The sequence below is a fragment of the Aotus nancymaae genome, unplaced genomic scaffold (genome assembly GCF_030222135.1).
Source record: "Aotus nancymaae isolate 86718 unplaced genomic scaffold, 86718_ANA_hifiasm-v0.15.2.pri h1tg000076l, whole genome shotgun sequence".
Classification (NCBI taxonomy): Eukaryota; Metazoa; Chordata; class Mammalia; order Primates; family Aotidae; genus Aotus; species Aotus nancymaae.
This window is the reverse complement of record NW_026988491.1, coordinates 128419-385000: the sequence shown is the minus strand read 5'-3', so window position 1 is coordinate 385000 and position 256582 is coordinate 128419. Positions and strand designations below refer to the sequence as shown.

At 49.3% G+C, this 256582-nt stretch overlaps 3 protein-coding genes across 10 annotated transcripts; 1 reads left to right on the top strand and 2 right to left on the bottom strand.

The window, feature by feature from the left end:
* Positions 1-607: 607 nt before the first annotated feature.
* CRYBB3 (crystallin beta B3) lies at positions 608-7139 on the bottom strand. 2 transcript variants are annotated; one of them, XM_012464896.2, is made up of 5 exons: positions 5993-7139; positions 4690-4808; positions 3588-3720; positions 2224-2366; positions 608-921 (listed from the first exon to the last, which is right to left on the bottom strand). In XM_012464896.2, the coding sequence occupies exons 1-5, from the start codon at positions 6065-6067 to the stop codon at positions 756-758; spliced, it is 636 nt and encodes a 211-aa protein (XP_012320319.1). In that variant the 5' UTR covers positions 6068-7139; the 3' UTR covers positions 608-755. The 2 variants fall into 2 exon arrangements, with proteins under 2 accessions (XP_012320319.1, XP_012320317.1); XM_012464894.2 differs by lacking the exon at positions 5993-7139 and having other exon boundaries at positions 4690-5584.
* Positions 7140-13034: 5895 nt separating this feature from the next.
* On the bottom strand, positions 13035-181107 carry KIAA1671 (KIAA1671 ortholog). 7 transcript variants are annotated; one of them, XM_012454097.2, is made up of 12 exons: positions 180632-181107; positions 176882-178480; positions 174572-174659; positions 166769-169513; positions 156596-156730; positions 34372-34490; positions 30883-31129; positions 27556-27730; positions 25594-25718; positions 22728-22870; positions 17629-17711; positions 13035-15682 (listed from the first exon to the last, which is right to left on the bottom strand). In XM_012454097.2, the coding sequence occupies exons 2-11, from the start codon at positions 178423-178425 to the stop codon at positions 17633-17635; spliced, it is 5400 nt and encodes a 1799-aa protein (XP_012309520.2). In that variant the 5' UTR covers positions 178426-178480; positions 180632-181107; the 3' UTR covers positions 13035-15682; positions 17629-17632. The 7 variants fall into 7 exon arrangements, with proteins under 7 accessions (XP_012309520.2, XP_012309522.2, XP_064223936.1 ...); XM_012454099.2 differs by lacking the exon at positions 156596-156730; XM_064367866.1 differs by lacking the exons at positions 156596-156730; positions 166769-169513; positions 174572-174659; positions 176882-178480; positions 180632-181107 and adding exons at positions 131850-131989; positions 142661-142907.
* Positions 126077-127952, top strand: LOC135271300 (serine/arginine-rich splicing factor 10-like). The gene is given in 4 exon segments (XM_064368322.1): positions 126077-126113; positions 127329-127558; positions 127560-127573; positions 127575-127952. Coding segments are annotated over 4 exon segments (645 nt in total). The 3' UTR covers positions 127939-127952.
* Positions 181108-256582: the final 75475 nt, after the last annotated feature.

The following is a 256582-nucleotide window of genomic DNA, read 5'->3' as shown; positions in this document are numbered from 1 at the left end:
GCATGCATGCATGGATGGATGAATGGATGGATGGATGGATGGATGGATGGGCGGGTGGGTGGGCGGGTGGGTGGATGCATGCATGCATGGATGGATGGATGGATGGATGGGCGGGTGGATGCATGCATGGATGGATGGATGGATGGGGGGCAGGTGGGTGCATGCATTCATGGACGGATGGATGGATGGATAGATGGGTGGATGCATGCATGGATGGATGGATGGATGGATGGATGGATGGATGGGCGGGTGGGTGGATGCATGCATGCATGGATGGATGGGCGGGTGGGTGGATGCATGCATGCATGGATGGATGGATGGATGGATGGATGGGCGGGTGGATGCATGCATGGATGGATGGATGGATGGGGGGCAGGTGGGTGCATGCATTCATGGATGGATGGATGGATGGATGGGTGGATGGATGGATGGATGGGCGGGTGGGTGGATGCATGCATGGATGGATGGATGGATGGATGGATGGATGGATGGATGGATGGATGAGTAGATGAATGGATGCACACATGGGTGGATGGATGGGTGAGTGAACAGACATTCAGATGGAAACATGCACCAGCAGACAAACACAAGATCAGGGCGAGGAACATGGCAGGTGGGGGACCAACCCCAGGCTTTATTGAGCAGTTTCCAGGGAAGGGTGGACAGGTCAGCCCTCATCCCAGCCCTGGAGCCTCCTCCTCTTGGCCTGGCAGCCCCCACAGGGTGGGTCTGGGTCCTTGAGGTCTGGGTGCCTCTCAGCTGCTGAGGAAGGAGCCTCGCTTGTGCCATTTCTGGTCGCGGATGCGGCGCACAGACTGCAGCTGCGGCTGGCTGGCGTCCCATTCATTCCAGTGGCGGTACTCGCCCCGCTCAAACACGTACTGGCGCCCACGGTAGCCGGGGAACTCATAGCCAACCCACCTGCCGGGAGACCAAGGTTGGGATGTGGACGGTCTGCTTCCAGTTGCCCTGCCTCCAGCCAGCAACTGACCGTGTGCTCTGCCTGCCTACATTCCTCCTTAGCTCCCCAGAGCCCTTGGGATGAATCCAAACTTCTTACCCTGCTCCTACGACCCTTCACAAAGTCTCTCTAGCCTTATCTCTCAGTATCTCATTCACGCTCAACACCACAGCCTCGCTTATTCTACTTTCCTGGAAACTGCTGTGTGTGTGGACCTTTGTATGCATGATTCCTTCTGCCTGGAACACTCTTCCTCACCTCATCCTTCTCCTTCCCCCTTTTTCCCACTTGTATCCTTTACATCTCAATTTAGATGCCTCCAGACTCCTGCAGGTTGAATAGAGTACCTCACTGGGACTCCCAGAGCCCTCTGTGTGACCCAGTCACAATCCTGATCACAATACATTGTGAATCCCTGTTTCTGTGTCTGTCTCCCTGTCAGACTGTGTAATTTTTTTGAGGGCAGAGGATGTGCCATTCTTGTTGTTCTCTGTAGCTGTACATCAGCATATAGTAGATGTTCAGTAAAAAATTGTTGAATATGCCAGGCATGGTGGCTCACGCCTGTAATCCCAGCACATTGAGAGGCCAAGGTGGGTGGATCATGAGGTCAGGAGATCGAGACCATCCTGGCTAACACAGTGAAACCCCATCTCTACTAAAAATTCAAAAAATTAGCTGGGTGTGGTGGCGTGCGCCTGTAGTCCCAGCTACTCGGGAGGCTGAGGCAGGAGAATCACTTGAACCAAGGAGGCAGAGGCTACAGTGAGCCGAGATTGCACCACTGACTCCAGCCTGGGTGACAGAGTGAGACTCTGTCTCAAAAAAAAATTGTTGAATAAATTATTATCAGGGATAGGTGGCACCTCTCAAGGCCCAACCCCAGATGACAAGCCCACAGGTGAGATGTAACCACCTACAAAAAGCAGGTGATCCTAAGACTGCATCAGAGGTGGTATTAAACCTAGAAAGAGGGAGGTGATAAGCCTGCTCTCCTCTGTACAGCTTGGGTCACAACTCAATAGCTCCATACGTCTGGGGCCCCTTGGTAAGAAGAACAAGAGTTGTGAGGGGAAAGAGCATCTCGAGAATCAGGTGGAGAGGGCAGTTTCACTTGATTCAAGTCAAGGCTGCCTAGAAATCTCAACAATACAGGAGTGTAGGGACCATCAGTCATAAGAAACTATGGGCACTGATTCTGTTTGGAGCCAGAGGCATGGCTGAGCAGAAGATGGGGCAAGAGCGAGGGTTGGGTCCCTTACGTCCCGTTGATGGCGCGGACACTCGCCACACGGTCCTGGAAGCCATGAGCCCACAGGCTGGGCACGTCATCGTCCACTATCTCCATCTTGCGGCCACTGAAAGCTGGGTTCTCAAACAGATGCAGCTTGTGATCCGCGCTATCCTGAGGGCAATATTGTGGGGTGAGCCTCTGCTCCCGCATCCAGAACAGAGGTCAAGGAGGCTCCAGATGCCGGAAAGAATCAGTGAGTCACCACAAAATAACACCCACCCCCAAACTCGCTGCAGGAGGGAAGGGACTCAGGAGACGCCTCCGCCTCCAAATTCACTGTAGGAGGGACGGGGAGATTCCTCCAGAGCTTGTTGATTTAGGAATCCAGAGCCATAGAATATGAAACTGAAAAGGAATTTTCAGATCTCGTTCAGTCCCTTCATTTAAATGATAGAGAAACAGGCCTGGAGAGAATGGAAGGAGATCAAATGTAACCGCACAGGAGCGCTCCCACTCTCTTAACCAGAGGCCAGTTTAATCTTTTCAGTTTCCCCGCTTCCACTGCCCTCTAAGGAGGACTCAGTTATGTGACAAGGAGAAAGGGCTGGAGCAGCTACTGGGTGTGAGTGAAGCAAGGGAGGAAGAAGGGTGGTGTTTAAAGTGTTGCTGTGGGCCAGGTGTGGTGGCTCACGCCTGTAATCCTAGTTCTTTGGGAGGCCAAGGCAGGCAGATCACTTGAGGCCAGGAGTTCAAGACCAGCTTGGCCAACATGGTGAAATGCCATCTCTACCAAAAATACAAAAATTATCCCAGCATGGTGGCATGAGCCTGCGGTCCCAGCTACTCAAGAGGCTGAGGCAGGAGAATTGCTTGAATCCAGAAGGCGGAGGTTGCAGTGAGCAGAGATCATGCCACTACACTCCAGCCTGGGTGACAAAGCAGGAGTCTGTCTCAAAAATAAATAAATAAAGTTTCACTGTGGATGGACTGTGTCCCTTTCAGGCGCTAGAGAAACACAAGTGGAAAACTTAAAAGTATTTTGAAGTTACTTTCTGAAGTTATTTCCTGGACTGCATTTCTTTGATAACCATACTGATTTGAGACTGGACCATGTGGCTCATCATTTTAGTAGGGTTACAAAGAAAAGTCCCAGTGCTATGCTGGTTTCATTCAAGATGTGAGTCCTGGTGTCTCAATCCCCAACCCAATGTCCATTCAATATCCCACTTCTTATCCCACACAGCTGTTCAGATCAGAAATATGAGGGTGCTTCCCAGGCCAGGTCCCTAAGGGCCAAGTCCTCAGTCCAGCTTGTACAATGAGCTTGCCTGACCAGCTCTTGGTGCACCCTGCTTCCAGGAACTCCCAGAAGTGGGCGGGAGCCATACTCACAATGTTCAGAGGCCGGAGGGACAGGAGGCTGTCACTATTACGGCTGTTGGACCAGGCATCCCAGCGAGGGTAATCCCCCTTCTCCAAGACAAACTGCTCCCCACGGAAGGCCCTGCTCTCAAATGCCAGCCACCTGCGGGAGGAAGAGTCCTGGCTGCATCACTTCTGCTGCAGCTGAAGGAGGATTCAAGTTTAGTGAGAGAAGGGTCCAAGAGGTGCTGACCTTGAACCTTGTACCCTCCCTCCAACCCTACTGCTAATTCCTGGACCTGTAATTAAAGGAGCTGCTAGGACATACCAGGAACTGTCTGAGACTCTGGGCCAGAAGGCCATCCTAGGAAATGTTACCGAGAATCTAGCCTCTGCAAGGTACTCAGAAAAGTCTTTAGCAAAATGCCTGGCACACAGTAAGTATTCCATAGGTGAGAGCAACCTCTTCCCCCTCCTTTTCTTCTTTTTTGTATTATATTGTTATTAATATGTATTGATTTGCATCGTTCCATTCATTTTCATGCAAACTTTCTCTGAAGTATGTACCATTGTCATCCCTATTTGACAGATGAGAAAACAGAGGCCTGGTGTGTGAAGCAACTTGCCAAAGATCCTCTACATAGTTAGTGCCAGAGCCTGGACGTGCAACCAAAAGGCGGGAATTCAGGGCCCAGCTGGGACACCTGCCTGCCTTGTGGACATGGATGGGACACTTACCCACTTTGGCCTCAGTTTCCCCATCTACAAAGTGGGAATAAGAATGACACACCTCTCTCACAGGGTCATGAGGCTTCAATGACATAATGCACATTAAATTTTAGGTGTTAGAACCATTATTAAAATTATAAATATTGAACCCCAGGTTCCAGTCACTGAGCTAGGTGCTAGGTTCTCCTTGCTGTTCTTCCAATCTCAGCTATCCTGGGATTCGCTCCAGAAATCTAATATTCTAGAGAATTCTTCAACTCTCATTTTACAGATGGGGAAAACGAGGCCCGAGAAGCCAGGGGAGTTGTCAAAAGCCCCACAACAGATCTAGAGCTCAGACTCGGGCATTAAACCCCTAGAAGGTCAGGGTTGTGTCGAGGGCCTGAGGGGTCTAGGTACTCACGGCCCGGACTCCACTTGGATGGAGCCGACCTTCTCCAGCAGGCTGTCGGTCAGGTTGGGGCACTCGGCCGAGAGCTCGCGGCGTTTGCCTTGGAAGTTCTCTAGTTCGTACACGATCACCTGGAAGAGCAGCGTCCTAACCATCCCACCCCTGCTGGGCTCCCAGCTCCAGCTTCTGCCCCTCCCTGGGGCATCAGAGGGAAATACCACCTGCTTTATCCTCTCGGCATCTCGCCAGCCTGGAGCCGGCACCAAGGCGTGCCTGCACTGCCCTCTAATGGCCATGGAGGGAAACGCCTTCAGGAACTTCAGAGACCAATTAAACTAGGGATTGCAACTCTCATGTCCCGCAGGAGACAGGAGGGGAGCCCGGCGGACTGAAATAACCCAAGAGAGGACCGTGGGGAAATGAAGCTGCTTCTGGCAGTGAGGGAATGATGTCCCAGTTCCAATTTTTTCAAGAGAGGTCAGAAATCTGCATTTTCCTTAATGTGAAATTTCCCCCTTTAAAACATCCAGTGCAGGATAAATGAATCTCTGAGAAAACCTGTGCAGCCCCCAGCCTAGGAAAAGAGGGGCTGCAAAGGCAGACCAGGGTTTTACCTCTCTCGACCACCTGGAAACACACACTGACTTTGCAGAAGATCCCCAGGGAACATCTGTTCTAGGCGTTTTACAGAAGGGATGAAAGAAGCTCAGAAAGGGTAAGATACTTGGCTCGGGCCGCACAGCACTTTAAGAGGAGGCACCGGGATTCGACCCATCCTTAGACTCTGTCTCTAATCGTTTCCCAAAAGGACCCCAGAGATGGCTTGGCAAGGGCACAGCCAATACATTCAAACCTCCCAGACTTTCAGTGTGCCGCCTCCTGCTAGCTTACTTCACTCACGCCTTTTAGCCTTTACACCAATTCTAGACATGAAGTCTGGGCACCATCCCCATTTCAAAGATGGGGCTGTTGAGGCCCTGAGAGGGCAAGACACCAGGCTGAGGTCAGACAGGAGAGTCAGAGCTCAAACCATGCTTCCGGAAAGTCCCGGACCCCTCTGATCCATTGACGCAGGGAGGACGTGGGTGACCATTTCCGTTTTGCAGGCGAGGGAAGATGCACCGAGCTCGTGAAGCAAGCTTCTAACAGGAGGGTGGCAGTGAGAGGACCCACCTGGAGCGTTTTTGTCTTGGCCTAGGGGGTTGGAAGGATGGCTCTTCCTTTCTGCAGAGGTGCTGCTTGGCTGGGAAGATGACCCTGAGACCCAGGAGCAGCCTTGGGCCTGGAGCCCTCTGACCCCCGCCCTGCCCAGTACCTTGTAGCTGCCTCCAAGGCCTCCACGGCTCTTGCCAGCCACAGCCTGCTCAGGTGCTCCGTGCTGTGCTGCCATCTCCCCAGGAACACTTCTGGCTTCAAACCAAAGGGAAATGGGTCACTGGATCCACTGGGAGAAGCCAGGTGTTGATGTGACTGGAGTCCAGGATGAGCTACAGAACCTTGCTGCCCATGGGACACAGTCATTACTTATGATCGAGATTCGGTCATTCAGTCATTCAGCAAACATCCACTGAGTGCCTGCCACGGGCCTTGTGGACTGAGACAGTGGGAGCAGGGGCCCTATTGTACAGAGGGGAACTCAGGCTCAGCAAAGCGAGGCCACTTCCTCAGGCATACAGTAAGGAAGTGGCCTGGGTTGGGCCTGGCTCCAAAGCCCGTGCCTTTTTCCCCTGATGCAGATGCTCCCCCAAACCCAGGTCCCTCAGAGCTCTCTGCAGATGTACCAGCCCCAGACCCTGGCTAAAGGGTGGGCTTTGGGGCGTTTTCTCTACAGGGTCTCTCCCACCTCCATACTCCAGGAACCCTCATTTGCTGGTTCCTTTGTTCACCAAAGATTCCATGAGCACCTACACAGTGCCAAGATCTGGGCTGGGTGACCAGGATGGACAGGAGACCCCAAATGTCGGGAGGTGGACAGACAGACCTCTAGAGAAAGCCCTTGTAAGACCAGGTCCTTGGACACCCGTTCCAGGTCAGTTTCCCTGCATTCAGTTACTCATTCCTTAAGCATTTATCGAACACGACTGTACACCAACCACTTCCAGACCCAGACGCCAACACTTCTCCTTCATGCTACAGGGACAGTGACATGCCATACAGGCCCCTGCCACAGTCACACGGAAGAATTCTCATTGCTGCACACGTGGACACATGCAGGACTATTCTGTTTATCAGCACACACACATGTGCACACACAAAAGTTTCTATGGTCATGGTCCATCATATCCCACCCGGGGCTCACAGGACAGCTTCTCTCTCTCTCTCTCACACACACACACACACACACATGCACACATACATGCACACGGACGCACATCTGCCCATTTCAGGCATCCACAGTGGCTGTCTTCTCAGCCACAGCCTCTGACTTCCGGGGGGCAGATGAACAAGGCACCTACATCTACACACCCACACCCAGCTGTTACCCACCCACAGCTCCCAGCATGGCCACTCCGGCTGCACAGCTGCACAGCCCACATACTCTGGACGTGGGCCCAACCAGGCACAGCCTGCAGGCTGTCTTGTTCTGTCTGTCCCAGCCTCATCAGTAAACAGGGCTTGGTCCAGCTCATGGAGGACTTTTGGGGACTTGGGGGACATGTGTGCCCACTCCCCTCCCTCAGAGGGACTCGGTTTTTGAAGGTCCCCTGCCCCAAACACACGTCCAGGGATGTGGACCCTGGCCACTGCAGACAAGGGCCCCCTGTTCCACCCCCAACTGGGCTGGCTGGGTCCTCTCACTGGGATCTGAACCTTAAGGAAGTCCCCGTTTTTTTTGCAGGCGGTCAGCCATGCATGTTCCACAGAGACCAGCAAAGGTCCAGGCCTGCCAGGATGGCTTTTGCCTCTCCTCCCCCAACCCATCCCAGAATGAACCTGTTGCTGTAGCCTCAGGAAGAACAGAGGAGCCACGGCCGTCTGCAGACTCGGCCTGCCTTCGCAAGGAGCATGCTATTTATGGGCACGTTCTGACAGCCCAGCACATCCCAGCCTGCTGAGGCAGCACCCTGTCCACCCAATTCCATCCAGGCCATTTCACTCCAATAGCGGGTCCACGGAGGCCCCCAGAGCCTGTCTCCTCAGCCACAGCCTCTGATGACTTCCTGGGGGCAGATGGACCTCACTGGCTTTGTGGGAAGCCCAGCAGCGCCAGGCAAGGGACAGCAGGGTGGGAAGCTCTCCACTGTCTCCCCACAACCACCAACCCCCTTTCTGTGGTTTCTCGGGTTCACCATTTCCTATTGGGGTACATGAAACCTTTGGAAAGATTCTAGTTCTTAAACTGAGGGACCCGGGACTTTCCATTTTCCACACACCACGTGGCCTAAATGTAAGTCAGATCACGTTGACCATACTCTCCAACCAATCCACCCAACCGTTTCCATAGGATGCCGTCACAGAACCGACACAGATTGACTTTCTTCATGTAGAAGGCATGCACGAATAATAGCTACCATTTATTGAACACCTACTACACGCAAGGCATTGTGCCAGCTTCATAAGCATTGTGTGGAATCCTCACCCAGCCGCCTTTAGGGGAGGAGTTACGATTCCATTTTATACATGGAGAAACTGAGTTCAGAGAAGTGAACTCATTTACTCAGAATCACCCAGCAGAGAGAAAGGGGCTGGTCTGCTCCAAGGCCTGGGATCTTAGCCTCGATAGAAATAAAAGTGATCATCACAGTCAACTTATTTGTGACCAAAGAAAAAGTAGATCCAGGCATTTTTAATTTTTTTTTTAACTTAGAGGCAGGATATTGCTATACTGCCCAGGCTGGACTCAAGCTGCTGGACTCAAGCTCCTGGGCTCAAGCAGTTGTCTCTCCTCAGTGTCCCAAGTAACCAGAACTATAGGCACCTGCACCCAGCTTCCAGGAATTTTTTAAGTGTCTAATAAAGTATAATTTTGCCTGTGATCAATATCTGATAACGATTATCGTATGAATAAAATGATTATGGAGCAAAGGAGTGAGTTTACAAGGCTAGAGGCAGAGGGTGGTGAGATGCTGTGGATGACAGCTGGACTCTGAGTCTGGCAGATCTGTGTGACCTTGGGGGCGTTCCTGAAGGTCTCAGAGCTATTGTCTCCTCACCCATAAATGGAGAACCTTCTCTCTGCGTGAGCCATGTCGGGAGGTCACGTGAGCAAAGCACTGCGCACAGAACCTGTTATTTTCTGACTTTTATTCCCAGCATCCCGCCTACTCTGGACAGGTCAAGCCAAGGGGCTACTTCCTGCTGAAGATCATAGAAAACAGAGTTGGTTTGGACTCCCTAATTTCGGATGTAGTTGCTGCCAGCTGGGGTAGCAGGAGGAAGGCAGATATGGGGCTGGTGTGGCTCCCCTTCCCATCACATCTTTAAGGATCCTGCGGACCTACGGCGTGCGCAGCACTTCGATGTGCTACATCTCCTCAATCCAGGCTTTTCAACCTTGACACTACTGCCATTTGGGGTTGGGTCACTCTTTATGGTGGGGTCGCAGTGGGAGCTGTCCTGTGCATTGTGGGATGCTGGCAGCATCCCTGGCCTCTGCTCCCTTCCCGGAGCATCTTCTCTCCTCCTTGTGATAACCAAAAATACCTCCTGTCATTGCCAGACATGCTCTGGAGGACATCATCCACCCGGCTGAGAACACCACCTTCAACTCTTACCTGCGAATGTCCCGATCACCACTCCCATTGTATAGCTAAGGAGAACCAGTGCTTAAAAGGAAGCCGACAGCCAGGAAGTGGCAGAACGAGGACCGAACCCCTTGTCAGTCTGAATGGAAATCCTGCCTTGTTTCCAAGGCCTCCCATTCTGCATGGACACCCTCTCTCAGGACCCCAGCTGTGCCCTCTCGCTGGCCAGTCCACAGCTCAGCATCGAGGACAGACTGACTCAGCCGGCCCCAGTCAGGGCCTCCATGCATGGGAGACTCCATTCATTCACACACGGACGCAGCGACTTCTCCAATGCAACTTGCACCAAAGCTTTATTTGCTATTTTCATAGTCTGAATGCAACATCTTTGTACATGCAAAGGTCATCTTGTTTTATTGCAGTCGACCAGATTTCCAACTGCTCTTCTGTGCATATGAAACCTCTTTATAGTTACAAAATATAAAAGCACTTGTAGACGTCCAATACTCGGTGAGGTCCGGGATGCCCCATTTTTTTTTACATTAAAAATATAAGTTTTTCTAGATGAATTCTCAGTTGCACGGTTAGAGATTCTTTCTGGGATTGGATAAAGTGCCTCTTGTCTGCCTTCCGTTCAGAACTCCTGGAGCTTGTGAATTCATAAGGCAATTGCAAGAACACAGCAGGCAGGAAGCTTAACTTTCCTACACAAGAACTCGAGTTCCGTTTCTACTATGATTCAAATATCTGAGGAAGGACCCAGAAGAAAGGTTAGGAAAATATATACTATACGCGTGTGTGTGTGTGTGTGTGTGTATTTCCACGCCCTACCCCATCTTACAAAGCATTTTGACGATCACAATCATCTGGAAAGCGTGTGACTTTAGGATATTGGTGTGATTTAGGAAACAGCACAGTACAAAATATCTTCCGTGACACAATAAATTACTTTTGTGACCCCCCTATTTACAGGATCTATAAGGCTATGTGGAATGAGATTATTAAAAAGCTCAAATCCAGCTGGGCGTTGCGGCTCATGCCTGTAATCCCAGCACTTTGGGAGGCTGAGGTGGGAGGATCGCTTGAGACCGGGAGTTTGAGACCAGCTTGGGCAATATCACAAGATCCTGTTTCTACAAAAAATAGATTTAAAAAATCAGCCGGGCGTGGTGGCGTGCACCTGTCATCTAGGCTACTCAGGAGGTGGAGGTGGGAGGATCGCTTGAGCCCAGGAGTTGGGGGCTGCAGTAAGCTATGATTGTGCCACCGCATTCCAGCCTGGGCGACAGAGCGAGACCCAGTCTCAAGAAAAAAAAAAAGTTCAAATTCTTTAGAAAACAGCATCATTTTTAGCAGGTCTGATGCCAACAGGGATTGTCAAGGAAGTGCCAGTCCAAGTCATGGAGGAAGATGTCCCGGCACGTGTGCGAGAGCAACTGTTGAAGGAGATTCTGGGAAGGCCAAAGGGGAGGGAGGGCTGAGAGGTGTCGATTTTAAGCGTTAACTTGCCAGAAACCTCGGGCCGACTTTCCAGAGCAGAGGGCCTAGCTTTCTGCCCTTCCCCCTGCAGGAGCCAATTCAGACAAAAGGAAAAAAACTCTGGATTGGGGGGTGCAAAAAGAGAGGAAGGCTGGCAAAGACCCGGAACATTCATGCTTACTGGCTTTTTATGAGGCTCTAGGCTTCCCGAGCCTTGGCCTGCCTGGAATTCCAACTGGGTGAGTCCTGTCAGCTTCTCAGCAGAAAGCAAGGGTCCCCCACTCGCTAAGGGGACTGAGCCCAAAGCGGATCCCCCTCTAGAAGTGGAGTGGGTCCCCTCCCCCCAAGCCCATGGAATCATGATGCCGTGAGCTTCAGCTTTTGCGTTTTGACACATGGTGAGGGGGAAGGCACATTCAGAGAACACAGAATGTCTTCCTATCACTTACTCTGGTTTCACTATCTAAACTGGGGCGGAGGGATTTTTACAGTTTGCAATTATGACTAGTTCCAGGAGCCATCTGGGGGCACATTGTAAAGAAAATTTGAAAGCACAGACCGACAAAGCAGCTTACGGCACCAGGTCAGAGCAGCTGAGGTCTCTCTTGGGAAAATCACGCCAAGGGTCTTTCCAAATCCCTTGCCCAGCCTTTCTGTGCTAGCTTCTTAGCAATACCTCCCCTCCAGGGAGGCACAAAGGAAAACACCATTGTCTGAACCACATGATGTGGCTTCTCTCCCTGGAAAACACCATGGTCTGAACCACGTGATGTGGCTTGTCTCCCTGGAAAACACCATTGTCTGAACCACGTGATGTGGCTTCTCTCCCTGGAAAACACCATGGTCTGAACCACGTGATGTGGCTTCTCTCCCTGGAAAACACCATGGTCTGAACCACGTGATGTGGCTTGTCTCCCTGGAAAACACCATTGTCTGAACCACGTGATGTGGCTTCTCTCCCTGGAAAACACCATTGTCTGAACCACGTGATGTGGCTTCTCTCCCTGGAAAACACCATGGTCTGAACCACGTGATGTGGCTTCTCTCCCTGGAAAACACCATGGTCTGAACCACGTGATGTGGCTTCTCTCCCTGGAAAACACCATTTTCTGAACCACGTGATGTGGCTTGTCTCCCTGGAAAACACCACGGTCTGAACCACGTGATGTGGCTTCTCTCCCTGGAAAACACCACTGTCTGAACCACGTGATGTGGCTTGTCTCCCTGGAAAACACCATTTTCTGAACCACGTGATGTGGCTTCTCTCCCTGGAAAACACCATGGTCTGAACCACGTGATGTGGCTTCTCTCCCTGGAAAACACCATGGTCTGCTGTCCTTTCCCTGAATCCTAGACAACCTGAGGCTATCAGGTCAGGTTCACTCAAAATCCCAACATCCTAAACACCACAAGGTTTCTCTGGTGGCAGGGAGTAATCCTCCACAATACTGATTTCTGAGGCCTTGTCATGGATTTTCAAAGAACAAAGGCCTCTGTTTCATTGGGCAAAGGACCATGAAGAAGGGTATCTACTGGAGAGGAAAAAGATACAGACTTCTCAAAAGACCAGCTGTCAAAATGCTGATGTGCAAAGGGAGGTGAGGAGGAAGAGAAACGAGGGAGGAAAAAGATTATACATATAGAGGACTTTCCATTCTGCATGAGACTCTCACTGAGGACAGCCAAAGCCCCAGGGGAGGAGGGATGGATGAGGAACAGATGACTCGATTGCACACAGATGATTAAGGCATATTGAGTTTAAAAAGAAGACAGATTTCCAAAGGGGGCTCCAGGCAAAGTCTAGAAACTAGTGTACAACACGCCCTTGCTTAGCCTCAAAGAGAGACCCCTCCATTTAGAATGAGGAGAAGTAAATCACCCATTTTCCCAGCTATCTGCAAAGGCTATCAGTAACTTCTAACTTCATTGCATGGATCATAAGCAGGACTCAGAGGTCATGGCGGAGCCTGCATGAAAGAGGGTCGCCCTTGACCCACTGTGATTGTCTGCCCTGTGGTGCTGGAGGAGACAAGGTTATAGAAAAGTAAAAGGAGGTGAGGAAGATCTTCAGGGCTTGTCCTAGTCACTTTCAAGGAGGGTCAACTCTGTGTATCCTAATTAAAACAGAATTAAATAGATTTTTTTTCCCAATTAAGGTATGAGAGATTAGGGGAAAAAAAATTTCCAGGTCAATCTCATTTTCAAGTGTTTTATTCCTTGAGCAATTGATATCCTTGTTGCTGAGATATGTCTGATATCCTTGAGCTGAGACATGACTAATGAAGAACTGAGAGTTTTGCATGGTGAGCATCAGTATATGTAAGAGCAAGTCCTTTCCTACTGCTTGAGATGGTACCGAGGGTCCTTTCCACCTGAAGGAAAGACAGACAGCAGCCAAGATAAGAAGTCAGGAACAAAAGGCGAGGAGTATGCTTTAGGCCAGGTGCGGTGGCTCACGTCTGTAATCCCAGCATTTCGGGAGGCTGAGGGGAAGAACTGCTTGAGCCCAGAAGTTCGAGACCTGCCTGGGCAACAGGGTGACCCTTGTCTCTACAAAAAAATTAAAAATTAGCTGGTTGTGGTAGCATACACCTGTAGTCCCAGCTACTTGGGAGGCTGAGGCGGGAGAATCACTTAAGCCCAGCTGTTAGAGGCTGCAGTGAGCTAGGATCGTGCCACTCCACTCCAGCATGAGCAACAGAGCAAGATCTTGTCTCAGAAAACCAAAACAAAACACCAGGAGTGTATTTTAAAGGGGATCCTATTGACTTGGAAAGCCATAACAGCAAAATTATTATAAAACATAAACTGGGTCTTTAAAAAAGAAATCAACTGAAGCAGTTACAGGAATTAAGAGAAAACAATCATTGAGCAGGGCCAAACTCACAAACCCAGATGCGTGAGGCTCCCAAATCTAAAAGGCTGGGTGGGTGACATGGTCTAGCAATTGCTCATCAGTAGCCAAAACTCACGGAACAGGACACATGGTGGGCTCCCACCTCACAGCCCTGCAGTTGCTGTCCCTGGTGCTGAACAGCAACCCCCTCACCAGGGCCCAGGTGTTTGTCTTAACCTAGAGAAATATATATATATATCCATATATCCACGCCCATCCATCCACTAAGAGAGAGAAGAGGGGTAAAGGGAGATGAGGGAGGAAGCTGAGATGTAGAGACAAATGAACTCTTGAGAAGTAGCCAGGGAGAAGGGAAGCATGTTTTGACAGCATTTGCAAATAATGGATTTATCGAGAAAGACTGACCTCTTGGGAAACTGTTGGGAGGGAGTGGAGGGCACACATGCCTTCCACTTCCCTATCTAGCCAGTGCTGTGCATGGATCCATTAGGAAACTCCACCCCACGTCACAGGCTCTCTATGAACTGCCCAAGCACGTCACGATGGGTATCTCCCAGGCAAGGCTGGCATGCAGACTATGGCAACTCCAGGCATGGCAGGCAGCCAGCCAAACACATCTAGGGTGTCTGCTACAGCCTTAGGACTCAGAAGTGGAAGAGGCTGGTGTTGGGCATTTCCAAAACAAAGACAAGGTAGAGAGTGTCTGCAGCCCTCAGAGGTCTTAAGGATTTCCCAGAATGAGCTGATAGCTAGCAAGAAAAAAGGAGGCTATGCTTTGTCACCTAGCACCCAGCACTTCTATCCAGCGTCTTTGACTCCAGAGCTCCCCTCCAGAGAAGGGCTTTCAGCAAGACCTGCATTTGGACCAAAAAAAGCACTTGGTCAGGTGGAATTAGATGGGGGAAAAGAGGTGAGCAAAAGCAAGAAGTACCCTTCATTCATACATTTGTTCTGAGGCCGGTTCGGAACAGCTCCTCCATGCCAGCAGCCCAGGCCATGTTCAAAGAAGACCGGAGAAAAAGATTCTTAGGGCAGGTCTGATGATTCAATGACAAAGGCACCACCACGTGGGCTGCAGTTTATGAACTCTTAGGGTCAAGGGACAAAGGTCATCCTACAGAAATCAGAGCTCAAATGAAAATAAGCCAGGGAAATATATACAATAGTGACAATTACAACTTCTAAACAGCTTGGATAGCGATAGGTAACCTGAGGTGACTGGATACTTCAGAACCAATTATTCACACATTTTTCCTCCCGTCCTTTAACGTAAACACATATATACATATCAAGTTTCAAAGAAAATTGGCTGAATTATTGCTTTATCACCTTCTAAAGCAAACAAAAATGATGAACAATTACACAGCCCCAACTAGAAAGAGAAATATGCTTCAAAGGACCAGGGAGAGTACATTTAAAAACGGGAACTGCCGATTCCTCGAGGGGAAGAAGGAACTCACCAAAAAAAAAAAAAACACCCTCAACCCAGTGGTAATGCCTTGCACCAAGACTACAGCTGGAAATGAACAGTTTGATCTTCCTTGGAAATGTCCTTCCAAAAAAAGGCCTGCCCTGGGGTCAAGTGAGGAGGTGCTTTCACAAAATCAGGTGTTTTTCAGACTCTGAGGAGACATCCCAGCCTCATGCTGACGCTCTTGGAGCTGTTGAAGATGTCTAAAGTAGGTAGAAATGCAGATTTTTACGTAAAAAGCAAAACCACCCACATGGACATTTCTGGGCAGCCTGGCTCCTTTCCCATCCTGAAGTGCTGTCTGGGGAGATGAGCGAGTGCTCCTGGAGGTTGGGTCTTCCCATCTGGATCCAGGGAGAGCCTGGCGAGGACAGGGTCACTGGACAGCGTTCTCAATCCAACGGGAAGGGCCCAGGCACATAAGCATTGTGCAGGAAGAAATGGCAGCAGCTTGGCCTCGTCTGCGGGTTCTGACGGTTAAGGCTTCTGTTAAGTAGATGTGGTGTTCCCTGGCTGGAGAGTAAGGGACAGTCCTGGTGTCAGCGGTGGGAACATTTGGCTCCATTTCTCTCTAATCAGGCCTGAAAACCTTGCTGGATATTCTCCAATAAAGTTACCCCTAGAAGCCTAAGGTCAGAAAAGGTATTTTTTGTGTGTAGGGGGAAAGGGGAGTTGAGGAGGGTGGCAGGCATGGAATACAGTGAAATCAACATGAAATTTAGGGTCAGGTCAGTGTTCCAGTCTCAATTCTGGGCCTCAGTTTCCTCAAATGGGTTGCTGGAGGCTTAAATGAGGTATTACATGTACTGCACCAAACACAAAATAAACACAGGTCCCAATCCCTTATCCAAATCCCTTGAGCATAGTTTTATTTGGGACTTTATAATTTTTAGAGTTTATTATACACATATATATGTGCATCATACATACAGAAATAATCCTGTAACATACATACATAGATGTATATATATATACAGCATTTGCAAATATATATACATATGTAACACTGCCATAATCAAGCAGATAATATGCCTTAAGTGTATTACGAACATTCATATAAAGTGGGGAAAATAGAGTCCAAGGAGAATTATATGCACTCAGGTCAGGTTTTACCACTGAGTTAGGAAAAGCTTTGTTTTGCAGAGCTTTCTGGAATTCGGGTTTGTGGAAAGAGATGGTGAGTCTCTTGTGCTCATCGCATCAATGCTGACTTTGACGGTGCACATACCATGAGCTCCATACTGAGGAGAAACAGGCAGCGCTCAGTCAAGCACCACACCTGCATTCTCAGTGAGGTCTGAGGGCAGCTCAGCGATGTGGACACTGCTAGCCCATTTTACAGATGAGGAAACTGAAGTTCATGATGTTTGGTCATTTGTAACTTACACCAGGACCTAGCCTACCGTAATTTTTTAATGTTTATTTTTTCAAAGTAATTTTTAACTACATAGGTTGTACATGAAACACTCCCCTCATAAAAATTGTAACTATTTCTGGCCAGGCATGTGGTGGCTCACACCTGTAATCCCTGCACTTTGTGAGGCTGAAGCAGGTGGATCACGGGTTAGGCGTTCAAGACTAGCCTGGCCAAGATGGTAAAACCCTGTCTCTACTAAAAAAAAAAAAATTAGCTGGGCATGGTGGCAGGTGCCTGTAATCCTAGCTACTCGGGAGGCTGAGGCAGAGAACTGCTTGAATCTGGGAGGTGGAGGATGCAGTGAGCCAAGATTTTGCCACTGCACTCCACCCTGGGTGACAGAGTGGGACTCCATCTCAAAAAAAAAAAAAAAAGCAACCATTTCTGGCCAGGCACGGTGGCTCATGCCTATAATCCCAGTACTTTGGGAAGCTGAGGTGGGTGGATCACCTAAGGTCAGGAGTTTGAGAAAGTCTGTTCAACATAAACTCCATCTCTACAAAAAATAAAAAAAATTAGCTGGGCGTGGTGGTAGGCGTCTGTTAATTTCAGGTATTTGGGAGGCTGAAGCAGGAGAATCACCTGAACCCAGGAAGTAGAGGCTGCAGTGAGCCAAGATCACACCACTGCACTCTAGCCTGGGCAACAAGAGTGAAACTCCGTCTCAAAAAAAAAAAATTGTAACCATTTCTGATTAAGTTAACCTCTGATATCCCGCCCTTTTGTTTTATCATAGGGGACTGTGATGCAGCTAGAAGGGCCAGCCAAGTGCATGAGCCCAGAACCCTGGTCACCTGCCTCCTGCCTGGTGCCTTTCACCCACTCCAGGCACCCCAGCTTTGTTGTCTCCCTAAATGGAAACAGACATCACCACCCTCTTTACAGGAACTCAGAATACCCCCCACTCCTCACTTTTCCCCTGCGTAGCCTCTTTCCTTGGGCACAGCAGCCCCAGACTCTGAGAGCTGGCCCCCGCAACTGAGTTCCCCATTCCTGTGACTGCAAGGCTCTTCCCAGCTTCCCCAGCAGAGCCTCTTCATACCTGGTCAAACTTGGTTCTCATAAAGACTTTGCCTCTTCTTGGATTTCAGTTCCTTTAGCCACTGGGGAGAGGGTTCATCCGACCTGAAACCACAAAGCCAGTGAGAGACTAGTTGGAACCAGACTGTGGGCTCCTTGCGGGCAGGACTGAGTGGTACCCGACTCTATCCCTGGGCCCAGGCGGGGCTGGGCCGAGCACTCAGGTGGCAAAGACACCCGTATTAACATGACTGATAAGCAAGAAGTAGGAATTCACCACAGTGTCCAACTCCCTGAGCCACAGACTGATACGGGTCCATGGCCTGCTAGGAACCGGGCTGCACAGCAGGAGGTGAGTGGTGGGCGAGTGAGTAAAGCTCCATCTGTATTTACAGCCCCTCCCATCACTCACATCACCACCTGAGCTCCGCCTCCTGTCGGATCAGCGGGGGCATTAGACTTTCAGGAGCATGAGCCCTACTGTGAACTGTGCACGTGAGGGAGCTAGGTTGCGGCTCCTTATGAGACTCTAATGCCTGATGATCTGTCACTGTCTCCCAACACTACCAGCTGGAACTGTCTAGATGCAGGAAAACAAGCTCAGGGCTCCCACTGATTCTACATTACTGTGAGCCATACAATTATTTCATTCTAATTACAAAGTAATAACAATATAAATAAAGTACACGATACATGTAACGTGTTTGAATCATCACAAAACCACCCCCCCCATACCCCTGGTCTGTGGAAAAACTGTCTTCCACAAAACTGGTCCCTGGTGCCAAGGGTTGGGGACCACTGAAATAAATCACAGTATAACCATTCTACAAGATCTCCTACATACAGCTATAAAAATTTATCTTGGTTGGGTACAGTGGCTCACTCCTGTAACTCCAACACTCAAAGGAGGCAAAGGCAGGAGGACAGCTTGAGCCCAGGAGTCTGAGACCAGTCTGGGCAACACAGTGAGACCCCATTCTCCACACACACACAAAAAAACAAACAAAAAAATTCATCTTATATAAAATTATTTCCATCCATCCATTTGTCATGCAAATAGCTATCCAGCCTTCCATCTCTCTATCCAGGTAAGTGTCTGCGATGGTTAGTTTTATGCATCAACTTAAACCTAACATGTACCCAGATATTTGGTCAGACATTATTCTAGATATTTTTTCTTAGAGAGGTTAACATCAGTAGGCGCTGAGGAGAGCAGATTACCCTCCATGATATGAATGGGCCTCATCTGCTCGGTTGAAGGCCTGAATAGAAAGAGACTGACCTCCCAGGAAGCAGAGGGAAGTCTTCTAGACTTGAACTGCGACTCTTGCCTGCATCCCCAGCCTTCTGCCCTGTTCTGCAGATTTTGGACTTGCCTGCCTCCACAATCATGAGAGCCAAGTCCTTAAAATCAATCCCTATACATACACACATGCATCCACACACGCATACACACATATGCACATGTACATACAGCTCACCCTTGAGCGCCACAGTTTGAACTATGTGGGTCCACTTGGATTTTCTTCTGCCTCTGCCATCCCTGAGGCAGTAAGACCAACCCCTCCTCTTCCACCTCCCCCTCGGCCTACTCAATGGGAAAACAATAAGGACGAAGGAAGAAGACCTCTATGATAATCCACTTCCACTTAAAGAACAGGAAGTATATTTTCTCTTCCTTCTCATTTTCTTAATAACATCATCTTTTCTCTATTTTACTTTATTGTAGATAAAACATACAAAATGTATGTGGGTATGGGTGAGGCTTCTGGTCAACTGTAGGCTATTAGTAGTTAAGTTTTAGGAAAGTCAAAAGCTACATGCAACTTTTTGACTACGTAGGTGGTCGGTACGCCTAATCTCTGCCTTGTTCAGGAGTCAGCTGTATCATTTACACACACACACACACACACACACACACACACACACACACACACAGAGATCCTATTGCTTCTGTTTCTCTGGAGAACTCTGAATAATACAATGCCCAGAAGACATAGAGAGATACTTTTTTTTTTTTTAAACAGGGTTTCTCCATGTTGTCCAGGCTGGTCTTGAACTCCTGACCTCAGGTGATCCGCCCACCTCGGCCTCCCAAAGTGCTGGGATTACAGGCGTGAGCCACCACGTACTGTTTAAACTTTTTTAAATGGAAGAACACATACAGAAAGGTACCGAAATCAAAATGTGCACAGCTCAGTGAATTTTCTCAAGGTGAATACATTTCAGTAACCACCACCTAAATGGTACTATTTTTAAGTTTTATTTTTTTACCTTCTTCTTAGCAGTATTCTGTGTTCTCAGAATTTCTTATAATGAGAACACAACATTTTAATAAAAAAACAATAATGTCAGGCCAGACACAGTAGCTCACGCCTGTAATCGTAGTACTTTGGGAGGCCAAGGATCACCCAGGAATTTGAGACCAGCTGGGGCAACATGGTGAAATCCCATCTCTACATAAAAATACAAAAGTTAGCCAGGCGTGGTGGTATACAACCATGGTCCCAGCCACTCAGGGAGGCTGGGGTGGGAGGATCACGTGAGACTGGGAAACTTGAGGCTGTAATTGTGCCACTGCACTCCAGCCTGGGTGACAGAGTGAGGTACTGTCTCAAAAACAAATACATCATCAGGCCACTGCACTGTTTTTTGTTTTATTTTTTGTTTTTGACCTTGTCTCAAAAACAAAAAATAAAACAAAAAACAATAAAGTCATCACTGTTCAAAACTTTATTCAAGAAAAAAAAATCATGTTTATGAAGACTGTTAAATGGGCATGGGAAAGTATTCATATAGAACACGTAGCGAGGGCATCAAACCAGGCACACGTGATCTCAGCTGTGTGAAAAAGAAAAAGAGGCCGGGCACGGTGGCTCACGCCTGTAATCCCAGCACTTTGGGAGGTAGAGGCAGGAGGATCACGAGGTCAGGAGTTTGAGACCAGCCTGGCCAATATGGTGAAACCCCATCTCTACTAAAAATACACAAATTAACCAGGCGTGGTGGCGCATGCCTGTAGTGGGAGGCTGAGGCAGAAGAACTGCTTGAACCCGGGAGGTGGATATTGCAGTGAGCCAAGATCGCGGCACTGCACTCCAGCCTGGGTGACAGAGCAAGACTCTGTTTAAAAAAAAAGAAAAAGAAAAAGAAAATGGAAGTAGAGATGTCCAAATATCAACAGAAGCAGTCTTTGCAAGGTAGGATTATGGATGATTTTCTTTTCTCCTTTCCTCCTCTGCATTCTTTTTATATTTTCTACAGTGAAGATCTGCTTTTATAATCAAACACACATGCACACAGGGCGTGACTGACTTTGATCTCAGAGAAAGCTCCTGAGACCCATGGCCCTGGAGGGCGCAGAAAAGATGCTGGCCTGGTTGGTGGTGGGGTGGGGGTCTGCAGCTGAGGGGACGAGAGATGAGGTGACTCTGGAGTCTAGGGGCAGGCCTTGAACTGCTATGCCTGCCAGCCTAGGAATGAGGAAGAAGAGGACCCCCTGGGCACATAGGGGTCTAGAGTATCCAGACTTCAGCCAAGTCTAACAGTGGAGACACAAGCCCAGGCCTCCAGAGGTGCCTCTGAGACCCTGGTCTGGGGGTTCCTCAGGCCACAGAGAAATGCTGGTACCCTCAGCTGACTCTGGAGCCTGAATTCTGGCATTACCAGAGCAAGGAGGCACTGTCTCAACTGTGGCCCCGTCTCTCTCCAACATCTCGCCCTTCTGGTTCCCACAGCCCACTCTGTGCTATGTATTTTGCACTGCTTGAGGCTCCCAGATATATGTGGCCTCCAGGCCTTTGCACGTGCTGTGGCTTCAGCCTGGGATCCCTTCTCACTGTCCTTGGTCCAGCTAAGACCCAACTGTCCACCATGATTCAGTTCAAGTATCTCCTTCTCTTAGAAGTTTTTTTTTTTTTTTTTAAGAGAGACAGGGACTTACTGCATTGCCCAGGCTGGAGTGCAGTGGCATGATCATAGCCTCCATCTCCTGGGCTCAAAGGATCCTTATACTTCAGCCTCTGGAGTAGCTGGGACTACAGGCATGTGTCAGCTAATTTTTTTTCTTTTCTTTCTTTTCTTTTTTTTTTGTTTTTTATCAAGACAAGGCCTCATTCTGTAGTCCGGGCTGGAGTGCAATGGTGCAATCATAGCTCACTGTAGCCTCCAGCTCCTGGCCTCAAGCGATCCTCCCACCTCTGCCTCCCAAAGTGCTGGGATTACAGACGTGAGCCACTGCACCCAGCTTGAAGTCTTTTTTGCCAGCCGTCCTCAAGTGTGCATTATGAGCCCTTCCTCCGCCTTTCTCCATCACAGGGGTCAGAGAAAGGGCCAGAGAGTGAATATTTCTGATTCTATGTGGCGTCTGTGGTGCTGCCACCATTGCCAGGGCCCAGGCAAAGGGCTTTAGACACACTCTTTTTCATCCTCATGACCACTCTGGAAGGTTGGGAGGCTAGAAAACCCATTTTATAGATGAGGAGACAGGTTCAGGAGGTCAAGTGCCTTTTCCCAGGTCATGCAGCTCTTAAGCTGCAAAGCTGGAGCTAAACCCTGGCTGTATGACCTTAGAGCCCCTAACCTCCACCCCCAGGTGCTGAAACACCCCAGTCTGAGAGCCTCTTGCAGGGCAGAAGCTGCTTTGTGCTTGTCTCTACACAGAGCAGGCCAAGCCCAGGATCGGGACAGCTGCTCCATGAAGGGAGTAAAACTGATCTCATTCAACCTGGCTGTGCCCTTTGATCCGCCTTCCCAGGTTTCCCAGAGGGTAAGAGGAGGGAGAATGCCTCAGTTTCCCCACTTGTCTGGAGAGGGCTAAACCAGATCAGTAGTTCTCCAACAATGGCCCTCTGGCGTTCTGTGTAGGAGGTGGCAGGGGGCAGGGGAAGAGGAGAGGCCAGCTGGCCTGACTCCTGGCGTCCTTCCCCAGCCTCTGCTGTACTTTTCTACTTTTCACGTATTGGAGTGTTGACAGTTCACATGAACAAAGCTTCTGCTGCTAGAGAAAATTAAAAAGTAGAAACTCTCCTCTATTCAGCTCTAAAACCTATGCGAGCACCGCTCTAGAAGTACACACTGAATTTGGGAGGACAGGGGCCCCCATTCCTCAGGACTCCTCACCTCTCGTCCTTGTCCATGCTGGAAGGCAGCACACGACTGCCCAGCGCCCCAGGCTGGAAGGGGGACTTGGGGGTCTTGGGCTGGGGTGCCCAGCTGGGGGTCTCGCCGGGACTGTCCACCTCTGGCCTCTTGTGCAGTTGAGCCTGGGGAGAGAAGAGAGTTGAGTCTATAAACCGCCCTTTGTCTGGGGAAGGGCCCCCTTCCATGGCTACGTCAGGTACAATGAGGCTCCTGCAAACCCTTGGGGCTCCCTGAATCAAAATGAACCCAGACAGGAAACATGGGGGCTGAGAAAAGTCAGAGGTCAGCCCGGCATTCCAAGCAGCCACCCTCGACCACCAAGATCGCATCACCACCCAAACCCCACATAATCACATTCTCTCTTGCTGAAAAGCCACCATCTGTGCTGTTCTCAGCACACAGCAGGCCACCCTGAGGACCCTACATCCAGCCACTGCAGCTCCATTCAGCTCCTTACTCCTGGAGCCACGTACATAAAATGAAGTTTTTTTTGTTTTTGTTTTTGTTTTTTTTGAGACGGAGTTTCGCTCTCGTTACCCAGGCTGGAGTGCAATGGTGCAATCTTGGCTCACCGCAACCTCCGCCTCCTGGGTTCAGGCAATTCTCCTGCCTCAGCCTCCTGAGTTTCTGGGATTACAGGCACGCGCCACCATGCCCAGCTAATTTTTTTGTATTAGTAGAGACGTGGTTTCACAATGTTGACTAGGATGGTCTCGATCTCTCGACCTCGTGATCCATCCGCCTCGGCCTCCCAAAGTGCTGGGATTACAGGCTTAAGCCACCGCGCCCAGCCAAAAATGAAGTTTTAACAGTCCATTAGAGTCCCATAAGAAAATGATAGGGCGGCTAACCACCTGTTTCTGGAGGGTGTCTTGGGAATATGGTGTGCATAAAATTCCCTTGCGGGACCTGAGGTGTAATAAGTGGTGGCAGGTGGCTTCTGTCTCTCAGGCAGTGCTGGGTCAGGCCCCGGCAACAGCAGTCTCCACCACTGTCCACTGACAGCTTCTGTGCACTGATCACTATCATTTGGGCTCTACCAGGCTTAGGTAATATAAAAACCGTGAGTTCGTTCCACGTGCCTAAGATTCTTTTAAGGTAGATCCTGGCTTTCCTCATTTTACAGGGTGAGAGCCCAAAACTCAAAGGTCAAGCCCAAAGTCACATGGCTTTTATGAACGGGGATTCACACCTGGTCTGCCCGCAGCCCAACTCCAGGGTTCTTTCCAGAACGAGCCCCGCAACCTTCTCCGGGTGTTAATAATCGCCCAGCACTGCTGTGGCCGAGATTAATTAATCAAGAAGTCTGAGCTCATACTGATGAGTGAAAGGCAGGAGCCCCGTTTTCAGAGCGCAGTGGACTCGAGCTGTGTTTTAGGATCCCAAGATCTGCCTCAGCAGTCACTGGGTGCATCTGCCTGTGCACCCCAGGGCCTCCGTCTCACTGACACCCAGGACCTGTGGCTCCACCTCCTACATTAGGCTACCTTGTAAGATCACTTGCCGTGTTGCAAGAGGAGGGAGGGGAGTGAGGGGAGGGAAGGGAGGGGAGGGGGTCAGAAAACCTCCGACCTAGTGGCTGAAAGACGTTCACACTTCGAGGGCCTGTAAAATCAATTACAGAGACGAGTGCTCATCCACTGTTGACTGACTTTCTATTCTCACAAGAAATGACAAAAGCAAAACCTCCGTGTACTAAAGGAGTAACAGAGTCATGGCGCTCCCATGGGGGATTGTGTGCAGCATGGGACACTCAGAGCTGAGATGTTCCACATAACAATCCAGCTTGTTTGCCTTCATTTCTTCTTCAATAAAAGCGAGAGAAGAACTACCTTTTGCAAGGCTGCTGGAGCATAAAGTGAATTTGCAAGCGCATGGTGTCTGGCACAGAATGGGGGGCAAAGGGGCCTCTTTCCTCACCCAAATTAAGTGCCATTTGGTCCCAGGACCAGGAGAGAGTCTTGTGAGAGCTGGAGGGTGGGGAGGAGGGAGGAGTCAGCCCTCTCCTCAGCATTGCATAATGTAGTTGGCATTCTGTGTAATTCAGGGGACTAGGATGTGGTTCCAGCACTGGCTTCCTGTGTCATCTGCTTGGAAATGATCATTTTCTGTGCCTGCCTTCCCCAGCAGAGCGGATTCCTCAAGGGCTTCAGGAGGCTGGGTTTGTTCACTCCTGCTTCCCTGGTGTGAAGCTCAGCACTGGTGAGCATCAGGGGGCCTCAACTGGATTCTCAGCCCACTTTACAGATGAGCAAACCACGGCTTAGCTATGACACCAAACAGAGCAGCAGGTTTGGGGGTGGAGGAAAGACAGAAAGCAGAGATTCAGCCACACAGGGCCCCTGGTGAAATCCAAGTAAGTGAGAAGTATTGTCAACGGTACTGTACCAAGGCCAGTCTCCTAATTTTGCCAATGTGCTGTGGTCACCTGAGATACTATCATGTGGGTGAAGCTGAGTGAAGGGTACGGAGAAACTCCCTGCGTTATTTTTGCAACTTCCTTTGAATCTTAAACTATTTCAAAAATGGAAGGAATGAAGGGAAGAGGAAGGAAGGAAGGAAGGGATAAAAGGAAGGAAGAAAGGAAAAAGGGAGGGAGGAAAGAAGGAAGAGAAAAGGAAGAGAGGGAGGGAAGAGAGAAGGATGTAGGAAAGAAGGGAGGAAGAAGGGAGAAAAGGAAAGAGGGAGACAGAGGGAGGGAGGAAGAGAGAAAGGAAGAAAGGGAAGGAGGGAGGGAAAGGAAGAAAGGGAGGGAGAGAAAGGAAGGAAGGAAGGGGTCTGTTCTTTATGATGCTAAGGTTGAGGAGCACGCCCACCAGGTGGCTCTTGGTGAGAGGTCTGGTACCTTCAGCACTGCCGGATCCATGCCTGGAAACGCGGGCATCCTCTGAGGATGGCTGACCGGGGTCCTCTCAGCCTTGGATGGCGTCTCCTCCTCATCTGAGTCTTCCTTCCTGGGTGATTTCTCTTCTGTTGCAAAGAAAAGGGCACTGAAGTGATTGGCAGCTGCCACGTACTGAGGTCTAAGTGCCAGCTAATTTGCACACAGTATCTCATGCAATGCTCACATCAGACCTGCACAGAAGATACTACGGCCCATTTTACAGATAAGGACAATCCAGGTGCCTGCTTTCATGCTCTCTCTCCTCACAACTCTGCTTCTTGCCAGAAGATACCGATGACAGGCAGAGCAGGTTTTCTCTTGGTTGGGGGGGTAGCGGGGGAGGTGCAGGAAGACCCATCTCTTGGGCCCCTGGCTCATTCCAAGTCAGGGAAATAGAAGGAAATCTTTGGCAGAAGCAGGAAGTAGACGGTAATGCTTTCAGCCAACAATGCACTGAGGTTATGCTCTCAGAGGAGAACATGGAGAGCTTCGTGTGTCTTGTAGAAAGGGGGCCCAAAGGTGGACCAGGAAAAGCCACTTTCCTTGACCCCGGCTCCCCTTTCTGGGACTTAACCCCAGCCCCGTGCTTAAGGCTGAGCTGATCACTCAAGCTTGAGTGATGGGCTGCGGGTCCACTCTTCCAGGAGTGATATGGGAGGAACTTCTACCTCCCTGAGATCTGGATGCTGGCATGGACAGTGAGAACTGGAGGATGGTGCGGGATGGACAAGGCAAGACCTGGTGCTCTGGAGCCCTTGGGCCACCCAGGGACCTGAGGTATGCTCAGAAAACACAGACCCTGCCTTCTCCAGCCAGCCCCTGGCTGGCTCCTCAAGGCTGATGGGAGCCAGAGCTGCTGCTGCCACATTCCAGCTGGGGGTATTTGTGTGCTTTCGTCCCTACTATGGTCGTCATTTGCTCCAGGTGGCTTAATGGAGCTTGGCTCAGAAAAGCAAAACAGCGTGCAAAGAAGTCTCACCCAAGGCACTTAAACATGTCCTTTAATGACAGAAATGGGATGGGGCAGGAGAGAGAACTCTCCAAGCGTTTGTTTAAAGTATCTGGTCAGAAGCAATGCCTCTCACTCAGATCAGAGCCTGGTCTGACATCCTAATATTTGCCATGGGCAAATCGGAAATGAACAAGGGCACCTACAAGATGTTTGTGAGGACTAAAGGCTGTGTCTGGATAGAGTGGGAAGGTCAGCTGCTCCAGTTTCCACTGCAAGAAGAAATTTTGTTTCTTCTTAAAAGTCTTTCCTGGCTCTCCATCTACAGATGAAATCTAACTCCTTAGCAAAGCATCAGGGACCTCCATGATCTGGCCCCTGCCCACCTTTCCAGCATGATTCCTGTAATTCTTAGCTTGAGCAACACTAAACTGCTTAGAGATGCTCTTGCCACACACCGAATGTTCTTTCCACACCTCTCTCCCTTTGATCTTGTGGGTACTTCTGCCTTGAATAACATTCCCTAATCATTATCCATTCTTCAAAATTCAGCTCAGGTTTTATATGGTATGCAGCCAAAGCAGTCCTCAGAGGAAAATGTATAGCCTTAAATGATACATTAGAAAACAGAAAAGATTGGTAATAAATGAACTGAGCTTTCAACTCAGGGCCAGCAAGCAAACCTAAAGAGAGTATGGGGTGAATTTAATAAAAATAAAGGCAGAAATAGTAAAACCTTAGTAAGTTGTGTCTCTGTCTCTTGTAACTCAAAGAGCCTCAATTAACATATTAATCTTCAAAACACTTTTGTACCTAGTTTCTGATAAGTTCTGCATAACAAGAAATCAGTTTCCTATGTAATTGTGTTCTAATGATATACAGTCTTCCAAGTCAAGAATTTTTCCTAGGGCTTAGTCTAAATCCTTCCTGCTGTTCAATGAGCTATCTGAGGAGGCAGGAAGGCATGAGCATACCTGTTGAGTCTTTGAACATCCACATGTTGTCAGTCTCATCCTCCAAAGGTGATCTGCTCTCAGACTCACTGAATCGGCTGCGCCGGAGGGAGTGGGAGATGGGGGCCCGGCGGCGGCTTCTCTTGCTGAGCTGCACCCGGGTCTTGAGGGCACTTGAGTCGAGGACTGAGGTTTGCTTTAGGGGCAGCAGGGAGGAAAAGGAAAAAAAGCAAGGGAACCATCAATGGAGGGTACCACCCTGGCAGGGGTGGTGTACACAGCTTCACTGATAGATGAGAGGCTACTTAGATGGTACCTAGGCCAGTGCTTCCACATTTTAATAGAAACCTAACACCCAAAGCCTAAATTTCCCCATAAGACATACCCCATAGGCTGATGACGAGAGCCAGGTGGAACAATGGACCTTGAGTGCCCTAGTACAGTGCATGCCTGGCTGCCAGGTACCCAGTAGGCATATAATACTAATGCCTTTTCCCTCCCAGGAACATCCACTACACAAGCATGTAACCTACACCAATGATCAGCACACAGCAGAAGCTCAATACATGTTTGTTTGTTGAATGAATACTGGATTCAATATCTAACTAAATCCTTCTGTCAACCATATTCACACAGAGTCCCCAGGCTGAGAGGTTCTCCATGCAATTCCTCTTTTACTCACATAATCTAGGGTGCAGGTGGGAAGGGAGACGACAGCTTACTGAACATCAGACACCCGTTTACAGGCCTCCCTGAAGACTCACACTCTGAGCTGGGACAGGTGGGCGGGGGTCGGTGAGGGCTACCAAGTCACTACTATCCCCAGTGAAAGGGTGGGGAGGGCAGACCATCTGGGTGGGCCCCAGTAAGGAGATGGGAAGTGCATAGCTCAGAAGTCTCCTGGGAGACAGCAGTGAAGTGCTCAGAGCTCTGGTTCAAACCCTTCTGGGTTTGAATCCTGGCTGTGTGACCTTGTGTCAGGTCTGACTTACAGACCTTGACTTAGTGATTTATGAACAAATGCACTTAGACACAGATTTTAAGTGAAGGAGTGGGCTAGGGGTCTGGGCTTTCAAGCACCAGATAAGAGAATCTGGCTGCCTTCAGTCAACTCCTCTTCAGAGGGTTTTGCAAGAACCTCCCAGCCTTCCAAGAAGGTCTGTGTCCTTTTCCTACAATTTCTCCCACTCCCTTCACTGAACTCCTACAACCTTGGGCAATGCACTTCACTGCTCTGAGTTTAGGTGTCCCTGTTTATAAAAAGGAGGTAATCAGAGCATCTCCTTCCTACAGCAGCTGAGAACTCCCTGAGCTAAGGTGTGGAAAGCCCTTGTTTCAGATAGTGCCTGACCAAGGCTCACAGCCAAGAGCTCTTTCCGGCAAGCTCGCGTTCTTACATGAAATGTTGGTTTCTTCCGCTTAGGTCCGCTTTGGAGAAATTCCATCACCCAAGGCCTCTTAAGTGGGTGATGACAGGCTAACTTCAGTGGATCATTTCCCAAAGATGGTAAGTGACAAATGTCCCACTAGGGGTGGTGGAGGGAGCTGATATCTGCACACCTACTTCCCAAACCAGCCGCAGTGGCGTCTTGTGAGGGGACCCGCATGGTACCAGTGAAAAGACGGGAGGGACGAAAATCAGAGAGTGCCTGCTGCACCTAGAGGCAGGTGCTTCTCTGACCACTTAACAGAGCCAGGCTTTCAGACTCTGAGACAGCAGGACAGAATCACTCTGACAGACAGGCTGCCTCGGAGGCGGAGATGGTGCCGCCCTCGCATCCTCAGCCTGCTACAGAGACTGGATTCCTTAATGCCCCACCTCTGCCTCCCCATTCTGCTCCAAACCGTCCCCACGGGAGACCTAAATCGTGGTCTGCACCATACATAAACCTCAGCATCCCCACAGGAGACCCAGATTGTGGTGGGCATCACACATAAACCTCAGTATAATTTCAAAAAGTGTTAGGCCTATGCTTAGGGACACCAACATTTAGAGTCATTCCATGGCCACTTCAGTTTGCCAGTTTGCAAAATGGGCAGACAGTTTTGCCTCTGGGGTCATTAGCAGGTGCCTGGGCCAGTGGTCAACAGTCAGGGACTGTTGTGTATAACAGACATCGAGAAGGAACCACTTAATATGTTCTAGAAGGAAAGTTCATGATGCAGTGACAGGATGCTGGCATGAAAGGCACATAGCAAGGTCTCGATAAATGTCTGTTGAGTGAATAACTGAATACATCACTCAACTAAATCCCGATGACACCTAGAGGGGCGGGCATGACCATAGCCATGCTTATGTAACCAGGTTCCCCAATCAAGGCTGACCTTGTGTCTTCCTCTGTCTCTGCCCTGATCTAGAGGTGCCAGCAAGAGACCTTGGCCATACACTGAAGGTGAATCCCCTTCGAAGCCCTAAACCAAGACATTTTTCTATAGCAGTGGTGTTCCTCCTCTGGCGTAATGTGGGCAGCCATGCCCAAGTGTGTAGCTAGGAGGCTTTACTGCCAGGAGAGAGGGTCCCTTTCAGGTTTCATGGCCATTCCATCCCCTAGAGAGTGGGCAGGTAGCCCTACTGTCGGGGGAGGAGAATAAAGACACCACCCCTGGGTTTCAAGGGTTGAAAAGGAAGACCTGCCTGACCCCTGGAGGTGGGACTCCCAGGAGAAAACAGGGTAAGCTCTGGTCTGGAAAGTGCTAGAGCAGGAGGCTGCTGTCTGACCTGCTACGTGGGGGCAGCTAACATCCTGGCTGTGCTTGGGACCTGAAAGAGCTGAGTTCTAGGGGCTGTCCCCTGGGACCCTCATGAAAGGTACCCATGCCTGAGGGGGCTTTCTGTCCTGGAAGAGCCACGACAGAGAGAGCTGGATCCCCTGGTACTAGGGACATTGTTCTACCAACCAAGACCTCGGTGGGAACGTTCAGCAGAATCATTCTTAGCAAACTCCAGCCTCTTCATGCTTGGAACTATAAACCTCAGGATGACCTCCCAGGGGTAAGTGGTCAGACTCCCTGCTTAGCTGGCAGGCTAGGGCTTAGGTCAGTTTTAATTTGAACACACGCAATGGTATTTGAGGCTGTGGAGCTGACGGTGCTGGTTACAAGTGGATAAGGAGGTCTTCAGAGAGGTGAAGACATTTGCCCCAAGACATACAGCAGGTGTATGGCAGGTCCAAGATACATGCACAAGTGATTCCCTTTCAAAGACAGTGTCCTCTGTACCCACTCCAAGGGTCCCTGGCATACAGATCCTACACCTGAAGTAGCAATTCACAGAGAGAGGCTGGAATTTCCGTTTAAGAAGAAATGACTATTTCCAACGCAGCCACATGCTCCTGGCTACCGACTTACATCAATGAAAGAGAAGTCATCCACTCTCTTTGAAGGGCAGGCATCCGGTGGGGGCGGCCCCTCCATCCCGTCAGTGGATTCCAGGTCGGTGCTGGAGCGGTCCACGCTAGTGCTCCGCTGCTCCCTGGAGCAGTCATACTGGTCCCCGGCCGAGGTGGGCTCCGTTTGGGAGGACAGAGAGGACAAACGGCTGCTGGGGGGCTGTTTTCTTGATGTGGCACTGCTATCTGGGGACTCAGTGGCCAAGCTGCAAAAAAGGGAATGAAGGGAGACATGGTTGTGGAGAATGTTTCAGAGAACAGGCTTTCAAGTGAAGAATGCTGCAGACAGCATAGCTTGGGGTGTGCTTGACCCAGTAACAACAGACACAGCATCCCAGCAGAAGATCCTCTTTGGAAACAGCACAAGATATGCCAGTGAGGTGCTGCTTAACGTACTGACTGGAACACCTGGCCAGGTACAGAATGGGAGGAGTCAGTCCTGTGCCACTCCAGACCCTCTAACCCTGCGCTGTCCTGGATGGGAGCTGCTTATTGCAGCTGGCTGTTGGGTCCTTGCAATGGGACAAGTGACAGAGCTGAGATATGCCATGAGTATCTTACACACTATATTTCCAATACTTTGAATGGAAAAAAAGAATGTAAACTGCCTTGTTAATAACTTCTCATGTTAGTTACACATGGAAATGATAGTATTTTGGATCTGTTGGTTTTGATAAAATACATTCTTGAAGATAATTTCACTTTTTAAAAATTCTTTTGGTGTAGCTAGCAGGACATTTTAAATTACATACATGTCTTGATTTGCAGCTCACACTGTAATTCTTTTTTATTTATAATTGCTACATAGTAATGATACATGATTCTGGGTAGAGAGAGTGTTCAATATATGGATATATTGCATAGGATCAAATCATCATGTTGTATTTCTGTTGGGCAGTGCTGATGTAGATCAAATTGTTATCAACAGTTAACCATGAGAGAAGGTGGTGGGATCTGCGTTACTTCATTCTCTCGTTCATTCATTCAATGAAAACATACTGAGCACTTCCTATGTGCCAGGCATTGTGCTAAAAAATGTGTCATTTAATCCTCTCCAACAGTCCCATGAGGATTATCCTGTAACTGCCACAATCGTACGAGTTAGGACTGGTGACACGGTTTGGACTTGTGTCCCTATCTAAATCTCATGTCAAACTGGAGGAGGGGCCTGGTTGGGGGAGGTGATTTGGATCATGGGGGTGGATGTCCTCCTTGCTGTTCTTGTGATACTGAGTTTCATGACATCTGATGGTTTAAAAGTGTGTGGCACTTCCTCTTCTCTCTCTCCTGCTGCCATGTAAGACGTGCCTGGTTTCCCCTTCACCTTCCACCACGATTGTAAGTTTCCTGAGGCTTCTTCCATCCTTGTGGATCTGTGGGTCAATTAAACCTTTTTTCCATTATAAATTACCCAGTCACAGGTAGTTCTTTATAGCAGTGTGAAAACAGACTAATATAATTGGCCTCATGAGCTTAAATATTCACCTTGTTAAAGGTGAGGAAACTGAGGCAGAGAGATGTAAATTAGCTTGCCCCAAGCAGCAGAACTGGGATTGAGCCCAGGAAGCTCCACTCCAGTGTCCATGTCCCTGGCTCTCTCCTACTTCTGAACTCTCTTCCTATGATAATATAGTCAGGTACTGCTTGGGTCACTGGAACCACACAAGACAGAGAATTTACAAATGATTTAGGTCATTAACAACCTGCTGCCCTGCTCTGCCCACGTATTAAAAAAGACACCTTAGCCAAGAGCCTAGCAAAGCCTCCAGGTCATGGGAAACCCTTACCTTGAGAAAGGGCAGGTGGGCACACCTGACAGGTGGACCTACTCTGGAAGACCACTAGGCTGCTCCCTTGAGCAGAACTTTCCATAGGTGTGCTGGCATTTGACCATGCTTTCTGTCAGCTCTGGGATGATTTTACTACTAGTCATATAAAGGATGTTAGGGTTGTAGGGTGGATTGAGGCAAATCCACACGAGATGAGGGTAATACCACCGAGAGGCAGCAGGTGGCGCCACTGTTCAAGACTGAGAGCGTCATGCTCCTGGGGTGGCCCAAGGAGGAGAAGCTGCAGTGCCTCTGCGGGACAGCAGGGGGCGCCCACCCACAGGGTGCGCCCAAGTCCAAGCTCCAGGTCCCACAGGTCCCAAGGTCAGAGCTGGGGAATGGAGACCCCAAGAGAGAGAAGGGGCTCCTAGGGTCACACAGTGACACGTGCAAAAACAAGACCTGGGTTTCCAGACTCTCAGTCCAGTGCTCTTGCAGGAGCATTCTAGAGAAATTTAAGTATCCTTGCAACTAAACACACATTTCATGGGTCAGTGGGAAAAACAGCTTTCCCAGGTACTGTAAAAAACCTTTGCTTTCCTTTTACTATTTCTTATCTATTTTCAGTTCCATCAACCTCCACCCAACTTTAATATCGGTGAATTTATCATAATTTTTATCACCGTGGTAAAATACAATTTGCCACTGGTCACACGTGTTGTACAGCCATCACCAGTCATCTTAGACACTTTCATCACCCCAAAAGGAAACCTTCAGGTGCCTATGGACCAGTCACTCCCCAACCCCCCCACCCCCAGCATCTGATCTGTTTTATGTCTCTATGAGATTTGCCTATCTTGGATATTTCATGTATCATTATCTTTTTTTTTTTGAGGCAGGGTCTCTCTCTGTCACACAGGCTGGAGTGAGTGCATTGGCGTGATCTTGGCTCACTGCAGCCTCTGCCTCCCAGGTTCAAGAGATTCTCGTGCCTCAACCTCCCAAGCAGCTGGGATCATAGGTACCCACCACCACACCCAGCTAATTTTTTTTTGTATTTTTAGTAGAGACAGGGTTTCGCCATCAGGCTGGTCTCAAACTCCTGGCCTCAAGTGATCTTCCCTCTGGGGTTCTTAAAATGCTGGGACTACAGGCATGACCCACTGCGCCTGACCCATAATCTTTTTTGTGTGTGTGTGGAGACAGAGTCTCACTCTGTCGCCCAGGCTGGAGTACAGCGGCACAATCTTGGCTCACTGCAACCTCCGCCTCCCACGTTCAAGCAATTCTCCCGCTTCAGCCAATCAAGTAGCTGGGATTACAGGTGCATGCCGCCATGCCCAGCTAATTTTTTCTATTTTAGTAGAGATGGGGTTTCACTGTGTTGCCCAGGCTGGTCTTGAACTCCTGAGCTCAGGCAATCCACCTGCCTCGGACTCCCAAAGTGCTGGGATTACAGGCGTGAGCCACCGCCCATCATCTTACTATTTTTTGTACTTCCTAAATAGCCCGGCCCATATTTTTTTGTACTTCCTAAATTTCTTTTTTAAACAAGAATGGTTTCCTCTGATAATTACAGATCAGCGGTTTTAGCAACATAGAAATCAGGAGGTGGGTGGGCTGCAGCAACTCCAGCCCAGACGCCCCCTTGCAGCCAGCATCCCGCCACACGCTCACACCTCTCCCCACTCTGGCGCTGCTCCGTCCATGTCCCATACTGGCTGTCGGCTTCGTGCACGAGGGTATCAGTGTCCTTGGCTTCAGCGGGCCTCCGGGAGAAACACTGCTTCAGCTGGTCCTGCAAAGACAAGCCAGAGGTGAGATTTCTATCAGAAAAAGTGCCCAGAACCCCTGTCCCAGCTGACACGCAAATCGCGATGCATGGCCCCCAGTTCAAACCCATCCCAGCTCCCTGCTGCCCTCCTAGGTGGGGCCAGACTTCTTGGCTGGGCACTAGGGTGATGAATCGTCCTGGTTTGTCCAAGATATCACAGGATGTGGGACTTTCAGGGCAAAAGTGGACACACTGGGATGAAGTGGTCACCCTATCTGGCATGGAGAGCCCCTTAGGGCATCTCCTGGCCCTTCCTCAATGGCTCTGTTTCCTCCGCACAGTGCAGGCTGGCCACGCGTCTCTCCACCTTCAGTGTTACCCAGCTCATGGATCTGGCTAGGGCACCTCCATGCCCCCGCCTGGCCAGGCCCCTTCCACCACGGTGTTTCCCACCCGCATCCCCAGACACAGCATCCGTGGGGCACCGAACTTGGGACAGGCATTGGGCTGAGCTCTGGACAAGAGATCACCTGGCTGAACTACAGTCCCTCGACAATCCCATGGGGTGGATCTTAGTACGATCCCCATCTTTAGAAGCATGAAATTACATGCCCCAAATCAAATCGCCAGTCAACAGCCGGTGAAGTGGAATTCAACCCCCAGGTGCAAACCACTGCGCTTCAGAACACATCAATCCTTCGGGCTGTTGCTATCTGGTCTGTTGCTGGTCTCAGCCCTCGGCCTGGGTCCTTGGAGGGGGAAGGCAGGGCAGGTCTCAGCCCCCGGCTTGGGTCCTTGGAGGGGGAAGGCAGGGCAGGTCTCAGCCCTCGGCCTGAGCCCTCAGAATGAGCAGGCAGAAAGCAAGGGTGCTGATTAGCACAGAACTGACCACAGGGCCAAGCCAAGTGCCTGGCACACGGTGGACAGGCCATCAATCCCCATTAAACGACCGAACTGCTATCTTCCTTCATTTGTCTGCTTCGCAAATTAAAAGGCCATTCCCTGTGATGTGGCTGCCATTAGGCTTGTGCTTTGTTGAGTGGGGAGAAGCTGGAGCACTCAGGACAAAAGCGAAGTCCGATCCTCGGACTGGCAGTCGGCACACTGATGATTTAGATGGCCTTGGCTGCCTGAGCTTTGAATGATGCGCTCAGTCACCGACTTTTTGTTTTCTTTTGAGACAGGGTCTTTACTCTGTCATCTAGGCTGGAGTGCAGTGGTGCAATCACAGCTCACTGCAGCCTCGGCCTGTGGAGCTCAAGTGATCCTCCTGCCTGAGACTCCCAAGTAGCTGGGAGCAAAAGTGTACACTACCATGCCCAGCTATTTAAAAAAAATTTTTTTTTGTAGAGATGGGGTCTTGCCACGTTGCCCAAACTGGTCTTAAACTCCTGGGCTCAAGAAACCCTCCTCCCTCGGCCTCTCAAAGTGTTGCAATTATTGGCGTAAGCCACCATGCCTGGCCTCAGTTGCTGTCTTTTGGTGAGGAATTTGGAGATGGGGGTTAGGGTGTGCGACTGGCCCAGAAAGACAAACGGGGCTCATCTTTACTCCTTCTGTTCTGTTCCATGGGAGGGCAGGAGGCACATTCTCCTAGAATATGCTTCCGATCACCTCCTGCTCAAAAACCTTCCAGGGCTCCCTACTGCCCTCCTGCAGAAATCCAAGGCCCCTTGCAAGTGAGCCCCCACATTTCCTGTCTGATCCCATCCCCCACCCTTGCTCTGGCTTACTACATACTGTATCCCACACAAGTCTCACACACTCCAGGCCTCTGCGGCTTTGTTTGTGCCTTCCCACCTTCTATTCATCCTTTTTACCCAAAGCTACTGCAACCCGCGGAGATATCCCCTCCCTAAACTTTTGTTTTTGTTTTTGAGATGGAGTCCCGCTGTCTCCCAGGCTGGAGTGCAGTGGTGCAATCTCGGCTCACTGCAACCTCCACCTCCCGAGTTCAAGCAATTCTCCTGCCTCATCCTCCCGAGTAGCTGGGATTACGGGCACACATCACCATGCCTGGCTAATTTGTTTGCATTTTCAGTGGAGACGGGGTTTTGCCACATTGGCCAGGCTGGTCTCGAACTCCTGACCTCAGGTGATCCGCCCGACTCACCCTTCCAAAGTGCTGGGATTACAGGTGCGAGCCACCGCGCCCAGCCTTGTTTTTGGTTTTGAGATGGAGTCCCGCTGTCTCCCAGGCTGGAGTGCAGTGGCGCAATCTCGGCTCACTGCAACCTCTACCTCCCGAGTTCAAGCAATTTTCTTGCCTCAGCCTCCTGAGTAGCTGGGATTACAGGCACACACCATCATGCCTGGCTAATTTGTTTGCATTTTTAGTGGAGACGGGGTTTTTGCCACATTGGCCAGGCTGGTCTCGAACTCCTGACCTCAGGTGATCCGCCCGACTCACCCTTCCAAAGTGCTGGGATTACAGGCATGAGCCACAACTGTATACCCTGGATGACTAATCGATTGTACCAGGCAGAATGTGACACGTAAGTTATTTAAGCAACAGATATTTACTGAGCACCTACTACATGTTAGGCACTGGGGAACTGGGCGTGGGAGGTCACAGGGTCACAGCACAGATGCAGGCTCCAGGATTCTGCAACTCATCAGATGTGCCCTTTAAGACTGGGATGTGCCCTTGTTTCTGTCCCCTTCTTGGATCCTGCCTGGCACACAGTAGGTGCTTAGTTAGTGGAGGTGGGCTGACTGCTCCTCAGTATCCTTCCTCCCTCCAGGGGAGCCAGCCTCTCCTCAGGTTCTCTGGAACACACGCAGAATGAGCGAGTGCCTGGGGAAAAGCCTGCTCTGTGGCCTCCGGGCTCTCACTTCCCTCTCTGAGGTGCAGAGAAGTTATAAGAATTCAGTGAGAAAATAACGGTCACCCCCACGGCATAGACGCAAACATGACAGTTCCTAGAACAGGGCCCAGCACTCAGGAAATATCCCATAAAGGGTCACCTTCTTCCCATTCTCTTTCTCTAGCCTTTTGGAGATACTCATGTACCCCTGATGTTCGTGGGAACACTGCAAATGAGGTGTATACAACGGCAGGAGTTCAGAATAAATCCCCCAGTCACCCCTGCTAAATGGCTACAGCACAGACCCGAATGACAGCTGCCGTCCACTCTGAATTCTTCCGTCTGTAGGATCTTTTCTGTTTCTAGTTACAACCTGACACCTTGCTCATGGTACAACATTTAGGAATTACGGAAAGTCACAAAGAATACATGTTAAAAGAACTCGTCACCCAGAGACTATGTCCCATCACAGTCCTGCCCACAAGTTTCTCAGGGTCAAGTCACCTACATCACCATCGTACTGGTGAAGAGTATTTCCCTTTTCGGATGCAGCATTTTCCAGTTCACAGACCCCAAGAGCTGGGACTTTCGGCTGCCGAGGATTTTCTTCAATAATATGATGAACATCCCTGAGGCTAAATCAACTCATCTCTGCGATTATTCCCATAAGAGAAACTCCTAGGTATAGAGTCACCAGGCCCAAGGGCTTTGGGATCCAGATGAGAAGTCAGCTTTGGAAGAGGCTGCCTGACCTCCAAGCCCACGAGCAGCACAGGGGACAGCTGTTAGCGCGCTGTAGGGATGCAGTCAGTCCCGCTGGGGAGAAGTGTTATGTGTTCACCTTGCAAGGTCATCTGACTTACTCAGAGGCACAGCACCCTTGATGAGATTCTCCCCGGGACGCAGGGCTGGAAGTGGTCATCCGAGCCCGCTCCCAGCTGCTTACTGTTTCCAAAGATGTGACGGAACTGGCCATTCCCTAACTGAATCCCCTTCGGAGGTCAGACGCTGGGGACTTAGGGGTTGTTTCTGGTGGAGGACAAGACGTCGTTGTCCCAAGCAGCTTGTTTTCCTGAGGCTGCAGGGGGGATGCTGGGCTTGTGCCTGGGTGTGCTAAGCTCAGTGGGAGGCAGAGGAGTGATAGCTTGGGGACAGCTTACAGCGAGGGTGGGGACAGCGGGGCAGGGCTTGCTGTCTCTGCTCTGCCCAGCTGTGCGGCCTGGCCAAGTGACTCCACCCATCCAACCTTCAGTTTTCACACTGGAAAAACAAGGACTGCTTTGAGCTATCAAGAGATAATCCCTGGAAAGTGTTAAGCTCAGTGCCTGGCACATAAGCAGGTGCCCAGGAGAAGGGAGCCGTCCTGATTGGAGCAATTTTCAGGCCCTCTTTCGAGTCAGGCAGGGGAATGGAGCCTTGGCAAAGAGTTCTTAAAATTCCCGAGAGATGGGGATCCCCCCTCGGTGCTGAGTGATGGAAGAAGGGATTTGCAGGGGCCTCTGGAAACCAAAAGGTCAGGTCCATTGCTGAGGGTGAAGTCAGGGCAGGAGGCAGGCGGGCTGTTTCCAGAACCTTTGTGGATGACCCTGCGGATAAATGGTGTCCAACCAAAACATGGTGGCTTCCCTTTATACTCCCATCTGTGTCCTCCCCACAGAGGTTTGGGATTCAGGCTCAGGGATCTGAACTCTCCAACAGGCAGGGATGGATGGGTTTTCTCCCTCTACCGCCTAATGCTAGGCTGAGGGTTTCTGAGGGCAGCGTCCCCGCCTCCTCTCTCGCCTCACTGCCACACTGCATAGATCCTCAGTCCTTCAAAATCTCCTTCCGGAACATTCCATCCAGCTATGGACAGCTCTCCGTTCGCCCCCCGTGGCAGCTTCCGAGGGGGCTCCCCTCGCATCCCTCGCCCTGTATGTCTTCTCATTCTACTTTCCAAAACGGCAAGGGTCCCTGCTCAAAGCCCTTCCGCAGTTCCCCATGTCCCTCGGGTAAAGGTCAAGGTTAGGGTTAGGGTTAGGGCCTGCGGGACCTGCATGGGTGCAGGGCCTGGTGGGCTCTGCAGTTCCTTCCCCCTCCGGTACCCCTCCTCTCACCCCCCAGCCCCTCCCACTGACTCCTCCAGCCCCATTTTCCTCCCCTCACATTCCCTTCTCTCACCTCCAGACCCAGTGGAGCAGCCACCACCTCTGAGTTATCATTCAGATTTCAACTTTGATGGCTCTTCCTCCAGGAAGCCTTCCCTGAATTCTCCCACCATCCTCCCCCGAAAGGCTGGCTCAGAAGGCTCCAGGCTCCCATTGTCCCCCAGACCTCAGGTCTCTACATCTATGCCATCTAATAGAGTAACCACTAGCCACTTATGGCTATTTAAATTTAATTTATATTAATTGACATTAAATAAGACTAAGAATTCAGTTCCCCTGTGGCATTAGCCATATTTCAAGGGCTCCACAGCCACCCACCATATTGAACAGCATGGAGAATACATTCCTATCACTGTAGAAAGCTCTAGTGAACAGCACTGCTATAGAAGTTTCCACAATATCATAATTACCATTCACCGGTTTCTCAGCAGGCTTCCCTGGACAAGCACTGTTTCTGGAGCCAGAATACCTGGACTTGAAACCAGGACCACCACACAGTTGCCATATGACCCTGGACAAGCTACTTCTCTGTGTCTCAATGTTACGGTGACTATAACTGCATTCTCTATTCTTTAACACAGACCCTCACATTTGGAGTCATACAGGGAGTAGGGTTATCTAAGGGAATTCACCTTGTAAATGCAGTTTAAGAAGGCAAGCTGTTAATCAGCACTTTCTCTAGTGAGTATCCTTGTAACACTGTGTGCGTTACAAGTTAGTCACGCCTCATCATTCTACCAGACCTTGGCGAGACTTGAGCTTAGCTCCCAGAGCTACGAGACCTCAAGATCAACCACACATACATACACACACACATACACACACACACACTAAGGCCTGTAACTCACTTTCTTCTTTTTTTTTTAGACGAAGTTTTGCTCGTGTCAGTCACCCAGCCTGGAGTACTGTGGCACCATCTTGGCTCACTGCAACTTCTGCCTCCTGGGTTCAAGCGATTCTCCTGCCTCAGCCTCCCGAATAGCAGGAATTATAGGCACCCGCCACCAAATCCAGCTATTTTTTTTTTTGCATTTTTAGTAGAGACAGGGTTTCACTGTGTAGACCAGGCTGGTCTCGAACTCCTGACCTCAAGTGATCCACCTGCCTCGGCCTCCCAAGTGCTGGGATTACAGGAGTGAGCCACCGCACCTAGCCCTGCAACTTACTTTCTAAAAGTTGGATTGTTTTATTAGCTTTAAAGCAGGAGGTTCTTCCACCTCAGTTTGGCTTCACAGGCTGCTGTAGAAAACACCCTAGTGACTGCAGGCAGGTGGATAATCTACAAGATACTCTGAAAATACACATGATGAATTCAAAGCCAGCAAGGGAGCTCTGTCTGAATTGGTCTCATTTATCCAAGTCTCCATCCCTACCTCAGTTCGATCATATGTCAAATGAGGTTCACCGAATCCTGTTATGTAGACCTGGAAGGACCCTCTTGAGTCCATTCAGTTGGCCCTTCCTTTTCAGATGAGGAAACGGAGGTCTAGAAACAGGAACAGCTATGCACTGTTAGTTCTCCTGGTGGGTGGGAAGTGGGGCTGGGGAGACTGGAACCCACGCTCTGGGCTCCTTTCCCAGTGCTCCTGCCTGCCCCCAACATTCTGTCTGCCCCACCTTTTCTATGATGCGTCAGGAGGCTCTAAGAAGGAGAGGTAGGTTTCCACGCTCTGAAAAACCTCAGGAACTTGAGGCAGGTCTAAAAACACTTGCTTGGACTAGCTTGCCGAGCCCCAAAGCCACTGGAGGGTGAAAACTCTGGGCCCTTGTCTTGCAGGCAAAGACGAATGCCTCAGTGGACAGCTTTGGGGAGGCCAGGCTAACATGCACCTCCTAAAGGCTATATATTAGAACAGCCCACAACATATGTCCCCAGATTTAAAATGTGCATATCCTTAACTCACTGAGTTCCAGAAATTCATCTTGAAGATACCATCCGAGACAGCTGCCAAGGTCTATGAACACGGGCACCTCCCTGCAGGATTAGTTATTACTGCAAAATACTACAGACTAGCTAAATGTCCAATAAGGCAGGGAAGGTGAAACACAATATCCATGCAACAGGTAAATACAGTCAAAGAAAATAATGTTCAGAAATAATATTTACTGTCACAGAAAGATGTTTGCCATCAACCAGAAAATGTTAAAAAAAAAAATTTTTTTGGTGGGGGATAGGGTCTCACTCTGTCGCCCAGGCTGGAGTGCAGTGGCACGGTCACAGCTTACTGCAGCCTCAACTTCCCGGACTTCAGTGATCCACCTTAGCCTCCTGAGGTGCTGGGACTACAGGCACGTGCCACCATGCCTGGCTAATTTTTCTATTTTTTGTAGACTCAATGTTTCACCATGTTGCTCAGGCTGGTCCTGAATTCCTGGGCTCAAGTGATCTGCCTGCCTCTGCCTCCCAAAGTGCTGGCATTATAGGCCTGAGCCACCATGCCAGGCCAAAAAAATTTTAGTTTTTTAAGGTACCAAAACAATGTGTGTTGTGACACCAGTTTTGTAAAAACAAACACATAAATGGGAGTGTATGTACACATCATGAATTAAGTACAAATCAGAAACAGTCTCTTAGTCAGTCTACATCAGTGCATAGCAAACTGTTTCTGTAAAGGGCCAGGTGGTAAATATTTTGGGCTTTGTGGGCCATGATGGTCTGTGTTCCAGTTACTTGATTCTGCTATTGTTTATGAGAAGGCAGCACAGACTAACAGCTAAATAAGTGTGCACTGTGTCCCAATAAAACTTTATTTACAAAAGCAGCAGCTGGCTAGATGTGGCTTTCAGGCAGTAGTTTGCTGATCCCTGATCGATAGGGGCTGTTCCATTCATCACAGTACCCCAGCACTTAGAACAACACCTCACCTCTAGTAGCTGTGGAATACCAATTTGCTGGAGAAATATGTTTCTGAGAATAGTATTTTTGCAGTGAGTAGCCATGAGCTTCTTAAATAGAAAAGGTGATATAGTTACACAGGAGATGGGAAAAAGGGAAAAGATGACACCTGCATGTATTTTGGGGCGTTTGACACATCCGCCTAAGAAAGAACCCTGAGTCAGGGCAGTGCTCGGCAGCACACAGCTGACAGAGCACTTCTGAGAGATTCCAGAAGTGTGTCCCAATCCCCTCTGCAATTCTATACTCCCAGCTGTGCAGGGAGCGCTGTGGTCATGGGGCCCGGGCCAGCGTGGGGGACATGTGCTCTGTCTCAGTGCCCCCGTGGGCCCAGGCGGCTTCTCATCCTGTGTCCAGGCCAGACCAGCGCCATGGCCAAGCAGTAACAGCAACAACAACAGCAAGGGCCGACACTCCTGAGCGCTGACAATGTGCCAATCATTATGCCAGGGAAAGCTCCCAAGAAGCCTACGAAGTAGGAACTGCGAGGAACCCATTTTACAGAGGCGGAGACTGAGGTACAGAGAGTCAATCTGGCATGCCCAAGGTCACATGGTTTGAAAGGGGTGGGGCTGGGATTTGAACCTGAGTTTGCCTGGCACCCAAGCTCGTCTCTCCAAAGACAGCACATTCTCCTAGCTCTGGTTTGTCACTGAGGGCTTTCCTGGGTCCTCAATGACCATTTTACAGAGGGGAAAACTGAGGACCAAGTAATGGGAAACATGCCCAGCCAGGCCTGAAACCCAGCGTCCCGACTCCCTGGCCAGTGCTCTGGTCACCATAGTCCATCCCTAAGTGCATCCACGGATGGGGTCGCAGTGGGTCTGGGAAAAGGAGAAGGGGAGGGGCTGGAGGTCAAGGATGGGCCGAGTCCCCCATCTGTCTCACATCCACCCTGCACCCCCAGCTGCCAGGACCATCTCTCAGAAGGTCGAGCACGGCCTCAGCACACATGCTCCCATCCCTCCAGTGGATTCCTTCCTAGCACTCTGAAGATAAAGCCGGGTCCCCACTTGACCAGCACTCACTCCTGATGTCCTCATCTCACCCTCTTTCCTCACCCCCTCTGATCTGGCCACGTGATCCTCACACACACAGGACCCATCGTGCCACAGGCACCTGTCTGAGCTGTTGGCTCAGTCTAGGATGCCACTTTCACTGGCCCAGGCCCATTCATCCTTCAGATGGCACGCTGATGTCAGCTCCTCTTAGGGGCTTCCCTGACCCCCGACGGTCTACATGGGAGTCCTCCCCTTCAGAACCCTGGCCTCAGCTGGTGGGACTGAAATCATCTGTATGACTCGTCGAATGTGTGTCCCTTCCAGCACATGCAGTCTCTGAGGGGGTCACTGTGTTTTGTCACAATTCTCAGTGCTTAGTTACAGCACCTGGCACATAGTGAGTGCTCAAAAAATAGGAAGGCAGGAAGGCAAGAAGGGAGGAGGGAAGGAGGGAAGAAAGGAAAAGAGATATTAGGAAGGGAGGAATAGAAGAAGGGGATGGGAGAGGGAGAGGAGAGGAGGGAAGGAGAGGGGAAGAACAGGAGTCAGACTCGAAGGAACTAGATGGGGTATGAGGCTAGGCAGTCCTCAGGACCCTCTCCCAAAGCTGCCAGCAAAAACCTGCACAGCGTCCCCTCTCATGGACTTTGGCCCCAACTAGGAGATAAGTTGGGATGTTATGATGGGCTTCTGGGCAGACCACTGTGTCATTTCTGGTTACAGCACAAGCCAAGTCTTGCCCAGCTCAATGTCAAGGGAGGAATGGCACTTCTCAGGGAAAGCTGTGGGACAGCAGCCACCGACCCCCTGGCCCCTTCACCACTCAGTGGGGCAGGAAGGCCCTGAGGTCATCTCTGGGGTTTGTGCAAGCCTGGCATAGAGGAGGGAGAGGAGGAGAGAGGTAGACAGAGACAGGCAGGCAAACAAAAGCAGAGAGAGAAGCAGCAAGGGCAGAGATGGGGAGTAAGAACCACAAGAGCAAGCCAAGACCGAGAAGCACGGAAGTGGACGCAGAGAGAGACACACGGGGAAAAGCAACAGGGAGGTGGAGCGGGGCATGTGTGCCGCAGCCTCTGAACGAGGGGGCTGGATGGGCCCACCTGGGCTGCGGCTCTGCAGCTCCACCCGCAGGGGCACACCTGTGTGCACGTGGCTGAGCTGTGCCTCCTAACCCGCTGTCATGAGCACAGGTGCCATCCTCAGCTCTGGCTCCACTCCCTAGATGACCTCAAGCAAGGCTCTGTTCTTCTCTGTGCCTCAGTTTACTCTCTCAGTGAGTCAATGGTCTGGGACTGGAGGGCTCAATGGCTCTCTGCAGCTTGATGGCTAATCTCTGACGGCTGGCTAATGTCCAGTGTTCACCAAACCTGCCGCGTGGACTGTTGGTGTAAAGGATCTGGCTCATTCCCCTTTAAATGAGCATGTACTCATTGTTCACACTGTTGGCGGTGCACCCACCTAACTAATGATGAAATAATGGGGCTCACTCCTCGGGGCTTGAATAAAACCAGTTATTATACATATTCTATAGGTATGCTAACAGCCTCTGCTGATTAGCAACCTAAATCACCAACTTTTAGGTTGCAGATATGAAATTAACCTATCCTGCTGCTCTGATACGTTGGAGGTGGGACGGGTTAGCAGTTCTGAGCTAGGGCTCTATGACCGAGCAGACTGGGGCAAATCCAGGTCTACCAGTTGCTGGCTGCAACCCAACCTCCTTAGCCTCAACTTCCCCATCTGTAATGGGAAGCTTGGGAGTGTTGGCAGGATTCTGTCAATGTCTGGGGAGAGCTGGCACATGCTTGGCACATGGTCAGTGACCAAGAGATGTCCACGTGACCATGCTGATGTCCACTGTTCAGGTCCCAAACACATCATTTTAAAAAGCATCATGACAGGCCAGGCACAGTGGCTCAAGCCTGTAATCCTAGCACTTTGGGAGGCCGAGGCGGGTGGATCACGAGGTCAAGAGATCAAGACCGTCCTGGCCAACATGGTAAAACCCCATCTCTACTAAAAATACAAAAGTTAGCTGGGCATGGTGGCGTGTGCCTGTAGTCCCAGCTACTCAGGAGGCTGAGGCAGGAGAACTGCTTGAACCTGGGAGGCAGAGGTTGCAGTGAACTGAGATTGTGCCACTGCACTCCAGCCTAGCGCCTGGCAACAGAGTGAGACTGTCTCAAAAAAAAAAAACCATGACAAAGTGCTAACAGGCTCTGATGAGGCCTGACAGTTCTGCATTTCAGCTAAGTGGCTATGTAAACCAGATCCCCCAGCATCTCCCTGGACTTGATGCTGGTCAGCTGCTGCCTCCAAGGGCATCCTGGGGAAGGTCCCACAGCGCACGATGTCCTGCAGCCCCAGCTCTGCAGGGCAGATGAGTCATCCACTGTGGTGCACAGGTTGCAAAATGATGGCTGTGGCGGAGACACGCTGTCTCCATGGGACAAGCGTTACCCAAAGTGACAGGAACACAAGTTAGCAGTTGGTCTGCAGGAGGTGTATTTGGTTTCCCAGCTGGGAGTGCCTGACGAGGCTCTGAGTGGGGGCTTCCTTGGAGGCTATAAACAGAAACAACAGCTGGCCTGGGAGGTCCAGACTCCTGTCAGCCTCAGAGGTAGGGTTCCCCCAGACCCAAGAAGCCCAGTGGGCACCCTAGAGCCTGTGCTGTGGGTGTCAGAGGTGGGCAAGGTGGCAATCGGAGTAGTAACAACCACAAACACCTAAGAAGCACCAACTTCATGCCTGGCACCATGTCAAATTCCTTATGTAGACCATCACGTTTAATTCCCACAATAGATACTATTGATATCCCCATTTCACAGGTAAGAGAGCTGAGGCTCTCAGATGTTAGACAGTAACAACAGACACTCAGAGGGCGCTTACTGCATGCTGGGCTGCCACATTCAGTCCTCCCAACAATGCGAGGAATCAGGTACTGTCACTGCCCCTACTTTCTGGATGAGAAGGCTGAGGCACAGAGAGGGAGGAGCTCCATTCAAACCCAGGTGGCTGGGCTTCAAGTCAGTGGCCTGTGATTCCTCACTCTGCCAACACCTGCTGGAATTCCACCCAGGAAGGGCTCCTTGGTCCAGTCTGTTAGCTGCTGCCAGTGTGGGCCGGGTTCTGTTTGGAATGCGTCCCTAAAATGCAGCTCAGGTATCCACTCCCCCAGGAAGCCTCTCCTGGCTGCCCCCATCCCTGGTGGGTTTTTAAGATCACCATAGAACCCTCTGTGTTCACTCCATCATAGAAATTACTGGGCTGGGCTGAGCTGTGCTTACCGTTTGTTTGACTGTCTTCTCCAAACTGTAAGCTCCCTGAGGGCAGGAACTGGGGTCTGTTCACCCTCAAATGCTAGTGCCAATTTCAGAGACAGCCACAAAAGACAGCAAGTAAGTGATGATAAATGGATGGATGGGCGGATGGACGGATGGACGGACGGACAGACAGACAGATGGACGAATGAAGTGAATGAACCCATAAATGACTCCCTGCCCCCTCTCTAATGTCTGAGAATGACACTATTTACCCAAACCCTCTTGATATATCACAGGACCATCTGCTTTTATATATGTCCTTAAAATATAATTCTTGTTGCTTTTTAAAACAATTAACTTGTTTTTCATAAAACACTATGTGCAGTGTGCTGACAGTGAAGCTGAGGTGACCAGTGTGATACATTTAAGGTGCAAAATAGGAGAGATTGATCCTGAGAAGAAAAATCCCCAAAAAAACTGGGAGAGGGGAGGGGCACAGAACATTCTAGAAGTACTGTGGCACTCGTTCATGGAGACAGACAAATTTGATTTTCCTTTTAACCCAGAAATTCCATTAATATTAGCTCTACAGTTCTAAGGTTATGATGAGTCAAGGGAAAAGAGAATTTGGAGTTTTAAAAAAAATGTATTTAACCTAAATTATAGAATGATTATAATGCAGAACGCTATTTAATTGTTAGAAAGAATAGTTAAAATGAATGAGGCAGACATAAATTTGCTGACATGGAACGACCTCCAAGATTCACTGTCTAGTGAGTAAAGCAAGGTGCAAAGTAACAGGTGGAGAACCCTGCCATGTGTGAGGGTGGAAAAGGAAAGATCAGAACTCACAGAATATCTAAGGACACAAGAAACCTGCAATCACACTCGTCTCTAGGGGAGGAACTGCGTGACCAGAGGACGGGGAGAGAGGACATTTTTTAATTCTACCTCTTTTTGTATTTTGTAACATTTGCGGCTAGTGATATAAAAAGTACATTTTAAAAATGTATAATTATATGTAAGTATATAATTCTTTTACGTTTCCCAGCATCTCCTTTTAATGGAATCTGCTCCCACTGATCCCAACTTGGCTCCTCTTGGAGGGATTCTTAAAACAGCCTAAGCCCAATTTGACTTCTTTTTTTGAAACATCACATGTCAAAACATCTCTCTCACAGTTTATTTCAGGCGAGGGCTCAACTTGTCAGGTGACAGAATTGCAGCCTTGCAGCGTACGTGTAAACCTAGTGAGGAGGCAGGGAGCTGGGTGTGTCTCCCCATTAACCAAGGACCCCAAATCCTCCAGCCCAAGGCCTGGTCTCTCTCTGACACTGCCACTAGTTCAGCTGTGTTCTGTGAGAATCATCACATTCCGATGTCACAAAGCAGCTTGACCAGTCCTGCTTCTGGGAGTTCATCCAGCAGAGAGATGTGCACACACACAGATGCACATATACATGTATATACATACAAATGTGCATGCACAAAAACACCCATGCACACAGATGCACACATACATGTATACACACACAAATGTACATGCACAAAACACCTACACACAGATGCACACATACACGTATACACACAAATGTATATGCACAAAACACCTACACACAAATGTACACATACATGTATATAAATACAAATGTACATATACAAAACACACATACATGTATATATACACAAATGCACAAAACACAAGCACACAAACACATGCAGATGCACATACATGTATATACACACAAACACATATACACACAAAACACACAGATGCATACACACAAATACACACATATATGCACACAGCTACACACAAATACACACATACATACACACACAAAAAACTATACACATACACACACAAATACACACATACATATATACACACAAAACTAAAAATACGTATACACATACACAAATACATACAAGCACAGATGCATACATACAAATACACACATATACACACAAATGCATAAGCACACAAAAAATACAAACATAAACACACACATATACAAATATACACAAGCACAGTTACCAAATACAAATACACTACACACATAGGTATATATAAATGCAAATGCATATACACAAAGATATACACATAACCACACAAACACACAGATATACAAACACACAAATACATGCATACTTATATATGTATACACAAATGCATATAAACAAAAACAAATATACACAAGCACATATACATAATATGCACAAACATAAACATAGAGACATCTACACCAATGCACACACATACACAAAAAATACAACACAAAAACACAAATACATGCACCCAATACACACAAACACAGCTGCATACACACAAATATACACAAATGCATACCTGCAAAAAAATCCCACACCAACACACACATACACAAATACACAGAAACAGACACAACTACACATACACACAAAACACATATAATACGCATACAAATGCACACACAAAGGAATGGTCCCAGCAGCACTAGTTTTGGTAACAGCAAACACAACCCAACTATCCTTCCACAAAAGCAGCTGATACGTAAACTACAGCTTGCCAGTGCAAGGGAATAACAAGGTGTCCCCATTAAAAATAACGACTACCTCTTTAGAAGGTAGAAATTGAAGTTTGGCTGCTATGGAAAGAGCTAAAATCATTATGAATAGTTTTAAAAAGAGCAAGGGGCAGAAAATGCCATCTTGAATCAACTCCTTGGTCACCCTGAGCTCCGCTGATTAATCAAAATTTCCTGTCCCAAGTATCAAGGTCCCCTGGGCCTCAGAGTGGGAGAGGGTGCAGAGGATCCTGAGTGGCAGGTGACAGAGGGCTCTGAGGAGGGTGTGACATGACAGGTGGGGACATCAGGGAAGGCAAAGCAGCCAGAGGAAACAGCCTGGGGAAGGTAAGCGTCGTATCTATTAAGATATTTTGTGGGACTGGACAGCCCCCTCCCACCTGCCCTGCAGAGTAGCCTTGCATGACTGCCCTGGCAGAGCTTGGGCCTACAGGAAGCTCAGCATGAATGGAGTCTCTCTTCCTCTGGAGTTGGGGGTCCTGCAGAAGAGGTGAGGGGGTGCCTGGAAGCTCAGGGCTGTCAACCAGCAAGGAGATTCCTTTGTTGATGAATACTCCACCCCGGAGAAAGGGGGAAAACCAGTCGAGCTGACATTCCATCGCCTGAGATGGAGCCAAGGGCTCTGTTTCCTTCTGGTGCTCAGCCCAGCCTGTGGCTTTGTTCAAAGACCCTGCCCAGGCCTAGAGTGCCGTCTGTTCTAACTCACAGCGTGCTCCACCCACCCCATTTCCCAATCCACCCCATGGCAAGCCAGCGACCTGGAAAACAACCAAGTGGATGGTATGTCTTTGGCCAGCTCTTAATAATGCCCAAGTCAGGGCAGAACTACCTCCTGCAGTGGTTCCTGTCCGTCCTGAGAAGGAATGAGCAAGTGATTATCTGTGCATCGTATGGGTGTTAGGTCCTAAACTGGTCAGAGCAATCTGGTGAGCTCTCTGGAGGCCTCAACTGTGAAACCCGAGACATAGGTACTGGACCCCTCAAAGCCAGCTTATCGGCTGGCTGCAAAGCTGGTACATCTGGAGAAACCAGAGGCGAGTTCAGGCAGACACAGACACGGGCCCTGGATCAAAGCCCAAACATAATACAACAAACCCACTGCATATGCAGGCTTTCAGGCACGTAGGGAAGCCCTGGTCATCCTTGGAGCCGGATGTTGCTTGGTTGACTTACAAGTCACAACTAGGCCAGGCTTGGTGGCTCCGCCTGTAATCCCAGCACTTAGGGAGGCCAAGGTGGGCAGATCACTTGAGGTCAAGAGTTCCAGACCAGCCTGGCCAACATAGTGAAACTCCATCTCTACTAAAAATACAAAAATTAGCCAGGCGTGGTGGCGGGTGCCTATAATGCTAGCTTCTAGGGAGGCTGAGGAAGGAGAATCGCTCAAACCTGCCAGGCGGACGTGGCAATGAGCCGAGATGGCGCCACTGCACTCCAGTCTGAGCAACAGAGCAAGACTAAGTCTCAAAAAGAAAAAAAAAAAAGAAGTCACGTCTAGACTCTCCTCCTCTCTGATACCTCTCTGTACCTTCCAAGAATTCCGGAAGCAGTGAAGAAAACAAGCAGTCTCCGGCCCCTGAGGTGCTAGGATGTCAGCTGCAGACCTTGAAGGTCACAGGATTCATGGAAGAGAGACCCAAATTAGCAGGCACCTTGGGGTCAGGCAGACCCAGCCTCCAATCCTGGCTCCCAGGCACTTAGAAGTTGTGCATCCTTGGGCAAGGACTGCACTTCTCTGATTCTTCAAGGCTCCCAAAGGCCACTGGGATGCTGCAGCCAGGATGCTCTGTGGCATAAGAGCCCATTTCTCAATGGAGGGTAACATCGGAGTGCCCAGGACTCTAGGCATTTGGGTTCTTCTTGGGTAATCACACACTGTGTCTGCAGGTGCTCAGCAATGCACATGGCTACGCCAGTCCCCAAGGGGGCCTCCCACCAACACTGTGAGGTAGGTTCTACCGTCACAGCTCCATCAGCCCCAATCGCAAACCCAGGGGCCAGGTATGGTTCCATCTCAGGACTTTTCGGGTTTTAGAAAGACAACGCATGGGTGTACTGTATATTGTGAGACTCCCCCAGTGAGGTCTAGGGTGGAGTTTCCCAGCCACGGCAATATAGCCTTCTGGTGGGGGCTGTTCTGTGCAATGTGGGATCCCTGGCCTCCAGCCAGCAAGGTCAGCAGCACCCCATCCCATCACGACAAACAAAACTGTCTCCAGACAAGGCCAAATGTTCTGGGGGCAAAGTCGCCCCAGGTTGAGAACTACTGTCTAGTTAGTGCACTAATAGATACTTGCACTCCTGATACTTGAACTGATACTGAGGTCAGGAGTTCAAGTAATTGCACTAACTAGATTCTTGGGGATGGTGTCATCCCCAAGGGGGAAAAATTGTTGCTTGAGGGATGTGTGTGAAAAATATCTTATCTTTCAATGTGTAATGCACAGATATGCAGATGGTACATATACAGATATACAACGTATCGGTGGTAGTAAACTTTCCTGGGAAGGCAACTAGGGAAAAAGTGTTCAGAAAAGCCCCTTGGAGGACAATAAATGAAAAGAACAAGGGTCATAACATACGAGTAGGAAAACACCCCACAAGCAAACATGTGCATATTTTGTGACACATAGGAAGAGTCTCACCACATGGGATTTAAAAAAATACCATGACTAAAAACACAAAACTTAGGCTGGGTGTGGTGGCTCATGCCTGTAATCTCAGCACTTTGGGAGGCTGAAGTGGGAGGATCACCTGAGGTCAGCAGTTCGAGACCAGCCTGGCCAACATGGTGAAACCCCGTCTCTACTAAAAATAAAAAAATTAGCTGGGTGTGGGGACGTGTGCTTGTAATCCTAGCTACTCAGGAGGCTGAGGCAGGAGAATCACTTTAACTCATGAGGTGGAGGTTGCAGTGAGCCAAGATCATGCCACTGCCCTCCAGCCTGGGAGACAGGAGCAAAACTCCATGTCAAAAAATAAAATAAAATAATCTAAAATAAAATAAAATAAAATAAAAGAGCCAAGCGTGGTGGCTCTCGCCTGTAGTCCTAGCTACTCGGGAGGCTGAGGTACAAGAATTGCTTGAGGCCGGGCGCGGTGGCTCAAGCCTGTAATCCCAGCACTTTGGGAGGCCGAGGCGGGTGGATCACGAGGTCAAGAGATCGAGACCATCCTGGTCAACATGGTGAAACCCCGTCTCTACTAATACAAAAAAATTAGCTGGGCACAGTGGCGCGTGCCTGTAATCCCAGCTACTCAGGAGACTGAGGCAGGAGAATTGCCTGAACCCAGGAGGCGGAGGTTGCGGTGAGCCGAGATCGCGCCATTGCACTCCAGCCTGGGTATCAAGAGCGAAACTCCGTCTCAAAAAAAAAAAAAGAATTGCTTGAACCTGAGAGGTGGAGGTTGCAGTGAGCTGAGACTGTACCACTGCATTCTAGCCTGGGTGCACTGGTACAGGGGCAAGTTTTGCTTGAATGAGAGCTTTTCAGATTTCAGAAGGGTGGAATGGGGATTGCAAACCTGGTATGGCATTTATATAGGAGAAAACTAAGGCTCGGATAAATTAGGCACCTAGTCAGTATGTGCTCCTGTGTAAATGTGTATGTCTGTGTGCCTGCACATATGTGTAGTATACACATGTGTGCACACACCAAGGTCTAGCTGACATGGGAGTGGTTTAATCACACACACATATGTAAATGACCGTGACAATGGACTTTTAAACCCACTCGGCAATGTGCAGCACAGCCTTAAAACCGCATATGGGCTTGGCCTGGGTCCCAGTCACCCTACTGCTAAAAGTTATTCTGATTACGCAGGTGTGTGAGAATGAATACTCAGTGATGTTCACTGCTGCATTATTTATAAGACAGAAAAACTGGAAGCAACCAAACTATCCAAAAATCATTCAGGGCCTGACGAAATACAGTGGGCGTAACCTGAAAAACAGAATACAGTGCAGCTACTAAAAATGAGGCTGCTGGTCTAGATTCACTGACACGGGAAGTCAGTCACAGCAGAGAAAACGAACCAACACTAGTTACCAAAGAGCTCACGTCACTAGGAGGCTGAGGCGGGAGGATCACTTAAGGTCAGGAGTTCAGGACCAGCCTGGCCAACACAGCAAAACCCCATCTCTACTAAAAATACAAAAATTAGCTGGGTGTGGTGGATCACACCTATAGTCCCAGCTACTTGGGAGGCTGAGGCACCAGAATTGCTTGAACCTGAAAGGCACAGGCTGTAGTGAGTTGAGATCGTGCCACTGTACTCCCGCCTGGGCAACAGAGCGAGACCTGTCTCAAAAAAAAAAAAAAAAGAGTCGGCCAGGTGCGGTGGTTCACACCTGTAATTCCAGCACTTTGGGAAGCCAGGGAGGCCAAGGTGGGCAGCTTGTTTGAGGCCAGGAGTCCAAGAGTAGCCTGAACAACCCGGCAAAACCTGTCTCTACTAAAAATACAAAAATTAGCCATGTGTGGTGGTGCACGCCTGTAGTCCCAGCTACTCGGGAGGCTGAGGCAGAATTGCTTGAACCCAGGAGGCAGAAGTGGCAGTGAGTCGAGATGGCGCCACTGCACTCCAGCAGCCTGGGTGACAGAGTGAGACTCCATCTCAAAAAAAAAAAAGGGTTCATGTTGATGTTATATAATTCGATTTTGTTGATCTATCTATATATACATATGTGTGTATATATGCAAAAATATATGTATACATATATTTATTATATATGCATATATTGCATATATAAATGCAAAAAATTCTTAAAGGATACAGATATGTTATAAGGATTGTTTCCAGGGGATGGGATGCTAAATAACTTTGTTCTTCTTTCTCTCGATAATCTTATTTCTCTACAGTGGGCATGGTTGGCTTGAGTAATTCTTTTAAAATAAGAAAAGGACCCAGAACACAGCCCTAAACCCAGTTAGGCACACATTATGATTGTCCCACCTATGGACAGGGGGAGCGGGGTGCTATTCAGCCCCCAATTTGCATGTTCTCCCCACCCCAGTGAAAGCTGGCAATCCATCTCTTATAGACTGGCTCACTCTGCCTGGCACCCAGCTATGGCCCAAGTTCTATTTCCCGGGTCTTGGTATTTTATGAGACCATGCCAGGGAAGAGCAAGAGGTAGATTCCAGGTGAGGAGTAGGCAGATTAGGCCTTAGAGAAGGCTGGGGGGGTTTCGAGGGAGACAGGGGCAGCCCACAGGAGTGCAGGCAGCACTGTCCTGAGAATTCCACTGCCCTGGACTCCCACCTGCCTCCACGGCTTAGCACAGGTAAGGGGCTCAGAGGGCAGACAGAGCGTGGTTCCCTGGCTGTATGGCCTCAGGTAAGTCACTTTCTCAGTTTCCCCCTCTGTAAAATGTGGGTCCATTGCTAGAATCCAGGGATTCTGCTGCCAGGCAGAAAGCTGCCACCCTCTTGGGCCAACTGTGGCTGCTCCCATCAGGTCCCCCACTCTGCACCATCATCATGCAGTGATGAGAGCAGCAGAGAAAAACAATGCCAGTCCGCCACCCAAACTGCGGGATCGGGGACTTAGAATGGAGAGGGTGCTCACAGGTTGTCTGGTGCTTGCTCAGGACAATGAGCAGTTCATCAGCACCTACTGTATGCCAGAACTATGCTAAGGATCGGAGATGCCTCAGACAGCTGCCCCGGGGAAGCTTAAAATCAAGTTGGGAAGATGGATGTATAATGGATGCCCATTTCAACTGGGCACGGGACGGGCAAGGGCAGAGGCTGGAGTGGATGGAATGGATGTAACACAGAGGAAAGGCATGGGGAGGGGGTCAGGGAAGGCTTCCTGGAGGTGGTGACTTTTGTGTTGAGTCTTTAATGAAGACTAAGAATAAGCCGGGGAAAGGAAGAGCAGTTAAGGCAAAGGTACAGGGACCATGTGTGATTTATATAGCAGAATTACCATGCCAAGGAGAAAGATTAACACTCCACCTGCTATGAAGTGGGATGGGCTGGAGTGGGCAAGACAGGAGCCTAGGGGCCAGTGGAGAGGCCACCACAACTGTTCAGGTGAGTGGCCACAGAGGCCGGACCCAGGGCAGAGCAATGGGATCAAGAGAAGCAGATGCATTTAAGAAAAATGAAAGTGGGGGTCCAATCTTAGGGAGGGGCAAGGAGGAAGGGCTCAGAGAAGGGAGGAGGCGAGATGCTTGGGGCACCAGGGACAGGGCAGGAAGGAGCACTCTAGGGAGGGGGAGGTAAAAGGATTCACGCCAGGGATGGTGACCAGCACCCCAGAAAATCATATCTCCCACTCTCCTCCTCCCTGAACTCCAATGAACTCCTGAAGGAGTGAAGAAGAAAACAGGTGGTCCCTGTCCCCTGAGGGGCCAAGACGTCAGCTTCAGACCATGCAGCTCACAAGGATTCAGGCAAGAGAAACCCCAGGTCAGGCAGACCCTGGCTCCAATCCTGGCTCTCAGGAACTTAAGAGGCTGTGCAGCCTTGGGCAAGTCACCACACCTCTCTGAGCCTCAGCTCCAACATCCAGAGTTGAGGCGAACACTGGATGAGCTCATGACCTACAAGAAGTGCTGAGTGCTGTTCCTGGCAAGTAAGAGGTGCTCAGGACATGACTGTGATTGTTATGGTGCTCGTTAAGAGTCAGAATCATTTCTCTGTGGCTTTGAAACCAGCAGGAGACACTAAGCCCAAGAGGTGGGATGATACAAGGAGCTTTTCCAAATTCGCTCTTTTCAGAATTCTTGCTCCAGATCAGCCCAGTCAAAGGAGATGGCGAAATTTACAGGAACTGTAAGAATCACTGCAGCAGTGACTACCCTCTGCTTCTGGAAAATAAAGCCCTCACAGTAAACACCGTTCATTCTCTGAAGGGTAGACCAGAGCACTTACAGGAGCGAGACGCAAATAAGACTCAAGGTCAGGGCAGGAGAGTCCTGGGCTGAGAAACCTCAGCTGAGCCCTTCTAACATCCTAAGCCTTTGCAAGGCTCTGAAGGGCAAAAATTCCAAGTGAGTTGGAAGCCCCTGGGCTGACGTCCCTCCTGGTGCCAGCTAGATAAAGCTCAAGCTCCTTGGCTCTGCACCTAGGACACCTCTCAGGCCCATCACAGGATGCTCCTCCCTGCTCCTGTCCTGCTTCAGTGAGAAAGGACTGAGTGCTGTTCCCCAATAAGCCCCGCAGTTGCCCACTGCTGTGAACTTCTGCTTGGAATGCCTTTCCTTGCCTCCATCTGCTGGGGGACTCCTACTCTCTACAGCCCAGGGAGCACACTCTCCTTACTCGTAACTCTCCCAGGGCACTTAGCACCCTGGACAGCAGGGGCTTGTGCTGGCTCTGCCCAGCCCCGCTCTAAGACTGAGGGGAGGGCTGGGACTGAGGGAGGGCTGGGATCACACTGGCTTACCTCTTGCTTCCCAGGGCCAAAGCTGGCACAATGTAAGTGTTCAATGAATGTGTAACGACAGAGGAAAAAAAAGGAGAGAAGAGAGAGGGAGGAAGAGAGGTAGTGAGGGAAAGAAAGGGAGGGAGAGAGGGAGGGAGGGAAGGGAGAAAAGGAGGAAGGACCAATCCCAGAATGCAGATACTATAAAGGTACCGAGATACCAAATGTCAATGTCCTCATCTATAAAAATGGAAAAACAGGCAGGGAGCAGTGGCTCACGCCTGTAGTCCTAGCACTTTGGGAGGCAGAGGTGGGTGGATCACCTGAAGTCAGGAGTTCGAGACCAGCCTGACCAACATGGTAAAACCCCATCTCTACTAAAAATACAAAAAATTAGCTGGGAGTGGTGGTGCGTGCCTGTAATTCCAGCTACTGGGGAGGCTGAGGTAGGAGAATCACTTGAACATGGGAGGCGGACGTTGCAGTGAGCTGAGATGGACCATTGCACTACAGTCGGGGCAACATGAGTGAAACTCCATCTCAAAAAAAAAAAGGAAAAACAGAGCCCGCCTCTTCGAGTTGTTACAGACTAAATGAAATAGTGAGTGAGAGCTCCCACACACGGGAAGCCCACCTGCCAGCCCTCCCTTCTTCTTCCCCTCTTTCACAGAACAGAGCAGATCACAAATGACACTGCAAGGTGACACCTGCTGCAGAGAGAAATAAGGCAGGGAAGGAGCAGCTGAAGAGTAGGAGCGGAGGGAATGCTATGATTTTAAACAGGGCTGGCTGTCGGGGAAAGTCCCTGTGACAAGGTAACACCTGAGCAAAGAGATGAGGGCTTCAGCCAAGAGGACCTGCAGGAGGAGGGCACAGCCAGGGCAAAGGACTGGAGGTGGGGTATTGTTATAAAATGCTGCATGGGGCCAGGCGCGGTGGCTCGCACCTGTAATCCCAATACTGTGGGAGGCCAAGGCAGGTGGATCACCTGAGGTTGGGAGTTGGAGACTAGCCTGGCCAACATGGAGAAACCCTGTCTCTACTAAAAATACAAAACTTGCCCAGGCATGGTGCCACATGTTTGTAATCCCAGCTACTCAGGAGGCTGATGCAGGAGAATCACTTAAACCCGGGAAGCAGAGGGTGCAGTGAGCCGAGATTGTGTCACTGCACTCCAGCTGGGGTGACAGCATGAGATTCCATCTCAAAATAAATAAGTTAATTAATTTGATTAAATTAAATGCTGCATGGCACAGACAGCATCTTTGACATTTGGATCGAGGAGCAAGGAAGGGGCTGAAGCATCCCTCACCCTCCCTCCCTCTCTAAATTTCCCAAAATCACATTGCCCTCATCTGCTCTTAAACCTGGAGCTTCCCAAACACACACACGGGTAAGGCACACAAATGTTACATTTGCTCCAACCCTGCAGGGTGGAAGATGAGCCAAATCTCCAGGGGAGATGAAGGGAGCGGAGACCAGGGCTGAGGTCCACCCGGCTCACCTAGCTCCTGGGTTCCCAAACAGTCCCCACCGTACTCTGCTCTCCTTTGTTTTCTTTTAAACACTGATTGGGCACTGACTGTCTACATGCAACATCCTTTGGTGACTGTATCTCCAAATGTGAACAGCAAGAGCTTCAAATATTCTGCTCCCACTGGAGGAGCCGGGGGGAAGATTACCTATTGCCAGTATCCCATTTTCCAGATGGAGAAACTGAGATTCAAAGGGAAGTGACCTGCCCTGGGCACAAGGCCAGCAGTGCTGGGAGTCAAAGCCAGGTGGCCTGGACTCAGTGTCACTTCCTAGGTTCCCTTCCTTGTCCCATTCATTCTGCATATTCCCTCATGGTCACAACTGGGCAGCAAGTTTGGCTCTGGGAACTGCACTGCTATTGTTCAGACGTTTTCCTGATCAATAACATGTCAGTACTCTGCTGGTGAGGCCTGGGGGCAAGGCTGGGAAAAGCAGGGAGATGCTTTTCAAAACAAAACACAAAAGAAGTGCAGGTAAGGGATTTGTTCGAGCAACTTATCCTGCAAAGCCTACTTGGTACGGAAGTCCAAGTGTTAAGACCAGTCTGAGATCAGAGAGACCGGGGTTGGGTCTTGGTTCTGCTGCCCACAAGCTGTGTGACTTCAGACAACTCCCTTAACCTCTCTGAGACCATACGTAGTAGCCGCTGCTAGAACTTATTATTATTATTGTGTAGTGTTACTATTAGATTCTATCGAACTCTGGCCTCAAAGGACCTTCTAACCAGTCATAAATTGACTCTCTGCACAGGTAATTTCCTGAGTGTGTCACTGAGGTTTAAAGAGAATTGCAATCGCACAGGACACGTGTACACTCATGCACACTACCACTGGCAAAAGATGGCTCCACTCTCCAGCTTGGGTTTTTTTTTTTTCTTTTTTCTTTTAGAGATATGCTCGTGCTCTGTTGCCCAGGCTGGAGTACAGTGGCGTGATCATAGCTCACTGCAACCTTGAACTTCTGGGCTCAAGTCATCCTCCCACCTCAGCCTCCTGAGTAGCTGAGACTGCAGTGCCTGCCACCGCACCCAGCTAATTTTTAAATTTTTTTGTAGAGATGGGGTCTCATTATGTTGCCTAGGCTGGTCTCAAACTCCTGACCTCAAGTGATCAGCCCACCTCGGCCTCCCAAAATGCTGCGATGATAGGCATGAGTCCTATCATGATAGGCATGAGTCCATCCTACGTAGAGGACCGTACCTGTCCTCTCTAGCTTGGGTTTTCCATTGAGTGCCTTGGAGCTGGCAAGGACCTTGTTTTAGGGACATGAAATGTGAGGCCCAGGGAAGGGGAAGTAACCTGCACAGGTGACAAAGCCAGAGGTGGCCATATTCATAGGGGACCTGAAGGACGCACAGGTGGGGGATCACCAGGACTAGTCTTCCCCAGGCCCAAATGTCCCTACACCATGTCCCCGGGGGAACAGCTGTCAGACAGGGGCCACGCTATGTGGCCTTGAGGAAACCGCCATCACCCTCATGGCCCGCAGCCAGGTCCTCTGAGGGATGAAAACCGTCCCAGCGACCTCTCAGCTCTCCCCACTACCTCTGGTTTTCCAATACCATGGATGCTGCTATTTCAGAGGCTTTTTAACTCAACCCACCCCCACTGTGGAAAAGAGCTGGTGGTGTTTTTTATTCTTCCTCCGGCTCCCTATTTATAGAATGTTGACAGGCGAGGGATGGTTTTCTGCAATAATTAGGGAACCCAGGCTGGGCCTCAGGCCTCAGGTGGGCTGGCCCTGTGGCTGTCAGGTAGCTCTGGGGACCTCTGGGATCCACTGTCCCTAAACGGAAGGGACTCCTAACAGCACCTGGACCAAGATGTGCATGGCCCAGGGGAATTAGAAGAAGGTTAGTCAAGGACTCTAAGAGCAAAAGGGCATTTCCTCCTGAATTTGGATGTCACAGAACTCCAGTAGCGAACACACTCCTTGCTTCTTTGTTCTTGCGTGGAATCATCAGATAATATCCAGTCACTCCAGACCCCTGGAAAGGTATGTGTTAACTCACAGTGAATGGGGCTTGCCTGGGGATTCCCAGGAGAAGGAGGTTTGGTGTGGAAAGCCCTGGTGTAGACAGGCTTGAGTCCTACGTCCCTCCCTTTCTACGCCTGGGAGTGGGGCCCTGGGCAAGTCCCTTTGTCTCACTGGGCCTCAGTTTCTTCACCTATGCAATGGGGACAAGAAATAAACTTCACTCAGTGGCCGTAAAACCTGTACAGGTATTTGTTTAGGGTTTGTTGACTTTGATTTGCCTCCCACGGGATGCCATGGGACTCCAGAGGGTGTTCCAGCCCAAAGTCCATACTCCATTTTGTTAAACCACAGAGCTACTTTATGGGTTTGTTCTGTGGCCTCAATGAGAAAATGTCACTTACTGAACTGGACCCTATGGAAAGGCAGTGAGGCTCTGAACCCCCAGAGAGCTGGGAGCCAGGAAGTCACATTTCCCAACACAGGAGCACTAGGGGACCCAGGCGTATTTGCAGACCCCTGGAGTCTGTTACCCGGAGTGAGTGGGGATTAGTCTAGCACGTGGGTGGAGCACATGGGCTACTTGGAGGAGGAGGCATGTGAACTGGACCTCAGAGGATAGGGAAGTGCCAACAGATACAGACGAGGGGACAAAGACCATTCAGCACATGTAAATGCAGAAAAACTTGGAGCATTTTGAAAACGAGGCAATCCCAGTTAAAAAAGGGAAGGGGGAAGAGAAAGAGGGAGAAAGAGACTGTGAGAACACGTGTTCCTTACATACCAATCAAACACTTTCACAAGCCCCTGAAAAATCCTATGACATTGGTACTGTTATTATCACTCTCATCTTTTTTAGTTAAAAATTTTTTTGGTAGAGATGGGGTCTTGCTATGTTGCCCAGGCTGGTCTTGAACTCCTGGACTCAAGGGATCCTCCTACCTCAGCCTCCCAAAGTGCTGGAATTACAGACATGAGCCACTGCACCTGGCCTATCATTCTTATTTTATAGACAAGGAAACAAAAATTCAGAGAGGTTCATTCGCTTGCCAAGGTCACACAGCACATAAATGGCAGAACCAGGATCAACATTCTAATCCTAAGCCCAGGTTTCCAGACTTCCAGGCTATCTGGGGCCCTCAGGGCTTGTGGTTAGGGGTGGGAAGCCTGGTGTACCTGCCTTGATGTCATGTGCAGGCCACTGGGCTCAGGAACCACATCTGTCAGATGAAGAGTTGGAAGCAGATGAGTGGAGACCAGCGTTTCACATTTCACAGCCCACGACAATTTATAGAAAGGAAGGAAGGGAGGAGAGAAGGAAAGACAGACCCTGGACTGCTAGCTTGTCGCAGCAGTGTTTTCATTTTATACTAATTCAACTCTAAATGGACATCTGGACATTTTAACATCCTCAAATAATGACAAACACCATTTCAGAACAAAAGGCAGCTGCTTTGTGACACATCTGACACGTGCTCAGCCTGCTCAACCCTGTGCGGGCACGCACTCCTCCCCAGACCCGCGAGATTGGGGCCACACATCCCATCCATTTCCTTCCTGACCCTTTGGGAGTTCTTGTGTGTCTGCTGGTTTTCATGTTTCAAGGCCTTCTTCCCCTGGCCGACTGGCAACTCCCTGAAGGGAGGGTGAATGTCACTCACCACTGTCTCCTTGGCACCTTGGCCAGTGCCCGGAACACAGGAGAGCCTGAAAAATGCCTTAGTAAATAGATGTGGGAAAGGGTAAAAGGCTTGTGGAAAGATCGCAGCCCCTCATCAGCCTGTGTTTAGAAATCATTTGCCCAGGGCTGGGCGCAGTGGCTCATGCCTGTAATCCCAGCACTTTGGGAGACCGAGGCGGGCGAATCACGAGGTCAGGAGTTCAAGACCAGCCTCACCAACATGGTGAAACCCTGTCTCTACTAAAAATATAAACAAATTAGCTGGGCATGCCTGTAATCCCAGCTACTCAGGAGGCTGAGGCAGGAGAATCACTTGAACCCGGGAGGCAAAGGTTGCAGTGAGCCAAAATCGTGCCACTGTACTCCAGCCTGGGTGACAGAGGGAGACTCCGTCTCAGAAAGAAAGAAAGAAGAAAGAGAAAGAAAGGAAAGAAAGAAAAACCATTTGCCTAAGTGTCCCTACCAAGGAGTCCTCCCACTGGAGAATTCTGAGTTTGAGAATGGAAGCACAGCTGGGGCCTGCCTCAGAAGGGCCAGTCAAGGACCAATCCCTGCTTATTTCCCAGGTAAGGAACAGGAACACCTTGGGGTTCATCCATCTGGTATTTTACATATATATATACACACACATACATACACACATACATATATATATATACACACACACATATTTTCTTGAGATGGAGTCTTGCTCTGTTGCTCAGGCTGAAGTGCAATGGCACGATCTCGGCTCACTGCAACCTCCACCTCCTGGGTTCAAGTAATTCTCCTACCTCAGCCTCCCAAGTAGATAGGAGGACTACAGGCACCCTGCCACCATGCCCAGCTAATTTTGTATTTTTAGTGGAGATGGGGTTTCACCATATTGGTCAGGCTGGCCTCAAACTCCTGACCTCAGGTGATCCACCCACCTCAGCCTCCCAAAGTGCTGGGATTACAGGCATGAGCCATCATACCGGGTCCATCCATCTGGTTTAAAGGAAGCACACATGGAAAACATCCCACTCGCCTCAGCCCCTGTGGACCCAAAAAACCATTTCAAACCAGACCCTCCAGCCAAGATGGCAACTGGAACCCCTTCAGGGGGATGGTGCCAAGAATTCCTGGTGATCGGGGAACCGCTGGGAAAGAGCCAGCACTGTGATTCTACTGTGGCCTCTAGCATTTTATTTATGGCTGAGAAGACTCTGAGAAGGGGTCGGATTCTGCAACTTGTGGGCAAGTTGTGCACACTGCTGATTTCCCCCTTCTCGTGTAACTGAATATCGGCGCCATCTCTGTGGGCAGAACATTCCCACGAATTAAGATTATCAACCACGATGGATTCCCTGTTGCTAGGCAACCAGAGGCTGCCGCTGAAGTAAACAGTCCCCCCACACCAATCCCTAGGATGCTAGTGCGGAATTGCGGGGACTGCAGAGGTTAAGGGTCTGCTGCAGAAGTGCCTGATGGGGCAATTGGCAGCTCATGAATTCTTCTCAATCTTGAACAAGCAACCATTTTGGTGGTGTCTCACAGCTTACAAGGTGCTTCCCAGGGATTCACCCCAACCCATCTCTCCCCATTTTCCCTAGAAGGTAAAGGTGATACAGCATTATCCTTAAAAACCGGGAAACGTGAGACATGGACAGACACAGGAGCTTGACCAAAGTCACAGCTAACGCATCACGGAGCCAGGGTTCCAATTTATATCCACCAAATGCCACACTGTGACAGATGCCAGACAGGCTCAGGAACCTGTGGTCCATGTCAGAACCTCGGGACCTCAGCTTCAGGAGGCCAGGAAAGGAAAATCCAGTGATGCATACCTCTTAAATAAAAGGTGGGGATTGAGCAGGCCCAGATTTACTGTTCCCAGAAGGTAGCGGAGGGTAATTAGAAAAGAGATATGTCACCCCCAAACCCTGGTGATTAGGGGCTTTACCTTTGATTACAGAAGTTATACATTTTCACTGTACAATATAAATATAGGTCTAGATATAAAGATACATGTATTAAAATTAAAATCACTCGGCATCTCACTATTGAAGAGAATCACTGTTAAAAGGTGGGCAAATTTAATTCCTGCCCATTCTTTGATCCTTGTATAAAGCTAGAATAAACACATAGGGGTAATTTGGCAGGGTGATTATGTGTTTAACATCTGGTTCTCCCAGTAGGCTGAGGAGCTCCTCTGAGCCCAGTCTTATCTGTTTAATGGTCTTATGAGGGCCAGAGGCTCAGAGACCTGAGGGCCTTCTAGAAAGTTCCACAGCAAGTCCCAGGAAAAGCCTGAAAGAGAATTCGATTTTTCCAACTCCCTCTCACTTCTCCTTCCCATATATTTTTGACCAATGACCTGCCAAGGAGCTGGAATAACTGTTCGTGATGACAGTGACCACGTATGAAATGCATTCTGAGGCAGGGACGATTTCGCATACCACGCCTCTGCTCAAGAACCTCCTATGAATGTTCATCATACACAGAGAAAGTCCTGGTGTCCTCAGTGCATCCCGGGGGCCCTCGCCCACTACCGCCTGATCCCCATGTCGCCAGCATCAACCCTCACTGCTCCTTGCGTGTGGCTGACAGACTCCGAGATGCCCCTCCCAGGATCCCTCCTGGTGTTCACACCCTTGTGTGAGCCCCTCCCACTGAGTGCAGGGGGAACCTGTGACTTGCTTTCATCCAACAGAATGTGGCAAAGAGGAAGGGATGTTATTCCCCTGCTGCATCACATTATAGAAGACCCTGCCTTGCTAGCAGGGATCATTCTGGAGATGCCTCTTGCTGGCTTAATGAAGCAAATAGCCATGAGAAAGCCCATGTGGCAAAGAACTGAGGGCAGCCTCTAGGCTGGACTCTGGCTGGCAGCCAGCAAGCAGCCAGGGCCCTCATTCCTCCACCCCAAGGAACTGAATTCTGCCAACAACCCAAGTGGCTTGGAATCAGATTCTCCCATCGAGCCTCCAGCTGAGAACGCAGCCCAGCCAATACCTGGATTGCAGCCTTGTGAGACTCTATGTGGAGGACCTCCCTCAGCTGGGCCTGGATTCCTGACTGATAAAAGCTGTGAGATATTTGTATTATTTTAAGCCACTAAGTTTGTGATCATTTGTTACACAGCAGTACTAATCAATGCACTGCCACCACACTACCTCTCAGCCTCACTCACTGCCACCCGGCCACGAAGACCTTCATGTGCTTTCTGAAGTAAGCCAAGCACAGCACACTCCTTCCTTAGGCCTTCACACTTGCTGTGCCCACTTCTGGCATGTTCTTCCTTCCCCCAGACATCTGCACAGCTCTGAGCTTCAAACCATTCTTCTGCTTCTATGTTCCCTCCTCAAAGAGGGTTTCCCTAGCCTCCTGTGTGAAGTACACGTGTTCCCCCAGCCCCATGCCTATTTCCCCAACGTCACTTGACTTTCCATCACAGCACTCACCACCCTGATATGAGATTGCTTTTGCTGTTGTTTACAGCTCCCTTCCCAACTCCAATCAGAAAGTAAACGGTCTGCTCTCTGATTAATCCCCAGCACAAAGTAGGTATGCAACAAGCATCTGCTGAGGAGATAGATGGTCTCATTAAATCTTACCACAGCTTTGACAACTGGATGGAAGGGGAAACTAAAGCTCAGAGAGTCCACGTAATTTACTTAAGGTCACACAGCAAGTAGGTGGCAAAGTCCAGATTCACGGTCAGGTCTGCTGGACCCCACTTTCACACCATACAGCCTCCCCTCCACCTCCTAAAGCCTCCCTGTAACCAGGGAGGCCTGCTTCTGATGCAGGGCTCCTCATAGGAGAAGGCAGCCTGCCAAGCCTGCATCTTCCTGCAGCCTTCTCAGGATGAGCCCCATCAGGGGGCCTTGGCACCCCCTTCTTACTATGTAATTGCCTCTCTGAGAACCCCAGGCAATGAGCATTTCTTCTATAAATATCTTCCAAGCAGCATCCCTAGAATTCCCAACTGAGACAAGATGAGCACAGATGCTCAGGAGACCCGTTAAGACATTGGCTAAAACCGGTATTAATCGTTCCTCCGCTGCTTCTCAGTCGGGGTCTGGGGGTGGTGTGCAGTGGCTGGCACCTCTCTCTGCTTAAGCACTGAAGTTGCTTTTCCATTTGCCTCAGAAGGAAAACGGAAGGGAGTGGGATTCTCAAGCACCCAAAGACAAAACATCTCCCTGAGATCTCTGGAAGCCTCCTGGGTCACAGAAGCACCTGGCACATGGCAGGCACTCGGTAAACGCTGCCCACCTGGAGAAATGCAGGCACCAAGAGCTGCTCAGTAACATTTTAGTGGGTAAGAGATATGGGCTTGAATGTCTTTAAAGAACTCTGCATTTCTTTGAAGAACTCTAGTATTTGAAGGTTGGGTGTTTTTGTTTTTTTTTTTCATCACTGCAGGTTCCAGTCCATCTCTAGGATGAACCAACAGATTAATAAATGAATGAATATATTGAAATCAGAGATGGTGCTATACATGAGAACAGGTGAATGTTCAACTCAGGGATCCTTAATCAATCTAAGCAACAAGGGCAGAGTTAATCCAAAAGGGTGGCTTATGCTTCAGAGAAGGAGAAAATGGACTTGGGCAGACTTATTTCTACAAATGAATTGATAAAGATCATTTTGATACTGTGTCAGGCAGACTATACTGCAAGGCATCCAATGTCACTCCGTACACAAGGATTGGATACCTCTCTTGGACTCAGGTGCAGTCATGCGACTTGCCCTAGCCAATGAAATGCAGGCAAAAAGTGATGTCACTCATTTCCAGGCAGAAACTTTAAGACCCAATGACTGGTTGGCCATGATCTCTTTCCATCAGCCATGCAGCCGGCTGTTCCCTCAGGCAAGCTATTCCATCAACCTAGGCCACCAGAGTAAAGATGATGTGGAACACAGACACAGGCATGACAGTGAACATGCAGAGTGCTCAAAAAAATAAAAACAAAACCTATTTTTCTGTTTTAAGCCACTGAAGTTTTGAGGGCTATTTGTCACTGCAGCATAACCTGACTGATCCTGACAGATACAGGGGCAAACAATTTTTAGACAAGTACAAGAAAAACGAGTCATTGTATATTGAACATCTATTGCAGGACAGGCATTCACTTGGCATATTCAAGTGCAGGGACTTTTGAGATGAACAGGCCTCAGTTCTAGACCCAGCTTTGCCACTCTTTGGCTGTGTGACATTTTAGGCATAAGTTGCATAACCTCTCTGGGCCTCAATCTCCTCCACTGGAAACTGTTTACTTCCTGGAAACTTTCCCAGCTGCAGGCAGGTACTGGTGGGAGGACAAACTCTCTCCGAAAGGGTTGAGCAACTTTTATTTTGCTTTGAAAGAAAATCACTTGATGAGGACACAATGGTAAATAACAGTGATTAAGCAGAAAGTGAAAAATACACTTACAGAAGTTGGTGAACTGTGCCCCATTCGATTCCTCGGCACATGTCCAGTTCACCTACTGATCAGGGACAGCTTTGAAAATCAGGCAGGTATACAAAAGTGCCTCTTTAAGAAACGAGACTAATCTCAAATGTTCTTGTTTACCACCTGTTTTGTTAGCCTCAATTACTGGCCATTATGTAATTCTCCCGAACTGAGGGAAACAAAGGACAGTCATCATGAATAATAACCATTCCATAATTTCATGACACTTTCTTAAATTTAGCCTCTGACCTTTACAGAGAGATGTTACCACAGGCCTGGTAATGTAGGACAGAGAATTCTGGCTGTGGAATTTGGTGACTGCTCTTCCTATTCTTGCTGATATCCATGCCCTCCTGTTCCCTGATTAAACAAAAAAAAGTAATAATTTCATGTTGGAAACACAAAGGGTTACCCTTTAGAAAAGAACAAAGATGAAAGCAGAAAGTCAGTTAACACTCCCTTGCCCATGGCAGACATCAATAATCAATTACAGAACTGAGCCCAGATAAGCTCCAGGAATCCCTAACACTGCACCCCAGCCAGCCACTCCCAGTTATTTAGAGTTAGCAGATGTAGGGAAAGCCACTTGGTACCCTGCTATAGGCTTAATGGCTGGTTATCTTTGATCAGAATAATAGGATTACGGCGCTGAAAGGTATTTGCATCTAAAGCGCCCAGCCTCTGCTTGCTTAACCTCACTATTTCACTTTCCCTAATGCCTGAAGTATCTATATCACTCTGAATGCCTCAAAAATGTACCCCTTTAATGGGACACTCACTACTTGTCTATCCCCCAACTAGGGAAAAGATTCTTTTTGGTTTTTAAAGAAAAAAAGCTACCCCAGGGATCCTCTCAAAGGTCTACAGCTCTGCCCCAAGCTCCATCTCCTCCAGAGTACAGAGATAAGCATCTCTGGCTATAGTCAGAATATACATGCAAAAGAGACTCAGAAACCTGACCATGTCCTTGTGGTACAAATGGGACAATGGAGGTAAAAACAGGGGCAGGATTTTCTGGCCTCACAGCAGGGTACTGCCCAGAAATCCCAGGCTTCTTGACTCACGATTTAGGGCTGTTCGTGTGATACCAAGCTCTGAATTCACATCATCCCTTCTCTCCTTTGAGGACATAATCAGAAATGCCACAGTCTGATTCAGTCTAGAAAAAAAGCATCAGCTCAGAATCAGCCAGACCTGGGTTCAAATTCTGATGGTTACTGGCTGTGCGATCTGGGTGAAGCCCCTTGATGTCCCTGAGCCTTGATTTCTTCATCTGAAAAGGAAGGATCATAACGCTGATTGTGTATGTGTCTGCATGAGAGAGAGAGAGGAGAGGGTATTGAAAACCAAGAATGAGGCCAAGTGCGGTGGCTCACACCTGTAATCCCAGCACTTTGGGAGGCCGAGGTGGGTGGATCATGAGGTCAAGAGATCGAGACCATCCTGGCCAACATGGTGAAACCCCATCTCTACTAAAAATACAAAAATTTGCCGGGCATAGTGGCTCATGCCTGTAACCCCAGCTACTCGGGAGGCTGAGGCAGAAGAGTTGCTTGAACCCAGGAGGCAGAGTGCAGTGAGTCGAGATCACGCCACTGCACTCCAGCCTGGGTGACAGAACAGGACTCCACCCCCCACAAAACAAACAAACCAAGAATGAAATGAAAGATATATAAAAGGCACATGAAGCAGAGTAAATACCTAAAGAACATGAGCTCCCTCCCTGTCTTCCTCCTCTAGATAGGGCCAGGGGAGTTTCCTACTCAGAGCTCAAGTTAGCTGCAGAGTCCACAACTCTGGGATAGGTTGTGCTCCTGGTCTCAAGTGCAAGCCCTGGTTCAAATGCTGACCCTGTAGCCTGCCAGCTGTGTGACCTTGGGCACACCATTTCGCCTTCCTGAGCCTCAGTTCCCACAATTGTAAAGCAGGATGATACTACCTAATTGTAACTCACAAGGTGGCTGCAAGGATGAAAACGATCAAAGGGCTTGACACTTGGCTCACTGCCCTGGGGACATAGTAAGCACTCAATGCACGTCAGCCATCACTACTGTGGTGATGCTGTCATGACGTGGCTGCTGTCTGACTTCACAGTGAACTGGAAACACAGAACCAAAGAGGACAGCCCAGGAGGATACGCTCTCCCTGTCCTTTTCCGGAGCTGACACCCACCAGGCGGCTGCATGAGGAGCAGAATCACCCTCTTTTTGTAGCTGCCCTTTTATTATAATAACATCTAAAAGGTCATATTTCCTCAATCAAGAGGCGTTAATTAGTCACACGTCTGGCTTCAATTCTTTAGACTTTGAGAGTGGGAAGGAAATTTCAGAAGTGTGAATGCAGAGGGAAGAACAGGCAGCCAATGCTACACAAAGAAACATATAAATCCCAAAATCTGGCCGGGCGTGGTGGCTCACACCTGTAGTCCCAACCCTTTGGGAGGCCGAGGCGAGTGGATCCCAGGGTCAGAAGATTGAGACCAGCCTGGCCAACATGGTGAAAGCCCGTCTCCACTAAAAATACACACACAAAAATTAGCTGGGCAGGGTGGTACACGCCTGTAGTCCCAGCTACTCGGGAGGCTGAGGCAGGAGAATTGCTTGAACCTGGGAGGTGGAGGTTGCAGTGAGCCGAGATTGCACCACTACACTCCAGCTGGTGACAAGGAGGAAATTCCGTCTCAAAAAAAAAAAAATTCAAAAAATCTGTGTAGTGAAAGCCACTGGCATTAACAGCCCAAATGCAGACTAGCCTTGTGAATATAAACGAAATGGGGCAGGCAGGGATAGGGATTGTCACAAACAAATCCCTAATTGCAATGTTATGTCAACCCTTTGGCAAGTCAATGAATCTACCCACAAATCAGTGGTCATCCCTAGAAAATGGAATGCATATGTGATGATTAGAGTGTTTGCTACATGGCACTGTGCTAAGTGCTTTACCTGTATTACCTCATCTAATCTTTATATCAGGTCTGCATATATATTATTATCCCCAATTTACCTAAGAAGAAACTAAGGTTCAGAGAAGGTAAGGGGTCTACCCCAGGTTACAGAGCTGGCAAGTGGTGGATCTGGGATTTAAATTCAAGTCTGTCCCACTCCAAGGCTTGAAACCACTCGGCCTCCCAGCTTTGCAGAGCTGAAGAGCAGCAGCATGGCTAGGCTGCCCTCCTGAGCCACCTCCACTCTCTGGGCTGGAGGCAGTAAGGTTATCTGAGCTTTACTGCTCATTTCACAACCCCAACCTGGATGACAGAACGGACAACACAACTTACACTTTGGTCTCCCTAAGTCAGAGACATTTAACTACTATTTCCAAGGTCGCAGGGGGGGTGATTTTGTTTCGACAAATTGATAAATGCAAAAAATAAAATGCCAACACTTGTAAAAACAGTAATGAAAACAACTTTACGCATCCTAAAAGGGTTGGGAGAGTCAGATTTCAGGTACACACACACACACACACACACACACACACACCAGGAAAGCAAGCAGGGCTAGGGAGAGGGACCCCACCCACCTTGAAGTTCTTCCTGAATCTCCTGCCAGCCAAGCCCATGGTAAACACAAGAATCCAGCTACCAAGCCCTCTGGCACATTCATTAATTAAACTCTATGGATTTGCTGTGTTCCCGGAAACCTCCACTCATTTCAATAATAACTGGAGGCCAACCAGGCTCAGGCTGAGAAAACAGCATACAAGGTACTCAGTCACGGGGGAGGGCAGCGAAAGAAAACCCAGCTCTGGGGCAAAGTTCTGCCTTCCAGGCCTGCTCCAAAGAGGCAGTGTCACCTTGGCCAAGTTGTTTCTTTATCTGGGCTGAGTCTCCCTGATCTAAATAAAAGGGGTCCTGGACGACAAGATGGAAAGTTCCCCTTGTGGAATCTCAGGGCCCTCTCAGGCCTGTATCTTTGCCTCTGGGAAGGGACACCAATGTCCACACTGAGGGTGATGTCCACATCTATGTGTGTACCTTTCTCTCTGCCCAATAAAAATAGAGGAGGGGCAGGACGAGGTGGCTCACACCTGTAATCCCAGCACTTTGGGAGGTCATGGTGGGAGGGCCGCTTGAGCCCAGGAGTTCAAGATCAGCTTGGGCAACATAGCAAGACACCATCTCTACAAGAAAAATTTTTTAAAAATTAGCCAGGCACCATGGTGGGTGCCTGTAGTCACAGCTACTCAGGAGGCTGAAGCAGGGGGGTCGCCCGAGACCAGGAGTTCGAGGCTGCAGTGAACTATTATCGTGCCGCTGCGCACCAGCCTCCACAACAGAGCAAGACCCTGTCTCTAAAAACAAACAAAAAATAAAAACAGAGGAAGAAGGAACTAACATTGACTATATAAAGACAATTCGAAGAACAGAGTCTCTTGATGACAGACAGCCAATCTATCTCATTCTAAAAGGAAAACAAAATGACCAGGCCCATTTAAAGTGTGTAACGCAAGACACCTAGCGAAATGCTTTGTGAATTCCACGGTCAACACATGCTACTGAATCCTCCCAGTTAGAGGCACATTTCTCCCCCAGACTTAGCATTTCTGAAAGTAGACATCTTACCATTGGTGTGTGCGTTCAGTGTAGTGAGAGAGACCTCCCCACTCAAGTCAGTCAGCAAATCTACAACACTTCTCTCATCTGAGACCTCAGAAGTACAGCAGGATGCCAACGACCATCTCTGCATAACAAAAGGCTCTGAAAAGTTCTGCATTAAAAACATTATTTAACCAAGTGATTCTTAAATGTGTTGTCTCTGGTATTCTTCTTTTTTTTTTTTTTTTTTTTGCAACGGAGTCTCCCTCTGTCATTCATTATCCTGTCTCAGCCTCCCAAATAGCTAGGATTACAGGTGCCCACCACCATGCCCAGCTAATTTTTGTGTTTTTAATAGAGACGGGTTTCACCATGTTGGCCAGGCTGGTCTCCAACTCCTAACCTCAGGTGATCTGCCCGCCTTGGCCTCCCAAAGTGCTGGGATGACAGGTGTTGGTATTCTTTATTCAAGGATCCCTTATCAACATGCCACGTGTTCCATGAAGAACTCTGGGAAATGCCTAGACTGTGAAAGTAAGGGGGAATCTGTAATAGGTATCTTCAGTAAAGAGACAAGGTGGGACTAGCTGGCAGGGTCTAAGGTCACTTCCAAGCCCTGATATTCAGGAAATGTATCTATGAAATGTCCACTCGGACGTACCAGCCACATCAGAGGCAGCGTTCATATGAATCTCATGTGCTTCCCAACAGACTCCTGAAACACCTTACAGATAAAGAAACTGAGACTCCAAGAGGGGCAGACACTTGCCCTCCAAGTTGCTTTGTCTTACTCTGCAGCCTGTGTTCTCTGCTATGCCGCCTGACCCCAGTGGGTCTCAGCTCTGGCTGCCCCTTAGAATCATCTAGGAGCTTTTAAAACTCCAACCGCCTGAACTGGATCCCAGACCAATTATGTCAGATGTCTGAGAGGTGGGGCCTGGGCACCTGCATTGTCTGAGAGCCTCTGTTCTATAACAATAGTTTGCAAACTGGAAGGGTGAGAGCTTCAGCAAAGGTTTTGGAAACAATGCAAGACCCTGCTAACATTATATGTGTCTAGTTAGGCTGCATTGATTTAAATAGAGATCCAAGAAGACACAAATGTGTCTGTTTTCTTTGAAAAGCATGACTTCAGTCAATTCTGGGCATAATATAACAACACTCATAACCATCTCCCAGACAATTATCACAGCCATCACCACCACCATAATCGCAACAACAGTGGCTAACAGGTGTTCCTAATGGCCAACGCTGCGCTACAGAGTTTTACACGCATCACCTCATGTCATCCTTACAACAGCCCTATGTGGTTATGCCCCGGCCACCCCTTCAGAGAGGAAGACAGTGAGGCACAGAGGGGCAAAGTAACCAGCCCACAGCCACCCAGCTGGCAGATGGCAGAGCTGGGATCTGAACAGGGAACCAGCCTATTCCCAACTGAGATGCCTCAGTGAGAAGGATGGCGTCACCCTGTTCTCAGACAGCAGAGAAGACTGTCTGCACCACAGAGCTCTTCCCTGACCCTGCCCCACATGACAAACAAAACAGGACATAGGCAACAGGCAGGCAGGCAGCCAGGGCTGAAGGTGGCCCCCAGTGTTGAATGGCTTCCTGGGGTGACATCAGCCTGAGCCCATGCAAATGGCCTCTGCACCTGACCAGGCCAGAGACCTGGCGGGTGACTTCATCCCTAACTTTCCCTCAGGGATGAGCAGTCCCATGCCACCTGCCAGGCCCCAGAGGGAGAAAATCTGAGCCAAAGATCCTAGTCCCCTTAGAAGCAGCAGGGACCTTGCCAGGCCCATGGATGTGGGCACTACCTGTGGGTTGAAGAGGTACCACGCATGCGCCAGGTACCTTGCGCATCCTAAGTCCCAAATCTGTACAAAACTCCAGTTCTGCAGAGGGGGCCATGTAGGCAGGGAGGGAAAAGGACCTGCCTGGGTGGCAGCTGTGTCCTCTGAGCATGGCCTCAGCTCTCCAGGGCTGGAAAACACCCAGTCGGCACCCTCCTCATCACTGCACAGAAATCACCATGGGAAATGCTAAGAACTCTGAGTTGGAAGCCCAGTCTCTTCCACAGCAGTCCCTGTATGTCACTGAGCAAGGTCCCCACCCTGTTTGAAAATCTCCTTGTCTCTGACTGGGGGTGGTGGCCAGCACCACCTCACCAGTTTTCCACTTTCTTTTTCATTTTTGAGCTTTAGAAAAAAAAACAATCTCTTTAAGCAAAATCATAGAAGTCCAATATATTAAAAATGTCAAGGAGCTACCCTGGTCTGGGGTGTGGTGGGAACTGGTAAGTTACGGGAACTGGGGCCCTGGAATCCCACCTCAGTCTTCCTAGTCCCCCACGCCTTTGCCCCTGATATTCAGGCCTGGGACTCTAAGCATTGAAGCTGTGCTTGTTCCCCAAGGGAGGGACAGGTTTGGAGCGCAGCGGGTAGAGGAGCTCTCTACCCAGAGGCTGGGTCGCCTGTGCTGCAGGTGCCGGGGAAGGAACACAGCAGTGCCAGAGCTCTGAGTGGAGGCCCTGACACCAGGGAAGCGGGGAGTGTAGAACTCATCTAGATGTTCACGGTTCCTCACCCTTGTCTTTGACAGTGTCCTCCTCCCCTCCTAGGATGGGACTTCTCTTTTTTTTTTTAGCAATTTGCCTGTATGCAATCTTTTCAAAGTGTTTAAGTTTTCGGAGTATGACAACTCTCTTTCTCTTTGCAGTTGTATCTCATATATTCATATAACAGCTAATCAGGTTACGTAATGACGATTACAAGTAGTACAATTGGCACAAAGAGGTTTGGGATCAAACACGATGGATTCTCAGTACACATTCTATTTTTTTATTTTTTTATTTTTATACCTCTCACAGGGTTATCAGTATACATTCTTTAACCCACTCATTCATTCAAGAAATGATTATGGCCGGGCGCAGTGGCTCACACCCGTAATCCCAACACTTTGGGAGGCTGAGGCAGGCGGATCACCTGAGGTTGGGAGTTTGAGACCAGCCTAACCAACATGGAGAAACCCCATCTCTATTAACAATAAAAAATTAGCCAGGTGTGGTGGTGCAAGCCTGAAATCCCAGCTACTTTGGGAGGCTGAGGCAGGAGAATCGCTCGAACCTGGGAGGCAGCGGTTGCTGTGAGCCGCGATCACACCATTGCACTCCAGCCTGGGCAACAAGAACAAAACTCAGTCTCAAAAAAAAAAAAAAAAAAGAAATTATTTATTGAGTGCCAGGTAGGGGGAACTAAGTGAAAAGGGGCTAAGGGAACTTTCCTGGGAAGGTGAGAATGTCCTAGATCTTAACAGGGTATGGTTTACACAGGTGTGTGCCTTTGTCAAAACTCACGCTATACCTTTAAGATATATGCCTTTTGCTGTATGTAAATCATACCTCCAAAGTATTTATTTATAACAGTTTATGTATTTATTTACAATATTCTTATAAGATAGCAGTGAATATAATGATATTGATAATAAATTGCTTGTTTATTTATGTATTTAAAAAAATTTTTATAGAGATGACATCTCACTCTGTTGCCCAGGCTGGTCTCAAACTCCTGGGCTCAAGCGGCCCTCCTGCCTCTGCCTCCCAACTGGGATGAGAGGCGTGAGCCACCGCACTCTGCCTGACAATAAGCACTTTTAGAGCAACTATGTGCCAGACACTGTTCTAGGAGCTTTGTATATGTCAACAGATGTATTCTTCACAACAACTCCACAGCATATTGTTATTTTCTCCACTCTAGAACTAGGGAAACTGTTGGATGTGGTAGGTTGCGCCTATAGTCACAGCTACTTGGGAGGCTGAGGCAGGAAGAGTGCTTGAACCCAGCAGTTCTAGCCTGAAGCAAGGTGTGATCATGCCACTGCACTCCAGCCTGGGAAACAGGGCAAGATCCTGTCTTGAATAAAATTTTAAAAAGGAAAGAAAAGAAAGAAGGAAACTGAGGCACAATGCCATCAAGCAAGTTGCTTAAGTCACATGCTGGTAGGTTGTAAAGCTGGGATTCAAACCCAGGCCTTCTGGCTCCAGAATCTGTGCTTTTAGCACTAACTAGCTTTTTTTGACTCTGCATAATAGAGGTCCCTCCTCCCCCACCCCATCCTCACGCTTGGGAGAGAAACATAACAAAGGACCTCTGACTTGGCTGGAAGGAGTGACAGAGTACAGGCAGCAAGGAGAACCCCCAGCCTCTGCACCTAGGACCTTGGAGCTAAGTGTGGCTGCCTCCCTTCATCTCCATCCTCAGGATTATGAGGGGTAAGTAAAGTCCAATGTCAGGTATGTGAACGCATCCGATACTGCAGCTGGCACACAGCAGGTGGTTGACAGGGGTAGGTTAGCTGCACAAATGAGCCGAGGACAGAATCCAAACCAGCTAATCAGAAGACTTCAGGAACCCCCCTTTGGCAATGTGTTGTATTAGTTCAGAAAGGATTGGAGATTCGCTCTGTAGGAGGCTGCCTGACTCCAATCCCACACAGCCGCAAAAACAGAGATCTGTGAGTCTGGCACTGCTGTGAGAATCTTCGGCTCTAGAGCAATGGCTTATGGGGGTGCACAGAGATGGGGCTGGGGCTGAGGTACCCACAGAAAAGCTGAAACAGCCTGGAGGGTACCAATTAGGGGAGTGAGAACAAAACCAGACTTTCTCTGGTTGGACATGACAAGGGTGAACATTGAATTCTTGAGACTTGAACACAATAGACCTAGAGTCTTCTGCAGTCCTCAGAGAAGGGAGACTTCCCCCCTTGGACACAAGTTGCTGTTGAACAGGGAATTCAGATTTATAATCTTGAGCCTCTCCAAATCATGTTCCTGGCAGAAAGCACAGCTCTGCTGAGCCCTCATCACCCACCCAACATCTGGCTTGCAGCCACCTAGGAACATGGCATCCATTCATGCATTGGTTCATGCATTCACTCATTCATCCATCAGATAAGTATTTTTATTAACATGAAGAAACATTAAGGAATTGGTCCTTAAAGAGCAGTGCCCATATAACCGTCTCTACCTGCAGCTCACCTGGAGCTCTTGCCATACAAGCAGATCCTGGGGCCCTCCTCAGACCCCAAAGCACCTGCCTGGTACTCTCCTCATGGCACCAGGACCCAGGACACATCTGATGCCCACCCAAGTTTGAGTTCAATCTTTACATCTTTAGCCCTTTGCACATGCAAGGACACCATAACTCAAAGAGGTCGAGGCCCTTGGCCAAGATCCTAGATGTCAGAAATGTAGTGTCAGGATTTGAACTCAGGCCCATCTGTACCCCTGCTGTCTCCTCCTCCACCCCCATCCCAGCAATCAGACACCACTGGACCACCACAGCCGCTTCACCACAATTCAGCTCAGAAACCATTTTTCAACCAATGGCACTAAGTTGTTGAAAATCCATGGGGCTCCCCGTCCCATGAAAAGATTAGCAAACTCACTAAGCAGATCTCTAATGACCTCCATTCTTTTTTCATCTTGCCCACAAAAGGACTTGTATTTATGCAAGAGAAGAGGAAAACAAAATCCAACATAGGATATGAAAAATCTCCAACTGTTCAGCCCCCAGGCGTATATAGGAATGCCTCCTACTTAACCCTTCCTTCCTAATTAGCTGTGGCTGTTAATGACACATAAATATGCTTTGATCATCAAGTAGCAACAACGTAGAGGTGGGGTGGGGCAGGATGGGATGGGAGGAATCTTGCAAGGGGAGGCGGGGAAGCCAAGTGGACACAAAGGAGGCTGGGAAGAAGACGCTGGGGCTGCTGGCTCTATGCCAGGCCCACGTGTCCATCTCCCTCCCTTCTAATAACTAAACACTAGAGGGTGGGGATCATGCTAGAGAGAGAATGGCACAGTTTAAAGAAGAGGCTTAAGCTTCTTAACACGCCAGTGGAGCGTGTGCCACGGTTCCGTCATTCCAGGCAGCCATTCCAGGCAGTGGGAACAGTTTGTGCAAAAGCTGGGAGAAAGGAACGTGGTCGCAGAGCTGTGAGCAGCCCAGCGGCCCAGTGGTCTGGAAGCGAGGCCAGCAGAGTGCTGAGAGCCTACCATGTGCCCGGCACACTCGTTGCCGTACAGAAATTTCACTGCCATGAACAGCATTATGATTCCCTTTGTACAGATTGGGAAACTGAGGCTTGCTCAAAGTCATGCTCAAAGTCACACAGCTAGTAGAGAGGGGAACAGGGATTTGAATCTGAACTGATTTTACTGCGAAGATCTTAAGAGGTCATACCACAATCTCTAAAAACATATGGGGAAACTGAGGCCCATAGCCAGTGTCATGGAGAGGACATCGGTTCAAAGCTGCACAGCTGGGATATACATATGCTCACTTTTCTAAAAAGTCAAAAGGCAGGAATGGAGTCCCTTTATTTTTAATGCATCACACAACTGACTACAGGGCTTTCTGCACATGATAGGAGCTCAATAAATGTCTGTGGCTCAAACTCCAAAGGGTGTCAAAGTTGAGAGCCACCTGGCCTCCAATGCTGCAACACTGGATTTAGAAACCCAAGCTCCAGTCCTGTGTCTGTCACTAACTCGCTGTGTGACCTTGCATAGGTCTCTTGCCCTCTCGGGGCCTAGGCTTCCTCAGCTATAACAAAAAAGGAGTGAACTGGAGGGATCTACATGTTCTGACAACCAAGGCTCAGGAACTCCTCCATGAAGAACAATTCCGTACCAACGTCCTGCCTGTCAGCTACCTGTTTACATGGGCACCTAGGGTTCATTTAAAAACATTTACAGATAATGAAACTCTACCCATCATCTGCCAGCCTGGCTACCTTTATATGCTGCTCTTTGAATGCAGCACCAGAGGGTCCAGAAAATTCCAGGCTTTTCCTGCCAAGATGTCTGCCACGTGGCTGCCAAATCCAACCTTCGTCCTTCCCAAAGCAGAAGGCAATTACCAAGAAGAAAAGAACAGGCTCCTAGCTACGAATTAAGGAATTACAGGTGTTAAATCATAGGTGTGCCCAGGGAAGGGCTGTTTCTAGAAATCAAGCTGGTGATAGTGGGAACGTGAGGTGCTGGATAATTTCTGGCTTTGGTAGAAAGCGAATATTTGGATCTGGAGCCAGGAGGTGTAGGGCTGGAAATTAATAGACTGTGAAGAGAATTTCCAAACACCAGAAAATCTGCCCCGCTCTGAACCTCCCCTTTGACAGGTGATAACTAGAATGACAATAAAAGCCACCGTTTATAAATAACTATGTGCTCTCCACCAGCATCTCCTGTCATTCTCATAACAACTCTGTGAACTGATATTGTCTGTGCCACTTTGTAGCAAAATAAAAACGCTTTATCAGAGCAGAGACACTTGCCCTAAATTACACCAGGAATCAAAGGTTCTATTACCTATGAGTTAGGGTATTCCAAAGGCCTACTACTAATGCTTAGGCCTTGTCCAGAATCTATTGGGTAAGGCCGAATGGTGACTTAAGGCCTGGCAGGGGTTTGAACTCACATCTCTTGGCTCCCAGATTGAGCTCTTATAATCCACATCAGTGGTTCTCAACCAAGGATGACTTTGCCCCCCACATTTAGCAATGGCTGGAAACACTTTTGGGTATCACAACTGGGGATGGGAAGGATGGTGCTGGCATCTAGTAAGAAGAGGCTGGGGATGCTGCTCAGCATCCGACAGTGCCCAGGACAGCTCCTTATGACAGAGAGCTATCCATCCCTATGCCAGTGTCACCATGGTGTGAAACCCGGTCTACACCATGGTACCTCTCAGAAAAGGCATCCCAGCTCTCTCAATCCACTTTCTCAAATGGGAGGCACAAGAAACGAGATGTCAGCAGACCTGGGCTGGAATCCGTGGTTGGCCAACGGTGAACTAGGTGACTCTGGGCAAGTCACCTCTCCCCAAGTCTCAATTTTATCATTTGCGAAACAGACATGACACAGATAATACCTACTGGATGAGGATTCTCTAAGGATTTAAGACAATCTCCTTGGCTCAATGGATGGCACATGGTCAATGCTTAAAATACGTTCCTCTTTAAGCCTTAATTTCCTCATCTGTAAAATGGGACAATAGCCTCTCCCTTGATGTGACCCTCCAGTTTTTTTTCTCTGAAATTTTATAAAGAAGTCACATCTTCCCAGATGGCCTAGCTGCCAGATGCAAACAATCTGGAGAGGCGGCTGCCACAGCCAGCCCCTGGACCAGCAGCTAACTTTGCATGAATACGAAATAAACAGTCAGGCACGGTAGCCCATGCCTCTAGTCTTAGCACGTTGGAAGGCTGATGCAGGAGGATTGCTTGAGCCCAGGAGTTCAAGACCAGCCTGGGTAACATAGTGAGACTCCCATCTCTACAAAAACTACAAAAAATTAGCTAGGCATGGTGACACATGCCAGCAGTCCCAGCTACTGGGGAGGCTGAGGAGGGAGGATCGTTTGAGCCTGGGAGGTCAAAGCTGCAGTGAGCTATGATCGCAACGCTGCACTCCAGTCTGGGTGACAGAGTTGAGACCCTGTCTCAAAACAAACAAACACATGGTGTTAAGTGTCTGAGAGCTGGCAGTTTGTTACTGCAGCATAGCATATCCGAATCTGACTAACGTGGCAAGGTTATAAGGCCAGCAACTGTGACAGGCATTTATTATGCACTTCCTAGGTTCCAGGCATTGTGCTGGGTACTTCACAAGGAATCTGAGGCTCATAGAATTAAAATCACCTGTCTGAGGTCCCATAGCTGGCTAGTGGCAAAGCTGGGATTCAAACTAAGAACTCTCTGAAGGGAGAGCCACGCTCTGAACTGTAGCACCCCTCTTCTCTTGCAATCAAGAAAGAACAGCTGGAGATACCAAATCTATGCCTAGAAAACAAAAGTCAAATGTGTTCACAAACTCTGCAATTTTTAATTCTTAGTAAACAGGTATGTTTCAGACCCTCCTTTCAAGGGAGCAAGGCAATGTGACCAGACTTCTCTAGACTACAAATTGATGCTGGACAAGAGCCACCATGCTCTCATATCTCTGCATAGAGTTCACTGCTGTTTATGGCCCAGCTCTTACAATGAATGTTTGATGAGTTAAATGGGGTAATGAGCACTTAGAATCCAAGAAACGAATTCCATCCTATGCTGGGAGATTCATGCCAACTCCTAAAAGGGTGAGCTACTCAAAAGCCCCAGGACCCTGACCCCAGGCGGGCTGAGCAGCCAGCCTCCTTTATGGGCAAGAACATATGAGACAAGAAAGGCATCCACTGGGAATACCAACACCTCCCACAATACCGACCACGGGTGGGTCTTCCTACCTCAATTTACTCATCTGCAAGACAAGGGATTAAATAATACTCCCTGGCCATCCTCGGACTATTCCCATAAGCGTAAGTGAGAAGAAATGTGTACTGGTTATCTCTGGCTGCGTAACAAATAGCCCCACAACTCAGTGGGCTGAAATAATAAGCATTTATTATCTCACACAGTTTCTGGAAGCCAGGGATCTAGGAAGGATTTCAGTGAATGGTCCTGGCTCAGGGTATCTTATGAGTTTGGAGTCAAGCTGTTGGCCAGAGGTGCAGTTTCACCTGCAGGCTGGAAGATCTGCTTCCAAGCTCACCTGTGAGTCTGTTGGCAGGTTTCAGTTCCTTCGTGGTAGTGGACTAGAGGCTTCAGTTCCTCGCCATGTGGGCCTCTCTACAGGATTGCTTGAGGGTCCTCAAGACACGACAGCTCTTCCCAGAGTGAATGCTCCAAGAAAGGGAAGGAGTGACCAAGAGGGAAGCCACAGTGTTTTCTGAAACCTCATTTTGGCAAGGCACAGTGGCTCAAGCCTATAATCCCAGAACTTTGGGAGGCCAAGGCGGGAAGATCATGAGGTCAGGAGATCGAGACCATCCTGGCTAACACAGTGAAACCCTGTCTCTACTAAAAATACAAAAAATTAGCCAGGCATGGTGGCACACGCCTGTAGTCCCAGCGAGGCAGGAGAATCACTAGAACCTGGGAGGCAGAGGTTGGAGTGAGCCAAGATCATGCCACTATACTCCAGCCTGCATGACAGAGCAAGACTCCATCTCAAACAAACAAACAAACAAAACCTCATCTCAGAAGTAACAGCAGGTATTCTGTTGGTCACATTGACCAACCCAGGACAGCATAGACGGGGACTTCACAACAGTGTGAATACCTGAAGGCAAGAATCACCGCAGGGGCCACCTGAGAGGCTGTCTATCATGTTTGACTGTGCCTTGCCAACTCTTAAGCTCTGATCAAATAACAATGGTGATGATGATAATAACTGTTTACCAAGATCCTACTGACACAGGACAGGCAAAATGGGGCTTAGCCCATGAGGGCTCTTGGCTTTGCCCAAGAAAGAATTCAAGGGCAAGCTGGAGTTGGAAGAGAACAGCTTTATTGAAGTGGTGGTGTTACAGCTCTGTGACGGCTCCTGCAGAGCAGGGCTACCCCAATGGCAGACAGTGGCAGCTCAGGGCAGTTTTGCAGTCATATTTCTATGCACTTTTAATAACGTGTAGAATAAGGGGTAGTTTATGCAGGAATCTCTAGGGAAGGGTAGTAACTTTTGGGTTACTGGGTCATTGCCATGGAAAGGGACAGTAACTCTCTGACAATGGTAAACTGACGTGTCACACTGGTAAGCATGTCTGATTGGAAAGCTGCTTCTGCCCTGGTCCTGGTTTAGCTAGTTCTCACTTTGGTCCAGTGCCCAATCCCCATCTCTGGAGTTGAGTCCCGCTTCCTACCTCACTATTAAGCACCACGCATTGTGCTAAGTGTTCCACCTCAACACAATCTTTACTGCAACTGTGGAGGGAAGCAATATTGTTGGCCCCATTTTACAAAAGAGGAAACTGAGGCTTAAAAAAGTATGAAAACTACCCAAAGCCACATAGCAAGGGAGACACAGAACCAGGACTCAGACTCACAGCTCTCAGATCCCACAATTCACTCTCTTAACCAGCAGCGTATACTGGAGCTGGCCTGTCCTGGCCTCCCAGGGACAACTACAATTTTCAGGAGCCAGGTATTAAACACAGCCATTACTAAAGATTAAATGATCTAAACTAAAAGAAATCACATTAAAAGCAAAAGTAATAAATACTCACATCTCAGCACTTCCTAATTACTTTGCTCCATTTTATTATTTTCCATGGTCTTGAGGTCACTTATGTCTATTATATCTATGTGATAAAAATACTACAGAACAGTGATCTAGGCCAGACACGATGGCTCTTGCCTGTAATCCCAGCACTTTGGGAGGCTGAGCCAGGCGGATCACAAGGTCAGGACGTGGAGACCATCCTGGCTAACATGGTGAAACCCTGTCTCTACTGAAAACACAAAAAATTAGCCGGTGTGGTGGCAGGCACCTGTGATCCCAGATAATTGGGAGGCTGAGGCAGGAGAATCGCTTGAACCTGGGAGCCAGAGGTTACAGTGAGCCAAGACTGCGCCACTGCCCTCCAGCCTGGGTGACAAAGCAAGACTCCATCTCAAAAAAAAAAGAATAGTGAGCTACTGTCCATCTTTCCCCAACTTTGGGTTTAGTGAAAACTAGTTAGAAGCTTACAATTGGCCATGGTGGGAGTATTTATACCATGAAATTGGGCAAATGCTACCAATCAGAGCTTTTTCCCCAACAAGACAGGCTTGTTAAACATTTACCAGCACACCATTACAACTAATCTAATACATTATTTCTCTTGTAAGGACTTCTCTTGCTAAAGACTCCATTCTTCATGAAATCCAAAAACATAACACTCCCTGTGATGTGTATCAATCCCGATTTCCTTCCTGAAATTTCTGACTTCCTGATGAGGAAGCAAGAAACATTTGTCTGAACAAAACATCTGGGATTTGAAAACGCTGCCAGAGGGAGAGAGAAGTGAGAGTAACAACTGGGCTTTCTGACCATGGAAAGCAACATGAGCTTACTTAAACCTCAGAGACCTCTCAGAAATCCAGACGAAGAGGTACATACACAGACCCCGCCCCTGCAGGGGTCACTTCTGATAGCCCAGAACGGGAAATGACCCAAATGTCCAGCCAGACAGGTTAATAAATTATGAAGACACAAACAGTCTCATGTTGCAAGGGCATTAAAAGTGTTATAAAGACATATAAAATGTTCATTTTTAAAGACTATAAAGAGACAGAGGGTTGGCGATTTTGTTTGGAAGAGGGAGGAAAACAGACAAGAAGGAAATGCGCTCCAGTGCTAGGAGTGGTTTTCATCAATGTGATGTTAGAAGAGTGGGCGGGTTTTGTTTTCTTTACATTTTTCTTTATTTTCCAAGTGTACATTGAGCACACGCTATTTTTTGGCCGGGGACAGAGGAAAGGAGATTAACATTATTGAACAAAAGCAGATCCCTGTGGAGCGCCCGAGCCCTCTGTTCTGTCCCTCTATTCACTCTAGGTCTCTCCCAGAGGCACCTACTCTCAGACCCAGCCTTTGGCCCAGGCTACATCTATAAAGGAACCATTGTTCTCTGGGTGACATCATTCTGCTGCCAGGAGGGTGAAAAGGAGACCTGAAATTGGGTGAGGCCAGCCCAAAAGAAAGCAGCTTGTCCTGCCTGCCTGGTGACACTGTAGCAGAGAATGAAGTGACATCATGCTGGCCTTTGGGGCTGGGTTTAAGTCTAACCCCTCAAATCCACACCCCAAGGCGTGGCCTGAGACCAGGGCACCTGGCAGGGCTTCTGGACATGAGGTGGCAGGTGGCAACTGGCAGTCGGCACAGGCAGCAGGAGATGGAGGAAGGGTGCACGGCAGCCGGACCCCACTGCTTTGAAGCCCAGATCTCCAGGAGAAATGCGTTAATAACAACCTGTGCCTGGCACACAGAGGCACTCAGTAAGTGGTAGCTAGAGTTGTTATTCTGCTCTTCTCTTCCAGCACCCCACACAGAGGCACAGACCCGATCATCTGAAGAGCTCTCCCTTGCTCAGTACCCTCCAATGCTAAAATCTAACATCCTATCAGAGCCCCCCTCCTGGGCCTTACCCGCCCTGGCCCCTGGCCCACCTCTCTTAGCTCACTTCTACCCTCTCCCACTGACCCGCGCTGCTCCAGCCACTCTGGGCTCCTTGCTGCTGCTCTTCAAACACACCAGGCATGAATCTGCCTCAGGACCTTTGCGCTGCTTTTCCTGCCGTTCCAATGTCCCTCCAAACTTTCTGGGGCTCATCCCTTCACTCATGCAGGTCTCTGCTCCAATGTCACCTCCTGAGAAGACCTTCCTGACCACTCTTCCTAAAATACACTCCCACGGTGTCCATGCCCTGTTACATTTTCTTCAGAACCCTCACCATTATCTGAGAACACATTCTTTGTTCATTCATTGGTTTATTTAGTTGTTTAATGTGTCTTCTGCTCCTATGAATCCTCTGGGGGCAAAGACCCTGCCTGTTTCTTCCTCCATGGAGCACAGTACCTGGTAGAAAAGAGGTACTCAATTAAAAATTCTTAATGAATGGGCCGGGGGCGGTGGCTCACGCCTGTAATCCCAGCACTTTGGGAGGCCGAGGCGGGCGGATCACAAAGTCAAGAGATCGAGACCATCCTCGCAATGATGAAACCCCGTCTCTGCTAAAAATACAAAAATTAGCCAGGTTTGGTGGCACGCGCCTATAGTCCCAGCTACTCGGGAGGCTGAGGCGGAAGAATTGCTTGAACCCAGGAGGCGGAGGTTGCAGTGAGCCGAGATTGCGCCACTGCACTCCAGCCTGGCGACAGAGCAAGACTCCATTTAAAAAAAAAAAAATTCTTAATGAATGAATGAGTGGTTTTTTATTACCATTATACTTCAGATTTTCCAGACTGCCCTCTACCAGGAAAGAACTCCAGACCTCCCTGGACTAGAATCCCGGCATCAACTCTGAGATCAGACGGGACTGGGAGCGTTCAGGCTGGTGTGACCATATACTTGGTATCCTCTCTTATGAAGTATATACCAGGGCTGTGTCACTTATCCTCTCTGGGCCTCAGTTTACCCATATATAATATGGATATGTGTCACGAGGTGGACACAAGACTGAAGGAGAGTGGATTTCAGGAAGACAGATATTCTGTGAGCTCCTAGCCACTAGTGTTCCCGGTACTGGCAATCCCAAGGTGAATCAGGATGGTCAAAGCCCTGGCCCTTGTGGAGCTGACATCCTAGGGGAGGAGTCAGAGAATAAACCAGGGAGCAAGTGACATGAAATAAGCACAGACTGAGACAGGTCCCACGAAGAAGTGAAGTGGGATGGGTACAGGGAAACGCAGGGGATTCGCCACAGCCTGGGATGTGGGGAAGCCTCTCTGCAGAGGTGAAGAGAGGACAAGTGCATTTTAGGCAGGGGAAATGGTGATGGCACAGGCCTGGGGTCTGGAAGGAGCATGGGGTGACTGATGAAGAGCAGGAGGTTAGAGTGGCAAGGGCAGAGTGAGCATGAAGGACAGAGGTAGGAGCTGATGTCAGGAGGGAGGCAGGGCCAGGTCGCTCAGGAAAACTGGGCATCTAAGTCTGGGATGAGGTGGGGAATGATCTGATCTCTTGGGTATGTTGTGGGGAGAATGAACTGGATGGGAGGGGCCAGAGTGTAAGCTGTGGGGAGTGTATGGGGTGGTGAACAGTGGCCCATAAAAAGATACGTTAGCCAGGCTTGGCGGCTCACACTTGTAATCCCAGCACTTTGGGAGGCTTAAGTAGGTGGATCCCTTGAGGCCAGAAGTTTGAGACCAGCTTGGGCAACAAGGCGAAACTCTGTCTCTATTAAAAACACACAAAAAAATAGGTGGGTGTGGTGGCATACACCTGTAGTCCCACCTACTTGGGAGGTTGAGGGAGGAGGTTACCTGAGCCTGGGAAGTTGAAGCTTCAGTGAGCCATGACTGCACCACCACACTCCAGCCTGCGTGACAGGAGACGCTGTCTCAAACAAAAAACCACAGTTATGTTTGCATCCTAGCCCCTAGACCCTGCAAACATGACCTTACTTGGGAAAGGGACCTTTGCAGATGGAATTAAGCTGCAGGTCTCCAGCTGAGCTCATCCTAGATAATCCAGGAGGCTCCTATGTTCAGGGACAAGTGTCCTTATCAGAGACAGGAGAGGAGATGACAAAGAGGAGACAGTGACATGAAGAACGGAGGCAGAGATTGGAGTGATGTGGCCACGAGCCAAAGCATGCCTGGAGCCACCAGGAACTGGCAGAGGTGAGAGAGGACGCTCCTCTAGAGCCTCTGGAGGGAGCATCGGCCGCTGACATTTTGATTTCAGACTTCTGGACCCAAGAACTGTGAGAGACGAAGTTATCTTACTTTAAGCTACCAAGTTTGTGGTAATTTATTACAGAGCTGGAGGACCCTAGTACAAAGAGAGTACTAATGGAGATGAACTGAAATGGGGCTTCCAAAGGCAAGAGTCCTATGTATCCTTTCCTTTCAATTCTCCCCGACTCACTAAAGAAGAATGTGTGTGTGGCGGGGGGCGGGGGGAGACACTGAGCCCTGCTGAATATTTTAAGCAGCCATTCCAGTCCATAATTAACACAGAAGCAAATACTCCCACTCGGCCTTAGGCTGGAGGACTGAACACTCAGCTCTGAGGCTGATGTTTAATAGTGAATCCCCAGTGCAGGGCGTGGTCATGCTCCCAGCAAGGCCAACACATGCTGGATGGAATCCCCACTTCATGGATCCCGGCTGTGTGGCCCCAGGCCTGTGACTTCACCTCTCTGTGCTTCAGATTTCTCCATTCACAAAGTATGGGTTACACCCAATAGGGGCAGCTGTGTGGTTCCTGGCAAGTAGGAGAGGCTCAGTGGATGTGGGATCCCTGCCCTTCTCCCCATAGTTAAGTCACTGAGAGAATACCCCAGCTACAATTATTGTGCCCCACACCAAATTATATACGGCAGTATTCTCAAACCTGGAGGGGGCTGGGAGAGGCACTGTGATTCTGCCCCAAAGGGACCTGGTAATATCTGGAGATATTTTTGGTTGTCACAACTGTGGGACATGCTACTGGCTTCTAGAGGTTAGGGACCAGGGATAAGCTTACAATGCACAGACCCCATCCCTTGCCCCACACAGCCAAAAAGAATTACATAGCCCAAGATATCATTGAAGCTGAGGCTGAGAAATTCTGATATGTAGCAATAGTTTGAGGTTACTGATATATACAGCAATAGTTTGAGGTTACAGACAGATCCTTGATATTTTAAGATAGTTCCGTCATTTTCAGCACATATATGACATATTTACATTCTGATGTGTTTTATTATCAGCCTCACTAGAAAGCAGCTCTGTGAAGGCAGGATTATTGTCTCTTCTGTTCACAGCCATTTTTCCTGCACCAGGGTTGTGATAGGTACTCAGTAAATACCGGTTGAGGGGGCCAGGTGTGGTGGCTCACACCTGTAATCCCACCATTTTGGTAGGCCGAGGCGGGTAGATCACTTCAGAGTTTGAGACCACCCTGGCCAACATGATGAAACCTTGTCTCTACTGAAAATACAAAAATTAGCCAGGCGCGGTGGGTGGTAGTAGTCCCAGCTACTCAGGAAGCTGAGGCAGGAGAATCACTTGAACCCGGGAGGCAGAGGTTGTAGTGAGCCAAGATTGTACCACTGCACTTCACCCGAGGCAACAGAGGGAGACTCCATCTCAATACATACACACATACACACACACATACACACATATATACACACACACATACATACACACATACATACACACACATACACACATACACACACACACACACAGATACACACATGCATACACACACACACATACACATACATACATACATACATACTGGTGGAGGGGCCAGGTGCGGTGGCTCATGCTTGCAATTCCTTTACTTTGGGAAGCTGAGGTGGGAGGATCACTTGAGGCTGGGAACTCAAGAGCAGCCTGGGCAACATAGCAGGACGCTGTCTCTACACAAAAGAAAAAAAATGGCTGGGTGTGGTGGCGCACGCCTGCAGTCTCAGCTACTCCAGAGGCAATAGGATGGCTTGAACCCAGGGGATCAAGGCTGCGATGAGCTATGATCGTGCCACTGCGCTCCAGCCTCAGTGACAAGGCAAGACCTAATCTCCAAAATAAATAAAATAATAGGCGGGGTGCAGTGGCGCTCATGCCTGTAATCCTAGCACTTTAGGAGGCCAAGGCGGGTGGATCACTTGAGGTCAGGAGTTCGAGACCAGCCTGGTCATCATGGTGAAACCCCATCTCTATTAAAAATACAAAAATTAGCTGGGTGTGGTGGCGGGCCTGTAATCCCAGCTACTGGGAAGGCTGAGGCAGGAGAATCTCTTGAACCCAGGAGGCGAAGGCTGCAGTGAGCTGAGACTGTGCTGCTGCACTCCAGCCTGGGCGACACAGCGAGGCTCTAAGTAACTAAGTAACTATATAAAAATAAATACTGGTTGAATGAAAAAGTGAGTGAATTAATGAAGACACACAAATTATACACACCTTATGCTTAGCGTGGAGTCCTGCACACAGTAAATACAGAGTCGCCCAGGTTCTTCCTTTGCTCCCTAAGGCACCAGTCAAGGCTTCTAGGAAGGCGGGATTTACATTACAGTCTGACGCCCCCCGGAAAGCAACATGGAATGAACATTTACTCAGCACCTCCTGCATGCCAGCCAGGGCTGTGCTGGCTCTTAGTCCACGCTGTCTCATTGACCCACCCTTCAGACAAGTCTCGGTTGAATCTCCATGTTTCAGATGAGGGCACTGAGGCTGAAAGAGGTGATTTAAGGTGGCCCAGGTCACTCATTCTGCACGTGGTAAGTTGAGACTCAGGCTCAAGTCTGTATGACTCCAAAGCCCTCTCTGTGCAGCACCCTGTGGCCTCAGAGACCCCCAACTTCCCGCTTTTATTCCAGTCTTGACCCCTGTGCCACTGCCATTGTTCATGGGTTCTGGAATTTTCTGTCTGGCCTCTAACTGGAGCCCACCTCGTCTCCTGGGCTAACCCCGGCGTCCCAGGCATGTTTCTCAGGCTCATACGGGACTGCAGCACAAACGTGTCTCTTCCTGCCTTTGTGGCTCAGAGACAAAGCGTTTGTTTTCCCTCTTTCTCCTTTTTATCCCTTGGACACAGAGGCAGGCAGGCCATTAGCAAATTACTTCAGGGCTGGCTTTAGAAAACATTTCAGGGCACGCCTTTGAGAGTTATTTTATGCCCGTGATAGATTCTTCTACATTGCTCTAAGTAAATACAAGCCAGAGGCAGGAACCAGGATGAAAAGAATGGATTATTTAGATAAATCACGCAGACAAGGTCGGAAAGACTAAAATCCTGGCCCTTCCCAGTCCAGCCATGGACACTGTTGTTGTCCCAAACTCTTAAGTAATTGTCAGTGGCTTTAAAAAGTTTCTTCCCATAAAACGAAGATTTAAGTGAAGTTCCTGAGTGAAAGGGGAATGTGTGGGTTTTCCAGCTCACTGAAAATCTTTGAAGGGATGGTTTGAGAGGAAAGGTTTGGTTGTCACAAGAATTAATTTTTAAGGCACACATACCACACACTAAGCACAGCCACACTCACCACACGTTTACCAGCCCATCAATGCACGATCATCCCCATTTCACAGAGGAGGAAATCAAGGAACAGAGAGGGAAGGAGTCTGCCCAAGGTCACATGGCTGGGAATTGGCAGAGTCAGGTCTCAACCCCAGGCAGGAGGTCCCTGGCCTTGCGTTTTCCTTGACTTCTCTGCAAGACGGCACGTGTTCCCATCCCAACTCTGCCTTTACCCTACTCAGGCAGAGTGTCCAGGCAATGAAAAGAGAGAGGACATTCACAAGTGTGCACCTACTGTGTGCCTGCCACTGTGCCAGGGGCTTGCTTCAATCTTACACCAAGCCCTTGGTTCTCCTCATTGGACAGAGGAAGAAACTGAAGCTTAAGAATGGATCAGGGCTCCTCAGCCAGGAGTCTGATCCAAGCTGTCAAGGCCAAGGCCAGCTGGTGCCTACCACCCAGTAGATGGCTACGTGGAAAGGAGCCCAAAGCTTGAATGTATTTAGCCTGTATTTACACTGCTGGAGGCATCTCAATGTAACAGGGAATGGCTCTGCACCACCCAACTTCATTCATTCAACCAGCTAGAGAAGCCATTCTTGCCAGTGGCACCAACCTGTAACACAGGGTAAGAGGCCTAGGGGATTCAGGGGTCACACCACTCCCCAGGCTGGGGAAAGAGGGATGTCAAAAGAGCCTGCCTATCAGCAACCCCATACCCTGAGAGAGAACAAGAGTGACAGAGAGGGAGAGACAGAGACAGAGCAAGGCAGAGAGACACATCACAGAGACAGAGAGACACACAGGGGGAGACAGAATGAATGAGGGGCCTTCTTTCCCTGTGCCAAGTCACACCTTCCAGAGGTTGGGGAATCTGTCGCATAAATTCAAGCTCCACTAATTTGTCCAAGGCCACAAAGGAGCACAGACCCAGTGTGAAGGCGACATGCTGTCGATGAGCCGTGTGTCATGCCCAAGCGCTCGGCTAATGTCTTGCATTTGCACCTGCCCGCTCTGGCTGCTGTGTGACCTAGGGTGAGTCACCCCACCTCTGGGCCAGCAGAGGGGATACTGAGTCCCTGCAACTGGCAGGACAGCTGTGAGCCCTGCCACCTCGAGTGTAGGGAGGGCCAGCTCAGGGCTCCTCCTAAATGCTGGGTCCCTTCATGACTGTAGGCACTCCTGACTAGGAGGAACCCAGAAAAGGGGCTGGCTTAGCCCTTCGCCTGTCCTCAGGTGCTCCCGCGAACGGGGCCAGCACAGTCAGGTGGCAGACGTCTCCTATGTGAAAATGCCAGGCACTCTCTTTAGGTTCAGGCCTGGTCAGTGATGTGGGCAGACCTGAGGTTATCGGGAGAGCCAGGGGAGAACATCCGCCAGGAGCTGGACTGGAAAGAACCCGGAATGGGGAGGTCAGAGCCTGGGGTTCGGGTCCCAGCTCTGCCACTCGTTTACTGTGCTGCCCCACAGGGTAGGCACTTTCGCACTCAGGCCCCAGTCCCACCTCTCCAGATCATCGTAAGGTCTCTACAGTTGTTTCTGCACTGTCCCCTAGCAGGACACAGGCCAAGCTTTTAATCGTGAGCTGTCACTCCAGACTGCTGTCTCAATCCCGAGCCCTCTTGAGCCTGCCTGAGTGAGAAATCAAGGCCTCCCACCCTGGCCCACTCACACCAAGCCCCAGGTTCATGGTCAGCGGGCAAACTCACCCGCCACCTTGGTCTCCTAAGGCCCTTTCCTTGGCAATCAGATGAGAGCTCAGTGGAACCAAGGAAGCTACAACTCAGCATGCACACGACATGGCCACTTGTTCTTCCTAGCAGGGTAAGAGGAGCCGAAGCAGGTGCCACTAATCCACCCTAAAAATAGGGGGAAGGACGAGCTTTCGTGTCAGGGTCTGGGGTGTTCACACTTAAACATAAATCAACTAGCAAATTCGGCGCACCTCACGTGCTGGCCCTGTCCACACAGACCTCGACTCCAGCAAAAATTTCCTGACCAACTTCGTGAGAGAGAGGAATTATTGCTACGTGCCTCCTTCCCAGGTGCAGAGAACACGGAGGGCCTGGGCTTTGACAACTATTCTGGGAGAAGTAACTTCCCTCGTTTGATGACTGGGACCCCCTCCCTGGGACGACTGGAGGGGAGGAGCTTTCAGCATTGTTTTAATATTTTCTAAAATATCATAAGCTTACAATATCTGGCGGTTCCGAGTCTGTCTGTCTTTTCCTCAGTGAAGAAAATCTCTGTTGGCTGCGAGCAGAGAAGCGGCGGAAAGATTCCCGACTCCGGGAGGCCAGGTGTCGGAAGGAGGAGGTGCGCTTGAAGGGGGTGCGGCTGGCCGGCTCTGCACTCGTCCGTTCATGCCCCACCGTGGTGGTCACCAAATTGAGGGCTTCCTGGAAGGACCTCCTAACGGTGCCCATCCATTGGGTCATGTGGGTCTGAGCCACTGTGAGTTTATCTCCCAGGTAATCCATGGGGCCAGCCAGGAAGAGAGGGAAGGAGGAGGTGAGGGAGGGAGGGAGCAATTAAAACGCCAGTCTCCTCTCCCCTCTTCTGACCCTCTTGCTCATGGAAGTTCTCGGCTTGCTTGGAGGAAAAGCAAACAAACAAACAAAAAACAAGAAAACCCAGCAGCTCTCTTCAGGCAAACCAAGGGTAAGTAAACATCCCTGAGCCAGCAGCCGGCTGCATCCACGGGCACCGCTCGGAATTACGAGGCAGCTAAGTGGCAGGCTGGGAGTCCACCCCAGCGGAGCTGTAAAGTCAACACACCGGGCAGTCCAGGTTCCAGCTGCTGGGCTCACCCAGCTGATCAGCCGCGACGAGGAGCTTTGAGGAACAAGCAGGCTGCTCTCACTCCAGGGCGTGACGGCCCCCGAAAGGTGCGGGGGGAAGGGCAGCCTTGGGCACCCTCGTCCTCACTTCCCTTCAGGTAGGCAGCCCCCCTGAGGTGCACCCTGGAAGGTTCCAGTGGGCAGGCTGCTGCACCCTGCTGTCCCCTGCCCAGCTGCCCTCAGCCAGACCCTGCTCACCTGACCCATGCAGGTTTTCTGTCCTCTGGCTGGAGATTCCAAACCTGTCAGCCGGCAGGCGGCTAGCTCACTTCCGGAGGCAGCCACCAGGGCCCCCGGGTCCCCTGGCTGAACAGCCAGGGATGACATCAGCCCCCGTCTTAACGAGGGGCTTCGCTGCCCAGGAATGCAGGAGGGGCCTCAGAGAGGCGGAGGCGGTGGCAGCGGCCGCCCAGGGAGCTGACGTCCGCCCCCATTTTTTTCTCCCCCAAGTCCCAACTCGCTCACGGTCCCTCGGGGCTGATGGCAACTTCACGTGCCTGCCAGTCTACCCACCCCTGTGCCCTCACCGCAAGCGCACCAGGAAATGTGGCTGCACGTGTGTGCATGTGTGTGCACGTGTGTGTGTGTGTGTGTGTGTGTGTGTGTGTGCCTGTATGTCAGAGATCTGGCAGCCCCCGGAAGGTTAGCACTGCTGGGAAACTGCTTCTGCCTCTACAGTTACAGGCAGCATCTTGGGACCTCTGGTCGGCTGTCAGTCTGTCTCCCTCTCGTGGTCTGTTTCGCTGTTGGTTTCTCAGCCTCGCTCTCCTCCCTCTCCCTGTGTCTCAACTTCCACTTGCTTCTCTTCCTCCCTCTCTCTCTCTCCCCCTCTCTCTCTCTCTCCTTCTCTCTCTCTCTTTCTCTCTCATTTCAGCTGTCTCCCACTCCCTTCCTGCAAGTCAACACTGAGCCAGGTGAGACAGCCCCTGAGGTCCCCCCAGGAAGGACTGGAGCAGGCTGTATTTCAGTACAGGCGGAGTTACCATGGCAACCTGGGGCACAGCATCTGCCCCGTCCTGGGTGGCAGGCTCAGCACTGGGAGCAATGGGAATGATTCATGGTTTACACCAGGTCACATGAGCTCACTGGGTTTTAACCCTTACAGAGCTGGAGTACTGTGGGTTGGGGGTACAACTAGACCCTAACACCAGCTTCTCTCACCAGGCCCTGCTCATCTGACCCAGGCAGATTCTCTGCCCTCTGTCTGGACAATCCAAACATGTCAGGGGTTGTTAGAAAGGGGTGGGCAGCAGCTGGATCCTGGAGGTCAGGCACACCTGTTAAAGGAGGTTTCTCCTCCCAGCAGGGATCCATGTCCCCCCAAACCCACTACTTTTACAGACAAGGAAATGCAGATTCAGAGACATAGATTCATTAGCCTAAGATCACACAGCAAGGATGGCACCAGGGCATGCACCAGAGCTGCTCCCACCCCAGGTTTTTCCTAGGTCTGATATGGTACCTGGCCCAGAATTAAAGCTCTGTAAATATTTATTGTTCAGACACCAAGTCCACGATTGAAACCCAGGTCGCTCCGAATGCATCCCACGTCCTTTCCACCATCACCTGACTTCAGTTTTGAACAAATATTTATTTTCTAGACACTGGTCAAAGGGCCTCACTTGAGAAAGTTTATCACAAAGAACTCTCTGGCAATGTGGCCGACAGATCTCTTTCTTGTCTATGTAGTCCTACTCCTTACAGCTATTCATTCTCTCTCTCTCTCTTCCTTTTTTTCTTTTTGGATTCAGGATCTCACTTTGTTGCCCAGACTGGAGTGCAGTGGTGTGATCACAGCTCACTGCACCTTTGACCTCCCAGGCTCAAGCGACCCTCCCACCTCAGCCTCCCAAATAGCTGGGACTACAGATATGTGCCACCACACTCAGCTAATTTTTTTGTGTGTAAATTTTTAGTAGAGATGGGGTTTCACCATGTTGCCCAGGCTGGTCTCGAACCCCTAGACTCAAGCAATCCACCTGCCTCAGCCTCCCAAAGTGCTGGGATTACAAGCATGAGCCACCGCATCCGGCCTCATTCATTCTTTCACTCATTCATTTAATAAAGATTCAGAGGGTGCGTACTGTGAGCCAGGCACTGCATAGAGATTAAGAACAGAGGCCTCAAGCCGGGCGCGGTGGCTCAAGCCTGTAATCCCAGCACTTTGGGAGGCCGAGGCGGGTGGATCACGAGGTCAAGAGATCGAGACCATCCTGGTCAACATGGTGAAACCCCGTCTCTACTAATACAAAAAATTAGCTGGGCATGGTGGCGCATGCCTGTAATCCCAGCTACTCAGGAGGCTGAGGCAGGAGAATTGCCTGAACCCAGGAGGCGGAGCTTGCGGTGAGCCGAGATTGCGCCATTGCACTCCAGCCTGGGTAACAAGAGCGAAACTCCGTCTCAAAAAAAAAAAAAAAAAAAAAAAAAGAACAGAGGCCTCATAGCCCACCAGGGGATGACAGTGGTGGCTAATATTTATTGAGAGGTAACTAAGTGTCTAACACCTTCTAAGCATTCATAGGAATCAACTCATGAATTTTTTTGCATGAACCCATTTGACAGAGGAGGAGACAAGTCCACAGAGGTGAAATCATATACCAAGGTCATGCCTGACAGGCATCCTCCAAGATGACTCTCAATAATCCTTGCCCCCTTTTATTCATACCCTGTTATGGTCCCCTCCCACAATGAATGAAGGTTGGTTCATGTGCTTAGCAGAGTAAAGAAGAAGTGATGGGCTGGGCATGGTGGCTCACACTTCTAATTCCAGCACTCTGGGGAGGCCAAGGTGGGTGGATCACGAGGTCAGGAGTTCATGACCAGCCTGGTCAAGATGGTGAAACCCCATTCCTACTAAAACTACAAAAATTAGCGAGTCATGGTGGCAGGTGCCTGTAATCCCAGCTACTCAGGAGGCTGAGGCAGGAGAATTCATTCATCTGGACACAGAGGTGGAAAATCCACTGGGGTACTCACGAGGAAAAATGTTAAATCAAAGTAGAAAGTAAAACACCTTTAAAATGATCATACCCAGTGTTGTCAAGGTTGTGGTAAAACAGATACACATACCTACAGCAGATGGAAATGAAAACTGGTATATACTTCTGGGAGGAAATTTAACACCCTAGATCAAAAGTCTTAAAAAATAATCGCTCGCCAGTTAATGACATGCATATTGAAAGGTACGGCTGAAGTGTACTGATGTCTATAATTTTTTTTTTTTTTGAGATGGAGTCTCGCTCTGTCGCCCAGGCTGGAGTGCAGTGGCCCAATCTCGGCTCATTGCAACCTCCGCCTCCCGGGTTCAGGCGATTCTCCTACCTCAGCCTCCTGAGTAGCTGCAATTACAGGTGCGCGCGCCACCATGCCTGGCTAATTTTTGTATTTTTAGCAAAGACGGGGTTTCACCATGTTGGTCAGGCTGGTCTCAAACTCCTGACCTCATGGCCTGCCCACTCAGCCTCCCAAAGTGCTGGGATTACAGGCATGAGCCACCGCTCCAGGCCAATCAATAATTTATTTTGAAATGCACACACACACACAAAAATGAAGTGCTAGGTAATGTGGCCTGTAATCCCAGCTCTTTGGGAGCCCATGGTGAGAGGATTATTTGAACTCTGTAGTCCTGGCTACCCTGGAGGCTGAGGTACAAGGATTGCTTGAGCCTGGGAAGTTAAGGCTGCAGTGAGCTGTGATCATACCACTGCACTCTAGCCTGGGCAACAGAGTGAGTGCCATGGATAGATGGCTATGTCTTTATAAAGCATCCATAGCAAAATGTTATAGAATCTAGCTGATGGGTGTGTTCCTACATAATTTTTCTATATGTTTGAACATTTTCATAATAATAGGTTGGCGATGGGCTGTGACTAACTTTTGACCCAATAGTTGGTGATCCAATTCTATACACAGGAATTCCTTTGGAAATAACAATAAAAATATACAAACATTTGACTACAAGAATGCTCATCACAGTCACATATATAACGATGAAAAAGTGTAAGAACCTAATTGTTCAAAAAGGGACTTGCTCAGTGCTGTGTAAGCCACGCCGGCGCCAGAGGCAAAAGGAAAAAGATAAATAATACTGATCCTGTTTTTATTTACAGTTCTGATTCTTTTCTCATCATGAGAATGAGAAAAGAAAATTAATTTGCATTAATTAATTGATTGATTTTAATTAATTAAAATTAATTTGCATTAATTTTGAATTTTAAAAGACACAGTTAAAATATTATGCATAGTGATCACTGACTTTTCTTGATGTCCCCCAGTTTTATGCCCTATGTAAGCATCTCACTTGCCTTATTCTAGACCCACCTCATCTTTGCTAAATAAGTATAGTATCATGATTAAGGGTTTGGACATCCAGCTATAGCTCTTATTAGCTGTGTGATGGTGAGCAAATTACTTGACTTCTCTGGTTTTCAGAGATGAAGTCATCAAATGCATCATTTTCGTCAATGCAGCTGGTGACCTCCCCTGACTAAGATCCCCTTTTCTAGAAGGTGCACACACTGTTCAGCTGTTGTGAATGCTGGTTACAAAAGACTCCGAGCTCCACCCTCCTCTCTGGAGAACTGCCCTTACTGAAGGCTATGCCCAGATGCCCACAGCCAATGACTGACCAATATGGAACACAACCCCCAGGTCTCCCGGCCTCAAGGCGCCACCAACTCAGTGATGCAATTCACACCCACGGGACTGGGCCGAGGCTGGGGCTCAGCTGAAACCGTGTCTGGACTTAGCTTTGTCCCCTGCCCCTGTCTGTTGCCCTTTTATCCTTATGCATTTCACTTGAGAGCTTTCCCTCAATCAATCGCTGCACCAGAATCCTCGTCAGTCCCTGCTTCTAAGGAACCTAACCAAAGACCACCACCACCATCAAGACCATCACCACTGCTAACTGAGCGCTTAATATGTGCAGGCATTGCACTGCATTGCCTCACTGTATTACACCATCAGCTCCTCCCAACAATGAAAGGAGGCTGATACCATTAATACGATTATCATTCCCATTTTACAGATGGAAAAACTGTGACAGAGAGAAGTGAAATGACCAACCCAAGGTCACATGACTGTTAAGTAGTGGAATTTGGCATGCCCAGCCTCACACCTGTGATAAGTTCTATATCCAAATCAGTCTGGATGGCAGACGAGCACCCAGAAAAGCAGGGACCAAATGGCAGGTGGGATCACCCAGTTCTGCCTCCTTCCAGAAGCGGGAGAGGGGCACAGAAGTGAGCTATGAAGCCAGATGTCTGCTTGTTCCCTCCTGGCTTCCTTTAGGTACAGAGCGGTCTGCAAGTGTGACTATAAAAAGCTTCGCTTCCTGAAAACTGGGGCAGCACAAGCATCCCCCTCCGGTCCCCCCCCCCCCGCCCCCGCAAGAGGACTTTTTCTGCAAAGTCTTCTGTTCTCTCCAGGAAACTCTTGGGATGTTTCTGGGCATCAAAAAAGAAAGAAAACCATCTCTTTCTTATATAATTAATCCAAAAAATGCTGGAGAAGCTGCCGAGATCCAGGAAGCAAATGGGAATTTCATCTACAATGTGAGGCGAGACACAGAGATCGCCATTTCCAGATAAGCATGTGTGGTTTCACAAATCAGAAAATGGCCCAAGCGCGGTGGCTCACACCCGTCATCTCAGAACTTTGGGAGGCTGAGGCAGGTGGATTGCCTGAGATCAGCAGTTTGAGACCAGCCTGGCCAGCATGGTGAAACCCCATCTCTACTAAAAATACAAAAATGAGCTGGGTGTGATGGTGAGTGCCTGTAATCCCAGCTGCTTGGGAGGCTGAGGCAGGAGAATTGCTTGAATCCAGGAGGTGGAGCTTGCAATGAGCTGAGAACATGCCATTGCATTCCAGTCTGGGCAACAGAGCGAGACTCAGTCACAAAAAAAAAAAAAAGAAAAGAAAAGAAATCAGAATGTCAGTCATTCATTCATTCAACAAACATTCCCTGGAGAGCTACTTTCTGTAAGACAGTGTTGGGCCTGAAGGGACCTATAGCCTCTGAAGAGCTCAGTGTATCTATCTGATTCTTAGCCATGGTTGGAAAGTGTCCCCAAAGGCCATCTCAAATCTGAGGCTATCCCATTTTTGCCCCAAAATCTAATACAAACATGTATAATTTCAAGAATCTCTGGTCTGGTGGAAGAGAGAAATAGGAGGGAGAAAAAGAACAATTGCCAAGGGTTCTGATGAACAAGTGAAGAACAGGCTATGGAAACATAATAGGGAGGGGTGAACCGCAACCAAGAAATTCAAAAGTTGAGGAAAGAAGGTCACAGGGAAAATGATCACTTATTAAAGACTTACAATGAAAAGAGGGGTATCAGGGTGGGGTTTTGAAGGATGAACAGGAGTATTCCAAGAGGGCTGAAAGAGAGAACAGCACATTGAAAGGCCAGGAAGTATGGGCACATTCAGTCTTGCCCTTGGAGTTTTGGACAAGTGGGATCCCTGCCTATGGCTGCCTTCCCCTCCTCTCCCACCTCCAAGATAACCTTCAGCTTTTCCCAAATGTCCTGCAGAAGGCTCATTTATACTACCCTCTTCACATCCTGCTTCCTAAAAGATTAGACATTCCAGGACTGTGCATCCTAGACCAAGAGGTACACTAATATTATGTTAATAAAGAAGGCTGGGGCTGGGCGCATTACACGCCTGTAATCCCAGCACTTTGGGAGGCTGAGGCGGGTGGATCACCTGAGGTCAGGAGTTCAAGACCATCCTAGCCAACATGGCAAAACCCCGTCTGTACTAAAAATATAAAAATTAGCCAGGCTTGGTGGTGGGTGCCTATAATCCCAGCTACTCAGGAGGCTGAGGCAGGAGGATCACTTGAACCCAGGAGGTGGGCAGTGAGCCGAGATCGCACCACTGCACTCCAGCCTGCGAGACAGAGTAAGACTCCATCACAAAACAAAACAAACAGAAAAGAAGGGGCTACAGTGGAAATAATAACCACTAATGAGGATTTACTGTGTACCAGGAAATGGTTCTCGCACATCGTACCTCACTTAACCCTCAAAACAACCGTCGAGCGTGTGAGTCCTATTAGTGATGATCCTCATTTTACAGAGGACAGTGAGGTATGAAGAGCCAAAGGGACTTGTCCACGGTCATTGAGCTGGCAAGAGGGCTCTGAGACTGGAACCAGGACTTGTCTGATCCCAAAGTCTTTCCCCACCTCATTCTCTACACTTCTCTTGTCCCCCCAGCCCTCTCGTGAGGGTCAGGAAAAGCCTTCTGAAGTCTTGCCCAGTTGCATTAGATTTTCCTTTCTTGTCAACTGGCCTGGAGATGAATTCCCAGGACTACGAGTGGGAAGGGCTGGCTCTCGAACTCAGCTTCAACCTACTTTTTTCTCCCTTTCAGATGGAGCAACACCATCAGGCAGAGCGTAGCTGATGGCACAGGGTTTCCGCCTAAGGCCTACATCACCTGAGTCATGGTTTTCTCATCTTGTATGAAGCCCATCCCCTTCAAAAGGTTGTAACAATGACAACAAAAAACAAAAACAAAAACAAAAACAAATTGAGATAATTTGTGCCCCTGGTACATAGTTAACACTCAATAAGGCCAGGCGTAGTGGTCACACCTGTAATCCTGGCACTTTGGTAGACTCAGGCGGGTGGATCACTTGAGGCCAGGAGTTCAATACCAGCCTGACCAACATGGCAAAACCCCTATCTACTAAAAATACAAAAATTAGGCCAGGCACGGTGGCTCATGCTTGTAATCCCAGCACTTTGGAAGGCCGAGGTGGGTGGATCACAAGGTTAGAAGTTCAAGACCAGCCTGGCCAAGATGGTGAAACCCCATCTCTACTAAAAATACTAAAATTAGCTGGGCGTGGTGGTGGGTGCCTGTAATCCCAGCTACTTGGGAGGCTGAGGCAGGGAATTGCTTGAACCCGGAGGTGGAGATTGCAGTGAGCGGAGATCGTGCCACTGCACTCCAGCCTGGGCAACAGAGCAAGACTCCATCTCAAAAAATAAATAAATAAATAATAAAAAAATTAGCTGTGAATGGTGGTGTGTGCCTGTAATCCCAGCTACTGGGGAGGCTGAGGCAGGAGCATTGCTTGAACCTCTAGGTGAAGGTTGCAGTGAGTGGAGATCGCACCACTGCACTCCGGCCTAGGCGACAGAGCAAGACTCTTAAACAACAAGAAAAACATTCAATAAATGGTGACAACAAGGTATGATGGTTTTTCTGTTATAATTCCTATGATCTCACTGTTGAAATGAATCACAGGACCCTAGACAGTCAGAACCAGGACACCAGCAGGGTCCAACCTAGGCCAACCCTCCCACTTAATAAAGAAACAAGCCCAAATCAAGGGCTGCCCTAAGGCCTCACAGTCCATCCAGCAGGCGCCCTCGCTGATATCTCCTAGGAATTGTGCCTGATCTGAACTTTGACAGCGTCTGCAACCTCATATATTACCTGTTTCCCCAGTTCTTTCTACCCTGGGCAAATTGGACAGATGTTCATCCTGGAATGTGCCACACCATCTCTCGTTCAGCCCTTTGCACATGCTGTTCCCTCTGGCTAAGACACCTTTCCACCCCTTCCTCACCTGGCCAGCATCCAGTCCACCACAGCTCAGCTTAATACTCCCTCCCCTGAGATGCCTCCCGTTTCTTTATGTCCATGGGGGCAGGGGGCACCTCTGGGCTCCCACGTTGCCTACGTAAACCCCACCGAATCACACAGTGTACCTGGCTGTTATTTGGTTTACCCATCAGTCTTCCCCTCTGGGTGCTGAACCCGTGGGCGACAGGGACATGTCCTGTCCACCCTTGATACCCAACATCCTCAAGAGGATCTCATCACACCCACCGTGCGAAATGGAGGAATCACTGAGGCTTGAACCCAAATCACAGAACTCCCAACATCCCTCTCGAGAGACTTGTTTCCAAGGCAACAGGGAAAAGAATTCAGATAAAAGACAAAAAAAAAAAATAGAAATGACTTGATTTTACAAGTCAATCCCAGATTATTTATAAACCGAGCCCAAGAAGATTTCCTTGTGTTAATTTATCACATTCTTCTTCAAATAGTCATTTTAGTGACCTACGATGTCTTTAATTAACCTTGCAAGGAGCAAAAAAATAATCATCTGACAAGGAAATTTTTCTAGAAACAGACAGAAGCAGCATTTTCCACGCTGTGGACAGTTTGCCATGTGGCCCTGCCTGGCATGGAGAAGCTAGTCTGTAATTACAGCCCATCTTCCAAGAGCCAGGCATCTCCTAAGGCTGCACACCCTGGCCTTCTCTAAAATGGGAACAGGCAGGCAGAGGGCCCCCCACCTAATTCTCCTGCCTGACTTATCCCGCTGGACCACCCAGCAGTTCTGGGGTAACCAGTCCCTGGGAAGGAGTAGGGGAGCTCTGCTGGTGTCTTTCGCCACCCCGCCTGGGGCTGGACAACGCGTTTCTTTCCACCACAGCAGCTGAAGTGCCACATTTTTGGCTCAGCTAGCAAAACAAAGCAAGATGTTCTTGGGAAACAACAAATGAGAACTGGGATGAGGGACACGTGACCTCCCCTATGAAATGTATTTCTGACCAGTGAGTTTGCTCTCCTTGGCTGAACTGCCCCCTATGCAACACTCCAAGATTATAAAGGTCTCCATGAGTATCACAAAAGATTGAAAGAACGAGAAGACCTTTCTATCTTTCCTTCCTCCCTCCCTCCCGTCCTTCTGACTTCAACCAGCTCTTTCTTGAGTGCCTACTTCTTGAACCAGGCACTGTAGCAGGGAAGCCAGAGACCCAGTCCCTGGCCTGTGCAACTGTTTTACTTGGTGTTTGGAGTAAGCACAGTCACACCTCACAGGAGCTCTCACTCACTAATGGCCTACTATGCGCCCTACTGCCTTCTTGACAGGTATAATCCAGGAAGGGTGTAATCTCCATTGTACAGATGGGACAACAGAGGCTATGAACAATGACGTCACAAGTCCAAGTCATGCATGTGCTATGTGTAGAGCTGTGTGACACCACCCATGGCTAGGTGGAACTCAAAACCTGTGGCCTTAACCACCACGCTACCCTGCCCCTGGGAACACCCCCATTTGTGTCAGCTGGATTATGGGGTGCAGAAGATGTGGTCACAGGAGGGAAGACCTTGCCCTGTGTTCCTCTTCCCCCCACTCCATTTTGCTTTCTCCTACTTGCACTTAGATTGGCCGTGAACCCTGACTGAAGCCTGACGGTGAAAAACACAAGGTATGTCAGCATGGCTTTGGGGGCCCCCTCCCATACTCCATTCTGACAAAAATTCAACCACGTCGACGGCTCCAGTGACCAGCAGGTCTGGGTGGCCGAAGAGGGCACCTTGTATGCCCTCCTGCCCAGGCTGAATGGAGAAGAAGAGCCAGGCTCTGCCCCACACCACTGTGGGGCCCCAGGCAGCACTCCCCTCCTCTCTGGGCCTTGATTCCCCAAGGGGGCTATCCAGGAAGACCACAGGAAAGACCAGCTCAAAACCCCCGGCCTTCCTCTGCAAGGCCACCAGACACAGTTACAAACACTGTGTGGCCCGGGGCCCTTACACAGCCTTCTCCTGCCTCAGCTGCCTCCTTTTGCAGATGGAAATCATGATACCTACCTCCCAGGTACTGGTGCAAGCCAAGAGCACAGAGCAGACCCCTAGCAACAGGCACGGATATTCCAATGGTGAGTGCCCCACTGGAATCCACCATTGGAATGAGTGTGGCTTAAATACTCACATTTTGAAAAACAAACTTAAAAAGAGAAATGCTCCCTTCCCCAGGCTAAATCCACACTCATCCAAAGGCTGCTCCGATAGGGTACATATTTCCTAAGAGCTAACAGGACATATTATGTATGCCAGGCCCCACATCATCTCATGTCATCCTCACAAGCACGGTTTAGGGCAGGGCTCCAAAGTCTGACTGCCTGGCCCTCCAGCTCCTTGCTGTGTGACCCTGGGCAAGTAGCGTACCTTACCTGAGCTTCACCTTCTTTGCCTTTAAAAGAGAAGAAAAACAGTAGCCTTCTACCAGGTGGTGGTAGCATTATATGCTCTGACCAACTCATGGGAACAAAACAAGTATCCCCATTGCACAGAGGAGCAAACTGAGGCAGAGAGTGAAGGCTGGAGGCTGTGTAGCAGTTTAGTGGCAAAGTCTGACTTGGAGGCCTATGCTCTGAACCACCCTCTTACCTGCTTTGGCTCTCTGGGCAAGGGAACAGTGGCATCACGCCCCACCCCCATCATTTCCATCACTCAGCTGGGCAGCCCCGCCCTTCTCTCATCTCACAGCTGCTGTGAGGAATGGTCTAGCTGTGGAGCACGTCTCCACCTAGGAGTGCTTTCTCCTGACCTGGCTGGAGGTCTGTTCTCACATGTCTTGCTTCTCTGCACGCGGAGAGCCTCTCCTTTGCGCCACCCACGCTGTTCCAGGAGCCACGCTGGGGTGGGCGGGGAGGGCAGGAAATGGGGCGGCCAGGCAGCCTTGGCATCTTGACAAAGGGGTATGATTCCACAGGTCCCCGTGGCAGCCCGTCTTTGGGGTACAATGCACATTCCACAGCCTCAGAGTCCTAGACCTTGGGCTAGCCTGGATTTAATCTCTTCCAGAACCCCCCGCATCAGGACAATCAAAGCAAAACCCTCCAGCCCCCCACCCAGTTGTCTCCTGCTGCAAAGGCTGCCCTCCTCAGCAACCCAGAGCTGCCTGCAGATCCTATGCAGCCTTGATGCTTCTTGTTTCTTTTTTTTCTTTTCTTTTCTTTTGAAACGGAGTCTCACTCTGTTTCCCAGGCTGGAGTGCAATGGCACAATCTTGGCTCACTGCAACTTCCACCTCCCAGGTTCAAGCAATTCTCCTGCCTCAGCCTCATGAGTAGCTGGGATTACAGGCACCTGCTACCACATCCAGCTAATTTTTTGTATCTTTAGTAGAAATGGGGTTTCACCATGTTGGCCAGGCTTCTCTCCAACTCCTAACCTTGTGATCCGCCCGCCTCAGCCTCCCAAATTGCTGGCATTACAGGTGTGAGCCACCGCACCCAGCCAGTGCTTCTTGTTTCTGAGTCACAGCTCTAAGGTTACTCTCCAGACCCTCTCTATCACAGCACTGTTTCACTTACACTTTAATAATTATAACTACTTGGTATTTCCCTGATTATTTATTACTGTCCCTCTAAGGAACAGAAATATTCTATGTCTTATTCTCCACTATTGCCCCTGTGCCCGGCACACTGGAGGCATTCAGCAAGTGTTTGTTGAATGAATGGATGAAATAAAGAAGGGAAGGAAAGGGGACAGAGATGAGACGAGGGGAGGGGAGGGGAGGGGAGGAGATGGAAGAACTACTATTCTATTTGCAATGCAATACCTTCTCTTCCCCGCCCCTTTCTCTAGCCAATTTCTGCTTTGTGCTGATGTCACCACCTCCAGGAAGCCTTCTCTGCTGCTCTGCCCTCCAAGTAAAGCACCTTCTCTGCTTCTCAGCTCCTGGGCTTCCCACATCACACTGTTCTCTTTGTCATTTTCTAAGTGTCAACTTCCACAACCCTCTGCCTACCAAATCCTGGTCAATGGGACCTGGGGGAAAGTCTGCCGGGAGGACTACGGGGAGAAGTCTTCCCTGTGATGCACCCCCTTCCTTGATGGGATGTCGTCCAGGCTCCCAAGGATGGCTGGAACTGTGGCAGCCATTTGGGGACCATGAGGGAATAAGATGCTGAGAAGAGCATAGGAGGATGGGAAGAATGTGGGTGGATCTGAGCATCCAGGACTTGGAAAACTTCCTGTAAAGGGCCATATAGTAAATATTTCAGGCTTTGCAAGTCCCATGCAGTCTCTGTCATACCTTCTTCGTGTTTTGGGTGGTTTTTGGTTTCTTTTGCAACCTTTTAAAAATGCAAAATTCATTCTCAATTCACAGGTCATAGTTTGCTGAACCCCACGCTAACACTCCCTTTCCAACTGGTGAACTCATTGTCAGACCCATTTTTATGGGGTCTTTGTTACTTTCAGCATCTCCACTGATGAAACGACAGCATTGCACCAAATGACGACGGTGAGAATATGGAGCAACCACGCCGCTCGTACCCTGAGGTTGGGGGTGCAAAATGCTGCAAACACTTTGAAAGAGTTTGGCAGTTTCTTAACAAGTTTAATGTACACCTACCATAGGATCTGGCCATTTCACTCACAGGTATTTACCCAAGAGAAACAAAAACATCTGGTCCATACAAAGACTTGTACAGGAATGTTCCACAGCAGCTTCATTCATTATAGCTCTCAACTGGAATCAACTCAAATGCCGGTCAAAAAGTGAATGGATGAACACACTGGCACATCCACGCAATGGAAAAGCGCTCCGACAAAGGGAACGAGTTATTGATATGCACCTCAACATGGACGAATCTCAAAATAATTATGCTGAGTGAGAGACACCGATGAAGAACAGCGCAGAGTGCACAACCCCATTCACGTGCAAGTCTACAACACACAAACCAATCCACGGTGTCAGAAAGCAAATGATGGCTGCTTGAGGACAGGGATGGAAGGAGGGACGGATTCCAAAGAGGCAGGAGCAGGCCTCAGGGAGTAAGGAATGTGCTCATTATTTTCACTGGCGTTATGGTTCCTCGGGAATACATGTACGTCAAAACTCATCAGATTGTACACTTGAAATATGTAGTTTATTGTATGTCAATTACGGTTTTTCAGAACTGTTAAAAAATAGTAATGGTGTTGGATCTTGTAATGGGCAGAACTTTGAGGGTAAAGGGCACAGGATGGGAATGTCTTAGACAAATGGGAAATACCCAAAGACTAGTGGAGAGGCAGCAGGGAGGAAAGATGGAAGCCTGAGAAGCCAAGGGCCCCACAAGGCCTTGTGTGTCTTGGGTGACCACTAAGACCACCTCTGTCCACTCTAACGTAGCCGAGGACAAGTGAGACCAGGCTCCCGGATGTCTTTATTTGGTGGACAGGCACAGAGAGGCAGCCCTTGGAGATGGCCCATGGACAAGCAGCTGTGACTGCCACCCCGGCCCCAGTGGGGCGGAGGAGCCTCAAGGCCCCGTGTGGGCTGTGCACAAGCCCTTTCTGGAGTTCTCAGATGCTAGAGTTGGTGTGTCAGGTTCGCCATGCACCCTGCAGATGGTCTCTATCTGACAAAGCCGGGGACACACAACAGAATTCCCCAGGAGCTCTAGGCTTTTTCTCCCCAACTCATCACAGAGAGGACAGAAAGAACTCCCAGCTCAGCTCCCCAACGACCATCTGCGGCAGGCAGGGAACACATCTGGCTCTGCAGCTCCAAATCCTCCCTTTCTGTCTGATCCCAGGGACAGTGCTACTGTGGGCAGGCCCAGCAGAAAACCCAGGCTTCCTCCATTGTGTGCTGCACCTGCAAAGAAATGTTCTGTGTTGGCTAGAGAAGAACAGGACCAGAGACAAGGGAGGAGAAAGCCCAAGGCTAACTAGAACGGTGAGGTCGTGCTAAGTCAAAAAGGATCAGGAAACAGACAGGACCAGGAAAAGGAGAAAAAATGAGGTTCCACAAGATTGGGCATGTGGAGATGAGTCTGGGGGATTTACCAGTCATCTGTATCCCTGTAGCTTATCATTTACATGTTTCTTGATGTTCTTTTAGAGATGCAAATCAACATTAGCATTTGTCATTTTTATTGTTTTTTTTTTTTTTTTTTTTTTTGCTCCTGGATGCTGAAATGTGATTCTGTGCGAAGACTGGACCTCATGGCACCCTGCCTTTCCTAAGAACCACAACTACCTTTCCCTATAAAATCTCTAGAATCACAGAGTGACTGAACGGTATCTCTGCCATTTTACAGAGGGGGAAACTGAGGTTCAGAGATACTCAGTGTTGTGTTCAAGGTCACTCAGCTAGGAAGTAACTGCATGAGGCCTGGACCTGGGCTTGTCTGGTCTGCAGGCTGGTGAACTTTTGCACACACACTCTGGAGGGAGCCTTCCCCACGTCTCAAAAAAACCCCCATGAGAGTCAGTGCACTCATATCTGTCTTGTTAACTACAGTATCCTCGCCCCTTAAAACCCTCAATAAAGAGCTGAGGAACGAACAAGTGGACGTAGCAGAGAACCATGAACGGGCTGGGGATCAGTGAGAATCAGAGGGAGGGAGGAGGGAGAGAGGAAGGAAGGGTTGGCTTCCTGGAGCTCCCAGATCCACCTGGGACACAGGCTGTGCTCTCGAAAACACAAAGTCAAAGTCCTGAGAATGTGGGACGTGTGCCTCCCGGAGCCGGGCTCAGACTGCGATGGTGACGCATCTTCCTAAGTGTTCATTTTCACAACCACCTTCCCCAAGTATTTTCTAACAACACTGCCTGGAGCTTTCGCCCGGCCTCCTAAAACCTTTCAGAAAGAAAAGGAGGCCTGGAGCGGTCCCTAGAGGAAGGCCGGGGGTTATGCTGCATCAGCCTTCACTAGAATCAACTAGCTGGTCCCATTCTGCTCCTTCTTCAGGTTCCCTGGAGGGATGTTCTCATTCTCACCTTTTACCTCCCACCCCAGGGCCTGCTGCCTCCCACCTGCTGAAGGGCCTTGAATAGACCCAGGTGCTGCCTGGGCCTGTGTCCTCGCAGCCAACAAGGAGGGGCTGCCACGATGATCTGTAAGGGCCCTTCAGGTGTCCACCCCCTATTCATTCACTCCCCAAAGCCACCCTGGGAGTCTCCATGTGCCACCAGCAGCCCAACACGCTGGTCCCTCTGGAGGGCTCCGAGCTCCAGGCAAATGATCCATGCATGCGTTTAAACTGGGCAGCCCTGCCCAGCCACCATTCCTCCCCAGGTTCAAGGAGGCAACAGAAAATGTCCTGTCTGGAGCTTGGACAGAAGAACTCCTCCCTCAAGAAGGTCTGAGTTGATGGTTTGCTTTCTTCAAACACAAGAGTGATGCTTTAAGCTGGGAGTGGCCTTTGCGTTTGGATGTGGACACCTGCACAATCCTCAGAGTGGCCCCATGTATCTCTCTCTCCTCCTTCCCTTCTTTAACCCGAAGTGAAATGTCCTGGGAGGCAAGGCAGGGGGCCGGTGAAGGGCCTGCAAACCAGCATCACTGCCAGGAGCAGAAGCAGAAGGAGTGGGGACAGCAAGTGTGAGTATGTGTGTGTGAGAGACGGTGTGTGTGTGTGTGTGTGAGAGGGTGTGTGTGTGTGTGTGTGTGTGTGTCAGGGGCAGGGAAGATCCCGGTGCCTCTCCATTCTTAAACAAGTTACTTTAGAGTATAATAATAACCGACTCCCCTCTCCCCACCAAGTGTTCTCATTTCAAAACGGACTTAATGAGATCCCTGAGAGGAAGGACTTCTCCAAGCAATTGAACACAATGTGCGGTAATGAGCTGCCAGCAGCAAGTGTCACTTAATGGAAACCAAGCGAACAGAAGCAGGTCAGGGGAGGGAGTGGCCGTCCCTTAGGCGCCTATTGTGCCCATGCACAGTGCTAGGCCCTCTACAGGGGTTGTCATCCATTATTTCGTGGCATTACACTAACAGCCCTGCAAAGTCTTGTCTCTCCTCTTGAAAGACGAGCAATCTGAGCCTCTGATCCAGTTCCTAGGATGTGAAGCATAGCTACGCTGCCTGGGCCCAAAATTGGCCCCTCCACCAAAGCGCTGTGTGACTTCAGACAAGTTACTGCACCTCTCTGAGCCTGAGTCTCTTCATCTGTAATGATAGCAATCGCTTTGTAGAGCTTGTGTGAGTTGTGTCAGATGCTGTCTAGAAATTACCTAGCACACAGTAAGTGCTCAATGAACACAGTCACTTGCCAGCTGGATTTAAAGCAGGAAGCTGTCTGCTCCCAAAACTTAGTAAATTCTCTCTTTCCACTAATCTGCAACTCTCCCATCCACACTCAGCTGGTGACCTTGAGCTCACCCTCCCTGTTCCCTGCATCTGGGAGCCCACCCTGCCTCCCTCCAGTGCAGAGGGTGGAGGGGCCACACTCACAGCCCAGGCCAGCTTCTCCTCTTGTGCTGTGATGCCATATCTTCTCACCAATTCACAACAGCTCCCCTGCATCTGACTGTCCCTCTGTCCCCTACAGCAACCCTGTCTCCCCCTCGACTGGGACAGCCCCATCAGCCAAGCTTCAACATCACTTGCTAAAAACCAAATGGAGGCTGGGCATGGTGGCTCACACCTGTAATGCCAGCACTTTGGGAGACCAAGGTGGGTGGATTGCTTGAGCACAGGTGTTCAAATCCAGCCTGGGCAACATGGCAAAACCCCATCTCTACAAAAAATATAAAAAGTTAGTGGGTGTGGTAGCACGCACCTGTAGTACCAGCTACTTGGGAGGCTGAGGCAGGAGGATCACCTGAGCCAGGGAAGGCAAGGCTGCAGTGAGCTGTGATTGCACCACTGCACTCCAGCCTGGGCGAAAGAAAGAGGCCCTGTCTCAAAAACGAGACAAAACAAATGGAAACCTCTTTCAATCCCATCTTGGAAACCGAATTGCATCTCAAATATAATGCATCAGAGCAGAGCTCTTGCCCTTCTAGGCTTCAAAGCTGCTCCCTCCACACTCTTCCCTGTTGCTGTAAATGCCTGTTTATACCACCCCACCTATTATTCGGGCCAGACACTGGGGACTCTCCTCAGTGTCTCTTCTCCCCAGGTCTTCCACATCCATTCCCATTGGCTTGAGCTTGAAACTACAGCCTGAACCCGGTCACTTCTCCTTGCTTCCCATCCCACCCCAGCACTGGATCCAAGTCCCCATGGCCACTGGCCTCCCTGTTTTACCTCCTGCCCCTCCAGTCCACTCCCCACACATCAGCCTGGCTGGGCTTGACAATTCTCCATCCTGTGATGTTAGCCTCACCAAAAATGCTCCCTCATCTCTCCACTACAGCCAGAATAAACTCTACACGATCTGCCCTGGCCCCCAAGACCCCCACTTGCTTCCCTGCTTGCTCAATGGGAGGCTGGCAACACTGGCCTCTTACTATGCCTCCACCTCTCTAAGCTTGTTCCCACCACAGGGCCTTTGCACATGCTGCTCTCTCTGCCTGCAGCCTCCTTCCCCAGGTCTCTGCGTGGCAGGCTCCCTCCCTCAGAGCTCCACTCAAATGTTATTCCACTCATGCTTCCTCCCAGTTTCATCACCTGTTTTGTTATCACATCATTCTGTTTCCTTGTCTTCATGCATTTATCTGTATTTGGAATTATTTATCTTTCATATATATACCTGTCTCGCAATAGAACCCACACTCAGCTATGGCAGAAACTGTGTTTTCCTTATTCCCCTCTGATGCTTGGTGACTATAACAGCGTCAGGCACAGAGAAAAGACTTGATAAATATTCGCTGAGTGGATAAACAAATGAGTAAATGAATGAACGAGTAAACTAAAGAATGAATGAATGAACACACAAACACACACACAAGCCAAATTCTATAGGCTCCACTTGTCCATCTCTTAAATGGAGGTGGCAATCCCAACACCCACAGGACAGTGATAAAGATTACCCCTGATGAACCAGAGCCAATGAGACGTTCAACAAATCCTTGCTGGTGGAAGCCTTTCAGTCAGCAGGGGCTCAGCTGCGGGTACGTCCTCTCAACCCCTCACTGAATAAAATGCATTTAATAGCCAAAATCCTGTAATGGAGATACAGCAGTTGAAGGTCTAAGGAAAAACAAATGTGAGAACGTGATTCGCTGTATCACCCATAGCCATGGCAACTGAAATCTTCAAGTGCCGTTCTGCCTCGCTTTAGTTTTTTATGCAGAAATTTCTGAAGGAAGTGTTCAGGTTTCTATCTCTGCTGACACCCTTATAGAATAGGCATCCTCATCTGGCTTGGAGAGGAAGAAATGCAAAATGCCAGATTCCCACAAGGTAAACTGGTGTGCAAAGAAAGAAGAGTTTTGTCTTCAGCAGCGTGAGTTTCAATTCTGAGATTGGAACAAAATCATCATCATGTTCATCACCATCATCAACAACAACACCACCTTTGCTTGCAATAGAAGGGACCAGGCCGGGCACGTTTTGGGACGCCAAGGTAGGCAGATCACCTGAGGTTAGGTGTTGGAGACCAGCCTGGCCAACATGGGGAAACCCCACCTCTACTACAAATACAAAAATTGGCCGGGCGTGGTGGTGGGCGCCTGTAATCCCAGCTACTCGGGAGGCTGAGACAGGATAACTGCTTGAACCTGGGAGGCTGAGGTTGTAGTGAGCCAAGATCATGCCACTGTACTCCAGCCCGGGTGACAGAGCAAGACTCCATCTCAAAAAAAAAAAGAAATAGAATGGACCAGTACTTAATCTAACCTTCACTCATTTACTCAGTCATTTAACAAGAGTTCACTGATTGCCTACTGTGTGCCAGGCCCTGTGCTAGACTCCAAGGATATAGCCGTGAACAACTGTGACCCTGGGCAAGTACAACACCTCTCTGAACCTGGGATAAAATGATGATAACAATATTGCTTGATGAAGGTGCTATGTGTACCCAATGAGATGACAGAAAAAGTGCCTTGTGTGGTGTCTGATATACAGCAAGCACCCAGTGACCAACGATTCCTTTTACCTTATAGAGGCAGGGAGGGCCAGCCCCTGGCTATTCCTCCTGACAAGGCCTCGGAAAAGTTCTCTGGGTGCCAAGTTTTCCCAAAGGAATGCCTATGTTCTAAAGGACGGAGGGAGTCTGAGAGACATTTGGGATTTCAACTTTCAAAATAAATGTGCAGGGAAGGCCAGGGAAGAGGAAACAGATTAACCTAACAGCTACCCAGATCCCAAATGAGGCTGGAGTCCCGAACATGTTTAAGGTGAGGTCCCGGCTGAACTACCCAAAATATGAGGATGGAGGATGCTGAGAACAGCCTGCCACTGTGGGCTTCTCACCACACCAGCCACGTGCCTGGTGAGACCAGAACCTCAGAGACTGAAGAGAGGAATCACGGTCTCTCCACTGGCACAGCGGTAGGGCTAAGGGCTCCAGAGCTCAGCATACTCCGGTGCAAACCCTGAGGCCTGACAGCAGGAAAAAGCTGCTGGGCCAGACTCCTTCTGCACTCCCTGGATCCTCACAGATGGAGTGAAACCCTGGCAGAGGTGGGGGCATTTAAGCATGAGGCTGGAGCCCAGGTGCGAGGAAGCAGAGCTGGTTTGTGTTTGATAGCACGCCACCCTCTTCTCAGCTTCCAGCCTCTATACCTACTACACATGCCTGAGCATTGCCCCGTCACCCTGCCAGTCCCAGCCCACCTGAAAACCCCTGTTCAATCTTCAGATGACCCAGAAACGCCACGGCCAGGCATTTCTCCAGCAGCAAAACACACGAGGGCGCAAAGATGTCTGCACAAAGATGTTCACTGTAGCACTGTTCATAGTGCACGCAACTGGAAATGACCAACATGTCTGTCTACAGGCCACTGGTTCAAAAAATGACAGTGCAAGGAAGAATATAAAGCCATTAGAAAGAAGGACATAGGCTGACTGTGCTGATATGGAAAAATCTCATCATTATGAGAAAAGGAAAGGCAGGAACGACACTGATAACTCTGCATAGCACAATCTGATTGTGTTAAAAGTTAAAACACACACACACAGGCACACAAACACAGAGTCATCCCTTGGTATCTGTGGGGGATCAGTTCCAGAACCACACAGATACCTAAATCCACAGATGCTTTTTTTTTTTTTTTTTTTTGAGACGGAGTTTCGCTCTTGTTACCCAGGCTGGAGTGCAATGGCGCGATCTCGGCTCACCGCAACCTCCGCCTCCTGGGTTCAGGCAATTCTCCTGCCTCAGCCTCCCGAGTAGCTGGGATTACAGGCACGCGCCACCATGCCCAGCTAATTTTTTGTATTTTTAGTAGAGACGGGGTTTCACCGTGTTGGCCAGGATGGTCTCGATCTCTTGACCTCAGGATCCACCCGCCTCGGCCTCCCAAAGTGCTGGGATTACAGGCGTGAGCCACCGCGCCCGGCCAATCCACAGATGCTTAAGTCTCTTATATAAAATTGTGTAGTATGTGAACAGAACATACACACATGCTCCCATATACATTAAATCATCTGTAGGTTACTTATAATACCTAATGCAATGCAAACACTAAGTAAAAGCCGTTATGCTGTATTGTTTAGGGAATAATGCCAAGGAAAAAAGTCAGTACAAGTTCAGTACAGATGCAACCATACATTTTTCTTTGAATGTTTTTGATCTGTGGTTGGTTGAATCCACAGATACGGAACCCACGGATCCAAAGGGCCAATTCTATGTGCATACATGCACGTTTGTGTGTCTATACATATGTGCACGAGGATACAGACACAGATATAGGCAAAGATACTGTCTTATGTGTGCAAAGAATATTTTTAAAAGGAGACACATGAACCTGTCACCAGCTTCCAGAGGAGGGGACTGCAGGTTGGAGGTGGCAGGGAGACCAATTTCTCTTTAGAACATTGTTTTGCGCTGTTGGAAAAGTTAAACATGTCTGTGTATTACTTTTCCAATAAAAAAATAAGTTTTTGGGGTTTTTAAATTGTTTTTTGTTTTGTTTTGTTTTTTTTGAGATGGAGTTTCGCTCTTGTCACCCAGGCTGGAGTGCAGTGGCTCGATCTTGGCTCACGGCAACCTCTGCCTCCTGGGTTCAAGGGATTCTCCTGCCTCCGCCTCCTGAGTAGCTGGGATTACAGGTGCCCCCCACCACGCCCAGCTAATTTTTATACTTTTAGTAGAGACAGGGTTTCACCATGTTGGCCAACCTGGTCTCAAACTTCTGACCTCAGGTGATCTGCCCGTCTTGGCCTCCCAAAGTGCTAGGATTACAGGCGTCAGCCACCGTGCCAGTCAAGTTAATTATTTTTAGTGTTTGGTCATCACTTGCATTAAATGTTCTGTCCCTAAAAGGTGACTTCAATTCCCTCCAGTGTGTGAAGACAGTGCAGTTATTGCATTATCACACATGTATCCATTTCTATGTCTGTCCCCCTTGTTTAGTGATAGGGAATGTGGGAGCCGCACCTCAGCACCCTTCTACAGAGCCTGGCATCTGGTGGTACTCAGTAAGTGCCTGAGGAATGAAAGACATCATTGGCTGGGCATGGTAGCTCATGCCTGTAATCCCAGCACTTTGGGAGGCCAAGGTAGGCAGATCACCTGAGGTCAGGAGTTTGAGACCAGCCTGGCCAACATGGTGAACTCTGTCTCTGCTAAAAATATAAAAATTAGCTGGGTGTGGTGGAGCACGTCTATAATCCCAGCTACTCAGGAGGTTGAGGCATGAGGATCGCTTGAACTTTGGAGACAGAGGTTGCAGTGAGCCGAGACTGCATCACTGCACTTCAGCCTGGGCGACAGAGACTCCAGTAGCAAAAAAAAAGAAAATAAAAAAAAAGAAAGACATCATTAACACCAGTAAAACCCCTTCCATCTTCTTAAGAGCTTTTGTTTTACCAAATGACCATCCACAGAGTACTGACTACTCCATGCTAGCCAATTTACACCCAGCATCTCATTTAATTGAGTCAATACCCTGAAGCCTGGCTGAAGGTGGTAGATGCCGCTGGTTCCCTGCCACATCTCCTTTATTGCTGGTGCAGGGTGGAGCGGCAGAATAAAGTTTTATTAAACCCATTTAACAGATGAGAAAAACTGAGGCTCACATAAGTAATTTTGTTGTCACAGATCGTAAATTCGAAGTCAAGCAGGTAGATTTGAACCCCGCTCTGTTGCACCCCAAAGCCTTAACTCTTCTCCCCATACCTACTGCTCAGCTGTTTGGGGGTTAACAGGCCTGGCCAGTGCTGAACACGGTGATTTTAGGGGCTGGCTGTGAGTAGAATATTCCCCTGGCTTTACTTGCCTAGTGTAAGCTGCTCAGCCGGCTCTAAATTTAGACCTGCTAACGTGGAAGAGGGGTCCCTGGGGTGTACTGTTCCACAGCCAGACAGCACTGGAGCTCGGAGTGGTGCCTTGGTCTCACTCAAAGCCAGCTCGGTGTGGGGAAAATACGGGAAACAGCTTTCCGGCAGGCCTTTGGGGGCATTTCCTGTCCACCTGTGCAGACTAAAACAACAGGAAAAGTCTGCAGTGGGGCTGGGTGGATGGGGCAGGGCGCAGGCCGACCGAGATGGGCAAGGTCCTCCCAGCCGGGCTTCCTTTCTCAATCCATTCACAAATGGATGCCCTACAAAGGTTAGGGCAGTGCAGGAAGCATTTGCTAAGCACCTGCTCTACAGCTGGCCCTGCATTAGGACCTGAAGGAAAAGATGAACAAGATACATTCCCTACCCTCAAGAAGTTTATTTATGCACTCCCTTATTCACGCCTTCAGCTCAACACATATTTATTCAGCACCTACTGTGTGCCAAGCCCTGTTCCAGGAACTGAGGAAACTAATGAACAAAACATGTCCCTACCCTCAAGAACCACTTTATCACTCACCCGCTCACTCATTCATTCAGATTAACGTATAATGAGCACCTGCTGTGTGCAAGACCTTAAGCTAGGAAGTGGAGGGACAGCGACGAACAAGACATGAATTCTGAGGATGAAAAGCTTCGTTTTCGCATTCATTGTTTCCCTTCACTCTTTTCTTCAGTTCTATAAATGATTAATTAGCACTTGCTGGGTACTCAGCCCTCTGCTAAGCACTGTGCATATGGATATGAAATAAGACACAGCCACTACTGATGAAGAGTTCACTTAAGCGGTTCGTTCATTCACATTCAGCATAACATTCATTGATGGAAGCTCCTGAGCACCAGGCACTGTGTTATATGACAGGGACACAAAGAGAGGGGCTGTTTCTGCTCTCAATCTGTCTCACTCATCCACTCACTCTTTCATTCATCCGGTGCAGTGAACATTTATTGAGTGCCTACTATGTGTCAGGGGCACAGATGTGCATAAGAGAGAATCTCTGCTCTTGAACAGCCTGCCTGCCTGCCTGCCTTCCTCTCTTTCATTCCTTCCCTCCCTCCCTCTCTTCCTTCCTTCCTTCCTCCCCCCCCCCATTTATCAGTTTCGTTCACTCAACATATATTGGGCACCTACTGTATATGAGGCTGTGGGAAGGCAGATGAATGAACCCTAGTAGACCTGGATCTGAAGAGAGTTATAGAAACACCGGCTCACACACAGGGTGAGCAATCACTTGGTTCCTATGCCAGGGCCATGAGGCCCCACCCAATGGTTCCTCAAATGCTCCCAGCAGCAGGCAACATGCCCCTCCCACAGAGCCACAGGGCTGACAGGGGGTTATGGGGGCAAGGTGGGGGCCGCTCAGCACACAGGGAGAGAGAAACGGCTGGAAATAAACACCAGAGGGAGGGTTTGGTGAGTGAGATGATTCAGACATCTCAGTGAGGATTTTCAAGAACTCAAGGAATATTCTAAGTTTAGAGGAGGAAGAGAAAAAGATCAGCCCACATCTTCTGACTGATACCAAACTGCCAGCAGCACTGCGGCTCCCCTTGGCTCCTCTGCCCTCCCAGGCCAAATGCCTGCCAGGAAAACAATGAATCCACCATCACCTGGGGCTGCTGAAAGTACAGAGATGTGCCCACATGAAGCCCTTGGCACAATGCCCAGCACAGAGTAGGTGCCCAGTGCATGTCACCGGGGCACATTTTATTAACTGCAAGGTGTGGTGGTTTTGAATGCGGCTACATATTCTTTGGCACACCTGTCATTGAGAAGGGGGTCCATGTCCCCTCCCCTTGTGACTGCTTGGCCCAGCAGAGAACAGAAGTAACACTACGTGAGTCCCGGAGCTGCAGCCATCATAAAGGGAAGTGTGGCCATTTGCCTTCCTTGCCACGACACTCACTTCCAGAGCCCTGAGCTGCCATGTTATGAGGAAGCCCAGGCCACCAGGAGTGACCGTGTTTAGGTGCTCTGGTTGACAGTCCCAGGGAAGCCTGGCTTTCGAACCATCACATGCACCAGACATGTGGGTGAAGAAGACTCTAGACGGTTCTACCTCTCAACTGTTTGAGGCTCCCAGCTGACACTCCAGACATGCAGCAGCCACACTCACTGAGCCCTGCTAATTCCTGAACCAAAGGATCCATGAACATAATGAACTGTGGCTGGTTTGCACTGCTGTGATTTGGAGTTGTTTGTCATGGCAGCTGATAATTGGCCCGGAGGCGTTTCCTCAGCGAGTCCCTACCCTGCACACCCTGCAGAATCTGGGAGGATCAGATAAACCAGAAAGCACAAAACACCTTATACATTGTCAAGTTTTTTCTTTCTTTTTTATTTTTGAGACAGAGTCTCGCTCTGTCACTCAAGCTGGAGTGCAGTGGCGCAATCTCAGCTCACTGCCACCTCCGCCTCCCGGGTTCAAGCAATTCCCCTGCCTCAGCCTCCTGGGTAGTTAGTTGAGATTACAGGTGTCCATCACCACACCCGGCTAATTTTTGTATTTTTAATAGAGATGAGGTTTCACCACCACCATATTGGCCAGATTGGTCTTGAACTCCTGACCCTCAGGTGATCCGCCTGCCTCGGCCTCCCAAAGTGCGGGGATTGCAAGTGTGAGCCACTGCACCTGGCCCACTGTCAAGTTCTGTGCACACAGGGGCCACCGGCATTATCTCTCAGGACACGGGGGTGGGGCTCTGCACCGTTCCGGACCCCACGTAACCTGGCAAAGTATAACTAAGGTCACCACCCGCCTCAGTTAGCCTGGGAGACTCTGCAGACTACTGGGGCTGACCTGCACTCACGTGGCAGGCTGCCGCTTTGTCCCCAAGACAAGACTTAGGTCATCCCTCTAGGAGGAATGAACTGGAAGACAAAGGAGGCTTTCACTGGGCCCAGGCAAACAGGGACGGTCAGGGCAGAGCTGGAAATGGGTGGTCCCAGACACGCCCCCCTGGGCAGGTGGCCAAACAGGCCAGGTGGGGCCCAGGCAAGCTGAGGCAGCAGTGGGGTCTGGCAAGGTCCTTTCCTCCCCGCTCTGGGTCTTTTCCAATCTAAGCCTTAGCAGGGAGAGGGCAGAGTACAGCGAGGAGTGGGGACAGCTTGGTAAATTCAATAGAATGTGGAAAGATATCCCTAGGTTTAAGGTCAAATTAAAAACATAAACTAACAGTGCAGGGTCCAAAGTAAGACAGCCTGGGATGGAATCTTGGCTCCACTTTGACCAGCTGTGTGATCTTCTGCAAGTGACTTAACCTCTCTGAGCCTTGTTTTCCTTATCTGCAAAATGCACATAGTAACAGTGCCTCCATTCTAGGACTGCTGTCAGGATAAAAAGAAACAATCTAAAGTGCTTTTCCTAGTACCTGGCTGTTATGGACTGAATTATATTCCCCCTAAATTCATATATTGAAGCCCTAACCCCCCTTTTGATAGTACATCAAAAGGTGACTGTTATTTGAAAACAGGGCCTGTAAAGTTGTGATAAGGTTGAAAGTAAGGGTGTTAGGTTGGGTTCTAGTCCAATCTGACTGTTAACCTCATTAGAAGAAATTTGGAAACAGACAGGGGAACGCACACATGCAGAGGAAAGATGGTGTGAGGACAAACAGAGAAAGCAGTTATCCCCAAGTCAAGGAGAGAGACCTCAGGAGAAACCACCCCTGCTAACACCTTGCTCTTGAACTTGCAGCCTCCAGAACTGTGAGAAAATACATTTCCTCTGTTTAAGCCATTCAGAAGTCTCTGGTTTTTTTAACGTGGCAGCCCTGGAAAACTAATACACTAGCACATAGAAGGAGCAAAACAAAAATCTCTGATTACTATATTATTACGTTTATATTATAGCTAGAAAATATTAGGTCAATGCAAACATGCTTATATTCTATTAACATAAATGTTTGATACAAAATATTAATACAACATGAAACACCTGCAGCTGTGCGTCCCTGCCTCAGAATTTCTATATGAAACATCAGGTGTGTTTTTTTGTTAGTTTGTTTTTTAGAGAGACAGAGTCTTGCTGTGTCACCCAGGCTGGAGTGCAGTGGCACAATCATAGCTCACTACAGCCTCCAATTCCTGGGTTCAAGTGATCCTCTCGCCTAGCCTCTTAAGTAGCTGAAACTTGCAAGCATGCACCACCACACCCAGCTAATTTTTTAATTTGCTGTAGAGACGGGGTCTTGCTATGCTGTCCAAGCTGGTCTCCAACTCCTGGGTTCAAGTGATCCTCCCACCTGGGCCTCCCAAGGTGCTAAGATTACAGGCGTGAGCCACCAGGCCTGGTCAACATCAGGTTTTCTTAAACTGTAATAATTCAGACCAAATTCCATGACAACCTTCTCATTCATGCATTACTGAACCACTGAAATAGTTACATTATATCCTCTGGGCTCCAATCACAGTGATAAAAAGAGTAACACCCTCAAATCTCCCACCTCTTCCAGAAGTGCTTGGCCTCTGCACATTGTGGTTCAGCCTCTCAGATGCCCATCTTCTCTTGTCCTACTCAGGTATTAGACCCAGCTCAGGCCTAGTCCAGGGTAGGCACTCAATACATGTGCACAGCAAGCCAACTGTGAGACAAGTTAATGCATTTCAACAAATAAGATGCTGGGCCCAGAGGGGGCAGTGGCTGGCACAAGGTCACAGCATCCTGGCTCCACACTCATCAACTCTGCCTCAAACACAGAAACCACGTGTCCACTCGGCTTGAAACCCACAAATCTGAGTCCTTTTTCAGCTCTGGAGAATCCATCTGCCTATCAGCAGCAAACATTTGGGGTAGGGGGCACAGAGAGGGCCTCGACCTGCATCAAGCCTTCCATAGTTTACTGTAGCTTCCAACTCCTGGGCTTAGGTGATCCTCCTGCCTCAGCCTCCCAAACAGCTAGAACCATAGACACGTGCTACGCAGCTGGCTAATTTTTACATTTTTTGTAGAGATGGGGCTTGCTGTGTTGCCCAGGCTGGTCTAGAACTCCAGGGCTTCAAGCAATCCTCCAGCTTCCTTCCTTCTTTTACACTCCACAACATTCTCTCCTGTTGTTGGACTTTCCAGGGGCTCTGTGCAACCTTTGGGCAAGTCAAGCTTTGCTCGGTGTCCTCATTTGTAAAATTTGGACAATCAGAGCCCCTGCCTCACTGGCTGTTGAGACAGCCACACACACTCAGGTGTGAAATGGTGTAGCTCTGCAGTGCTTAAAAAAAGCAGCTGCCCTTCTAAGTGATTTATTAGAACTGGGGTGCCCTCTAGTGCCTCATTTGGGAAATCATTCCACCCTCGAGGCAGCCAGCAACTTGAACCCTGTGGGTTCAATTCCTCCCCCGGAAATGCAGAAAGACAGCACCTACTGTATGCTAGGTGCTCTCCCCACTGGTCTCCACAATGAAATGCTTACATAATCCTCATTTGAGAAAGGGAGTTTCTCATCCTCAGGTGAGACACAAGATCAGAGACGTGAAGTCACCTGTTCAAGGTCACAGAGCAGCAAGGGCAACTCAGGTCTGTTTGACTCTGAAGCTCCACTCTACTGGACTCTTAGAATTGGGAGACTGTGCACAGGAATTAACTCTAAGGAGACTCTAGTCCAGTCTTTCATTATACCTACAGAGAAACTCAGACCCAGAGAGGGCAAACAGTTGCTCAGGGTCACAGAGCATTTGCATCCTGGAATCCTGGCTCCCAGAAGTATTATGCCCACATGCCCAGTGCTCCCAAGCGTCTGCCTTACATTGATGGTTCTTTTCAGCAGTCTAGATTGGCATGCCCCTTCTGACTGCTCTAAGCCCTGGAATGTCTGATACCCAGCAATGACTGCTTTGGAACAACTAGGGCTGGGGCCTCCAAGACCTCCATCTGAGAGTGGGGTTCACTTCAGCCTCTCAGGACAAAGCTCCCAACAGCATGGGAGGGTGACTGAGGTCCACCAAAAGCCAGGAAGTGGAAGTCTAGGCTTGGGGACCCACTGTTACCAGATGGCTCTCTTCATTTTTGTAAAAAGCAATCTGTTTTACATATGGCAAGGACCCTGTGGACTAACAGGCAGGGTAGTGGTCCTGCTTGGAGGGGCAGTAACAGGCACACAAAGAGTCTGAAATTGGCCAGGTGTGATGGTTCATCCCTGTACCCCACCGCTTTGGGAAGCCAAGGTAGGAGGATCCCTTGAGCCCTGCTGTTCAAGGCTTTACTGAGCTATGATTACACCCCAGCAGCCCAACCTGGGTGACAGAGCCAGACCCTGTCCCTAAAAATATATAAATAAATAAAAAGCCAAGAGTCTGAAATTGGCACAGTGAGGGAGGTGCCTAGGGGAGCTGGCCCGGGCCCAGCTGAATTCTCAAGCCCTCCAGTGGATGTGAGCAGGGCCTTCTGCTCCAAAGGTTCTGGGTGCCCCTTCCTGGAGCTCAGAAATGGTGAGGATTTTCCAAGAGGCTGAAGGATTTCACGACAGAGCTTGGTGTTTTAATCCCTATGTTTTATTCTTTAAAATTCCCCTCCCACCTGGACATCCCAGTAACTCTTAGACATGGGCAGGGCATGAGTGACCCTTCCCATTCTACAGATGGGGAAGGCAAGGTATGGGAGGAGGAGGAGAATGTATGCCAACACCGGATGCCTCATCAACACTTCAAACTCAACCAACAAGTGCAAACCCGGGTCCTGATCTGTCCCCAAGACCCTCTACCCTGCAGTTTTCCTAATGAAAGCTGAGGTCAGCTCCAGGTTTTAGCAGATGGCAAACTCAGTGTTATCCATGACTCATGTCTTTCCCATCCCTTGTCCAATCCATAAGCACATCCTGGGGCTCAAACTTCCCACTACACCCATAACCTGCCCACTTCTCCCCTCCTCCTGCCCCTGGTCTGAGTGGCCGTCATCTCCCACCTAAGCAACTGCAGTGGGGTCCTCACTGGCCCCCCAACTTGAGTCTGTTCCCCACCTGACAGCCAGAGGGACCCGCTCAAAAGCCCAGTTGGGCTGTGTCAGTCCTATGCAAAGGGACACATTCCCATGGCTCTGGTGCCCTCCAGCACAAGGCACAGTCCTTAGAGTGACTACAAGGCCCGTCATACTCAGGCTGTGTCACTTCCCTGCCCTCGCTGCCCACTCTCTCCTCTCACCGGGTCTGCTGCAGCCACCCTGGCATCCCTCCTGTTCTGCAAATGTGCCTGTGCATGCTTGGGCCTTAAAGCTTTTGCACTGACTATTCCTGTTCCCCAGCAAGGTCCCCTGGCCTAGTCTCTCCCTGCTTCTAAAGTCTCTGTTCAAATGTCACCTTCTTAGAGAGGGCGAGGCCCCACACACCCAAGCCCTCCAGAAGCTTCTTACCTGGTTCCTTCTCCCTCTCCCCAGCACACCTCACCTCCTGACATGCTATACAACGTCCTTACATATCATGCCTATTGCTGATTGCCTGAATACCCTACTAGAATGTTAGTCCCTGGCTGGGCACGGTGGCTCACACCTGTAATCCCAGCACTTTGGGAAGCCAAGGTGGGCAGACCACCTGAGGTTGTGAGTTTGAGATTAGCCTGGCCGACATGATGAAACCCCATCTCTACTAAAAATTAGCCAGACGTGTTGGTGGGCGCCTATAATCCCAGCTACTCAGGAGGCTGAGGTAGGAGAATCATTTGAACCTAGGAGGTGGAGGTTGCAGTGAGCCGACACTGTGCCATTGCACTCCAGTCTGGGCAACAGAGCAAAACTCTGTCTCAGGAAAAAAAAAAAGACTGTTAGTCCCTGGGGCAGGGATCATGACTGTCTCATGCACTGATGTACCTCAAACCCTGAGAACACAGCCTGGTGTGTGTGACTGAACTGAACCGAGGACCCATCAGGTATCTAGCACAAGCATCAGCTGCCACCACTTATTCAGCACCTACTGTATGCCCGGCTTTGTTTGCATCACCTCGCTGAGTCCTCAGGCCATCTCATGAGGAAGTTGCTATCATTATTTCCACTCTACAGATGGCAAAACTGAGTTTCTGGGAGGGCTAAGAGATTTGCTCGAGGCCTCGTGCACTATTAGTAAGTGGCCCAGTACGGATCAGAAGCAGGAGAGACTGACTCCAAGCCCATTCTCCCCTCCATGACTGGGCCTAAAAAGGCAGCCAAGGCTCCAGTCAGACGAAAACCTCTCATGATGCAAACTGTCCCGTGGCCCAAACCTCAGGCCCAACTCAAACAGCACAGAAATAGTCGGTTCTTCTGTTTCAGCCACAGACATTGCCGAGCCAGAGCCAAACCAGACCCTTGGCACAAACTGAAGCCACCAAGATCTGAGATCCAGAAGCTGATCATGAAGATAACAATGACAACAGCGACTGCTTATGGGCTGCGTGTGGAGTGCCAGGCACCACGATAAGGCTCACGGACATTTGTCCCCACAACAGCCTTCCACATGTCAGGTCAGCAGGGTGGCCCATCAGCCCACATCTATTTGTATTTTTTACTTTTTTTGAGACAGGGTCTTGCTCTGTCTCCCAGGCTGGGGAGCAGTGGTACAAGCATAGCTTACTGCAGCCTGGAATTCTTGGGCTCAGGTGATCCTCCTGCCCCAGCCTCCTGAATATCTGAGATTACAGGCATACACCACTGCATTTGGCTATTAAACAGCATTTGTTTTGTAGACACTGAGTCTTGCTATGTTGCCCGATAACACGAAAAAATAAAAAAAAAGATAAATGCCCCACAGGCCACTGTGGCCTCAACACCACTACGCTCAAAGCAGTACACTCCCCACTGCCATGGGAGACTGGAGTAGAGGAAGCCTTCAAGAGTCAGCCTCACAGGTCCTGTGGGGGGCTGGAGAGGCAGCTGGGAAGAGCATAGGGCAGGAGGTGGGGGTCCCTGCCATTACATCAGAGCCCTCCCCAGTCCCCAACAAAGACCATCTAGATATTAAGTGCCCACTCTAAGTGCAGCCCTGTGTCAACGACACTAATGCCCCTTATCTCAGCTAATCCTCAGCATAGTCTTGCCAGGTGGGGCTGATCACTGCCACTTACAGAGAGGGAAACTGAGGCCCAAAGCCATGATGTGATCTGCCATAAGCCACACAGCCAGTAGAGACAGGGCCGGGATTCCAGGGCTCTCCCTCCAGAGCCCCACCTGGCCTAGGACAACATTCTTCGGTCATCCTCCACCCTGCAGAGCTTGATATGCACAGAAAGCTTTCCTGTAGGCTGCGAAGTTGCTTCCACACCATGGGCCTCAGTTTCCCCATGTGACAAACTGGAAGATCGGACTCCATGAAGTAGTAAAAATGATACAGAAGGAGACTTGGGTTCAAATACACACTCCAGCACTTCCTAGCTGGGGACCTTGGATGAGATGACTAGCCTTTCTAGGCCTCAGTTTCCCTAACTGCAAAATGGAGGTAATAATGAGATCAACCCACTGGGGCTCTTAAAAGGATATAATGAGACCCCTTGGAAAGGCACTTGGCACAGGCCGAGGATTTTGTGAGCACTCAGTAGGAGTGGTGGTGGTGACGGTCACTTTTATCATTGCATTACTATTGCTTGCATCATTAATTACTATTCTTGTAATCGACAACCCCCAGGCACCAGCTTGCTGCCTACGCCCCAGCAAGGCCACAGGCCTTGGGACCGTCTGGCGAGGTTATCTCAACAACAGAGGAGATTAAGTAACTCCCAACAGCCACGCCAGAGGCAGCCCTCATCTACTCTTACCAGATGGTTTGAAAGAGAAACTTGATCTCTCTCCCCATACCCCAACTGTTGCTGGGCCAGCACCAGGCTTGATGGAGATAGTGGTTTCTCCCCCCAGAAGAGAAGTGCAGCTATGAGAAGGACTCGGGCTGCCAACAGGAAGCTAAAAACATCCCACCAACAAGGGACAGCTCTGCAGAAAACCTGCTGCAGCCCATGCTCGGCCCCACTTCTAAGAAGCTGACATAGGAGATAACCTGAAATGTGAATAAAGATTTAAGGCTGAGGACGATTGTGCATACAGTGAATACCTGGGAATAACCTAAGTGTCCAACCACAAAGGACTGGCTAACAGAGCCACCAATCCCTCTTCTGGGTATATACCCAAAGTAAATGAAACCAGTGCCCTATAAACCAAGCCTGATAACAGGTAGGAATATTAAGCAGCTATTAAATATCATGGTTACAAACTGTTTTTAAATAACATGGCAGATTATTTTATGCTGTGAGTGGACACACAAAACGAAAACCACTGATGAACAGGCACAGTGGCTCACGCCTGTAATCCCAGCTCTTTGGGAGACCAAGGTGGGCAGGCGAATCATGAGGTCAGGAGACGGAGACCATATCCTGGCTAACACGGTGAAACCCCATCTCTACTAAAAATTCAAAAACGTAGCCAGGCACGGTGGCACGTGCCTGTAGTCCTAGCTACTTGGGAAGCTGAGGCAGGAGGGCTTGAACCTGGGAGACAGAGGTTGCAGTGAGCAGAGATTGCACCACCGCACTCCAGCCTGGGTGACAGAGTGAGATTCCATCTCAAAAAAAAGGCAAGGAAAGCACTGATTCACTCACTCGGCTGGCAGTGATGAGGCCCTACTAGGGAGGAAACTGAAAGCGGGAAATACAATGTGGGACCCTGAACTAGATCCTGGAGCAAAACAAGAACATTTGTGAAAAAACTGGTGAAAGTGGAATAAGACAAGGTTTCTCAACCTTGTCACAACTGACATTTTGGCCAGGATCATTCTTGGTGCTGTCGAGGGGAGGGGAGAGGAGGGGAGGGGAGGGCCCATCCCGTGCATTATAGGATGTTAAGCAGCATCCTCGGTGTCTACCCACCACATGCCAGTAGCACCCCTGTCCTCAGCTGTGACAATCAAACATGTCCCCAGACATTGCCAAGTGTCCCTTGCAGGGGAAAGCTGCCCCCGTGCAAACCACTGGAATTTAGTCTGGAGTTTACAGTAATGCACTTCTTTCAGAATGTTAACTTCTTTCTTTTGATGGCTGAACCATGGTTATAGTAACATGCTAACATTAGGGGAACCCGGCGAAGGGTATGCAGGAACTCCCGCTACTATCTTTGTAACTTCTCTCAAGTATTCTAAAATAAGTTGTTACGTAAAATAGTATAGTTCCTCAAAAAACTGAAAATAGATCCACCAATCCCTCTTCTGGGCATATACCCAAGGAAATGAAATCAATATCCCATAACGATGTTGCACTCCCATGCTCAACACAGCAACATTCACAACAGCCAAGATGTGGAAACCCCCAAGTGTCCAGTGGCAGATGAATGGATAAAGAAATTGTGGCGGAGGCTTCGGTGCCGGAGCCGCGGACGGTTTGCTGAACCCGTTAGTGCGCCCGGCCGAGACACGCCGTCGCCATGTCCCCGCTACCTGCGTCCCCCCAAACACGTCTCTGTTCGTCAGGAACGTGGCCGACGACACCAGGGCTGAAGATTTACGGCGTGAATTTGGTCGTTACGGTCCTATAGTCGATGTGTACGTTCCGCTTGATTTCTACACTCGCCATCCAAGAGGATTTGCTTATGTTCAATTTGAGGATGTTTGTGATGCTGAAGATGCTTTTACATAATTTAGACAAAGTGGATTTGTGGACGGAAGACTGAAATACAGTTTTCCCAGGGGGATCGGAAGACACCAAATCAGATGAAAGCCAAGGAAGGGAGGAACGTGTACAGTTCTTCACACTATGATGATTATGACAGATACAGACGTTCAAGAAGCCGAAGTTACGAAAGAAGGAGATCAAGAAGTCGGTCTTTTGATTACAACTATAGAAGATGGTATAATCCTAAAAATAGACCAACTGGAAGACCACAGTATAGCAGAAGCCATTCCGACAATGATAGATTCAAACACCGAAATCGATCTTTTTCAAGATCTAAATCCAATTCAAGATCACAGTCCAAGTCCCAGCCCAAGAAAGAAATGAAGGCTAAATAAATCACGTTCTAGGTCTGCATCTCACACCAATTGAGGGCTGGGCCTGGTGGCACATGCCTGTAATGCTGGTGCTTTTGGAGGCTGAGGAGTGAGGATCCCTTGAGGTCAGAAGTTTGAGACCATCCTTGGCTAACATGGCAAAACTACGTCTGTACTAAACATACAAAAAATCAGGAAGTTTTTTTTTTTTTTTTTGAGACGGAGTCTCGCTCTGTCACCCAGGCTGGAGCACAGTGGCTCGATCTTGGCTCACTGCAACCTCCAACTCCTGGGTTCAAGCAATTCTCCTGCCTCAGCCTCCTGAGTAACTGGGATTACAGGTACGTGCCACCGCACCTAGCTAATTTTTTTTTTTTAATTTTTAGTAGAGACAGGGTTTCACCATGTTGGTCAGGCTGATCTTGACCTTCTGACCTTGTGATCTGCCCGCCTCGGCTTCCCAAAGTGCTGGGATTACAGGCGTGAGCCACCATGCCCGGCCAATTTCTTTATAGATATATTCAATAATATATATACTCTCACTATGTATCTACACACACATGTACACACACACACACACAAATTATACAGCTTTTAAAAAGAAGACACTGTTATTTGCAACAACATGATTGAACCTGGAGGACATTATCCTAAGTGACATAAGGCGGGCACAGAAAGACAGAATACTACATGCTGTCATTTATACGTGGAATCCAAAATAGTCAAATACATAAAAATAGAATGGGGCAGGGAGGTGCAGGGCGAGGAATGAAAAGATGTTAGAGTCCAAAGTTGCAGTTCTAAAGGATGAACATGTCTAGAGATCTAAAGCATGGTGGCTACAGTTAATAGGATTGTGTAATATACTGGAAACCTGTTGAGAGAGCAGGTTTCAGGTGCTCTTACCAGTTTTTAAATAAAAGGCAGTGATGAGAGGAGACGGGTATGTTAATTTGCCTGACAGCAGTAATAATTTCATTGTGTATATGTACATATACCAAAACATCTGGTTGCACACTTTAAATGTATACACCTTTTTGAAGTTCATTTAAAACTTAAAAAAAACTGCAGGCTGAGTGTGGTGGCTCACGCCTATAGTCCCAGCACTTTGGGAGGCTGAAGTGGGAGGATCGCTTGAGCTGCAGAGTTCAAGACCAGCCTGGGCAACTTAGTGAGACCACGTCTCTACACAAAGTTACAAAATTAGCTGGGCATGGTGGTATGTACCTGCAGTCCCAGCTACTCTGGAGGCTGAGGTGGGAGGATCCCTTGAGCCCAGGAGAACAAGGCTGCAGTGAGCTATGATCGTTCACTGCGCTCCAGCCTGGGTGACAGAGTGAGACTCTATCTCTAAAAACAGACAAACAAAAAGGTTGAGTAATAGAACAAAGAATGTTGAAGGGAAGGGGGTCATTCACTAGGGAAGACCCTAGTGAAGAGGTGGCAATACCAGAGCCCTGGTACAGTGAGGAGGGGGCATGCTGAAGAAATGATGGATGAATGCATGTTATCAATTATGCCAAGCTGCGGGAGTGGCAGGGAGCTGGCACCTCCACCTGGCTCTCTGCAATCATTCCTTGTTAGCGGCTTACTTCTCTCCTGGGAAGCAGGAGGAGCTGACATTCTCGAAGCAGCTTCTAGGTTTCAGAAATGAGTTAGAGATTTCAAAGAAATCACCCCAACAAGCTGAAGTGGACTTCCCAAGGCTACAGGATTTCCTCAGAATCCAGGTCCACATTCCCAAGCTTCCTTGAGACATCAAGCAAGAGTTTCCAGCTTAGGAGTGCAGACACCAGGGCCAATCTAAGACCCTGGTCTTGTTATGCGCCAGGCTATCTTCAGTGACTCAGAGGGACAGAGAAATTGTGGGTGATTTGTAAAACCAGCAGTGGGACTGCGTGGCTCCTCAATCCCAAGACCTAGTTACCCACAGAAAGCAGTGGCCAAACGGAAATCTCTCTCACCGTCACATCTAGGAAAGGCTTTCTGAACTGCCTCACCCTACCTCTTCATGGTCCAGATGGGGAAACCGAGGCTCAGAGAGGAAAAGACTAGTCCAAGGTCACTAGAGAGGTGGGACACAGTCAGGCGAGGAGCTGTGATTCTGTCCATCCCACAAAGCTCCCCGTAGGAGGCTGAGAGCATCCCCATCCAGACCCTACTGACCAGGCTGAGCTTATGCCCGTACCTGGAAAGTGCCATGAGCATAACACGGGCTCTTGCTCTTTCTGACACTCAGCCCAGCCCTATGCACATGCTGTTCCCTCTGCCTGGCACATGCTTCCCTGGACCCCTACCCTAGCATCAAATGCCAGCTCCTATGCACCCTCCAGTGCTCAGCTTCCTTGGGGAGACTCTCCTGGCCCCTGTACCCCAATGAGACCATGTCCCCTGAGGCACTGTGCACCACCCCCATCCTAACATATCCCTGGTCTTTGTTTCAGTTCTTTGAGCAAAGACCAAGTTCTCACCAGACTAAGTTCCATGTGGTCAGGGGACCATGCTGTCTTGCTCCTGTATTCCAAGTACCTGGGGGCTAGCTCCAAACTACTGCTGGAAAGTGTGTGCTTAATGAACATAAGAGCATAGCCCTTGTGGATGAGTTCAACACCTACACCAAGCTCTAAGTTCTGGGGATCATGGACTGTATTTTAGTCATCCCTGCATCTCTAGCACCAAGCCCAGGGCCCAACACACAGGCAGGCACATCAAGGTTATCCAGATCTTGCAAACCACAGAATTCCAAAAAAAACGATTATTGGAGACTTGTTTTCTTATTTGTGCTCATCTGAATTTTCCATGTTTTTTTTTTTTACCATGCACATGCATTATTTTCATAATTAAAACATCAGTCAGTCAATCAATCAATCAATCAATGTTGCCTTACATTTATGATATGAGAATGGTCATATGCCAATGGCTGAATGACAAGAGACTGGGAGGATCTCCTGTTTCCCAGCTGCTCCGGGGGGCTCGGGAGGGAGGTGAGACACTCTGGGACTGGCTGAAAAGCAATGTTTCCTAAAGCTATATTTTTAGGAGCACTGGAAAATTCTCTGGGCAAGAAGGCATCTGAAGTATTTGCAAACATTCAGCAATGGGAAAGATAATATTTCCTAAGACTTTCCCTTTTGGGTGTCCTGAAACCAGTGGCAATTATTCTGGAAAACTATGAGACCAGCCTGAGACAATTGTTCAATAAGCCCCTCTATGCCCAGAGCCCTGATGGATGTCACACAACCCAGAATCACCTCCACCTACTCCTTAGTTTCACAGAGGAGGAAACAGAAAAAACCCAGAGGAGAGAAGTAACTTGCCCAGCCAGAGAGCAGACCAGTCGCAGAGTCAAAGTGAGAGCTGAAAGCATTTTATACCCCACGAAGTGCTTCTGCACAGGTTCCCTGACTTTGACATCTCATCAGAAAATGTCCCGGTTTTTTCTCTCTGTTATACAGAGGAGAGAGCACAGTGTGTGTGTGTTGGGAGGAGGGGGTCCCAACTTCTTTCTACATCACTGTGTTAGGCTGGGGAAAAGGAAATCAAACTGTTATTTTCATCCCATAGAAGAGGGACATTCTTACACACACACAAAGGCAAGAGGGATGTAATTTCAGAATAAAGAATCGTCCTTTAGATCAAATAAATGTCGCTTTCTGAAAAACTCATTGGTGTGGTTCTCGTTTTTCCTGTTCTCTTGAGGACCAGACCCAGGATCTGCATTCCTGTTCAGGAGTCTCAGCTCTTCCTACAAACCTGCTCTGCCTCCCAAACCAAGCCCTTTTCCCCTTTCCCCATCATTCTCTCTTCCTTGTAAACTCCACCATTTCTTAAAGAAAACGGAGACGCTGCGAACCAGACACAGCCAAAAAGCAAAGTTGGCAAAGCAGGAGGAGAGGGAAAGGAGGTGACCCCATCCTGGAGCCTGCACTCACCCAGAGGTAGCGCAAGAGCTTCAGCAGCCTGGGGCAGTAGTAATACTCCATTTCCGGCACCCGGAGGTTATGTGGTAAGCACGGTGCAGGCTTCCAGTTTTTCTCTAGTGGGGGCAGCTCTTCCCACTCCTCTTGTCACGCTGGAGTCAAGTTCAAGACGGCATAAATCATTCAGAAGCCGGCTTATAGCCAGGAGACCAGCCAGACGGCTCCACTGATGGCCACGGCTGCCTAGGGGACTGAGAAGCCACCGCTCAGTCCCATGAGCCCCGCCCCGGACATCTCTGGCCTCTCGTCCAGTGGGGCGGGTCCAGGGGCGGCTCCTTCTGAACCTAGCTGCCTGGACCCTCACCCTCCCAGGAGCTCTAGGCATGGAGACTTTTCAATTGCACAGCAAGAAGGCAAGAAGAGAGAAGGGGATGCCCAGGAACTGAATAAGAGAGGGAGAGAGAGAGAGAGAGAGAGAGAATGCGTGAAGGAGTGTGAGTGTATGCGATTTTATGTGGTCGTGTGTGTGCATACAAGTGTGTTTTGTGCATGCGTGGATGTGACTGTGTGCTGTGCGTGTGAGCCCAAGTGTGTGTGGTTCCTCCTCCACAAACTGCATGAGGAGAAGGAGGCCCCTGCCACTCATTACAGGGAAGGAAATCAACCCAGGATCCCATCGGTTCACAGGGCTCCTCTGATGTCAGTCACGTTCCTTTTAAACTCAGCTAAGCTTCTGATCCCCCCTAGAAGGAGGGTGCAGCCATCCCCATTTTACAGCGAGGGAAACTGAGGCCCAGAGAAGTCAAGGGACTTGGCCAAGGTCACACAGTGAGTTGGCAACTAAAGCAAGGCTGGAACCTGGGCCTCCCAGCCACAATTCCCGGGCCCGTCCCCTCCTGTAGGCACCCAGCCCAGCATGGGGAGTGGGGTGCTGAGGAAGGGAGGGATCAGCTCCCCAAGGCTGCCAGCTGCACCAGGCAGCGTTCTCAGAGATTAAAATGCAAATTAAAGCACCCCTAGGGCAAACCCAAGGCAAACTTTCCTAGATGTTTCCTTCAAAAGGGCATGATTTCAGCAAGTCACCTGATCTTCCTTTAGCAAGCCTCAGTTACTCCTCTGTAAAATGGGATGGATTACCCCTGTGTTCAGGGCTTTGAGGATTCAATGAGGTAGAATCCTACCAAAGCATCTAGTTTCGTATTCATGGTCATATCATGAGGGCAGTATCATCACCTCCACCATCCAGATGAAGAAACCAAGGCTCACAGGGACAAACAGAGCTTGCCAAGGTGAGCGGCTGCTGAACAGTGAGACGGGGATGCAAACCCAAGCCGGACACACCTGGATCCCCTACTCAACACCAGGTCCCCATAAGCCAATGCCATAACCCAGAGACTTGGGGGAGTGAGTGCCGGATGCAGGAGAGCTGTGCTTCCGAGGCAAAGTCCTTCCCACTGCTGAGAGGGGAAGACTGAAGTGGAGGAGGACTTCACGGAGGCCCTGGGCAGAGGCCCCAGGCTCTGCACCGGGCTCCCACCCCAGCCTGGAGCTCTGCACACTGACTGCCCCAGCAACAGCCTAGGCCCATCTGTTCTGCGTCCTTCAGGCCCACCACCCGACACCAGGCAGAGCAACTAACAGGAAACTCACTTAAACAAGGAGAGGGTGCTGGGTGCAGCAGCTGAGAAAACCACCGGGTAGCTTCAAAGCTCTTCAGAGGCAGGCCTGTGGTTTCACTGATTCTCAGTGCCCCACTCCCAGCAGGCAGTGGGTCTCAGCTGTTTGCCACCTGATAGTCAGGGGTTGGCCCCAGCCATGGAAGAACCAGGGACTGGTAGTGCAGTCGGAAGACCAGCCCTGCTCCCTGACAGCACAGTCAGAAGGTCACCCTGCCCCCCTGGCAGTACAGTCGGAAGGCCGGCCCTGCCCCCCTAGCAGCACAGTCGGAAGGCCGCCCTGCCCCCTGACGTCACAGTCGGAAGGCCACCCTGCCCCCTGACGTCACAGTCGGAAGGCCACCCTGCCCCCTGACGTCACAGTCGGAAGGCCGCCCTGCCCCCTGACGTCACAGTCGGAAGGCCACCCTGCCCCCCGACGGCACAGTCAGAAGGCCACCCTGCCCCCCTGGCAGTACAGTCGGAAGGCCGCCCTGCCCCCTGACATCACAGTCGGAAGGCCGCCCTGCCCCGACAGCACAGTCGAAAGGTCACCCTGCTCCCCGGCAGTACAGTCGGAAGGCCAGCCCTGCTCCCTGGTGGCACAGTTGGAAGGCCGCCCTGCTCACTGACAGTACAGCCGGAAGGCCGGCCCCGCTCCGACTGGCAGACAGTATAGCTGAAAAGCCAGCCCTGCTCACCAGCTGACAGTCCAGCCAGAGCACTGGGTCCTGCTGACTGACAATAGTGCAGTGAAGGGGCCGGGCCCTCTGCACTGGCAATACTGCTGGAGGGACGGTGCCCGCTGCCTGGCCGTACCCCTGGTGCTGCAGGTCCTGGCTGACTGGCTGATGACTGTCAAGTCTGGGGTTAGGCCATGCTCAATGAGGGACTAACGGGAACAGTGGGACATGCGGCTCGTGTGAATGCCCTACTGAATGACTGTTACTGTAAACACACAGGGGCCCACGAGGGCCTTCCTCACACCCCTCAGCTGACAGGGGCCACTGTCAGCATGTAGGCTGCTAAGAGCTGACTGTCTGGTCTCCCACCCGCCCAGGATGAAGAAGGGCCTGGAGAGAAAGGGGCTGGAAGGGGCAGATGGGATGCCAGAGACAGGTGGATGAAGAGAGGAAGAGAGGATGGCAGGCCAGGCACAGGGCAGAGAGACGAAGGCAGGAGGAAGGAGAAGGAAGTTATAGGCAGGAAAGGCATGAGACAGGGAGGGAAGGGCATGACAGGGAACACAGAGGGAGAAAGGAGGAAAGAGAAAGACAAGAGACATGGAGAGAGAGGAGAGGGAGACGGGTGGGGTAGGGGCTCTGATGGGGGAGCAACACAGGCAGGGCAAGGGATGAACCCCAAAGGAAGTCAGAAAAAGCAGGTGAGACAGACAGCCCAGGAGGCGGGCAGGGATGAAGAGCATCAGGAACAGCTGGGGAGAAAGCTGGAGGTGGCAGGGACACTGGTGACAGGGCAGGGGGCTAAGAATAAAAAGAGACATTCAAAAGTCTAAGACCTGGTGAGTCCAAGGTGGAGACAGAGCCCATCTAAGACCAGACAGGGGACGGGAGTAGGGGGTGGGGTGCTGGGCAGGTGCCAAAGATGGAAACTCCCAAGTCCCCATTTCCTAGCCAGCGATGGTCAAAGGCACCAGGCCATGCCCCAGGAGAAGCCACCCCCAGTGCCCAGTCCTGGTTATCCTGCTCTGGCTGCCCTGGCCACCACCCTGCCCTGTGGGCCCAGGCAGCCGAGGAGTGTGGCTGCGTCAGGAGTCAGCGGCTGATGACGTGGAACAGTGTCTCTCTTCCCGCCCCCAGGGGCCTTCTCCACGGCAGGGTCCGCCTGCAAGCACGGATGTGACCAAGGCACGCCACACATACTCATCTTGAATGCCTTCCCTGGTTTCCCCATTGCTCTTGGGAGAAATCCAACCTGCCGCCTCCCACCCCAGGTGCCCGTGCACCTCCCACCACTGGACCCCACCCCGTGAGCCAGGCACCCACAAAGGCTTTGCCCATGCTGTCGAAAGCAGGCTTCTTCCCCAAAGTGGGTTGAATGGAGACCCCTAAAAACATACGTCCACCTGGAACCTGCAAATGTGGCTATATTTGGAAATGGTCTTTGCAGATGTAGTGAGTTTAAGGGTCATAAGATGAGATCATCCTAGATTCCCCGGGGCTGTGGTTTGAATGCATGTGTCTCTCCAAACTTCATCAGCTGGAAGTGAATGCCCAAGATAAGGGTGTTAAGAAGAGGAACCCTTGCGAGGTGATTAGTTAAGACAGCTCCACCCTCATGAATGGAACTGATGGCCATAAAAAGGGGCTTGAGGTCAGGCATGGTGGCTCACGCCTGTAATCCCAGCATTTTGGGAGGCTAGGTGGGAGGATTTCTTGAGGCCAGAAGTTCAAGACCATCTTGAGCAACATCGCAAGACACCATGTCTATAAAAAGTAGAAAACTTAGCCTGGTGTGGAGGTGTGTGCCTGTAGTCTCAGCTACTTGGGAGGCTGAGGTAGGAGGATTGCTCAAGTCCAGGAGTTCGAGGCTGCAGTGAACTCTGACTGCAATACCACACTCCAGCCAGGATGACAGAGCCAGACCCTGTCTCTAAAAACAATCATAAAAATAATTTAAAAACAAAAATCAAAGGGCTTGAAGGGGTGAGCTCTCCCCTTCCGTCCCCTCCCTCACTTCTGCATGAGGAAACCCAGACAACACCATCTACAAGCAAGCAGGTCCCTGCCAGAAACCAAACCCGCTGGCAGCTCGATCCCCGACCTCCCAGTCTCCAGAACTGTGAGACGCACATTTCTGTTTTTATCAAGTACCCAGTCTCCAGTTATTTTGTTACAGCAGTTCAAATGGACTAAGACACCCAGATGGACCCTAAATCCAACGACAAGTGTCCTCACGCGATACAGAAGAGAACACAGAGAAGGCCACGTGAAGACAGAGGCAGAGACGGGAGCGACCTTCATTCTGGACTTCCGGCCTCCAGAACTGCGAGAGAATCGCTTTCCAGTGTTTTAAGCCACTGGGTGTGTGTTAGCTCACTACGGCGGCCCTTGGAGATGAATACAAGTCCCCTTCCTCTTCACCTGGGCAGCTCCCATCCATGCTAGGGACTCCAGCTTAGGATCTGAACATCCTGGTCCCCAGCAGCCCCCAGCCCAGGCTCTGGGTGGGCCCAAGCCACAGGGACCCAGGGCTCCTCGGCTGGCCTAACTCCTCATTCTGTTACTCCTCCTCCAGCCCCTCCTCACCGCTCAGCTCACTGAAGGCCCAAGCCTGGCCAGCCCAGCTCCCCACCTCCTGGTGCCACCCCTGGCTACCACTGGCCCTTGGGCAGCTCTTTCTGATACTATTCATTCCTTCATTCTAAAGTAGATTTTTTTTTTTTTTTTTTTTTTGAGACGGAGTTTCGCTCTTGTTACCCAGGCTGGAGTGCAATGGCGCGATCTCGGCTCACCGCAACCTCCGCCTCCTGGGTTCAGGCAATTCTCCTGCCTCAGCCTCCTAAGTAGCTGGGATTACAGGCACGCGCCACCATGCCCAGCTAATTTTTTGTATTTTTAGTAGAGACGGGGTTTCACCATGTTGACCAGGATGGTCTCGATCTCTTGACCTCGTGATCCACCCGCCTCGGCCTCCCAAAGCATTCTAAAGTAGATTTAACGTGCAAAGAACCCTGTGAATTCACAGGGAAGGCTTAGCTTTTTAGCAAAAAACTTCACATCTTTTTTTTTTTTGAGAAAGAATCCTGTTCTGTTGCCCAGGCTGGAGTGCAGCGGTGCAGTCTCAACTCACTACAACCTCTGCCTCTTGGGTTCAAGTGATTCTCATGCCTCAGCCTCCCAAGGAGCTGGGACTACAGGCATGCACCACCACACCCAACTAATTTTTGTATTTTTAGGAGAGACGGGGTGTCACCATGTTGTCCACAGTATCTCAAACTATTGGCCTCAAGTGATCTGCCCACCTTGGCCTCCCAAAGTGCTGGGATTACAGGTATGGGTCACCACACCCAGCACCATCTATTTTTTTTTTTTTTTTAAAGATGAGAAGTTTGTTAAAATCAACATCAGCGTTCACAAGGAAAACAGAGGGCTAGGCGGGGCTCCTGTAACTCCAGCACTTTGGGAGGCTAAGGTAGGAGGATCACTTGAGCCCAGGAGTTCACAACCAGCCTGGGCAACATAGTGAGATGCCGTCTCTATGAAAAATAACTCTAAAAAAAAAAAGGTTGAAAATGGTACCCCCCCCTTAGGTATAATTTTGTTTGAGTGTTGTTTTTTTTTTTGGCAGGGGGAAGAGGAAGGCGGTGCACTATTTTGTTTTATTTGAATTAGTTACTAACCAACATTGAAGCGTCAGAAGACCCGCATGTAGCAACGCCATCTTCCGGCCTGCTGGCCTGCATTCCTGTGTGGGGACAGGGGCAGGAATGGCATGTGCCACCTGGGGAATGGTTCAGTGACATTCCTTCCGCATCCCTCAGCCCGGACATCCAAAATACTACCCCCAGGAGCCCAGGTGGCCACACATTCCTGACGCTCTCCCTGTGGGCCTACTGTGTGCCGGGCCCTGCACTGGGAGCTGACACCCTTTTATTTTCAGCCCCACCAGCGTGTCATCCATCATTGGAGCATCTGTGGCCAGCAGCCTCGATTCCTGCATCAGCCTTCAGTGCCCTTTGCCAGACAGCTGCCTCCTGCTGCCCTCGCCAAACCAGTGCCCAGCCACACACAGATGCTTAGCCTCCCTGCCTTTGCCCAGGCAGGACCCTTTGCCAGGAATGCCTTTTGCTTCTGTGGAAGTTCAATTATCTTTTTTTTTTTTTTTTTTTTTGAGATGGAATCTCGCTCTGTCACCCAGGCTGGAGGGCAGTGGTGCAATCTCAACTCACTGCAACTTCCCCCTCCCAGATTCAAGCGATTCTCCTGCCTCAACCTCTGGAGCAGCTGGACTACAGGCATCCACCACCACGCCCAGCCAATCTTTTGTACTTTTAGTAGAGATGGGGTTTCACCGTGTTAGCCGGGATGGTCTCAATCTCCTGACCTTGTGATCCGCCCGTCTTAGCCTCCCAAAGTGCTGGGATTACAGGAGTAAACTACCACGCCCGGCCAGTTCAACCATCTTTTAAGCCTGATGCAAAGAGCAAAAAATGAGTCACTGCGCCTTCTCTTCAGGGACAGTAGGATGTGTTGGGTGAGGACAGCCTGTCTTCCTCACACGGCTGGGAGCTCCCCAAGGGGAAAGCCGGGGTCCCAGGTTATCTCTGTGGTCTCGGGGCCAGGCACTAGCCCAGGGCTTAGTAGGTGCTCTGTAACCATTCTCCAAAAGGCACAGAACTCCCAGTTGTCCCAGCAACAGTCTTGCTCACAATGAAATCATCTTTAGATCTAGGCATGATCAGCCACCAAAGGGGACCCAGGGAAGTCAGACATGTGCCCAGCTTCAAGCAGTTTATGATTCTTTGAAAGGTCAGGGCACGGACAGAACAGAACAGGTTCCCAAAGGGGGAAACTGAGGCCTAGGGAGAGAATGCAGTGTCTTACAGAGGCATTCCTGGGCCAGGGGAAAGGTGTGGATGGAGTTAGATTTCCTTGTTTCTACACTGGCTAGCTGGTTATTTAATCTCTCTGGGCCCCCGCTCCTTCATGTAAAATGAGTATGATGATGGTGCCTGCCACGCAGGGTTGCTGGGAGGCATGAATGAGGTAGAAGGTACAAAGTGTTCAGAGCCCAGGACACAGTAAGGGCTGAACGCATCTTATGCTAGGCACAGTGATTCACGCCTGTAAGCTCAGCACTTTGGGAGGCCAAGGTGGTCACTTGAGGTCAGAAGTTTGAGACTAGCCTGGCCATCATAGCAAAACCCCATCTCTACTATAATAAAAATACAAAAATTAGCCAGGTGTGGTGGCACATGCCTGTAATCCCAGTTACTCGGGAGGCTGAGGCTGGAGAATCGCTTGAACCCAAGAGGCGGAGGGTATGGTGAGCTGAGATCGCGCCACTGCACTCCAGCTTGGGTGAAAGGGTGAGACTCCATCTCAAATAAAAAAATCTTAGCTGTGAGTGCCTGGGGGTGTTAGGGAAACGAGAGCCAGAGTAATGTCAGGTTTAATTCAACTCCATCTTAAGACTAAAAACCCAGGCTGGGCACAGTGGCTCACACCTATAATCCCAGCACTTTGGGAAGGCAGATCACCTGAGGTCAGGAGTTCGAAACCAACCTGACCAAAATGGAGAAACCCCATCTCCACTAAAAATACAAAATCAGCCGAGCATGGTGGCGCATGCCTGTAATCCCAGCCACTCGGGAAGCTGAAGCAGGAGAATCGCTTGTACCCGAGAGACAGAGGTTGTGGTGAGCTGAGATCACATCATTGAAAAGCAGCCTGGGCAACAAGAGCGAAACTCCGTCTCAAAAAAAAAACACTAAAACTAAAAAGCCACATTTCTTGCTGGTCACAAGATAGTCATGGGATGTTTATAGTTGAGGAAATACCCAAGATACCTACAACAACACACTCCTACATCGGCACAGAGTCCAGACGTCCCAATACCCGTAACAGTTCATGCTTTCAAGATAACTATAGTTATGCTTTGGAATACTCACGTGCTAAAATTGTCAAGGATGGTTTTTGTTTTGCTTTTCAAGATGGTTTTTTATTTCAATAGTTTTTGGGAGGATAGGTAGTTTTTGGTTACATGGGTGAATTCTATAGTGATGATTTCTGAATTTTAGGGCACCCATCACCCAAGCAGTGTGCACTGTGCCCAATGTGTAGTCTTTTTTTTTTTTTTGAGAAGGAGTTTCGCTCTTGTTACCCAGGCTGGAGTGCAATGGCGCGATCTCGGCTCACCGCAACCTCCGCCTCCTGGGTTCAGGCAATTCTCCTGCCTCAGCCTCCCGAGTAGCTGGGATTACAGGCACGCACCACCATGCCCAGCTAATTTTTTGTATTTTTAGTAGAGACGGGGTTTCACCATGTTGACCAGGATGGTCTCGATCTCTTGACCTCGTGATCCACCCGCTTCGGCCTCCCAAAGTGCTGGGATTACAGGTGTGAGCCACCGCGCCCAGCCCAATGTGTAGTCTTTTATCCCTCGCCCCCTCCCAACCTTCCCCCCAATCCCTAAATTCCACTATATCATTCTTACACCTTTTCATGCTCAGAGTTTAGCTCCCACTTATAAGTGAGAACATGTAATATTTGGTTTTCCACTCCTGAGTTACTTCGCTTAGAACAATGGTCTCCAGCTCCATCTAAGATGCTGCAAAAGACATTAAGACATTATTTCCTTCCTTTTTTTGTGGCTGAAGTAGTATTCCATGGTGTATATGTACCACGTTTTCTTTAAATCAATAAAGTAATAAATTTTGTCATGTCGTGCGCTCACCTGCACGCGGACACAGCTTAGCTTAGCTTTTACACAGACAATACCCCTCTATAAGAAAAACTTAAAAATGGCCCAGCATGGTGGCTCATGCCTGTAATCCCAGCACTTTGGGAGGCCAAGGCAGGCAGATCACAAGGTCAGGAGATCGAGACTATCCTGGCCAACATGGTGAAACCTAGTCTCTACTAAAATACAAAATATTAGCCGGGTGTGGTGGCGTGTGCCTGTGGTCCCAGCTACTCGGGAGGCTGAGGCAGGAGAATCGCTTGAACCTAGGAGGCGGAGGTTGCAGTGAGCCGAGATCACGTCACTGTACTCCAGCCTGGCAACAGAGCAAGACTCCATCTCAAAACAATAAAAGAAAAACTTAAAAAACGAACCCGGGGAGGGGGGGTCTGCCTTTCATTTTCTGAGGATGCTCTACTCTGTGACAGAGTAGCTTTCAATAAACTATCCCTTTTCACTGCACTCCAGAACTCACTCTGAATTGCTTCCTGTACGAAATCCAAGAACCCTCTCCTGGGGTCCGTTTCAAGACCCTCTTTTCTGGTTGTTAACAATGGCATATCCAGTTCAGTCACCCTGGCTAGCAGAGCAATAAGAGGGAGCCCAAACTGGGGCGAGCCCATCAGAAAGGGGGGTTATCTGCCCCAAACAAGGCAGCTCGGAGCCAGTCCCAGGACAGAGCCCTGAAGAGTGTTATCAGCTACAGCACGTTTGAAATCACTTAAAACACGTAACTAGGGAGCGAGGAAAAACAGCAATCACATTTTTCATCCTCTTGATTCCCAGCCTGACCCAACAACCGCTCTTCCGGTCCCAGTCGGATCTCTCCACCACGTGGAGGGGCAGTGGGGGTGGGTGAGGTCAGTGAAGACAGGACTCAGCAAGAAGGAGCCAGCCCAGTCCAAAAGCGTAAGTCCTGATGCAACCAACTCAGATGCGTAAAGAACCGCCAGACACAACAAAACCACGCTGCAGGAGCGCACTGACAGGAAATGTGCAAAACAGGCAAGGCTGCACTGACAGACCGCAGACGAGTGCTGACCGGGGGCTCGTGCCGGATGGGGTGGTCGGGGGAGTGCCTGCCAATCAGTATAGCGCTTCCTTCTGGGGTGAGGACAGTGTTCCAGGCAAGAGAGTGAACACTGGACAACTTTGTTCATTTACTAAAGATTATGGAATTGGACACTTCAAATGAGTGAATTTTTTATCGTCTGTAAATTATATCTCAATAAGCTAGTGGAAGAGGAGGAGGAAGAAGAAAGCAAGAAAGAAGAGGAGGAGGAGAAAAGAGAGGAACGGAAAAGGTGGGAGAGGAAGAGAGGGGCCCGGTGCAGTGGCTCAGGCCTGTAATCCCAGCACTTCCGGAGGCCGAGGTGGGAGGATCACCTGAGGTCAGGAGTTCAAGACCAGCCTGGGCAACGTGGCCAGACCCTGTCTTAATTTTAGAAAAATTTTTTTAAAAAGTGCAGAAGGAGGAAAAAAGGGAGGAAGAAATAAAAATGGAAGAAAAAAAGGAGGAAGAAGAAGAAAAGGAGGAGAAAAAAGTACAGGAGGAAGAGAACGGGGAGGAAGAGGAAAGAGAGGAGGAAAAGGAGGAGGAGGAGCCAACCGTGCCAGGGCAGAGAAAAAGAGGAAGAAACAAGACAGACGGTCTCGCCTGGACATGGGCACAGCCAGCAGCACCTAGACCCCAGCTGGAGCGCTCCCTCCCCATTCAAGTCAGTGAACATGATTGAGCCCTACCAGGAGCTGGGAGCTGGGAGCGAAGCTGCCGGGAGCAGGGATCTGCACTCAGGTAGGCTTGGGGTCCAAATCCCAACTCCCTCCCTGCCAAACAGTGTCATCCAGGACAACCTGCTTCTCTTCTCTTTGCCTCGGTTTCTTCAGATGTAAAGTAAGGCTGAGAATAACAACAACAACAGTCATGATGATTTCCTCCCTCACACGGCGGCAGTGAGGGAGAGGTCAGATGATGTCAGAAAAGCACCCAGCAGGCTGACTGCAAGTGCTCAATCAATAAAGGCCTTGAAGCTTAAGTGTGGAGCATTAGGGACATGAGTGAGGCAGGATTCTTGCCCTCAGCAGGGCTTACGGTCTGTAAAAGAAGCACTTGGAAATAAACTACAGCACTAGAGGCTAGAGGGCCTGGAATGGTACAGTTCACAGGATAGGGTACAACCCAGGAGGGCTTCTTGGAGGAGGTGGCACGGAGCCCAGGCTTGAAATACTACAAATTGTCCCTATTCTCAAGAGACCCCTATTCTCAAGAGACTTCCAGTTCAACTGGAAGATTCAGCATCTCTGAAATACATCTGCTTAAGGCAGAAATGCTGTTTCTGTATCCATAAGGTTCTCACTATGGGCTAGGCTATCCATACCCCACATTCTTTTTAAAAATAAAACAAAAACAAAATATTTTTTCCAAAAAATACTTTCTCCAGAAGAGAAAATCATCCAGGAAAATAAATGGGGCAGCCAGGGCTGTGAAAGCTGCAGAGAAACATCCTAAGCTCAGCTGGGCAGCTCTGACGTCAGGTTCACAAAATAAAAACTGACCCGGGGGCCCGATGAGGGACAGAGCAGAGTGACACATCTAACAAAATTAGTGGGCTGCATAAAAAGATGAAAATCTAAGTGGTTACGGAAAACTTGGATGTTTCGCGTTTGGAATGGAGGCCCCAATGTAAAACAGCTTAAAAGCAAATTAAAAACAAAAATGTTGAAAACAGACCGCCTCCATCCTGCCCTCTTGTGGTCATTTCTGAACACTGCACAAGGAAACGGGTGGGTACAACAGAAAACTGGCAGCCCTGGATTGAGCCTCCACCTGTGCCACCTGCCCAGTGTCGGAGCCAGGACCAAGTCAGTTCACTTTGCCAAGCCTCAGTTTCCCGTGGGTCTCCCAGAGTTACAGCAAGGATCAGTGAGATAATGAGTGTGAATAATAAGACCTCCAGGGACCAGGCACCGTGGCTCATGCCTCTAATCCCGGCACTTCGGGAGGCCGAGGCAGGCAGATCATAAGGTCAGGAGATAGAGACATTCCTGGCGCTAACACAGTGAAACCCCATCTCTACTAAAAATACAAAAAAATAGCCAGGAGTGATGGCGCGCACCTGTTGTCCCAGCTACTCAGGAGGCAGAGGCAGGAGAATCGCTTGAACCTGGGAGGCAGAGGTTGCAGTGAGCCGAGATCATGCCACTCCACTCCAGCCTGGGCAACAGAACGAGACTCCATCTCAAAGACAAAACAAAACAAGAAAACCTCTGATACTCAGAGTGTGAACTGAAGGCAGCTGGAAGTGGCCTGAGCACGTGGTGAGATGTCACATTAAAATCAGCATCAGTCCAGGCACAGTGGCTCACACCTGTAATCCCAGCACTTTGGGAGGCCAAGGTGGACGGATCGCCAGAGGTCAGGAGTTTGAGACCAGCCTGGCCAACATGGTGAAACCTTGTCTCTACTAAAAATACAAAAACTAGCCAGGCATGGTGGTGCACGCCTGTAATCCCAGCTACTCAGGAGGCGGAGGCAGGAGGATCGCTTGAAGCCAGGAGGCAGAGGTTGCAGTGAGCCAAGATAGCGCTGCTCCACTCCAGCCTGGGAGACAGAGCAAGATTCTGTCTCAAAAATAAATAAATAAAACAAAATAAAATAAAATCAGTATCATCAGTTCTGCTTGAAGAATTGAATGATCCAACCAACCATTCTGGGCAAGGAAGGGCTGGGATGCAGGGGCAGCTCCTCCTCCCCACCATTTGCCACGAAATCCCCATCCCTGCCTGGCCTGGCTTCTGGGCACAGCTCCCCATGCAGAATCCCGAGGGAAAGGGCCTGCAAATCCAGGTTCAGAAACCCCGAGGTGCCCCGGTGCCTTGAGGGAGGCCTGGCATTTAGGAATCCCCAGATCCAGGGATTTCTGAGGCAGTTACAAGGGGACTTTGCCCTCAGAACTCTGCCCCCCAGCCAAATTCTCCATTTTCCCTCTGAACCCTCCTCTCTTCTCAGTGATGAGTGGACGAGTAGGCACCCTGAGTGCATGGGGGTCCCTCCCAGGAACTACACACCAGGGGCAGCAATTCACTGTTGCCACACAAGCTGTCTAGCCTCCCGGCCCTGCTCACGCTGCTTCCTGGGTCACCCTTCCTGTCCCCCTCTCCATCTGGTCAAACTACTCCTTGGTCAGGACCCAGGACAAGATGAGTCTTTCTAGTCCCCCCACCACCAGGTGGAGGAAGAGCCAATCACTCCCTCCTCCGTCGGGTTAGTTACTTATGTGTGTGTCTATCTCCGTTCCTCAGCTGTGGACTCATTCATTCAACCTTTTTTTTTTTTTTTTGAGATGGAGTCTCACTGTAACCCAGGCTGGAGTGCAGTGGCATGATTTCAGCTCACTGCAACCTCTGCCTCCTGGGTTAAAGTGATTCTCCTGCCTCAGCCTCCCAAGTAGCTGGGATTACAGGCGCCCGCCACCACACCCAGCTAATTTTTGCATTTTTAGTGAACCAGTTTCACCATGTTGGCCAGGCTAGTCTTGAACTCCTGACCTCAAGCGATCCTTTCAAAGTGCTGGAATTACTGGTGTGAGCCACCACGCCCGGCCCCTCATTCAACAAATATTTACCTCACTTCAACTCTGTGCTGAAAACACAAAAGTGAACAAGAGCATCAAGAGCCCTACAGTCCTGCAATTCTCATTTGGTTGGGGAGAGATAAGAAGTCAGCAAACAGCCTCCACCCTGATGAGGAGGCAGATATGGGGAAGACACTGCGGTGATAATGGGGGTGCTATGAGGGAATAATGGGGCCAGGTCCTTCTGCAGATGTGGTCAGGGAAGGCCCTGCCCAGGGGTGACATCTGAGTTTAGAGAGGTCCTGAGAAGAGGCCTCAGTCAGGTGCTCTGGTCACCAGTCCCAGGAGCCCAGCCTTCAAGTCATCCCAGCCCCGGCACCAGACATAAGTGATGAGGCTTCTAAACGATTCCCACCCAGCTGTTCAGGGCTCCCAGCAGAGAAGAGCTGTACCCAGGAAGCCCTGCTTGGCTTCTTGACCTATGGAATCCATAGGCCGGGCGTGGTGGCTCACGCCAGTAATCCACGCACTTTGGAGGCCAAGGTGGGCGGATCACCTGAGGTCGGGAGTTCAAGACCTATGGAATCCATGACTGTGTTACACCATTAAATTCTGGGTGGTTCATTATAACAACAGATCACTGGGCCACAGAAATTACTTCTTCTCTTCTACTCTTCAGGGTGCTAACTCCTTTTTATATAAACAACTCGTCCTCACCGGGACACACACACATAACTCAAGGCCCTAGAACGCACCGGGGTCCCTCCCAGGAACCACGTGCCAGGGCAGCAAGTCACTGTTGCTACACAAGCTGTCGAGCCTCCTGGCCTCGCTCAGGCCGCTCCCTAGGTCACTCTTCCTGTCCCTCCCAATATTGACACGTTCTCATTAAATAAAGTTCATAGCTTTTCCGGATTTTCTCAGTTTTAGTGTTATGTCCCATCCAGGATGTAGTCTCAGACTTTTCTTTGTTTTTGATGAGCCTGACAATTGAATAGTCTTGGTCAGGTATTTATTTTTAGGATGCCCCCCTATTGTCTGGGTGTCAGCATTTTTAGAGATCCCCAGGGGATACAGCACAGTTTGGGAACTGCTCATCTTGCCCTGGGTCCTGACCGGGGAGTAGTTTGACCAGGTTTTTCAAACTACTATCCAGCTGACGGATAACACCCAAGGGGTGCAATGTGTTGAAAAGGACTCCGAGACCACATCCAAGCCCAGAGGGAGATGGTGCTATCATTGATTAGTGATGTCTGCCAACATTACGAGTCAGGGAAGGGGGAGATACGAGCCAATATTGGCTCATTGATGTTAATGAACATACTATGCTAAAGCAAGATGGTGATGATAGCTGGAAACTGGGTGTGGGTGTATGGGAACTCTGTACATCGTTCCAATTTTCCTGTAAATCTAAAACTGTTCTAAAAAGTAAAGTCTATTTAAAAAATGCTGATGCCCAGGCCCTGCCCCCACGCATTTAGATTTAATTTCTGGGATGTGATCTGGACATCCAGGTTTTGAAAAGCTCTCTTAGTGATCCTAATGTGCAACAAAGTTTGGAAACCACAACCCTGAAAGAAAAAACTGGCCTCAAGAAGCTAGGAAGGCTAGTTATAAATAGCCACGAAGAGATTTAGAAACAGAGGAAAAGCATTTTGTTGGTTGAACCATATATGTAATAAATTCTGGGGCTCTTGGGATATTTCCGAGATTTGGAGAGTCATAAGTAAAGTCTTCCAAAGCATCTTCTGGTGTGTGGGGGTGTGTATTTGGCAGCACAGCCACTAAGTCAGGGTTAGCAAATATCTGACACTCATATCTCCCCCTTCCCTGACCCATACTGTTGGCAGACATCACTAATCAATTATAGCACCATCTCCCTCTGGGCCTGGATGTGGTCTCAGAGTCCTTTTCAACACACTGCACCACTTGGGCATTATCCATCAACTGGAGTTGGCACCTGATATGAAGCCTATTTCCCACTCTTGCTAAGCAGGTAGTAGGCAGAGCCAATGGCAGTACAGCTGTTGGATTCCTGCACATGGAGGGGCCCAGCCACAGAAACTAAGCCCTCTCACCTCTTGACCATTCCCCACAGCTTCCTAGCTATCTAGCTAACTATTCATTTATTTATTTGAGACAGCGTCTTGCTCTTTGTCCAAGCTAGAGTGCCATGGCACAGTCATAGCTCACTGCAGCCTCAAATTCCTGGGCTAAAGTGATCCTCCTGCCTCAGCCTCCTGAGTTGCTGAGACCACAGGTGTATACTACCACACCTGGTTAAATTTTTTAAACTTTTTTTTTTTTTGAGACAGAGTCTCATACTGTCTCCCAGGCTGGAGTGCAGTGGCCTGATCTCAGCTCACTGCAACCTCTGCCTCCCAGGTTCCCGCTATTCTTCTGCCTCAGCCTCCGGAGTAGCTGGGACTACAGGCACATGCCACCACGCCCGGCTAATTTTTGTATTTTTTAGTAGAGATGGGGTTTCACCATATTGGCCAGGCTGGTCTCGAACTCGTGGCCTCATGATCTGCCTGCCTCGGCCTCCCTTCCTGCTGGAATTATAGGTGTGAGCCACCATGCCCGGCCTGAAAACTTCTTTTAGGGATGAGGTTTCACTCTTTTGCCTGGGCTGATCTCAAACTCCAGGTTCAAGCATTATTCCCGCCTCCACCTCTGCCTCTGAGTAGCTGGGAGTACAGGCGAAAGCCAACACCCAGCAAAGCTTCCTTTCTTTATGCCTGCAGCAATCCATCCCTCAAAATCCACCTCCTCCTGTGGGTCCAGCTCCTTACAATCTCCTCCTCCTCTGGCCTGCAACATGCTGACCCCCTCCATGCTCACCCAACAAAGACTTGTCACCCCACGGTATCACTGTACACCAATTCCACGTCTCTCTCTGCCCCTTCATCAGAGCGCTCACCCAGACAGATCTTCAGAACTGACCACATGTCTATCCTCCAATTACAGCACCCCCACTTCTGGCCATGCCTGGGGCACATGCCTGTGGTCCTAGGTTCTTGGGAGGCCGAGGCAGGAGATCACTTAAGCTCAGGTAGAGGCCACTATGAGCCATAATTGTGCCACCCGCTGCACTTCTGCATGTGCGACAGACCACGCGGGCTGGGCTCAGCCACACAGACATGAAGGTTGTTTTCATTTCCAGAAGAAATCTAAGCTCCAACTGGTGGGCTGGATCTGGAATCTGGTTCCTTCACCACACCCTGAAGTCTTAAACTTGCTTTCTCCATAACTCATGTCTGCCACAGGGCGCTAGGACGGATTCCATTCAAAAGAGGGACGAGGCTGGGTGCAGTGGCTCATGCCTGTAATACCATCACTTTGGGAGACCCAGGCAGGTGGATAGCTCAAGCCTAGAAATTCAAACCAGCTTGGGCAACATGGCAAAGCCCCGTCTCTACAAAAAATACAAAAATTAGCCAGCGTGCTGGCGTATGCCTGTGGTCCTAGGTGTTTGAGAGGCCGAAGCAGGAGATCGCTTGAGCCCAGGTCGAGGCTGCTGTGATCGGTGATTATGCCACTGCCCTTCTTCTGCCTAAGCGAATGAGTGAGACCCTGCATCAAAAAAAGAAAAAATGCCCAGCAGCACACACTGGACATGTGACGTTACCTTCCTGGGCCTCGGTTTTCCTATCTGTGTGATGGCGGCAGTGCGTTTGGGATAATGGGTTAGTTAACAGGTGGAAAATGTTGACGCTCTCCTGCGTCTCCTTCCAACAGTGAGGGGGAGCCTCTAGCGCCCGCAATCCCGCGCTGTTCCACCAGGTGTCGCGCGCGCGCCAAGATGCTGGCCCAGCCCCACCAGGGAGGCTTTTGCAACCACAGGTGTCCCTGTCATCTCTTCAGCAGGCGTGTCGGCATCCAGCTGGGGGCCCTCAGTGGCCTTGGTCCCGGGAACCCAAAGAGCCCCAGAGCTCCAGGTGGCACTGCTGAAACCGAAGCCAGGCGTCCTTCTTCCACCTCGGGATCCTGCCCTGCTAAACAGCATTTCTCCTCCCAAGCTGCAAGGGACGAGTTCTCAGGTCGGATTCAATCCAGCCATCACTGTGTCTTCACTGTGTGTCCTTGGGCCAGTCAGCTGCCCTCTCTGAGCCTCAGGTTCAGAATCTCTTAAATGGGCATCTTCTTGGCACTTCACAATATAGTGAAGTTACTCAGGGGGAAAGTGCCAGGAAATGGAACTTCATGTAGAACACGGGACATGAAGAGGGATAAGGGGATAGTATCTGTGCAGCGCTTAGCACAGCATCGCCACATAGAAACTCAGCATCTAACATAGTCACAGCAACAACAGCCAACACTCACAAAGCACCTACTAGGTGTCAGGCGCTGTGCATTATGCCTCGTTCACAGGAACTCATCTCATTTCACTGCTTTTCCAACAAGTAGGCTCTGTTATCATCCCAGGCTCAGAGATGGGGAAGCTGAGGCACAGAGATGTCAATCCACTCAAAGTCACACAACCACAACCTCCGCCTCCTGGGTTCAAACAATTCTCCTGCCTCAGCCTCCTGAGTAGCTGGGATTACAGGCTTGCACCACCACATCCAGCTAATTTTGTATTTTTAGTAGAGACAGGGTTTCTCCATGTTGGTCAGGCTGCTCTTGAACTCCTGACCTCAGATGATCCACCCGCCTCGGCCTCCCAAAGTGCTGGGATTACAGGTGTGAGCCACCACACCCAGCTGGCTAATTTTTAAATTTTTATTTATTTATTGTTTTAGAGACAGGGGTCTCACTATGTTGCCAAGGCTGGTCTGGAACTCCTGGCCTCAAGCAATCCTCCTATCTTGGCCTCCTGAGTCACTGCAAGACAGGCATGAGCCAGCGCGCCCAGCCCACAGCTTGTTTTTCTAGTCACAACCTTTGATGAGTTACTTTCAGCAGTCCTTGTGAGGTCTTTCATTTTGATTGTTTCCTTCTCATTTGGACTCCTGTCAACTAACTAAAATCCAGAGGGACTCTCTAACCAGCATCAGGATATGCTCTTGGGGGGGCCACATCACAAGTTCCTACTTATTTCAAGTTGATTACACTCACAAGGATTACCACTGCTGTCAGCACAATCCTAGTATTTCTCCCCTCCTTTTTCTAGTTTTAATAACAGAGTCATTGGGTCCAAATGCTCTCAAACCTCCCAACCTTTGCCCTGGCAGATACTGCCTACAAAGATGCTGGCATGATGATGACACAGCACCAGCCTCAGAAGTGAAGGGCCATGGTCTCACCAGTGAGAGATGGGGGAAAGTCTGAGCTCAGCATTAAACCAAACACTGCGAGTGTCCAGGAACATCACATGGAAGTAAGGCTGAAAGGACTCCAGATGACATCCACTGTATGCAGTACAATTCCACACCTCGAAACCTTTGCCCATGCTGTTCGCTCGATCAGGGGCAAACCACTCTTCCCTAGATCACAGTTAGCTGGCAAACACCTGCTCAACCTTCAGTATTTAGAACTCAAACTCCTTGGTCTCGAACTCCTGCTTCTCTGCTAGCCCTCCCCAAGTGGAGACACCCCTCCTTCCTCCAGGGAGACTTTAAACAAACTTAAATTCAATTAAAGCACATGACATAATTCGTGGCATACAGTAAATGTTCAGTAAACCGTAGCTATTAGGGAGCTTCCGGATCCCTGAACAGGGGAGGTTCCTGGAGGGTGGCGCACCCGGGGAGGGCATGGAAGCTCTGTGTTCCCTCCCGCATACCTCACCCTGTGCATCTCTGCTTCTACATCTTATCTTTTATAATAAACTGGCAAACGAAGAGGAAGAGAGAGCAGAGATATCTACCTATCCGCCACCTCCCACCCTGCACACACAGGAGAGGCCGTGCGAAGACAAAGGAAGGACCAAGCTGTAAGCCACAGAGACGAGCCTCATCAGAAGCCAACCTGACAGCACCTTCATCTTGGAATTCTAGCCTCTATAACTGTGAGAAAGTAAACTTCTGTTGCTTAAGGGGGGAAAAGGTAGCTATTAGAACCCACTGCAATTATTTAACTACTTTCCTTTTTTTGAGATGGAGTCTCACCCTGTTAACCAGGCTGGAGTGTCGCGGTGCGATCTCGGCTCACTGCAACCTCCGCCTCCCAGGTTCAAGTGATTCTCCTGCCTCAGCCTCCTGAGTAGCTGGGACTACAGGCATGCACCACCACTCTCATCTAATTTTTTTTTTTTTTTGGCATTTTAGTAGAGACAGGGTTTCACCATGTTACCCAGGCTGGTCTCGAACTCCTGAGCTCAGACAATCTGCCCGCCTTGGCCTCCCCAAGTGCTGGGATTACAGACGTGAGCCACTGTGCCTGGCCTATTTACCTACCTTCTTAATTGTCTATGCCTTAGTCATAACTGTAGCCCACTGGCCAGCTTAGCACTTAGCACGTGCAGACAAATATTTGTCAAAAAAAGGACCCAAATCCCTAAACACTCCACCTCAGCCCAACTGGTCTCTTCAATGTCCCCCAAGCACCCCCCTTTGCCTGTGTGAGCTCTCAGTCCCAAATGCCTCCCCTCCTACTTCCTGCACCTAACTGGACCCTCCCAGATCATCTTCAAACTCCTGGGCTGTGAATTCCAGGAGGCTAATGGGGAAAATCTCCAGGTCCCTTCAAGCAGGACCTAGCGCATAGTAGGGGCAAAAAGAAATAAACTCGACTAAATGAGCCAGCACATGCTGACCAATAGGTTTCGGGGATTGGGAAAAAATTCTAGAGACTACCAGAGGCCCTCCCCGCCACCCACAGCAGGGAGACCTCACAGCTGGTCAATCTATGCCCTCATCGTCACAAGATAGGCCTCCAGAGTAAACTGTGACTCAAGGTCACGGTCCACAACCAAGTCACTGTGTTTTATGGTCCCTGCAAGAATGCAGACCAAAGCTCTCTTCCTGGGGAAAAGAGGGGAGGGAGGAGGCCTGACACAGGACTTGGATTCGCCATGTGAACTTGGGGTCCCCAGGGGAACCCTGCGAGGAACAAAGGTGACAGGGAAAAACAGTGAGCACTGGCCAAGGAGTCATGAAGACTGAACTCCAGCCCCAGCCCTGCCTCTGGAGGCCACAGAACTACAGACAAGACACTTCCCTGAACCAGGCCTATCTCCTCAACTGCAGAAAAACTTCTAAGACTAGGGATGCTTGTCTTCCCCATCAGCTCTTCGGGAGAGCATAGAAAAAAAAAAAAAAACCTGGCAGTAAATAGTAATAAAATAATAGGACAGGCGCAGTGGCTCACGCCTATAATCTCAGCATTTTTGGAGGCCAAGGCTGGTGGATCACTTGAGGTCAGGTGTTTGAGACCAGCCTGGCCAACATGGCAAAACCCTATCTCTACTAAAAATACAAAAATTGGCCTGGTGTGGTGGTGCATGCCTGTAGTCTCAGCTACTCAGGAGGCTCAGGCAGGAGAATCGCCTGAACCCGGGAAGCAGAGGCTCCAGTGAATCGAGATCATGCCACTGCACTCCAGCCTGGGCAGCATAGCAACACCCCATCTCCAATAATAATAATAATAATAGCTGCTATGATTTACTAAGCCATTTCTTAGTGTCAGGCACTGTGCTAAGTGTTTTGTAAGCATCATCTCATTTGGGCTCTGTTCTCAAAATAATAATAACAATTTAAAAAGCTGCAACGATTTATTAAGCTGTTTCTTGGTGTCAAGCACTGTGCTAAGAGCTTTGTAGGCATCATCCCGTTTGGGCTCTGTCCTCGTTTGTAAGCATCATCTCGTTTGGGCTACCACATAAGAGGAGTGGAAAGTTCAGCAGATACTTAAGAGCATGGACTGCAGACCCAGAACGTGGGAGAGATACTTAATGGCTCTGAGCCTCAGTTTGCCCATCTGTGAAGTGGGAATAATAATAGTATCTATACTACATGTAAGCATAGTAAGTTTGAAGCATTATTATTGCTATCATTATTCTCTTTATAGAATTTACCACTTTACTGAGTGATAAACTCACTTGACTCAAGGCCTCTAGCAAATGGCAGGGTCTGTCATTCAGCAACTGTGGTAGGGCTATGCATATCAGCAGAGCATTGGCCTGGCAGGTCCCAGGCACCCTCTGGAAGACAGCAGCAACAGAGCAGCTGATGGCCAACTCCGGGCTGAGCAAATATCACATTCTCAGCCCCAGGAGGAGTCCCAGGGCTCAGGGTGTCTTGTTTCCTCATGCAGCTAATGCAGAGAGTGCTGCAGGCCCAGGGGAGAGACGGGCTGGCAGGGGCTGGCCATACGCCAAAAGCACAGGTCCAGGGTGGGAAGGGCCCAGGGCCAAGGCTGGAGCGAGATAGGCCCCGTTTCCATTCCAGCTCCCCTAGCTGCTGTGTGGCCTTGGGCAAGGGGCTGAATCCCTCTGAGCCTCACTTTCCTGCTCTGCAAAATAGGGTTCATGGTCTCTAATATGAGGCTGAAGTAGGAATTAACAAGGCCTGAGAGACTCCAAAAGTGAAGACGAACATGAACTTAAACTGGAAAGTAACAGCACAAAGTCATTCACCAAAGCAGTGATGGGAATCAGAGCAGACACACTGATCAGTGAATCCCTTTCAAACACCTCATGAGACACACAAGGAATGTATGACCCATTTCCAGAGGAACAGGGGCAGCCGGCAGGGGCTCAGGACCCCAGCCCTCCTCTGTGGGTCACCCTGGCGAAGTCAGGTCCTCTCTCCAGGTCTCACTTTCCCCTTTTATAATAAGAGAGAACTGGACAGGTGAGAAAAAAAGGAGAATAGAGGAAGGGAAGGAGGAGGAGGAGAAAGGGAAGGGGAAGTAGAAGAAAGGAAAGGATCAGGGAAGGGAGGAAGGGAAGAGGGAAAAAGAAGGAAAAGCTACCCCTGCAGCTGAGACATTGAGAATTTACTATGTTCTGTGTTATCTCATTCACTACTCACAAATATACTCTTGAGGTCACACAGGACCATCCTTATCTTACAGAACAAAAAACTTATATTCAGTGACGTCCATGAAGTCACTTGTCCAAGGTCACACAGGGGCAGAGTTAGAACTTAAAGCCCCTTCTTTCAGCCTCCAGAGCCCAACACTAAAAGGTCCCTCTGGGCTTGGCTGTTGAAGCCACCAGGATAGGTGCTGAACACCACCTCCTCCTTGTGGCCACCCCCCAGAATTGCAGGCATGAGTCCCAAAAGCAAGAAATGAGGTCTGAGGCCCCAGCACTCTCGGGTTCAGCCTGAGTCCCTCCACCCACCTACCTCTGGAGGTGAGAAAATCAAGCAGGCAGGAGTGGGGCAGGGGCCTCAGAGGCCAGAATGAAAGAGCCAAGGCAAGCTACCCAAGGACTCCAAGGACAAAAGCTCTTCAATGACAGAGAGTAACAGAGGAGGAGCTGGGCAACCAAGGAGGATGCCAGCAAGCAGAGACTCTAAAAAGACAGGTTTTAAGTGCTTCTCTCCCCATCACCTCTGTCTTCTTCACACAGACACAGAAAAGTTCAAGTACAATCAGATAAGCTGAGTCAGAGCTATCTGAGAGGTACTAGAGAAATGGCTGAGAAAGAAGCTAGTGGAAGGGAATGTTTATCAAAAAATCCAGGCAGGTTTCAAATGTGTGTGAATCTGTGGCTGGGATCTGGATCCTCAAGGAAACTTCCCCGGCTGCCCAGTAAACACCTCACTGGGAGCTGAGTTCCTCCCCAGCCTGTCACCCCCGGCCGCATGGTCAGGTTCACGCTGTGGCTGTTCTGCTTCATTCCTAGCACAAACCCCACCAGGGTATCTTCTTTATCCCCATTTTACAGAAACAGAAACTCCCCAGCCTGTCACCCCCGGCCGCATGGTCAGGCTCACGCTGTGGCTGTTCTGCTTCATTCCTAGCACAAACCCCACCAGGGTATCTTCTTTACCCCCATTTTACAGAAACAGAAACTGAGGTTCAGGGAAGCAAAGTTTCTTGTCCATGGCCATAAAACTGGAAGGGATGGATGGACTTTCCATGGAGCTTCAATGCAGAATTGTATGTCTCCAACACGTGAGACCAGGCCCAGGTCTCCCTGAAACTCATGGAGCTGAGCAACCAAAGAGGCTCTTGTGAGCAGAAGTGTCGCTTCTTAGGAGCCACCTGTCTTCAACGCCCCTGTATGGAACATGGGCTGGGAAGGGGCTTCATGGGCAAGTGCAAAACTCCAAACAGCATGGAACTAAAGTCTGAAAAGAAACTCATTGGAAGTGGCAAGGCCCTGGAACCCACGTGGGCACACCGAGGCTCTGGAGGGGTCAGCTGCCCCTGGGGCCTGCTCAGTGAGTACTCACCTCCTTTCGCAAGTAAGGAAACAGGATGGGGAGGAGGAAGGCACAAAGACACAGAGATAAGTAAGGCCAGAGGGAGACTTGGAAATAAGGACAGTCGTGCCAGTAACAGCAACAGTAATAATTACGAGCACTTCATGCATTCTCTCAACCACATCAGCCCTGTTAAGTAGATACGATTATTATCCCCATTCTACCGACAAAGAAACTGAAGCCAGAGGCCAGCCAAAGGCCACACATGAAATGTACGTAGATCCAGGACTTGAACCCAAGCAATTTCGCTCTGGAACCAGCTTTCTGTTGCCTCCTGTTATCCCCATGACTGTCAGTTCCTGAGTGTGTTATGACGTGTTGGGCCCCCCACACACTTTATTCCATCCTTGCAACAGAGCTAGAGAAACAGGAATCAAGATCCTAGTTTCCAGGTAAAGAAACTGAAGGGCAACAAAATTAAATAAACTGCCCAAAATCTCAAAGAGGTTGACAGAAGACAGTGCTGGGATTCGAACCCAGGACTTTCCAACACCAGTGTATGTTCCCTTAACCACTCCATGCCAGGCAGTGGGGTTACTATTCCACACTGGGCTGGAAACCCAAGACGAAGGAGGGTTTCCCCAGCAGAGCCACCAAACACCCTCCACATCAAGAACCACGACACAGCTAGTCAGGTGACATCAGATTCCTGGACAGCTGCCTGCTACCCTCGACACCCTCAGGGCCCTGGGCCATCTGGATGCTCCACCAGTCACATTCACAGCAGTGTCCAGCGACCAGCACCCCCGGGCGTTCCTCTCCAGCCATGCAGTATCACTCACCACAAAGGGTCCGCTCCTCCTGTCCTTGGAGAAGCTGTGGCTTCTCCGGGGGACTAAGGCCACAGGGGACATCTGCTGGAGCAGCCGCTCCTTCTCCTGGGGGGCATCCCCTTTCTCCAGGTCCCATGGCAGCACCTGAGGCACAGAGCACAAGAAAAGTACTTTACTGGGAGTCTTCTCATGTACAGGAAAAAACATATGACACCAAGAGTCCATTCTGTAACAAAAAGGGCAAAAAAAGAAAACCCCCCCAGAAATCCCCCTACCTTAATGATCAGAGATAACATGTAGGGCAGTAGCTCTGGGTTCAAGTGACCCAGCCTCAGCCATTTAATAACTGTGTGACATCAGGTGAGTGCCTTAACCTCTCTGAGTCTCAATTATCTGGGAAAGGAACTATGATAACAGCACTCAGCTTCTAGGGGTTAAGGAACAGCACACAGAAAGTACATGACACAGTATCGCCACTAGGGGGCAGACGTGCACAAATCCTGGACACCTGGCTTAGCTCCCCCTAGCCTCCTCCATCCCTGGCACCTGGGGACCCCTCCATAAATGTTGGCCGGCCTCATTACTGCCAGTGGTCATTCTTGGTGACCTTATTTTAATCATCTCTTTATGCACCCAAACACACATACACACACGTACACACAGAGAAACAGTGCATGAACAGCACAGCACCTTCAGTACATCGAAATCCTGCTGTTTTTTTCCATTTAGTTATATATAGGGGAAACATTCACAGGCCAGGACTCCAGGATGCATATTTTATGTGCTTCACACTCTCCCTGCATGAACAAGGAAAGGAAGGCCCCAAGAGGGGAGGGGCCTGCTGAAGAACACAGCACCAGGAAGAGCAAGGATGGATTTCTGGTCCCTTCCCTCACGGCCTCTTTTCTGGATGCCTTCAAAGACCCTCTGGTTCTCCTCCTACCTCCCCACCAGCTGTTTTGGATCAGTGTCCCTGCATGTCCCAGGCCAGCCACAGAGCCTTTTCTCCTTTTGCTACATCATTCCCTCTGGGATCTCTCTTCACGCCCCCCATGGCTTTAAATAAATCCCATCTACACCCAGATGCCTGCCAATTCTGCTTCTCAGTGTTGGAACTCTGGACGCGGAGATCCCACTGCTCACTCAACATCTTGGAAGCTCACAATCGTCTCAGATCCACGTGTTCAAAACATGCCTCTTAATTCCATTATCTCCACAGTTGCTCCTCCCACCTTGCCCACCCATCCCTCAGATGGGGAGGCCAAGACCCTCCAGTTGCCCTCCATTCTTCCCCGCTTCTTTCCACCCCATCAGCAAAGCTGAGACTCTACCTGCAAAACATGCTGCGAATCTGACATCCTATATAAAAAACAACTTCAAATAGATCAAAGACCTAAACGTAAGAGCTAAAGCTACAAAACTCTTAGAAGAAAATATAGGTGTAAGTCTTTAAGACCTAGAATTAGGCAGTGGTTTCTTAAACATGATACCAAAGGCATAAATAACAAAAGAACAATAGATAAAATAGACTTCTTCAAAATTAAAAACTTTTGTGCTTTAAAGGGTACCATTAAGAAAGGGAAAAGAGGCTGGGCACGGTGGCTTATGCCTGTAATCTCACCACTTTGGAAGGCCAAGGAGGGTGGATCACTTGACGTCAGTAGTTCAAGACCAGACTGGGCAACATGGTGAAACCCTCTCTCTACTAAAAATACAAAAATCAGCTGGGCAAGGTGGCATATGCCTGTATTCCCAGCAACTCAGGAGGCTGAGGCAAGAGAATCGTTTGAACCCAGGAGATGGAGGTTGCAGTGAGCCAAGATCACGCCAGTGCACACCAGCCCAGGCGACAGAATGACACTCTGTCTCAAAAAAAAAAAAAAAAAGAAAGAAAAAAAGGGAAAAGAAAACCCACAAAATGGGAGAAAACTTCTGCAAATCATATGTCTGATAAAGCACTCATATCCAGAATATATAAAGAACAGTGACAACTCAATAATAAAGACAACCCAATTAAAAATGGACAAAGAATCTGAATAGGCATCATTCCAAAGAAGGTATTCAAATGGCCAACAAGCCCATGAAAAGATGCTCAACATCCTTCACCACCAGGGAAATGGAAATCCAAAGCACAATGAGGTACTGCTTCAGGTCCCACCTACTGAGATGGCTATCATAAACAACACAGATAGTAACAACTGTTGGTTAGGATCCAGAGACACTACAACTCTCGTGCACTGCTGGTGGGAATGCTAAATGGTACAGCTGCTCTGGAACACAGTCTAGCAGTTCCTCAAAAGCGAAAACTAAAGTTATCATATGACCTAGTAATTCCAATCCTCGGTATATATTCAAAGAAATGAAAACATATGTTTGCACAAAAACTTGTACATGAATGTTCACAGCAGCATTATTCTTCAGATTCAAAAGCAGAAGCAACTCAAATGCCTATCAACATATGAACAGAGAGATAAACTGTGGTCTACCCAAACACTGGAATATTATTCAGGCATAAAAAAGGAGTAAAGTCCTGATCCATGTTATGATATGGTTGATTCTTGAAAGCATCATGCTTTCAAGTGAAAGAAGACAGTCACAAGACAACATACTGTCTGATTCCATTGATATGAAATGTGAAATGTCCAGAAGAGGCAAATCTCTGAGTGGATTAGCAATTGCCCAGGACTGAAGGGTAAGGCGGGGAATGTGGAGTGACTGCTTACTGGGTACAGGGTTTTCTGGAGGGAAGTGATAAAGACATTCTAAAATTGCACTTTGGGAGGCCACGGCAGGCAGATCATTGGAGGTCAGGAGTTCAAGACCAGCCTGGCCAACATGGTGAAACCCAGTCTTTACCAAAAATACAAAAAATTTAGCCAAGAGTGATGGTGTGCAACTGTAATACCAGCTACTTGGGAGGCTGAGGCAGGAGAACTGCTTGAGCCCAGGAGACGGAGGTTGCAGTGAGCCAAGATTGCGTCACTGCACTCCAGTCTGAGCGACAGAGCAAGACTCCATCTCAACAACAACAAAACACATATTCTATAATTGAGAGTTGTACTGCACCACTGCACTCCAGCCTGGGTGACAGAGTGAGACCCTGTCTCAAAAAAATATAATTAAATTAAGAGTGATGATGGTTGCACTACTCTGTGAATATACTAAAAACCACTGAATTGTATATTTTAAATGGGCAAATTGTATGCGGCATAAATTATATCTCAATAAAGCTGTTGCCAAAAAAAAAAAATGCCACCAACCTGTCTACTTCTCTCTACCTCCACAGTTACCACCCTGGTGCAAGCCCTGTTAAGCCTTAAAGACCACAGCAGCCTCCTCACTGGACTCCCTGCCTCCACCCTAGGTCTCCACACAAAGCAGCTGATTGGGTGATGGGTTCTCTAAGACACAAGCAGGACAGCAGTGCTCAGAACCCTCTGTGGCTCCCGTGCCCTTGGCCACCCACCTCTCAACTTCAGCTGGGACCCACACCCCTGTGTCCCTGGAATCCCTCAAGCATCCCAGGACAAGCTCATCCCCACACTGGGGCATCTTCACTTGAGCTCCCAGATGTTTTCCTTCCATCACTCAGATAGCATCTCTCAGGTCCCTGCCCACAGAGCCCATCCCTGACCTCCCGTCACCCTTTTCTCTCACCTCCAGGACTTAACACAGTCTCCATGAATAACCTCACTCATTCACCAGCTGGAGGCCTGCCTGCCTGCCTCTCTAGACGTGCGCTGAGCACCAGAATATTCTATAGTAAATGGAGATGTCCTGCAAGTCCTATACAGTGGCCAAGACCCATGAGTGGCTTTGGAACATCTAAATGGGGACACAGTGACTAAGGAACTGAATTTTTAACTGCATTTAATTTAAGCTAATTTAAATTTAAATCACCGCCAGGGACAAGTAGCTGTCACACAGCCTGAGATGGTGGGCTTAGCCACACCTAGGTCCTGCCTAGGGGCCCTGGGACCCAGAACAGGGTCTGGCATGGGCTGAACAGAGGGCTCGGGTTCCCTCTGACTTCGTCAAGCTCTTCACCCCAGCTCCTGGGTAAAGGGTTGACCACATGCTACCTCATGATAAATCTCTGACAAGTCCATGAAGCAGGCAGGAGCCCCATTCTACAGATGAGGAAAGTAAGGCTCAGAGAGGTCTGGTGAGGTGCCCAGAGTCACTCAAGGCAGGGTGTAATCCTAGGGCTGCCCGGTATGCAGTCTGGGGCCGTTTCCAGAAAGAAATCAAATGATACCAGTACAAAGGTTCATCTCCTAACAAACAGCTCTAAGAAATCAATGAGAAAAGAACCAACATCCTGGAAGAAAAGCAGGTGATGCATAAGTATGTGGGTTACAGAAAGAAAATAGAAATGGCCTTAGAAGGGCAGTCGCCACGCTGAGCCTGTGGATATACCTACAGGTGTGCACAATGATACGTATACATGGTTTGTGATACAAAGGATTGGAAATACCATCCACTGGAAAGGGTTAAAGACACTTTCCTATATCCACAAGCAACCAAAAAAATAAGGATGCTCTCTGTGAGCTGAATCCAAAAACCCTCCCAGACCGGGAGCAGTGGCTCCCGCCTGTACTCTCAGCACTTTGGGAGGCCAAGGCGGGAGGATCGCTTGAGCCCAGGAGTTCAAAACCAGCCTGGGCAACATAGGGAGACTTCTGTCTCTACAAAAAAGAAAAAAAATCAGCCAGGCGTGGTGGCATGTGCTTATAGTCCCAGCTTCTTGGGACACTGAGGTGGGAGGATTGCTCAAGCCCAGGAGGTTCAGGCTGCAGTGAGCCGCAATCTCGTTACTATACTCCAGCCTGAGTGACAGAGCGAGACCCCGTCTCAAAAAAAAAAGAAAAAAAAAAAGACACATTATATGAAAAACAGAAAGGTAGAAAATCTGTTGGTTCAGCAGAGATGCCCAACCCAAGATTCCCCTTGGGAGCTTTCACAACAAACAAAGGCAGGTCCTACCCCAGAGATTCTGACCTAACTGGCCTGGAGTGGGGCGCACGCATTGCTATCTTTTAGGATTCTTGGTGTTACCCCTATTAAGCAGCCAAAGTTTCAACCACTTAGAGAAAATGCTCTCTATTATGGAAAACTGAAGCACAAATGAAAATATGTGTTTGTATCTGCTTGTATTTTCACAAAGAAACCCCAAAAGAATATGGACCCAAAAAAGGAGTAAAAGTGACTACCAGGCGGAAGAAATGTAAGCATGGCAGGTATTAGGGAAATTTTTATTATATGTTTTTAAGTATTTTTGGAGTGGAGCTGTGTGAAATCTCTCTCTTAAAACTGAAATAAACAATTTAAATAAATGAAATACTACAACTGGCTCTGGGAAACAGTTTCTATAAATGTTTAAGTGAAGAATAGAGACAGAGGATTGAGAAAGGAAGGGATCCCTTTAATTACAATCATACCCTTTTTGGCTGTAAATCAAGAAACCCTCTCCCAAGGAAGCAACTGTTTCTTTTTCTATTTTTTTTTTTTTTTTTGGGACTGAGTCTTGCTCTGTCGCGCAAGCTAGAGTGCCATGGCCTGATCTTGGCTCACTACAATCTCTGCTTCCCAGGTTGAAGTGATTCTCCTGCCTCAGCCTCCTGAGTAGCTGGGACTACAGGTGCATGCCACCATGCCCAGCTAATTTTTGTATTTTTAGTAGAGACAGGTTTTCACCATGTTGGCCAGGCTGTTCTCCAACTCCTGACCTCAAGTGATCCACCCACCTTGGCCTCCCAAAGTGCTGGGATTACAAGGCGTGAGCCACCGTGCCCAGTACAACCCCTGATTCTAACACACACAAAAATTCAAATCCACCCAAATACCCATCGAGGTGAAAACAAGTTCGGCTCAGTCACATAATACGGTATTTTGCAACCATTAAAAAGAAGAAGGGGAGGCTGTGCACGGTGGCTCATGCCTATAATCCTAGCACTATGAGAGGCCAAGAAGGGTGGATTGCTTGAGCCAGGAGTTCAAAACCAGCCTGGTCAACATGGGGAAACACCGTCTCTACTAAAAATACAAAAAATTAGCCAGGCGTGGTAGTGCATGCCTTAGTCCCAGCTACTCAAGAGGCTGAGGCAGGTGAATCACTTGAACCTGGGAAGTGGGGGTTACAGTGAGCCAAGATCATGCCACTGCACTCCAGCCTGGGCGACAAGAGCGAAACTCCATCTCAAAAAAAAAAAAAACAAAAAAAAGAAGGGGATTATTTATGCACAATAACTATTAAGTAAAATCACTAAGCTGCAAGATTTTCTGTAGATTGTTGTCGTGTTTCCATAGAAAGCTTATATATTTCCCTATATCTGTGTCTGTGTCTAGACCAGGGCTCCTCAACCTGCAAACTGCAAACACTTGGGACTGGATCAATCTTTGCAGTGGGGGCTGTCCTGTGCCTTGTAGGAAGTTGGGCAGCATGTTTGGCTTCTGCCCACGAGATACTAATAGCAACCTCTTCCCAGGCTGTGACAACGACAACGAAAAAATGTCTCCCGACACTGCCAAATATGTCCCAGGGGCAAAACCGCCCATGGCTAAAAACCCCTAATGGGCCTGGAGGGGTGTTCCCCGGTTTGTGCACCACACCCAGCATTTAAAGGAGATATCTCTACACCATGTTTCTATAGTATTTCAAATTTTATGCAAGCCTTTGCTACTACTGCAATTTGAAAAGTATATGCCAATTATGCACATATATGTGATATGTCCAGAAGGACAAAAAAAAGGGTAATGGTGGCTGTCAACGGGGCTGTCAACCTTTTATTTTCTATGCCCCTGTAAGGTTTGAAATTTTAACCACCAACACTTTTTCCTTCTGTGTTGGTGTGTTTTTACCTTTGTTTTTTTTAAAAAATCAAGAACCAAAGATCTCTGGGCAGGAGACGGGAGAGAAACCGGGAAGCTGGTCCAAGGTTTCCCAATCCCTTGGTGAGAAAACAGATCCCCTGACAACCAGCACTGCTGGGGCCTTCGTGCCCCAGGCGGGCGTCCAAGGCTGGGCCATGGGACAGAGCTGAGCCCAGAATTCCCCACGCCGCAACATCCCGATGCCCCCACCACCAGCGGGCCAGCAGCAAGGTGCTGGCAAACAGACAGTGTCACATTTCCACGGCCTCTTCCTTCTTCCACTGTTGCTACAATATCAGCCTGTGGGTGGGGATAAATGAAACCCTTCTCCGGAAGCATACGGGGACAGCCCAAGCTGGGTGCTTTATTTCAATTCAGTCTAACAATGGTGCTTTGGGGCTGGAATCCCTGTTAACTCTGGCATGGAAACTGAGGCTAGGAGAGGCCAAGAGACTGCTTTACACACAGCAGGCAAGAAGCAGCATGGAGATTCAGACGCCAAGTCTGCGTGATCCTGAACATGGTGTTAAGAGAGCTTGGCCTCTTGGGAACACACATGGGTTCAAAGCTTGACTCCACCACTTACCACTCTCAACTTGAGGCAAATCCTCACTGCACGACCGTTGCTGACAGTATCCTAGCGTTTCCTTTCTGCAGCATCCCCTTCCAGACTAGTCACCTAGTCCCTTTAACAGACAAGAAAACTCAGGCCGGGCGCAGTGGCTCACACCTGTAATCTCAGCACTTTGGGAGGCCGAGGTGGGTGGATCACAAGGTCAAGAGAAAGAGACCAGCCTGGCTAACATGGTGAAACCTTGTCTCTACTAAAAATACAAAAAGTAGCTGGGCATGGTGGCAGAAGCCTATCGTCCCAGTGACTCAGGAGGCTGAGGCAGAAGAATCACTTCAAACCAGGAAGCGGAGGTTGCAGTAAGCCAAGGTCGTGCCACTGCACTCCAGTCTGAGCCACAAAGCGAGACTCTGTCTCAAAAAAAAAGAAAACTCAGGCACAGGGAGGTAAAAGGTTTTGCCCTGCATCACTCAGTCTGCAAGTGGCAAAGGTGGAATCTGGGGCCTGGTTTGCTGACACCACATCACACAGGGCGGTGCTAAGTCAGTTTCTACGTGCTCCTCACAACATCCCATGCTTTTCCTACCTCCAAACCTTTGTCCATGCTGTGGCCTGCTGAGAATGCCCTCACCTCCCCTCGTGAGCCCACCAAATGCACGACCATCCCCCAAGCTGGGCTGTGGCCAGCGCCTCCTCTAGGACACCTTGGGCCTCCTCCCCAGTCCTCCCTCTGTACCCCGTCACTCCCCAGTCTTGGATCACAGTGTCCAATCTCCCTACAGAGATCAGAAGCTTCCAAAGGTGGTCCCTGTACCTCAGATTTCTCCCCACCTCCATAGTTCTTTACCAGAATGGTCTCCTAGAACATGGGCCACTACCTGTTGGGTAATGGGCCAGATTTCAGTTCAAATACCAGTTTTGCCACTTAACTGCTGTGTGGCCTGGGACAAGTTACTTCACTTCTCTGAGCCTCTGGTTTTGTTTTTGTTTTTTTTTTTCCATCTGTACAGGAAGCTGATCACACCAACAGTAGGTAGTGTCAGCACCCTTCTCGACACTCAAGTATATGCCAAAGATCAAGAGATGGGGCCCCCTGCCAACACTCTAGAGCTTCACTGATGGATATTTGGATGGATTTAAATTTGTGTGTGTGTTAGAAACAAGGGTGGCTTCCTTGTGCAAGGGTTTCCTCAGCCATTTTGCTTATGTACCCCAAAAAGAGTGTGCTTGAAATTAAAGTGATCCCTTCCTCCTTCCCTCCCCACCCACCCTCCTCCATCTCTTTCTTTCTTTCTCTCTGTTCTTCACTGAAGAAAGAGAGCCAGATTTTCTTTCTTCCACTGAGCATGGTGCCAGCCAGGATCAAAAAGCCTAAATTTCAGTTTATGATCCCACAAACAGCCTCAGGCAAGGACAGAGGGATTGGAAAATACACACTCGAGGTCCCTTGCCCCCCGGACACCACAACTCCAGAGGTGCTCCATGCTGCCTCCCAGGGTCCCCAGTGAGGCTGAGCCTCAGTGGCGCACCATGGCACCTGTAGCACCTGCCTCACTTCTCTCCCCTGCTGGTTCTTCCTGGGATCACCCCCTTAAAAAGTGCTTACAAGGGTCTGCTTCTGTTGGAACCCAAAACCATGATGATCCCTCTTTCGAGGCTCACGTAAGATCACTTGTTCACTCATTCAACCAATAGTTCCTGAACATTCAATATATGTCAAGGATGATACTGAATTCTGGGGATGTAATAATGAATAGGATACAACAGACTAGCATACAGCAAGAGCACAATAAAGCTACTATTGATACTATCATTATCGCCACTGTAGGACAGAAGTGTGAAACAGCTGGCCCACAGGCTGTATGGGGCTAGGAGACAAGTCTTGTTTGGGCTGACAGCGATTTTAAAAATAAGTTCTCGGCCAGGCGAGGTGGCTCACACCTGTAATCCCAGCACTCTGGGAGGCCAAGGTGGGTGGATCACCTGAGGTCAGGAATTCAAGACCAGCCTGGTCAACATGGTGAAACACCGTCTCTACTAAAAATACAAAGAAATTAGCCAGGCGTGGTGGCGCAACACCTGTAATCTCTCAGCTACTCAGGAGGCCGAGGCAGGAGAATTGCTTGAACGCAGGAAGCGGAGGTTGCAGTGAGCCGAGATCGCGCCATTGCACTCCAGCCTGGGTAACAAGAGCAAAACTCCGACTCAAAAAAAAAAAAAAAAAATCGAGATTTTCAGATTCTCTTGATAAATAAGGTCTGCCATCTCAAGGCCACCATTCCCACCTGTGAAAAACCAGCTGGGCCAGGCGTGGTGGCACATATCCGTAATCCCAGAACTTTGAGAGGCCGAGGCAAGAGGCTCACTTGAGCCCAGGAGTTTGAGACCAGCCTGGGCAACATGGCAAAACTCCACCTCTACAAAAAGTAAAAAATTGGCCAAGCATGGTGGTGCATACCTGTTGTCCCAGCTACTTAGGAGGCTGAGGTAAGAGGATGGCTTGAGCCCAGGAGGTTACGGCTGTAGTGAGCTATGATTGTGCCACTGCATTCCAGCCTGGACAGATAGGGCATGAGCTCTCCATTTGCCGCAATCCACACTGCTCCCTGGAGCCTCATACCCAGCCTGACTACACTCATTTATGTACCCATGTGGGCCACACAAAATCTGAGTTTTGGTCCCCTGGACTCGATCTTTAATCCATGTTTGACAAAATTTTAAAAAGCGTTGGTACTTACCTTCTGACTGTCTCGAGTCCCTGACTCCCACCAACAGGGTCCCATTTTGGCCTCCGAATTCTCTCCAGTAAGGCTGGGCCTCCCTCTGGGCTGCTCTCGCCTCCTCTCCCTGGCTTCGTGCATGACGGACAGGCCCTCTCGGATGTTGGCGGGGGGCCCCTTCTCCGAGTAGGCCCTCTTGATATCCAGTGGCCCCCGTCCACAGTCATGTGGGTAGTCACCCCAATGGGCCACACTGCCCTCCTCTCCCCACCTGGTGGATTTTCTTGGGGTCCCTTTCTTCTGGTCAGTGGGGGGTGATTTGGGTGACACCCTGACCCCACTGCTTGGATCCTCTCGACCAGAGGGCTTTGACTCAGCCAGGTAATTCTGACACTTTGCAACATGGTGTTTACTGGCAAAGGCCTTTCTGTCATCCTCAGCAAACCCCAAGGTTTTTTTCCTGGGATCCGCAGAGACAGGAGAGACTCCTGGATACTTTTCAGAAGGAGCTGAGTGTGGCAGAGCCCAGAAGGGAGGGCTAGATTTGGTGCCCATGGCTGCTTCTGGGGTCTCTGCCAGCTGCCTGCCTGGGCCAGGAGTGAAACTGTGGTTTATTTCGGCACAGCTGGCGGGTTTCCAGAGACCCCCAGCATCAGGCACCTCCTTCAGGCTCCTCCTTCTCTGCTCCACCCTGCCTGGCTGGCCTGGCCTCTCCCGAGGCAACGTGCTGGACTCTGCCGTGGGACTCCTCCTCCTCTCCTGAGCCTCCCCGGGGACTTTCAGCGACAGCTCCTGGTACTCAGCCATCAGGGCATCAATGTCGAGAACGCTGGATCTGTAGCCATCTCTGATTTTACCTGGGAACGTCTCACTGATCACATCAGTTTTCCTTCCCACAGGGAGATCTTTTGGACGACTCCTCAGAGTCGGGGTGGTTTGGGGAGTTTCGCCACTGGGGGACACCTTGTTCCCACTTTCCTTGCGATCGTTCTGAAGATGAGAACTGTCTTCGGATCCCCAATGACTCCGTAAGGCATCCACATCAATGATTCTTCCACTGAAAGGGTCCAGAATCCTGGCCCCAAGAGATGATGGACGGTCTGTTGGCTTCAGAGTTTTTGAAACGCTTGCATTTTCATGCTCTTGTCCTTTTGTCCACATTTGACCACCTACCATCTCCAATGCCTCTTCATGGCCAAGAGAAACCAAAGTGGATGTTAAAGAATGAGGAGAAGAGGGTGGAGTGATTTTTCTAGAATGTTCCAGCAAGTTTTCAGCCCCTGACAGAACCACACCCTTTGCCTTTTGAGTAGTGGGAATCTGATAGGTGACTGCAAAAAATGTCGCCTTGGGTTCCACAGGTGACCCTTGCTTCACTGCTGGGGAAGTCTGGTCCCATGAAGCGCCTGGGCTCACCTCCTGGGTCTCCACCCTGGAGTGGGATAGCTGAGGTTTTCTTAAGGCACTGGCTGTGGGGCTCACATACTCTGTCTGTCTGTGTCCCACCTGTGAAGAGTTCTCTGGAACCAGAGAACTGAACGTGTCAAATTTCACGTTGTGGGGTAAAGTCCGCCGCCGCCATCTGTCCATTCTCTGGTCCGTGGGGCTGGCTTTCCGCATTTTGACTGCAGGCTGCAGCACCGGGGCCAGCCCTGGATCACCCTCCCTGGCAGCCACAACGAAGGGCCCTTTCTGCACAGAAAATGCATCTGGATGTGTTCGTGCTTGGGAGTCAGAAGGCCCATTTGTCGCCCTGGAAGGAGGATCCAGGGGGCATCCCTGGGGTGGACCCCTTGCTCCAGCCCCTGGCTTGCTTCTGGCCCCTTCTGGCCCCTCATGCTGGGATTCCCAGACTGCAGCCTTGACAGCCCTGCCGGGGGTGGCACCAGGAGCACAGTGCTCTTCGCCACCCACTGCGGTGGCCTTGTGTGAGCTCACCACTGCCAGGCCTATCCATTTGGGTGACTTCGGCCCACTGGCCTCAGGCATCCCTCGAGCTTCCCAAATCAAACTGGCCCTTTGGACGGACCCTGCCTGACCTTCCAGACCACACTCCAGGTCAGCAGGGGTGACCTCCTGGGACAGCTGCCTGTCCTTGAGCCAGGACCTGCGGCTGCGGAGCGTGACCGCCTTCTCCTCCGGCGCGGGTGAGACGGCCTCGCTGTGCACACGCTCCCCCACTGCATGCACAACGTCATACCTGGGCTCAATCCTCTGGGAAGTGGGAGGGTTGTCCAAGGGCTTGAGTAAGGGGTTATTACTGCGTCTTTCAGCCAAAAGGTATTTTTCCCGGAGAGGCGTGTGATACGGTCTCAGTTCACCGTTCAAAAGGGCGGTTCTTCCCAATTTCTCTGTCTCAGGATGGTCAAACCCCCTGGAGTTCTCTTTGTTGAGTTTTGTCATGTCTGGTGGGTCCCTGGCCAGCCAAGAGCCCATCTCAGGCCTCGGCCTGGGTTCTGAGACACGGGCATCGGCCGTACCACCAGGGGTTGTGGAGAGACCACGTCCTGACTGCTCAGCCACTGTGTGTCTCTCCACGTGGTGCTCAAACACAGTGGCCCGCACGGTCTGGAAGCTCCGGTCATCTTCCCGAGTGATGTCAGAATGGCACGGGGCCTCCACTGAGCTTTTACCGTGACGGCTGTCAGGGTCTTGGTTAGAGCTAACCGTCTGCTCCGTCCACCTGGACTTCTCCTGGAGTGTCCCAGACTTCCAGGGGCTTCTCGGGATGCACGTTTTATCCAAACCATGCCCCTCCTTTTGCTGGAAAGAAACAAAAACAGAAAGAAATATCTCAATGTTAAAGGATCTGAGATGGAAAGGAAAAAGTGAGGTGACTGAAAGGGCCATTTGCATAATTAAAACAATGAAATACCATAAAATTGAAAAGAATGAATACACCCAGTGCAGGTGAGGATGTGGAGAAATGGACACTCAGATACTGTTGGAGAGAACATAAATGGACCTGACTTTGGGCAATGCAGTGTATCTATCCTGATGTTAAAATACTCATTTCTGGCCCTGCACCATGGCTCATGCCTGTAATCCCAGCACTTTGGGAGGCTGAGGCGGGTGGATCACGAGGTCAGGTGTTCAAGACCAGACTGGCCAATGTGGTGAAACCCTGTCTCTACTAAAAAATACAAAAATTAACTGGGCATGGTGGCTCGTGCCTGTAATCCCAGCTACTTGGGAGGCTGAGGTAGGAGAATTGCTTGAACTGGGACCTGGGAGGTGGAAGTCACAGTAAGCCAAGATTGCACCACTGCACTCCAGCCTGGGCTACAGAGCGAGACTCCATCTCAAAAAAAAAAATACTCATTTCCTTTTATCCAGCCAAGTTCGTCCCAGGACTCTGCCTACAAGCACAAGTCTACACTCAGAGAGTTGAGACAGCCCTGTTGGTGCAAGCAGAAGAACACAGAAGCAACCCGAATGCTCACTGAAGGGCACTGGCTAAAGCTTGCTATCCTATCCCAAACAATGGACTACTGCACAGGCATCTGTTACCACAGAAAGCGGCAGATCGAGCTGGATGCAGTGGCCCACGCCTGTAATCCGAACACTTCAGGAGGCTGAGATGGGAGGATCCCTAAACTCCAGGAGTCCGAGACCAGCCTGGGCAAAACAGTAAGACCTCGTCTCTAGAAAAAAAAACTCTTTTAAAAAGGAATTAAAAGGCTGGGTGCAGTGGCTCACACCTGTAATCCTAGCACTTAGGGAGGCCGAGGTGGGAGGATCACCTGAGGTCAGGAGTTGGAGACTAGCCTGGCCAACATGGTGAAACCCCGTCTCTACTAAAAATACTAGCCAGCTGTAGTGGTGCATGCCTGTTATCCCAGCTACTCAGGAGGCTGAGGCAGGAGAATTACTTGAACTCAGGAGGCGGAGATTGCAGTGAGCCACGGTCGCGCCACTGCACTCCAGCCAGGGTGACAGAGCAAGCCTAGCCTCCGTCTCAAAAAAATAAATAAATAAAAAGAATTACATACTGACTCATACTACATTGTAGATGAATTTTGAAAAACTGGCCTGACGCAGTGGCTCACACCCACAATTCCAACACTTTGGGAGGCCGAGAAGGGTGGATCACAAGGTCAAGAGATTGAGACCATCCTGGCCAACATGGTAAAACCCTGTCTCTACTGAAAATAAAAGTTGGCTGAGTGTACTGGTGTAGGCCCATAGTCCCAGCTACTTGGGAGGCTAAGGCAGGAGAATTGCTTGAACCCAGGAGGCAAAGGCTGCAGTGAGCTGAGATCACACCACTGCACTCCAGCCTAGCAACTGAGCGAGACTTTGTCTCAAAAAATATATATATACATATACATATATACATATATGTAAGCAAAAGAAACCAGTCAAAAAGCTACATGTTACATGACTCCATTTATATACAGCATATATATATATATATATCTCATAGGCAAATCCATAGAGACAGAAAGTGGATTAGTGGATGCCTGGGAATGGGGGATGAGGATACAAGGTTTCTGTTTGGGATGATAGAAAATTCTGAAACTAGATGCTTGCACAACACTGAAAACATCCTTAATGCCACTCAATTGTACACTTTAAAATGGTTGTAATAAGGGCAGGGCCAGTTTGCTAACCCCTGCTATAAATGATGGAATGCCACTGAAGGGCTCTAAAATATATGTAAATATATATTTGGTCTAAACAGTGTTTGAGAGTTCAAAATATATATATTTTTGGGGTTTTATATATATAAAAACCTTACAGTCTTTTTATATATATGTTTGGGTTTTTTTGTTTGTTTTGTTTTTGAGATGAAGTCTTGCTCTGTCACCAGGCTAGAGTGCAGTGGCCCAATCTCGGCTCACTGCAACCTCTGCCTCCTGGGTTCAAGCGATTCTCCTGCCTCAGCCTCCTGAGTAGCTGGGACTACAGGCGTGCACCACCACACCCAGCTAATTTTTGGATTTTTAGTAGAGACGGGGTTTCACCATGTTGGCCAGGCTAGTCTTGAACTCCTGACTTCAAGTGATCCACCCACCTCAGCCTCCCAAAGTGCTAGGATTACAGGCACAAGCCACCACAACCGGCCTGTTTATTTTAATATATAAATTTTACATAAACAATATATGAATCCATTCTGATTGTAAAAAAATCTAAACAATATGACAAAGTTCGTTTCACTCTTGTTGTCTGGGAGAGAGTGCAGTCACGTAATCTTGGCTCACTGCAACCTCCGCCTCAAGGATTCAAGCAGTTCTCCTGACTCAGCCTCCCAAGTAACTGGGATTACAGGCATGCACCACCAGGCTTGACTAATTTTTTTTGTATTTTTATTAGAGATGGGGTTTCTCCATGTTGTCTAGCATGGTCTCGATCTCCTGACCTTGTGATCCACCCACTTCAGCCTCCCAAAGTGCTGGGATTACAGGCATGAGCCACTGTGCCCAGCCAAAATTCAAATCTTTTTTGTTCCCTTGTTCAAATACCAGTTCCCCTTCCTGGAAAACAGCTCTTACCAATGGGTTACGATCCTTGAAGAGCCTTTCAGAACTCTCTCTTTGTTGTATTATTTATATATATGTATATATATTAGACCGTGAATTTTTGACACCTTATAAATTTTGTAAATTTCAAAAAACTCATTATTTTTCTTTAAAAATAGTTAAAATAGGGCCGGGCGTGGTGGCTCACGCCTGTAATCCCAGCACTTTGGGAGGCCAAGGCGGAAGGATCACTAGGACAAGAGATTGAGACCATCCTGGCCAACATGTCAGGTTTCTATTTTTAGTAGAAACCCTTCCTCTACTAAAAAATAAAAAAAATAAAAGATTAGCTGGGCGTCGTGGCACGCGCCTGTGGTCCTAGCTACTCGGGAGGCTGAGGCGGAAGTATCGCTTGAACCCAGGAGGCGGAGGCTGCAGCGAGCCAAGATTGGGCCACTGCAGCCTAGTGACAGAGCAAGACTCCATGTCAAAAAATAAAAAAGTTAAAATAGTATATTTTATGTTATGTGTACTTTTCTCCTTTTTTCTTTTTTCTTTTTTTTTTGAGATGGAGTATCGCTCTGTCACCAGGCTGGAGTGCAGTGGCACCACCTTGGCTCACTGCAACCTCCACCTCCCAGGTTTAAGCAATTCTCCTGCCTCAGACTCCCCAGCAGCTGTGGGATTACAAGCACGTGCCACCACATCCGGCTAACTTTTTCTGTACTTTTAGTAGACACCGGGTTTCACCATGTTAGCCAGGATGGTCTCTGTAAGGCCGGTTGCCTCGCCGGGGGGCTCGGACACACCCCCTCCCTCGCGGGGAGCTCGGACGCACCCCCTTCCCTCTCCGGGAGCTCGGACGCACCCCTTCCCTCTCCGGGAGCTCGGACGCACCCCCCCCCCTCCGGGGGCTCGGACACCCCCCCCCACCCCCAGGAGCTTGGGAAAAAAGCTCCGCCAGGACCTACCTGATACTATTTTGTCCCATCTGAGCCCCACTCCCTGCCTGCCATTTTGTCTTCCTGCCTACTATTTTGGCCCATCTGGGCCCCACTCCCTGCCTACTGTTTTGTCCTATCTGGGCCCCACTCCCTGCCATTTTGTTCCATCCGGGCCCTACTCCCCTCTATTTTGTCCCACTTACCTTGGGCACAACCAATCAGACGAGGCCTCCACTCCCTATAAAACCCCCTGCCTGACAGGTGTCTGTGTGTGACTTCTCCAGCCCCTCCTGTCCGGACCGCAGAACCTCACCGGGGAGCCTGAATAAATTCCTTCGCATTGGATTATCTTCGTGCTGGCCTCAGTTTCTTCATTTTAAACGCGGCAAGAACCCAAGAACAAACCTTACAGTCTCGATCTCCTGACCTCGTGATCCACTCGCCTTGCCCTCAAAGTGCTGGAATTACAGGCGTGAGCCATGGCACCTGGCCAAGTTTAATGTTTTAAATCTGTGCTCTTTACTGTATGTCAACTGTATCTCAATTAAAGCTATTTTTTAAAAAAACTAAGACTCTGCAGAAAGCATCAATCACAAACTAGTTATAGATAGCAGTTCTTTTATGAGTTTTCTCTTATTGAATTGCTGAAATAATAATACTTTTCAAGCAATTTAATTGCTGGTAACCTACTTCTTTCTGTTTTAATTTATATTCTTATTTTTTAGAGATAGGCCTCACTCTGTCACCCAGGCTGGAATGCAGTGGCACAATCATGGCTTACTGCAGCCTCAAAGTCCTGAGCTCAAGCAATCCTCCTGCCTCAGCCTCTGGAGTAACTAGAACCATAGGCATACAAAACCACATCTAGCTAATTTAAAAATATATATTTTTTTCTTTTAGAGATAGGGTCTCACTACGTTGCCCAGGCTGGTCTCAAACTCGTGGGCTCAAGCAGTCCTCCCACCGCCTCAGCCTCCCAAAGTGCTGCATTACAGATGTGAGCCACTGTGTCCAGCCACCTAATTCTTCCTTCTATGGCTAGGTGGTAAGTAGGGGGAAGGCAGTAAGAACCATTATGAAGGACCTTGAGGGAGTTTCTGTTAACATCTTACACCTAAATTTCAGTATCTTAATAAAGCAGGCACTCCTATATGAGAAAGCCATGCCCCTCTGCCTCTTTGCAAAGAAAAAAATACCTGATACATTGGTTAACAGCATTCAACATCTGGGAGTGCGAATCACAAGTCTTCATGCCAGAATAAACTTCAAAGTCCCAACATTAGAAGAAAAAATGTTTTATCGTGTGCATGACATGTCTCTGATTCTTTCCTGGGTCTAGATGACAGAGGCTCTTTTTCCAGCAGCCATAACTGCCTGCTAGTTAATGAGAGATGTGCCACACAGCCACTCCTTACCTTTTCTCTCGGTTCCTTAGGAAGCTCCCCGCTCAGCTCAGCACACTTCTCATATTTGACTTCGTTGCTTGAAGCGGAACTTGAAAACCTGGTACAGAGATCCAAGTTACTTGTCTGGAGCTAGAAGCTGTTATTCCCCCCAGTCCACACACTAGCTCAGGAGCCCAGGCCAATTAACTTTCAGAAAGGACATTTCTTTTCCACTTACTGAAAGGAGAACTGCCCAGTGGGGAGAGCCTACCTTAAACACAGCATGATCAGGGTGGAAGGAGCCCCAGGCTGGGGGAAGACAGCCGGGTTAGTGCCAGCTCTACTGCCTCCTCACTGGGGGAGCTTGGGTTAGGCTTGTGACCTCAACTGAGCCTCTGTTTCTTCATCTATCAAAAGGGGATAATTAACACCTCCTCATCCCTTTTATAGGGCAGATAAGAAGCTACTCAAGGCCCTAATAGCTACGTGAGGGCGTTTAGGGAAGAGTGAAGATGCCCCAGGAGGGATAATGAATGGCTGCTGTTAGCAATGCCAAGTAAAACAGCAGCCACACCTCAGAGCAGCCCCCAGACTCAAGGGCAATGGGCCATCAGGGAATGTATGGGGACCCAGGTCCATCTCTGTCTCTCTGGATCACCAGGGCCAAGTCACTATCCCTCTCTGGGCCTTGTTTTCCCCACCTTTAAAAGGGAAGAGGGTGTAGAGCTAGAATCTCCATCTCTAGAGAGCTCTCTGGTATAAATACCTGAAGATGTAGCATGTGCTTAGTTCAGAGCTGGGGACTTTGAAGAAAAGGAAAGGGAGAGAAATCAAACCACTAAAACTTAACCCACACTCCACAACCCAGGGTCTGCCTCCTGGGATGTGTGAAGCTGAGATAAGTTATGTCGAGCAAACTCAGAGCCTCAGTTTCCCCATCTGTCAGATGGGGATAATCACGCAGCCTCTCCAAGGCTCTTCGAGGACGTAGTAAGAAGAAGCATCTGAGGACCCTGGCATGGGTGTCCTTCTCTGATATCTTAACTCAGGGGTTCTCAGGCCTGGCTGCACATAAGATTGACTTGGAAGCTTTTAAAACCTACCAAAATATGAGTGAGACCCTCCCCAGACCAAGTGAATTGGAATCTCTAGCGGTGGGACCCAGGCACTGGCATTTTTCTGGGTTATTCTAATGTGCTAAGGACCAGTGGTCTAGCTTTGGTCCGGCTGGCTGTCCTGGTTCACAGGGCCGGGAGGGCAGTCTGCCCAGAGATGCTGCCTTTGCAAGCTCCACCCCGGGCAAAGTATGCCAGTGGCATGCATGCCATTAAGAGCCAGTCGATCGTGCCCGGTGGCATCTCTCTGTTGTGGCCACTTGTGGGAAAACAAAGAAGAGATGTCAGAGGTGGGCCAAGCTCAGAATACCATTATTAACTAACCGACTTAGAATATCATAGGCCAGGTGCAGTGGCTCACGTCTGTAATCCCAGCGCTTTGGGAGGCTGAGATGGGTGGATCACTTGAGGTCAGGAATTTGAGACCAGCCTGGCCAACATGGTGAAACCCCATCTCTACTAAAAATACAAAAAAAAAAATTAGCTGGGCGTGGTGGCAGGTACCTGTAATCCCAGCTACTCGGGAGGCTGAGGCAGGAGAATCGCTTGAACCTGGGAGGCGGAGGTTGCAGTGAGCCGAGATTGTGCCACTGCACTCAGCCTTGGAAACAAGAGCAAAACTCCAGTCTCAACAAAAAAAAAAAAGAAAAAGAAAACAAAATCATTACTAACCAACTGACTTAGAAACTTAGAATATCATTATTAACGAACTGACTTAGAGTATCATTACTAACCAACGGACATAGAATGTCATTATTAACCAACTGACTTGCCCAAATTACCTTGACTCCTCTTAGTTTATTTGTTGGGCCACTCATAGAGGCTTAGGCCTAAGTGTTCTCTCTCTGATTTTAGAGAAGAAAGGCTTAGCTACAGCTGGACTGGAATGATACCAGCTCCCACCTTCTCACAGTATTTCACCCTTCTGCTCTGCCTCTGTGACACGGGCACATAGCTCCCACTTCAATCACACAGTACATCTGAAGCTGAGAAAAGCCATGAAAATTGAGCTCTGGGCCCCCTGGCTGGCCATACCCAGAGGGGAGCTATACTGCCTCTCTGTATCTCTCCTTCCTCATCTGAGAAATGGACACTGCTGCTACCTTCTCTTGGGCTATGGGTGAACTGAGGGGAGTGGCAGGTGCCCAGCAGGGAGCCTGGTTTCCTCTTCCTCAGGGTATCTGGGTGGGTGACTGAGGGAGGGGTGTGGGATGTGCCTACTTACAATTTGGTCAAATCCGCCGACAGCGGCCGAGCCTGGAATGTCCTCCTCCTGACCTCAGGCTTGGCCTCGGAGCTCTCAGCAGCCCAGCCTTTGATCCGCTCCTGGACGCTCACAACCCCTTTCTCTGTCTCTGGTGCCACTGATGGGGACGCAGGGGTAGCCAGAGGGGGTTCAGACCCCACTGCCAAGGCCAAGGTGCTGTCCTCCCGAAACAGGCTGATGCACTTCCTGACACTCCCCCTGGAGACCCACTCTCCCCCTGCCGGGGCCGGGGCCTCCCCATCGTCTGCCCTGCTCTTAACCTCAGCGAGTTCTAGGCCCCTTCCTAGCCTGGGCGAGGGGGACTCAGCAGCCTTCTCTGGCTCCAGGTCCATCTTGGCCTTTTCTTCCCAGGGACGCTGGTCATTGCTGGGGGTGACCCTGGCTGAGCCCCCCGGGGCTCTGGGGCTGCCCGTCTCCTGCTTCAAAAGCATCTTTTCCTTCCGTTCACGGATTTTCTTGGCCACCTCCAGGAAGTCCGAATCAGGATCATGAAGAGGAGCCTCCGCCTTGACTAGACACTCCTGGTCCAGCTTGCGCTCGGCTCTGGGCCTCTCCAGCCCAGCCGTGTCCCCTGCTGTGGCGCCACTTCCCTCATCGGCCACCTTCCTCAGCAAGGCCTCTTTGTTCTCAAAGCGGGCTGTGAGGTCCATGGACAAGGGCCTGGGCTTCCTCACCCACGTCTTCTCGGGAGGGGTGGGGGGCACTTTGCCCACCGTGGCCACTGCACTGGGGCCTGGCTTCTGAGGCTGAATGGACTCCGTGAAAATGGCGGACACGGGCCTTCTCTTCAGGCGAGGCCTGGGCTCCATAGTGGGGTGTGCCGTGTCCTCCACACTGCTAGCCTTTGAGGGAGGCTGGTCTTGGCCTGCCTCCTCTTGGGGTATAGGCGGCTTTATGTCCCGTGAAGGGGGCGCTGACCGGGGAAGGGTCCCCGCAGGCTTTCGGGTGGGCAGAGCAGGCTTGGCGGCCACCTCAGGCCGGGAGCCGGACACACCCGGCTTGGCCTCCTCAGCCCCCTCGCTGACCGCCTTCCCCAGAGTGGGGCCGCTTTTTGTGGTTTCGAAGAGAATCATGGTGTTGGAGCTGGGACGCAGGAACACAGCCTTGTTGAAGAGGGACGAGCTTGCCCTGAGGCCCTCCCCGCTGCCCACCTCCTGCCCCACCAAGCCGGGCATCCTCTTGTCCAGATCCTTTGCTGCTGGCTCCTCAGAGGGCCGCCCAGAGGGAGAAGGTCCAGTCGAACCGGGCCGCACAGATGGGACAGGAGACTTCACATCCTGCTCCTTCGAGAAAGGTTTGGGGGCAAGCCTTGGCAGAGGGAGTAAGCGGGCCGGGCTCCGCAGGGGGCTCTTCGCCTCCAAGATCCGGGCTGGGGGAGACCCAGAGGCATCGCCAGTCTGGAGGAAGTAGGTCCTCGTCAGAGTGTCCTCCTTGCCAATCTCACCCAGGCCTGGCACCGCCGTCAAGGGCGCTATGGAGCCCACCTCCACCCGCGTGGCCATGGCTACAGTCGTGGATCCATGGGGGTTAGGAACATCAAGAACGGAGAGGCAATTGCTAAACAAACAAAACGAACAAAAAAGTACATTTGGCAAACAGTCAGTGTCTGGGTTGAAGCAGAATGGTTTGGAGACATGGGACAGAGTCCTGAGCCCCAGATTCTGTACAGCACCCCTCCACTGACCTCACTGGGCAGGCCTCTCCCCATCTCTGAGCTCTGGATGAGGGAAGTGGACTAAACGCCCATCCCTGAAGTGCGTTCCAGCTCCGAGGGTGTAGAAAAGGCATCAACACTCGCTGGAGGACTTTTCCCTGACTCAGCTAATCTAGAGGCCAGCACTAAGGCAAAAAGCAGTGATCTCTGCTATACAGATAAGGAAACCAGCTCAGAGAAGCCAAGTAATTGGCCTGGAGTCACCCAGGAAGCAAGAATTGTAGTCAGGATTTGAAACCAGGTTTGACGCCAAACTCACACCACACACACTCCCTGCAAAAGCCTCAGTGGGAGCGTCCTCACATTCCCTCACTCCTGTTACCCTGTTTTCCCATTGCAGAGCCTGCCCACATCCCAGGTGATCCTCATGACAAGTATGTGCTAAGCATCTAGCACAGAGAAGGCAAGTGACCTGCTGCAGGCCACACAGCAATGCAGCTCAGGAGTGCCTGGGAGCACAAAGCTGGTTAGTAACCTTGGAACCCATGACCTTGCCACCAACCCTACTCAGTCGTCCTTTAGTCACTTTTCTTTCCCATCTCCCACATTTCCAGATGCCATTAAATAAAGCCATTCTGATTATTCTCACTAAACCTGCTTTTGCTTGCTTTGTGGTTCTTTTTTTTTGAAAACGCGTTTTATGCTGACTGCCTTCACATTCTTAATAAAAAGAGAAACATCTGGCCGGGCACAATGGCTCATGCCTATAATCCCAACACTTTGGGAGGCCGGGGCAGGTGGATCACCTGAGGTCAGGAGTTCGAGACCAGCCTGGCCAACATGGTGAAACACCATCTCTACTAAAGTAAAGTAAAAAATTAGCCAGGCATGGTGGCGTACGCCTGTAATCCCAGCTACTAAGGAGGCTGAGGCAGGAGAATCACTTGAACCCAGGAGGCAGAGGTTGCACTGAGCTGAGATCACACCATTGCACTCCAACCTGGGCAACAAGAGCGAGACTCCATCCCCCAAAATAATAATAATAACAGTAATAAGAGAAACATCCAACGGTGAGAGCTTCCCATAAGTGAGATCTCAAGCTATGCCATGTGCTTCTTGTGTTTTACAAATCTCATCCTCATCACAACGTTCTTTAGTGGGTATAATTAGGAGACCCCATTTTGCAGCAGCTAGGGCAGAAGCCTCTTGTTCACCCTGCTAGCAGAGGTTTTCTCAAAGCAGGGCCCCTCCTCTCTCATTCATCCTCCAGCAACCGTCTCATTCATCCTCCAGGAATGATCGTTATCTCCCTCACGGAGATGATGGGGAAGGGCCCAGAGAGGTCGCAGACTTACCTACAATCATCCAGCTGAAACCTAACCCCAAGTCCACCACCCACTCAGCTCTACCTTTTTAAAAATTATTTTTTATTCCTTTCTGGTCTTAAAAAGTGCCAGGTAAGTTGGTGTTCTAGATCCCCCTTCATGCCAGTGTTTTCCTTCCCTGTGAAACTGCCCCCAGCTGGCCCCCACCTAGATGGACTAAAAAAGTCGAAGGTATTTTAGTTAAACACAAGCCTCTCCACTTCCCTTTCTTGGGGCCCCACACTGCTCCCCCGGCTCTGACTCACTCAGCAGCCTCCAGGAAAGAAAGGCAGACAGATTTTGATATTTTCTCTTCCTCACACACTCGATGGTGCTAACAGATTCCATCTCTCCAAACTGGAGAACACTGTCTAGACACGGTTAGAGGTAGAATGGAGGGGCAGATACGAAGAATATGAGAACTGGAGAATTTCCATCCACAAAGACCCCAGTCAGAGTTCTAAGGCTCCAGAATCCCACCCAGAATCAGGGCCATTTGCCTTTAGGGCCAGCCCCTGCGACCTCTGGAAACCCTGATCCAGGATGCATACGTAATAGCCAGGAATGAGACATGAAACAATGACAAGATTCAAAGGACAGAGAGAAAATTCTCTGGCAAAACCCACAGGCGATCTCCACGACCCTGACACTCTAGCCCTCAAACTCGGGTCAAGTATGGGCCCCACTTACCCAAGCTGGCAGGTCGTGGGTCAGGGGGTGTGACTGCCAGGGAAAGCCAATGGTGTCACATGTCATCATCAACAGGGCTGTCCACACACTTTCATGGCAGAAACAGGAGGGGGGAAAGCAGACTCGTCCCAGCAGGCTGAGTTTCAGCAGGTCTAGGGAGACACAGGATGACAGCCTCAGTTCCGGAGTTCTAGCAGTATGGGAACAGACGGCACAAAAGCTTTCAAGCTCCAAATGCATCCGCTGGCATCTACTCCAGCTTGTAAAACGTATGCTCCTTTTGGCTTTTTGATTTTGTAGCCTTATATGTACGTGTGCATAAATAGTGCAGAGCCCACAGTACATGCTCAATAAAAATCATGCCTGTTCTCTGATACATGTTTACTGAGCACCTCTGGTGTAAACAAAGATGAGCATGAAATATCCCCTGCAACCATGGAACTCACAGTCTTCTGTAAGAAACACACATACACACACGCACGCACGCACATAAGCAATTACAACTGGGTAACAAATGTCACTATTTTTTTTTTTTTTGGAGACGGAGTTTCGCTCATTACCCAGGCTGGAGTGCAATGGTGCGATCTTGGCTCACTGCAACCTCCTCCTCCTGGGTTCAAGCAATTCTCCTGCCTCAGCCTCCCAAGTAGCTGGGACTACAGGCAAACGCCACCATGCCCAGGTAATTTTTTCTATTTTTAGTAGAGACACGGTTTCACTATGCTGACCAGGATGGTCTCAATCTCTTGACCTCGTGATCCACCCGCCTCGGCCTCCCAAAGTGCTGGGATTGCAGGCATGAGCCACCGCGCCCGGCCCAAATGTCACTTTTTTAATGTGGATGTGGGGGCAAAGAGGAGGATTAATGGTGGTCCTGGAAAACTCACTTGACTTAGAGGAGATACCTACTGAGCATTCAAGGTGCTGACTCATTTGGGAGCTGCTTCTGCTCATCAGCAGTATCTGGACATTGCACTTCTTTGAAGCCCTCCAAACGCCTCCTCAGGGCCTTCACACATGCTACGCCTGCTCCCTGGGACAACCATCTTGCTCACACACAGACACAGACACGCCCCTCAGACATCTCTGTCCCCCTTCAACCTGGTACAAACCCCTCCTACCTGTTCAAGGAGCATCACATACACCTGAAAGCTTGGCAGGACTCAGCTTAGCTGCACTGCTACATTTAATAGGACATCATCCATCACATCAGCCTCTCCCATTCTAGGGTAAGCCCCCCTGAGGACACCCCAAATCCCTAGCGGCTAGCACAGCAGCCTGGCACAGAAAAGCACCAGATACATGATTATTGAATAGAGAAATAAATTATTGTTGAGTGAAAAAGTAAATGAATGAAGAAATATTCTTCTGCCCCTTCTGCCACTCTCTAAGATGCTAAATAAGTCCAGGTACCATCTCACGTCAGTTAGAATGGTGATCATTAAAAAATCTGGAGACAACAGATGCTGGAGAGGATGTGGAGAAATAGGAACACTTTTACACTGTTGGCAGCGTAAATTAGTTCAACCATTGTGGAAGACAGTGTGGTGATTCCTCAAGGACCTAGAAATAGAAATTCTATTCGACCCAGCAATCCCATTACTGGGCATATATCCAAAGGATTATAAATCGTGCTACTATAAGGACACATGCACACGAATGTTCATAGCAGCACGGTTTACAATAGCAAAGATCTGGAACCAACCCAAATGCCCATCGATGATAGACTGGACAGGGAAAATGTGGCACATATACACCATGGAATATTATGCAGCCATCAAAAACAATGAGTTCGTGTCCTTTGTAGGGACATGGATGAACCTGGAAACCATCATTCTCAGCAAACTGACACAAGAATACAAAATCAAACACCGCATGTTCTCACTCATAGGCGGGTGTTGAACAGTGAGAACACATGGACACAGGGAGGGGAGCATCACACACTGGGGTCTGTTGGGGGGAAATAGGGGAGGGATAGCAGGGGGTGGGGAGTTGGGGAGAGATAGCACAGGGAGAAATGCCAGATATAGGTGAAGAGGAGGAAGGCAGCAAATCACGCTGCCATGTGTGTACCTATGCAACAATCTTGCATGTTCTTCACATGTACCCCCAAACCTAAAATGCTATAAAAAAAATAAAATAAAAATAAGTCCAGGTACCATGAACCTCATGCCAAATGACTCTAAGCAATCTGGGACCTAAGATGAGTTACTCTAGCTGTGGCTGTGGCTGTGGCTGCTGGATGACAGAACCAAAGAGCTGCAGAGTGTTCAGCCAGAAGCTCAATCCACCATCCCTCACCCAGAGACCCCTATCAGTTTCACCGGGCCACACAGCGGAGCTCCACGCCGAGGGCAGGCACCTGCCGCATCCACATCAACCTCACACTGTCACGCCAGCTCACCTGCCCAAATGTGGAATGAATGCTTCTCTGCACGAATTTTCCTGGGAAAAGAGTCACCAAGAGCAACCATTTGCTGAATGAAGATCAATGGTACACAAATGTCACCCCACTTTGGGATCCTTGAACCCCTCTGAGTGACTATACTGCATGGAAGGAAAAGGGGAAGGACAAGAGAAACTAAGTCCCTCGATCCACAGTCCTCTGCATCAAACAGTCCCTCTCTGACCTGTCGTCTGCTTTATGTCTGGAACTACCGACCAAGTTACCACTGCAAATGCCCAGCAAATGCCTGGTATGTAAATACAGTTGCGCAAATAAGTCAATGAATGAATTAATAAATCAATGAATGAATTAATAAATCAATGAACAAAGAAAAGTAAAAGGAGTTTTTGTTTTGTTTTGTTTTGTTTGAGGCAGAGTTTTGCTCTTGGTGCGATCTCCGCTCACCGCAACCTCACCTCCTGGGTTCAAGAGATTCTCCTGCCTCAGCCTCCCGAGTAGCTGGGATTACAGGCATGTGCCACCATACCATGCTAATTTTGTATTTTTTTTTTAAGTTGAGACGGGGTTTCTCCATGTTGGTCAGATTGGTCTTGAACTCCCAACCTCAGGTGAACCACCCACCTCAGCCTCCCAAAGTGCTAAGGATTACAAGCATGAGCCACTGCACCTGGCTCGTAAAAGGAGTTTTTAAATTGCCATAGTAGATGGTTCCGTAATATTTTTAAGTCCTACCCAACTCTAGAAACCCATGATTCTCAGGTTTTCATTTAACCTACTGTAAAATACAAGGAAACCAATTTAACTGTATGCTTTAAAAACCTTCCTTTAAATGTATCACATATGTTACACTTGATTTAAGAGATGTTAGTCTCTTCCAAAACATTTCTGAAGCCCACTTGCAGAGAGGCCAGCTGCTATTTATTCTTGGGGTGGATATGTTCACTATTTTTTATTTATTTTTATTTCTTTTATTTGTTTTTTTAAAACAGTCTCACTTTGTAGCCCAGGCTGGAGTCCAGTGTTACAATCTCAGCTCACTGCAACCTCCACCTCCCAGGTTCAAGCGATCCTCCTGCCTCAGGCTCCAAAATAGCTGGGACTACAGGCGCGTGCCACCACTCCTGGCTAATTTTTTGTATTTTTAGTATAGATGGGGTTTCACCACCATGTTAGCCATAACGGTCTCAATCTCCTGACCTTGTGATCTGCCTGCCTCGGCCTCCCAAAGGGCTGGGATTACAGCCGTGAGCCACCACGCCCGGCCGCCCAGCCTCTTCTTTTTTTTTTTTTTTTTTTTTGAGACAGAGTCGTGCTCTGTCACCCAGGCTAGAGTGCAGTGGTACAATCTTGGCTCATTGCAGACTCTGCCTCCTGGGTTCAAGTGATTCTCCTGCCTCTCAGCCTCCTGAGTAGCTGAGATTACAGGCACGCACCACCACACCCAGCTAATTTTTGTATTTTTAGTAGAGGCAAGGTTTTACCATGTTGGTTGGGCTGGTCTCGAACTCCTGACCTCATGATCTGCCTGTCTCAGCCTCCTAAAGTGCTGGGATTGCATGCATGAGCCACTATGCCCACCCAGCCTCTTTTTTAAATAGTATATTAGCTGAGCATGATGACCAAAGCCAAGTCAACAAGAACTACCCAAAGAAAGAAGTGAAACCAAGTCTGAGCAACCTCTAGTTTTATAAGTATGTAAATTATCACAGAGGGCACCACAGGGAACAGATGGAGAACAAGGCATCCATCTGGGAAGGTCAGGAGGCTGTGGTGGGACCATGACAGAGGGGACATCAGTCTGACTCCAGGCAGTGGGCTAGCAATGAGTATTTCTCTACTGTTGCTAAACCTGCCAAGTCCACAAACTTGATCCCCAAGCCTAATTTGCAAAGTGCAAAATTCCCATTTTCTGCCTTTGGTACAGGAAAAAATCATTTATCTGAGAAGGGAGTCACCCAAGAGCAACAGGATCATTGGAAAGCATTCATTTGTCCACCCTTCTGACCCTACTTCCGCAAACACTCAATGCCTCCCTCCCAAGTGCCAGGCTCTGTGCTTGGTGCTAGGGACGCAGCCACGGAGCTTGAAGCCTCCTGGGGGAATCCGAGCGATTCACAAGAGAGAAGGGAAGAAAAGCACTTCCATTCAAAACCAAACAGTTTGGCAGCTTTTCTCTCAGATTCAGAGGCGTTGATTCATTCTAACAGCTGTTGAAGATCTTTCATAATTACACCCTTAAATTCTATCTGAGAGCTTATCAGTCATTTACTCAGCCATCTCTGGCTGCCACTTCCTGGGAATGCCACCATCTGGTGAAGGGTGTGGGCTGGTCCTGACACCTTCCAGTATCTTCCGGAATGTGACCTTAGCCCTAAAATCTGCAAATCCATCCTGTGCAGTGAGCCATGGAAAGAGCCAGGAATGGATTGGCAAAGTGCATGCTGGTGCCCTCCCAGAGCAGGAGGGCTGCTGTGCATGGGAGGTCTGCCCTCTGTGGGTGTCAGACAGAAAGGGCCCAATCGAAATGTCAAGTGTCACTGGAGTGCCTGCATCCTCTGTCTCTGTCCCCACGACTGTGGAGCATGCTCACTCCTTTCCTCCCTCCAATACGCAATTATCATCTATGTACCAGGCTCTGGGCCAGGCGCTGGGGACACAGCAGTGAAGAAAACAAATAGAAAACCCTGTTCCCATGGAATGGACATTCAACAAGATGAAAAAAAAGACAAAAACAACAACATAAGGACAATCTCCAGAATGTTACATAAGTGACAGAACAAGAGGGAATGTGAGAAGGGCTAGCTAGGGAGGATTTCACTGAGAAGGGACATTTAAAATCAGCCTCTGGCCGGGGCAATGGCTCATGCCTGGAATCCCAGCACTTTGGGAGGCCGAGGTGGGAGGATCACTTGAGCCCAGGAGTTTGAGACCAGACTGGGCAACATGGCAAAAAAAACCCATCTCTACTAAAAAATACAAAAATCAGCTGGGTGTGGTGGTGTGTGCCTGTAATCCCAGCAATTCAAGAGGCTGAGGATTGCCTGAGCCCAGGAGGCTGAAGTTACAGTGAGCCATGACAACACCACGGCACTCTGGCCTGGGTGACGAAGCCAGACCCTGTCTTAAAATCAGCCTCCTGACTGAGGAGCCTGCCTCTGCTGTGGCCTCCTCCAATCCATTCACCTAGCAGGAGCCAGGGATGATGCTCCAACGCACAAGAGCCAGGATGTCATTCCCCTGCTCAGCGCCCTCGGGTCTCCCTGCTGTCCTCTGAATAAAGACCAGACTTCTTCCCCAAGGTTCTGCAGGGTCCAGATCCTCTTCATCTCCCCAGCTTCAGTCTAATGACTGACCCCACCCCATCTGTCTGTCTGTCACACACACATACCAGCACAATGAACCCCAGACAGGCCACAAGACACAGAATACACTTTCTCACCTTCATGTCTCTGCACCACCCTTACCTCACTGCCTACCTAATCTCAATGCCACCTCCTCCAGGAAGCCTCCCCTGATGCTCCAGGGCTGGGGCTGGTTCAGGGGCTCCTGTGCTGCAATATCTCACTTGCTGCTTCCCTCTTGCCCAGCACAGAGGAATACCTGCTGACTACCTCTGTTTCCTCCACTAGACTGTGAACTTCTAGTAAGAAGGGTCCTGGGTCCGGTTCATGGCTATATCTAGAGTCTGAACCATAAGGGCCATAAAGTCAGTGTGCAAAAAACACCTGAAGAGAAGAAAATAATAATATTCAATATAGACGTGAGCATGGGAAAACGGATTTGCTTATCTGCTCCTAGCGATGATGTAAATTATAAAAGCAATTGGGCAACATTCACTTTCAACTAACATTTTTTGAGACCCACATCAAGAGTCAGGCACCATGCTCAATGATTCTGTGCATCTTCTGCCTTCTCCTATTCATCTTCTCAACAACTGTGCTGTTCAAGCTATTAATTACCACCATTCTAACAGATGAGAAAAAAACGTGGCCCAGAAACAGCCAGTTCAAATTCCCACTGCTAGTGAGGGGTAGAGGTTGGGTTGGAATCCAAGTCTTCTTACTCCAAATCAAATATTTTCCCCTCACCTCGGCAAAACACTTAAACTTCTTTTCAACACAGTAATCCCACTTCTAAAAACTGATCCTCTGGAAGTAATCCAAAAGAAAGGTTATATGCACAAAGATGTCCTTTGCAGTGTTATCTAAACAAACACAGCAAGAATAGAACCCTGGCAATAACACTTAGTTGAAACAACCCAGGACTCATAAGCATCTGAAATGTCACAAAAGCTGCACCCTGTCAGCAGGCAGAGCAGACCTCCAATTCCCAGCCCGCACAAAAAACCCATCACACCACAAGTCTGGAATCAGCAAAGATGGTTGCCTTAACAATAATAGGGAAACTTTGAAAAAATGTATCTCAGTCAAAGGGAAGGGGCTATTATGTTGCCATTGAAAGAGAGGGTTGGGGGTATGCACAGGAAAGCCGGAAGCACTTAGGATAATTGGTAAGGGAAGCAGAAGTGATGCTTTTTTTTTTTTTATTCAAGGCCGAGACAATAGCAAAGGTTTTTTATACAAATAACCCAAGGTCTGGAAGAGAACGGGGCAAATTGGAAAAAAAAAAAAAGTTGGAGACCTGGAATAGACTTGTTGGTAAATTTTAAAATTTCTTTTTATGTCCATGAATGTTGTTTGTGCAAACAATTTTTTTTTTTTACATTTCCGTACCAGAGGTTTTCCTCTGAGCTGTGTTCTTTCCCTCATCAAATTGAAAGGTCCAGGTACTAAGACTCTCTCCTGCTCACTTTCAGAAGCGAAGCATAAAAATAACTATTGTTTGGCTGGGTGCAGTAGCTCAGGTTTGTAATCCCAACACTTTGGGAGGCTAAGGCAAGCAGATCACGAGGTCATGAGTTCAAGACCGACCTGGCCAACACAATAAAATCCCCATCTCTACTAAAAATACAAAAATTAGCTTGGTGTGGTGGCGCGTGCCTGTAATCCCAGCTACTCAGGAGGCTGAGGCAGGAGAATCACTTGAACCCAGGAGACAGAGGTTGCAGTGAGCTAAGATTGTGCCACTGCACTCCAGCCTGGGAGACAGAGCTAGACTCTGTCTCAAAAAATAAGAATAAAAAATAACTATTGTTTATTAAGCTCACACCATGTGCTAGACACTACACTAAATGCTTTACAAGGATTATTTCATCCCTTTACCAACCCAAAGATGCAGGTCCTATCACAACTTCCATTTACAGATGAGCAAACTGAGGCTGGAGTGCTGTGACTTGCTCGTGGGTGGCTGGAATTGTGATCCCACCCTCCCTTCCTATCAGATTTCTAGCAAAGTCCACATGGGCTTAACTAAAACAACTGCTTGTTACGGCGTTCAAATTAAAAGGCACTTCCCACCCATGAGAGTGGCTATTACTTAGTAAAACAAAACAAACAATAACAACAAAAACAGAAAACAGCTGTTGGAGAGGATGTGAAGAAACAGGAACCTTATACCTTGCTGGTGGGAATATAAAATGGCACATCCACTGTGGGAATCATTACAGGAGTTCCTCAAAAAACTAAACACAGTCCGGGCGCGGTGGCTCACGCCTGTAATCCCAACACTTTGGGAGGCCGAGGCGGGTGGATCACGAGGTCAAGAGATCGAGACCATCCTGGTCAACATGGTGAAACCCCGTCTCTACTAAAAATACAAAAAATTAGCTGGGCATGGTGGCGCGTGCCTGCGATACCAGCTACTCAAGAGGCTGAGGCAGGAGAATTGCCTGAACCCGGGAGGCGGAGGTTGCGGTGAGCCCAGATCGCGCCATTGCACTCCAGCCTGGGTAACAAGAGAGAAACTCCGTCTCAAAAAAACAAACAAACAAACAAACAAAAAAAAAACAACTAAACACAGAATCCAGAAATTCTACTCCTAAGAGGATACCCTCCCAAAATTGAAAGCAGATATTTGTTCCCCGATGTTCGAAGCAGCATTATTCATAATAACCAAAAGGTGAAACAACCAAATATCCATCAATGGATGGATAAACAAAATGTAGTCTATTTGTATAATGGAATATTACTCAGCCTTCAAAAGGAAGGAAATTCTACAATATGCTGCAAGGTGGAGGACCCTTGAAGGCATTATGCCAAGTGAAATAAGCCAGACATGTGAGGACCAATGCCGTGAGATTTCATTCATGAGGTGTTTAGGCAAATTTATAAAGACAGAAAGTAGAATGGTGGTTGCCACAGGCTGAGGGGAAGAGGGAATGGGGAGTTCTGTTTAACGGATACAGAGTTTCAAAATGAGAAGATGAAAAAGTTCTAGAGATGGATGGTGATGATGGTCACACAACAATGTGAGTGTACTTAACACCACCAAGCTGTACACTTAAAGATGGTTAAAATGGTCAGTTTAATGTGATGTATATTTTACCACAATTGAAAAAAAAAACCAAAAACCTATAAACAACCAAAAAGCAAATATAAAGGGAACCAAATGTTTAAGCTCTAGTTACCACGTGACCCAGCTCATGGGGGCCCGTGTCTTTCACATGAATCTCTACTAAAAGCCCTCACGGTCTTCGCTGGACTATGCCTGGGCAGGGAACGCGGTGGGAAGCATTCCTGATCATAGTGGTGACACACGGTAGTAGGGGAGGTGGAAAGGAAACACTGAAATGTGGGAGGTGCCCTGATGGGGGCAGACATGGGAGTTATACAAGCCCAAACAAAGAGTGGTCAGGGAAGCCTTCCTGGAAGAGAAGGTATCACACCTGAGACTGGAGATGTCAGCCAAGCAGAGGAGGAGGGGGTTGGTGTCAGCAGAGCAAATGCGTATGCAAAGGCCCAAAGGCATGGGATCAACACGGTCGGGAGCACTGTTCATTTACCCTCTGTGGGGGAAAGTGGGCTGTGGAGACATTCAGCTTTCTAAAAATGGGAGGTGCCCCGATGCAGCAGAATGTAACACTTTGGTCACCCTGAAAACACTTTTGTTAACTTGAGTCCAGGCTGCATCCAGGTGTAAGGAGCCCTGGCTTAGGAGCCAGAACAAGATGGGTTTTAGTCAGGGTGATCTCACCTTCTGGTTTACCTGGGATAGGCCCCTTTTACTCTCTAAGATGTCTATGTTTGGTCAAGAAATTATTCAATCATCCTCCTTTTAAAAAAATTGGGGTAGAAATCACATAACATAAAATTTACTATTTCAACCATTTCAAGTTCACAATGCAGTGGCCTCTAGTACATTTATATCATGCAACTGAAGTAGGAGGTGGGACTCAGCTCTGGAAGCAGGGCTCAGACACCGGACCAAATTGAGGACTAGCTAAAACTGGTCAGGGCAGAAGTACCTCCCTGTAAGACCTGCTATCAGTCTACTATTGCCATGGCAACATCCACAAGTTACCACCCCTTTCTAGGGCAACAACCAACAACCCAGTAGTTACATCTCTTTTCTAGAAAGTTCTGCATAAACCACCCCTTAATTTGCATGTAATTAAAAGTGAGTATCAGTATGACTGCAGAACTGCCTCTGACTGGGCACACAGCCTAGAGGTCAGTACTGCTCTGCGAGGGGCAGCACGTCTGCAGCTGCTGTACGCTGCTGCCTCAATAACAGTTGCTGGGTTTTTTGTTTTTTGTGTTTTTTTTGCTTTTTGTTTTGTTTTGCTTTGAGATAGAGTCTTACTCTGTTGCCCAGGCTGGAGTGAAGTAGCGCCATCTCAGCTCACTGCAACCTCCACCTCCTGGGTTCAAGCGATTCTCCTTCCCCAGCCTCCCAGGTAGCTGGGATTACAGGCGCCCACCACCACAAGCAGATAATTTTTTTGTATTTTTAGTAGAGATGGGGGTTTCACTGTGTTGGCCAGGCTGGTCTCGAACTCCCAACCTCAGGTGAGCCATCCGCCTCAGCCTCCCCAAGTGTTAAGATTACAACCATGAGCCACCGTGCCTGGCCACAGTTGCTGTTTAACACCACTGGCTCACCCGAATTCCTTCCTGGGCAAATCCAAGAACCCTCCCAGGCTAAGCCCCAATTCTGGGGCTTGCCTATAGTACATCACAACCACCACCCCTATGTAGTTCCAAAACATTTTCATAATCCTCAAGGAAATCCCATACTCATTAAGTAATCATTCCCCATTCCCCTCTCCCTCAAGTCCCTGGCAACCACTAATCTACTTTCTATCTCTGTGTATTTGCCATTTCTGGATACTTTGTAAAACTGGAATCTATGTCTCTCGCCCTAGTTTTTGTCTCACCTCCTCTAGGAACCTGCAGTGACGGCTTTGGGCAAGCCCCTGCCTTAGTCTGGGCCTTAGACACAAGAGGCTGAACAGGACTTGCTAAATTTCCTGTCTTTTTTTTTTTTTTTTTTTGAAACGGAGTCTCACTCTGTTACCCAGGCTGGAGTGCAGTGGCACGATCTCGGCTCACTGCAACCTCTACCTCACGGGTTCAAGCAATTCTCCTGCCTCAGCCTCCTGAGTAGCTGGGATTACAGGCACACATCACCACGCCCACCTAATTTTTATATTTTTAGTAGAGATGGGGTTTCACCATGTTGGTCAGGTTGGTCTCGAACTCCTGACCTCGTGATCCACCCACCTTGGCCTCCCAAAGTGCTGGGATTACAGGTGTGAGCCACCTCACCCGGCCAAATTTCCTGTCCGACTCCGTGATTCTGATTCAGCTAAACCCCAAGACTCATCGGTTCTTTGTTTTCCCCTTCTCTCTGCAACTGACACATCTGCTCCACGGAGAACAGCTTTCTGGATTCTGAGATGGGTATTCTTAGTCTCTTAAGGAAGCCCCTGTGATTCCCTAAAAAGTTGGTGCTCCATAAAGAAGTGTTGAGGGGGGTCAAATGAAATTCTTACTTCGAAATGACAGGAGTGGCAGAGCTAATTTTCTTACGGAGTGTGTATTGTTTCTGTAAGAATTGCCATAATTGGCAAAGTCTCAACTCCTGTGTAAATTCTATCATTAGAGTTCGGCACATCTGGCATTTCTGACTCTGGAATTTAGGGGAACAGCTTGAGATAGCTTTCCCCAAACTTCCCCTGGACCATGGGATGTGCACAGGGCGCATTCACACCCACAAAAGCATTCTGTGGTATATTAAAATGACTGTGGGCCGGGCAAGGTGGCTCACGCCTGTAATCCCAGCACTTTGGCAGGCTGGCGGGCGGCTCACCTGAGGTCAGGAGTTTGTGACCAACCTGACCAAAATGGAGAAACCCCGTCTCTTTAAAAAAAAAAAAAAAAAATTGTGAAAAATGCTGGGTTCAACAGTGGTAAACAGGCATCTTTCCAGCAGGACTTTCCAGAGCCTTTAATGTGATTTGCCTTTTAGACCCTCTAAAGCATAATCCAAACTGCCTCTCCCAGGCCCCTTATTCAAGTGCAACTGCTGATCAGGAGGAAGAATGTTACAACTTATTTTTACCTCTCTGCTTAAACATCCGTCTTTTCAGTTTTCATTGGCCTGTTCCTTCCTACAATTTGTGTTATTTTTGGACTGGCTGACCATTCACTGAAACCATTAATTAAGCTGCTTCCCCCTCACCCCCCACCCACCTTGTTTTCCTCTAGATCAGAAATTGGCAAACTACAGTCCACAGGCCAAACTAGCCCACTGCCTGTTTTTGCAAATAAAGTTTTATTGGAACACAGAAACGGCCATTTATTTATATATTACCTATGGCTGCTGCTGCTGCTTCTTTTTTTAAGAGACAAGGTGCTCTGTGTCACAGGCACCATCTCGGCTTACTGCAGCGTCAATCTCCTGGGCTCAAGCAATCTTCCCTCCTCAGCCTCCTAACTAGTTGGGACTACAGGCATACACCGCCACTACCTGCTAACTTTTTTTTTTTTTTTTTCTGGAGACTAAGTCTCACTCTGTCGCCCAGGCTGGAGTGCAGTGGCACAATCTCGGCTCATTGCAACCTCCACCTCCCAGGTTCAAGTGATTCTTCCACCTCAGCCTCCTGAGTAGCTGGGATTACAGGTGTCTGCCACCACACCCAGCTAATTTTTTGTATTTTAGTAGAGATGGGGTTTTACTGTGTTGCCCAGGCTGGTCTCAAACTCCTAACCTTGTGATCTGCCTGCCTCGGCCTCCCAAAGTGCTAGGATTATAGGCGTGAGCCACCCTGCCTGGCCGACCTGCTAATTTTTTAAATTTTTTGTAGAGAAAGGCTTTCACCATGTTGCCCAGACTATCTATGGCTTCCTTCAGACTTAGTGACAGAGTTGAGGCCATATGGACCAGAAAACCTAAAATATTTACTATAGCTCTTTACAGACAAAATCTGCTGACCCCTGCTCTAGATTGGGGAGTTCTTAGTCTCCTGAGACTGGACTTCCCCCAAGAGTAGGATGTCCTCTTTCAAATACCCAAAGCTCTTGGCTCCGACTTACCCCTCCATTAGACTTCTTCAGGTGTTCCACATGAAAACAACAAAAAAATTCAGAAATACACACGAGTAAAAGTGTTTTCGTTTTTGTTTTTTTGAGACAGAGTCTTGCTCTGTCCCCAGGCTGGTCAGGTCGTGAGGTCGTGGTGGCACACGCCTGTTGCAGTGACACGATCGTGGCTCACTGCAACCTCCCCCTCCCGGGTTCAAGCAATTCTTCAGCCTCAGCCTCCCAATTAGCTGAGATTATAGGCACACGCCACCATGCCCAGCTAATTTTTTGTATTTTAGTAGAGACAGGGTTTCACCATGTTGGCCAGGATGGTCTCAATCTCCTGACCTTGTGATACACCCACCTCAGCCTCCCAAAGTGCTGGGATTACAGACGTAAGCCACCACCGTGCCCAGCCCAAGCAAAAGTGTTTTTAATAATCCTTAATCCAGCCAGGTATGGTGGCTCACACCTGTGATCCCAACACTTTCGGAGGCTGAGGAGGGAGAATAGCTTGAGGCCAGGAGTTAGAAACCAGTCTGGTCAACATAGCAAGATCCATTATGAAAGAAAGATAAAATAATTTGCTGGGCACGGTAGTCCCAGCACTTTGGGAGGCTGCGGTGGAGTATTGCTTGAGCCCATGAAGTTGAGGCTGCAGTGAGCTACTGCACCATTGCACTCCAGCCTGGGTGACAGAGTAAGATCCTGTCTTTACTTAAAAAAAAGAAAAAATTTGGGCCAGGTGTGGTGGCTCATGCCTGTGATCCTAGCACTTTGGGAGACCGGGGCGGGTGGATCACAAGGTCAAGAGTTCAAGACCAGCCAGGCCAACACAGTGAAACCCCATCTCTACTAAAAATACAAAAGTTAGCTGGTCGTGGTGGCAGGTGCCTGTAATCCCAGCTACTTGGGAGGCTGAGGCAAGAGAATTGCTTGAACCTGAGAGGTGGAGGTTACAGTGAGCTGAGATCGCGCCATTGCACTCCAGCCTGGGTGACAGAGCCAGACTCCCTCTCAAAAAAAAAAAAAAAGAAAAAATTCCTAAATTCCACTATTCTGATGTACAGCATTGACATGTCCAATAAAAACAGCAACTCATGGTCAAAATTTAAATGGAATTGGGCCAGGTGCGGTGGCTCACTCTTGTAATCCCAAGCACTTTGGGAGGCTGAGGTGGGCATATCATGAGGTCAGGAGATTGAGACCATCCTCGATAACACAGTGAAACCCTGTCTCTACTAAAAATATAAAAAAATTAGCTGGGTGTGTTCCCAGCTACTCTGGAGGCTGAGGCAGGAGAATCGCTTGAACCCGGTAGGTGGAGGCTGCAGAGAGCAGAGATCGTGCCACTGCACTCCAGCCTGGGTGACAGAGCAAGACTCTGTCTTAAAAAATAATAATAATAAATAAAATGGAATTAGATCATGTATCCTATTTAGAAGCTTGTTTTTTGTTGTTATTGTTTCATTTCAAACTATGTCATGATCATCTTTCAGGACAATAGCTTTATACCCTATATAGTAGTTTCTACAGCTTTCATCATACTCCATTATGTGAATATTAGATAACCGATCCCCCACCGCTGGATCCTTAATAGTCAACCTGCCAATCAGTGAACATTAAAACCAACATTGCAACAAATATCTGCATACAATTATTTTCCCAAGTGAAATTTTGCCTAGAAGTGGGCTATTCTGTTCAAAGACAGCACATTACTTCTGGAACTTTGGATATATGCAGAACCACACTTAAGGTGACTCAGTTCAAAGCTTAGGAGGTCAGGACTCTCAATCCCTCCCCTGGGGCGGACTCAATAAAGATGTCTAATGAGCAATAAACCAGGCCTGGCCCTCACCTGGAGCTTTACTGGCTCTGCTTTATGGCAAGATCATCATAAACTTGCCTAGAAGGTTTCCAAGGGCAATTTGAAGAGTTCACAGAGACAAGTGAGTCTGGGACCAGCCCAGCGGCTGTGTGTGTCCAGCCTGGTGTAGGAAGAGGGGGCAGGAAGGAAGACCCAGCCCCGGAACTGGTGTTTGGAGCAGAGGAAACTCAATCCTGAAGCCCAATTCAACATAAAACACAGCAGCACAATGCTTGACTCAGAAAAATCTAAGCATAACACGCACTCTCCTTAGGGAGGCTGAGATGTGCATATTGCATTGCAGGAAAAATAAAGAAATAATTCCCTCCAGGTACAAACAGATTTCTGAAAGAATTAGCTTATACTGGTCCAAATGCTGCATTATGTGCAAAGTTCCAAATCCTGGGACGGTCTGACCACTCCCCAGCACTAAAATCATCAATGGTTCCCACTGTCCATTGCCTTGGGCAAGGTATTCATGCCTCCCCAACCCCCACCCCCTCACCAAAACAATCAACCTAGTCAATACTACAGACCCTGACCACAGTCTCACATTCTCAAACAAATACAATGACTTTGAGTGTCTTTTTCATCCTATCCCTTCTTCATAGACAGCCCTTTACCCCCACTACAATGTCCTTTAGCCTGATTACTACCTATCCTTTCAGAGCAGTTTAAAGGAGGCCTCTTCCAGGAAGCCTATGCTGATTTCCTGGGCCAAAATGACGTCCAACCCTCCAAGGTAACTGACTTGATCAAAATGCCTTGCATCAGAGAAAAGCCTGAGACTCTCACTCTAACTAAAGATTGACGTCACCCATCCAACGCCATCCCCCTCTACCCAGAGGATAAACCCCTCTACTCTCAGTCCCCCTTCCTAGAACCTACTCAGTGCCTGGCACAGGATAGACTGAGTGGGACAGGACTGAACTCCTGAGAGGCGGGAGGTAGCCACCTGGGAGACAAGATGGCTTTAGGAGGCTGATAGCCAGGCACAGCTCTAAAACGCCTGATTGCCTTTCTAATCCTCATGGGAGCTTTCAGAAGTTGCTAGACAGTCTCCGCTGGGTGCCACTATGACTTTAACACCTATATCTCCATCATCTGCTCATCTTCCAATTTAACAGAAGAAAACAGCCTCATGCTCAGACCATTAGCTGCTGTAGTAGCAGCTAATTTTTTTATTGTATTTATTTTTTACTGTTATTTTTCTACTTACATACAAGTAACGCTGGTTTTCTGTTTACAATAGAGTTTATGAAAGGTTTCTTTTAAAACAAATATATTTAACTTTTGAGAAAGGGAAAAGTGGCCAGGCATGGTGGCTCACGCCTATAATCCCAGCACTTCACTTTGGGAGGCTGAGGCAGGTGGAGGTCAGGGGTTTGACACCAGCCTGGCCAACATGGTGAAACCCTGTCTCTACTAAAAATACAAATTTACCCAGGTGTGGTGGCAGACACCTATAGTCCCAGCTACTCAGGAGGCTGAGGCAGAAGAATTGCTTGAACCCAGGAGGCAGAGGTTGTGGTGAGCTGAGATCGTGCCACTGCACTCCAGTCTGGCAACAGAGTGAAATTGTCTCAAAAAAAAAAAAAAAAAAAAATCCAGGCAGATGTAACTTGTGGTACTGCCTATCTTTCCTACCTGGAACAAGGATATGATGCCTGGAGTCATGGCAACCATCTTGGGACCAAGAGACCACAAGCCCATTTAAGGATAGTGACACAGAAAATAACCTGATATACTTAAACCACTGACATAACTCTGAACTGCTCTCCTCTCAAATTTTTACGTGAAAAACAATAAACTCTACCCACTTAAGCCATTGTTACTTTGGGTTTCTATTACTTGCAGGCAAAAATAATACTAATGGACACAGGGAGTTTGATGCAAATGGATTCAGCGGGCAGATGTCTTCTAAGTGCACATAGTGGCTGTGGTGCCTTTAACGGAGCCACTTCACCTCTCAAACACCAGTTTCTTTATGAGTGAGATCAAAGACACCTACCTCAAATCTGAGGATTAACGAAGATAGTGCATGTAAAACATCTACCAGCAGACTCTGTACAAAATAGGTCTCTACAAATGCACAATGAATGTGCAAACAGTATGAAGACTCGCAGATATATTTGTGAGTTGATGAAATTGCAGGGGTGCAGGAAGAGGGGAACTGTCTAATCGTTTAAGATCCGAAGCAGCAGCTTTCTAACGAAACAATCTGGGAGAGGCAGTAATTCAAGGGAATCCACCTTTTTTTTTTTTAAGACAGAATCTCACTCTGTCACCCAGGCTGGAGCACAGTGGCACAATCTTGACTCACTGCAACCTCCGCCTCCCTGGTTTAAGCGATTCTCCTGCCTCAGCCTCCTGAGTAGTTGGGACTACAGGCGCGTGCCACCACACCTGGCTAATTTTTGTATTTTTAGTAGAGACAAGGTTTTGCCGTGTTAGCCAGGCTGGTCTCGATCTCCTAACTTCATGATCCGCCCACCTGGGCCTCCCAAAGTGCTGGGATTGCAGGCATGAGCCACCGCACCCAACCCAGAAGTCTGCCTTTATCCACTATTGAATCTTGTCATTTCACAGCTAGGGAGGGGGTGATGAGGGACAATTTGCTAAGTGGATGTTCTTCAACTGGATAAGTCTGGCCTGTGATCCATACAAGTCTGTCACCTGTACAGGTCTTGATTAAAAGTGGGGAAGGGGCCCGGGTGAGGTGGCTCATACCTGTAATCACAGCACTTTGGGAGGCTGAGGTAGGAAGATCACCTGAGGTCAGGAGTTCGAGACCAGCCTGACCAACATGGTGAAATCCCATCTCTAATAAAAATACAAAAAATTAGCCGAGCATGGTGGCAGGTGCCTGTAGTCCCAGCTACTTGGGAGGCTGAAACAGGAGAATCACTTGAACCTGGGAGGCAGAGGTTGCAGTGAGGTGAGATTGCGCCACTGCACTCCAGCCTGGGTGACAGAGTGAGACTCTGTATCAAAAAAAAATAAAAAAATAAAAAACTGGGGAAGGGAGGGTGCCAAGAAATACGAACACCAAACAACATCCCCTTAAGCCAGGAGGCAAGAAAAGCCTGAAGGGTGGTTGAGACTGAGCCCATGTCCTGGTGCTGTGTCTTGGGTCCATCTCTGTCTGCAGCACACAGCACCCTCCCCTCCACTCCCCATTTCCGTTTCCGTGCATCTATACCAATAAACCCAAAGTGACAAAGTGACAGCTGACAAGGTCCTCTCCTTGTTTCCCCAGGAGGATCTACAAGCCTCCCACATCCTTCAGGCAACCATCTGGCTCCTCCTCCTCTCACACCGAAGTCCAAGGCTCCATGAACCCATCAGGGCCTGGCACTGCCAGCCTCAGGGCATGACAACAGACCCATTCCGGGCCTCCATCTAGCTGAAGAGACACACTTGCCCTAACCACAAAAAGGAAACTCAGTGAACCATTCCAAGTTTATTGGGCTGCACTGTCCTTAGATCTATAAGTGCCGGGCCCTGAGAAAGTCTGGTATTAGTCATTACCATCCTTTAATCATCAACACTGATTTTGTGCCAGACAGCACATTAAATGAATCTCCCCGTTTAACCCACCCTCTGAGGCTTGGTCTCATGATGAGGCCCGGCGACATACCAAAGGCCCTACATGCATGTCTGTTAATACCCTCAATGATCCTCCTGGGGTTGATACTATTATTAACCCCATTTTACAGGGTGGTAAATTGAGGTTTGGAAAGGCAAAGTGATTTACAGTGGCCAACCACACAGTGAGCTGAGGCAGGGCAGACAAGCCCCAAAATTGAGGTTTGGCCTGGGAGGTTCTTGACTTTGCCCAGGAAAGAACTGGTGAGCCAATAGTGTTACTTTTGCTTTTTTTTTTTTTGAGATAGAGTCTTGCACTGTCTCCCAGGCTGGAGTGCAGTGGCGCAATCCCAGCTCACCGCAACCTCCACCTCCCGGATTCAAGATATTCTCCTGCCTCAGCCTCCCGAGTAGCTGGGATTACAGGCACCTGCCACCATGCCTAGCTAATTTTTGTAATTTTAGTAGAGACGGGGTTTCACCATGTTGACCAGGCTGGTTCAAACTCCAGACCTCAGATGATCCACCCGCCTTGGCCTCCCAAAGTGCTGGGATTACAGACATGAGCCACCACACCCAGCCAACAGCAACTTTTCTCGAATCGACAGGGTACAGCAACAGAGCAGGGCTACCCCACAGGCAGTGCACCCAGAGTAGCAGCTCAGAGGCAGTTCTGCAGTCATGTTTATACCCACTTTTAATTGCATGCAAGTCAAGGGGAAAATTATGCAGAAATTTCTAGAAAAGGAATGCTAACTTTCCAGGTAGTTGCCATGGAAAGGTGCCATAACAACTGTGTGTTGCCATGGTAACGATAAATGGACATGGCACTGGTGGACATGTCTTATGGAGAGGGGCTTTCGCCTCTTCCCTGTTTCAGTCTGGTCCAGAGTCTGAGACCCACCTCCAGAGTAGAGTCCCGCCTCCTCCCTCAACACTAGCAGACCTTCTAACTCCAGGGTAGCACAGGTCCCACCCAGCTCAGAGCAGGTATTCTGGCAAGTTCTGGGGGCAGAACGTCCTTGTCCTTGAGGCATGGTCTGGTGCAGGAGGCAGGCATGGCCACAGATGGTGACCGTAGCAGTGTGGGGCTCAGAGGCACGACTGAAACCCACAGGAAGAAGAGACTGGAGTAAACAGAATTAATGCCTCCTAAAGATGTCTGGGTCCTAATCCCCAAAACCCACAGATACACTGCCTTCATAGCAAAAGGGACTTTGCAGATGTGATTAAGTTAAGGCTCTTGAGACAGGAAGATTATCCTGGATCCTCTGAGCCCAGTGTCACTACAAGGGTCCTTATAAGAGAAAGGCAGGGAAGGCAGAGTCAGAGAGAATGCAAGGACAGAAACAGTGATGTGAGGCCGAAATCCAAGGAATGACACCACCTCCAGAAGCCAGAAAAGGCAAGGATTGGATTATCCCCAAGAGCCTCAGAAGGGACGCACTCATTTCGACCACCACAGCTGTAAAGTAAGAAATTTGTTTGAACTACTAAATTTAAGAAACTGTTACAGCACCATAGGAAACGCATACAGTTTAACTTGTCTGGGGATAAAAGGGGAGGGCTTCCCGAAGGAGGCAGTATTGAGCTGAATGGCCACCTGAATAACCCTGAAGCCCACAGCTCACGAAGTCAGCCCCTCAGGGCCACCAGACACCTCAGTTCTCCCATTGCTAATTTTTAAGCATTTAACAGCACCAAATCCTGGGAGGTAGGTCCTGGTACTGTACTTCCCATGTAGTTACTAAAATTTAAATATCAGTTCATTTAAAATGACATAAAGGCCAGGCGCAGTGGCTCACGCCTGTAATCCCAGCACTTTGGGAGGCCAAGGTGTGTGGATCACCTGAGGTCAGGAGTTTGAGACCAGTCTGGCCAACATGGTGAAACCCCATCTCTACTAAAAATACAAAAAACTAGCCAGGCATGGTGGCGGACACCTGCAGTCCCAGCTACTCGGGAGGCTGAGGCAGGAGAATCACTTGAACCTGGGAGGCGGAGTTTGCAGTGAGCCAAGATCATGCCATTGCACTCCATCTAGCCTGAGTGACAGAGGGAGACAGTGCCTCAGAAAAAAAAAAAAAAGAGGGTGGACGTGGTGGCTCACGTCTGTAATCCCAGCATTTTGGGAGGCCGAGGCAGGTGGATCACAAGGTCAAGAGACTGAGACCATCCTGGTCAACATGGTGAAACCCCGTCTCTACCAAAAGTACAAAAATTAGCTGGGTGTGGTAGCGCACGCCTATAGTCCCAACTACTCGAGAGGCTGAGGTAGGAGAATCGCTTGAACCAGGGAGGCGGAGGTTGCGGTGAGCCAAGATCCTGCCATTGCACTCCAGCCTGGGCAACAAGAGTGAAACCCCATCTCAAAAAAAAAAAAAAAAGAATAAAAACTCTTAAAATTGGCAGTTCAGTGCTCTAGTTGCACAGGTGTCATTTCAAGCACTCCACTGGCACACGAGGCTAGGTACCCCACTGGAGAGCACACGAAGTTCTCCTGGACAGCACTGTAGAACCCCATTATACAGATGTGAAACTGAGGCTCAGAGAGAGGAAGTCACTTGGGTGGGGAAAGGCAGAGCTGGCACTCAAAACTTAGATCTTCTAGCTGCATTCTCTGCCTTCTCAACACAGGAAGACGCAGGGCTGATGGTCCAACCCCAGACCCAATCTTATTTCATTTTTTTTTTTTTTTGAGACAGAGTCTTGCTCTGTTGCCAGGTGCCAGGCTGGAGTGCAGTGGTGCGATCTTGGCTCACTGCAACCTCCGCCTCCTAGTTTCAAGCAATTCTCCTGCCTCAGCCTCCCAAGTAGCTGGGACTACAGGCACACGCCACCACGCCCTGCTAATTTTTGTATTTTTAGTAGAGACGAGGTTTCACCATCAAGCCAGGATGGTCTTGATCTTTTGACCTCGTGATCCACCCACCTCAGCCTCCCAAAGTGCTGGGATTACAGGCATGAGCCACCACGTCCGGCTAATTTTTTTGTATTTTTTTTAGTAGAGACGGGGTTTCTCCATGTTGATTAGGCTGGTCTCAAACTTCCAACCTCAGGTCATCTGCCCGCCTAGGCCTCCCAAAGTGCTGGGATGACAGGGGTGAGCCACTGTGCCCGGCCAACCTTTCAATTTCTAAGGTAACCTTTGTCACCTATATGGAATTTATTCAGGATACACTGATTGACAGTTAATGAGTTATAATGAATACAATCAAATCTATGCTTTCAGCCAAAAGCAGTTACAAAGAGTTTGGGGGGAAGTAAAATAAATTAAAACTAAGTTTTAAGTGTGTTCCCTGAAGGGCAGGGAAATGGGCAGATGGAGGAACAGGGATGGTAGAGAAAATTTTTAGTGTCTACACTTTGGCATCTTTTCACTTTGAATCGAATGTATTAGCTAGCCAAATAAATAAAAGTTAAATTTAACACATTTAGAGGTACAATACGAACATGAAGAGCCCATTTCAGTTGGGCATGGTGGCTCACACCTGTCATCCCAGTGCTTCAAGGCCTCACTTAAGGCCAGGAGTTCAAGACCAGCTTGGGCAACATAGTGAGACCCTCCCCGCCCCATCTCTACAAAAAATAACAATTAGCCAGGCGTGCTGGTGTGCACCTGCAGACCCAGCTACTCATGAGGCTCAGGTGGCAGGATCACTGGAGCCCAGGAGTTCAAGGCTACAGTGAGCTACAATAAAACCACTGCAAAACAGCTTGAACAACAGAGTGAAACCCTGTCTCAAAAAAAAAATCCTACTTCCCATTTTATATAGAGGCACAAGGATGGGTATATAAATTTGTACAGATACTGAGAGAAAGACTTAGAGGAACACGTGTGAAAATGTTTACAAAAATTATCTCCAAGTGAAAAAAGGTAAGGCTATGGCTGATTTTAATCTTTTTTGTGTAGTTATAAGTTTTATGTAACGATAACAAGAGAAGTATTTGTATTTGGATGTGTAGCCAGTTTCTATGTGAAATGCTTCACAGACCAAAAAATGGTTTCTCCCAGCAACCTTGGAGGTATTTTACTCCCATCTTACAGACGAGGAAATTGAGACTCAGAGACACTAAGACCATGAAGCCCACTCTCTTGATTCCTTTGCTGTGTTGCCTTCCGATAAATGAATGTGTTTGTAGTAAGAGGTGAAAAGAAAGTTTTTAAAAAATGCCAAAGAGGCCGGGCACACTGGCTCAGGCCTGTAATCCCAGTACTTTGGGAGGGCGAGGCGGGTGAATCACTTTGAGCTCAGGAGTTCCAGACTACCCTGGGCAACATGGCAAAACCCCATCTCTACAAAAATTAGCTGGGCGGGGGAGGCTTGTGCCTGTAGTCCCAACTACTTGGGAGGCTGAGGCTGGAGAATCGCTTGATGCCCAGAAGGGGCAGTTGCAGTGAGCTGAGATGGCCTCACTGTACTCCAGCCTGGGTTACAGAGTGAGACCTTGTCTAAAAAAAAAAAGACCATGAAGTTAAAACATTAAAGTTCAACGGACTAAATTTCCGAATATACAAATGTCACAGCATCCAAATGTTTCTCAAGGAGGGTTCAGCAGCCGCCACTGATGCCCAGCCCTTTGCCCTCAGCGTTCACCTCTAGATGCAGAAGGTAAGCTAAGAACATCGTGGCCTTCGAACTCTAGAAGCAGAAGATGGCCTGAGGACATCTGCCGTTTTTCTGGCTAAAGGCTTGGTTTTTGGCTGTGGGAGCAGCTCAGGACAGAAATGCAGCCAATTAATGCCCCAGAGCAGCCCTCCACCAAAGACGAAGGAAGTTGGCGTATCAACACCCCAGCTCCCTCCCTCCTCTGGGGAAGAAGCCTGAGGTGTGTGGTTTTCATAACACACCCTATACAGCCTCTTGGCTTCCCTGTCTCACTTTCCACACTCGCCCAACAGTGCTGCTGGGGTCAGCTCCCCAAAAAGCCATTCATGTCTCCATCCTTGTCACTGGGCCTGCTTCTCGGGGAGCCCATCCTAAAACAGCCGAACATGCTTAGCTTCCCCTACCCCCTGGTTACCAATGGTTACCAGGAGCAAAAACTCCAAAGTGGCTTTCCTCCTGGACCATTAAACCACAGCACCTCCATGACAAATGCTAACTCCAAAAATAAGGCAAGCCTGCTTGTTTTTTAGGGCAGGACAATGGGAAATAGGAGAGAGAAGTGTTTTTCCTAACCAGAGGTGGGACACTTGCCAGTCAGAATTACCACCAGAACTTAGAGTTCCTGAGTCATGATGCAGTATGTGTGTGTATATATATGTACGTATGTCTGTATATGTATATAAATGCATATACTTATATATGATTATATATTTTATATTGTATATTTATATAACATAAAAATATATACTTATTTACATAATGTAAAAATTGCTTTAGTCCAAGGATGCTATAAATGCAGGTTCTCCCAGCTATAGGAATCCTGTGTTAGGGGCCAACAGGACCACACAGCAGGTGTGAAAACCAACAGCTGCTCAGGCCTGCCCAGTGTGGGAGACAGGCTGCACAGGCCTGGCAAGATGGTCTGCTCCAGGGACTCATGAGTTAGCATTTTTTAAAATAGAAAGTGCCCTAAATGATTCTAAGAGATCATGCCCCACTCTAATCCTATTCAGTCTGCCTCTGAATATCTCTCCACATCCCCCACTTCCCTCCATCTACTCCCTGGGCCAATCTCCCCTCACCCTAGTCCAGACCACCACCTTCTCCTGCTTGGAGGACTCTAACAGCCTCCCCCATGGCCACATCCTCACTGGGGCAGGCATCAGCTTTCCAAAATGCAACTGCAAACATTTCATCCTCTACACAAAAATCTTTCAGTGAAAATCTTCACAACATTTCTAGAGGAAAACATGGAATAGATTGATCTTAAGTGAAACTTCTGTTCATTAGAAGACACCATTAAGAATGACATAACCAAGTCATAGACTGGGATTTTTAAAAAATATGTATATACGCTGGGCACGGTGGCTCACGCCTGTAATCCCAGCACTTTGGGAGGCCGAGGTGAGCGGATCACAAGGTCAAGAGATCAAGACCATCCTGGCTAACATGGTGAAACCCCGTCTCTACTAAAAATACAAAAAAAAAAAAAAATTAGCCGGGCGTAGTGGCACACGCCTGTAGTCCCAGCTACTCGGGAGGCTGAGGCAGGAGAATTGCCTGAACATGGGAGGCGGAGGTTGCAGTGAGCTGAGATGGCACCACTGCACTCCAGCCTGGGCGACAGAGTGAGATTCCATCTCAAAAAAAAAAAAAAGTATATACAAATACATAGACATAGATACATATGCATATATGTACACACACATACACATGTATATACATGTATATACACACCTACATACATATATTTCACAAAGCACTCTATTCAGAAATATAAAGAACTACAAGTCAGTAAGAAAAAAGGCAACTCAGTTTTGTTTTCTCTTTTAAGCACAAAAGACTCAAATGGGCACTACACACACACACACACACACACACACACACACACACAGAAAGAGAGAGAAAAAAATCTCCACGTGACCAATAAGCACATGAAAAAAAAGCTCAACTTCATTGGTCACTGGAAAAACACAAAAATACAATGAGGGTTAGGAGCAGTGGCTCATGCCTATAATCGCAGTACTTTGGTATGCCAAGGAAGGAGAATTGCTTGAGACCAGTTCATGACCAGCCCGGAAAACAGGGCAAGAACCTGCCTCTACTAAAAAAAAATAAAAATAAAAATAAAAGACCACGTGTGGTGGCTCATGCCCATAATCCCTGCACTTTGGGAGGCCAAGGCAGGCAGATCACTTGAGGCCAGGAGTTCCAGACCAGGCTGGCCAACATGGTGAAACTTCAGCTTTACTAAATATACAAAAATTATCCAGGCATAGTGGCATGCACCTGTAATCCCAGCTACTTGGGAGGCTGAGGCATGAAAATCGCTTGAACCCGGGAGGCAGAGGTTGCAGTAAGCCAAGATTGTGCCACTGCACTCCAGCCTGGGCCAGACTTGTCTCAAACAAAACAAAACAAAACAAAACAAAACAAAACAAAACAAAACTACATTAAAAAAAACAAAGCAAATACAATGAGATACCATACTACTCAAGGCCAGGTGCAATGGCTCATACCTACAATCCCAGCACTTTGGGAGGCTGAGGAGAGCAGATCACTTGAGCCAGGAGTTTGAGACGATTCTAAGCAATATGGTGAGACCCTGTCTTTGCAAGATACACAGAAGGACCTACGCTGCGCTTTTCAGCCTCCAGCAATGAAGCTCTAAAATGTGCCTCTGAGTCCGAGAGGGAGCCTTCCACTGAGTCACCCTGCCCTATCACCAGCTCTCAGCATAGCCACCTGCACATATACGGGTCGGTTCCCAAATGAGTCCTTGTGGGCTCCTCCCCTGAAGATGACTTATCTGGCCTTGTTAGAGAAAAACACTCTACAATCTCCTAAATTCAGTAAATACCACCTGCCTTCACTTCTCCCAGATCCCAATTTTACCCAGCATAATCACCAGTTAGGAGTTCAGAGGACACTGTGGTCAGGGCATGACATGCAGGAGTGGCAGCCGGGGGCCCCAAGTCTCCTCTCTTTGTCTGTGTCCCTCTGTACGACCATTCAGAACAGGGACTTCCAGAGCCAGCCGTCTCCACCTGTACTAGCTGTGTGACCTTGGGCAAATCACTCTACCTCTCTGAGCCTCAGTTGCCTCATCCATAAAATGGAAGCCGACAGGCATGGTGGCTCACACTTGTAATCCTAGCACTTTGGGAGGCTGAGGTGGGCGGGTCACAAGGTCAGGAGATCGAGACCATCCTGGCTAACATGGTGAAACCTCGCTTTTACTAAAAACGCACACACAAAAATGAGCCGGGTGGGTGGCAGGTGCCTGTAGTCCCAGTTACTTGGGAGGCAGAGGCAGAAGAATAGCTTGAACCCTGGAGGCGGAGGTTGCAGTGAGCCGAGATCTTGGAGACAGAGTGGGATTCCGTCAAAAGAAAAAAAAGGAAGGGTAGGTATTTTACATGCTTTTGTGAAGATTAAATGAGATCACATAATGGTCAACACCTCCATCAGTAACTGTCCTCACAACACTATTATTATTTATTATTTAAAGAGACTGGAGTTGGGCACGGTGGCTCATGCCTATAATCCCAGCACTTTGGGAGGCCAAGGCAGTGGACTGTTTGAGCTCAGGAGCTGGAGACCAGCCTGGGCAACATGGTTAAACGCTGTCTCTACACAGAATACAGAAACGATTAGCCGAGCCTGGTGGCACCTGCCTGTAGTCCCAACTACCAGGGAGGCAGAGGTGGGAGGATCGCTTGCGACAGGGAGAGGGCGGCTGCAGTGAGTTACGATTGTACCACTGCACTCCAGCCTGGGCAACAGAGTGAGACCCTGTCCCCTGCCAAAAAAAAAAGCTTACATACAACAGAGACAGGGATAAGGAAGGAGCCTGTAGAGTTAGGCTGCACAGCTTCTGCACAAATGCAGGAAAGTGGCTGGAAGGTACTTTCAAAGAGGGACATGGTTTGTTCCCTATCCCAAGGGGATAGAGTGGACCCCCCCCAACTCCATCCCAAAGGACACAGGAAGCAAAGAGGCCTGGAGAGTGTATACAGCAGATGCTCAGTATACAACAGCTCTGATGATGATACAACTCATCCTTAAAAGGAGACCCGAAGAAAATGACTTCTCTGGCCTCAAACATCCTCATATGCCCAAAGAGGCACCTTTCTGCAAACAGCCCTGGATTTCAGGCAAAAGCAGGAACAGGGAAGCCACTCCCTTGTCAGAGCCTCTGATCTCATGCGCTGGTTCACCTGAGCCGCGGTAACTCTCTTCCTGCTGGAGCCAGCCAGGTCCTCATCAGAGGTGTGGCCGGCTCTGTCACAGCAAATACCGCTGGACTCCACCCAAATCCTCTCAGCATTGGTGGATAACTTTCTGTGGCTGGGGGATAAATACCCCAGCTCCCTAGCACTCAGATCAGATAATTTAATGGCATGTTCTATAGGCCCCCAGAGGTCCCCAGCACAGCTAAGCCCCAGCCGCCCCGCAAGGGAAACTGCTCCTTATCTCGCCCTAAAGGTACATTGCCACCCAAATACATTGCTTGCCTTTGCACTCTTGACTTAGGCTCTGCTTCTGGGAAAACCCAACCTATGACCCTTCTCTTTCCTAGAATCACTGACTCACAAGGGAAGGACTGGCTTGGAATACAAGTCCTCTCCTAAGGTATAGTGGCAGTGGAGAGACGCACCCCATTTTGAAACTGTTGACTACCCAGATGATGAGGTTCTAACACTTGCACTTGCTGAATTTTAAAAAGCTGCTCTTTTACTAATGTATCCAAAAGATGTACCGACCTATTACGCGCCATCCCCCATGTTTGGTGATAGATACGGATAAACTCAACATTTCCTGTTTGCATGGAGTTTAGAGTGGGTGGAGGGTGGAAAAGACAGGCAGCGGATAAGCCACGCGCCAAGACAAAGATGGTAGCATGAGACAAGGGAGGTGAAGGGAACCGGGTTTGTGATGTGAATCACAGCTGGGCTGAACGGACTGGGCGATCAGGAAGGCTTCCTGGAGGAGGTTACATTTCAGCTGAAAGACCTACAGTGAGAGGGAGCCGGCCAAGGGAAAGCCATGAGGTCTAGAGTCAGAAAAGCGCTTGAGGCATGGAAGGAATAGAAATTTCTGATTGCACAGCTGGAGTAGCGTGATAGCACGGGCTGAGTTTGGAGACAGAACAATGGACAGGGTCTGGCAGGACTCTGAGGCCACCCGGAATCACCTCCCTCACCCTGCCTCCCAGCACTCCAATCTGCTTTCCTGAGCGGGAGAGGGTGGAGTTACCGACTGCCTGCCAGGAGCCTCACTGAGTCTCCCACTCCTGGTGGGGGGAACAGCATCTCACATGTCAGCATCCTCTGTCCTGTGCATCCAGGTGAGAACTGCTGGCTTCAAGGCAGACAGAGGGAAAGGCAGAGAGGCCGGCTTCAAGATCAGCACCTGGCAACTGCAAGCCTCAGTGGGGAGAGAGCTTTGGCTGGCAGTCAACAGTGCGCAGACTCAAATTCAAATCCCATCTCTATGAGCATGGGCAAGTTTCTTAACCTCCCAAACCTCAGTTTCCCCATCTGTCAGATGGGTTAAACCATCCTATCTGCTTTGAATAGTAGCTTATTTGCTAAGAACATACATCAAATAGTAGCTAATTTGCTAAGAACATACATCAAAAAGCACTTAGCATTGTTTTGGTTTTTTTTTTTTTTTTTTTTGGGAATCTCACTCTGTTGCCCAGGCTGGAGTACAGTGGCTCACTGCAACCTCCGCCTCCTGTGTTCAGCCATGCTCCTGCCTCAGCCTCCCGAGTAGCTGGGACTACAGGCACCCACCACCACACCTGGCCAATTTTTGTATTTTTAGTAGAGAGGGGGTTTCACCATGTTGGCCAGGTTGGTCTCAAACTCCTGACCTTGGGTAATCCACCCGCCCCGGCCTCCTGAAGTGCTGGGATTACAGGCATGAGCCACCACACCCAGCCATCGTTCATTTATTGATTAAACTTTTAGCAGTCTCCTACTAAGTGCCAGGCGCTGTACTAAGAGCTGGAGATACAGGTGTGAACAAGACAGGGCCAGCGTTCAGTCAAGCAGGGGAAGAAATACAGTGTTTACAGAGCCCAGTAATGGCAAACAGACACAATTTTACAGGCACATGGTAGGAACATTCCCTCCATCTGAGACCCCAGTAAAAGCCCAGAGCCTACCAGTCACCATGTGAACCCTGAAAGTTAAGACTCCTGTCTCCTGGCAGAGCCCCAGGCATGGACATCCTTAAGGAATCCAGCTCTTTAGGGTAACTCAGCTCCTACAGGGTCCAAACTCCATCCTCTGTCCCAATGCCCCGAAGGTGACATCCCTAAGCCCCCAGAGACAATCTCTCAGGACATTAGTTTCAGATGTGGCCAGTTACGCCAAGGGTGGTGCCTGTCTGTGTAGACATGAGTCATGTCCTGCCCGCTCTGCAAATGGGAGGAGGGGTCCTCCGGGCCCAAACCCAAAAATGCTAATGTAGCCATGCCAAGGAGGGGACAGGAAGAGACGGGAGGAGACAGGGCAAAGCCCAGTCCCCAACACCAGAGGAAATAACAACCTGAACGAGAAAACAAGCACACACGCCAGGCTGGTTACATACATCGCCGGCTCTGAAATTAACTCAGAATGGAGATTATGGCCATGATCCCTCACGATGACTCAGTGACTACAGGGATTATTATTCTCCCTGCATCAGAAAGGAGGAAACTGAGGTTGAAAGAGATGAACTGTCTGTCCAAGGTCACTCATCTTGTCAAACTCCAGAGCCACAAGGCTGATATGCTCTGCTGGACTGGCAGAAAGAAAGAGAGGGGACAATCCTAAAGATAAGGAAGGGGCCAGGCGTGGTGGCTCATGCCAGTAATCCCAGCACTTTGGGAGGCCAAAGTGGGAGGATCACCCTGAGGTCATGAGTTCGTGACCAGTCTGACCAACGTGGGGAAATCCCATCTCTACTGAAAATACAAAAAAATTAGCTGGGGAGTGGTGGTGGGCACCTGTAATCCCAGCTACTTGGGAGGCTGAGGCAGGAGAATCACTTGAACCTGGGAGGTGGAGGTTGCAGTGAGCCAAGATCGGGCCACTGCACTCCAGCCTGGGTGAGAGAGCAAGACTCCATCTCAAAAAAAATAAAACAAAATAAGGAAGGAAGGGTCCCCAGAGGAGGCCTGGGTGACAGGAGCTACCTGGGCCAGCCCTCGGCCAGAGGTGGGGCAGTGTGGTCAAGCGGAAGCCTTTGGTCCTGGCTTATGACTTCGGCCATGGCACCCAAGCCTCAATTTCCCCGGCTGGGCGAGAAGGACCTAGTTCAGTGTCTGGCTCACCCACCGAGCCCTGGCCTTTCCTACAGATGAGGAGGGAAGACCGGGCCTCTGGCCTCTGGCAGGAATCCCAGACCAGCACTCGTGAAGCTGCCCACCCGCAGGCGAGGTCACCGTAGGGCCACGGTCACTCCACCCTTCAAGGAAGGGCAAGGCCAGGGTGTGAGCAGGTGCCTGCTGTGTCCCATATGTTGACACACCAGAGGTGGCCTGTCCACACCAGGGCTGGGCTGGAGGTAGTGGTTCTGCTGCCCAAACCTAATACCACCATGAACGGCTGCTACTGGTGTGGGCGCACGTGGGGCACGCACATGTGTGTGAGCACGGGTGTGTGTGTGGGGCCAGGGAACGTTTCCAGGAGGTAGGGTGGGCGTGAGATGTGTGTGTATGTTTGCGGGTACTGAGTCATGTGTGGGAGGTGCCTAGGGAGGAGCACACATGACAGTGTGTGGCTCACGCCTGGAATCCCAGCGCTTTTGGAGTCCGAGGCAGGTGGATCACCTAAGGTCAGGAGTTTGAGACCATCCTGGCCAACATGGTGAAACCCCATCTTTACTGAAAATATAAAAATTAGCCCGGCGTAGTGGCAAGCGCCTGTAATCCCAGCTACTCGGGTGGCCAAGGCAGGGGAATCCCTCGAACCCAGGAGGCAGAGGTTGAAGTGAGCTAAAATCCTGCCACTGTACTCCAGCCTGGGCGACAGAGCAAGACTTTAACTAAAAAAAATAGTAACAAATAGACAGTGAATGGTGACAGTACACATGTCCTCTGGTCAGCTCTGCCTGTGGGGCTGGGAGCTGTGTCCTGGTGCTTGTGAAGGGTCAGAGGGAGTGTGGCAGCCTGGCTGTGTGATGGTGAGGGACAGAATGGACCGGGCTGGGGCTGGGGCGGGGGCTGGAGAGCAGGGTGTGTGGCTGTAGGTCTAAGCAGCTGTGGCGTGCACAGAGAGGCTTAGGTGTGGGTGTGTGAGGGGTGGGGGGAACCTGCAGATACAGACACAGAACCTGGAAGAACCATCCCATCTGGATTTCTTTTTCTTTTTGAGATGGTCTTGCTCTGTCAACCAGGCTGGAATGCAGTGGCATGATCTCAGCTCACTGCAAGCTCTGCCTCCCAGGTTCAAGCAATTCTTCTGCCTCAGCCTCCCGAGTAGCTGGGATTACAGGCGTGTGCCACCACGCCCAGCTAATTTTTGTATTTTTAATAGAGTCAGTGTTTCACTATGTTGGCCAGGATGGTCTCAATCTCTTGACCTTGTGATCCGCCCACCTCAACCTCCCAAAGTGCTAGGATTACAGGTGTGAGCCACTGTGCCTGGCCCCATCTGGATTTCTATCCTGCCCCAGCCACTTACAATCTATGTGACCCTGGGCAAATAACTCTCTCTCCCTGAGCCTCTGTTTCCTCATCTGTAACACGGGGATAATGATAGCATCTCTCTCAGAGGTTGCCACGAGGATGAAATGAGTAAACGCATTAAAAGCACCAGCACAGTGCTTGACACATAGTAAGTGCTCAATAAAGAGCAACTCCTGTTATTCTCACGGCAGCCATGACATCTCAGAATCTCCACGGTAACCACCGTCATTACGCAGATCCATACGCATGTGGTATGGCCGTGGAGGAACCTGATGAGGTGGCATGTATCTGTGGGGTCATTTCACTTTTGCTTCATGTTTGGGGACTAAAAGTTTATTCCCCCACCCTATCATAAAACTTGCTCACCCGCCCCGACTCAACCAGTTAGAAGAGGAAGAAAGCTGAGGCCCCATTTTCACAAAACAAGAATGAACATCTAAGAGGCATGAAACCAAGACTCCCTCGTCCCCTTCAGAGTCCAGAGGTTACAGCAACGAACAGCAGGCAGGTAAGCAGGTCACATCCCTACCCCAGGCAGCACACAGTCTGGGGACAGGAAGACAGGAAGAACTCAGAGAAACCCAAGGAACGTTTCGATACAAACTGTAATGAGAGTAAAAGGGGCAGATCAGGAAGGTATTAAGAGGCAGGCACAGTGGTTCACACCTATAATCCCAGCACTTTGGGAGGCTGAGGTAGGAGGATTGCTTGAGGCCAGGAGTTTAAGACCAGCCTAGGCAGCATGGCCACATTAATCTCTCCCAAAAAATTTTAAAATGGCCGGGCATGGTGGCTCACACCTGTAATTCCAGCACTTTGGGAGGCCAAGGCGGGTGGATCACCTGAGGTCGGGTGTTAGAGACCAGCCTATCCAACATGATGAAACCCGTCTCTACTAAAAATACAAAAAAAAAAAAAAAAAAAAAATTAGCCAGGCGTGGTGGTTGGCACCAGTAATCCCAGCTACTCAGGAGGCTGAGGCAGGTGAATCGCTTGAACCCGGGAGGCAGAGGCTGCAGTGAGCCCAGACTGTGCCATTGCACTCCAGCCTGGGCAACAAGAACAACACTCCATATCAAAAAAGAAAAAAAAATTTTAATTAGCCAGGTGTGGTGGCACGCACCTGGAGTCCCAGATACTCTGGAAGCTGAGATAGGAGGATAGTTTGACCCCGAGAGGTAGAGGCTGCAGTGAGCTGTGATGGTGCCACTGCATTCCAGCCTGGGCAACAGAGCAAGATCCTGTCTCTTGCTCTGTTGAAAAAGAAAAAAGAAAGAAAAAAGAAAAAAGAAAGCAGAGGGGAGGGACAGTCAGAAGAACAGCCTATGGAAAGGTCCAGAGGCATGAGACCCTTGGACGAGGAGACTGAAAATGCACAGCACCTCTGGGGAAGAAAGCTGGGGTGGAGGGTGGGGTGGCATCAGGCACAGGAGGCTGGAGAGACGATGGAGTGACTAACGTGAAACAATCTAGTCCATGGGTTGAGGATCAGGTACACAGACCTTGATATTCTCTTATTTGGTAGTCATTTTATACAAATGTTCCAAATAAAGTTTACAAGCACAGATGAAACAGAGTTTATAAACTGGCTAATGGCATGATGTGACGTGGAAAAAACAAAACTGCAAAATTGTGTACCTCAGGGGGCTCTGCAAAAACAAACAACAAAAAAACGTAACCAAGATAATCCATCCACAGGAAAAATAAACGCAGTCCCCAAAATACAAAAATCAACCTGAGGGCCAGGCACGGTAGCTCGCACCTGTAATCCCAGCACTTTGGGAGGCCGAGGTGGGTGATTCATTTAAGGTCAGGAATTCGAAAGCAGGTGAAACATGGTGAAACCCCGTCTTTACTAAACATACAAAAATTATCTGGACATGATGGCAGGTGCCTGTAATCCCAGCTACTTGGGAGACTGAGGCAGGAGAATCACTTGAACTTGGGAGGCAGAGGTTGTACTGAGCTGAGATTGTGCTACCTCACTCCAGCCTGGGTGACAGAGCAAGACTCTTGTGTCTCAACAAGAAAAAACAAAAACAAAAAAGTCACCCTGCCAAAATTTCACGGTGCTTGCCCAATGATGATGGGCTTCTGAATATTTCTTCTTCCTGCTGTCTGATATTCACAATGTTCTATCAAAAGAATATATTTTTAATGTTTAACAAAGAGCCAGAAACAGCTTCCTCCCATCTTCCGCCTTGATCCCAAAACCCCAACAAGGTTTCTGGAGCTGTGGTTTTAAGAGGACAGCCTTTTTTTGTTCAAATCTCAAATAAACAAGAGTCTCTTTGGCAGAAGTCTCTTTGCCAGGCGGACATTGACCCCGCACACCCTCCCAGCACCAAAACTGCAGCTAAGACAATAGTGCGTGTTTTCTCGGGGAGTGGTGGGGAAAGGGGCTCCTGAGCTCTTGCTAAGCTTCCGGAACTCGTCCCAAATAGTTTCTTCCCCACCCAGGGACTCTCCCTTTCCTGTGGCTCAAGGTCAGCCCTTCTCCCACTCTTGCCTTGGGCCAGTGCATCGTTCCAGATCCCTGACCAGCCCTGAATTCCTAGGGCTTAGAAGTTCAAAGTTTTACTAAGCCCTAGCTCCCTTGTTACAGCAGTGAGGAGACTGAGCTCAGAGCTGTCCAGGGCTATGAAGGCAATAAAGCACGGTGGTTCAGTGGCTCATGCCTATAATCCCAGCACTTTGGGAGGCTGAGGCAGGCAAATCACAAGGTCAGGAGTTCGAGACCAGCCTGGCCAACATAGTGAAACCCTGTCTCTACCAAAAATACAAAAAATTTAGCCGGGTGTGGTGGTGGGTGCCTGTAGTCTCAGCTACTCGGGAGGCTGAGGCAGGACAATCACTTGAACCCAGGAAGCAGTAGTGATATCTTGGCTCACTGCAACCTCTGCCTCCCAGGTTCAAGTGATTCTCCTGCCTCAGTCTCCCGAGTAGCTGAGACTACAGGCACTAGCCAACACGTTCAGCTAATTTTTGTATTTTTTAGTAGAGATGGGGTTTCATGATGTTGGCCAGGCTGGTCTCAAACTCATGACCTCAAGTGACCCATCCACCTCAGTCTCCCAAAGGATTAGGATTACAGGCGTGAGCCACCGTGCCCGGCCCCAAACCCATTTTTGAAGAACTAATATAAATAGTGATTTTCTATCCAAAGGATCATATGAAGCAAAAATGGGAATCACTCCCACTGAGGAAGGGGGTCAGAATAGAGAGACCCTAAAAATAACAAGTGTTCCAGTTTGCGGAGCTGGGATCTGGGCAGGAGTCTTGACAGTCCTGTGATGCTGTAGATGGAACCTCCCGCCCCAGGGCAGAGAGCTCTGGAGACGATTGTAGAGAAGGCAGACATGACAGGGTCAGAGGCTACAAGGCTGGGCTCAAATGTACGTTCTGCTAAGAAAGTAATTCTCCTTCCCCATGTCTCAGTATCCTCAATTGCAGAGCACACATAATATGCCCGATCTAGCAGGAATCTATAACATTAGCTGTCATTTAGCCAGGGGTGGTGGTGCACACCTGTAATCTCTGCTATTCTGGAGGCTGAGGTGGAAAGATTGTTTGAGGCCAGCCTAGGCAACCGCAGCAAGACCCCACCTCTGCAAAAAATAAAATAATTACCCAGGTGTGGGGGTATGTGCCTGTAGTCTTGGTTAGCCAGGAGGCTGAGGCAGGAAAGAGGGTCACTTGAGCCCAGAAATTTGAGGCTGCAATGAACTATAATCACACCATGGCACTCCAGCCTGGGCAACAGGGCAAGACTGTCTCCAAAGAAAAAAAAATTTTTTTTAATTTGCTGTCAGGGAGTGGTTGGCATGGCCAGAGATGCAGAAAATGCATTCTCAGGACTACAAGGATGATGTCACCCTCTGGTGGGCTAAACAACAGCTAAACTGGTGAACGTGACCTTACGTGGAAAAAAAGAGGCTTTGCAGATGTGTTTAAATTAGGGATCTTAAGATGGGGAGATCATCCTAAATCTAATCGCATGTCCTTACACGAGGGAAACAGAGGGAGATTTGACCATAGAAGAGAAAAGGCCACGTGACAACCTCAACAAAGAGAAACTCGAAGATGCCGTGCTGCTGGCTTTGAAGATGGAGAAGGCGCCCTGCACCAAGGAATGCAGGAGTCTCTAACAGCTGGGAAGAGTCCTAATGCTCCTGGGGAGAGCAGAGCCCAGCTGATGCCTTGGTTTCTGTTCAGGGAAACTGACATTGGACTTCCAATTTCCAGAACTATTAAAGGATAAACATCTGTTGTTCAAAGTCACTAAGTTTGTGGTAATTTGTTGTGGCAGCCACAGAGAACTAACACAGAAGCCCTCACCATTCCAAAGTAGAAGAAGGACTGGATCAATATTTATAACCAGAGGGAGTACTGGGGGAAATTAGAATTTCTGCAGGTGGGGCCCAGACATGGGTTTTTTTTTTTTTTTTTTTTTTTTAATGAGACAGAGTCTTGTTCGGTTGCCCAGGTTGGACTGCAATGGCGCGATCTCAGCTCACTGCCGAATTCAAGTGATTCTCCTGCCTCAGCCTCCCAAGTAGCTGGGATTACAGGCACACGCCACCACACCCAGCTAATTTTTATATTTTTAGTAGAGACGGGATTTCACCATGTTAGTCAGGCTGGTCTTGAACTCTTTTTTTTTTTTTTTTTTTTGAGACGGAGTTTCGCTCTTGTTGCCCAGGCTGGAGTGCAATGGCGCGATCTCTGCTCACCGCAACCTCCGCCTCCTGGGTTCAAGCAATTCTCCTGCCTCAGCCTCCTGAGTAGCTGGGATTACAGGCGCGCACCACCATGCCCAACTAAATTTTTTGTATTTTTAGTAGAGACGGGGTTTCACCATGTTGACCGGGATGGTCTCAATCTCTTGACCTCGTGATCCACCCACCTCAGCCTCCCAAAGTGCTGGGATTATAGGCGTGAGCCACTGCGCCCAGCTGAACTCTTGATCTCAAACAATCCACCCGCCTCAGCCTCCCAAAGTGCTGGGATTACAAATGTGAGCCACCATGCCCAGGCCACGAGCATTTTTTTAATAACTCCCAGAGAGATGCCAGGGATCATCCAGGGGTGAGAAGTGCAAGTCTGGGAGGTAGAGGGACTGGAATGCACAGCCATCTTATACACGGCTTTACGGTTTGGCTGTGTGTCCCCACCCGAATCGCATCTCAGTAGTAATTCCCATAATCTTCATGTGTCAAGGGAGGGACCTGGTGGGAGATGATTGGATCATGGGGGCTGTTTCTCCCATGCTGTCCTCATGACAGTGAGTCATGATCTGATGATTTTATAAGGGGCTCTTCCCCCTTCACTTAGCCTGTCTCTGTTTCTCTGTCTCTATCTCTCTGTCTCTCTCTCTCTCTCTCTCTTACTTGCCGCCATGGAAGACGTGCCTGCCTCCCTTTCCACCATGATTGTAAGTTTCCAGAGGCTTCCCCAGCCATGAAGAACTGTGAGTCAATTAAACCTCTTTTGTTTATAAATTACGCAGTCTTAGGGTGTTTTTGTTTTTTTTTTTAATTGCATTTTAGGCTGGACACAGGGAGGGGAGCATCACACACTAGGATGTTCTTTATAGCTCTGTGAGAATGGACTAATACAATGGCTCCCCTGCCTTTCCCGCCACTTTTTTCTGCATGTAAGGTCACATTCACCCTTTTGGGCATTATAACCTGGATGTTTTTCTTTAGTTCTTGTTTAGCCCACCAAAGCCCCATGCAGTGTTATCCTTATGGAACTAAGAACACATTTCCTGCACCTCTGGCCTGTGCCAAGTACCTGATGGAGTTAATCTTTTTTTTTTTTTTTTTTAAGAGACGGGGTCTCGCTATGTTGTCCAGGCTGGAGTGCAGTGGCTATTCACAGGCGCGATCCCACTACTGATCAGTACAGGAGTTTTGACCTGCTTTGTTTCCGACCTGGGCCGGTTTACCCCTCCTTAGGAAACCTGGTGGTCCCCGACTCCCAGGAGGTCGCCATATTGATGTCGAACTTAGTGCGAACACCTGATCAGCATAGCGCACTACAGCCCAGAACTCCTGGACTCAAGAGATCCTCCAGCCTCAGCCTCCCAAATAGGTGGGACTACAGGCACGCACCACAGTACCCAGCAGAAGCTAATCTTTCTTATTTTAGTTCATTTTATTATTTTTTTTATTTTTTTGAGACGGAGTCTCGCACTGTCACCCAGGCTGTAGTGCAGTGGCATGATCTCGGCTCACTGCAACCTCTGCCTCCCGGGTTTAAGCAATTCTCCTGCCTCAGCTTCCCGAGTAGCTGGGACTACAAGCATGCACCACCATGCCCAGATAATTTTTTTGTATTTTTAGTAGAGATGGGGTTTCACCATGTTGGCCAGGATGGTCTCGATCTCCTGACCTTGTGATCCGCCTGCCTCGGCCTCCCAAAGTGCTGGGATTACAGGCGTGAGCCACCACCCCGCCATTTCATTTTATTTTTTAGAGGCAGGGTCCTGCTCTGTTGCCCAGGCTGGAGTACGGTGGCATGATCATAGCTCATTGCAGCCTCACCTGGACTCTAACGAATCCTCCTGCCTCATCCCCTGAACCAGAGATACCCATCACTTGTCCGTCTTCTTCCAGGGCTGGGGTCTCATCTTATTACCCTTAGGTTCTCATCGCTAGGTACTGACCCCCAAAATACCTGCTATGTACCAAGCCCTATGGATATGGAAGTGAACAAGCCTTGATCCCTGCCCTGCAGAAGACGCCAACCCAGACCAAGGAGGAATTACAAAATCCAGGCCAGGCGCTGTGGCTCATGCTTGTAATCCGAGCATTTTTGGGAGGCTGAGGCAGGCGGATGACAAGGTCAGGAGATCGAGACCATCCTGGCCAACATGATGAAACCCCATATCTATTAAAAATACAAAAATTAGCTGGGCATGATGGAGCATGCCTGTAGTCCCAGCTACTCGGGAGGCTGAGGCAGGAGAATCGTTTGAACCCGGAAGATGGAGGTTGCAGTGAGCCGACATAGTGCCACTGCACTCCAGCCTGGCGACAGAGCAAGACTCCATCTCCAAAAAAAAAAAAAAAAAAAATCAGATACGCGTGGCTGTAAATAACTTGTGATTAGAATCAAACCACAGCCACGCCTGCTCATTTACATCCTGTCTCTTGCTGACCGCGGAGGTCAGCAGGTGTGACAGAGGTGTTACGGTCTGCAAAGCTGAAAATATTTACTATCTGGTCCTTTACAGGAGAAGCTGGCTGACCCCTCCTTTAGGCTGTGACCTCTAGAGGGTGAGGGGCCTTGTCCTTCATTTCTATGGATGCTCCCTAGCACTTGAAAGGGGTCAGGCCCTTGACAGATATTCAAATAACAATTGGTGGGTGGATGATTAACATGAGGCCCTGCCCTCAGCATAGGGTTGTGCATCAGGCTTGCGATGGATGGATGGGTGGTTGGGTGGATGGGTGGGTGGGTGAGTGGATGAATGAAATGAACATTCAGTCAGCCCTCTGTAACCATGGGCTCTACATCTATGGATTCAATTAATCACTGATTGAAAATACTTGGGAAACAAGCTGGGAGTGGTGGCTCCCGCCTGTAATCCCAGCACTTTGGGAGGCCAAGGCGGATGGATCATGAGATCAGGAGTTCAAGACCAGCCTGGTCAACATGATGAAACCTCATGTCTACTAAAAATTTAAAAATTAGCTGGGCGCAGTGGCGCGCGCCTCTAATCCCAGCTACTCGGGAGGCTGAGGCAGGAGAATTGCTTGAACCCGGGAGGCCGCTGCACTCCAGTGTGGGTGACAGAGCAAGACTCCACCTCAGAAAAAAAAGAAAAGAAAATATTTGAGGAAAAAAAGGGTGGTTGCATCAGTATTGAACAGGTACAGAGGTTTTTGTCTTGTCATATCCCATAAACAATGTAGTATAGCAACTACCTACATGGTATTTACATTGTATTCACTATCATAAGTAATCTTGAGATGACTGAAAGCATCTGGGAGGATGTGTATAGGTTAGATGCAAATACTACACCATTTTATATCAGGGATTTGAGCTTCTGAGGATTTTGGTATCCAAGGTGGGTCCTGGAACCCAGTCTCCCATAGATACAGAGGGAAGACTGCATAGGGAAGATGCTCTGGTCGAAGCCACAGGCATCATCCCTTGGGGTGGCCCAAAGTCCCTCCAGAGTCCCAAATCAGAGTCTGACATCCCTGGGCAGGCATCCCTCCAACAGCACCAGACTGGCCTTGCCATTCTGTGGGCCCAGAACGCTGATCACGTCTGGGACATGATTCATCTGAGACAGGGCCTTTCACCAGGAGAGGAAGGAAACCTGTGTTCAGATCCGGGACCAAATTTAACTCCTGTCTTTCACACGTCCCCAACCCCCATAACACGCACACACGGCATCTCTCCACCTTGCTGGGGAAGGAGCCCATCCCAGCAGTCAGGAGACGCCATCGGCACTTACTGACGCAGATTTCTCCCAAAGGGCCACCCCACAGCCCTCTCAAAACACAGCTGGAGAAAAAGCCTCAGTGGAAAAGAGCTATTCCAGAGGTTTCTGGTGGGGTCGGAGATCAGAGTAGTTCCTCTCTCTCATTTTCTCTTTCTCTCTCTCCCCAGACTCTCTCTCTCTCCCCTCCCCAGACACACACACACACACACACACACACACACACACTTTCCTTCTCCCTCCTTCTCTTCCTCTCTCAAAAGGCACTGAGACAAAGAGGGAACTAAAGAAACAAGAGACAGGGCAGGAAATAAGGGCCTTTCATTCCACGGGGAATTTCAGATCCAGCCAACAAGTCCATCTCTTAGGAGGATATCAGCATCCTCAGTACCTCGGAGACAGCACCTAATTTATGTTTTAAATCCCAGTGTGGGAAAAACTGGTATGTTCCCAGTTTGGAATGTGAATAGAGATGTTTTATGTGAATAGAGATGTATTTTTACTTCCCAATAAGAAAGTTCTTCTCCACATGAATATATATCCAAAAAATCAGAGCGCCAGCAGTTCCGTGGTTCTGGAACGGTTGGAATTATCTTGCCATGGGGCCGTGGGCCTAAGAATCTATAACAGCCCTCTAACATGCTCCTTGGTGGACACAGGTCAGCACTGACTGCTGTTTGCCTGCTTTTTCTCCTCTGTCCTGAGCTTTGTTCTGAATGGGAAGATTCACAGCAGCTCACAGATACAAGGGAATTAATTCTGCACTTATTAAGTTGCTGAAGCTACCTTATCCCTTGCCCAGTAGCTAACCCGTCTCTCTTTTTTTTTTCGAGACAAGAGTTTCGCTCTTGTTACCCGGGGGTGGAGTGCAGTGGCACGATCTCGGCTCACCGCAACCTCCACCTCCTGGGTTCAGGCAATTCTCCTGCCTCAGCCTCCCGAGTAGCTGGGACTACAGGCGTGCGCCACCACACCCAGCTAATTTTTGTATTTTTAGTAGAGACGGGGTTTCACCATGTTGACCAGTATGGTCTCAATCTCTTGACGTCGTGATCCACCCGCCTAGGCCTCTCAAAGTGCTGGGATTACAGGTGTGAGCCACCGTGCCCGGCCACTAACCCGTCTCTTGACTGGGCGGATGATGCATCACCTGCACCAACAGGTGTAAAATCAATGTTCCCTGTCCTGGGGCCTTTCCCATGCCCTGGACACCCAGCTATATTTGAGGATGGTCCCCTGCCTCCAGGTGTGTTGACAACTTACAAGACTAAAGATGCTAGCTGGAGTCTTGAGCTTTCTTTCTTCTAGCTGTGTGACCCTGAGAAAACTGCTTAACCTCTCTGGGCCTGCATTTCCTCAAGAGATAACAGTACTTCCCTACCTGTCTGCAAGGGCTTTGAGGCTTAGAACACTGGAGGAACCTAAGTGTGCTTGAGGATAACCCTTAAGGCATGTACCCTCAGTCACTGTCATGTTCCTTCCTAGTTAAGTAACCTTCTAAAAGGGAATTCAACCACATCATGTCCCTGCTTAAGCCCCTGAGGGGCATTCAGAGTTAAATCCAAACACCTTTCCATGGGCCCAGACCCCAGGCCCCCAGATCCCTGGCTTCAGCCCCCACTGCACAGTCACACAGGCCTCTGTGCCACAAAGCCTTTGCAAAAGCTGTTCCCTCTGCTGAAACAACCCCACCTTGACCCACCCCCCCATCCCCCACCAAACACACATCCTTTAGGTCTGAGATTTCACGGCCCTTTACAGTGTAATGGGAAAAATGGTGTCTCCCCAAAATTCAGGGTCGCCTGGAATCTCAGAATGTGACCTTCTTTGGAAACAGAGTTCTTGTAAATATAATAGTTAGGTCTGAATGAGGTCACTTTACTTTAGAGTGGACCCTAATACAGTGACTAGTGTCCTTATAAAAAAAGAAGACACAGACACACAGCTAGAAGCCACGAAAAGGCCAACAATGGTCAGAAGCCACTGGAAGCTAGAAGAAGAAAGAGGGGATTCTCCTTTATAACCACGGATGTGGCGTGGCCCTGGGGACACTATTAGCCTCGAGAATATCGGGGAATATACACTGCTGTTGTTTGAAACCACCCACATTGTGATAATTTGGTAAGGCGCACTCAGAAAAGCCTAAGCTGTCCCCTCAGCTAAAGTTCATCCTTCATTTTCTTCAAAGTATCCTGGTCTTCTTTCTTCCTCCTGCAATATCTGCCTCTCCTTCCAGCCCACAGACCCCAAGAGAGAAGGGATCTCAGAGGCAGGGCTCCCTGCAGCACCCAGCACAGAGCCTGGCCCACAGCAGATCTCAGAGGAGTACTTTCCAAATGGATTTGACAGATGCCTGGAATGAAGCTCAGAGAGGCCAAAGGACTCATCCAAGGTCACACAGCAGGTGGAAGCAGGCCAGGGAAACCAGCACCCAGACCACTGGCCTCCCCACAAGTGATGCAAGGAGCCAGGATGCTGGCACTCACCCTGCAAGGACTTGGGTCCTGCAGGAGAAGCTCCCTCTCCCTCCCGATTCCCAACCCCCAGGCCTGTGCCCTCTGGGCTCTGTGCCCAGCCAACACCATGACCTTGGCAGGGACCATCCCAGCTCAATGACCCTGTAGATAAAAGCCTCTTGGGTCCTCCTGAGGTTCTGGGGCTGCTGTGGGGCAAGGGATGCCTTGGACTCAGGTTACCCCAGCACTCACAGGGCAGATGCCAGCGACCAGCAAAGGCCACTCAAGAAACAGGCCCTCACCCATGCGGATTCACAACCCTGCACCCACCTGGCTCCTGCCTCACATACCCTCACTCCCTAGCTCTGCATTGATGAGTGTGGGAGGCACACAGTCCAGGGAATGGACATTCAATAGCACTGACTCATGGAAGGAAAGGGGTTCCAGCGAGGAGGAAGTCTCCATGAGGTGCCAGCCTGTCTTTAACTCTTCTGCAACACTTGCTAATCATGCTTTTCAGTGAAGAGAGGATAAGACCTCTTCTGGTGCAAAAACCTGCAGTGAAAGCGGCATTTATTTAGTGGGAACCGGACGACACTGTTTTTGGCTCCTTTGTCTGTGTTTTTAAAGTAATCTTCTATTTATGGCCAGCATCACTGGTGTTGTCAATTGACCGTAATAATACACAGAATTGTTTGAGTACAACTAGGTGGGGTGGTTTTAAAGAGTTAGGGGAATAATAACACGGGAAGTAAAAAGATCTGGAAAAAAATCACTGGATGATGGAGCTTGGGAGGACTCTACATTCATTCATTCACTCACTTTACCCATGATGTACACATATACGCATGTCTCTCCTCAGCTAATTTAGGCAGAGTCCAGTAATATATGGTTAAGCCTCTCAGGCCAGGTGCCGTAAGAATCACGTGGGGAGTTTTCCATTTTTTTGTTTTGTTTTGTTTTGTTTTACGACAGTTTTGCTTTATCACCCACACTGGAGTGCAGTGGCACAATCACAGCTCACTGCAGCTTCAACCCCCCAGGCTCAAGCAATCCTCCACCTTGGCTTTGGTCTCCCGAGTAGCTGGATATACAGGCACATGCCACCACACTCAGCTAATTTTTCTTTTCTTTTCTTTTCTTTTTTTTTTTTGCGACAGAGTCTTGCTCCATCACCAGGCGCCAGGCTGGAGTGCAGTGGCGTGACCTCGGCTCACTGCAACCTCCGCTCCCTGGGTTCAGGCAATTCTCCTGCCTCAGCCTCCCGAGTAGCTGGGACTACAGGTGCATGCCACCATGCCCAGCTAATTTTTCTTTTCTAATTTTTCTATTTTTTTGTAGAGATGGGGGTCTTGCCATGTTGCCCAGGCTGGTCTCGAACTCCTGGCTCAATCAGTCCTCCCGCCTTGGCCTCCCAAAGTGCTGGGATTACAGGCATGAGCCACCACACCTGGCCAAATTTTCCTTTTAAATACAGATGCCCAAGTCCCGCCCCATACCAGCTGAGCCTGAGTCTCTAGATGGTGGTTCCAGCATCTGTATTTTCATGAAACTTTCCAGGAAGTTTCTCCCGAGCATCCAGGGCTTTTCCCTAGTGAGTGTAGAGCACCCTGGAAGAATGATCGCAGGGTTCAAATGTTTCTTCCACCAAAGACGCAAACCAGGGTGTGCCCCGGGTTAGTGAGAAGTGGGTTCTTAAGTATTTCCTCAGCATCTCACCCAGGCCAGCTCTCCGTGGGGGCACCAGGGTACATCCTCAGAAAGTTCACAGTCCAGTGAGGGAGAACAAAGTATTTCCAGAAAACACAGCATGATGTGACCGACATTCTAACAGGAACCAGACCCTGCCCGGCACATCACCTCACACAGAAACAGAGGCCCAACAAATACAGAGCCTACGAATCCCCCACAAATTAAATCACGTGCCAGCCATACTCTTAACAACGGCTACAGTAAAACACACACACAGAAGGTAACAAGTGTTGACAAGGATGTGGAGAAATTGAAACCCTGGCGTGCCACTGGTGGGAATGTAAAATGGTGCAGCCGCTGTGAAAGACGGTATGGCTGTTTCTTAAAATGTTCAAAACAGGATTAGTGGGCCGGGTGCGGCAGCTCACGCCTGTAATCCCACGACTTTAGGAGGCTGAGGAGGTGGATCACAAGGTCAAAAGATCAAGACCATCCTGGCCAATGTGGTAAAACCCCATTTCTACTAAAAATACCAAAATTAGGTGGGCATGGTGGCATGTGCCTATAGTCCCAGCTACTCGGGAGGCTGAGGCAGGAGAATCAGCCTGGTGGTGACAGAGTGAGACTTTGTCTCAAAAAAACAAAAACAAAAACAAAAAACAGGATTAGCATATCTTCCAGCAATTCCACTTCTGGGTATAAAACCAAAGAAACTGAATGTAGAGACTTCAACTGATTTTGTACACTTATGTTTGTAGCAGTATTCATACTAGCTAAAACATGGAAACAAGCCTGGTGTCCACTGATGAATAAATAATGTGGTCTAGCCATACAATGGAAAATTATCCAGCCTTAAAAAAGAAGGGAAGGCCGGGCACAGTGGCTCACGCCTGTAATCCCAGCAATTTGGGAAGCCAAGGCAGGTGGATCACAAAGTCAGGAGATCGAGACCATCCTGGCCACAGTGAAACCCCATCTCCAATAAAATACAAAAAATTAAGCCGGGCATGGTGGCATGCGCCTATAGTCCCAGCCACTCAGGAAGCTGAGGTAGGAGAATAACTTGAACCCAGGAGGAGGAGGTTGCGGTGAGCCGAGGAAAAAAAAAAAAAAAAAGGTGTCGGGGAATTCTTACATGCTACAACACATGTGAAACTTGAAGACATTTTGCTAAATGAAATATTCCAATCACAATAGGCCAAATACTGTATGGTTCACTTATATCAGATGCCTAAAGTAGTCAATTCATAGAGAAAGAACGTAGAACAGTGGTTGCCAGGGGTTGGGGGAGGGGGCATGGGGAGTTGTTCATGGGTAGAAGAGTTTCAGTTTGGGAAGATGAAGAGAGTTCTGGAGAGGGATGGTGGTAATGGTTGCATAACCATGTGAATGTACTTATGCCACCAAACTGTAAACTTAAAAATGATAAAGATGGTTGGGCAGGCACGGTGGCTCACACCTGTAATCCTAAGCACTTTGGGAGGTCGAGGCGGGTGGATCACCCAAGGTCAGGAGTTCAAGAGCAGCCTGGACAATATGGCAAAAACCTGTATTGAAAAAAATATACACACACACACACAGAGACACACACAAATTAGCTAGGTGTGGTGGCGGTCACCTTTAATCCCAGCTACTTGGGAGACTGATGCAGGAGAATCACTTGAAACCAGGAGGCAGAGGTTGCAGTGAGTCAGGATTGCACCACTGCACTCCAGCCTGGGCAACGGAGCAAGGCTTCGTCTCAAAAAAAAAAAAAAAAATTAAGATGGCTTACTGGGAGGGGTGCCTCATGCCTACAATCCCAGCACTGTGGGAGGCCAAGGCAGGCACATCACCTGAGGTCAGGAGTTCGAGACCAGCCTGGCCAACATGGTGAAAACCCATCTCTACTAAGAATACAAAAATTAGCTGGGCATAGTGGTGCATGCCTGTAGTCCCAGCTACTCAGAAGGCCGAAGCAGGAGAATCTCTTGAACCCAGGAGGCAGAAGTTGTAGTGAGCCAAGATTGTACCACTGCACTCCAGCCTGGGTGACAGCAAGACTCCTTAAAAAAAAAAGAGAGAGAGAGAAAGAGATTACGATGATAAAACTGTATCTAGTATTTCACAATTTTTAAAAGTGAGATTCTCTTTTTTGAGACGGAGTCTCGTTCTGTCATATAGGCTGAAGTGCAGTGACGCATTCTCAGCTCGCTGCAACCGCCAACTCCCTGGTTCAAGTGATTCTCCTGCCTCAGCCTCCCCAGTAGTTGGGATTACAGGCATGTGCCACTACGCCCAGCTAATTTTTGTATTTTTAGTAGAGATGGGGTTTCACCATGTTGGCCAGGATGGTCTTGATCTCCTGACCTCGTGATCTGCCCACCTTGGCCTCCCAAAGTGCTGCGATTACAGGCATGAGCCACCATGCCTGGCCCAAAGTGGGATTTTTTTAAACAAGTCAGGCACCAAGGCATAGTCACGGGTCCCAGCTGCTTGAATTCAAAACCTAGTTCTATGACATGCTAGCTTCCCGCCTTGAAGTTACTTTGCTTCTGTGCCTCAGTTTCTTCAGGTGTAAAATGGGTATAAAAGTAATTATTCCTGCCGTATTAATCCATTTTCATGCTGCTGATAAAGACATACCTGAGACTGGGAAGAAAAAGAGGTTTAATTGGACTTACAGTTCCACATGGCTGGGGAGGCCTCAGAATCATGGCAGGAGGCGAAAGGCACTTCTTACATGATGGCGGCAAGAGAAAAATAAGGAAGAGGCAAAAGCGAAAACCCCTGATAAAACAATCAGATCTCGTGTAAGATCTGGTAATCACTCCCCCAAGAACAGCACGGGGGAAACCACCCCCATGATTCAAATTGTCTCCCACTGGGTCCCTCCCACAACACAGGGAATTACGGGAGTACGATTCAAGATGAGATTTGGGTGAGGACACAGAGCCCAGCCATGTCACCTGCCTCCTGGGGCTGTTGGGGGATGGAAGGAGTTAATCAGTATAAAATGAGGTGCACAGTGCCCAGTTCACAGCATTCGTTCAGTACGTTAACTGCTATGATTACGGTGGTGGTGAGATTTCCTGCTCCACACCCTGCTGGAGCCCTGAGGTTTTGAATGATACTCACAAGAAGCTATGCAGGACCAGGGAGACTTTTGGCCTTTTGATTTGGTTTGTTTAGGACAAGAAGCCCCTTATGACTATGGAATAAGCACTACGGTGACGAATGTGGGGAAGCTAAGAAATAAACCTCTGTGAGGACAGAGGCCAACTCAGCAATAAATAAAATGTCCCTGCCCAGAGCCCAGAGCCAAGAATCCTCTGTCTCCACTTGCACGGTGACGCAGGCCAAGGCCCTGCCTGCTCTGGGCTTCAGCAGGCCCCGCCCCTCCGCCCCCCACCCTGGGAATCTAAGGGTGAGAAGCCAGTCCAAGGTCCTGACATATCAGCACAGCAGACCCCTGGGGGCCCTCTGGAGTCCCAGGGTGGGCCAGGGGAGGTGGATTCCCCAGGTGATCAGAGTTAGAGGGTCTCAGACACATTGAGGCCTTTCTGCTTCAGATTCACAGGCTCTATGAGGCCAGACCTGGAAGCTGTTCCCAGGAGGAAGCTGGGGGGTAAGAAGCCTCCTACCATCCCCCATGAGCTTCACTCAGGCCTCCAGCCCTGTTTATCAAGGCTCTGGAGGGGCAGACAACAGCTCACGGTCCCAGGCATGGACCAAACCTTTTATCCAAAAGTCCTGGACACAAAGAGCCTTTAAAGGGTCACATTATCCATCTCCTGCTTCCATTGCACTGTCAGTTTCCCTTTTTTCAAAGAAACGCAATCCTGATGTTGCACGTTCACCAGTAAACACACATGAATGTGTCTGATGCTGATTATGGAAACGTTAGTATGATTAGCACATTGACAGTCATCATAATAACAGCTGTCTACAACACGGCCCGCACTGGGCTCAGAACTTCACAGGCAGCCTCTCAGCTGGTCCTCACGACAGCTCTATGAGGTGGTTCTACTATTAATATCATTCCCATTGTACAGACAGAGAAACTGAGGCCAGGGATTTCCCAGAATCTCACAGGCAGCAAATGGTGAAGCAGAGGACTCAAACCTAGGCTTACAGGACACGGGAGCCTATCTGCTTTACTCTATCCTCCCTTGACCCAATAACATGGTCTGACTTCTCCCAGCTACTCGGGAAGCTGAGGCAGGAGAATCACTTGAACCCAGGAGGCGGAGGTTGCAGTGAGGCAAGACCACACCGCTGCACTCCAGCCTGGGCGACAGAGCAAGACTCAGTCTGAAAAAAAAAAAAAAAGGTCCAACTCCTGACTGGCAGGTCCCTGAGAAGGCAGAGTCCCCAGCCCAGGCACCGCAGCCTGGCAATGTGTCTCTTGCAGGAGGGCCCCGCAGTCCCAGGCCCAGCCAGAGGCAGGTCCCCCCTGGGCTGAGCTAGAGGTGGGCCCCAGTATGTGGGGAGCAGGTGGGGAAAGGGCCCAAACTTGTTCCTCCACCCACCGGGGTGCTGGGTGCCGAGAGCATCTTCATGTCGAGACATGAGCCCCCCAGTGGGCTCTCTGCGTCACAGGTGGGAGTGTCCAAGTCTGGCAGGTGGCCAGTGTGTGTTCGAGCCTCACTCAGACAGTTCCTGGGCCTCAGCACCCCTGAGCAGTTCATATCCACTGGAAGGTGGGTGGGGGGCAGCATGGACAGACCCCCACATACAACAACAGGGGGGCCCAGGAAGGGTAGGGGAGGCAGAGAGGGATGTCAGGTGGAAAGAAACATGAATTGGGAAGCAAAATCCTAGCATCTTGTCCCTGCTCAGCTCCTGGCTGGCTGAATGACCTTGAGCAAAATACTCATCCTCTCTAAGCCTTTTGTTCCCTCCTCTGAAAAAGAAAGCTTCCAAAAAAAAAAGGGTACAAAAATCCAGACAGCCTTGTTAGGGCTGGGATCCAATGCCCACCCCTGGGGGTTCTGCTGTCTTGCTCCATAAACAGGGAACTGCCGAATGTGGAGCAGTTCTTCCCAGGGGGATGTGCCCGGCTCAGTGTTCCCAGCTGCAGCAGGGTCAAGGGCCTGCAGTCGCTGGCTCAGGGTGGGGAGGGGGAGGACCATGCTGTCTGAGGCCCTACAGACTAGAAATCCACAAACTTGCTCAGTCCCCATTCCCACCCCAATGCCCGCCCCTTCCCACAAGGCATCCAGTAGCCACACGGGAAGCCCATGCTGAACAGCGGCAGGGAGTGTGGATGGTGCAGGGAAACCCATCCCTGCTGCTGAACAAATTAGCCAAAGCTCTCATCCCCTGCTGGTGAGTCGACAGCAGCATCACCAAGTGCAAAGGGAGGCCGAAGGAACAGACTGAAATCGACGGGGAATTTGGATCCCAGCTCTGCGCCATCCTGGCTGTGTTTCCTCGGTCGAGTCAATTCTCTCTCTAAGCCTTAGTTTTCTCATCTGGAGAAAGAAATCAGTATTGATTTGTATCAATACTGCCTATCTGATGGGGTCATCCTGAGGTTGTACCCTATGAAATTTTGGTATCTGCCATTCTTGACCTATAAAATGGCAATTTCACATATTTCAATATGTGCATGGCTGCAGCACGTATGTCAGAGCAGTAAGCGCTGGTCACAGCCAGGAGCAGTGTGGCTCACAGCTGTAATCCCAGCACTTGAACTCAGAAGTTCTAGACAAGCCTGAGCAACATAGCAAAACTCCATCTACACTAAAAATAAAAAAAATTAGCCAGGCATGGTGGTATATACCTGTACCCCAGCTACATGGGAGGCTGAAGCAGGAGAATTGCTTGAGCCCGGTAGGTCGAAGACACAGTGAGCTGTGATTGTACCACTGCACTCCAGTCTGGGTGACACAGTGGGACCCTGTCTCAAATTTAAAAAGGAATGAAGTGGCCGGGTGCAGTGGCTCATGCCTGTAATCCCAGCACTTTGGGAGGCCAAGGCAGGCGGATCACAAGGTTAGGAGATCGAGATTATCCTGGCCAAAAGGTGAAACCCTGTCTCTACTAAAAATACAAAAATTAGCTGGGCGTGGTGGCGTGTACCTGTAGTCCCAGCTACTCGGGAGGCTGGGGCAGGAGAATTACTTGAACCCTGGAGGCGGAGGTTGCAGTGAGCCAAGATTGAGCCACTACACTCCAGCCTGAGCGACAGAGTGAGACTCCCATCTCAAAAAAAAAAAAAATTCTGCTAAGTTAAATATGTCAGTCCCAAAATGTCACATATTGTATGATCCCATTTATATGAAATACCCAGAATAGGCAAATCCATACAGAAAGTAGATTAGTGGTTATCCAAGGCTGGGGAGGAAACTGGTGAAGGGCATCACTAATGGGTATGGGGTTTCCTTTTTGGAGTAATGAAAATGTTCCAAAATCAGTCACGGTGAGAGTTGCACATATTTATGAATATGCTAAAAACCACTGAGCTGTGCACTTTAAAGAGGGGAACTGGGCTGGGCATGGTGGCTCACGCCTATAATCCCAGTACTATGGGAGGCCGAGATGGGTGGATCACCTGAGGTCAGGAGTTCGAGACCAGCCTGATCAGTATGGTGAAACTCTGTCTCTACTAAAAATACAAAAATTAGCTGAGCGAGGCGGAGTGCACCTGTGATCCCAGCTACTTGGGAGGCTGAGACAGGAGAATTGCTTGAACCCGGGAAGTAGAGGCTGCAGTGAGCCAAGATCACACCATTGCTCTCCAGCCTGGGCAACAGAGAGATTTTGTCTCAAAAAAAAAAAAGAAAAGAAAAGAACTGGATGATAAGTGAATTCTATCTCAATACGACTGCACTGGAAAAGAGACAAGTTCAAGAAAAATGTTAACTGAAAAACAGCCCAGGTGGTATACACACATATAAAGAAAATCCCAGTGATATAAGAATGACTGAAGTTTGGAGTTTAAACACTGAGTTCATGCATTAGCTTTACGCGGGTTCAAATCCCAGCTCCACCACCTCTAGCCGACTGACCATTGGCTAATGACTTAAACTCTCTCAACCTCAGTTTCCTCATCTGGAAAATGAGAATAATAGTTCCTGCCTCATAGTGTGTCACCATGAGAACTAAAGGACCTAACACAGTACCTGGCACATCCTAGGGGGTTAACAAACGGTAGTATTGCTACCTGTCACCATCATCACTTGGAGAGGGTGGGACCTGCCCAAGGTCACAAGGCTGGGAAAGCTCAGGCTGGAAACCTGAACTTCAGTCCTCAGCTTACACCGAGGTTCTAACTCCCACAGCCGAGAGGCATCACTCAAACCTGCCCCACCCAGACCCAAGTCCGGCTGATAAATCTTTTCCTGAAAGGGAGCACAGCCTGCAAATCAGTCAGTCATTTGCTGAGGGCCTGCCAGGTGACAGGGCCTCCCAGAGCTGGTGAAAGTCCCATCGTGCAAACCACCAAAGGAGGTGCAGCTGGTGAGAGGGTGGGCAGGGCCAGGTCCAGGTCTACATAGCACATTCAGCACAGGCTTGCTACTTTTATTACTGTCATTATTATTATTATTATTATTATTATTTGAGAGGGAGTTTCACTCTTGTTGCCCAGGCTGGAGTGCAATAGCACAATCTCAGCTCACTGCAACCTCCACCTCCCGGGTTCAAGCGACTCTCCTGCCTCAGCCTTCCTAGCAGCTGGGATTACAGGCATTTGCCACCACACCCAGCTAATTTTGTATTTTTAGTAGAGACAGTGTTTCTCCATGTTGGTCTGGCTGGTCTCAAACTTCCAACCTCAGGTGAACGGCCCACCTCAGCCTCCCCATGTGCTGAGATTACAGGCGTGAGCCACCAAGCCCAGACCTATTATTATCAATATATAGTCATCCCTATTATTCAGCATCATTACTATTTTCACATAGATTTTGGGGGGGAACTTATTAGTCGTTCATTTGACAAATATTTATTAAGTGTTCCTACTATGTGCCAGGAACCATACTTGGGACATGGCAGGAAGCAAAGTCCCTGTCCTCCTGGACCTTCATAGTTCCATAGAGGAGACAGGCAGTATTAGAGAAACAAATACATAAATAACCATATGCAATGGCCAGGCGCGATGGCTCCTGCCTGTAATTCTAGCACTTTGAGAGGGCGAGACGGGCGGGTCACTTGAGCTCAGAAGTTAGAAACCAGCCTGGCCAACATGGTGAAACCCCATCTCTACTAAAAATACAAAAAAAGTAGCCGGGCATGGTGGCACACGCCTGTAATCCCAGCTACTCGGGAGGCTGAGGCAGGAGAATTGCTTGAACTGGGAGGTGGAGGTTGCAATGAGCTGAGATCACGCCACTGCACTACAGCCTGGGCAACAGAGCGAGACTCTGTCTCAAAAAAAAAAAATCATACACAGTTTGGGGTCTGTACTGAGAACAGGGAATGGGAGGGTCATGGGGAGGGCTGTCCTTTCCTGCGTACCACCACCCTCCCCACCTGCACAGATGCAGCCTCCTCGCTGCCCTCCAGGCCTCCACTCCTACCCCAGAGCACAAGTCCATTCCCTTTTCAGCAGCCAGGACTTTTCAAAAGCCCAAACCAAGTCCTGCCATGAAAGGCAACTGCAGTTAAAATAAACCCCACATTGCCCTACACTGGCCCAGCCTCCTGAACCTCTCCCCCTTGCTCCCTGTGCCTTCGGGTCTTCCAGCACGATGCCCAGCTTGCTCCTGCCTCAGGGCCTTTGCACACACCAGTCCTGCTACCTACAACACTTTCCCCTGGGCTCTTCAGATGACCCCTTGTCTCTTTCAGGCCTCAGCACATAGGTCACTTCCTCCCAGAGCCCTTCCCTAGCCACCCCATCGAAAGCAGACACCGTCTTCCACATTACTTTCTTTTATTTTTACCATCTCTCTTAATCATTATCTCAAGTTCTGGTTTATGAACTGACTTTTGTACCCGCTTCTCCCCACTAGAATGTCAGGACTATGAAGGCACTGAACCCTGCTGCATCCTTGGTGCCCAGAACAGTGCCTGGCGTAGAGTAGGTGCTTAACAAATATTGTTAGATGAAATGGATGGATGGAAGGAAGGAAGGAAGGAAGGAAGGAAGGAAGGAAGGAAGGAAGGAAGGGAAGGAGGGAAAGAGGGAGGGAGGGAAAGAGGGAGGGAGGAAAAGAGGGAGGGAGGGAAAGAGGGAGGGAGGGAAAGAGGGAGGGAGGGAAAGAGGGAGGGAGGGAAAGTGGGAAGGAGGGAAAGAGGGAGGGAGGAAAAGAGAGAGGGAGGGAAAGAGGGAGGAAGGGAAAGAGGGAAGGAGGGAAAGAGGGAGGGAGGGAAAGGAGGGAGGGAAAGAGGGAGGGAGGGAGGAAGGGAGGGAGGGAAAGAGGGAGGGAAGAAAAGGAGGGAGGGAAAGAGGGAGGGAGGGAAAGAGGGAGGGAGGGAAAGAGGGAGGGAGGAAAAGAGAGAGGGAGGGAAAGAGGGAGGGAGGGAAGAAAAAAATTAGAGGGAAAAGAGAAAGAATAAGTAGAGGGAAGGTAGGTGGACAGACGGATGGAAAGAAGGAAGGAAGGATAGATAAGTGGATGGAAGGAAAGATGAATGAAATGTTACATGAATACACATGTGGATGCATGGATATATGCATGGATGGATTGATAAATGCATGGCTGTATACACGGATGGAGAGATGGACGGATAGACAGATGGAGTGGATGAATGGTCAGGTAGATGATGAATGCAAAATGCAGGGATGGATGGAAGAATGGATGGAAAGCAGACAGATGGCAGACAGAAGAATGAATGGGTAGTTCAGATAATATGCTTATGAGCACAGGGTGCTGAACGCAGATCTCTCAGAGCACTGTTTTCTGAGTAGTGAAAGTAAAACATGTAGCAAGTGTTCAATCATCGTTAACTATGTTTATGACCATGATTTTCGTTGTTATTAACCACTGTCATATCTGGGTGATAATATTTTGCCTAATGTTTGTCTGCTGCCTGCCTACCTACCTACCCACCTGTTTTTCCTCCATGTTCTGCAATGATCCTGATTGTTTTAGGAACAACCACAGAAAGAGTTATATTTAAAGGTTACTATCTCTCTCTAGCATGATCTAGAACTTCAAAGCCCTGACCAGGTAGAAGGGAAACTAAGTCACCAGATGGGAACCTACTAGCCTATTCCAGGGTCCTACCTCCCTCAGCCCCTCCCACTAAACACACCCTGGAACATGAAATCCCCCCCAATTCGTGCTCCCTTTGGACGCACCACTAAACAAACCTCTCTGGAAACGGTGGCACATTAAGAATTCCAGCCTGTTTGAGGAGGCACTCAGGCCACAGCCCAGGCCAGCAACACAGGGGAAGCCCGGGTACCCCTCCAACCCTCTGCCTACAAGCCAAACTCTTTCCTTCCTCATCCACGACCCCTCAAAAAATACCAACTTCTGGGTACAGATTCAATACCACATCCCACAACCGCCAGACGTTATCACCCCCAAATCTGAAAGAGACACTGGGAATGTCCCATGTTGTGGGTACAACATTCACACTGGGGGAACCCCATGGGATAACCCCAAGATTCAGCAGCCATCCTTCAGGGAAACTAAAACAGATAAACAGGGCTCAAGGGACCACAAACTGAGGGCAACCTGGCATGGCACTGAGGTGTCATGAACAAGAAAAAAAGGGAGCTTTTCTCAAGAACAGCCCCAGTAGAAGACTCACTTCTATTAAAGAGGTAGATGCCCCCATTTGTGGACATTGAGTTGGCAAGGGAGCTATGTCTCACACAGAAAGCTCTCGTAGCACCAGCAAAAACAGGAAGAACCCACTATGGCTGTCCTTCACTGATCACTTCCCATGGGGAATCAGACAGCTAGAGAGCAGTTTTTTGTTTTTTTGAGACGGAGTCTTGCTCTATCACCCAGGCTGGAATGTAGTGGCTCCTACACCTGCCACTAAGCCCGGCTACTTCTTTTGTATTTTTAGTAGAGATGGGGGTTTCACCATGTTGGCCAGGCTGGTTTCGAACTCCTGACCTCAGGTGATCCGCCTGCCTTGGCCTCCCAAAGTGCTGGGATTACAGGCGTAAGCCACTGCGCCCAGCCGATAGTAGTGTTAATAAAGCAGCTAGCTTGGAGCCCACCAAAGCGGGCAGATCACCTGAGGTCAGGAGTTCGAGACCAGTCTCACCAACATGGTGAGACCCTGTATCTACTAAAAATACAAAATTAGCCAGACGTGGTGGTACGTGCCCGTAATCCCAGCTACTCAGGAAGCTGAGGCAAGAGAATCACTGGAACCTGGGAGGCGGAGGTTGCAGTGAGCCAAGATTGCACCATTGCACTCCAGCCTGGGCAACAAGAGCAAAACTCCATCTCTAAATAAATAAACAAATAAATAAATAACAGCGGCTACAATTGATTTAGATGATTCAGTGAGACAGTGCATAGCAAGTGGTTAGCACAGGGTCTGGCTCGGTCTGTATTGTCGGTGACGTATAAACGTACCAGATCAAGCTTGTCCAAACCATGACCCGCAGACTACAGGATAGCTTTAAATTGAGCCCAACACAAATTCATAAACTTTCTTAAAACATTATGAGATTTTTTTTAGCTCATCAACTATTGTTAGTGTTACTGTATTTCCCAAAGTGCTAGGATTACAGGCGTGAGCCACCGCGCCTGGCTCCATTAGCCTCATTTTATAGAGAAGGAAACCAAGGATGGACCAGGTTGTGCAATTTATTGGTTCAAGGTCACAGAGCTAGTACAGGGCACCTTCACTTCCCTACAGATGTCTCCAACCCCAAACTCCCCTCTGAAAACCAGGCTCTATGACCTGCCCTGCCCTACGGCTCCCCCAGCCCTTTCCTCTCTTTGGCCTTCTGGAATCCCACAGTGTCCAGGTGACATAACAGTTTTCAGAGCTTCTTGGAGGTAGCCGGCTGACCTTATCTTTCTCCCCTGGAGCCTGTCCTCCAGAAGCCCCTGCTCAGTCAGCGGGGGAGGTAGAAGGGTTCTTGGTGAGCTCATTTTACAGGGGCCACCTCCCAGCCTGCTGGGACCGTCTGGTGGCTTTAATTTGGACAATGCCCAGGCCTCGGCAGGGACAGGAAGCATCCTGGAGTGATAAAGATCAGGACTGGCTTGAGAGTTTGCCCAGAGTGCTTTGTGTGAGTCAAACTCCCTGGCGCAAGCCCCGTTCTGAGCAGCTCCCACTTCGGGAGCTAAAGAAAGTACCTCTGCGCCATGCCTGGGGGCGGGGGTCTTCTCTGAAGCCTGTGGTCTAAATTCACTAGTTATCCATATAAGGGGCCCCTCTCTAAACAGCGCACAGACTTTAACTCATTTAATCCTCACAGCGACTTGGTTTTACAAAACAGAAACTGAAGTTTGAATTGGGTAGTAACCTGCCTAAGGTCACACAGCCAAGCGGTTAGAGAGCCAGGGTTTAATATAAGCCACCTCAGTATGAAGCCGCATTCTACATGTGCCCCAAGACACAGAGCTGAAATCTCAATCAATATGTATGTATGCAGGGTGTGATGAACAAGTCTAAAATCATAGCCCAGAATATTAGCACCAGTTATCTTTAGAATGTGGGATTATGAGTTTTATCTCCTTTTTGTTTATCTTACAGTCAGCCCTCAGTATCTGTGGGTTTCACATCCATGGAGTCAACCAAGCTTGGATGAAAAATACTGTTTTTAAAAACTGGATGGCTGTGTCTGTAACGAACATGCAGGTTTTGTTTGTCATTATTCCCTAAACAATATAGTACAACATCTCTTTACCTAGCATTTAACATTGGATTAGGTATCATAAGTAATCCAGAGATGATTTAACGTATTCAGGAAGGTATGCGTAGGTTATATGCAAATACTACACCATTTTATATAAAGGACTTGAACATGCTCAGATTTGGGTATCCAAGGGCGGTCCTGGAACGAATCCCCTAAGTATACTAAAGGACAACTACATTTTCAAATGTTTGACAACAAAAATGAGGCCGGGCATGGTGGCTCACACCTGTAGTACCAGCACTTTGGGAGGCTGAGGTGGGCAGATCACTTGAGTCGAGGAGTTCAAGACCAGCCTGGGTAACAAAGGGAGATTCCGTCTCTGCAAAAAAATTTTAAAAATTAGCCGGCATGGCAGCACATGCCTGTAGTCCCAGCTACTCAGGAGGCTGAGGTGGGAGAAGTGCCTGAGCCTGAGAGGTGGAGGCTGCAGTGAACCATGATCGCACCACTGCACTCCTGCCTGGGTGACAGAGCGAGACCCTGACTCAACAAAACAATAAAACAATAAAAGTGTATCGCTGCATAATAAGGATAAAAACAGCATAAAAGTTATCAATTTGGAAAATGAAAGTCATCTCATGCCAACACATGCATGGTGTGGAGGGCAGGCCAGGTTAGCAGAAGGGTCCCCGAAAAGATAAGATTATGTAATCAACAACAGTATGGGAATGTCTCAGTTCTCTAGAGAGCTCCATGAACACAGTGGGGGTTTTACTTAACATCACCACCCACCCAAATAGAATTGCATGGACACTCCATTTGTCCCAGCATTCACCGTGTGACCCTGCTAAGAGCTCCCAGCAAGGCTGAAAGACAGATATCAGCACCCCCATTCCATGGGTGTGGATGCTGGGGCGGATATGGGAAACTATTCCCATGACTGGGGAGAAAACAGAGCCAGGACGTGACCCAGGACTGCCTGGCTCCGAACCCAGGCGCCGTCTTCCACCATAGGCTGCAGCTGCAGTCACAGGAGAGCTGGCTTCCCAGGGGTGACTCGGACCTCAGGGACAGGAACTGGATGGCACCCAGAGAGCCTCCATGCATGCCCAACAGACTCCAACCAAAGCCAGGGAAGACGGCCCACACCTGCTCTGCTGGGTCAGCCAGCATTCTGGGCATTCCAAAAACTCCTCCGTGCTTCTTGCTTCCTCTCCCCTGCCCCACCGTCCCGCTTCCCTACCTTTTAATGAATTCAACGACAGGGAGGCAGAGGGGCTGTGATTAAGACATCTGCTTGAAGGCAGGACTTGGAAGCATTACTACTGCCTTTCTCGAGTTAAATCTGACAGTAACCAGGCACATCTTGCCTCTCCAAGAAGGTGGTCTGCTGGCTGCCAAATCATCCTGTCTCATCCAAGTCTTAAGTGCATCAAGGAAACGGTTTTGCTTCAAGGCTGGGGGATAACGGGGCCGAGGCTGAGATCAGAGTCCTAGGCCTTTCTCTGCCTCCTCTTCTCTGTCCTTTTAAGAGGGCAGAGGCCAGGCCCCAGGCAGCTCTGAGGCCCAGGGCCCAGCGCAGGCCCTGGTAAACAGTAGGTGCTCAACAAATAAAAAAGATGAAAATCATCAACTATCCCAAGAGAATAAAGGACACATGGCACTGAACTTCTGAGGGGAGAGAAAGTATTTCTGATGGAGTCAGAGCTTTGCAGGAGGAAGACCTGAGTTCAAACTCAGGCTCTGCCGCCTCTTACCCCAAGCTCACAACGCTGAGGAGGGCTTTACCTCTCTGAGCCTCCGTTGCCTCAACTGTAAAGGGGGTTAGTAATACCAACTGCCCGAATCATTCCGGGGATTTCACAAGAAGGCACCTAACACAGTACCTCCCTAACAAGGGACTTGGCACGCAGTAGGCTCTGTCAGCAAATTGTGTTTTTTCTAGGCCCTGTCTTTTAAAAGGCTGGTTTTAACTCTTCCCAGAATATATGACAGAATTAAGAGGCTCTAGAATTTACCTATACAGTTCCTTGTCCTCCTGTAGAAAAAGGCCCAGAGAGGAGAAGGGATATACCCCAGAACACACAGCAGAGAAGCTAGACTAAAACTCAGGAGGTCTGACTTCAGGTCTAGAACCCATTCATTCATTTATTCATTCATTCATTCATTTGTGACAGGGTCTTGCTCTGTCACCCAGGCTGGAGTGCAGCGGCACAATCACAGCACACTGCAACCTCAACCTCCCTGGATCAAGCTATCCTCATGCCTCAGCCTCCGGGGCAGTTGAGACTACAGGTGTGCACCATCATGCCTGGTTAATTTTTTTTTTTTTTTTTTTTTTTTGAGATGAAGTCTCACTCTGTCACCCAGGCTAGAGTGCAATGGCGCGATCTTGGCTCACTACAACCTCTGTCTCCCAGGTTCAAGCGATTCTCTTGCCTCAGCCTCCTGAGTAGCTGGGATTACAGGCGCGTGCCACCTCACCCAGCTAATTTTTGTATTTTTAGTAGAGACGGGGTTTCAACATCTTGGCCAGGCTGGTCTCGAACTCCTGACCTCGTGATCCACCCGCCTTGGCCTCCCAAAGTGCTGGGATTACAGGCATGAGCCACCGCACCCGGCCTAAATTTTTTTAAAATTAAAAAAATTTCACAGGGTCTCACTCTGTTGCTCAGGCTGGTCTCAAATGCCTGGACTCAAGCAATCCTCCCACCTCGGCCTCCCAAAGCACTAAGATTCCAGGCATGAGCCACCATGCCCAGCCTAGGGCTCATTTTAATACATTCTACATTCTCTCTCATGGCCTAGAATCGCTTCACATAAGCACAGTCCAAGGTACGCAGGTCAGCAATCATTCTAGAAACACACACAAGAGCTTTCCCAGTGCTGGGCCCCAAAATGAAAGGGAAAGACAAACTCAGGCAGCTTCTCAGGCCAAAGGGTGCTGGGAGCTCCCTAACCAAGACACTCCCCAGCCCTGCCCAGGGCCCTTGGCAAGGCTGAACGGGTAGTGCCTGCCAAGACTCAGGCTTCAAGTCCAGACAGGCCGGGCGGTGTGAGTGCGCCGTGACCTCAGGGCACCCAATGCACCCGCTGGGCTCCCCTTCTGCAGGGAGGCCCTGCACTCCAAAGTTTCCTTCCCTCGACAGTGCTCACTATGCCATGGGTAAACAGGACTCCCAAAAAAAGCTTTCCTCACTAAGCAAGCGAAACAAAAAGAAAAGAAATATCAACACAAAGTCAGCTGGGAACCTTGGCCCTGGCCTGGGGCCTGTGAAAATACAGCTGTTTCTCCAACAGGCAGAGGTATTGCACTGGAATGAGATTCTCATGTCTTCATAACAAAGCTCTAGTCCTCCCTGCCTGCCACTGGCTGGAAAAGCAAGGTGTTTCACCTCTTGGGGTCTCAGTTTCCTCATCTGTAAAATGGGAATAACACTAGCATCTTTCTTCATAGGTTGTTATAAGGATCCTAAAAATAACACACGAAATTTATGGCACAGAAACTGGCCTAGGAGAAGCAGTGAGCCAATGTTTAGTTTTTACTTTTTATTATTGCCATTGTTGTTATTTCAGCTACCACAACAAGCAAGGTGGGTTTACATTATGATTTATAAAACAATTCTTTTGGACAACTTACACATGTTTTTTAAAAGCTTATTCTTTTTATGGGGGAAGTTTCCCTTTTTTTTTTTTTTTTTTGAGACGGAGCTTTACTCTTGTCACCCAGGCTGGAGTGCAAAGGTGCGATCTCAGCCCACTGCAACCTCGGCCTCCCCGGTTCAAGTGATTCTCCTGTCTTAGCCTCATGAGTAGTGGGCATTATAAATGTGTACCACCACGCCCGGCTAATTTTTGTATTTTCAGTAGAGACAGTTTCACCACATTGGCCAGGCTGGTCTCGAACTCCTGACCTCAGGTGATCTGCCTGCCTTGGGCCCCAAAGTGCTGGGATTACAGATGTGAGCCACTGTGCCCAGCTGAGGTCTCCATTTTTTTTTTTTTTTTGAGATGGAGTTTTGCTCTTGTTGCCCAGGCTAGAGTGTGATGGCACGATCTCGGCTCACTGCAACCTCTGCCTCTCGGGTTCAAGTGATTCTCCTGTTTCAGACTCATGAGTAGTTGCAAACACAGGAGTGCGCCACCACACTTGGCTAATTTTGTATTATTAGTAGAGACAGGGTTTCTCCATGTTGGCCAGGCTGGTCTCGAATTCCTGACCTTAGGTGACCCGCCTGCCTCAGCCTCCCAAAGTGCTGGAATTACAGGCATGAACCACCTTGTATGGCCGAGGTCTTCCAATTTTTAGGAGCCTACTATGTGCAGGAGGCTTTATAAACACTTGCTGTATCTAATCCTACAATGACCTCATGGAAGAAATTTTGGCATCTTCTTTCTGCAGGTGAACTGAGGCTCAGGGAGGTAAAGTCACTCGTGCAAAGCCACACAGCATCAACACGTGGGAACAGGATCTAACACTAGGATTTTTCGGCTCCACCCATCCTGCTTCACCGCCAGAGGGGCACCAGCAGGAGAGATTCAGAGCATGGGGGCTGCTGTCAGATGCATGAATCCACATTCCCCATTCCCAGTAGTATGACCCTGGACAAGTGACTCCTTCTTCAAGCCTCAGTTTCCTCACCTGTAAAATGGAGACACAAGAATCAAATACAACAAGGTATAGGGATAGGGCATGGTGGCTCACACCTATAGTCCCAGCACTTTGGGAAGGCTGAGGCGGAAGAATCGCTTGAGGTTAGAAGTTCAAGACTAGCCTGGGCAACATAGGGAGATCTATCTCTACCAAAAAGAAAAATCTAATTAACTGGACATGGTGGTGCATTCCTGTGGTCCCAGCTACTCAGGAGGCTGAGGAGAGAGAATCACTTAAGCCTGGGAAATGGAGGTTGCAATGAGCTGTGATCACGCCACTGCACTACAGCCTGGGTGACAGAACAATACCCTGTCTCAAAAATAATAAATTAAAAACAAAGTACATAGGAAAATGATGAGTACAGAGCCTAGCACAGAGTGAATACTCACTACATGTTATTTTTGAGGGTTTTTTTTGTGTGCATGTTTTTTTTTTTTTTTTGAGACAGAGTCTCCCTCTGTCTCCCAGGCTGGAGTGCAATGGCACGATCTCAGCTCACTGCGACCTCCACCTCCCAGGTTCAAGTGATTCTCCTGCCTCAGCCTCCCAAGTAGCTGAAACTACAGGCATGTGCTATCATGCCTGGTTTATTTTTGTATTTTTAGTAGAAAGAGCATTTTGCCATGTTGGCCAGACTGGTCTCGAACTCCTGACCTCAAGTGATCCACCTGCCTTGGCCTCCCAAAGTGCTGGGATTACAGGTGTGTGACACCATGCCCAGACCTACTTTTGTCTTATTACAGATAACATTATTATTCTCAAAAGCGGGGTCTGCATAAAGATGAGAGGCAGCCTTGGTTATCTTCGGCAAACTTCTAAAGACAAAGAGGCCAGGCAGAAGCCACCACACAGGTCAAGGGCTGTCATTTCTCACCACTAATGACACAGTGCCCATCTGATCAATGCACAGACAGGAAACGCTAAGAGACATGGAGCCAGCTGCCCAGGGTCACACGGGGAGCCCAAGCCTGAGCCACCCCAGATGCTACCTCCCCACCCAGCTTACTTTGGAAACCCACCCCTGACACCCAGCAGACTCTCATTCTTCCCAGACTTGGCATGAGCCCATTGATATACATGATACTTTTTTTTTTTTTTTGAGATGGAGTTTCACTTTTGTTGCCCAGGCTGGAGTGCAGTGGCGCGATCTTGGCTCACTGCAACCTCCGCCTTCCGGTTTCAAGCAATTCTCCTGCCTCAGCCTACCGAGTAGCTGGGAGTACAGGCACCTGCCACCACGCCCAGCTAATTTTTGCATTTTTAGTAAAGACAGAATTTCACAATGTTGGCCAGGCTGGTCTCAAACTCCTGACATCGTGATCTGCCCGCCTTGGCCTCCTCAAGTGCTGGATTACAGGCATGAGCCACCACGCCCAGCCACATGATACATGTTTATGGACTGAACAACTGAAGGAGAGAGTGAGTGACCTCTAACCCTGCACCTAGCTCGGGTGGCCTCCTCGGATACTCATAAACCTGGGCTCCCGGAAGCTTGCTGAGTGCTTTCATAGTGGTGCCATGTGAGTATTTCTCAGATCAGAGCTCCCCATGACTGTTCTCTGGCTCGATCAGGGCTGCTTCAGGACTCAGGAGGGCTATGTGGTTGGTAAAGGCACTTTGTCCATCCTGAGACCTGCTCTGGGGTGACCTATGCCAGCTGCAGCAGAAGAGGGAAAGCACACCGGCTCAGAAGCAGGGGCCAAAAAGCATCTCCTGCTCATCACTCCTTTCCTCAAGGCCCTGGTGGCTCCCAGGAAGGGAAACAACCTCTCTGGGCCTCCACAGACTAATAATAATACAAGTAATCGTAACAATATCAGCCAAGGCTCATGTAACTTCATTAGCAGGTACTATGTGTTAACACATTACTGCTCGTCAACCTCACGAGGCAGGCTCTATCATTACTCTCAGTTTACAGAGGAGGAAACTGAGGCCCAGAGAGGTTAACTGCCTTACACAAGGCCACACAGCTGGTAAGTGATGGAGCTGGAACTGGAATCCAAGCAGTCTGGCTCCAGGTTCCCTGCAGTATTCCCAAGGGAATGGGTTGCAGAATTCCTCATTCCGCCCCTAGCAGGACTCCTCAGCTCCATGCCAATCCTCACAGCCACCATTTGGTTATCATGCCAAGCATTTCACAGTACTCGTTAATGGGTACAAGCAAGCACGCTGTGTCCCTTTTATAGACAGGCAAACTGAGGCTGAGGGATGTGATGAGGCTGATCAAAGGTCACATGGCTCATAACGGGGACAGCTGAGGTTCAAACCCAGGCCTATCCCTCCCACAGTCTCACCTTGGCGTCGCTGTGCTCTTTCAATCTACTGGCTACAGGTATCACGGCTCAGAGAATTATAAACCAGTTCCAGCACAAAAATCATCATCAAGACAATCATCTCTCATTTCCCACCTCACATCACAGGTATAAAGCACCTCCTTATGTAGTAATATCTTTGAGCTTCCCAGCAGCTCGCCAGAGAAGACAAATTATTCCCATTTTCCAATGAGGAAACTGAGACTCAGTTAGTGAACTGCCTGGCCCAGATTATAAACTCAAACCAGGTCTCCTTACTCTGAGCCTTTGCTCTGAGACCACTTGTCCCACACAGATCACAAGCCATGATTCTTACCCGTGCCCGCCAGAAAGACCCTCTACTCCTACAAGGACCCGTCCTACCCCATCAGAAACATGATTGTGGTAGGTTCTATTATTGTTCAGCAAATATTTATTCAGCCTCCATGAGAGGAGTAGACTTCAACTCATTGATGTCAGCCTTGCCATGTGACCTGCTTCAGCCCACAGCTTCTCAGTTCAGAAAGAAGGCTTCTGTTGAAGAACACACCCTGGCTAGCTGCTGCCTTTCAGCCTGGGAATCTGGATGAAGATTCATGAGGCAGACTTAAACCCAATCCAAAGCCTGGGGTCCAGCCTTGCTGGCAAAGCCTAGCTAAGCTCAGCCAAGCTACCTGCTGACTCATGAACATGAAACAAATGTTTGCTGTTAAAGACCACTGTGATGTAGGTGTTTGTTACACAGTATGATCACAGAAAAGCTTCACTAATACAGGGACCACGTATTTCCAGAAAGACTCACGTGTACACGGGCAAATATCTTCCAAGATACAGTCCCCGGCAGTGTGTATTAAAACCCAAGGGCCAGGCTGGGTGTGGTGGCTCACATCTGTAATCCCAGCACTTTGGGAGGTTGAGGTGGGAGGATCACTTGAGGAGTTTGAAACCAGCCTGGGTAACATGGTGAAATCCCATCTCTACAAAAAATTAGCCAGGCATGGTGGTGCATGCCTGTAATCCCAGCTACTTGGGAGGCTGAGGTTGGGAGGACCACCTGAGCCTTGGAAGTCAAGGCTGCAGTGAATTGAGATCGCAGCACTGCACTCTAGCCTGGATGATGGAGCAAGAGCCTGTATCCAAACAAAAACAGCAACAAAAAGAACTCCAAGGGATTAAAAAATATTGTGCCACTTATAAGAACTCTCACCTTCCCTCAGGCCAGCGGCCTGAGTACAGTGATGCGATCTTGGCTCACTGCAACCTCTACCTGCTGGGTTCAAGTGATTCTCCTGCCTCATCCTCCCAAGTAGCTGGAATTACAGCTACCACACCCAGCTGATTTTTGTATTTTTAGTAGAGAGGGGGTTTCACCATATTGGCCAGGCTGGTCTCGAACTCTTGACCTCAAGTGATCCACTCGGCCTCCCAAAGTGCTGGGATTACAGGAGTGTGCCACCGCGCCCGGCCTTATTCAGCTTTCAAAAAGAATGAGGTACATCAACACAATCTGAAATGGAAAAGTCCCCAAATCTTTTTTTTTTATTGTTTTACTTTTTTGAGACAGAGTTTTACTGTTATTGCCCAGGATGGAGTGCAATGGCACCATCTCAGCTCACTGCAACCTCCACCTCCCGGGTTCAAGTGATTCTCCTGCCTCAGCCTCCTGAGTAGCTGGGATTACAGGCATGCATCACCACATCCAGCTAAATTTTTTATTTTCAGTAGAGACAGGATTTCTCCATGTTGGCCAGGCTGGTCTTGGTCTCCCCACCTCAGGTGATCCACTCGCCGTGGCCTCCCAAAGTACTGGGATTACAGGTGTGAGCCACCACACCTGGCCCCAAGTCTATTATTAATTCCCATGTGAAATTCTTTATTATTGTTGTTACTATTGTTGTTAAAAGAGTATGTTTACACATGTGGATTCGTTGTTGTATTTCACAGCTATGTCCTGAGCACCAACTCTGCGTCTGGCAGTACCAGTTAGGAATAATACAAAGAGCAATGAAGGTAAGTAGGGTTTCTGCCTCCTAGGAGCTGAACGTAAGGGGAAAGTCATTAAAAATACTAACTCCACAATAACCACTACTAGTAATAATGAGGATAATAACAGCATCAACACATACTGAGCACATAACCATCTGCCTCCCCACTCTTTGACAAGGAAACGGGCTCAGAGAAGTTAAGTCACCTGCCCAAGGTCACACAGCCCCTAAGTGGCAGAGCTAGGATTCAACTCCTTCCATCTGGCTCCAAATTGAAGGTAAGAATAACCTTGACCATTTGCAGAGTATAATAGGAATGTGGAAGGAAGTAAACAGAGCATGTGTGTGTGCAAAGTTTCTAGATTATCAGGAGAGGCTGCTGGCTCTTTCAGAAGCAGGATTGGAAGTCTGGGTTAGGAGACTCACTTTTTACTTTCTAGAATATTATTTTGCCATCTGGGAAGGGCTCAGTGTATTGTACATTGTTTTCGTAATACAAAATAATTTTGATGTGTTTATCATTCTGACTCAGTCATGTAAACATCCAAAGATCATGCTTTGGAAATGTATTTCATCTTCTTAATAGAGACAGGCTACAGAACATTTCAAAGGTCACTTAACTGGGCAATTAACGAATGGAGCTATGATAGCTTCTACCGAGACGTCAGCTCCATGATGATTTGCTCGCTTGTCTCACCTTGCCTTGCCCTCTTCCTCCTCATGCCGTTGACCAGAGGATTCCTAAGGGCAGGTGATCTTTAGAATTTTTCACAAGTTGAGTGCCTTGCCCACATAAGATGCTCAGTAAAATATTCGTTGCATTGAAGGAAAATGTGTGTGGGGTGTGTGTGTGTGTGTGTGGGTGTGGGTGTGTGTGTGTGCGTGCGCGCACCTCAATTCAGTTTGTTAGCTTCCCTTTGCTCTTCTTTTTTTTTGAGACAGAGTCTTGCTCTTTCACCCAGGCTGGAGTGCGATACGCAATCTCAGCTTACAGCAACCTCCACCTCCCAGGTTCAAGTGACTCTCCTGCCTCAGCCTCCCAAGTAGCTGGGATTACAGGCGCTAGCCACCACGCCCAGCTAATTTTTTTGTATTTTTAGTAGAGACGGGGTTTCTCCATGTTGGTCAGGCTGGTCTCAAACTCCCGACCTCAAGTGATCTGCCCGCCTCAGCCTCCCAAAGTGCTGGGATTACAGGTGTAAGCCACTGCGCCCAGCCTATTTTTACTTTTGAGACAGTCTCGCTCTGTTGCCCAGGCTGGAGTGCAGTGGCACGATCTAGCTCACTGTAATCTCTGCCTCCCAGGTTCAAGTGATTCTCCTGCCTCAGCCTCCTGAATAGCTGGGATTATAGGCACCTGCCACCACGCCTGGCTGATTTTTGTATTTTTAGTAGAGACGGGGTTTCACCATGTTGGCCAGGCTGTCTTGAACTCCTGACCCCAGGTGATTCGCCCACCTCAGCCTCCCAAAGTGCTAAGATTACAGGCATGAGCCAGCACACCTGGCCTTAAATTGTTTTTTTTTAGAGACAGAGTCTCGCTATATTGCCCAGGCTGGTCCCAAACTCCTGGGCTCAAGCAATCCTCCCATCTCAGCCTCCCAAAGCGCTGGGATTACAGATGGGAGCCACTGAGCCTGGCCTTAGCTTCTTTTTAAATGGCAGCAGTTTGAGTAGTAAGACCAGGCAGAAGCACCCCTCCTCATGCTGGGGGCCGCAGAAGTGGGAAAGGCATGGCTTTGAGGCAGGTAGCTTTGGGTTCAAATCCCAGCTCTTCCACTTTCCAGCTGCGTGACCTCACAGCAAATAAGTAACCTCTTGAAGCCTCAGTTTCATGAACTGTAAAGTCAAGGGTCTCAAAAACAGGCACCACCTAGGTTTGTTGTAAAGAATAAAAAAGTGTGGGTGGATCACCTGAGGTCAGGAGTTCAAGACCAGCCTGGCCATGATGGTGAAATCCCATCTTTAAAAAAATAAAGAAAGAAAGAATAAAAAAGGAACAAAAGAGCTTAGCCCGGATTCTGGCATAACAGTGGCTGCTCTGACGCCCTATGTGCCTTACCTACATTCTCCCCAGTCCTCCTATTTTACAGAGGAAGACCCTGGGATCCCAGGGGGATGTGGCTTGTCTAGGTTCACACTCCTATAATCTGGAGGGGTGAGTGGAAGGAGTATGAACTCCTGGACAGGGATGCTCCTGCCCTCCTCTCTGCCCTAAACCTGCCAAAGCCTTCAGGTTTAGGTATTCAGGAAGAGTCCAGGGTATAAAGAGAATTTTTGCTGCCCATGGTCTAACTTTTATTCATTCAGCACACCCTGAATTCTGGGTATTTCAAGTAGCGTGCGGTTCTTTTGCTTCTGCCTGGAATGCCCCCAGCCTTCCCTCCTACTCATCCTTTAAGACTCAGCTCAAGTATCACCCGTGCTCAGTCCCCCTCTCCCCTCAACACACATACATGCAGCAGGTTGAGCAAAGCACCACCCGCCTGGAACTTATCCTGATGACAGGCTATCCTGATAATAATCACACCCACCCCTTACAAAGCACCGACACAGGGCCTAGCACTGGCCATGTGCTTCTTCGTCAAACTCACGTAATAACCCTTTAAGAATGGGGGCATCCTATCATGAGCCCTCTTTACAGATAAGGAAGTCGAGCCTGAAAACCACAACCATGCCCAAGGCCACAGTCAGGAGAGGGCAAGGCCAGGGTTTGCCCCCAGGTATCCCTGACTGGCTCCCTCCCTTCTATCCGTTTCCTCCTGGAAGTCTCCTTCGGTTTACCCCTACTGCACCCAATTCAAACCCACCTGCCCCTGTTGCTTCTCCACTGCTTAACCTTACTCCAAATAGCCACTAGTTGCAAGTTGGAAGTGAGTTCAAATTCCTGCTTTGGCACTGCTGCCTGGCAAAGACCTCACTACACCACAGAGCCCTGCATCCGTGAAGTGGGAATAATGTGCCCCACGTCTCCCCACGGGAAGTCCTTGAGGACTGGGATGTTTTATGTCCACCCCTGGGCAGGCAGGCAGAGGGTTCTAAAGCAGGTGTGCTAAACTGAATTAAGTACTGATACCACCTCCTCTGCGGGGTTTCCTTCCCCCGGGTAGACTGTTACACCCACCTTGAGGAAGGGATCTTCAAAGTGAGTGGCTCTCTAAATATTACACTGATCAATGTCAAAAGTTGTCAACGAGCACCCTTTGACACCATTGCCCCATCTCTAAGTCCAGTCCACCATGGTCTCTCACCTGGATTTTTCTAGCAGCCTGCTTACTGGCCCCCAGCCTCCCCACTGGCCCCCAGCCTCCCCACACCAGCCAGGGCAAGCTTCCCAAAAAACACATCTGACTGTACCCCTCACCTGCAGAGAAGCTTCCACTGGGATCCACAGCGCCCCACGCCCCAGGAATAAAGTCCAAACCACTAAGCATGGCTGGCCTGCCCCAGTCAACACCCTAGGCACTCCCCTACCACCAGGCCTCTGCACAAGCTGTTCCATTTCCACGGACAGTAACACCAAGTTCTTCCCATTGGCTGACCAGAAAACTGAACTCTCTGACTCCTATCCCTCCTTACAGCCAAAGGCATCAGCCTTTCTTCGTACGATCATCGTTCTCCCCTTCCAGACAAGTGCCTATGTTCACAAACGCACATAAAGTTAAGGACATAAAGTATCCCCTTAAGGGTGTGGCTGTTAGCCTCATCTTTGACACAGTTGTCTTGAAATATTTATTGAAGGAACAAATGATAAATAAATGAATGAATGAATGCACATATAAAATATCCCTGTAAGGCTCTTTTTCTGAGTTGGTTAGAGATGCAGCCTGGTGAGGAGAAATGCTCAGAGCCAGACAACTGGCTCCTTCATTCTCCTGCCACGGTCAGCCTTGAATAAAAAACAGCCCTGGCCGGGTGCGGTGGCTCACGCCTGGAATCTCAGCACTTTGGGAGACTGAAGTGGGCAGATCACCTGAGGTCAAGAGTTTGAGACCAGCCTGGCCAACATGTTGAAAACCCATTTCTACCAAAAATACAAAAATTGGCTGGGTGCAGTGGCTCACACCTGTAATCCCAGCACTTTGGGAGGGGAGGATCACGAGGTCAGGAGATCGAGACCAACCTGGCCAACACAGTGAAACCCCATCTCTACTAAAATACAAAAAATTAGCCAGGCATGGCAACGCATGCTGTAGTCCCAGCTACTCAGGAGGCTGAGGCAGGGGAATTGCTTGCTTGAACCCGGGAGGCGCAGGGTTGCAGTGAGTGGAGATTGCAGCCAGCCAAGATTGCGCCATTGCACTCCAGCCTGGACTACAGAGTAAGACTCCATCTCAAAAAAAAAAAAAAAAAAAAAATAGCCCCTAGGACCTCCATGGGGGTAGAGGCAGCTTCCAGCCTCTGAATCTAAGGTGAGAAATGTAACCCCAACATCAAGAATCAGTACTAGACTAGCAGGCAAGCTGACTGCTCCATAGATGGAAAATAACTCCAAGAGGACAGATCCCAAGTTGCCCTAGGCCACGCCATTTCTACAGCACTCCAGACATGGTAGGTGCTCAATACACGCTGGCTGATGGAGCCAACCTGTTCACGCGCCCAGCTGAATTATATGCCCAGACACTGCACTGAAACTCTGCACTTCTCTTGGGTAATTGCACCCTTTCAAAAGCATGCAAATCCTTTAAAAAGGTTCCCCCTTCCCCCACCAGAACCACCAAGATCTGGGCTTGTGTCTGTACAAATTCCTCAGGAACTGTCCCTGGCTGCTACAGGAAGGAAGGAGGCGCCAGTGTCTGGGGTGCACACGTGTTTGTCCAGGAGCCTTGATGGATTCGCAGAGGGAAAGCTAGGCCACGGGAGAAGCCTTGTCCAAATGTCCTGGTTACTCATTAGCCAAACTTCAGAGCTTCCCTCTGTCGGGGGGGGACCAGAGGGGCAATTAACTCATTTGGAAGAAAGGCTAAGCTAAATATCTCTCTAATCCTCAAGTTTCAAAAGACAGCAAGTAGGGTTTCTGGAATCTTTAGATATTGTAGGGCAAGCACAGGGGATGGGGCACGGGAAAGGAGGGGCCGTAGACTGAGAGAGGCACTGATACTTTTAGAGCCCCTACCTGTTTCATACCCTTCATCCCGATCCATCCTGCCAGCCTCCTAGAAGAGGGAGGATGCAGACCCTCCTAGGCCAAGCCCATTTGGCCCGGAGAATTCCTATCTGGACTCAGGTTAAGTGTTTTCCTCAAGGTCACAAAGAAGCTGCAAAGAAAGTGTTTTTCTTTGTGCAACAGGTACAGTCCTTTCCCTTCCAAAATATAATGGCTGTTCCTGGCTACAGAAAGTTCAGTCCCGGCAGGCAGGAAGCCCTGGCCACCTAGGCATCGCGCGGCTCCGAGGTCAAAGCCTGCTCCAGGACTGGACAAATAGCAGGGTTTCACGGCGCAGCGCCCCCACTCCCAGGCGAGTGTGTGACAATAGGGCGTGAAAAGGTCAGGTTCGGCTGGGGGTCAATGAACCGCTTCCCATCCTGGGGGCCCCACCCGAGAGCCCGGGCGGGCCGCGCCGCCACCGGGGCGGGGACCACCCGGGGCGGGGACCACGCGGGCCTGCCTGGGAGCAGGGGTACTGAGTCTTAATCCCAACAAGGCGCCTCTGCCCTGTGAAGATGAGCGGAAGGGGGTGCAGGCCAGGCCAGGCCAGGAGGACGCGTCCAGAGCCTCGGCGCCCGAGGGGCCCCGCGCCGCCCTTCTCACGCCCCCCGAACCACCCCCGCTGTCTTCCGGGCTCCCTTCGCCCGGGGCTCGTCTTGCTCGTCGCCCTTGCTCCACATTGTCCACCTTCGGGGCCTCCAACCCGCACGGATGTCCAGACCCTAGCAGCTCCAGGCTAAGTAACCCAGATCTCCAGAGATCCCTCAGCTCCCGGCCACCGGATCTCTCTGAATCCATTCCCAAGGCTCAGCCTGGCATGGGAGGAGATTGAGCCTCTCGCTCCCAATCCCGAATCACCCTCCGCCGTCACCCCTGACTGGGGATCCAGTGGGACCCCAGGCCTCCAGCGCCCGATCCCCTCCAGGGATCGACTCCCAAGTCGCTAATCAGGTGGCACGTGATCCATTGGTTACCCTGTGCGGGATCTTCCCGCGGGATCCACTCCCAAGTCTCGGGAGACGGATTCCCCGGCTCCCAAACCGGGATCCTCCCTCCCCGCAGCCCCGGAGTCTGGGGAAATCCTCCGGGTCCCCGCCTCTTCCCCGGCCAACTTTGCCAACTTTTCTCCCGGGGCCTCGGCCGGGCAGAAACTTGGCGGCCCTCGCTAGCCGCCGTCACCCCCAGCTACCTCGCGGGCCGGGGGCTGGAGGCGACCACCGGCCCCCACTCCCCACAGCCGCTGCGCAACCTACCGTGGAGCCACCGCCAGCCCGCGCCGCGCCGCCACCTGCCCGCAGCCCGCGGCACCTGCCCGAGGCGCCCGCAGCCCAGCGCAGCCTAGCCTGCTGGGGGCGGGGCCTCGGGCGGGGACGCGCCCCCGTCACCATGGGAACTGCAGGCGGCCGCGCCTGCGCGGAGGGGAGCAGAGCCGGCAAAACCCGAGTCGGCAGTAGCGCCTGGGCCTGGGATCTCTCCGGCGGTCAGAGGTCACGACTCGCCCGAACACCCCTCCCGGAAACGTTCCTGCCCCTCGAGCCCCGAACCCGCTCGGTCCAACTGGGAGCGTTGCTCCCGGTCCCCTCCCGCGTCTCCTGGATGTTCCCTAGTCACCGGCCAGGATCCCCCACCACGGGCAGCGACCCGCTGCCCAGACTGCGACCCCGAGCCTAATGCAACCCAGGAATTCAGGAGGCGCTCCCTAAATGTAGGCTTGACTTGCCTGGGTTGCAGGTGCCGGCCTGGGGGACTGGCAAGGTCTGTGCGTGGTGCTGGCGCCCCCTCGCGGCAAATAGGGGGACTGCACTCGGCAGTTCACTCCGCTGGGGCGCCTACCATATGGGAATCTTCCTGCCATTGTGTTGGGGTGTGGGTTGTGGGGTAATGGATATAGGAACTTGTGGACAAGTTGAGACAATTGTAGGAAGCCGCCTCTGAAAGAGAAAATACCTGTTTTGTTATCCTTTACTCATTTCATTCAGCAGATCTTTATTAAGCACCTATTGCATGCTGGGAGCTGGAGACCCAGTGGTGGGCAGCTGGCAAAATCCAGGCTGTTGTGCAGCTTACAGATATCGAAACAAACAATTTCACGAGTATATCTATTGCATCTGTGACATGTGCTCCGATGGGAAATGTACAGAGCATGAATAACTGGAGGACCTAAAATCAATGTGCCTTTACTATAAGCAAGATAGGCAATAAAGTTGAGAAAGAAAAGGACATCACATTGTGTGGCTTCAGGAGGATTGGTGGGAAGACTTCTTGCCTCATCTTGCCCTTCAGTTGATGGGTGTGTGTGAAAAGCAAGGGCAGCTCCTGTTACACACCGTTTCCACTGCAACCCTTTTGAAGGTCTGATCACCGTCAGACCCAAACAGGGTACACCCTGTTTAGCAAACAGTAGCCTGAGAACCCCCAGCTGACTTGTGCACAGTGCTGGAACCCAGAAATTGGGGGAGAGGTTCCATGAAGTCTCATATCTCAGAACATTCTCCTTATTATCTGGGTATCTTGAGTACAATCATCAAAAGAATCAAACCCAGCTGCTTTTACAATGACTACCACTTCCAGAGAGAATTTTGTGAGTAGGAGACCAGGAATGGCTGGATTGAAACTTAAAATCCTTCAAAATTCATGGAAGTCAGGCTTTTACCTGACATGTGTATGTTATACCAGCAAAGGCAAATCACTGTTGATTGTCTGTTCTTCTCTCTAGAACTCCTGGAGGAAGGGACTTCTGTCTTTCATTCAATCCCAATTCCCAGTGACTAGAACAGGGCTTGGCACATAGTAGGTACTCAAAGAATATATGCTGAGTGCATGAATGACCAATAGCTGATGACATGCCATCTGCTGCCCCTCCTCCCTAACTTTATGGGAGCTTCCTGTCTCTCCTGGGCAAATCTCCATGAACCAGAATGCGTAGGCTGGGGGTTCTGTTTAACGAAATGTTCGTGTTTCTCAGTTACCTAGCCAATGCTGTCTTCAACCTTGGCATCTTCTCTCTATCCCAGAACATAAGGATGGGAGGGGACAAGACAGTCCTCCTGCCACCCTACCCCCCACGGACACTCCAAACCCAGACATTTCCCCAGCCCTAACCATCAACCCCCCTCTCCACCCCAAGAGATGTCCAGCCCAGGCCAGGATAGAAGAGAGCTCTTCTATTCCTGTCAAGCTTCAGGAGGATTCCAGAAGTGCTGAACTACAACTCCCAGAGTCCTCCTGAACCTGGACCCAGAAGGGGCAGGACTTCCTGCTTCAGCCCCGCCTTAGCTGGCTCCCCTTCTATTCCTGTGTCTTCCCACCTAGGTGAGAGGTGCCACCTCGCACATACCCAGAGGTAAACCCTGACCAAAGAGGTGTCAGGTTGTACACTGTTTCCAGAGGCAACACCCTTCCCTCTCCCCATCTCACCACTCCCAGCCCTGGCTTTTCTCTTTCTGAGAATAGAGTGCAGTGCTTCCCCAGGGATTTTCCCAGCACCCTTTCCTTGCACTCTTCTGCCTCCTCCTCCAGGAAGTCTGTCCTGATTAGCCTCTGTCAGCTCTGTCCAATAGAACTTTCTATATCTGCATAGTCCAACATTAGCCACAGATGACTACTGAGTACTTAAAAGGAGGTCAGGGAGACTGAGGAACTAAGTTTTATATTTTACTTAATTTTAATTAGCGTAATTTTTTTTTTTTGAGACAGAGTCTCGCCCTGTTGCCAGGTGCCAGGCTGGAGTGCAGTGGTGCGATCTCAGCTCACTGCAACCTCCACCTCCCAGGTTCAAGCAATTCTCCTGCCTCAGCCTCCCAAGTAGCTGGGACTACAGCTCGCCACCACGCCCAGCTAATTTTTGTATTTTTTTAGTAGAGACGGGGTTTCACCATGTTGGCCAGAATGGTCTCAATCTCTTGACCTCGTGGTCTGCCCGACTCGTCCTCCCAAAGTGCTGGGATTACAGGTGTGAGCCACCGCGCCCAGCCAATTAGCATAAATTTTAAAATCCACATGTGGCCCTGGCTAGCATATTGGAATAGAGTATAGCTCTACACCTCACACACTCCTTGCAAAGACCATGTTCATGCATTTTCATTGATGCATATTTATCCATTTTGTTTTTCCTAAAATTTACCTGCATCTCAAGGGTGAGAACCAGTTTGTTCTTTGAGATGTTTTCCCTCAACTCTAGTCCTTTGCCCATGCCATTACCCCTGCCAGGAAGCCTTTGCCCTTTGCCTCCCCATCACCTCGTTAACAGCTACATGTCCCTGGGCGGGGCGCAGTGGCTCATGCCTGTAATCCCAGCACTTTGGGAGGCTGAGGCAGGCGGATCACGAGGTCAGGAGTTCAAGACCAGCCTGGCCAATGTGGTGAAACCCCGTTTCTACAAAAATACAAAAATTAGCCAGGCGTGGTGGTGTGCACTTATAGTCCCAGCTACTTGGGAGGCTGAGGCAGAAGAATCACTTGAACCCAGGAGGTAGAGGTTGAAGTGAGCTGAGATTGTGCCACTGCACTCCAGCCTGGGTGACAGAGCGAGACTCTGTCTCAAAAAATAAATAAACAAAAACCCAACTGCATGTCCCTCAGATCTTAGCTTCTACATCAGTTCCTCCAAGAAGCCATCCCTAACCACGAAAACTACCAAAACTGATTAGATGTTGAAGCATCTGGGGCTGGTACCCACACCCATTAAAGTGCTGATCACACTGTAGTATAATTGCCCAGTGACTTTTATTTTCTAGGCTAAGTCCTTGTGGGAAGAGGCCAGTGTATTACCTGAAATGGAGTTGACACCCAATAAATATTCATGAAGGTCAATGTTGGGTAAATGTTTTCACGTGCTGGAATCCGGCTTTTGCTTCACGGTAATGATACTAATAAAGGCTCTCATTTCTTCAGTCAAGTATTTTGCCTGTGCTGTCTCATTAAACTCCACAACAACTTATAAGACATGCTCTATTATTATTATTATTAGACAAAGTCC

What these genes read in the sequence shown, in the direction of transcription:
- CRYBB3 (XM_012464894.2), bottom strand. Translation starts at nt 4,973, where the DNA reads ATGGCCATTAGAGGGCAGTGCAGGCACGCCTTGGTGCCGGCTCCAGGC. An exon ending in ATCCAAGTGGAGTCCGGGCC is followed by an intron (nt 3,721 to 4,689) that starts GTGAGTACCTAG and finishes TTCCTCCCGCAG; the next exon opens with GTGGCTGGCATTTGAGAGCA. An exon ending in GTCCGCGCCATCAACGGGAC is followed by an intron (nt 922 to 2,223) that starts GTAAGGGACCCA and finishes GTCTCCCGGCAG; the next exon opens with GTGGGTTGGCTATGAGTTCC.
- KIAA1671 (XM_012454097.2), bottom strand. Translation starts at nt 178,425, where the DNA reads ATGGCCACGCGGGTGGAGGTGGGCTCCATAGCGCCCTTGACGGCGGTG. An exon ending in ATGACTTCTCTTTCATTGAT is followed by an intron (nt 27,731 to 30,882) that starts GTAAGTCGGTAG and finishes CTGCCCCTAAAG; the next exon opens with CAAACCTCAGTCCTCGACTC. An exon ending in TGGATCCGGCAGTGCTGAAG is followed by an intron (nt 22,871 to 25,593) that starts GTACCAGACCTC and finishes TTCTCTCCCCAG; the next exon opens with GCTCAACTGCACAAGAGGCC.